Source organism: Micromys minutus (assembly GCF_963924665.1).
Source record: "Micromys minutus genome assembly, chromosome: 8".
NCBI classification, from domain to species: Eukaryota; Metazoa; Chordata; class Mammalia; order Rodentia; family Muridae; genus Micromys; species Micromys minutus.
In genome coordinates, this window is record NC_137977.1 from 158,414 (window position 1) to 446,771 (window position 288,358).

At 42.6% G+C, this 288,358-nt stretch overlaps 1 protein-coding gene, 1 long non-coding RNA gene and 3 pseudogenes across 8 annotated transcripts; 2 read left to right on the plus strand and 3 right to left on the minus strand.

Moving 5' to 3' along the window:
- The first annotated feature begins 17,292 nt into the window (after window positions 1-17,292).
- MIB1 (MIB E3 ubiquitin protein ligase 1) lies at window positions 17,293-225,538 on the plus strand. Of its 4 annotated transcripts, XM_080920198.1 has the most exons (22): window positions 17,293-17,534; window positions 40,792-40,963; window positions 42,737-42,866; window positions 45,968-46,072; window positions 47,921-47,987; window positions 50,132-50,336; window positions 53,925-54,108; window positions 58,730-58,874; window positions 62,761-62,894; window positions 67,988-68,095; window positions 75,308-75,505; window positions 77,973-78,124; window positions 92,474-92,606; window positions 94,051-94,137; window positions 95,243-95,404; window positions 97,616-97,797; window positions 99,205-99,397; window positions 101,152-101,230; window positions 104,907-105,020; window positions 107,621-107,721; window positions 114,060-114,231; window positions 119,660-120,376. In XM_080920198.1, exons 1-21 carry the CDS (start codon window positions 17,306-17,308, stop codon window positions 114,198-114,200), a joined length of 3,021 nt encoding a protein of 1,006 aa, XP_080776324.1. In that variant the 5' UTR covers window positions 17,293-17,305; the 3' UTR covers window positions 114,201-114,231; window positions 119,660-120,376. The 4 variants fall into 4 exon arrangements, with proteins under 4 accessions (XP_080776324.1, XP_080776326.1, XP_080776325.1 ...); XM_080920200.1 differs by lacking the exons at window positions 114,060-114,231; window positions 119,660-120,376 and adding an exon at window positions 225,448-225,538; XM_080920199.1 differs by lacking the exons at window positions 114,060-114,231; window positions 119,660-120,376 and adding an exon at window positions 139,436-140,487.
- Window positions 64,824-65,403, minus strand: LOC308423799 (NADH dehydrogenase [ubiquinone] 1 alpha subcomplex assembly factor 4-like; annotated as a pseudogene). Its single transcript has one exon. The product of its transcript is annotated as an NADH dehydrogenase [ubiquinone] 1 alpha subcomplex assembly factor 4-like (transcript).
- On the minus strand, window positions 85,066-86,774 carry LOC308423217. Its single transcript, XR_013975098.1, has 3 exons — window positions 86,695-86,774; window positions 86,091-86,214; window positions 85,066-85,155 (listed from the first exon to the last, which is right to left on the minus strand). It is a non-coding gene; the product is annotated as an uncharacterized lncRNA (long non-coding RNA).
- On the plus strand, window positions 156,752-157,514 carry LOC308423182 (DNA-directed RNA polymerase II subunit GRINL1A-like; annotated as a pseudogene). The gene has a single exon. The product of its transcript is annotated as a DNA-directed RNA polymerase II subunit GRINL1A-like (transcript).
- A 6,958-nt stretch (window positions 225,539-232,496) lies between the features above and the next one.
- Window positions 232,497-232,954, minus strand: LOC308423721 (NADH dehydrogenase [ubiquinone] 1 alpha subcomplex subunit 13-like; annotated as a pseudogene). Its single transcript has one exon. The product of its transcript is annotated as an NADH dehydrogenase [ubiquinone] 1 alpha subcomplex subunit 13-like (transcript).
- Window positions 232,955-288,358: the final 55,404 nt, after the last annotated feature.

Genomic DNA, 288,358 nt, shown 5'->3' on the forward strand with positions numbered 1-288,358 from the left:
CTCCAGCTCTTCCCCTCTAGTCCTTCCCTTCCAGCCCTTCCCCTCCAGCCCTTCCCCTCCAGCCCTTCCCTTCCAGCCCTTCCCTTCCAGCCCTTCCCTTCCAGCCCTTCCCTTCCAGCCCTTCCCTTCCAGCTCTTCCCTTCCAGCTCTTCCCTTCCAGCGCTTTCCTTCCAGCCCTTCCCTTCCAGCTCTTCCCTTCCAGCCCTTCCCTTCCAGCCCTTCCCTTCCAGCCCTTCCCTTCCAGCCCTTCCCCTCCAGTGCTGAGGACCTTGCATGTTAGGCAAGTGCTCTAGTCTCAAGTCTACCAAGATCCTATTTTTTCTTCCTTTCTCTCTTTTATATTCTTTCTCTCTCTCCTTCACTCCTCTCTCCCTCTCCCCCTCTCTCCTCTTTTACAGATAGCGTCTCACCATGCAGTCTTGGCTGGCCTTTTTTTTTTTTTTTTTTTTTTTTTTGACAGCCTCTGATATAGCCAAGTCTGGCTTTGAACTTCTGATTCTCTTCATCTATCACCAGACTGCTGGTTATAGGAGTGTGTCACTGTACCTGGTTCATGTGATGCTAGGGATAGAGCACAGTTTCTGCATTTGAGATGTAATATCTGTGTGGTCAATGTCTGCAGTAGTCTGGGGGATCCCGTGGGAGACTTGTCTTCGCTGCTGGAGCAGCACTGGTGTCTGGCTGAGGCACGAACTGTGCAGTGCAGGAAACGGAATAGTGTGGGCGTCTATTTGCTGTCTGTTTCTTGGTTTTGAATATCATGTGGCAGCTGCCATGCTCCTGTCACCTGACTTCCTTCCTGGGTGGCCTGTGTTCTTGAACTGTGAGCCAGATACAGCTTTTCTCCTTTAGCTTTTCATCAGTCTTCCATCACAGCAATAGGAAAAGAAAGTAAGACACTAGGTTATCAATTTCCTGAGCTAGAATCCCAGCCCTAAGTCCGACTGCTTCATCCAGACACCTTTTAGAACCTTCTTAAAAAGACTTCCCTGCTTTTGTGACTATTATATTTGATCCAGCTCAAACACATCTTCACCAGGTCACTTAGGATTTCCTCCTCAAAAACCTGGATAGACAGATGGCTAAGTGGTAAAGAACACTGTGCTTTTCCAATGGACCAGGGTTTGATTCCCAGCACCCATGTGGACATCCATAGCCTCTGTAACTTCAGTTCTAGGGGATCCTGTGCTTTCTTCTAGCTTCTGAGGGCACAAGGAACCTGCACAGTGCATAGACACACACATGCTAAACACCCAAACACATAAAATAACACCTTAAAGATATTTCTTTCTTATTGGTGTTCATTTGCAGTGAGGTTTCCTGACTCCCAAGAGAGCTAGCTGCTCTTGGCAGGAGCAGGACACTCCCTCTGCTCCTGTGTGTGTCTCATGGAGACACAGCTCTACCACAGTAAGAGCACACTAGGAACTTGCAGCACTGCTCTGTGGCCTTTGGGTGCTTAGTCAGTGTCCTGCTCCTTACATATCTTAGACATGCATCTCATCAATCCACCGGGTCCCTTAAACTGTGGGGTCCATGTATCTAGATCTTTAAGTTCGTAACGTGATCTTTCACTAACCCTGCGATTGGGGAAAATACCCCTCCTCCTTCTTTCTTAAGGAGTTTGATTCAGCTCTCTCTTTCCCCTTATCCTTTTAGCCATAGGTGAGCCAAGGGTCCTGAGACACACTGTTTGTTTTGGGGCATTCTACCTCTGTAACCCAGGCTGGTCTAGAACTCATGTGCTCAGGTTTGCCTCAAATTCATGGCACTCCACTTACGTTAACCTCAAGTGCTAGGATTACAGGCATGAGCCACCATTCCTGGACTCCAAGATGGATTACTGTCCACCTTCTTCACAAAACATGATATGGATGCCTCACAGTCACTTTGAAGTGTTGGATGGTGTTACATGTCTTGGTGCATTTTCAGAAATGATACAGAAATGGTGTCGCTTTATCATCCTGATATAATATATATAATTTCCCTCTTCTTTAGTTCCATGACATTTCAGGAAACAGCAATTTCCCTTCCCTAGACTTCCCCCTCTTTTGGAGGAGAGTATGATACCCACAGCATGGTATCTACATAGGTAGACTATCCTGTCACCTGGTACCCAGAGCATGGTGGCTCATAGGTAGACTATCCTGCCATCTCGTGACATCTAGCCCTATAATGACTGGAATGTTTAAATCGATGTAGTATCTGGCATCAGCTTGAAACAAATGACTATCTTGTAACTGAGCCTGAAGTCCATTCTTTACAACGATGTCAACTTGCTGGGTTTATGGCTCAAGGAGGATAGTTACCAGGCATGAGTCGTGATGGTGTTTGGACTGTTTCCTTGAGACAACTTGAGAAACAGAGTAAGGATGACCATCAGTGCCTGGCGAGAAATGGTGGTTTAGGGAAGAAATGCAGAGTCTAGAATATGTCTTTCCAGTGGAAATCTAGGTAGGTTAAAAGGTCCATTTTAGGTTTGTCTAATCCATCCCTAAAGGATGCCGTTTCCTTGGAAGAAAGACTCTAGTGTTTCCTCTCATCACCTACCGAGAGAGAGAGAAGATTCCCGAGAGACTGAACAGCCATGGCCTCACTGTCAGAATAAGGTGTACTTACCCATGTCACATTCTGCCCAAACCCAGAGCAATCTGGGAAGGACACAGACTGAAGGTTGAGAAGGAGGGTTCTGAGCTACGTTCAAATACTGCACTGAAGTGTAACAATTTCATCATATCGCTGGGAAGGTGAATCAACAGAGAAGAGAAAATGATTCTGCAGTCTGCTATACAGGCTAGCTTCTAACTTCAGGACTCTAACAATCCTCCTGCCTCAGTCTCCCATGTAGCTGGGAATATAGGCACACATCACCAACCCTTATGGTACTAGCAATTCTATCTGGACTGGCTCACATCTTTACCTGTGGTACTCAGAAAGGACTCAGTAATCTTAAGGATTTACTTAAGGATTGTGCTGCCATCTGCACAATGAGCACTGGGTGGCCGAGAGGAGGAAAACAGGTTTTATACATCCTCTTGGGAAACCACAGAAAACAAAACAAAACAAATCTAATTCCATAAGCCTCATACTACTCAATTCTCACATATAGTGACTTTAATTTAGGAAGGAAAAGGGAAGGACTGCTATTGGCTGGTTGAGATCCAAGGTGTTGGTATAAATCTATTAGGAAAAAAATGCCATGGTTCTTAAAGACAGGCAGGCAGAGGTATGTGTGCGTGCGTGCGTGCGTGCGTGCGTGAGTGAGAGAGAGAGAGAGAGAGAGAGAGAGAGAGAGAGAGAGAGAGAGAGAGAGAAAGGGGGTGGGGGGGACTGTCTCTGTTTTTAAATAGAATGCCCTAAGAGCCAGTTTGGCACATTTCTCACAAATTGGGACATATAAATGTTGGCTGTGACTTTCCCAAGCACCCATGTTTGAGATTTCTCAACATAAGTATGTTAAAATCTATAGAAAACAAACCCTGACCAAGGCCAGCTCGGTCAGTAAACAGGTTCCCCAGGGCAGGAGTAAGTATTGAACAGAAAAAAGACAACTACACAACACTAAAACATGACTCCAGCCAGTTCTGAGGCTGAAGCAGCTTTATTATTTTCCAATCTGCTTTTATACCACTTTAAGCACATGCAGAACAATAAGATCCGCCAAATGTAGAAGCAAGCAGCCCCAAATGGCCTTTCCACATGTCCCCCTTATTTATTTCATAAACAGGTCTGTGTGTCTTTTGTTCTGACAAAAAATACATTCATTGCCCATCCTGGAATGTGCATTTTCAAAAGAATGCACTTCTGTCTTAGGTTGGTAAGGCACTGTATAGAAACTTACCCATTGTGAACTAACAGCCTGTTAAATTAATAACTCTGTATGGGGTTCCATTTTTAGTTTCAAGCCATGTATTTCAATACTGGATTGATTTCTAGACTAGTCCATGAGTGAGTCAGACTAACTGGTCACACTAAAGAAAGAAGAGTCATTACAACAACTTCTCTATTTGACTAATTTTTCTAAGTCAGTTTCCACAGTCCCCATGTTCTCTGTCCCACAAGGTCTAAAAGCTTGAGGCAAAGCTGCTTGTCCAATCTGGGTTAAAGGCAAGCATAGGTGGGTCCAGAACATATGTCCAATACAGCTTCCCTGTCACCATTGTCAGGGAACTCAGCAAGCTCACAGTCAGCATTATTCTCTGTCCCAGCATCAGCATGTCACCAACCACTCTGGCAGCTAGCAAGCTCCTGCAGCATCCTGTGGGAAAAACACAAACATGCCTTCTTCTCATATTAATACCTGATTAGAACCATACCATGCACCAGTAAGTGGATCTTTCCATTTCAGTTAGGCATAAGTATGCCTAGTTGTAGGGTGCCATAGACACTCAGCAGAGAATTCCTTGGCATCCAAATTTTAAAACTTTAAAATAAAAATAGCATGATTTAAATAATTGTGGTGTATGGGGATATAACTCCCTCTTTTTTATTTTATGAATATATTGTTTTAAAGTTCTACAATACATGTTTCGCAATCCCTTGTCCTTGAGGATTATAAGGAATCCCAATAATATGGGTAATTAAATTGTTGACAGAGCATCTCAAATGCTTGACTGCAATCGCCAGATCCATTAAATGTTTTAATCTGATTTGAAACACCAAGCATTTAAAAAAAAAAAAGTAGGCAGTGAAAAATTTCACTTTTATTTGCTTCTCCTGTTAAGGCAGTTGCAACTAGGAAGCCTGAGAAGGTGTTAATAGTCCCATGTACATATTTTAATTTTCCAAAATTAGAAATATGAGTAACATCCATTTGCCATAATTGATTAGGCATAAGTCCTGGAGGATTAACACCTTTATGTGGTACAGGAAGAAATTGAAGACATTGAGGACAAGTCTTTAACATTTGACATGCACATTCTCTAGAAATACCATATTGTTGTCTCAATCTATTACTATTCTGATGGTAAAGAATGAGATTGTGATCTGCCTGGTATACAAATCTGCTGTGACACTGCCTGTATGAGCTCCTAAATATCCTATAAAGTATGAAACAGTGTGTTTTCTTAAGTTGAGTTATATTTGTATAAATTATTGTAAATTTTGAGAGTTAGCTCTATCTAAAAAGGGAACAATTTCAAGCTATTGCAAACCATAAGCGATATATTGGCTATCAGTATACAAATTAATAGTTTCACTTTTCAATATTTCAAAAACTGTGGCTATGGCACATAAGTCAATAATTTGTGTTGAAGGAGAAAAACCTCAAGAGTATAAACATGTGATCCAATTGCATATGTTGCCTTCTCATTAGATGAGCCGTCTGTAAATACAGTACGTGCATTTTCTATGGGCTGTATGTGTAAATTTACAGGGAATACAAAAGCATGTATAGAGGAAAGTTTTAACAACATGTCTTTTAGATAATGATTATCAATTTTGCCTGAAAAGTTTGCACATGCAATAGGCCAAATATCAGAATTCTGCAATAACCAATTTTATTGCTGTTTGGAATAAGGAACAAAAATTTCATCAGTTTCTTCCTTTTTTAAAATATAGATTTATTTATTTATTTAAGATATACAAGTACACTGTAACTGTCTTCAAACACACCAGAAGAGGCATCAGATCTCATAACAGATGGCTGTGAGCTACCATGTGGTTGCTGGGAATTGAACTCAGGACCTCTGGAAGAGCAGTCAGTGCTCTTAACCACTGAGCCATCTCTCCAAACCTCATCAGTTTCTTAAAGACATTCTTTCCAAAATATTTTTATGGTTCTATCCTATAATTCTGTATTCACACAGCAACAGCTTCAGAACAGGGTGCTAAAACTTTGGAGATGATGAGTCTACATTAATGGTCCCTCAAAGAACAGCTGTGGGTACAAACAGCTGACACCCGATCAGTCTATATACTGTGTCTGTTGTTAACTAATAGCTTCCCCTACTTTTTGCAAAACTATTGTCCCTCATCAGCTAACTGTTGAGGGGTTTTAGGATTCATATCTCCCTTGAGATTATCAAATAAAGGCTTAAGCTCTTTGGTGGTGAGCATAAGGTGAGGTCTTAGCCAATTAATATCTCCTAACATTTGAAAATGATTTAAGGTAAGTAAATTATCTTTTCTTATTTGAATTTTTTTTTTTGTGCCACAATCTGTTTAGGATATAACTGATGTCCCAAATATTGAAAAGAATTTTGAGCCTTTTCTGGAGCAACAACCACTCCAAAATTTTAAAGTTCATTGTATAAGAAGAGCAAAGCCTTGTAGTAAAACTCCTTCAGAGGAAACAAATAAAATATCCACAATAACATACACTGAAGGATTCCAAGTTCTTGTATTGAAACTAAGAAATTTTTTACACAGCATAGGGCTATTAGCTATCCCCTGAGGCAAAATTTTCTCATGGTATCTATCACTTCAAGTGTTCTTTAAAATTACAAGCAGACACAATAAATGCAAACCTTTTACGATCACGAAGATGCAAAGGAATAGTATAAAATAATCTTTCTTAATCACAAATATATGTGAGTTAAAATCCTGAGCCTGTGATTGAACTACAAACTGTAGCCAATAGAACAATGACAGTTTAACCACAATCTTCAAGTTTCCCTTGTAACACCAGAGTACAACCACAGCTTTAGAAAGCAGAACTCAACCTCCAACAATCAATTCAGTCTCTCCAAAATCAACAACAAGTGCATCACCCTTATGCTGTGAAGTTTGGCTTACAGTTCCTGCACACGAACATACAATGTTGCAGCCTCTAATACCTGACCAGACACTGCCCTAAATCCTATCTTATTACATAAAATATTACCCAATTTATAGGTATTTTAGAGACCTGTTTCCCTGGGTTGGCTCATGCCACGTGTTGTTGTCTAGAATGACTCCAATCCTGAGTTACCTAAGAAAATTTTGTTAGCAATGTTACAAATTTTTAATCATACTCAATAACTTACAATCTATAACCAAGACGTGCAGAGCATATTTATCCTTTTAAAACTAGTCAGAAACAAACATGAAGTGGCCACACATTTACTTATTTAAACCAGACAAAATTTTTACTTTTTCTAGCTGTAATTTCAAGAGACGAGCACCTTGTCGCCTAAAGCCAATAAACACAATCCCAGAGATTTTTTTTTCTAGGAGAAACAGCCATAGAAGCTGAGAAGCTGCTGGCCGTTTAAGAGCGGCTTGTGCAGACAATCAGCTCCTAGCAGGTCTCCAGCTGCGCTAGACTCCTAACTACAGGAGCAGGGCTCCAAAGGCCAATTGAGACTGCTTCTTTCTTCTTACCTTTTTTTTTTTTTAAAAAAAAAAAAAACGAGTTAAAACTAAATCAAAGGGTGAACAACGAGCGGATAAAGTTTTAACCCCCTTTTCTCTTGAACATGAAGCACAGAGCAACAAACAATCAAACAATGAAACAAAAACACAGATGTGGACAGATTGACGCGCCAACAGCCCTAGACAGGGAGGAGAACTAGATGTCCCACCAAAGGGACCCAGAACCGGAACTAAGTATTCCTCCAATAGGAACTGGAAAGGAAGCAGGACATCTCCTGACCTCCTCCCGTCCCCAGGCGAGCTCTGGAACAGTTTACGTTCATTTTCCTTCTCTTTCACCAAAGCAACCCCCGATAGGCAGGGAGGACTGCTTTTCTCAAACCCGTTCTCTCTCTCAAGTCTAGGGACTGAACTATCTCTAATCGGTGTACATAGACTTAAAGCATCAATGAGAATCATTGTCAGTCCTGTAGATTTTTGGCATCTCTCTAAACACACAAACCATTGTACCGTTACCTTATCTCTTTTTACAAGGTTTATTCACCAGTTGCCCTCAATTTCCTTTGCAGGAGCCTCCACTCCCCTTCACTATACCCTGCTTACCGGAGCTCCAGCGTTGAGGTGTCATTTGACCAAGGCCACCTCGGTCAGTCAACAGCTTCCCCAGGGCAGGAGTGAGGATTGAACAGAAAAAAGACAATTAGACAACATTAAAACATGACTCCAGCCAGTTCTGAGGCTGAAGCAAGTTTATTATTTTCCAATCTGCTTTTATAGCACTTTAAGTACATGCAGAACAATAAGATCAGTTCTGAGTCAAGGAGCAAGCAAGGCAATAAACAAAATTCTGCAAACACCTTTCTAGGAGATAATCAAAATGACCAAGGCAAAAAGACTGCCACAGGTGCTTCTGCTGAGGGGCTCCTAGCTTTGCATTAACACAAATGTAAATGTTCTTAATCTGAGCCTACTTCCTGAGTCCTGAGCCAAAGTCAGATTCCCTCCTTGAGTTACTACTTTTGTCCGGACCCAATGTCTAATTCCTGTCAAGTGAAGAAGCCCCAACTGGACGCCCCACAAGCCCCCAAACACTATTTGAACACGTAGGTATTAGTTTCTCGGTCTTGCATGTGAGGTGGTTGAAGACCAGGAAGTTAGGCGATTTGTTGAAGGCTATGGAGGGAACACCACACTGGAACCAAGTCCTCTGACTCTATTGCTTCCTTCACTCATTTCACTCCAACGGCTGACACTATTGAAAACCTCAGATGGTTCTGACACCTGCTCGAGAATGCAAACCATTCCAGCTTAGGTACTGCACAGCATGTCCTGACGTAATCGTTACTGTTCCTCTTCCAGGAGTTCATTCTTCAACACTTGACTTGCTTTCCTTGCATCTGCTCTTAAACCAAGTGTTTGGGGGTAGAGGTAACATCGAATCCAACTTAAAAGAAGATGTGAAACCTAGGCTTGCTGTGACCCCAGAGTCTGACTAAAGCTTATGTACACAAACCCTTTAGACTCACCATGTCAAAAAAATACTTCTGCTGAGATTGTAGGGAAAGAACCTCCCTTGTTTCCTGGAGCCTCTACTGGTAAGAATGAGTGTGTGCACCCAGGAAGCCAAGATCAGGAGAGGCAGACTGGGGAACCTTTGTCCTAAATATGTTGTCTGGACTGTTGAATCAACATGCATGCATCAGAAGTTCCAAGAGGTTTTCTTTGTTTTTCTTTTTCTTCCTCTCTCATTTTAAAATTGGATATATTTTATTTACGTCTCAAATGTTATTCCCTTTGCTGGATTTCTCTCCATACCCCCTATTCCATCCTTCCTCCCCCTACTTCTGTAAGGGTGTTTTCCCACCCACCTACCTACCCACTCCTGACTGCCTGCCCTGACATTCCCCTACACTGGGGCATTGAGCCTTGGCAGGAAGAAGGGCTTCTCTTCCCATTGATACAAACAAGGCCATCCTCTGCTACATGTGCCGCTGGAGTCATGGGTCCATCCATGTGTACTCTTTGGTTGGTGGTTTAATCCCTGGGAGCTCTGGTTGGTTGGTATTGTTGTTCTTATGGGGTTGCAAACCCCTTCAGTTCCTTCAATCCTTTTTCTAACTCCTCCATTAAGGACCCCATTCTTAGTTTAGTGGTTGGCTGTGAGCATCCACCTCTGTATTTGTCATGATCTGGTAGAGCCTCTCAGGAGACATCTATATCAGGCTCCTGTCAGTATGCACTTTTTGGCATCAGCAATATTGCCTGGGTTTGGTGGCTATATATGGGCTGGATCCCCAGGTGGGACAGTCTCTGGATGACCAGGCTGGCCTGGAACTCAGAGATCTGGTTGTCTCCCAAGTGCTTGGATTAAAGGTGTGTGCTACCACTGCCCTGAGAATTTTTCCAACCGTCACAGAAAGACTTTTATTGTTTAAATAAAATAATTTTAGGAATGAAGAGAATAGAAATCACCAAAGAATAAATTTCTGAAATAATATATTAGTACCCATGACAATGTATTAAGAATTTGGAACAGGGACTGGAGAGATGTCTCAGCAATTAATAAATAGTACTGGCCACTCTTCTAGAACACCTGGTTTAAATTCCTGGCATCCACATGATATCTCACAACTGTGTAATTCTATTCCTAGGTCATCCTGATCCAATGTTCTCCAAAAACACTGGACACACATGTGCTACACAGGTATATGTGCAAACAAAATGTCCATATACATAAAACAATAAAGAAGTCAAGGAAAAATCTGAATTGTTTAGGATTATTTTCAAGTTACAAAATGGCTATCTAAGCAGGCCTACTGGCATGTGCCAGTAATCACAACACTTGAAAAGTTGAGACAGGAGGATTATGAGTTAGAGGTCAGTCTGGGATTAGCAGTAAGATCCTGTCTCAAAACAGAAGCCTAATAGACAATCACACAAGCCATGCCCCAAAACAAAACAAATCAACAAGACAGAATGACAACCTAAAATCAACCTTAAAAGCATCTTGTCAGAGATAAACGTGCAGAGATAAACATGCAGCTTTTTGTAGAGCATCTGGCCCAGTAGGAGAAGCCCTGGGTTTCATGTCCAGCTATGAACAAGCACAGTAAAACCAAACAGCAGAAAAGGGTAATTCTTATGTCATACAAAAACTTAGAAGAAGAGTAGGGGACGAGCCATGGCTGATTACACTGTAGGGGCAGGAGCCAGAGACCACCAGTGGTCAAGCATACTGACTACTCTTGCAAAGGACCTGAGTTTCATTCCCAGCAACCACATGGCAGCTCACAGTCATATTAACACCAGTTCCAGGGGATCCAATGTCCTCTTCTGGCTTCTGCAGGCACCAAGTATACAGGTGGTGTATTTACATACATGCAGGCAAAATGCTTAAATCCATGTGAGTGAAATAATTAAAAACAACTTGGAGCATAGATTGGGTAAAGATGGAACTCCAAGACCTAGAGTGAAGTTTTTAGTGGACTGTGACAAATTTGAGGAACTTGAACTCACAAGTCCCATTAAAATTTCTCCTCCCTTCCCCTCTCTTTCCTTCCCCCTCCCTTCCTCTGCTCCTCTCCTCTTCCTTCCCCTCCATGTCCCTGTCTTTCTTCCACAGCCCTCTGATTCTCTCTCTTTCCAAACTTACTCTGAAACAGTTTTAAACTCATAAGTTTACAAGATAGTACAGAGTTCTTGGGTTCCCCTTCACCTATCTCCCTCCAATGACAATGTCTTATATAACACAATATACAAAGTAGGCTATGCCATAGCCAGACGCATACATGTTGAGCCATCTAGTTCCGGGTTGAGTATGTCTATGATGTTTGCACATTGTTAGCAATGCATTTTCTGAATATTCCCGTCAGGTGACACATTGCTACATAAAAAGGGCAGCACTAACAGAAACCCCGCTGAGAGGAAGTAAGCAGTGTGGGACGCTCACTAGATTTCTAATGTAACACGGGCTTCCTTTCAGAAGAATGTTGAAAGCTCACAACTTTCCTGGCACACTTTTGTTTTGTTTTGGTTTTTTTTTTTTTTTTTTTTTTTTTTTTTTTTTTTTTTTTGGCAATGTTGATCTGGTCCATAGTTTGTCACACGGAGGAAAATTCTCTACCATTCAGTTATGTCACTTGCACAGTTTTCATGGGGAACAGAAAAGACTTTGAGAGCAGGGGAAAGTTTGGCTGAGGACATTCTTCTAGGATATGGAGAAACACATTGCTGAAGGTACTATTTGCATTTTCCAAAGAGCCCGTTGACATAGTTCCTATATCTGCAAACTAGGGGCGATTGTAGATTAAACCACTGTGTTCTTTGAATTAAAGCTATACTTTAGAGACCTGAAAACAGCATGTATTCTCCAAAACCAAGGTGAATACGTACTAACATGGCACTCAGAACATGTCAGCTCATTAATCAGTGGGTGGGGTAGATCTGCACCTTATTCAAGTAATTCTTGGTCTATGGAATTAGAAAACTCCAACTCTGGTAAGCACAGCTTTGACTTAGGCCAGACTGGGAGGCCTTTAGTTCGTCTTTGAATGTCACTGAAGTACAGCTCCCCACCAGAAGGACCATGTGACACAGTCATGTCTATCCTGTGATTCTCCTCCTTTTTCTCTAAAAAGGAAACCAAAGTGCCCTCCCCCAAGAAGGACACAAAGAAAAGGAGATTTCCTTCGGAAGATTCCCTACCTACCGGCAATGACGATACTAATGTCTGTGGGTCAGAGGTAGCTTAGGAAGTGATGATTAACTCAGTTTTGACTCCAGCACAATATGGTAATCCTGGGGAGACAACTGTCATTATTTCTTTACTTTCTGAGAGTTTCTGTTTGTTTTGTTTTAAGGCTGGGTTTTAGTTATTGTTCTATTGCTATGATGAGACATCATGACAAAACTATCTTATAAAAGGAAGCACTTGATTGGGTTAGCCCCTGGTCATCATGGTGGGGAGTGTGGCCATAGGCAGGAAAAATGGCAGTGTGCAGCAGCTGGTGGCTCACATCTAATCCACAAGGTACAGGCAGAGAGGGAGAGAGAGACTGATTGGACCTGGCATAGGCTTTTCAAACTTCAAAGCTCATTCCTAGTGACACACCTCCTTCAACAAGGCTGCATCTCCTAATACTTCTCAAACAATCTCACTAACTGAAGACCATGCATTCAAACCTATGAGCTTATGGGAACCGTTCTCACTCAGACCACACACTGGATCTTACTGCATTACTCAGACAGGCCTTGAGTTCTTGGGCTCAAATGCTCCTCAGGCCTCAGCTTCCCACATACCTGGAGCTGCAAGCTTCTGAAAGAATTCCCTGGCTTCTGAAAGAATACACAGTTGGAATAGACATACTTGGGGATCAGAATAGTTGACATACTGACTTTCTGGTTTGTGAGTGAGGCATTTTACTAATAAAGTTCAAATAAGAGTCTTTTAACTCTCCTTTCTTCCCCCGAAATAAGCCACAATATGCTTGGGAGAAGTGAAGGAAGTGAGATGAATCAGGGATAATGGTCCCTGTCACCTTCCTGTTTAAGTTGCCCATTTAGACTGAGCAGGACGACGCTTGTGTATTACTTTGAGTTGACTCAGATGGTGAGTCAGTCATAGCTTCTTTAAGTGCAGCTCCAGCCACCACAGTATTTGACTGGAAGATGCTCTTTCTCCAAATCTCTTGACAAGGATGAGCATACTGCATCCTCCCGGCGGCAGCATCAGCATCAACACTGAAGTTTAGCCTCTTCCCTCTGAGTCAGGCCAACCCACAGGGCATCACTTGGCCTCAGTATGTGGATGGCAGCCAATAGATTTGCCTTGATGAGGCTGTGTGTCAAGAACTGTAGATGTTTCAGTAGGATACAGAAGATGAAAGAGTCATTCTACGAAAATTCAGGACATGTTAGAATCTTCCATCACAAAGGCAAGTTGGTATACCTTTCACCTTAGTTGCTAAGGAAGAGGCAAAAATATGTGGACTTATTTGTGTTTTATAGGCAAAATAAATATGCCACATTGTGTTGCTCTGTTTCTACCTTTTCTAACCAAACTTGTTTTGAGTTAGTCCTGAAAGCGAGCGAAAGACTCTGCCACAGGCCGGGTTGTAGGACAAGCTTTTCCCGACGTGAGACCTGTGAGCTGGCAGAGGCCATAGTGTTGGATGGGGCATGTCTGTGGGTCCTGTGGTGAGAGCTGCTGCCAGAAGACTAGTCCAAACCTCCAGGCCTTTGGGGCAGAGTTAACCAAGAGTAACATTTTCCCATTGAAACATAGTGTGCTTGCTCCTGGGTTACAGCTGAGGCAAATGCCTGCTGTAGATCAGAGTGGGCACCTGGAATATGGGGTCAGTGTTAGAACAGTCAGAACCAGTAGGTTCAGGAACCAAAGTTTTGTTTTGTTTTCATTTGTTTATGTTTGTTTTTGGCTCTTTACATCATTATACTACTAAGTAACTACCTTAAGAATTTGAGGATGGGTGTTGAAAGGGGATTGGTTAAATAATAGAAAATTGGGCCTCACAGGTGCTCTGCTCTCATCCATCCGGGGTGACGGCTGTTCTTGGTTGCCAGCTTGACAACATTTAGAATGAACTAAAGCCCCCAAATTGAGAGGGACACCTGTGAAGTGTTCCTTTGAAGTAGGAAGAGCTACTTCTAATCCAGATTTTTGAGGTAAGAAAACACATCCTTCACCCTGCTCTTGAGGCAGGAAGACATATGGCCCCTTTAATCCAGATTTTTTGCTCTGGGAAAAACCCATCTCTAATGTGGGCCACACCTTCTGCAGGAAGCTTATACAGGACATGGAAAAAAGCTTTTGAGAACCTTTCTAGCTAGCAAGACCATTCCTTCACTGCCATTACAGGTATTTCGTCATTATTCTGTTGTGTACTAAAGACCAGTGGAGATATCCAGCCTCATGGGACTGAACAATTATTGAATTTTTGAGCTTTCCTTTCATAGGCTGCCATCATGTATCCTTCCACAGGACTGCCTAGTAAAACATCCTTTTGACTATGTCTGCTTCAGCAAAACATCATTATAACCCGAGTCTCCAAAGAAACCAGAAATTTCCTCTTTAGGTTCTCTTTGTCTGTGAGGCTTCCTTTTTTCAACCTGGAGGACCCTGAACCCCACACCCTACACCTATATCACATAGCCTTGGTTAGATCACAGTTTCTTTTCTTCAGATAAGAACCCATTCAGCTGGCACCTGGGATTCCTGGAATGCTTCCCCATGCTAATGAGGCATCTTCAGCCAATAAATGGCCTTTGCCTACCCTGGATATTCCTACCCGAACCCCCAAACTATATAATCTTTGATTCATCCCAAGTAAAGTTGGTCTGTCTCTCCAAAGCTGGTGTATTCATTTGTCAGCCCTGCTCCCTTTGTCCTCATGGGACAATGACCCCAGGGGGAAGGGAGACCCACAGGGGTAGTGACAGTGTAGGTGGCATTGCACTCCTTGTCTCAGTGTTAGTGTGGATAAGAAACCAGGGCTGGTTGCAAGCTAGTCATAGTTCCAACAACAGCAGCAGCTACTCAGTCAGCTCCAGCAGTATCCGCGTGGTTCCTATACCGCCCCCCCTCGCTTCTCTATCACCAAGGATGGCACTTTATAGTTTATCCCTGCTTCTTTATTTCTGTAGCTCTTCCAACACTATTTGCAGTCAATTCACTATATTGAATCTCTGCTGTTTGACTGCTTGCAAGTGAGTTGAATTTTCAAAAGAGAACAGAAGGCACTCAGCTAGACTACATCTTCCCTCTCAAGCAGGAAGATCTGCGATCTAGATGACGGAGTTCTCCTCCTCTGTCTTCTCCCTCTCTCCGCTATCCATCTTAGGGGACTGTGGACGAACAGCATGAAACCTTGAATCAACATGTGGAGGAAAGCATCCCCCTGCTTCAGCCTACATCATGCTTTTAAAGGGATGTACAACCATGCCCAACAAGGATTGATTTATCTCACCTGTGGTCAGAAGAGAAGAAATCTCTTAAGTATTAAACGAAGCCCAATATTTCTTTAAAAATGGAAGATGCATTTATGTATGTTCTAAACATGACAACCCTACCTACATGATATAGTAACTTCCATGATGATTCATATGGATTCTAGAAGGTACCAATGTAAACACCTAGGGATGCAGGAGTGACCAAAGTTGAGAGAAGAGAGCATGCAAACTTGGTTAGAGATTTTAAAAATCATTTTATAACATCCATTTTATAGGGAAACACGCACAATGTGCACATACAACATTCTTTAGGGAGTTTGAGGCTAGCCTAGGCTCCATGAAATCAGGTCTTAAAAAGCTACTCTCCCTCAAAGACACCCACTAACCCACTAAGATTACATCTTAAACGCCTTTTCAGTTTAAGAAAGTGCAGCTATTTGTTTAAGGTAAAGTAAAATTCTTGGGTTGTATCTGTTTGTTTTTTGAGACATAGTCTCACTATGTAGCCTAGGCTGCCCACAGATTTACCATTTGCTTGCCATAGTTTCCCAAATGCTGCATTTCAGGTGTGTACTGATGTTCGGAAAATAAAATGCTGGAATTAAAATATTCTATGGTTATCTGGGTGTGGCAGTGTAACCTGCGAGCTGAGGCAGTGAGTCTCTAGGTTAGCGCCAGGCTGAAGTACGTAGAGAAATACTGTTTCAAACAAAATCCCCGACGATATAGCATTAAAAGTAAATTAGAAGTAAACTCCAGAGTCTGGGAGTGCAACTGTAACTCAGTGGTGGAACATGTATGTGCTTGGCATGAGGCAGATCCTAGGCTCCATCCCTATCATCCCCTTCGAAGAACCAAATTAAATATGTCATAGTAAATATAATCATAATATGCTTATTTTCCTGACTGCAGTAAGTCAAGGTACATCTTTCAAAGGGTTTAAAAACACACCACCAGTCACCCTCTCTGGTTTAAAATGTTTGTAATTTGTGCAAGGAATACAAGTCACCTTTAATCTGTGCTGTCGTATGCCCTATTTCTGCTCTCGTTAGAAAAGAAGCCTCAAACAGTATGCAATTCACCGGGGATCATCAACCCTGCCATTAGCAGAACAGCAGCCTGCTCTCATCCCCCCACCACCCGCCCCCTTCTTTTAGCCCCACTTCCAGCCCCTCTTCCTCGCAGCCAATGAGAAGCACCGAGCCATCCCGAGGCACTCCAGGGACCCACCCTTCATCGCTCCAGACGGAGGCGGAGCTTCTGGCCTCCGTGGGCCCGACCGCGCGCACGCGCACTCCCTAGCGTCCCAGGGACGCTTAGGGATCCGTTTCCTCCTCTTTCTTTCCCGGATCGCGCACCCCACCCCCGCCCCCAACCCTTCCCACCCTGTTGTTGCTGAGGAGCATCTCACGAGGCGCCGCTCCGGCCTGGACGCGGCGGTACCCGGATGTGGAGCCGCTCTCGCCCGGCGGGGACTCGGTGGCGGGGCGGAGCGCGGCGGCCTGCGCGGGGGCTGAGGGAAGCGGGCCCCGGGGCCCCGGCGCCGGCCGCTCGCCGGCCGCTAGCGCCGCTGCCCATCTCGGAGCCGGCTCCCCGGCGCCCAGGCCCGAGCGAGCGGCCGGGGGCCGCTGAGGGCGGGCGGCTCGCCTGGCCTCCCGCTGCGCTCGCCGCCGCGCCCGGGCGAGCCTCCCCCGGCCCTCCGCGCTCCCGGCCGGGGGAGAGCGAGGTTTGCTGGCGGCCGTCGCTGTAGCCCGGCCGGGGAGTCCGGGGCAAGCGACAGAGCCCCCGCCCACGGCCGCTCGCACTCGGCCTGCAAGCCGCCGCCTGCGAGCCTCCGCGGGCGGGCCTCCAGTCAGAGCGGGGGCCGCGACGGCCAGCGCCCGGCCTGGGCGAAGGGTTCCTCGGGGACCGTGCCGCCGCCGCCCCGGCGAATCGGCCTCACGGCCCGCGGGGCTCGCTGCCGCCCCCGCCGGCATCCAGAGTGCGGCCCGGGCCCAGCTCCTTCACGGCTCCCCCGCCGGCGGCGGCGGCCACCGTCCGGGCCCCAATGAGTAACTCCCGCAACAACCGAGTGATGGTGGAGGGGGTCGGCGCCCGCGTAGTGCGCGGCCCGGACTGGAAGTGGGGCAAGCAGGACGGCGGCGAGGGCCATGTAGGCACCGTGCGGAGCTTCGAGAGCCCGGAGGAGGTCGTGGTGGTGTGGGACAACGGCACGGCCGCCAACTACCGCTGCTCCGGGGCCTACGACCTGCGCATCCTGGACAGCGCGCCCACCGGTAAGTTGGGCCAGCGGGCCTGGGGCTACTCGGGTGGGAGGAAGGGGCGAGGACCCAGTACAGTACCGGGTCACGGGGGGGGGGTTTGAGGTTCCAAGCCCGGTAAACAACTTGCAGAACAGAACTTTCTCCCTAAACCTCAGATTGTCCTTTACCAGGACGCTTTCGAATTTCCTAGATGAAAGCATTGTAGACAACAGGTCTCCTGTTCTAGGGCAGGGGCTGGAGAGAATGTCTAATAAGCATTGACACTAATCAGCTACCAAGTGATAACTGTCCAATGAGAGGCTTGCTTTGCCATATGGTGTGGAGTTGCTCGGTGGTTTGTCTCTTGGTGCCTTTGCTTTGTTGAACTAGCTTTTTTTGTTCCCGCCTGTGACACAGAATGACTTGGGAGTTTAGTTGGCAAATACTGTTCGGGACTAAAAATGCATTTTCATCGAAATTATTTAATTTTGTATTTTTGTAGTAATAGAGGAGGAACACTGTGAGTTGTTGAGCTCGTGTGTGTGTGTGTGTGTGTGTGTGTGTGTGTGTGTGTGTGTGAGACTTTTTCCAAGAGGAGTACAGATATGGGAAACGCCACTCTTCTTTTTTTTTTTTTTTTGGTTAGCATCCTGTCTCAATAACATGATATTAAAATTTTACAAATTCATTCCGAGAATTAGTGGTATTATTGGCTTACTCCATTATAGGCGTCTGTGAGTTGTTGACATTATGTTTTTTATGTCAAACTTAAGAGTTGCTCTCACAGAATAAATACAATTTATTTTAATCTACTTTCACTTAGATCTATTCTTGATAACTGTATTCATTTAGAAAGTTCATATTGAATTTATGTTACATTTCAGCATTTCTAAATACGGTGCTGCTAATTTGGCAGAGCCTAAATTTTGAAATGGATAGTTACTGCTATCAGCAGAAAGAAAGTTAACATGAACCAACTCAGTTTTGAACTAGCAGTTTATACAGTTTTGTTTTATTTTTAAAGATCTTATGTAACTACCCTGGTCTTGGACTCTGTTGTTGAGGCTGGCTCTGCATTCCTGATCCTACTGCTACAGCCTCCCCACATACTGAGCTACAGACATGGGTTACCATATCCAGCTGGAAATCATGTTTGTTTTAGCTAGTTTTTATGCACTGAAAGGATGTGTGTGCATGACTCAAAAGCGCAGTCACTGTTAACCTGTTTCTTGTATATTTTAACAGTTGCAAGCACAGATGTCAATATATTTAAAATACAAATATCTTTCTCCTCTTATACAAATAGCAATAAATTATATTTAGTTTTCTACACTTGTATGTGTACTTGCACATGTGTGTCTGTGTACAAACGGTGTGGGTGTACATCTGGGTGTGCAAGTGTGTGGAGGTCAGATGTGTGGTGTCTGCTTTGCTTTTTGAGACAGGCTCACTCTTGGAAACTGGACTTCCCTGGGGGTCTTGTTGTTTCTCTACCCCAGCACTGGGGTTACAGGCTGGTGGGAGTCCTGCCTGGCATTTTAGCACAGGTACTGAGGATTGTGCTGGGACTAAACCAACTCCCCAGCCCTCTTCTGCCTTCTACTTACTTCATACTGGTGAATCATTCTAGGTTTCTATTTCTTTGTAGGTTTACTTTATTCTTTATAAGTGATTGGATACAAAGATGTACTTTCCTAGTAGTTTATTGATAGGTGCTTATAGCTTGGGTCTTTTTATGGTGATGAAATAGATGAACCCTACAGTAGTACCCTTGTGCATATATGCACACCGAAATGTGCACATATTTAGTATTCTCATAGATACTGACTGATTGCCTTTGAAGATGTTTGACCAGTTTATACTCCCAGCAACTGTATGCCTTCTTATGTATACTTCAAAGTTTTGTTTTTATGCTTGCTCAGTCAGAAGTCTGACCATAGTATAATTATTTGGAGGAAATTTTAGGATCAGTGATTGTAGGTTTATGGGGAAATTTTAATATATGTTCTGCTGAAGCGAGCACTTAGGGGAAATATAAGTGTCTTTCTAGGGGAGAGGTATTTTTGTCTCCACACATTTATCATTTTTTTTACAGTCTGTGTTTACAGCACATGCTGTTTTGATGCCTTCCCTCCCATGCAGCAGAGTTGGAGCTGGTTTCTTCTCTGTCATGATTTTTCAAGGGCTGTCAGCATCGGCTCATGTTTTATAGTATGGAATCTGTATTGTGTTAATATGCTTAGTATAAAACCATGTGCTTTTAAGAAGCAACTTTCAGAGCCTTTGTCCACTACAGGGTAGTCTAACATATTATCTAATGGGAAGCAGCTCTTGCTCCTCTGATTTCATTTGAAAATACTGTTTTGGTGCTGGGGATTGAGCCACTGGCCTATGTTCTGTGACAGCTACATTCTAGCCCTTAAACATTTGAAAATACTTCTGCATGCAGGTTAGATAGTCTTCATGTGGAGTACTTGCTGGGATGCATTGTAGTTTCTGTGATTAAATTTTTACCCATTAAATGTTTTTTGAAGAATTAAATAAACATAAGCTCTTAGCTCTGGTTTTGTCCCTAAACATTATAATGGTACTTTTCTTTTTGCTTCAAAATAGTGAATGAATGATGTCCATTGACATTTTACTACACTTTGTAAGATTTATTTTGTTATGTTCTATACTTCATAATGGATATGACAAAATTCTGCTTTCACCTTGAAGTAATTTCAGCTTACCAAAATATCATAAACTAGTAAGATTTTTCTTGGTTTCATTCTTCTCTCATTTAGAGGTCTCCAGTAACTGTGGGCCATCCTACCATTCTTTTTCTTTCAAAGATACCAGCCACAAATAATGTTGACTGTCCCTCAGACTGAGTTGTCTAATGTTTCCTTGTGGTTGAATTCGGGTTAGATTTCTTGGCAACACTCTGATAGAAGTGCAGTGTCTGCATTAGGAGATGCACCATCCATTGTCTTGCTCCCATTAACTTAGCTGCTCTTTACCCCCTAGGATGTTTGTATTATCAGTGCAATGCCAATATGAAAGATTAGAATAATATTTTTTCATGTTATGTCACCTTTGGCCACATGAAGCCTACAAAGATGTCTTTCCTGGGGTTGTTAGTTGTTAGGAGACTTTTGTAAACGTGTTCACAGCAGTGTTGGTTGCATGTAAAAGCAAAAGTTAGAAAACAACTTTAAAAATACATAAATAGAATAAATAATAGTAATAGTAATAAATGAGAAAACTGTACATATTTGAACAGTGATGTACTAATAGTGCAGGAGAGAGATAGTAAGGGAACAAAGCTGTAAAATGTTGGCTGGAGTTGAGGTTGTACCTTAGTGGGGAAGCCCTGGGTTTGATGGTCTTGAAGGGAAGAAAAAGCCCTGTGATAATGTTAAGATGTAAAACACTACTATGAATTAGAGTATTTTAAAATTACACTGTGCATGTGTGTCTGTGTGTGTGCTCTATACTAGGTGTGGTGGTTCTCTGCTTCTATTATGTGGGTTCTGAGAATCAAATCTTCGGATTAGATTGTCAGGCTTTTAGATAGGCATCTGTCATCTTTCCAGCTTTTGCAGTGTGCAGGATTTATGTTCTAGGCTAGTCAAACTTTAGGAAGAGGAATATTTGGTAGAAATTTGTATAATGTAACTTAGGTCTTAATACATTTGGCTAATTTGAAGTCACCAAGAAGATTGTGGAAATACATGGGTTATTAGTTTGGGGTTGTGAAATTTATGATCGGGCAGGTATAGTTAACTCTCTATCTTTTAAGTACTATTTTTTGACTATTTGGGGAGAAGTATATTTTTATTTAATTACATTATTTGAATGCAGTGCTGTATTATTACTAGGGAGCATGAATTAGGATTCCTAAAGTTGCCTTTCTTGCCATGTGTAAAAAAGGTCAGGAAAGTCGGATGCATTCAAACTCCTCCAGTCAGTGTTGGTCTAGGGTGTTTCCGGTGTTTACAGATATTTGTGTCTTGTTCTTCTCCTACCTAGGAATGTTTCTTAGGTTCTGTGTGGAAAACCCCACAGGTGTTTGTAATCAGGTGTTAGTTTTAAAGCTCCTTGGCTAGGATTAAAAGAAAAAAAATCTTTAGATTCTCTTTTCTGAGATTCTCTTCTGGTCCATTTCTAGAATTATAGTAGAAAAGTATATTGTCAATGGGCAGAGACTTAGGAGAAACAGAGGTTAGGGAAGAATAGAGATGTCAGACAGGAGGGTGAAATGCCACAGAGATTGCTGCTTAGTGATAGTTTACATCTGCAAAGGAAGTTGGTTTCCCTATAGATTTTGACTATTTAAGACATGACTTTATATTGTCTTCTAAAACAATGTTTTAAGTCAAAATCCATCCAAAGTGTTTTTTTTTTTGGGGGGGGGGGCGCTGTTGGGAGGCTAGGGATGGAGCCCAGAGTCTTGAATAATCTAAACATGTTCTCTTACTATGTCTGATTTTGGATTAGATTATGCCTTAGTTGGATTGAGGACTCAAGTCTATTTAGTAGACCTTACATTAATATTTCTAAATGGCAGTAAGCATATAGATCACACTGGGATCTTTTAGAATGCAGATTGCAACTCAGCATCTCTGATTCTACAAGAACCAGCCTTTCTCCCCTTCTTCTCTTTCTCCCCTGCCCCTTTTCTCTCTGTGTATGTGTGCATATGCCCGTTTAACACAACTGTGGGAGACAGAGATGAACACTCAGCCCACCGTTTTCCTCCTTATTCCTGCTCTATATAGTATAGTTGTTCAGAAATGATCACCTACTACTTCCACTGGGAGGAGATTGATTATAAAACTAAAACGATTAGAAATGAAATTTGTGTTATAACATAAATTGGACAGCACAGTTTTTTTATTTGTATTTCCTTTTATAATGATATTAGCTGGTTATTTAAAAATGCATTTCTATAACAAGAATTTGTAATTTTTTTTAAAGCTACACATAATTCTCTGTTGCACAGAGATATCAAATTTGCTGTACTGTTATGTTAAAAAGTTTCTTTTCTAGCACTTCTTTTTATGCTTGAGATTTTATTGGGTCCCTTGATATCTTTAGAGGATTGGTTCTAGGAACACTTATTGTTTCCGGAACCCAAGGGTGCTCAAGTCCCTTCATAAAAATGGCATATTTGCATATAAATTATACATCTTTCTATTTAAGCCATGTCTGGATACCTATGCCTAACAATGCAAAGCTGTGTTACTTAGGGAATAACAGGGAGAAAATTGGTACACGGTCAGTACACTTGTATTTTAGCTTTCCTGATATTTGTAAAAAAGACTTGAAAATTACTGTATTTTATGTATATTGGTGTTTTGCCTACATGTATGTCTGTGTATCATTTGCATGCTTGGTACGCATGTGGCCCAAGAAGGTATTGGTTCCCCAGAACTGATGTTATAGATAGTTGTATTGGGACTTGAACTCTAGACGAGGCTGGCCTCAAACTGTAGATGTGTCTGCCTTTGTCTCCCAACTACTGAGATTGAAGGTGTGCACCACTACCACCTGGCAACATGACATTTGCATTTAGAAATCGAAGAGGTGAATATGTTTTCCTGAAAAAAAATTAAAACACTCTTTCATATATTTTGATCATGTTTTTCCGGATTTTCAAGCTCCTCTCAGATCCTACCCACCTTCCTTTCCACCCAACTTTATGTTAGTTTTTTTCTCTCTTTCAAAACAAAAACAAACAAACATACAAAAGGCCCTTCACAAAACCAAAAATTGAAACAAGCAAAAAACCAGGAAGACCAAAAATGTCCAAACAAAAGAAAGTGAAACAAAAAGTCCACAAAACAAAGCCATGGAGTTTGTTTTGTGTTGGCCAACTCCTCCTGGGCATGGGGTAAGTCCTGGTGTATAGTTGGTATGTTAGAGTAATTAGGTATCAGTTGCAAATAGTGTCTTGTTATTGGCCAAGGGGCCCATGAACCTCCGCCAAACACACAAAACAAGCATCACAAGGCATTGCTAAGGCTATTGGCTGCTCTCCACAACCTGATGGTAAAGCCCTGTTGCTGAAGACAACTCTTACTTGTGTCATTGGACATGGAAAATTTGAGATGGTACCTAACTAGAAAAGTCCTGTGAGTCCTACTGTTGGAGATAAGGAGACATCAATTTCATCCATCTGCAAAGCTCATGACCTGCATGCAAGATAAACTGCTGCAGCAGTGGTACAAAGGGTACGGGAGTAACCACCCACTGTCTGCTTGGACTTAAGGCCTGCTCTGTGGCATGGAACTCATGCCTGACACTGCTGAATGGGCCAAAGGCCTAGGGGGAACTACTGTTATTTTGTTGGAAGGACATAGCAGTTAACTCCTAATGATATACTGCCATACCTATTGATAAGTGCCTCACTCAGTCTACATTAGAGAACCTTCTTGCAGCAGATGGAAACCAACACAGAGGTCCACAGCTGAACAGTGCAGAGAGTCAGAGGAGAGACTTGGAGCACTCGATCAACTGTAAATGGGATGTCTTTGTCAAACCGCTTTCTTTAAGGCTCAGGAACCAGTGTAGAAGAGGAGACCCAAAGATTAGAGGTGATAGATTCCTCCAAGGAAACTGTCTTCCAGGCAGAACAGGACTGATGCTCATATGAACTCAGAGAGAGTGGCAGCTTGGACAAGGTTCAAGCCAGATGATGTTTCAGCACTGAGCAGGGAAAGTGGGCATGGGGTCTCACTCATCATTTTTTCTGATACTTTTAATTCATGTTGATTGGATTTGTGAGTCCATGTTGACTCTACTGTTAGCAAATGTGTTTTCTGTTTGAGTTGCAAATAATTTAATATGTTATAGTAAATAAAGTGATTATTTTAATGCATTAAACCTTTGGACTTGTAGAGAAACACTGCTGCTTGGCTCTCCCTTGTAAACAAAGCATACACACCTGTTCTAGCTTTCTTTTTTTCTGTACTTTGTCTTAGACATCTTTCTAGGTTAGTATGTAGACATTGGTCTTTTTAAGTAGTTACATGTTCAAAGCGTGTACCTAATGCTCCCTTATATTACTTTCTTTTATTCTGATGTTGTAAACGGTGCTTAGTACATATCTTAAAATACTGTTAGTTGTATGTTAATTTGTTAAAAGAATTGTGTTTTCACTGGTTCTGAGAATCTTGGTCTTTTGAGAAGCTAGTGTATAGGTGTTGGTGATAAATGAAAATTTCATTTGATCACTGATACTGTACTCCTTTTGTGTTTCATTTTTCTGAAGAGCTGGAAAGTTTTATTTTTCATCTTATGTTATTTTTTTTGATAGCTGTCATTTAGTTGTCTGAAAATTGTCAGTTTATCCCCTCCTTCCATTGCTATGGTTTTATGCAAGTAATTTCCTCCCCATAAGTAACTAATTTTTAAAGGTCTGTCTGTGACACCTTGTCCTGGAGGTCGCTGTCTAGACTGGGTAGCCTCTGCTTCCTGAATATGCTCCTTTTAATGCTTTAGAATCTGCTCTTAAGATTACATTAAACTTAAAGGATGAGTTGTAGCTTAGTGGTAGAATGTGTGCCTATCATGTGTAAAGTTCAGGTTTTCACTCTTAGCACCAACTGAACAAAACCGACAACCTCAACAACAGCAAAAGCATCAGACTTCTCAGTTACATGACTGATAGTAGCTTTAGCTGGGTCTAGTGTCATGTGCTTGTACTCCCATCCCAGCTACTCTGGAGACTGAGGCAAGGGCTTACTTACTTAGCCTTGGGATTGGAGATCAGCTGGGCAGCATAGCAACATACCATCTCCATAAATAAACAAAAACGAAGTTTTAGTTCTTATGAGTTTCACTGTCTTACATTTCATATCTCTTCCTTTTTGTTTTCTTGGGGAAAGTTCTTTTCCCTTTTAAAAAGAAAAAGTAAGTATTTGAATACTTGCAGACCCAAAACTTGTTTTCTGTTATTGCCTTATTTTGCCCACTCTTAAACCTGAATAATTCTAGGTTCAGAACCCTCTCCTTTCAAAACTGTCTTCCATTAACTTCTAGCACTCACTGTTGAAGATGAGAAATACTAATGTAAGCTAGCTAGTACATAGTGTGATTATTGATAACCTTGATGAAACACTGCTAGACCGTACTGACTTTCTTATGTGTGCAGGCATACAATTTTAGCAGGTAGTTTACTATGGAAATACTTCATATGAGGCATCAGGTCCTGGATCTTGAGCTGGCTAGCCTTTACTATCAGGATAGTACTGGGGTCTTTTATCTTTCACGTTATTTATGTTCCAGATAAATTAATTCAAAATCTGTTCTACTAGACGATTGAAAGGTTTCTCGGTTGCAGGACTGGCAGAGTTAACCTCACCAGTGCTTGTGGATTGGCAGAATTACTATGAAAAGTTTTATTACTAGAAACAATCCACAGATTAGAGGGATTTTCATCAAAATTCCAAAAGCATTCTTCATTGAAAAAAATTCTAGAGTTCATATGGAAGTGTGAAGAGCCTTTATAGAAGGCTTAGAACAATTGTAGAACAGTTCTAAGGAGAAAACACAGTGTCAAAGGTTACCACATCACCTGATCGCAGAATTAACAGAGCACAGCGCAAAACTAGCGTGGTGCTAGCACAGAAGCAGGCACCGACCGTTGGAGACTAGAGAAGGGAAAGCACACAGCTACACATTAAAGAATGAAACTCAATCCTTGTCTCTTACCCCAGTGTAAGCTAGTGTACAATGATACACGTGTGTGAAAATGTCTTAGAAGAACATAGTAGTGAATACAGTAACTAGAACCGACAGAAAGAGCTAAAACCACACCCTGCCGGTCCCTGAAGCCTGCTTTTTGACTCAAGTGACACATTGTTTTATCTACTCAAATATTAGATAGTGTATTCTATTTTTTATGAAGAAAATTGTCCCTTTAATATTTATATTTTTATGTGTGTTGAGGGAACAATAAAGATCGTTATGGGATGCGGATGCAACTTGCAATTAAAGAAGACTTATTTTTCTCTTTCTATCCTGTTTACCAGTTAAGGGAAGAATTAATGTATACAAATGTGTGTTTGTGCTTATGTGCTCCGCATGGGTAAAGAGCACAAACTCATCAGGTGTATTTAAAAAAAGAAACAAAAACAAAAGATAGGCTTTCCTTACTGCTTTGAACTTGTGAAGAAGCTGGCTGGCGGTCCAGAGCTCCACTGGGCTCTGCTCGTCTCTAGCTGCAGCTCTGAGCTTACAAATGTGCACTGCTCTGTCCATTTTAAGTTTTTGTTAATGTGGGTGCTGGGATCAGAGTCAGGTTCTTCTCCCTCCACACCACCTTTTCTAGCCCTCCTTTTCTTTTCTAGACTTTCTCTGTGTAGCTCTGACTGTCCTGGAACTCACTCTGTAGACCAGAGTGGCCGAGAATTCAGAGATTCCCCCTGCCTCTGCCTCCTGAGTGCTGGGATTAAAAAATCCACTGCTGGACCAAATTCAGGTTCTTGATGACTGAGCTATGTTATTGGTCATTTCTTAAAAACTATTTGAAGGATTTGTTTTTTGGATTTTAAACAACTCAATTTTAAAAAATCCCCTAATCCAAAATAAAGTAAAATTAATTTAGGATGTAGGTATGAAAGTTTGAGGGTAGTATGGTTCATTTCTGCAGTACAGACTATATATGAGCAGGTCGTGGAGGCCTGCGTCTGACGAGCACTGTGAGGTTGGGGCCAGCCTGGGCTCCATAGTCAGCTCACCTTAAACACGTTTCACATTGCTTCATTTGCTTTCTTAATTTATTGTCAGACGTCACCTGTACAGAGGAAGATGTAGGCGATCCAGTGATAACTACCTTTCATTGCAGAAACGGCATGCAGTTTTAGAATACTGCCCATTTTGTAAGTGAGATATGTGGAACTCATTTATAGTTTTGGCTCATTTGGTCCTTTATCTCAATTATTTTGGACACTTGCCTAAGTAGGGGCCCAGAAGTGACAGCATGTGCTGGTGTGCCAGAGGTGCACTGCTGGCAGGACCCTTGTGAAGCTCTCATGCTCTCAGGGACAACTGTGACAGAGTTACCCGACTAATTTACAATTAATAACATTTAATTTTACTTTTAGATTTTCTTGGGGAGCAGAGGAAGTAAATATAAAAGTGAGAGTTGTTTTGTTTTGAGATGAGCTCTCCTCATAGAGTTTTGTCTGGCCATGGACTTTTGATTTTGCTGATTGGTTTCCTGATTCCTGGGGTTATAGGCGTATGTTACATGTGCAGATTAAAAGTAGTTTTACTGGACTATCATTTCTTAGGACAGGTGGGATTCGATTACTTCCTTTTGAATTGTAGAACAAGTTGTATGGTCTGTTTGCCTCATAACACTTAACACCTTGAGGTTCACAGGAACATTCTGTAACACATACATAAAATTCTGTATGTATATCTATAACCCTAGAGGAACCACTATTATTACCTAGTCTGTGTTTGCTGTGATTCTTTCTGTAAACTCCACTCCACAGTTACCTGGCAACAGCCAGGTATGCTCCTCCCCAGTTACCTGACACTATAAAGGGGGCTGCTTGCCCCCTCCCCTCTCGCCCTCTTGTCATCTTGTCTTCTTTGCTCAACCCCCTTGCTCCTCCTCTTCCTATTCCCTTCCTTCCTCTCTCTCCATGTGTTCATGGCCGGCCTCTGCTTCTCTCTCTCTCTCTCTTTTCTCTCTCTGCCTCTACTACCCTCTAAACTCCCCCATGACCTGAATAAATTCTATTCTGTACTATACCGTTGTGTGGCTGGTCCCTCAGGGGGAAGGGATTTCCAACATGGGTCCCCCAGAGGCCCTTGTCCCAGGCCTCGATGCACCTCCATTAGCCATATTCCCCCTTACACTCTCTTTATCTTTTTCCTAACATTGTTAACTTAGGTTATGGGTTGTCAAGAGTGAGTTTGGTTCTATGTTTTTAAAAAGTGTTTTGGATTTTGGACTTACACATAAGAAACTGGTTTGTCTCTTCCTCTCATGTTCCCTACCCACAATGCTCTCATACTTACTGAGGCACTTCTAATAAAGCGCCTCTCTGTGCTGTGCAGGGAAGTCTCTCTTCGGATTCGAAGCCCCATCATGCTGTTTGGTATAACGTCTCTCCTGCTTGCTCTTCCGATTTAAGGGCCAATCAATTGGGCACCTCCCACGATTGTGAAGCTCACTCTCCTAATAAAACTATTCTGAAGGTGGAAAAAGTGTGGGCCTGTTAGCCTGGATTTCACAGGATTGCCTTCCATAGATCTGAGTCATGCTTTTCACTTTGAAACTGAACAAGCAGGAACTGTGTACTGTAGCTGCCTGTGGGGACAAGTTCTTTGTCCTCTTAGAGCAGTGGTTCTCAACCTTCCTAATGCTTTGGCCTTTTAATACAGTTCCTCATGTTGTGACCTCAACCATAACATTATTTCCATTTCTACACCATAACTGTAATTTTCTACTGTTATGAACTGTAATGTAAATAGATCTGGTGTGACCCTGTGAAAGGGTTGTTTAACCCCCAAAGGGGTCTTGACTGCTGTCTTAGACCATGTCTTTCTTTACCATGTTCTTAACTATGTGCCCACACTGCTGTCTTGTGCAGACAGGGTTACAGTGATTGAATCATGTCTTTAGAGGAACTAAGAACACAGCATTTTTACCATTGTACTCTGCAGATAGTATTTTTGGAACAAACAGGTTTTGTGAAATAGTCATGTTCTTGCGCTACCTTTAAGCCTATGCGCCCCCCCCCCCCCATGAGTTCTAGTTCCCTGTAGAACTTGATTCTAGTCTAGTGTGTAAATGAACTTCTGGGATATAACACATAAGGTGGAATTTAAATAAGTGGAGGAGATAAAGTCATAAATAACTGAAAATAGCTAGATACCTCTCCTCCTGCCTCTTTCTCCTCCTCAGTTTTAAAATGTCTTTACCTTTGTACTTTCCTTGTTCAGAACTAATTTATATTATCAGAACACATGTGGGATATTTCAGGGTTGGGTTTATTTTTTATTTTCTTTACATTTATTTTGTGTGTGTTTATGTGTATTCCTATGTATGTGCCACAACATTCTTGTAGACTAAGAAGGCAACTTGGAGAAGTTGGTTCTTTCCTTCTGCCCCTTGGTTCCTGGGGATTGTACTCAAGCCATCGGATTTGGCAGTTAGCACATTGTTTACTCTTTGAGCTGTTTCATCAGCATCCCAGGGTAAACTTGATGGTGATTTTGTTTTTTAAAAACAAGTGGAGTGGAAACTTTTTTTTTTTTTTTTTTTTTTTTTTTTTTAAATTTAGGAGAAATCATTAGACTTCTGGGAATTTTTCAGGGCTAGTGAGAGAAAATGATTAGAGTTGGGAACTCTAGTGTTTTGTGTTATGGTGACTTAGGCTTCCCTTTCCCAGTCTCTTTAAGGAGCAATGGGAAATGCAAAAGCTTGGGAGTCAGGATAAGATGGTTGTTTCTGTTGTTTAACAAGTGACTCTGTTTGACTGGGTGGATGTGTTCACATTGACCAAACTCCAACCTGTTAGGCACTGGTAAAGGTTTTTTCTTAATCCTCATAAGAATGTAGGCTTCATTTTGTTGATGACAAACTAGGGTATCTGAAATGAATCGAGTGGGCGGACTGTTCACAAATTGTGGAGATTCAAATCTGGTTTGTCAATCTTTACATCCTTGGCCGAAAGACCTATTTATTTATTTATTTTTTATGTACATAGTAAGATTGGAGTAGGTCAGGGTGTATGCACAAATGTTTGATTTCTAAAAATCAAATAAGGTTCTGGCTTATTAGCAGTTATTTTAATATATTCCCCTCCCCTCCAGAATCTCATCTGCACCTGGATATATAGACTGGGCTGGCCTTAAATTTGCAGAAGCCCTCTTGCCTCTGCTTATCCAGTGTTGGGATTGTGCCACCTTGCCAGACTTAAACTGGATACAATTATTTATTTATTTTTTAAAAAGATCAATTTGTTTATTTATATGAGTACACTGTAGCTGTCTTCAGAGACACCAAAAGAGGGCATCAGATCACATTACAGATGGTTGTGAGCCACTATGTGGTTGCTGGGAATTGAACTCAGTACCTCTGGAACAACAGTGAGTGCTCTTAACCTCTGAGTCATCTCTCCAGCCCCTGGACACAATTCTCAATTTTACATCTTTCTTATATGACAAATTCCAAAAAAAAAAAAAAAACAATTTCTAGTTTCTGATTACATGCTAGTTCTACATGTTTTCTTTTGCCTTAGCATGGCATAGTAATAGTTTACTGTGGGCATTTGAAAAGAGTAAAACAGGAGGGAATAATTTATCCAGCAGAGAAGATGAGGCAGGGTTGCAGATTTGGTTGAGATTTTTTTCAGTTTCTTAATGTGAAACAGTAGTTGGCTGGAAGTGTGTGTCTATACTATTATTGAAATAGATTTTACAATCTTTTAAATACTTAAAATGTATTTCTCTTGGAATTTATTTTTACAATTGCAATTTAATAACATATCCTGAATCTAGCAGGTCAGTGGGAAATATATCCTAGATGTTGAGCAAGGGGAGGCTTTTAAAATACTTCTGTCAAGAGGTGAGCCTTGTAGTAATCAGTCCTGCCTGGATTTGAACTTCAATGTGTGACTTTAGGCAAGACACTTCTCTGAGCCTCAATTTCTTCATCAATAAAATGGGATAATATTATATATATTGTTGGGAAAGTTGAATAAAATGTATGTAGGGCACCAAGTTTGGTAAAATAGTGGCTTTTATTAATAACAACTGATATTTTAGTTAATTTAGCATTTTCTAAGAATAGGAAATGGAGAATATACTAGACAGGTGGTCGGTAATAAAGCCTTTGCTCTTGGTAAGTATTTTAATTATAGTTTGGGCTTGAGTGCACAATACCCAAGAGCTCTCTCATCTTAAAGGGAATAAGAAATAGTTTATAATGCAGCCATTTTTAGCGGTCATGACCTGGTAACACAGCTTTAGGTTACTGTAAACTTCAGAATTCAACATGGAAGCAGTTTCATGAAATTTCTTAGTTTTTAAAAAACAAAGTCATAAATTAAGGCAAGTTTAAAATACATTGGCGGGTACATCAGAGAGGCAATTGTGGTAAGATGGAGTTTTTCTCTAGCTTTTAGATTGTAGAAGCTAGTAGTATACGTTCGGAGACCCCAGCAGGTTTGTATGTACTAGTCACAAGACTTTCATTCTGTCACAGAAGTGGGCAAGGAATATAATTAAATTAGCCTTTGGACCTGCAACAATGCGACCCCTCTACAGTAGTGAGATTCTAATCAGTCATTCACTGAAGATAGAGTTTCTTTCCAGGAGTTTCATAGACTCTAGGTGCCTAATCCTTTCTGTAACATCTGAAAGAGTTTAAGTTTAATGAGTGTGTAAGGCACAGAACTCTTTGAATGGTGGCAACACTTATGCCTCAGTAATAAATTATGTTTGAGTAATAGTATTGACTTTTTAATTACTTTTTGACGTAAGAAATCTTTTGTTGTTGTTTTGAGACAGGGCTTTTCTTTGTAGCTTTGGCTGTCCTGAAATTCATTATGTAGACCAGGCTGGCCTGCCTCTGCCTCCTGAGTGATTGGATTAAAGGCATGTGCCATTATGTTCAGTTTGATGTTAAAAATCTTTGAATTTGGAGAGAATTTCATGGGTCACTTGGTGCCATGCTAGTTTATTGTAGATGGTTGTTTTTTATATCTAAAAAGTCTTAAGAATTTGTTATATAATCTTTAAGATATCTAAGTAGATAATCAATACTACTCCTACTGTGCCAATTTAGATATTTATATCACTTTTGAGTGGGCTTCCTGTACTGAGCTGCTGTAGGGAAACTTCAGTTTGTTGTCTTTTTCTCTATATAGGTTTAATATTTTATCTTTGTCAATAATTTGTGAGTTTGAGTTATTTTTTAATGGTTCTCCTAAGAGCTTATGTTTTATTTTCATTTTTGATTATTAATCTTAGCAACATGCTGTACTGTATTTAAATATTTCCTAGAAAAATTGTTATCTATATAAATTCTTTGTTGTTGAACTTAGACACACTAAGAACTGAGAACAGATGGTCATTTGAGTTTCAGTAGATTGAGTCAGAGCTTTCATCTGGCCGTTGGCTTAATGGTGACAGGTGTCTTCCTAAAGCGCGGGGAAAGAGCACTGACTCTCCAGAGTCATACACACGCAGGAGAACAAGCCCTAATGGTTTAGTTAGGAATGGGGGTGGGGGGAGGTTCAGATGAAAACTTTAAGGAATAACTGCTGGAGCTAACATTCTTGGATGAGAATGAATTGGGGGATCTCAGAATCCTAAAAGATCAGTGAAGTGTTGGCCTTGTTGCTTTATTTTAAAGTCAATTGTGTTCTCATTATAGGTCCCTCAGTGCCCAGCTTTGTTTACTTTTTTTTTTTTTTTTTTTTAATTCTCAGTGCTAGTCTGTTTCACAGCTGTTCAATGGATTTGTTGGCATTTGAACTGTGGGAACCAAGGATTTATATGTGCTTTTGTATGCACTGGTGGTTTGGTTGCTCTTTTTCTTTTTCCAATGTCAGTTGCTATTGTGTGTTAAGGTGGATTCTTTTAAAGAAAACCTGAGTCTGTGAATTCATGAGTATTCTCATTTTACTCTGTAGGGAATTGACTTAGAGAAGAAAGGTGTATAGATAAGATGGCTGCTTTTCTGTTGGGTAGGGACTTTAGAGTTTCCTGTTCCCTGTGCTCATCAGCCGCACAGTGGCTGTAGTGGGTGTTGACTGAGTCATTGCATTTGACTCTTGGGATAGCAGGCTAACTGGAGATCTTCTCTGGTCTGTTCAGAAACAACCATTTTGTGGAGGTCTACTGTTACTGGTGTCAGCGTGCTAACATTTTTGGCGAGCTTTCCTACAATGAGACAGATTGCTGCATATGGTATGGATAATGTCCTGGGGGAATGAATGGCAGTGTCTTCATAAGCATGACATAACTCAATGTAAGGTCACATAGCAGCCGCTGTGTGCCCTCTTACTAATGTAACTAGTGGGAAGTTTAGATTTTGAGATACCCAACATCTCACAGTTTTGTTTACCTGTCTGGTTTTCCAGGTGTCCTTAGCATTAACACATACTCACTGTGGATTCTCTGGAAAACTGCAAAAGGCAGTTCCATAATAGGTTTTGCTAATTTTCTTTCTAGTTTGCCTATGGGGCTATATTATGTAACTTTAAAAATAAAATGTTTTATTGTAGATATTTGCAAACTAGGTAAAATATTTTACCATGGCAACATTTTATGTGTTTTAAAACTGAATAAAATGTCCTTTGTAGGTTAATATAGTTTGTATACATGTGACTCTATATTTTCTACATCTGTTAAGTTTTTGTCTTTATATAAAAATTGAGTGTATCCATGCCTTTAAAAAGTAAAGTGGTTTGAAACATTTTGAAAGTGTCCTTAGTGGAGGTTATATCAGGGTATTTTTTTTCTCATTAGTACTTGATAAACCTGGAATAGTATTGATTTTTACTTTTGATCTTTTGAGACAGTCTCACAATGTAGCCTTGGCTGGTCCATAACTTTGGGCAATCTTCCCACCTCTATGCTGTGAGTACTGGGATTATGATGTATGTATCACACCCAACTTCTGAATAGTACTTCTGAACTATGCCAGTTCAGAAATAAAATTACACCTTATTGTTTTCCCCCCTCAAATTAAAAAATAAACAGCAATATGCTCCAAATAAAAGTTTAAAGCAATTTAGAAACGCCAATAACGGGATGTGGGGGATGGGGAGATGGCTCAGTGAGTCCAGTGTTTGCTATGCAAACAGGAAGACCTGAGTTTGGATCCTCAGCATGCTTCAGTAGAAAAAGCTGGGGAAGCCAATTTACATACATGTGATCAAATGTGTGTGTGTGTTCAGTCCACATGTGGCTTCTGTGATTTGTTTTACACTTTAAAAGTCTTCTTTAAAATTGTAACATTTGCCAGTTAACTTTTGTTCATGTTTCTTGTTCTTGTGGTGCTGGGAATCCAACCCTGTGGAGCGTTCCAGGCGAGTGCTCTTTACTACTGAGCAGTGGTGTTACTGAGCTTTTTACTAGTGCTTACATGATTTCCTTTTCTTTCCTCTTTAAAACCATATTTAACTCTTTGTTCTTGGTACATTGTATTGTAGGAGAACTATAACAAATACAAAATATTTTTAACTTTCTTTGTTACAGTTACTATGGTTACCTAACAGATTATTTTGAAACCATGTGCAAAGTGATTTATGTGCTGACTTCCGTAGGTCAAAAACTTGGAGGCGGCATAAGAAATGTTTTGTGTTCACAGGTTTGAAGCTTATGCTTGGTATCTGGTTGCAGTCAGTGATTCTTAGGTATTTCTCTATAGCTTTTTCCACCTGTACTGCAGCCAAGCTTGAGCTATAGGCTCGGCTCTGGCATCCCTGGGAGTATGAGCAACCAACATGGGGGTTGGGGGAGCTGACATCTGCATAGGCTTTCATGGCGTCACGTGACACCGTGTTCACTAAGAGCACATGGGATGGGATCTAGATGAACGAGGCCATTTTTTGAGAGCGCAGGTTGTCACATTACCTTTCATTAAAAAACAATCTGCAGCTCTGTAGTAATATAATTAGTATAATGCATATCTAAAACAGAATGCACCGATTTCAGTATTAAAATCTGTGAATTTTTCTTTTTTGAATTGTGTGTGTGTATGTGTGTGTGTGTGTGTGTGTGTGTGTGTGTGTGTGTGCATGTTTGGCAGCCAAAGGACAACTTATGGGAGTAGTTGTTTCTCTCTTTCCCCTATGTGTTCATGGATCTCACTTGCATCTACTGACCCATCTTACGGGCTCTAAAAATCATGCAGTTTGTTTTAAAAAAAAATCATAAAATATGCTGTGATTCTTGGCAGTTCTTCAAAATTTTCTATTTTAGAAAAACTGAATGATCATTTTAATTGTTCTGTATAATATGACCCTTCAGAAATATCCATTGATGAACTTGAGAACTTACTAATAAAACTTGTGAGTGAATTTGCTTTTATTCACTTCGTAAACTTTTGTTAGTAATGACGATCAAAGTAATTACAGAATTGTTATAAATTAGCATCAGATGTCCTTGACTATATGGTGACTTAAAATATAGTATAGTATAATGCATTTTTCTTAATCTAAGGGGTGCTTACAAATATTGTGTGTGGTTTGAGGAGTATTTGTGCACTTTTCTCCTCCTATATTATTCTGTGACTAAAGAAAAAGCCTTTTCTGTGTGATCCTGATGGGAGGAGTGGATGACAGGTGCCATTCGACCAGTGACTGCAGCATGAGATACTGTGCAGCAGTACTCCTGTGGCTTTGCATTTTAGTTGACATCACTTAGATGGGAGAACAATTTGTTTGGGGTCTGTGCTGATGATAACTTTGATGATTGATATAGTCAGACCAAGTGTCATGAGGAACTGCTGGGAAGTGTGGGTGGGTCATCTACTAGCCTGGAAAGTTTTCCTTGGCAGCTCCAGAGTGAGACCAGTTGAAAGGAACTAGGAAGATAAATGGATCTGGGTTACCAGAGCTTGGGGAAAATCTTGTGTTGCAGTAGTAATAGGGGCTACTGAGAAGAGGAGATACTTGGCAAGATGGGCTTAATTCACGTATAAATGATCCAATATTTTCTGAGGAATCTGGGTTTTAAATATCAGGTATCTTTTGCAAAACTGATCTTTAAAAGTTCTTTCACTTCTGTTTAAAGACTGTAGGATTTCACTAGTAGGATATATAATTTTGATCACTAAGTTGTTCGTGTAGAATACCAAGTACATTTGATGAATACATACTAAGGACCTTTTTTTTTTAAAGTTTGTTTATTATATATAAGTACATTGTAGATGTCTCAGACAGACCAGAAGAGGGCATCGGATCCCATTAAAGATGGTCGTGAGCCACCATGTGGTTGCTGGGATTTGAACTCAGGACCTCTGGAAAAGCACTCAGTGCTCTTAACCACTGAGCCATCTCTCCAGCCCATCTAAGGACCTTAAATGGTGTGTTTACCTCTGTATTGCTTTGGTCTCCCATCTGAAAGGAAGTGTTTTCTCAGCTTTTAGGTGATACTAGCATAGTTTGGATCTCACATAGTTTAGACTATTTTTGTGTAACTAATTCATTATAGAATTAGGTCTTGTGTTCTTATCATTTAGTAGAACACTATAAACATACAGGTCAGTAACCATGTTTGAACTTGTTAGTTCCTACTCTAACTGTAATTTATCTCAAGTCCTGATTCTGTTTTATTCCTGCTGCAGTATGAAGCCTCTCTTGCTCTTCTGTGATGCCTTCCTTTTTTTTTTGAGAGTCTTAGGAATCCATCATTTCTGTGGCACTCTTCCCTTACTCCTGATTTGTCTTGGTGCTGGCTGTTCACTACATAGATACTGTATTCTCTGCTACGTGGTATGTCCTCAGCCCTGACCAGAAAACTATTAATGCTTTTTGGTTGATAGCTCCCCCGTTTCCCTCTTCCCCCTTTCTCCCCTCCCTTTCCCTTCTCCCCTCATTCTCTTTTCTTTCTTCTTCTTTTTTTTCTTCCTTTTTTCTGAGGTAAGGTCTCCTAGTGTAGCCTGGGCTGGCCCTGTGTAGCCTTGAACTCAGGCCTCCTGACTTGTAGTTCAAGCACTGGGATTCTGTCATCTCTTGGCATTATAGAAAGTAATATTTGAACCCCTTCCTGCCTCCACTAGGAGGTAAAAATACAGAGGGGAGGAAATTACCTCAGTCAGTGCCTTAGGATTTCATTACTATAAAGAGACAGCATGACCATGGCAACTCTTATAAAGGAAAACATTTAATTTGTGCTGGCTTACAGGTTTTAGAGTATTATTGTCATGGTGGGAAGCATGGCAGCATACAGACAGATGTGGTGCTGGAGAAGGAGCTGAGAATTATGTATTTGGATCAGCAGGCAGCAGGAAGAGGGAGTGAGCCATTGTGCCTTGCTTGAGCTTCTGAAGCCTCAAAACCCATTACTAGTGACACTTTTCCTCCACCAGGGCCAGATCCTTTTAAATAGTGCTGTTCTCTGTGAGTCTGTAGGCTCATTCAAACCACCATAGTCAGTAAAGCATGAGTGCTTAAGTTCTGTCTGGAAGCTGTGTTAAAACGGCACCCTGGGGCTTACTGGCTAGTCAGTCTAGCCTAATTGGTGAGTTACAGGCCAGTAAGCAACCCTGTCTCAAAGGAAGTGGAGGATATTCCTGACGATAACGATGAACTTTTCTTCTGGCACATGCCTATGCATGTGTGAGTGCATATGTGAGCGCGCATGTGCGCGTGCGTGCGTGCGCGCGCGCACACACACGTATTAAAAAAAAATAATTTTGAAAGTTAGTAGACATTGATGTCCACTGTCCTTTTTTCTTTTGGTCAAACATTTGTGAAGTAGGAGACATAGTTGACGTATCGGACACTGGAATGTCATGCTCTTGGTTGTCCAGCAGTCACTTGAGTTCACTGTTAGAGTGTGCTCATTCCTTCACTGTCTCCCCAGTTTGTACTGGAGTTGAGCTTATTGTTTGGAATCTGGTAATCTGGATATAGAAAATAAATATTACAGTTTCTTTAATTAGGGAGTAGGAGTAGTTACTAGTTCTTTTAGAACTTAATAATAATACTACTATTTTTGTCCTGTAGTTCTTGCATGCACAGCATATTCTTTGGGTTTTAGTGCACACTGCCTCACCACTAAAGAACATTGTGCCTTCTCCAAAGGAGGCTAAAGTTTTTAGAGTAAGACAGTTCCTTTCTTTTCTTTAATTATGGAAAGCTTTCTAAGTTAGACAAAATACAGAATAAGGGATCTCCATGTTACCCACCGGGCATCTTTAGCATGGCTGATCTTAGTTCACCTAAGTCCCACCTTCTCTGCTTGCCTGTAATGATTTTGAAATGTGTATAAATGCAAATATATATGCAAACACTTGAATAATAATAACAACTTTTTAAAGAACACAAAGGCAAGCATGAAATAGCTTCCCCTGCTGGGGTGTCTTGTAAAGTGGCAAACCTGGTGTCGCAAATCACAAACTACTTAAGTTTTGGTTTCAATGTATTGAACAGTGATAGGAGTTTTGCAGGGTAAGAAAGGATGATTGTCCTCCGCTCCACTCTTAAAGTTACTTCCAATAATTTGTTGTAGTTTCTTTTAGTGTCTGGTTCATTCTTATGTGAGCACTCTGAGGATGTTATAAGTTGGTAACAAGTGTATTGTTTTCCATTTAATAGGGGAATTTGGTTGCTAATATTTTTTAAAGCATTTTTAACTGTGTGTTTATGTGTGTGGAGTATGCTGGTATGTGTGCAGATGTACCACAGAGTCCAGAAAAAGGATGATGGATCCCCTGGAGATGGCGTGACAGATGGCTGTGAGCTGCCTAACATAGGTGCTGAGAACCAGATCTCATGTTTCTGAAGCATACTTTTATGTTCTCCATCTCTGAGCTTACTCTTAGCACCAGTTACTAATCTCTCTCTCTCTCTCTCTCTCTCTCTCTCTCTCTCTCTCTCTCTCTCTCTCTCTTTTTGTTTTGTTTTGCTTTGTTTTTTTCTAAGTATCTAGCTTGTGGTATAAGTTCATATGTGCTGTAGAGAGTATGTGGAGGTCAGAAAAGAACTTGTGGGAATCGTGTTTTTCCTTTCATTATATGGGTCTTGAAAATGGAACTCTGGCTGTCAGGCTTGGTGTCAGCATTCTTAGTGCTGAGGCATCTGGCTGTCTTCCTGTGTAGCTCAGGGTTGTTGGAAGTTGCTGATTAGTTACTCTGGATTCAGGATGACATTTGATTCCTGATCCCTTTCCACCATCTCCTAAGTGCTAGGATTACAGTGTATGCCACCATATCCACCCTTAGCTAACAATTTTCTAAACTTTAATGTTTATGTTTACTGCTAAGTATTTAAGTAAGAGTTTATTTTTTTTGTAATAAGTATTTACCTAGATATTATGTTGCAATTCTCTCAAAAATCCTGAGGGATTTTTATTTTCTTCATGAATGTGTCCATGCTTATACAATACATGTTTGCAGATATGTAGGCATAACATGTGAATGTGGAGGCCCAAGATTGACGGTGTGTTCTCCCTTTGTTGGGGGTCAGAATCTCTGAAATGAATCCAGAGCTCAAGTGACAGGCTGGTCTAGCCAGCCAGCTTGCTCTGCCTACGTCTGAGTGCAGGGGTGACAGTGAACCCTGGTCTTCATGCTCTCACCAGTCTCTTCACTGAGCTATCTCTGCAGCCTGAGTATGAGTATTTATAGTCAGACATGTTTAGTTGATGGGAAAACATTCTTTGCATTAAGGCCAGATTTCCATTTATGGATGAGAGCTAGGTCAATGCTATTGTGTAACCGTTTAAATTATCCATTATCTATACCAATAAAGACACAGGTATAAACTGGTAAAAACTTGAGGTATCTTTATTTTCTTAACTATATACAACTATTTTCAAGCCCAATCCTACAACTAACTGAATTGTTAACTCTTTAGAAATCTCTCTCTATGCCATTCTACCCAGCTAACCACAGAGGGCTCCTTAGCTCTTTCCTAGAATACGGTTTTATCCATGCTCTGCCAGCTGCTTCTCAGTTGTTCCTGCAAGCCCAAAGAGAGAATCTTTATCTCTTACCTGGAGCTTTTTCTATAAAGGCTCTTCTTGGGGGGGAGGGGGAACCCGCTATCAAAGGTCCAGTTGTCACAAAAGAAGTCTCTAGCTCCTCCTTTATACTCTTGGCAGGCTGAACCCTCATTGTGTGGCAGGGACCCTAAGCCAAGTCAGCAGGGTGGGGTAGCTCAAGGCCATCCAGCTGACTTTGCCTCATAGAGCAGAGAATACAACACCTCTCATAAGCAATTTGTCTTAAAATTGGCAGGAACTTTTCATTCTTTATAGCATTACCTCTGGAGCCTTTTAGAGACACACCCAAATGGTATCTCTTACCTAACTGCAATATCTGACAAATGCAGTATGTATTTAATCTTTTATATTTTGCTAACAATTAGGTTTTCTATGTACAATAATCAAATATCCTGTAACACTATTGGTTTGTGTTTTACTAATAAAATGAGAGTAGAAAATATGTTAAGTTTATGATTTGTATTGATCAAAGTATTTCAGATCTGTCACCTCAAAATTAGATGTATTGTTTTTTCCTGTCCTTTGTTGTGTTTTCCCCTACACAGCAGTACACAGATAAGTGTCTGAGAGTGACCTTAGCTTGTGATTGTTTCCATAGGCATCAAGCATGATGGAACTATGTGTGATACCTGCCGCCAACAACCAATCATTGGCATTCGATGGAAATGTGCTGAGTGCACCAATTATGATTTGTGCACTGTCTGCTATCATGGAGACAAGCATCACTTACGGCACCGCTTCTATAGGATCACTACACCAGGAAGTGAGCGGTAAGGGACAGAAGGTTCTTCATCACTCTGTTTCATCCTGTTAGCTTTAAATGTAGATTAGGAAGTGGCAGCTTTTGACAGTTTACATGTAGTGTTAGAAATGCATAGCAGGCTAGACATGCGTCTGGTTTGATGATTTGTGAGAAACTCTGTGATGATAGAATTTTATTACTTGTGCCTTCCTGCCTTCCATTCCTCTCTCCCGTTTTCTCCTCTTCCTCTTCCTTTCCTTACTAGACATGGTCTCACTTATAGCTCTGGCTGGCCTTGAACCCAATGTGTAGATAAGGCTGATCTCCAACTATTATTATTATTTTTTATAGATTTTTTTATAGATAATTTAAGCCATATTGGAAATGCATGGGCAGCCCAAAATAATGTTTTCTTGTTCCACCCTTTATTTTATGAATTTCTACCCAGTAAACACTGGCCTGCTGATGGAGTCAACAGGTACTTACTAAGGGTAGTGACTGGAGACATGGCTCAGTTGAAGTGCTTGCTGCACAACCATGGGGACCTATGTTTGAATACCCAGCACCCATGGGAAACTAGGCATAGTGGCTCATTTCTGCAATCCCGGTGTTGGGGAGACAGACACAGGTCGATACTCGGAGCTCTGGCAGCCCATCTAGCTGAACATTGAACTCCACATGCAGTGAAAGATCTCAGAAAAATAAGGTGGGAAGTGGTTGAGAAAGACAACCAACATTGACATCTGGCCTTCACACGTGCACACACACCTGCACACACAGATGCAAACATACATGAATACATACACAGAAAGGGACTATGTGGCAACTACTGCATTTGTAATTTGGGGCTAGTTTTCTTAAGGAGTTTATAATTTAAGAGGATTGATGGATCATGGATGATTATCAAATGAAGTTTTAGAGTGTAATAGGTGAGAAAATGTTTTAGTTTTAGGAGCAATGACGAGGGTATAATGGGATAATGAGTCTGGAGCACTGCACTTAAATACAGACAGCGAGAGAGCCACAGCCAGGACTAATAGAGTAGCAGAGTTTTGAGTCACAGCATCTCATTGCAAATTATGGTCCTGACACTCAAACTGAGTACTTTGAGAACATTTACTTTTGCTTTTTGCTTACAATTAAAATTAAGGAACTATATATATATATATATATATATATATATATATATATATATATATATATATATATTAATGAATACGACAATAAGGTAACATTCAAAAAAACAAAAAAGTCTGAAATCTCTGAGTAAAAAAATCACATAGACAAGAAAGAGGCAGGTGGCCTTGGAGAAGCAGCTGACTCAGGTAATCAGGTGAAATCTCCCTCATGTTTGCCGTGCTCATAGGTGTGGGATACTCTGGAGACAGCATTGTGTAGTCAGACCTGTGCCTCAGACTCAGTTTTCTGGCATACATGAAAACTCTTGGGTGTTTGAGTCATTGCTCACCTTTCCCAGATCCTTAAAGACCCCCACTCCACACCCAGCTTTCTGTTCTTCCTAAGTCAGTGTGGTTTGCCACTCATCTGGAGATGTCTGCAACCGGCCCTCACAGAGGACACTTAAGGCCAAAAGCCTCAAATGCCTAGACTGATTCCACTGCTTTGTAATCTCCTGTGAACCTGAGCAACATCTTTTGTTATGCCTCGAGTTCCTCATTTGTAAAATGGGCACTGCAATGTCTTTCAAGGTGCTAACACTTAAATCCATGTGAATGCTTTTATGTATAGATTACCATTACTTAGTTTTATAAAATTGTGAAAACAAAACTTTTATTTTTAGGGTTCTGTTAGAGTCTCGTAGAAAATCCAAGAAGATCACAGCCAGAGGAATCTTTGCTGGTGCCAGAGTGGTGCGAGGCGTGGACTGGCAGTGGGAAGATCAAGATGGAGGCAATGGGCGTAGAGGGAAGGTGTGCACTTTTTAACGGTTCACTGTCTGTTCTAGAGTATTGTGTCTTGGGATTTCTATTGCTTCTGTAAATACATGTCTTTACCCATTGATTTTCATGCCAGAAACAAGTTTTTAAAATGTTCATTTTTTTTCCTTTTGGAAGAGAACATTGTTCCTGCTTATTTGCAAGTGTTGCTGTTTCTTGAGAACACTGTTAGGTGGGTTTTACTTCAGGCTTAATGTTGCTGTTGCCCAGATGTGCCTTCCTGAAGACTCCATTTTTGGGCCAGTCTTTAATGAGTTCTGGGAACACAGGGCTCAGCACAGGATATCTATCAGGTGGCAGAAGTAGGGCTAGATACTGGTCAGGAGTATTGTCAGAGAAGATGGATTGCTGTGTAGTGTTTACTAAGCTCCCCATGGCCCACCATAGTTTTATAAATAGGATAAAGCATAGTATACTCTCCTCCTGTGTGTATGTGTGGGAGAAAGAGACAGACACCTTAGCTTGTGTTGGTATCAGGAATGGGTGGCAGAGGGACAAATGGTGTCATCATGATGTGGTCCAAACAAACAGTATGATTGATACCTTGAGATGTATATGGGTCAGGCATAGTGGGAAGCATGTTCTCAGGTCAGCAAAACACACCAGCAGTGGAGATCTTTCTTCTTTGTTTGTGACATAGGGTCTCTCTGTGTAGCCTTGGCTATCCTGGAATTCACTCTGTAGACCAGGCTGGCCTCCGATTTTACAGAGATCTCATGTTCTGCCTCCTGAGTGCTGGGATTGGAGGCTGCACTTCTGCCTCCCAGCAGTGGAGAGCTCGGTGGTCAGAGCTTTCCAAGTTTCCAACCTGTCTGGCTGGAGTCTGCACGGATTACCCCGTGTGCTTGGTTGGTGCCTGGATATCACCTTGCAGGCTTTTTGTGTGGCCTACTGTTTTCCTGGATGCCTCTCTGCCCCTTGTTTTCTGTCCATTATGTTGAACACATTCTATCTTTTTGATAGATCACAGCTTTAGAAAGTTCATAAGAACAACATCAATGTTTTTTATTCTGAAAATGATTTTATATTTTCAACTGTTACATAGGCAGAAGATAAGTAATTTTTGCAAAGGACCTTCTAAGAGAGTTGCTCTGAGGCACTCCAAAGCCACATAATTGGGATGTTATGGGATTTTGCTTTTGTTCTAGTTTGCTTTCTGTTGCTATGAAAAGAACACTGGCAAACAGCTTGGGGTGTGGGGCTGTTACTCCATCCTTCAGGTTATAGGCTATAGTCTAACATTTAGGGAAGCAAGGACAGGAGCCCAAGGCTGGAACTGAAGTAGAAGCCCTGAAGGAGTGCTGTTGACTGGCTTACTTCCTATGACCTGCTTTTTTATACCACCCAGGACCTCCCGCTCAGGGTGGTATCACCCTAGTAGGCTACGCCCTCCCACTTTTAAAAATCCAAGAAAAGACAAGACAAAGGGGGTGTGTGAGGGTGCACAGGCTTGCCTACAGGCAGTCTGATAGAGGCAACCCCGAAATTAATGTTCCCTCTTCCTAGGTGACTCTAGCTTGTATCAAGTTGACAACAGAACACTAGCCAGTGAGCACTTTTGGGAGAATGAGGAAAAGGTACAATGAGAGAAGGCATTCCTGAAGCTTTGACTATCACTGTACAGTTTGAGGCGGTTGTAGTTTATCACAAGTTATATTTTAAGGACAAAATGAGAAAAAGAAACATTTTGTACCCATGGTGTGTAGACACACACACACACACACACACACACACACACTGAATCAGAATTACTTAAGATAGTGCTAAATATATAATACTAGTGCTGGTTATATTAGAATCTGAAGGAAGGTTATTGCTACAGATGTTCACTGTATGTTCACTTGGGTACCTTACAGACTTGCTAGGTCAGAGCGTACAGTGGTCAGGTGAGCAGAATCCTTTAGAAAGACCGTAGCCTCTTTTTCGAAGACAGGTGGAGGCTGGCTGTGATGAGGTGCAGTGGGAACTTGAGCAGTCTGGGCATTCACTTTTTAAGACAGTGGAATAGTTATAAGGGTGTTCACTTTTTTATTTTTAAAAGCACATATATTTTGTATGTTTACAACACATTTAAATTTTAAAAGATTATGTGGACTTAATAGTAATTTTAAGCATTTCTCATGGTTTACTAAATCTTAAAAAATGAAATCCTTTTATTTCTACAAAAACACTGCCAAATACCCCACAAAACTGTTAAGTTATTTAGTTCAGAGCAGAAAAGAAAGTTTAATATGTATTTTTTTAAAGTAATATTAGTCTGCTTTTATGTTTATTAAGTACCAATGATACAAGTTAGGACAGAATAGAATCCGGGCAGTACTGCTCACCTTTAATCCCAGCACTCTGAAGCAGGGGCAGGCCGATCTCTGAGTTCGAGGCCAGCTTGTTCTACAGAGTGAGCTCCAGGTCAGCCAGGGCCACACAGACCCTTCTTAAAAAGACAACAGCAGCAAAACCTTAGGATGGAGAGTCATTGAGTGTGTGAGCAGCTTCCTGCTGCTGTAGAGACGTATGTAGAGTGCTGACGTGGGTCCGTGCTCTCTAGCCCTGTGTGTGGATGCACGCGTTTGTGTGTGATGGTGAGTAAGGAGACGGAGTTTCACCAGCTGAGCAGCTCACTGCCTTCTAACTAGAAAACAGGCTTTTCATTGATAAGAATTTTAAATTATGGATTGGCCAAAGAGAATATGCTGCATTCTTAAAGGAATTTAAATTTTGCATTATTCGTTTTCTATTAAACCATTTCCTCTGCTGCTTAATTAAAATTTTATTACAGTGATTTTTAGATTATACTTCATAACTCTTAGGTAAGGTCAGGCATGATGGCATAAACGTATAATGCAGACACAAACTTTAAGGAAAAGTTAAAATTCTGGAAAAATTGGACTTTATTGATAATTCAACAATACTAAAAGTGACTTAACAGCTAGGCAAATAAATACTTTTCTTGATTTTGTTATATAGGTTGATAGATGAAAAGATTTTAAAATTTTCAGTAAAATCACAGCATCTAACCTCTTTCCATTTTTTTAAAAAAGGTGTTTTTTTTTTTTCTCTCCCTAAATTTTTGTTAGGTAACGGAAATCCAGGACTGGAGTGCGTCCAGTCCACACAGCGCAGCGTATGTGCTCTGGGATAACGGTGCTAAGAACCTTTACAGGGTTGGCTTTGAGGGCATGGTGAGTAGTGAAGGAGTGCCTGTGAGTGCCGCCCATGTGTGCACTGCTGTCTGTCCTCTGAGTGCCCGCCCATATGTGCACTGCTGTCTGTCCTCTGAGTACTCGCCCATGTATGCACTGTTGTCTGTCCTCTGAGTGCCCACCTATGTGTGCACTGCTGTCTGTCCTCTGAGTGCCCGCCCATGTGTGCACTGCTGTCTGTCCTCTGAAGACACGTCTGAGCCAGGGGTGTGCATGACAGCAGCGCTGTATGTCTACACTGCTTAATTGTAAACATGCTTTTGTTATAGTCAGTGTTTGGGCATGTTACTAAATGTTATTTTACATATCCCTTTGTAATGTAAGTGTAGTGGTTTTATCTCTTAAACTCTACAAAAAAAAAAGATTTATCTATTGGGGACTCTGTGGAGTAGACCTGGAGGCTAGTATTAAAATGAGGTTGTTTATATATTCTATGCTATAGTAGCTAATAAAAAGTTTATTTAACTTTTAAGGAAGTTATTTTTTTTTAAAGTATAGAGTTGGTGATTAAATGTGATTATCTTGTGGCACATGCAATTCCAGCACTCCAGAGTTGGGTAGCAGGAAGATCTCAAGTTGAAGGTCAGCTTTGGCACATAATGAGACTGTCTGGGGAAAAAAAAAAAAAAAAAGATAAGGCAGAGACTTTATCTCTGAAGTGCTGGAATTAAAGTTTGCACCACCATCCCCAACTACCAAATGCTTTATTAATGTTAAATTTCATCACTGGATACGGGGCAGTTAATCTCCTTCCCTATTGCATATTCACGCCTCTCATGCCTCTCCATGCATTCAAATTGAGGGGCTTTTGTAGGACTCCAACTGGCTAATACTTTGTTTAATGTGAAGTTATTTATGCTGCGTGGGTTCAGGCATCAAATGAAGAACATATACATGTTGATGGCTTATGTGGTTAATACCGTTATTTAATGAGATGTCTTCTGAGGATTGCCTTTCCTCTCCATTGCTGCGAGCAGGGTAGCAGCCAGTATGCTTGTATATATTTTAAAACTATTAGATTAAAATGATTAGAGCTTTGTCTGGGTCTAGGACTGAGCAGCATTTCATGGTTAGTAGCAGGATAGGATGTTTCAGAGTTGAGTTCTACATGTATGTGCCAGATGTTTGTGCCAGCTACTCTACTAGACTCTTGTTAACTGCATCTTTTGTATGTTTTCTTGAATTCACTTAAAAACTTTCATAAGTAACACCAAAGATTGCCTTAATGTCCACATTTCTTATAACATGTAATCATGGGTGTCTTTCTCATTCAGGTACTTAAGTAGCAATATGTTTCTTTATAGAAATAAATGGGAAGGCACTTAATTAATCAGATAAATAGATAAATAAACTTATCTGTGAAGGACCAAAGGCTGGGTTTGGTTATATTCTCTGCTTCTGCAGACTGCTTGGCTTTAAATAGTTTCCCTTCTTACTTGTATTTGCCTTATATCTGTAATAACCATGTGAAAGGATCAAATGGAGTGAGAGTTTTGGTTTGTTTTGGTTAAATTTTCAGGGTGTTGAACACATTGGGTATTTCTGAAATATTGGGTATTTCTGAAAGTTTATTGTGTGCCATGTGCTTTTCAAAGTACTGTAAGACTGATGGGCCAGTGCTGATTGTGGGCTTTAAAATTAGATAGCTAAGGTGCGTAAAGTCCTTCTGCAGGTGAGCTTCTGCTCTAATAGATGTTCTGGAAGTAGAGTTGCCTTTTGCTCTACCAGCACTGCCTCTGCACAGGTGGGAAGTGGAGCTTGTCTGCTCTGCATTGTGCTGTATTTCAAGTTTTAATGGGTGACTTTTCTGGTTTCTTTTCTTCTTAGTCTGATCTGAAATGTGTCCAGGATGCCAAAGGAGGTTCTTTCTACAGAGATCATTGCCCTGTGCTAGGTGAGTCAGCAGATAAAGAAAATGTCTACATAATGAGTCAGGTTCATAGAATTAGTGTAGTGTTTCAACTGGACAGGAAAAATTGATTAACATTAAATTTATATAGAGATCCTTAGTTTCATTTTAGTTTTAAAACAATTATTCCTTTTTGTGATTTATTTAGGGTCAAAATGAGTTGTTATGTCTTGGGAATTGATGTACTGTTTGTCATGTCATGTATGTAATTCACTTTTAACTGAACTTACACCATTGACATTTTTGGTGTTAGGTTATATCAGTGTTGTATCTCCCATACTTCTGAGGAAAGAATTTGACAATTTCATGATTATAAATACCTCATACTTACTATAAAACTAATTTCTTAGTAAAGAACAGCTTTAAGATCAAGGTAATATAGTGAATATAATTCCAAGGAACATAAATATTTTAAAGAGCAAACAAGCCAAATCTGCTTTCATTTACAAACTGGTTATTACCCTGTTGTGATGGACCCTTGGTCTCTAAGCACTCCCCTCCCTGGGAGTGTGTGCTTTCATTTGACTTGCCTCTTTGTCAAAAAGTGCTGTTTTCTTTCTGCATACTTTCATTCCTTTTTAAAGGAGAGTGTAGGAAAATGCACATGCTTTTGTCTAGCTCTTATTTTTTTTGGGGGGGGCCTTTATCAGAAGTGTGGACTCAACATGAACATTTTGATACCTCAGTGGAGTGTTTTATGATTTTAAATCTTTGTCCCAGGATCTTTAATTGGCCTTAGACAAAAACGCAGACTTTGTTAAAAATACTAAGCACATTTGAGGATATCTAGTTTTCCACATTAGATTCTATATTTAGCTACTATGGTTACCATGACCCTGGTACAGCAAAACTGAGTGCTTTTATTCTTTAGAATGCTGTATTTTATTTAATGTATATGAGTACTCTGTAGCTGTCTTCAGGCACACCAGAAGAGGGCATCAGATCCCATTACAAATGGTTGTGAGCCACCATGTGGTTGCTGGGGATTGAACCCAGATTCTCTGGAAGAGCAGTCAGTGCTCTTAACTGCTGAGCCATCTCTCCAGCCCCTAGAACTGTGAATTCTGATGTAGGATTCGTAGTCTTTCATAGATTTTGCTTCTACTTAATTTTTATGAGTGTCTTTGTTATTAGAAATTTCTTGTGGTTTTGCAATCAATGCCAGTTCCTTCCATCTGCCTGACAAGAGGTGTATTGCTCTTGCCATGCACCTTGGCAGCTTATGAGTTATGTTGATTTACTTTCCTGAGAGAACTCTATTCTAAAGTCTTATACTCACATAGTTACATTTAGTTCTGGGGTCTTGTAGCACAGCATAGTGATTTTAGTTAATAGTAATGTCTGTTTTGCATCTCAAAATAGCTAAAAGAATTAGCAGTGCTTTTATCATACTGCATACATATTTGAGGTAATGGGTATGCTTACTGTTCTTATTTGCTCATTACACATTGTGTGCACCTATTAATAAATCAGTGTATCCATGAATGTGTACGACTGTCACATGTCATGTAAAAGGGAATATTATAAATAGCTGTAGGTCAATAAATAGGGTAAACTAAATGTAAAGAACAGACTCTTACACAAAAAACAGTACAAATAATTAGAGAAGATAAAAAGAAATGGAAAATTAACATAGACCTCTGCCTTAGCTAGGCTTTCTGTTGCTGTGATGAAACACCATGACCATAAAAGCAAGTTGGGGAGAAAAGAGTTTATTCAGCTTACATTTCCAGATCATAGTCTGCCATTGAAGGAAGTTAGGACAAGAACTCAAATAGGACAGGAACCTGGAGGCAGGAGATGATAAATAGGCCATGGAAAGGTGCTACTTACTGGCTCACTTCCCCTGGCTTTGCTCAGCTTGCTTTCTTACAGAACCCAGGACCACCAGCCTAGGGATGACTCCACCCACAATGGGCTACCACCTCCTTATTGATTGACAAAGTGACAGCTGGATTTCATGGAGGCATTTTCTCAACTGAGGGTCCTTCTTCGATGACTCTAGTTTGTGTCAAGTTGACACACACACAAAGCCATCTAGTACATCCTCTAACCAGCTCACACAAGCGTGGATGCAGCTGCATACTGCAGCGACTGCCTTTTTTCATTCATTATGTTTGAAATTGCAGGTGAGCAGAATGGCAACAGGAACCCTGGTGGATTGCAGATTGGTGACCTGGTAAATATAGACCTTGACCTAGAAATTGTCCAGTCTTTGCAGCACGGGCATGGAGGATGGACCGATGGCATGTTTGAGACTTTAACTACAACTGGAACTGTCTGTGGCATTGATGAAGATCATGACATTGTAGTTCAGTATCCAAGTGGCAATAGGTTGGTACTGTTTCCTGGGGTTTGATAACAGAGTTAACATACAGAGATAAGGGCCTTAAAGAAAAGCAAGCAATATGCTGAATCTCAGTTCATTGAAGTTAGTTCTTAGGTAGTTGATAACAAATTCAGAGCATGTAAGGCAGTGAGAGGTGTGTGTGTGTGCGTGTGTTCATATATGATAAAAATTGTTTACATTTAAAATGCTGTGGTATGTTAGCTCACACTTGTGAAGGATTATTGCAACTTCAAAGACTGTGGTGGTTTGAATGAGAAATGTCCTCCATAGGCTCAGAACTGAACATTGATCCCTATTTGGTGATGATGTTACAAGGTGGAGCCTTGCTGGCAGAAGCACTCCAGTGGCTGCAGGCTTTGAGAGTTCATAGGCTCCCCTACTTCCAGTTTGCTCTGCTTCCTTTGTGTGCTCGACGTTGAGATCTGAGCTTTCTGTTGCAGCTGCCTCCTGCCATGCTTCCTCCACTATTATGGATTGCTTTTGCAACTGGAACCCAAAAATATACTCGTTCTATAAATTGTTTTTGAATCCTTTATTTTATCACATGAACAGAACCTGAATGAAAGTAATTCTATATGCTATTAACATTAGGTAAAATTAGCTAAGTATTCTCTGCTCATGGTAGACTGTGGATCCATTGTGAGTCAAGAGCAGTAACACTGGAATTCCTCTGGCTCAGCAGCACAGCTTTCCGTGCTTCAGACATGTGCATGTCTCCTGGGCTTGACAGCAGTGTGCATTGGGAACTGTGCATGGAGTGTGTGCATTTACCCATTCTGTACATTTTTATACTGCTCCCTCATGTGGCGAGTAGCTTTTCTTTTCTTTTTGTCCTTTTTCAGTAGATTTTACTCCTTTATATCCTGTAAATATTAAGTTTATGAGCTTTGACAGCGTTTTTTTCTCGACACTCCATGGTTTGAAGTTTCCTATTATTTGTTAAAATCCATTATTGACTCTATATCTTGATTTTGAGTTTTTGGAGGCCAAGTATATTTGGACCTTGTTAAAAGCTGTAATTAAAGGCAGTAGCCAATGTGAGTGTCAGACTTTTTTTTTTTTTTTTTTTTGGGAGAGAGATTTTATTTACGATAAGGAAAACTGCCTCAAGTTGTTTGCTGAAGTATGTGATAATATCCAAGTATTTTGTGTGTATGTGTATGTGTATGTGCGCGTGTGTATGTTTGTTAGTTGTGCTTTGGGGGCATGATCTGGACATGTAGCTTAGGCTTACCTGGAAATCACTCTGCAGTCTTGGCTGCTCACAAACTCATTTTCTCTTGCCTTGCATCCCTTACTCCACTCTGGAGTTACAGCGTTTTCTTTCCACCACCACTAGTAGTGTGTCCAGATCTTCAGGGTGCACACAGTTGTATCAGTGGATACAGACACATTTTAGAACACATCAGTTAGGTCAGAAAAAGACATGAAAGGACAGACGTAAGGGAGTGGGAGGCACTCTATGTTGAGGGAGAGGATTAGGTCCATGTTTAGATGCTTTTGTAAGACTTCCTATTTTCACAGTATGATTTTTACAGTATAATGGGAGGTAAAGGAAGCTGGCTGATAAGAAATAAAATATAAATTTGTGCATTATTCTTTCAAAATGTGTGTGTGTGTGTGTGTGTGTGTGTGTGTGTGTAAAAATGTGTGTACTTACATTGAAGTCAGAGGACAGTTTGCAGGATTTAGTTTCTTCCTTCTATCATAGGCAGTCTCAGGATTTAAACTCGGGTTGACAAGCCTGGTGGCAAATGCCTTGAATTTCTGAGCCATCTTACTGAATGTGATTCTTAATTTTCAGAGAGACCCTTTTCCTCTGGGGTTGCTTTAGAAAAAACAGTTGACTTGCACGGTTGTAATGTTTTATTTATTATTTACATATATGTGTGCCTGCATGAATTTATGTATATATGCATATCCTGACTGAGGATGTTGGAAACCAAACCCAGGTCCTCCGCAAGAGTGTGCTTAACCCAGTGGTTCTCAACCTTTCTAAATCTGTGACCCTTTAATACAAGTTGTTCAAGTTGTGGTGAGCCCTCAAACATAAAGTTATTTCATGACTGTAATTTTGCTACTGCTACAACTCCTAATTTAGATGTCTGATATGCAGGAGGGCATCTGGCATGCAACCCTAAAGGGTAGTGACCCACAGGTTGAGAAACACTGGCTTAACCACTGAGCCATTTAACCAGCCCCAACTTGCATGGTTCTTTGGACAGGTATTTTTGTTTGTTTGGTTTTGTTTCTAATGTAGTCTGGTCTTTTAAGAGTCTCTTATTCCAGATAAGTACTTATATTCTGAACAATGCATAAGTTGCAAATAATTTGGGAATTTCTTTGACAAGGTATCTTTTTTTTGCACTGGAGTTTAGTGTGTAGCTAAGTGAAATGTGTTGTGTGTGTTTGGTACATTTATTTGAAGAGATACTGAGTATTCAGGAAAGTGACGGACAGGAAGATGATAGTGGCACAGAGGAATGCTTATGTAAAACAAAGAAGTCATCATTTAGGATTAAGGGCATAGCTCAATTGTAGAGCTGAATGAATCCTTGGGTTCAATCTTCAGAACTGCATAAATTTGATGTATGGCACATGTCTGTGGTCTGAGCATTTGAGGTACAGAGGCAGGAGGGCAGGAGAGTGAGGTTGTTCTCAGTATGTTTGAGGCTAGCCTAGGCTATATGTGATTCTGTCAAAACAAAAACAAAATAAATTTGATCTGTGTGTGTTTCTGGGAAATTGAACCCAGACAATGACTATCACTGAGTCACAGGCCAGAAAAAAAATTTTTTTTTTTTTTTTTGTGGCTACAAGGGTCACAATTATGAAAAACATTTATGCATTGCAAATTAAAACTAATCTTTTTTTTTTAAAGAATTATTTATTTATTTTATGTATATGAGTACACTGTCACTGTCTGCAGACACACCAGAAAAGGACATCAGATCTCATTACACATGGTTGTGAGCCACCGTGTGGTTGTTGAGAATTGAACTCAGGACCTCTGGAAGAGCAGTCAGTGTTAACTGCTGAGCCACCTCTCCAGCCCCTAGATAGTCTTTTATCTGTGAGATTGGTGATGGTGTAAGGCAATGACTTCAACCTTCCTAATGCCAGGATCCTTTTAATACAGTTCCTCAGGTTGTGGTGACCCCCAACCATAAGATTATTTTGTTACTATTTCATAACTGATTTTGCTACTGTTATGAATCATAATAGAGATATCAGATATATACAGGATATCTGATAATGCAACCGTCAAAGGGGTCCTGGCCAACAGGTTGAGAACCCCTGATATTTGGGATGGATATACTTGGTAGGGAGTTTGGCTAGGACAGACTGGCAAATATGTACATGTGATCAAGAAGCTTTCTTAAACTGCTCTGAAGGAACCAACTCTGTGCACAGTGAGCTACATACAGTGCTGTTCCGGTAAACATCGAAAGTCAGATTCAAAGAAACCATTCAGAATGTAGTTGGAGAAGGTTGCTTTATTATTTTGAAGTAGTGCAGTTTTTCTCCCTGCAGTGATTAAAGATATATTGAGCCTGGTTCTGCTTTTGTAGATGGACCTTCAATCCTGCTGTTCTCACTAAGGCCAACATTGTCCGAAGTGGGGATGCTGCACAGGGTGCAGAAGGAGGAACTTCACAATTTCAAGTGGGTGATCTTGTGCAAGTTTGTTATGATCTGGAAAGAATTAAACTTCTCCAAAGAGGACATGGTGAATGGGCTGAAGCAATGCTTCCAGTAAGTATTTGTAAATAGTGTGGGGAAAATATGCTGTGCTTATAAAATTAATTAATTAGCTAATTAATTAAAGCAAATTAATTTAGGAACAATTGGAATTGAAAGTTACATAAAAAAAGAAAAATCACTCAGAATTGCAAAGGCTGTGCACAGAAAACTAACAAAACCTAAAGTCAAGCAATTCAAAATAAGTTAAAATAAACTAAGGATATGCCTAGATACAGAAGAATGAAATAATAGGAACAAGCTGTTAGAACATAAGAAATAATTCAAAAGATGGAAAAGGTCATTTTAAAAATGATGTGTGGCTGAGGAGATGGCTCAGTTGTAAAGTATCGATCAAGCAAGCATGAAGGACTGATTGCCTTCATCCAGAACCAGGTCATGCATCTGTGACTCCAGCATTGGGATGCAGAGAGGGAGTGGCACGTCAGTGAAGCTTGCTGACCTGCCAGGCCACCAAGTGAGTGGGTAAGTGCCAGGGTCCACAAGTTGGTGGTGGGAGAGAGAGAGAGGGAGAGAGGGAAGGAGGGTGGGGGAGAAGGAACTTGACTCTGATGATCTGAGATAAGGTAGAGGCTAGGGAGAAGTGGCTCTGCACATAAGGGCTGATGGTCTGAACTCCATCTTCAGGACCCACATGGTAGGAGTAGGAGGAGGGAATTGCCTCTGCAAGTTGTCCTCTGACCTCCACTCATACCATGTCACGGGTGCACACATACATACCATGTCACGGGTGCACACATACATACCATGTCACGGGTGCACACATACATACCATGTCACGGGTGCACACATACATACCATGTCACGGGTGCACACATACATACCATGTCACGGGTGCACACATACATACCATGTCACAGGTGCACACATACATACCATGTCACGGGTGCACACATACATACCATGTCACGGGTGCACACATACATATCAATCATGTCATGGGTGCACACATACTCGCACTTTCATTCAGATGTGGAAGACATCTGGTTTTTGGCATTCGTGTGAGTATGTATGCACGTGCTCCCACACAAACAAGCAAACACACCTCTTCATGAACTTATGTACCACGCACAGATACACATACATACTACATATGTATGCACAAATAAAGTCTTAAAAAGTGATGATTAAGCCGGGCGGTGGTGGAACATGCTTTTAATCCCAGTATTTGGGAAGCAGAGGCAGGCGGATCTTTGAGTTCATGGCTAGCCTAGACTACAGAGTGAGTTCCAGGACAGCCAGTGCTATACAGAGGGGAGAAAAAGAGATGGTTAAGTAGGAAGATAAACACAGCAATAGAAGCCTCAAAAGCATGAAAAATTTAAATATGAAAAAGATAAAGCATATTCTGCAGAAAATGACATGTACAGAATATCTGATTATATCCATATATAAGCCCTGTAAAAGCAAAGGTTTGAGACAGATAAAATTCTTTTTTGTTCTAAATAACATCTTATGAATGCCAGCCAACTGTCTACCAGTAAGCTAACATTTGTAATTCCAGCTGAATGTTTTTAAAATTGAAATCAGATTTGAGGCTGAACTTGAACGGGAGGGCACATGAACCTACTGGGATAGAGTGACTGAGTCTTTGAGGAGAGGAAAATTTTTTCTGACTGCTAAGAAAAAAAAAGGTCATTATTGGTTATAACAGGAAGAAGAACATTTTGTACTGAAACATATCTCAGGGTTTCATGTAGAAAAGAGTGATAATATAATTAAGGAAAGAAAATGTATATTTTGCCAAACTAAGTCTAGGGATTGTAAATCGCTTTGAGTATGTAAGAGTTTAAAAGTCCTGTTCCCATAGTCTTGTTCTGGACAGTGTACTAAAGAGTGAGACTGGAAAAAAAAAAAAAAAAAAGAGTGAGACTGAGACTCTGGCAGCTAGTTTGAAAGAGCAGCACAGACAGTGGTTAGATCCTGCAGCACAACTACAGCCGTCAGAACGGAAGTGAGTTTGTTTGCTTTTTACCTGTGTTGCCTGTCACGAGATACTAGTATTTACAATTATTGAAAGCCTGGTGTGCAATGGCTGCACATAGCAGCCCCTGTGGTAGTGCACTCAGCCTGTTGCTTGTGGGAGTTGCCCTCAGGGAGTTTAGACAGTTTTGGTGGGCATGCCTATTTTTTTATTCCAATGCTCTTCTCCATGCAGGTAGTCTCTAGACAGGGATCCAGGGAGCATTGAAAAGTCCTAAGGCATTAGTGGCCAGAATTGTCCAGGTCATGTTTATCTACACTGAGAAGACTATGGCACATGATTAGTGACCTGTGGAGAACCAAGGTCAGGTTCCTGGCCACTGGAACATCTAGACTGTACACCACTGCCAGGCTAGAATCTGCTTTTTAAAAGTGTGTGAGTGTGTGTCTATGTGAAGATTGGTAGGGAGAGGAAGGGGGAGGGGTATATAAGAAGAACATACAAATGACTAACTTCATTATTGCTCATACTACAGAATAGACATATTCATGTATATGAGCTTTTTTTATTTTTTATTTTTTGAAGAAGTAAGGAGATTTGTGGTCACATTTGTATTTATATAAAAATACTAGTTAAATATAGCTGGTAAGGACAATATATACTTTATGTTAAAAAATGGTAACTGGAGATTTAGAGTTCTCATAGGTGGCTCACTATATACTCTGTAGCTCCAGGTCCACAAGATCTGTGATCCTCTTTTGGCCTCTGGGCACCTGCACGCTTGTGAACTCAAGAATGCACAAATATATTTAAAATATGAAACAAGCTTTAAAAAAATAAAAACATGAAAAAGTAAAACCTTAGAAGCCTGTAAGTAATGAGAAGGTAGTAGCAGTAACCAGCTTAGTGTAGGCTATGATTTCAAATAACTTGCCCCTACTAAAGAGGAAAGTTAGGTAAGAGTAGGTCTTGTACCAGACAGCAAAAATGTATCTGGGCTTTGTAGAGTTGTACTCAAAGGATGAACACTGAACTTGAAGAGTTGTCACTGGTGACACACAGAAGGCCAGACAAGCCTGTTCCGTTATGTCAGTCAGCAGAATTCAGATAGTGAGTCAGTAACCTCATTTCTTCATCCTGTTTATAATGAGAAAAAAAGGCTATAGACTTTGAAGTTTTTGAAGAGACCTACTTTGATTTTTAGGATTATTTTGTGTCTTTAAATGTACATGTATCATGTATGTGCTTAATACTCAAATGTTGGAAGAGGGCATCAGATCCCTGAACTGGAGTTATGGCTGGCTGTGAGCCACCATGTGGGCACTGGGATTGAACCTGGCTGCAAGAGCAAGTGCTCTTAACTGCTGAGCCATCTCTCTTGCTCTCAAGGTTTATTCTTTTACATTTGTCTGTCTGTGGATCTGTGCATGAGCGCATGTGGATGCATGTACCTCTGGAGTCTAGAAGGCATCAGACCTCCCAGAGCTACAGTTCCAGGTGATTGTGAGACAACCACAGTGGGCACTTTGAACCGAACTTAGCTATTCTGCAAGAGCAGAATGTGCTTGTAACTGCTAGCTCGTGAACTTTGGATCTTCATTTTAAACAACTGAAAAGTTGTTTGTATGACAGCTGGAAATTTGAATACTGCTATTTTTTGCTTTAGATACAGAATTGTTGATGGTGTTTAGTGGGTAGATAGTAGTATAGATTTGCTAATAATGTATGTTTTGTACATATAGGCTGATGTATTCTTGTAATGGACAGTGGATGAGGGAATATATGAAGATGGGCCATGAGCTGACAATTAGTTTTAGCTATTGGACAGTACATGAAAATTCAGTGTACTCTTAGCTACTTTTATTTGTAGCTTCCCATAAGAAAACATTAAAGGGAAGATGAAACAGAAATAAAAACATCTTATGAAGTATTTATTAAGTATGTATATGTGTATGTACATATCTTACCCATATCTATATAAAAGAGAGAGAGAAGGAATGGACAAAAGGTAAGACAGCCATCTAGAAAAGGGAGTCGTTTTAAGAAGCTGGAAGAGTCAAACCGGCCCACTGTGGAAGGAAGCAGTCAACTATTCTGTTCTCACCAATTTTCAGGTGTTTAAAATGAGTTTACAATGGGGCTAATAAAAATGCTTGTTTCTGGATTAAGTGTACCCATGAATGTAAGGGTCTTAGAATAGTGTTTGTCATTTGGTGAGAACTCATGTTGCTGTTGATATTTCTATACTGCTCACCTTCCTACTAGATTTAATATATACGTTACTTCTTTAAAAGCAGTTGCTTTAAGTTTTTATTTTAGAGTAATTAATATTTTATGTTTATCAGTGCTGCCTGCATGCAAGTATGTGCACCATATATATGCTGGTGCTTGGAGAGGTCAGATGAGGGTGTTTGATCCCTTGGAACTAGATTTAGTGTTGGTTGTGAGCCACCATGTGGGTGCTGGGAACAGAACCCAGATCCCCTGCAAGAGCAGGTGCTCTTAATGGTTAATGTATCTCTCCAGCCCCATTATTCAGATATTTTAAAAAATATATAATTAAGTTTGTGACTGATAATGTATTTGAGTATTATTATCTCAACATTTCTAAAATGAATTAATTAAAATCAACACTTTAAAACACAGAAGGTAGTGATTGCATTTAATAATATTTTTTTTTTATTTTTTAAGACTTTAGGTAAAGTTGGCAGAGTACAACAGATTTATTCGGACAGTGATTTAAAGGTGGAAGTCTGTGGAACGTCTTGGACGTATAACCCTGCCGCAGTTTCCAAAGTGGCACCTGCAGGATCAGCCATTAGCAATGCATCTGGTGGTATGTTTGTCCTGTTTCCTTAAAGATAATACCTGGGGGGGTGGGAGCTGGAGAGATGGCTCAGTGGTTAAGAGCACTGACTGCTCTTCCAAAGGTCCTGAGTTCAGTTCCCAGCAACTACATGGTGACTCACAACCTTCTGGTGTGTCTGAAGACAGAGAAAGTGTACTCATGTACATAAATAAATAAATCTTAAAAAAACAAAAGATAATACCTGGATATCAGGCTGAAGTGGTGGCACACACTTTTAATCCCAGAACTCAGGTAGATCTCTGAGTTCAAAGCTAGCTTGGTTTATAGAGCTAGTGCCAGGTCAGCCAGGAAAACCCTGATTTGAAAAACAAACAACAAAAGCAGTTCTCATGCACAGATGGTCATGTCTGTGCACTTAGTTCTCATGCACAGATGGTCATGTCTGTGCACTTAGTTCTCATGCACAGATGGTCATGTGCACTTAGTTCTCATGCACAGATGGTCATGTCTGTGCACTTAGTTCTCATGCACAGATGGTCATGTCTGTGCACTTAGTTCTCATGCACAGATGGTCATGTCTGTGCACTTAGTTCTCATGCACAGATGGTCATGTGCACTTAGCTTTTTTTCCAGATGACATAGGCTTACTTGGACATTGAATACTTTGTCAACTTTTAAAAATTTTGTTTGTATTTATTTTTTTTTCTAGACAGTTTCTCTGTATATTCCTGCCTGGCCTGGAACCCAGAGAGTCAACCTGTCTGCTTCCTGAGTGCTGGGAATAAAGGCTTGTGCTGGGAATAAAGGCCACTGTCCAGCTACTTTGCAAACTTTTACAAAGGGTTTTCCTTTTTTTTTTTTTTTTGCACCCCCTCTCCCTTCTCTGCTCCTCCCCTTACCATTCTTCTTTCAAACCCTCTTCTTAGTGTACTGAGTAACCGTTACTCTGGCTAAGGCGCTTCTGGAAAGGTTCCATGAATTTGTGCTTTTCCTTGGGCATATCAAGTTTCTCTGTACCTGAGAGACACAAAGTTCAGTTTTTTTTTTTTTTTTTCTTTTTCTTACAAAGGACAACATTTATTTGGGGCTGGCTTACAGGTTCAGAGGTTCAGTCCATTATCATCAAGGCTGGATCTTGGTAGCATTCAGACAGGCATGATGCAGGAGGAACTGAGAGTTCTACATCTTCATCTGAAGCCTCCTATGGGAATACTGACTTCCAGGCAGCTATAGTGAGGCTCTTAATTAAGCCCACACCCACAGTGAAACACCTTCTCCAACAAGGCTACACCTCCTAGTGTTGCCACTCCTTGGGCCAAGCATATACAAACCATCACATTCCACTCTCTGGGCCTCATAGGCTTGTTCAAACACATGAGTCTGTGGGGACCTTATTTAACCATAGAATAATAAAACGTACATTTAGTCTAACTTCAAAAGTCCCCAAAGTTTATAGCAATCTCAACAGTGTTAAAAGTCCAAAGTTCAAGGTCTCTTTTGAGATTCAGCCAATCACTTAACTCTAATCCCCAAAGCAAGACAGGAAACCAGCTGGGCAGACTCCAGGCTCTACATCTCCATGTCTGATGTCAAAGTGGTCTTCAGATCTCCAACTCCCTTTTTATCTTTGTTGACTGTAACAAATTTCTTTCTCCTGGGCTAGTTCCACTCCCTTTTAGCAGCTTTCCTTAGTACATAACCCACAGCTCTGGCATCTCAAATGTCTAGGGGTCTCCAAGCCAACTTCAATGTTACAGCTACTTGTGTCAATGTCTGGGATCCACACATGATCTTCTGGGCTCCTCCAAAGGGCCAGCGTCACTTTTCCAGCTCTCCTCTCTGTAGCACTCTCAGCTCAGGTTGATCGACTGCACCTTTGCTGTTGTTCTTGGTGATCATCCCATGGTACTGGCATCTCCAATACGCTGGGGTTTTCTGCTGCAACTAGGTTTTACCAATAGCCTCTCATAAGCTCTCTTCATGGTGCCAAAGCCTCAACTTCTTTGCATGACCCCTTCAGTCCTGGGCTGCGCCTTCACCAATGGCCTTCCGTGGCCTCTCACAGTGCCAAGTCTCAGCTGCTCTTCACGACTCCTTCATTCCTTCAAAACCAGGACCACCTGGGTGACTCTTACACATTACCAGGTACAGCTGCAGCATGAGGTACAACCTTGGCTACACAGCTTCCTTGTGCTCTCAGAAAACATTTCCCAGATTTCACCTCAGTGATGCTGGTCTCTTATTAATCATCACTAACATCTTTGTTAGCTATCTAGCACCAGCTGTCCCAGTAGTGTCCTTCTCTTCTTGACTATGAAGCCAGAGACACATGGCCAAAGCTGCCAAGTTCTGCTGCTTACAGGAGCTGGAATATGGCCCCTTCACTTTTTTTTTTTTTTTTGGGCCAAAAAAAAAATCCACTCTTTCTTAGCTTACTTTTTATTTCCGACATTATTGCTAGAAGATGTTTTTCCTCCTGTATATTTTTATATCATCCACAGTGACATCAGAAGCCATAGTGTCTTAGTTAGGGTAAAGGACAACACTTAATTTGGGCTGGTTTACAGGTTCAGAGGTTCAATCCATTATCATCATGGTAGGAAGAATGGCAACTTCCAGGCAGACATGGTGTTGGAGAAAGAGCTGAGAGTTCTGCATCTTGATCCAAAGGTAGCTAGAAGAAGCTCTTTTCCATATTGGGTGGAGCTTGAATATAGGGCCTCAAAACCTACCCTTATAGTGACAGACCTCCTCTAAATAGGCCACACCTATTCTAACAAGACTATACCACTTTCTGGGCCAGGCATATTCAAATTAACATATATGCTAAAATGTGAATTTACTGAGTGCTTGGCTAAACTTGTTTCTAAAGTCCTTTCTTCATATGCCCCAGCTTTGTGCGCACAGTCTGATTTATTCTGCATCATTTTCTAAGTTACTGTATGCATTCTTGCCATGTAGTAGGAGAGGACCGTAGTAGGAAATAGGATATACCAATAAACAAACAAATAAACCAATACAAACCATTAGGTTAATAGATACCATGGTTATATTTGATGAGTAGAGGCAAGAGGAGTCTGAATTTGAGGCTAGCTTGGGCATCTTGAGACCCTGTATCTAAAAAGAAACAATTACGTAAGACTTTATGGTATCTACTTTTCTCTCTTGAGTTCCTGTTGCAGATCACTAGTACACTGATGACTTAATTCAAGCTGTGTTGATTTCTGTTTTGAGCGAGATGTATCATGTTAGCTTGGCTACATACAAACTAAAAAGTGAAGAGCAGTTAATACCCACTCTCAAATTATTGGGCTTGGCATTTCTTTTGATGTTTCTTTTATTCCACTTTGTGATTACTTTGCTTTTGAGTACTGACTCAAAGAATTAGAAGACTGGAACTTGGTATCTTCTGTCATACTCTTTAGGAAAGCAGTCACGTGACACTTAACAGAGCATGCTCTTACCATTGATATGTTCATTTTCAGCTGAAAATCAATTTCCTCTTAAAGATGTTTTCCTGTTACTCTGGAGGGTACATTATTTCTGAGTTAGGATGGCTGCTTTGTTGAGTGTAATGTTCTCTTGTCTGTAGTGTCGAACTAAGATCTAAAAGGCATTCATATCACTGTGGGGTCACAGTGCTAGTAGTGTGTTTATAGTGTCTTTAGTATGACTAAATCTGAAATTTAGTCTGTAACACTTTACTTTTTCTGCATTTACAACTTGAAATACTCAATTTGAAGACTCTTAAAATATTTATGGGGCTGACTTTAATGGAGCTTGGTATTACTTGCATGGGTAACTGTGTGTACACAGTAGAAATATCAGTAATTTAGAAATACTAAAACAGAAAGTGTGTATGAACATGGAGAACATCTGTTCCTATATAAGCAGCTTGTTTTGTGCCTTGCAGAAAGACTCTCCCAGCTTCTGAAGAAATTATTTGAAACCCAGGAATCTGGTGACCTCAATGAAGAGTTGGTTAAGGCTGCTGCCAATGGGGATGTGGCTAAAGTGGAAGATTTGCTGAAAAGACCAGATGTGGACGTGAGCATTTCAAAACAACTTTGAGGCCTATGCAAAATAGTAGTTTAATGATTTAATAAAGACTGAGATCTTCAAGCCATTTAGAATTGGCTCCTGCGGTTGGTAGAAAACACGAATATATTTTCGTCCTTCATGTAACTAGTGTTTTTAGTACTGGATATGGATCTACCATCTTTTTCTCCAGTATGTATGTTCCTCTTCCACTGTCAAAAATCAGCTGTGTATTGATAGCGGCTGTTCTTTGTATCTGTTTTTGTGTAAATGTCTGGCTGATTTAGTTACAGCTTTGAGTATATCTTGAAATCAGAGTACTGTAATAGTCTTTGTTCTGTTTTTCCTGCTTGCTCTCTCTCTCTCTCTGTGTGTTTTCGTAGAGCTTTTAGTTTTTTGTTTTTTGGTTTTCTTTTTCATAAAGTCGTTTTTAATAGCTGAGTAGTGTTCCATTGTGTAAATGTACCACATTTTCTCTATTTATCCCTCTGTTGAAGGACATCTGGGTTTGTTCCAGCTTCTGGCTGTTATAAATAAGGCAGCTATGAACATGGTGGAACATGTATCCTTGTTAAATGTTGAAGCATCTTTTGGGTATATATGCAGGAGTGGAATAGCTTGGTCCAGTTTTCTGAGGAACCACCAGACTGATTTTCTAGAGTGGTTCTACCAGCTTACCACCCCACCAACATGGAGGAGTGTTCCTCTTTCTCCACATCCTTGCCAGTATCTGCTGTCACCCGAGTTTTTGATCTTAGTCATTCTGACTGGTGTGCGGTGGAATCTTAGGGTTGTTTTGATTTGCATTTCCCTGATGACTAGGGTTGTTGAACATTTCTTTAGGTGCTTCTCAACCATTTGTTATTCTTCAGTTGAGAATTCTTTGTTTAGCTATGTCCCCCATTTTTTAATAGGGTTTTTAGTTCTCTGGAGTCTAACCTCTTGAGTTCTTCATATATATAATATTAACCCTCTATTGGATCTTTTCCCAATCTGTTGTTTCCTTTTTTAAAATTTTTTTTCTTTTACCATAAAAATAATTTAATTATAGACTTTTCTTCCCTGGCTGTTGTTAATAGAAATGTATTCTTTTTTTTTTTTTATACAACTTTATTTAAAAAAAGAGAGATACATGTATAGATTTTTAAAGGCATTTTGGCATAACACTATATGAATATATTTTTGTCAGTACTTAATTCTTTTAGAGGTTTGATAGTATGCATTGAAATCTTACTAGTTATCATAAACATAAAGTACATAACAGAACGTAACATGGAAACAGTTAGAGTTTTCTTGGTGTGTATAGATTAAACATAATGATATTTTGAATACTAAAAATTGCCACAAGGCTATATTCTTAGCTCTTGGAGTATTAATGATTTAAGGTCCAGGAGTACCACACTCTGAGAGGGTGCTATACACTTATTTTTTTTCCTAAGAAGGACTGAGGCTTTCAGTTATTGGCCTTTGTTTTTCTTGAGTTTTATATGGTCTGTGAGTTGTTTCTGGAATATTCAAAGCTTTCTGGGGTTAGTATCCAATTATCAGTGACTGCATATTATGTCTGTTCCTTTGTGACTAGGTTACCTCACTCAGGATGATATTCTCTAGATGCATTCATTTTCCTAGGAATTTCATAAAGTCATTGTTTCTGATAGCTGAGTAGTACTCCATTGTGTATGTTGTTTCCTTTAATGGCATTTTTATTTACTTGTAGAAGATTTGTACATGTGTGCCATATGTTTTGATAACTACCTTTCCTCTGCTCTTCCTCCTGCCCTCAGTCTTTTCTGTCTCATCCTTTGCCTCCTTTAAGAAAAGTTGCTAATATTGTTGAGGTCAAGCAGTGCTGCCCACATATATGCATGGCGTCGGTGAGGGGCTCTCTGCTCTGCCATAGGCAGTCTGTCTCCTGGTGTCCATGTTTCTAAAGGACCGTGATCTCTCCCTTAGCAGCTATCAGTTCTCTAGGAGTGGAGTCTTAGGGGCTCCTCCCCACCCATGTTGATTGTATTGCTTTCCTGTCTTCAGGAGGAAAGATTTTGACTTCAAAAGCACCGAAATATTTGAGAAAGGAATTTACATCTTTCAGTTCTATGTGGTATTCTTGGGTGATTTTCTCAGCAGCCCATATTTCTGGAGAGAGTTTATGGTTATTGAGAAGGGTTGGTGCTTCTACAACAGTAAACTTGCCTTTGTGAATGACCATGAGATTCTTGTCAAAGTGATCTCCTCTCCGCAGTCTGAATTCCTTTGGATTTTGCTGTGGTTCAATATCTTTGACCAGAAAGGAAGGCATCGATTTTTGGAATCAATATATACATCTCTTAGTAATACAGCAGCTTATTATCTTTCCTAGAAACTTCTTTGATTTCTGTATCCTGACTCAGGTGCTCCTGCAGGAGGCTGCGGGTGGAAGGGTGCTTGGGAGCCAGGGAGGGCTTCCTCTTGCTCATCTCCCACTCCTCTCGATTCTTCACATTGAAGTTCTGAAGGCACAGGTCACTCGAGCCCCCATTTCTACATCATGATGCCCTTAGTTCACTTTGCATGTGGGGAGACACCGGTGTGGGTGACCTTTGTGTTCATGGAGCATGCGTACACCAGCCTCTTTAAAAAAAAAAAAAAACAGTACTAGGCATGAATCCTTCCTGAATATCAGCCTCATGTCTAATCAGAAAGCACTTGGTTACTGACGTTACTCCGTGCCACTATTACACCAGGCGTTAGTGTTTTAGCACTGTTGTGCCTATGCTGGGACGGCAGAAGACAGGTTTGAAAACTATATAATGTTTGTGGAAATCAACAATTTACACATACATACTGGATCAAGGAAAAATAAAGCAAATTTAAAAGCTCTTGAAACAAGAAATGTAAACATAGCATAAACAAAAATCTATGGGCTAGGCACTACTACAGCAAAACTTATAATAATGAAAGCAAAAGTGCAGGTATATCTTCCCAGGTAGGTCAGTGTCATAGTGTGCACGCAGGTCCAGTGCTGGCTAACACCATTGCTAACTGTTCTCCCCAGCAGCCTACGTGGCAGCGTCTGGCCCAGTGTAAATAGACAGTATGGAATGTCTTATAGTCAGTTTGAGGTTGATTTTTCTATGTCCTTTAGCCAGAGTGAGTGGTATCTTAGGGTGGGTATGTCTTGTCTGTTTAGCTCTGGCTTGTTAGCTCTGAACTCTAGTCCCAGGAAGTCTCAGATTTGTACTTCTTCTCTCTCCTTCCTGAGCACTGGGATCACAAATGTGAGCCACAGTGTTTGGCTTTTGCTGCTGTTTTGTTTTGATGGGTTTGGAGATTGAAACCACAGCCTTACATGTGCTGGGTGAGTGCTCTGCCTGCCACTGAGTTTACATCCTCGAATTGCCTTTCTGTGTATTCTGTAGGCACTAACTTTGCTGTAGCAGTGCATTTGTCCTAGTCTGTAGATTTTTTGTTATGGTGTATTTACATTTTTGTTTCAAGAGCTTTTAAATTTGCTTTATTTTTTTCTTTATCCAACATGTGTGTGTAAATTGTTGATTTCCACAAATATCATATAGTTCCCAAGGCTATTTACTGTACTGTGGCTAGAAAAAAAAGCTCAAGGTTATTTATTCTAAAGATTTTGTTGAATTTAGTATTGCTGCCTGTCATATAATGTATCTGAGAGTATTCTCTGGTGTTAAGAAAGATAGGTATTTTGTAGTTGTTGGATAAAATGTACAGATAATTTTGGTTCTCTGTAATCTAGAATATGATTATCTGCTTTTCCTTTAACTTTTGACTGGACGATCTTTTGGTCTGTTGCTGAAAGTGTCTTAGGGTTTCCTCTGCTGCAGTGCAACATCATGACTAAAGACCTCGGGGAGGAAAGAGTCGACTTACCTTCCATGTCGTTGCTGATCATTGCAGAGAGTCAGGGCAAGGACCTAGAGTCAGGAGCTGGTGCAGAGGTTATAGAGGGGGTGCTGCTTACTGGCCTGCTGCTCATTGTTTGCCTAGTCTGCTTTCTTTTATAGAACCCAGGACCACCAGACCTGGGATGGCAACACCCATAATGGGTTGGGCCGTCGCCATTCATCACTGAGAAAATGCCTTCCTGGTCTTCAGTCTGATATTCTTAATTGAGTTTCCCTCCTGTCAGATGACTTTAGCTTGTGTCAATTGACATAAAACTATCCAGAGCACTATGTTGAAGTATTTTCTTTACTTTCTGATTTATTTGAATATTAAGATGAATCTCTAGCCTTTGATTTCTTGACCATAGTTCTACTCTGCACTCCACTGTTCTTCCACTAGTTATGTAGTCCTACTATGCACTCCACTGTTCTTCCACTGGTTATGTAGTCCTACTCTGCACTCCACTGTTCTTCCACTGGTTATGTAGTCCAGGCTGATCTTAAACTCCTTGCCTCTTTTTACTACTTTTAAGCATAATCATTTGAGTTCATACACAAAATACATGTCAGGAAACTTATATTATACTTTATATTATTTGTGATGTCTCCATAATTGCTGTTATTTTCTTTTCAAAGACTTAATTGACTTAAGTTTTCTAAATTGTTACATGCTTTCTGACAAGTCAGATCCTATGTTGTGTCTATTCACACTATATTGTAGCTTAAGTTTATTTGCAGTTAATTTATTCAAGCTAAGTAAATAAACATTTTCAAAATAGAAATGGAGAGGGGAAGGGGCTGGGAGGATGGGTGCATCAGTAAAAGTGGGTGCCGTGTAACCGTGTGAACCTGAGCTTGATCCCTAACATCTACATTTAAACATGTAAACGGCGGTTGTGCTGGCATGCCTGTAGTCACGGTACTGGGAGGCAGAGAAAGGAGGAACCTGGAGCTTTTGGCCGGCTGGCTTAAGCGAGTCATTGAGCTCCAGGGTCAGGGAAGGTAAGGTGTGGAAATCAGTTGGAGAAGATATGCTTGTGCAGAGACGCACACACACTTAGTCTCTCTTATTTTTATTTTTTTAATAATCTTGATGATCTATGTTATGATATTTGTAATGTCAGATTGCTCTCAAAGAATCATATACCTGTCCATATTTATTGTCTTATTCCTAATTTGTGATGTTTTTTAATTTTTTTTCTTTTTTAGGTAAATGGACAGTGTGCTGGCCACACAGCAATGCAAGCTGCTAGTCAGAATGGACATGTTGATATTTTGAAGTTACTTTTGAAGCAAAATGTAGATGTTGAAGCAGAGGTATATAAACTAAGCTTGAAAACAAAATTGAGTAAACTTTTTCTAGAAATAATTTTATGTAAGATGGAATTTCATTCTACAAATTTAATATTTGCCCCTTGTTCAAATTAAAATGAAAAATTGAGAAAAGATAGTTTAGAGCTTTCTTCTATTTTTCTCTTCCTCCATCAACCCCTAACCCCTTATAATGGTTTCTTAATATTTCAGATACAGCTTCCTTCTCCTAGGGTAGAAGAGCTGTAGGGAGCCTGACTGCGCTCACCCATGATCCCTATGAGGAATATATAAGGGGATGGATATATTTGGGATCAATATCTTTCTTATTTAACAGAGATTTTTTTTTTCTTACAGTCTCATCATCATTTGCTTAGTCTATTTCTTATTTTGTGAACTTTTAGAGCGTATCTTTATCTCTGCATGTGCATATGCTTAAATTTGTGTATAATATAAAAGGGCAGTAAATACTGACCTTGGAGTTTCAAATCAGGACTGTATTTATTCTAGTTTAGACCAGGCTATGGAGTAGTAGTTTTGTCCTCTAAAGTCTGGTGTGGGAGGATTTAAAGTGCTCCAGTTACTGTCTGGTATCTATCTAGCTCTTCCTCTTTTTTAAATTTTTAAAATTTATTATATATATATATATCTTTAAAAGGTCTTTCCGATCTTTTGTTACTTTTTTCTTTAATTGTTTATACTTTATATTGGATACCTAAAGAGCTTATGGTGTTTTACCACTAAATAGTTCATCTTTGATGTTGGAATTTTCTGTTGCCCATGAGAGAGCTTGAATGAATTTTAATTTTTAATCTTTTCTTTCTACCACCTTTTGTTGCAGGAGGAGGGGGATACATGTTTGTGCTTATATGTCTGTCAGTGTACATTTGCTGGTGTACACACACACACACACACACACACACACACACACACACACACACACACACACACACACGTGGGTACAGGTGTCTTTGGAGACCAGAAGGTGGCATCAGATCCCTTTGAGCTGTATGGTCATTGTGTAGGTACCGGGAACTGAATATGTGTCCTTTTGCAAAGTGCTCTTAACCACTGAGCCATCTCTCCAGCTTCAGCTCCAGGTGCTTACACTTCAGATTAACATTGAGGAGGACACCAGTTATACAACAGTTAGTTTACTGTGATGTTTTATTATGAATGAAATACATATGATTTTTTTCATTTGCCAGTAGTATAAAAGTTGAATTTTTTTTTTTTTTTTTTTTTTTTGACTGAATTTAGGAACTTAGATGTGGGTTAAAAGTTATTTTGTTGCTGGGCAGTGGTGGCACATGCTTTTAATCCCAGCACTTGGCAGGCAGAGGCAGGTGGATGTCTGTGAGTTGTAGACCGGCCTGGTCTATAGAGTGAGTTCCAAGACAGCCAGGGATACACAGAGATGTGGACTTCTTGTCCTCAGGAGATGGCCTGTAGAATAGGGTGTAGCTGACTCAGTGTCATTGAATTTGCTGTCATCAGTAACTTTTCCTTGCTCAATTGAATCAATAGAAAATAAACGGCCAGTTAACCCTGTAAAGACTGGAGCTAGAACTGTGCTGTTGGTCAGATATTTCTAAATAGTCCTTTGGTTTGGAAACTTAACTAGAACACTGAGACCCTGGCTGGGACGTGTGCTGTAATGCTTGTTTAGATTTCCATCCCATGTGCTTTCTGCTACTGCAGATTTATATAATTGTAGAAATAGTGTGAAAAGCAGTTTTCCTATGTCACTTAATAACAGTTTCTTGGGATCTCTGACAAGGAAGGGTAAGATGTAAGCCTTAATCAGCCTCTCTACCAATCAGTGTAGAGAGAAACAATGTTAGCGCATCTTGTAGTGACGTGGCTGGGACACTCACTGTTTCTGCTCATACAGGCACTGGGTAGGTTGTTCCCAGTTAAATTTTCTTCATCTGCACTTTGTTGGAACAGTGAGTGGAGTCTCCTTGTCTTTTCTGATCCTTGTTCAGACTGTTGATTTAGTTGGGAGAGGAGGGAAGCTCTGTACTCACCTACAGGGTTTAGTTTTTTAAAAAATCTAAATAATCAGATGTTTACAATCTTGAACATAAACATAGTATTTTCCTTATTTTTCTCCATTAAATTGTTCAGAAGTTTAAAATGGTAAAAATAATATTAAACATTTTGCAGTTGATGCTGTATATGGAACACTTGGGGAGTGATTATTGCCTTTGGAATCAAGTCAAGAAAAGTTGTATATTTGCTAATGTAATTAGTTTTTGTAATGGAATTAGCAAATAAGAGGGTGCTTGTTATTCAGAATCCAGACACGACACTACAAAACCAGTTTCACAAATGTTGAAAAATAACTATTTAAAAATTTAATTGAAATATAAACACAGCTCATAGTTGAAGATAGATAAAAAAATGCATCTGTTTTTCCCCCATTAGCAGCTTTCTGGCTGGGGATAGACTATGCATCAAATTTCCTTCCTGTTTCTTTGAATTAGGGAAAGCTCAGAAAACCATTTCCAGAAGTTGGCTTTGTCAGTGGCTTAATGAGCACAGGGTTACTTTCTGGGTCCTCCTTGTGTACAGGTTAGGGCATCAAGGCCTGACCAAGGCCCGAAGGAGCAAACGTGGGGCCTCTTCAGGGATCTGGAATTTTTTTTTCCCTTTACTAATAAAGTATTAAGATGGGGGGGTTGGATTAATGTCCTTTGTTTTTAGATAGAATGCAAACGTTCTGGTTATTAGGAAATGGTCATTTTACTAAGGGTTTTGAGAACTCCTGACTTGAGAGTTAAGCAACAGGAGCAATATGAGGCTTCACAATTGACCCTGATTTTTCCCTCCCTCCCTCCCTCCCTCCCTCCCTCCCTCCCTCCCTCCTCCCTCCATACCTTCTTCCTTCTCCCCTCCAGTTCCATTTGTATACATACATACATTCCTGTGTGTATGTATGGCAAATGATATTTTTGCTTCTAAAATACTGGGTAGAAAGTTTCATTATAAAAACTTTAACTTCTGAAAGGTGGTTCTGTTTTGGTCATGCCCATTTTTATCATTGCTGGAGGGCAAGTAAACTTGTTTTCATTATTTGAAAACACCAAATTCCCATTTCCTTGTCTGTGATGATATTTTAAGGGATTGTAATATGAAGAAAGAGAAACAAAATAGCAGTTTTAATATGACACTGTTATCACTTGTATTTATTCTAACTAAAAACTTCCAACAGGCAGAAGATAGTCTGTGTGTTTTCTTTCTTTCTCTTTCTTTCTTTCTTTCTTTCTTTCTTTCTTTCTTTCTTTCTTTCTTTCTTTCTTTCTTTCCCTCTCTTCCTTCCTTTCTTCCTTTCTTCTTTCTCTTTCTCTTTCTCCCTCCCTCCCTCCCTTCCTCCCTCCCTCCCTCCCTCCTTCCTTCCTTCCTTCCTTCCTTCCTTCCTTCCTTCCTTCCTTCCTTCCTTACTTAAACATATTACTTTGTCTAATTCTGGTTATCTCATTAATGAAAACAGAACCAAACTATAAAACTGGGGAATAGGTTAGTGGCATCAAAATTAATCAGCAATCTTTCTGTTAAATACCAGGAAGGACTCAAGTTATAGCCATCAAAATGGCTTTAGGTATTTGTTCCCAGGAATGATAATTGAAGTTGCCTTTAAAGATTACCTCACTCTTAAAAACTAAAACTGTTGAAGACCTGGAATATCAACTAAAGACAGGAGAGAGAGTGATAGAGAGATGTATTGTGTAAGAGAGAAGCACTCAGTCTATCTCTGAAGGTAACCTACTGCTTGCTGTAAGGCCTGTCCTCATCTTTTCAGGGTCCCCTCACTCTCCATTAGGCCTCTCTTACAGATTCACCTTTTCCAAGTGCTTCTACAGTGGGGGGAGGGGGTCCAAGCTTTCAGCACAGGAACTTTTATATTGACAAATTGTTTCCAGACTGTAGCAGTCATAAACACTGAGTACATGGAAAAGATAAATAGTGTCTTCTTTAGTCACAGTGAGATGAAGGCAGAGGTGAGACAGAAGGGCAGACAGGCGGCAGCGGCGGGGGGGGGGGGGGGGGGGGGGGCGGCGACAATCAGCCACACCACAATGGTGAAAGCTGTGGACATGAGTCAGGCCTGGCAGACAGGGAACTGACTTGAAAACCATTTCAAGAAGAGTAACTGTGGACTTTCTCCCTGAGCTACTCTATGGGAGAAAGTAGGTGCATGCAGGCCTGTAGGGCACTGTTTCTGCTCACCATATGGGCTGTGGTTTTGTTAGGCAAGATGTGCAGCTGCAGCGGCACAGCTTTTAGAGGGTTGAATGGAGAGTGGGCAGGGCAGGAGGGTAGTGTTAGGGTTAGTCTCCATAGTTAGTCCTCCTGTGAGCACAGCTTAATTTAAAGATTTATTTATTATTATATATAAGTACAATGTAACTGTCTTCAGACACCAGCAGAGGGCGTCAGATCTCATTACAGATGCTTGTGAGCCACATGTGGTTGCTGGGATTTGAACTTAGGACCTCTGGAAGAGCAGTCAGTGCTTTTAACTGCTAAGCTATCTCACTAGCTCTGCACTGTCCTTTTAAATGTATGTATGTGTATTCTATAATCTTTAATTTTATAAAAATGTTGTTCCCTTTAATTTCATATATCAGGGCTTAAATTATTTTTTAATATTTAAAATTTGATAGCGCCTGCATAGCATGCTTCTGTTGGTGGTTTCTTTTTATTAATTTTTCTTTTTTCTTTCTTTTCATTATTTTCTCTCTTTTTTCTCTGCCTGTCTTCCTGCTTTTCTGTCTTTAGGTAGAGTCTCACTTACTGCATAGGCCAGGCTGTCCTGCAACTTATTATATAGTATAGGCTAGCCTTGAAATTTGGTCCTCCTGCCTCGGGCTCCTTAGTGCTGGGATTATATATGTGCAGTATCATGCCTGGCTTCAATCAATAGTTTTCTAATAACCAATAAGTATAATAAATTCATATTTATAAATAATTCCTATTTTTATTTAGTTGGTGGTATTGATGTTTCTCTTTTAAAGGTAAATGGGTAGTCTTAAAAATTGTGATAGACGGAGTGGAGAGGAACTCTCGTTAAGAATGTTCATTACTCATGTACAGAATCTGAGTTGTGTTTCCAGCACTCATGTTGAATATCTCACAAGACCTAAAAAGTGCCTTTGCCATTCAAGGGCACCCACACTCACTTGCAAATAACCACATTCACACTCTGTCTTTCTCTCATATACACAGAGGGAAAGAGACTTTTTTTTTTTTTTTTTTTTAAACTACAGGGAAAAAAAATCAAGATTGACATTAGGAAGATCAGTTGTCTGTCTTTTAGGATGTGCGTGTACATGTACATGTGCTTGTGGTACGTGAGTACAATGCTGTTCAGAAGTGTGAGAATGGAGCCTTCACTCTGGTTGCTTGCTAGTCCTTCTTTCTCAGTATTGATAGGTAACAAAACCTCCTTGTAGTAGGGAGTTTTCTAGAAGTGTTTTTCCCTCTCAGCTCCAGCTTTCTGGAAATAATGACTCTGTGCCTCAAATATATTTACAAATACCTAATCCATATAGATAGGTATGTTCCCTGACTGGTGTATAGTTTAATAATCCTATTATTCTATTCCAAGTCCTGCTACATGGCTGTTTACTTGGTCCTTGGTTATATGCCACCGTCCTTTTCTGTGTCTGGGACCCAAATCATTTGCCTCTGTTCCAGAATCCTTTCTGCCTACTGAATGCCCCATTTTCTATTTCGCCCTTTCCTACAGGCCATAGGTTTGTTTTTTATTGAGACATGATACACATATAATGCACAAGAGATTTTTTTCTGCAGCTCCTATTTTGATTCATCTAGAAATGTTTACAAGGTAGAAATTTCCTACCTTTTCAAAAAATGTTATTGAACCAAATTCCTATATAAATGTTACTCTTAATACCTCTTTGAATGATAACAGGCAAATGTTACAAAACAAAACAAAACCCAGACCTATCTTGAATTAAGTACCTGTTTTGTATCTATTCATTTGTTTTATAAGTATTTGATTATAACAGTATTTACTTTTGTGATCCTTGAGAAGTAGGTTTAAAGTGATCATGGGTACCAAATGAGTTTTCAAACCCTTTGTAAAATCTAGGGAGTCTGCTAGGTACCGACACAGAGATTGGGAGCCACAGTTTGGAGTAGTACTCGAATAGGCTTACGTTCAAGCATAAATTGATATTTGCAGTGTTGTATTCTGATAAAGAGAGGAGGAGGACTATAGTACCCTTCTCTATATCTATCTCTGCAAAGGAGATGAGACTAGCTATGTGTAAATATGTAATATATATGTTACCTTTATGGTATAGTACAAGCTTCCCCCCTTTATACAGTACTTTTTCTATAAGTTAATTTCTCATTTCTTTACAAGTATGACTATTACAAACAGTATGGCAAACAGTTTAATTCCTCTGAGAGAGTTATAAAATTTTTTTTTTTGTCTTTTGTTTTTGTTTTTTGATTTTTGTTTATTTGGGGTTTTTTTTGTTTGTTTTTTTTTTTTTTTGTTGTTGTTTTTGAGACAGGGTTTCTTTGTGTAGCTTTTTCTGTTCTGGAACTTGCTGCTTTGTAGACCAAGCTGACCTTGAATTCAGAAAGATCTGTCTGCCCCAGCTGGAGTGTGCTGCCACCACCGTCTCATTTTTTAAATCTTAAAATATATATATATATATATATATATATTAAGGTTTTCTGTTTTCCAATGCTCAGAAGTGGGTATATTCTGCACTTAGATGTAATATCTGTCTTGGATGTAGTTGACTAATGTCCAATTCCTGCTAAAGGTCATTAAGACCACATTGTTCTGTATCCTTTTATTACAGTAAAATGATGGTAGCTTGGTTGTCTTGAGCCTGGTTTAGTTGTGCATTTGGGAAATGCCAGGACTTGTGATACTGAGGCAGGAGGGCTCAAGGCCAGGTGAGGTGACATAAGAGTCTGTCTAAAAGACTGTTAAAGCTGGATGGCACCAGCTATGGAGACTCTAGGTGTGATTCCTAGTACTGCTGTTTTAGTAAATACCCTAATATTGGCTTAGTTAAATATGGTGTAATGTAACTAATTTAGTTCTAACATTTGTCATTTTTATATTTTCCCACAACTTTTCTGTATTTAATTTGGTTTGTGGTATTTTATAGCTTTAGACTTTTTTTCTTAACTCTTCCTGGATTGAACGTTCATGTTGGTCTTCAGGATAAAGATGGAGATCGAGCCGTTCACCATGCAGCCTTTGGAGATGAGGGTGCTGTCATAGAAGTCCTGCACCGAGGCAGTGCTGACCTGAATGCTCGTAATAAGCGTAGACAGACGCCTCTTCATATAGCTGTCAATAAAGGTCATCTTCAGGTTGTGAAGACTTTGTTGGACTTTGGTTGTCATCCCAGTCTCCAGGTAAGACTTGAGAGGAATATACTACAAAGGCATTGGTAGGACTGGTTAAAGTGAGTACCAAGTTCTGTGAAGGATATCCAAGATACAGGCTGATACAAAATAATTTACTTTGCAACTATTTAAATATTTTCATTGTAGCTTTATTATTCTAGCTTCTTGGTTTAAGTCAGTAGGAAGGAAACAAAAATTTTGCCTAAAAATATTTTTTTTTCTAAGCTTGTTTAGCAGCTAGATGAACTTTAACCATATATGTAAGAGGAACATGGTCTATGTTCATGAACACTGTTTTTTGCATATACACGGTTAAAATTTGGAATAACTACTTAATTTCACAGAAAAATAAAATAATATATAATCATAATATGTCAGTGTTTAGATTTCTCTCTAGCCTTTTTTCTATCTTGATCATGTTTAACAAAATAGGCTTGAAATATTATTTTTAAATAAAAGTATTTATTTTTAAATACATTTTATAATTTATTATAACTATTCAGATATGTAAAACTACTTTCTTTAAATTGAAAATGCAGTAATAATTAAAAGACAACAGGAATAGTCACTGTGATCTTAAATAGCTGTGGTATGAATGATTCTAGTTCTTAGGAAGTGGCTGAAGCCCAGGAATGGTAGAAGAGAGTAGCAGGCACTGCTCAGCACACTGTTCCTAGGAACAGTTCTTCTGAACTAAGATGTAGCTTTATATCCTGCGTGTAGGAGGCAGAACTAGAGAACAGAGGAAGAACTTAGAGTGTTGGTCTGTTATGGAGAAGGAAGTTAGATCTACTACCCTTTCGGTCCGAAGTGGGAGACAGTTCTGTGTAGGATTGCAATAGACAAAGTATACTTGAAACCTGTGCTTTGGAGTAGCTGTTGTGGGAACTAGGAAGCAGGACAGACCAGGGACAAGGTATTCCAGGGCACATTAGTTCACCTCAGGTGAGAGGCTGCATGTTTTTAGTGCCACTGAATAGAAGGTATGTAGTTGGATTGAACTCGGGTTAGGAGTACTTTATGTAGGTGGGTGCCTGTGATTGAAAAACATTTTCTTAACAAGGCCAGATGATACTATAGGTTTTCATGTATTTTGTTTCAAGGCCATACATCTTTGCCATTATAGAATGAGGTAATCATAGCTAATACATAGGTGAATGGGTAGGCTATGTTTCACTAAAATTTAATTTATAAAAACAGTTAGCAAGCTAGGTCTGACAGCTGTGGTATATAATAGAGGGTATGCTATATATGACTTTGTAAAATTACAAATTGTATATAAGCTCTAAGTAATTCACTTTTGCAGATGATTGATACTGAATTAGAATTTATTGCTAAGTAAACTGAGTAATTGATAAATACCTCCAAAAAGGTACATTGAGGGAGTAAAGAGACAGCTCAGTGAGTAAGAGCACTTATGTAAGCAAGGGGACGTGAATTTAGATATTTAGCACCCACACAAAAAACTAGCCATGTGTACAACATGCCTGAAACCCCAGCATAGGGATGCTGGAGACGTGGATTCAAAGCTCACTGTCCAGGCAGCCCAGCTGATGTAGTCAGGGACCCTGTCTCAAGTGAGAAGAGTAAAGTGGCTGCTGTCTTTCTCTGGGTGCACACGCCTGCTCTTGTGCGTGCCCCCCACATACACAGACATAGGTTTAAAAAAATAGATTCAGAAATTAGAGGTTTTGATTGGATTTGTTTCTTCTTTGAACTAAGCGGCCGCTTTCCTGCCCTCTGAAAACACATTAGTTGTTGACTCTCACCTGTCATTGCATATTATATTAATATATAGGAAACCAAAAACTTATTGATAACCTGTGTAATCAAGGCTGAAAATCCCTGGCCTTAAACTCATTGTATTCTGGCCTACAAGTGCTGCTGTAGGTTGTTTGCTTTAATATTTGAGTCTTAAAGCCCAGGCTGGCGTTGTAGATGATAATGGCCTTGAACTTCTGATCTTTGTACCTCACTTCCCAAGTGCCAGGGTTGTAGGTATGTACTGTCATGCCCCATTTCCTGTGGTGTTGGAGACAGAGCCCAAGGCTTTGTGCATGCTATGTAAGGACTCTACCAGTTGAGCCTATCTCCAGCCTTACCATGTTTTGCCTGCATTTTATATTTAATAGCATATGACACTGGGTGTGTTAATACATGCCTGTAATCCCAGCACTTGGAAAGAAGAGGCAGGAAGATTGGTAGTTCAAACCTAGTCTCAACTATATAGAGTAAGTTAAAGGTTAGTTCAGGGTACAGTGTGGGAACGTGTCTCAGAAAGAACCACTGCCACCATCACCTCCATGTCAGAAACAGACCAACAAGAACCTAGACTGTGTTGCTGACTGATGGTGGTTTGCTTGGTAGAGAGCCTGCTTCTTTGTTTAGTGGTTCTGTGATAGTCTTCCTGCTGCTGTGGTGATCAGTGGAAGGAGAACTAATGGAAGTCTTTTTAAACTTAAAAAAAAAAAAAAAGGATTCTGAAGGTGACACCCCTCTCCATGATGCCATAAGTAAGAAACGGGATGACATCCTGGCAGTTCTTCTGGAAGCTGGAGCAGATGTGACCATCACGAACAATAATGGGTTCAATGCCCTGCATCATGCTGCACTGAGAGGGAATCCCAGGTAAAGGCTCTCTTCTTAAAGATGCTTTCCTGCTGTTGTGTAGTCTTTTTCCTGAAGTGATGAGGACCAATTTGGCTAATTTCAGCATTTCAAATGATAAAGCTCTGTAGAAAATGCACCTTCATTCATTAGGTCCATGTTGATCCAGTATAAGTATTATGAAGTGGTCTATTGAATGTAGATATAAGATATCCACATTAATTAAATGTGTTTTAAGAGTTTTTGCTTCTTCAACATTCTTCTCAAGGTTTCTTCTGATACTATCCACTTACATGATGTTAAGTATCTGTGATCATTGTAATACTGGGTTATCTAGATATGTAATATCAAAGAACCTTAATTATGTTCTAGTAGTAGGTGGTCTACCAGACTAAAGGGGTTTGCTGGTTCAGATTTGAGGGGGCTACTGTTTGGAGACAAATACAAACGATAAGGTTTTCATAAACAACTTATGTTTCCTTATAGTTGAGTAAAACTGTAATATATTGACTAAGAAAAATGTTCACTTTGATGTTTGGTAATTTTTATCTATCATAAGTTCTTATTCTTTGGAATTTCTTAGTGTGCGTGTGTGTGTGTGTGTGTTTGTGTGTGTTTTAACTTGAATATTTTTACATGTTCATCCCTCATTAATGTAATTTATATCATATTTCAATTTTTTCTTTTGCCATGTTGAAAACTTCTTGCGGTTTGTCATAGAAGACAACAGGGCTTTATTGGGACTGCTGTTTGGGGTGAATTGAAGGGCCATATTATCCAGTATACTCTGAATTTTTTTCAGATTACAAATATTTGAACTCTTCATATATTTGCATTGTAAAGGAGACAGTAATTATGTCTCCACCCTTAAGATAAAGTGGCAGTGACATCACTCATCACATGATCAGCCTCTTCTAAGCCCATCACGTACATTGTCTCAGTTCTTTTAAAAGCTGAAGTTATTTTTCTTTTTTTAAGATTAATTTATTATATGTAAGTACACTGTAGCTGTCTTTAGACACACCAGAGAGGGCATCAGATCCCATTACAAGTGGTTGTGAGCCACCATATGGTTGCTGGGAATTGAACTCAGGACCTCTGGCAAAGCAGTCAGTGTTCTTAACCACTGAGCCATCTCTCCAACCCAAAAGCTGACGTTTTAAGGCCTTAATTTGATGTTTTGCTTGCACTACTGGTGATTGAATTTAGGCAGCTTTGAGGGAAGCACTGTGCCATCAAGTTGTGGTTCTAACCCTCTGACCAGCTTTGGTTGGGTGTGATAGCCTCATGTTATTTATATGCCTGGGGTTGCATTCAAGCCCATTTCTTTTTCTTTTTCAATACTGTTTCATTGTGTAGCTCAAGTGGTTCTGGAAATGTCTGTCATCTTCCTGCCTCAGTCTTCTGAGTGTTGGGGTTATAGACTCAGTGTCTAGAGCCCTTCTCTCTGACTTTTTTTTCACTAATTAAAATCTTCCTGTCTGCCTTGCCTTGTAGCTATGTTACTGTCTAAAGTAGGTTGTCATCTCTCTTCCTTCTGACTCTTAAACATATTCTTTCACGACCATATTATCTTAGCCACCTTTCCTTCTTTTCACCTGCAACTACCTCCTCCTCTCTAGAGTTCTGTTGTGTTTGTTACTCATATGTGTGGCCTGCTTAGTGTGGTCTGTTAACTGCACATTTCCATATTTCTTTCCCCTGAGGACTAGAAATGTTCACATTCATGTGTATGTCCTCCACATTTATACAGCAGACATTCAAATTAGTCCAAATAGGAAAGACACCATAAGATTTCAAGAAGATAGTGTATAATTAATTACATGATTAATTCTTGTATAATTCTTGGATTTTTCAGAAAATATTTTAACAGTGACTTCTTCAGCTAATTTGTATTAGATGACATTATGAAAAGAAAAGAAGGGGGCTGGAGAAGATGGCTCAGTGCGTAAAGGTACTGTTTGTCTAGTGACATGAGTTGAGACCCGAGGACCCAGTTAGAGAAGGAAAGAAGTGACTTCTACAAGTTGTTCTCTGACCTCTACATGTTTACTGTGGCACACAAAAACTCACATACACACACAGGTAGATGTTTTTAAAAGAAAGGAAATGTATTAATTTATATTAAAAAGTGGCTTTGGTTAAAGCTTCTTGACTCCCTTATTATTTTTTTTTTTTTAACATATTTTGGGCAGCCATGACTGTGGTTGCCATATACAGATTTTATTTGAAAACACTAAATGTTTATATAAAGACATGTATCAGTTGTAACAGCATGTTGGGATGTTTTGAGTTTTATATATAACAGTTAACTCTTTTTCTAGTCTTTGGGCTTTTATTCTTACTTTAGAAAAGCAGGTATGGTACATTATTATTCCCAAATGCTAAAATATTCCCTCTTTTAAGATATAATGTCAAATATTAACAAATATGCTAACATTTTCTCTTTCTTTGGACATTTATTTTCTACTCTTACATGTTAATGTGTCTAATATCATCCATATTGTGACATTTCAGCCTGCTCTTGTTTTGCCACAGTCTGAATTACTTGTGATTGTATGCTGGGCTTCCATTCCACTCTAATTGTAACTAGTAGTAGCTCTTTAGTTACTATAATTCTATGATATCTTTTGAGAGTTTTTCTTTTTTCTTTTTGGAACATTTGCACGCTTTCTTCCATTAATCTTTTACAACATTGTATAAGTTTGTCAAGTTGCTGGTGATCATTTTCATTTGTTATGATTGAAAATATGGTTAGTTTCTAGTATTTGCATATGTGTGTATGCATGCATGCATGCATGTATGTATGTATGTATGTATATATGTATGCATGTATGTATTTATGTGTATGTATATATATGTGTGTGTCTGTCTATATGTATATATGTATGTATGTGTGTATGTATATGGAAACTTGAGTACACTTCCAGGCTTTGCTTTTGGCTGATAACAGTAATTTTTTAGTAGTGAATTAGCAACATTGTATGACCTGATAATTATTGAATGTTCTTTTCTGAAGAAAAAAACCTTTTTTATCCTGGACTTGAAAATATATCTAAGTGCCTTATATTTATGGAAGATATGCTTTGAGACCTGGACTTGAAGGTGCAGCTCAAAACTGATTGTAAATTTAAAAGCTCATCTGTAGGCTTAGTAATTGTAACTCAGAATAACACTGGTCATGTTTTCTGATACTTCGTGTGTTTGTTTTTGTTTATGTATTGGGGGTACTGGAGATTTTGCCCAGAACATTGTATATGCGAGGTACTCTTGAGCTTTATCTCCAGCCAGATATTTGATGTTTATGTTTTCCCCCTAGAGTTTAGCCCTGTTATTTTTATCTCCATTGGGTGAGATTTCAGTTGTAAAAAGTCAAATCTATCTGGATGAGTGTGCAACCCAGGCTCCTCAGGCGCTTTGCCTGCAGGTCTTTACCGCGGCTGAAATGTGTGCCTAGTAAACATGCATGCCGCCTGCAGTACTCTGTGAAGGATAAAGACAGAGGTGGCATGTTTGTTACTGAGGGTTATCAGCTGGCACGTGAGGAGAGTTGAGAATCTTAGCATCTCTTTCTCTTTTGAACACTACAAAACCTTTGCTTCAGGTTTAGGGTCAGAAGAATTAGATGTCTATGTAAAGTCCTGTCCCTGGACAACATTCTGCTAAAGCTCAGTTAAATGGTGGCAGAATTGAAGATAATCACTGCATTTCTGGAACACTAAATATTACAGTTTTCTGTAACATAAAACATGCACATCATGTGCTGGAGAGACGGCTCAACAGGCATGAGCACATCCTTCAATTTTTTTTTTTAAAGAGGATGTTAGTTTCAGGCACGCGTGACAGGTTTCTCACACCTGTCTGTAACTCTGTGGCACATGCACTCATGCACACACGCGCACATACAGATACATTAAGTACTTTTTAAGAATTTAAAAGAAAAACTTTTAAATTGTGTATGCCCATGTGAAATACTGTGATATCCCATCATGTTTTTAGGTGAGGTTTGGTGAATTTCTCAAATATTTTTGTCATTTTCATTAGAGAGTACAGTAGGCATTTTATTATCACTTTCAGAAGAAGAAATTTAATAATGTAACTTTTAAAATTTGAAGTGTTTTTGTAATAGTTTTAAAATTTTATTAATTAAAATGAAAGTTAATGCCACAAACAAGTAAATAACTTTATTTGCAATTCTTTTTATCACACATTTTCATAAAGCTTTAAAAAACATCTTTAACCAGCTTAGTTCTTCTGAATAAAACTGACAGTTGCTAGTTATTTGCTTCTGATTACAATCTGTACAAATTCAGTAAGTTGAAATTACTTGAGATGTAATTCACATTCAAAAAACGCTGGCTGCCTTGTGGTAATCAATGCATAGCTACAGCTGGTTGAAGGGGACCAAATCCATTGAAGAGGCGATTTGGTTCCATTTTACCAGCTTTAGCAAAGCATTGCTGCTGCTGGCTTAGGATCCAAACAGGTTAAATGCTCGACAAGTACCATCCTGCTCTAGCGACCCTGTTGTTAAATAGGAAATTCCCATCTTTAAGCATATGTTCTGCAGCTTGCTGTTCTTGCAACTCACATTTATTCTTAAATGCACACAATCACTTTAAAAACCAACATTTTAAAGAACAAATCAGAATGTGTTTCAGAGTAACATTTCTAAATTATCACCAGGTTGTTACGTTCATTCAGGTTTCTCTATGTAGCCCTAGCTGGCCTGGAACTCACTCTGTAGACCAGACTGGCTTCAAACAGAGATCTGCCTGCCTCTGTCTCCCAAGTGCTGAGATTAAGTTGTTAGCTACAGATTTTTGTACTGCTTCTATTTTGGCGTGATAGTTGAGGACTTAGCAAGTTGCTGATAGGGAGTGGAAGGATATGAATGGCCTTAATTTATTATTACATCACACGTCTTCAGTGTTGTCCTTTGCTTTTGCTTATATTGGCATACTAAGCTTGAGTTCAGAAATTAACCTTTTTTTTTTTAAAGGTTTATTTATTAATTATATATAAATGCACTGTAGTTGTCTTCAGACACACCAGAAGAGGGCATCAGATCCCATTACATATGGTTGTGAGCCACCATGTGGTTGATGGGATTTGAACTCAGGACCTCTGGAAAAGCACTCAGTGCTCTTAACCACTGAGCCATCTCTCCAGCCCCCAAGAAATTAACCTTTTTAAGGTCTATTTTCTTGACTAAAGTCTATGCTGTTCTGAGTATAGATTGCTTAGTTATTATAAGGTTAGTGATACATTGATGTGTGGTAGTTCGCTATAACCCCTGAATTTTGAATAGTAAATCCCACCATATGCTACTTTAAAACCAGTACTTAAGAACTTGTTAGTGTGATTCTTTGGAGATTTTCCGTCTGAAGAGGATGTCTTCTGACACTTATACAATAAAAAACTGATAAATTATAGTGTGTTTGTAAAATGAGAATGCTGAGTGAAATACCATATAAATTTACATTTTTAAATTAACATGGTAGAAGGCAACACAACCTAGTACAATATGCAAGTAATTTGACATTCTATTCCACATCTGTTGTTAATCATTATGCTTCTGGTGAGATTAACGTAATTTTAATTCTTCCCATCAATTATTTTCTGAATAGTGCAACAGGTATTCAGTTGCCTGAACTTACGTGCTAAAGATAGATAGCACTTGCCTGGCTCTATTTTTAGTAGTTACGTGGCAGCCATTCAGCAAGTCCAGTTGCTCAAGTGTGCTTTTGGATAGTTCAGTTTCATGTACTGGCCATATCAGGACAAGGAGAGGCCATGGGAAAAAATAGTACAGCATCTGATAGTGTCAGCATCTGTCATCCCTATCAGGGACAGTTGAAGTGTTTGAGTTAGAGCAGTGTCAGCAGATGTCCAGAGTTTAACATGTACTCACTTCAGAAGGGACAGCTGATCCAAGCGCGGGTGTGACATTTCAGGGTGATTTAAAACACTCCTAGGCATAAGCTGAACTTGGATGAAACAGAATCAGTGTTCAGTTTTACTTTATAAATGAATAGCTAGTATTCTCTAAGTATTGTAACACATTCTTAGTTGTGGAAATGTTTCTTAAAGAATTATTAAAACCTTTCAGACTTGTGTAAAACTAATACGGTTGTTCATAATTCATTATGAGAAGAATAATGCCATTGGATATGGCGGGTAATACAGACGTAGGCTTCTGACAAGTGTGCTGCAGCGTGTCCTGTTTACGATTTAGTTGTGGCCTGGCGTTTTGTCACTAGTCACTCTCCTGCACTCTAACCACTTAAAAGATAGTCTTTAAAAATTATAGTTTCAGTAGTTGTCAGGGAAGAAAATAATAAAGCTGAAATTTTGGCTTAGAAAGTTCTCTGATTTTAGTAAGTTACACGTTTTTACCACATATGAAGAATAGCTGTAAAAATATGAGTAAAATGAGCTTTTTGTCGACTCTGTAGTAGTTAGATTTTAATCATGTGAGTATTCACTGTGAGTGTAGCATGTTTTAATGTAAAAATTAAAATTCACTTCCATGGAACTTTTTTCCCTTAGTATAATATAAGGGATATTAGTTTGCACCCGTAAACGGCTGGTACTTTTGGAATGGGGCTATTAGTATTGTCAGTGGCTATTTTCTTGACAGTAGGTTAATTCAAAGTATGAAAGTCATCCTCCTGGAAAGAGTTTCCTTTAGCTTCAGTTTAGCTTCCTCTTGGTGGACATTACCTACCCAGAATACATACTTCTTTACATTCCATAGCATTGTATGTTCATATGGGTACATAAAGAAGTATGTGCTCTGAGTAGGCACACTGCACCGATAGCTGTGAAAACATGAAGCAGCCCGTGTCTCTCATTTGTTAGTAGCACAGTGTGACCTCTTTTCTGGAGCAGTAATGGCTGGCGTGCAGAGACTAGCTTATCAGAGACGGGGCTCACAGTGGGTTTACCTGGCCCAGCAGTGTCACTTCTGCTCCTGTCCTTTTCCAAGAGACGCAGTCAACAGAGCCTTAGGTTTCTTCAGAAAAGTCAGTGCACTTTGCTTATAGATCCTTTATAGACAGATGAAAATTAATTCAGTTTAAATTATTTTTATAAACCAGCTGCTTCTACTTAAAATTTCTTGGAAAAAACAAGTTACAGTTAGCATAGACTTTGAAAATTGGGTCATTTCATTGTGTGGGTGAATTAATGTTCTTAAGTGGAAATTTATTTTCAGGTAATAGATTTAAAAACTCACAATCACTTGGCAAGTTTTCGTTGTGTTTTTGTTTGCACTGAATGCAAATTCAAATAGTTATATGCTTGGTTTGTATGTGATTATTTTTTTAAAAAAATGGTTATAATATAATGGAAAAGTACTAAAATAACTTTTCCAAAGTCTCCATAAAAGAGCAGAAGGACTTGAGTCTGTGAACCTCAGGGTTTTACCTCAAGTATTTAGCACAAGAAAAAAAAAATGAGTGGCCTCTAGTCACTATGACATTTCGAAGGTTAATTCAAAAGGAGACCTTGAGAAACTTTGAGGTTTGGTAAAGAATAGAGAGGGAGTGCTGGGAGGGAAGTGGGGAATAGGGTTTCTGCAGCCCGTGAAGAAAGCTAGAGCAGCTGAGAATTGCACCATGCAGCTTCATGCAGATCTCTATGGCCTGAATAGTCAACAAGGGGAGACATTTTATAAACGAAACCTTGAAGTAGCTTTTAGAAGCTATTGTGCTCTGAAGGCAGGGATGCAGATTTACTTGGAGAAGTGAGACGATTGTTTAATCTAAAACGATAAAGAAGTTATATCAGTGGTAGATGTACATTTTTAAAGTTATCTGGAATGCTATTTGAACAATGGCATTTTAAAAACAAAATTATCAATTTGAGCTTTGAAATTAGGCTATGCCCAGATACTAGATAACTATGCAGAAAGTCAAAAGCATCCCTACAAGTTGGTTCTCATGCTTGGTTACCTGTGAGTTTAATGTCCTGCAGCACTTACAGGGAAGAGATGTGATGACCTAAAGTCACATTGCAGTCACATCATGACTGTTCGTTCTGACTGACTCAGCATGTCTTTGGTGAGCTGGTGAAGTAAGCAGCTGTATGGGTGAATACAGATCAACCTGAAAGACAAGTTAAATAAACAGGAAATTACATCTTTTACCGTTACCTTTCTCCCTTGCTAACCCCCCCCCCGCCCCCCAATTGAATCAACAGTGGTCATATGATTTGGAATGCAATATATCAATTATTGCATAGATATGTAGAGAAAGTTAAGTAGTGGGGGAAGGTTGCTACCCTGGCATAGAGAATGTACCTAGGCTTTTTGTTAGATGAAATGATTCACAAGAGGGGAAAAGTTGCAGAAGACGTTAATTTTGTAATCTAAGGTTTAAAAAACAAATCTGCAAGCAAAACCTCAAACACACCTCACACTCCCCCAGGTAGCTGTAAACATTCACTCCATTTTTCTGTGCCCACCAGAATATACTGGGTTCTTCTGATACCCCGGAAATATTCTGCATCTTTCTTGCTTTGGGATTCTTTTGGAGGAACAGGAGTTTGGATTTCCAGGGTTAGTGGTAGATCTGGAATGAAGCTACCTTGTCATATCCAGAGGTCAAGTCTGCAAGCGAGGTCAGGACTTCCGCATAGTCACTACAGAGGCCAACTTATATTCTTCCTGAATTAGTGGCAACAGCCTAGGCTGTTTGAGCTTTATAGGCAGCTAAGCATTTGAAACATGCACTCCCAGGCAAACAGGCTCTCTGTGCCTCTGTCTTCCCTGACCATATTTAGTCAGCCATAGCAAAAAATAGTCTCTCAGCTGTTGATTGTCGATCTAAAAGCTGAGGAGGCTTCTATCTTGCTTTCTGCCTATTGATTGTTCTTCCTGTGGTCCGAACACTGCTTTGCCATTTGTCCTGCTATTTTTTTTTTTTTTTTAAAGTACTGCCAAATAAAGTGGTGTCTCATGTTTCCACTCACATTTCCCAGATTCTCCCCGAGCTTGTGCTGAGACTAGGAAAACCTCACATGGCTGTCACTATACTTAGAAGCACCGCAGAGAAAAAGGTCATGGTGTGTGTGTGTGTGTGTGGAGGGGGGTTGGTGGGTACAAATTTGCCCTGGCTAGTAGCAAGACAGTTTTCAGGCAGATCTGTAGGATGTAAAAAACCCTCTGCTACCAAAATATTTCATAATCTGACTTTTTTAATTGTTAAAAATGTTTTGTATAATAATGTGCTACACAGCTGTTAGCCTGTAGGGATTTTGCACAGTTATATTTAGAGCTAGTTATTTCTACTTTTTTTAAAAATTATTTTGAAAAGTAATAAATAGTACTTGGATGAATAGACTAGCAATGGTGAATAGAATCTATAGTGATCATGAGATAAGATCATCAAGAAACTTAGATAAGGGATTCTTTGGAAGGATATTTAGAATCGTATTTCAGTGTCCACTTTGGTCACTTGGGTAGCACTTGGTGAGAATATGGTAGGAATGCCTACGGGTAATGATGTGCTTTGAACTGTATGATCGTGAACAAATCCAGCGATGTCTTTTTACTGTGGATTAAATGCTTAAACCTAAGTCTAAAGTGATCTCTTCTCCATGACTCCCGTTTTCTAAGTATGATTTAGGTATCTACAGACTAAAATGGCCATGAGTTTGGCATAACTTTGCTAGATAGCATGTGTCTTAAAACAGGAAATACTTCAGAGTTCTCAATTTTAATAGTGCATTCAGGTTTAATTTAAATATAGACATTTCTTTTTCACCAAAAATGAGTAGTATTAAAACATCAAACCAAGCAAATCCATAAAAGATAACATTTAAATCTCAAAAGCCTGAAAAAATGGGCAGGAGAAACCAAGTGTATCTTGTTCTTAATTCAGACACATTCTCTTGAGTAGCCCTTGAGCTAAGAGTCAAGTAGAACTACATCATTTAACACGGTGGGGGTGGGGGGGGACTGTCCTTGACAGTCGTTGTCTTCATGGTTAATTTGCTTGGGATGAGGATTTTAAAGGAACACTTTTGTGAGTACTGGCTAATTTTAGAAAACTACCTTCTCCAGATGTTTAAAATGTATGCACATTAAGAGCTGATACAGGTCAGACTTTAAAAAGAATTTAATTTTCAGGTCCTAAATTACCCGACCTTGCTGTGCAGTAGCAATGGAACAATGGAACACTGTGCCGTGTTCCTGTGCTGGGTTGTGACGTTGAAGTGAGTCAGAGAATTCCTACTTCTCTGCTCAGCAATCCACCAAAGATCAGTTTTTACTGATGCCCTGCCTGGATGCTCAGACTTGGTGCCCTGTGTTCCTTCTTTCCACTCAGCAAAACCTTTGAGCTCTGGTTTCCCTGTGCACAGACTTTCCTTTTGTATACAGTTGTATAATAATGTATGACATGGCTCAAACTTTTGTTTGGGTTAATTTTAAGTTTCTTCATGGACTCTGTGCTAATCTGCTTTACCTACTATTAAGGGATTCTTAAATTAACTAAGCAAATGTTTATTGACCACCCAGTGAAATGCTATTCTAACATCTTTTTAAAATTAAGTGATACTAATATGCAAGGCTTCTGTAGTTTACCTGTTGGATTTGAGATGTTCCCTCTTGCTGAAGAAAGATATTAGGAATAGCATGGCAGGCCCTAGAGATTGGCCTGGTACCACTTGAGCACGGCATAGCAGTGCAGACAGCTGCTTGTCCCCTTTGCTTCTTGGAACTCATTTGTTCGTCATTCAGCAGATGTCTGAGCACTGCCATGTGCCAAGGATTAGGTGAGGCACCACTATTAGTTGTTCTGGAACTTAATGCTTTTTTGGCACTGTTTTCAAATGCCTGCTTAACTGGTAGTAAGATCTTACTTCTAAAACATCTGTGTCCTTTTTAACCTGTTGTAGAAGAACTAGTTGATAAATGGAAGACTGTGTCCCTATTGGGAAAATTAACACCAAATCTTAGAGACTTGGCTTAATAAAAGAAATTGACTTACTTATTGAGCTAGTAATAGCCTTTCGTGTAGTTTCATAGCCCTCAGTGCTTGTAGCAGTAGCAATAGGCTCTAGTGAACCTGTAGCTGCCCTCCCAGGTTCTGTGGTGTGTTTCTAAAATTGCCTGTTTTGTAGAAAGAAGAGGGCAGACTGCTCTGATGTGCTATTATTGGTGTACGGAGGTGAGGGGGCAAGGGTCTCTTCCTTTATTTTCTCCAGCTTTCCTTGCAGGCTGGGCCTAAAGATAGTTTTTCTTCTCAAGGTCATGTGTTGTTTTGTTTACTTTTCTAAAGGGGTTTCTAATTACGATCTCTGAAGAGGGGGGTAAGAGAGATGGCTTCAGTTAAGAGTGCTGGCTGTTCTAGAGGGTCCAGGTTCAATCCCCAGCACCCAAGTGACAACTCCAAATTGCCTATAACTCTAGTTCCAGTAGATCTAAAATCCTCATACAGACAAAACACATAAAATACAAATAAATCATTTGAAAATTTACTCATGTATATCTGTATGTGTTATGTATATGTGTTTATAAATATGTGTTATGTATGTGTATGTATATATGCATATCAATGTGTGCATATTATGTATGTGTGTGTATATATGTTTTTGTGTGTGTGTATGTGTATATATATAAAACAGTAAGGGGAAACAGTAAGGGGAATCCCCCATAGGTCCAGTGTAGAATGCACCTGTTAGCCTGGTGTAGATGCTTCTTGCTTCTCTCAGGGAACATGGCTTTGCACCCCTTGAGTGTCTGTGGGCTGAAGAGTGCCTTGTCAAGAGGATAGAATAGAGTGGGGACAGTGTACACGAGAGCTATGACACACTCCATCCAGGAGTCAGTGGTCATGTGCGCAGTAGGTGGAAAGTGATGGAAGGCACTGCCTACCTACTTACTCTCCCAGGGTCCCCAACCCCAGACTGACTGTTTAGTTAATACTCCAGAAAGTGAGACCGTCACAGCCCAAGGGGATTTTTCGGGGATAAGATATAATGTGCTTTTCAGAGCAGAGAAAAAAGGAACATTCAATAAAAAATTTTTAAAGGCGAAAATTATAGAGAGCTAGAGGTCTGTCTTCTCGGCAGAGCATGTACAAGGCTCATTATCTCCAGCACCACAAAATGAAGGAAATTCATCCACCCAGTGTTATCTCGTTGATAGTTACTTAGTTTGCATTTGAAAAAAACTGTCATTAGTTTTTAGGAGAAATAATTATTTTATTTCACCTGAGCTTATGTTGAATTCATGATTTTATTGCTTCAGCCTGAGTAGAGTATTATAATTCTAGGCTTGCATCACCATGACCAGCTTTCATTGGTTTTGACTGATGATCTGTCTGCAAAAGTTTCTTACTATACTTGATTTATTTTTTGGAGATTATACTATTTTCTTTGTTATTTTATGTATATGGGTGTTTGCCTGCATGTATGTCTGTGTAGCATGTATATGCCAGTGCCTCAGAAGGCATAAAAAAGAATAGATTCTCTGGAAGTGGAGTTACAGAGTAGTTAGCTGCCAGATAGATGCAGGGAACTGAATCCAGGTCATCCACCAGAGCTTTAACTGCTGAGCCATCTCTCCATCCCCTCTTACATTGCTTTTAAATAATACTTTATTTCTTCTTGAAAATTAGTTTAAATTTTATGCATATGATATAGATGTGTCACATTGTAGCTGGTGCCTGAGGAGGTCAGAAGATGGCTGATGAACTGGAGTTACTGACTCCAGTCACATAGCTGTGAGCCACTATGTGCTGTTGGAAGTAAACCTGGGTCCTCCGCGATAGCATCAAGCCCTCTTCACATCCCCATAGCATTTTATTTTTCATAAAAGTTTTCATGATTTATGTGTCTTTCAAACCTTGTAGAAAGTGATAAACCTCTTAAAAGTTTTTTTCTCATTTTTTCTGCACTCTTTGATGTGCAGTGTTGGATAGTGTGTGATATGGCCATCACGATAGCCATATGTTTTGTAGTATAGTCGTCACCAGTGAGTTTCCATAATCTGAGTCTAGCTAGTCGTGGTGGGAGGCTAAGGCAGGGGGATCAAAGGTCAAGACCAGCTTTGCCTAGATAAGTAGCAAGACTCTAAAAGTAAAAAAAAATACGATAAAACTTCAGTACTTGGAAGCTTTAGTTTGAGTTTAGAGGTTCTTGTTCCTCCAAAACTTAAGTTATATATATATATATATATATATATAAAGATTTATTTATTTAATGTATATGGGTACACTGTAGTTGTGTTTAGACACACCAGAAGAGGGCATTAGATCCCATTAAAGATGGTTGTGAGCCACCATGTGGTTGCTGGGAATTGAACTCAGGACCTCTGGAAGAACAGTCAGTGCTCACAACCTCTCTTAAATCTCTTCAGCCTCCCTAAACTTAATTTTTAAAAAGTTATCTAGTTTTATTTTGTGTGTGCGTGTTTGTGTGTATCTGTGTGACGAGCTTGTGTGTGTGCACATGTAAGCATATGTTCACACATGTACATCAATACCTCATGATTATTGAGGTTAGAGCACAATTTACAGAAGTGTGTTCTCTTCCTGGAATCAGATTCAGGCTCAGCCACAAGCACTTTTACATCTTGAGCCATCTTACCTGCTTCTTCAAAGCCTATTCTTAAGGTTCATAAAGTTCTGCCCACAGAGACATTTGTAACCGAGTCCTCTGAGGTCTTAGTGTCAGTGTAGAGGCTGATTATTTCCATGAGTTTTCCATAAAAATATTTTTGTAAGAAAGGTTGCCAAAAAGCATGTATTTCTTAAATTGGTTCTCTGAAACTTTTAAGTCTTTTATGTTCTTTAGGTTGTCTTTGATATTTTTGGGTTTTTGAAAATATCAACGATTTTAGAAGTATAAATTTTGAATTATGATTACCACTGGACACTTATTACAAACAGAATTTTAGCACTAAACACAAGTCAGATTTTAGTTCTGCTGTTTCTGAGTAGCTGCTGAGTATGTCTCATTGCTCTTCTCCTACCGTCTTGCCCTTACTACCTGGTTATTTATTACTGTTATGGGTAGAAACTGCTGAAGGTGAACATGCAGCTTTCCTCAGGCCACACCTTTTCTTTCTGTCCTTCCTCCTGGGAGGTTTCCTTCTCCGCCACAGCTTTCCTCTGTAGCACCTGTGCTGGCTTCATTCTGCAAATACTGGTAGTTTGTTTAGCTCTCAAAATGTCACAAAACGAAACATCGGAGAATTTTGACAGCAATTTCTGACTGTGTGTAGAAACAGGATTTTTTTTCTTTCTCTTTTTTTAAAGGCTACCTTTATTTGATTACAGGGTTTCTTTTGAATATTTTTCTAAAGAAAACAAAGATCATATTATGCAAATGCAAAGACAATGTGAATTTGCCTTTCAGTGCAATGCGTGTTTTACTCTCAAAATTACCAAGACCATGGATTGTGGATGAGAAGAAAGATGACGGTTATACTGCCTTGCACCTGGCTGCCCTGAATAATCATGTGGAAGTGGCTGAGCTGTTGGTGCATCAGGTAGGAGAGGCAGTTATGCTTTAACAGACATAGAACTTTCTAATTCTATAATTTATTTCACAAAGTGGATATTAAACTGCAGATATAGGCTGCAGTAAAACCCCCATGATAATGAAAATTAACTCAATGTATGCTCTGCTTTTTAAAAATTATTTATTTAAGTACACTGTAGCTGTCTTCAGACACACCAGAAGAGGGCATCGGATGTCTTTCCAGATGGTTGTGAGCCACCATCTGGTTGCTGGAATTTGAACTCAGGACCCCTGGAAGAACAGTCTTGATATATAGCCCAGTCTTAGCTAAAACTCAGTATCCTGTCTCAGCCTCCTGAGTGCTGGAATTGCAGGCATGCGCCGGTCTTTCTGGCTAACACTGGATCTCAACCCACCTCTTCTCATTTGTGCTCACACCATGGTGCATGTATAGTGGTCAAAAGAACAGTCTTCAAAAAATGATTTTGTCCTTCCATCATGGGACGCTTAGAGATTACACTCAGGACATCAGACTTGGCTATATCTTGCCAGCCTCTCTCTAATACTTGCTTATCATCTCCCCACTGTTCACCTTTAAACAGATGATCTGAGAATCAGGTATCTCATGACCAGTCAACGAAACGTAATCAAACATGATAAAAAGCAAAGCAGAAATGTCTGTCTTCCAGAGTATGGCATAACTTGCTGGAGTTTCAGCTCTAGCCAGCTGCTGATGGGTTTAACCTAGCAGTGTAAGGTGTTTCTTTTTAAGCTTTGACTCTGTCCTTATTTTGCTTTGTTATGTCAGGCATTATGCTAAGCACTTTTTTGTGTGTGCTGTATTTCTTAATCTTTACATAAGCCCTGTAAAATAGGTCACACTATTTTGGAATTGAAGAAAAGGGCTAAATAGTGAATTACAGAAGTTTACATGGCTTGTAAGTGGCAGAGCTTAAGACAGAGTGCCTTGACTTTAACATGAGTTAGAGTCCCTGTGTGTAGTAACAACTGCTCTCGGAGTCCATTTGCTCTTTCCTCTCCTGAGCATGCATAGAACTTCCTGTTCTACCTTTACTAACTTTGTAATACTCGATCACCTCCTCACTTCTCAGTGAGTGAGGAAGAGCTTGGTTATATGCAAGAGAAGGAAGTGAAGGTCACTAAGGTTACTCTGAATCCTAGATGGAGACACAGATGCTTTTCAGAGGTACTTACAGCTTATAAGAGTTGCTCTCAGGGGATAGTAGCAGAGAATACTGTTCAGCTCCATAGTGTACTTTGTCCCTGACCTGGTTTAAGGTAGTCACTGTAAAGGAAATACTCATGTGTACACTTACTGTTCTACCTGTAGGTTTGCTGTCTGTCCAGTTTTCACTATCTGTATGAGCTATGTATTCCTTGTAAATAGCTAACAGTTTGCATGGTCTTCTCTGTTGTTCAGATATAACCATTTAAAATCTGTTCATTGTTAGGGAAATGCAAACCTGGATATCCAGAACGTGAACCAGCAAACGGCCCTCCACCTTGCTGTTGAACGGCAGCACACCCAGATTGTTAGGGTAAAGTATTTATTCATGTTAATATGAGCTTATAATAGCTTTTTAATCATGTCAAGACTTAGAGCCTTTCATTTGTGTTTGTGGGTTAAAGAGTTAATACCTAGTTCAAAGTCTTCAGCACATTATTCTCAGACTTCTCATAATGTTTGTGAGAAAATTTAAAGTAACAATTTGAATAATTACATTCCCTTAATGTGTGCAGTTGATACTAAAATAAAATCTTTGCCTGGGAACTTTGCTGCAAATTGAAAAAAATTTAATTTACTAATTTGGTGGTTTCAAACAAAATACCTAAAAAAAGTATTGCTTTAAACACTTTTATGAAACAGTGCCTCTTAAAAGTTTGGAGACCAAAGAACTGCCAGTGTCACCAGGAAATGTGACAGCAACACTCATTCTGTACTCTCTGTTTCAGAGTAGCAGAATTGGAACTGTCCTTTGTTAGTAGCTTTTCTCTTTACTGTGACAAAATAGCTGGCAGGAGCCACTTACGGAAGGGAGGATTGGTTAGTTTTACCGTGTGAGAGGGTGCAGTCTCTTAGCACTGCGCAAGTCCCTGTCAGGAAAGAGAGACTTGAATGCTGATCCTTGGCTCACTTTCCTATTGTCCCTATTATTCAGTCTGGTACACCGGACCATTCATGTGGGTCTGTCTCCCTCTGTTAAACCTCTAGAAACTTCCTCAAAGAAACACCAGCCAGAGGTGTGTTTCCTAGGTTGTTCCAAATCTAGACAAGTTGACAGCAAAAATTAGCCACAAGTTTGAAAAGTCTTAGAATTATATTTTATATATCTTTTTAGAACAAAAAAGAGACAAAACGACAAAAAGCATGGTTTGCTAAGACAAGTAAGACTGTACAGACATTAGGTTCTGTAGATGCTGTTGTTTAGAGCTCTTTGGTATTTGTAGAAAGGATTAGGAAGATTGTTGAAACGCCATAAGGACAATTGGTAACTCATTTTGCCAAGTGATTGGATTTTAGCAAACAGTGTTTACATTCATTGCTATTTAAAATTTCAAATACGTCCCAAGTGCTCACTGCTGATAGGTTGCAGTTTCTTACAGGGATGGACACTGTCCAAATGAGGCATCTTTCTCTCTTAGCTTTTGGTCCGTGCAGGTGCTAAACTAGATATTCAGGACAAGGATGGAGATACTCCTCTGCATGAAGCTTTAAGACATCATACTTTGTCTCAACTTCGTCAGCTACAAGATATGCAAGATGTGGGCAAGGTAGATGCTGCCTGGGAGCCTTCAAAAAACACAGTGAGTAAAGATTATGTCCTCCCACTAGTGGGAACATGTTTTATATCTACTGCACATCTGGCTTGCACTGGACAAAATATTTTATCAGACATGGACTTGGGCATATAAAACTTTCATATTACTATTGGTCACTCTGAAGTGCATTTGTTCTGTCTCTTACCAAAAGTTGTTTGGTTCTGTATAACCTAAGCAGTATGGATGGGGTAGAGTATCTGTTATGGTTTTAATTTGAAATTCCTAATGCCTGTTCATTTTGAGTTGCTTTTCATTTGATCAATCCCACATGTATTTGAAGAGCTGTCTGCTCAAATCGTTTTCATTAGAATTTTAGTGTTCTTTGTTTTCTTGTGGTTTTGATTTTTGATGTGTTAGGGATTGAGTCCCAGGCCTCATGCATACTAGGCAAGCTTTCTCCCACTTCCCAGGTCTTTGGCTTTCTTCTAGTTACTTCAAGAATAGTTTCTATAATAAGAAAACAAGGCCATATCAAGGATGTGATTCACTTTTGCTGGTCTGTGGCTTATGTTGCTACTGACCAGCCACTGCCTTCTGTTCCCCAACCAGGTGATAGTGAGCGGTAGTGAGCCATGGTGCTTAGGAACAAGGGTGAGCTGGTGTGGAATGTTTGTGTATGTAGACGACAGCTTACTCAAGGCCTTCAAGAATTAACATACGTAAAGACAGACTTGCAAACTCTTGAATGTGATCCCTCACTTAGGCTAAGGCAGGATTTGTGACCACATTGTATATAATGAGTTCTAGGCCAGCCTAGGCTAGAGTGAGACCCTATCTGGAATGAACCAAACAGTAAAAGCGTCCCTGCATAGTTCTAGACACTGGAATATATTGTCTCCTCCAAGTGCAGAGCACAGGCAGCAGTGCAGGATGTCAGACTTGGAGACGTGTCGGTAGTGCCCTGGGACGGCAAGTGAGTTGTGTTGTACTTTCTTGTTTCTTTCCCTCTTTACAGTGATACTTTGTGATAACCCCAGTTATGCCTTGACCTTTAAGCCATCATGCTCAATTTTTGACAATGTTCTTAGAAGAACAGAATGTCTTAATGTTGAAAAATATGTAATTTTATTAGGTATGCTTTATGTGTCCTAAGACATTTTTTGGAAAAATGAAGGTCACTCAGACTTCTTTCTATAGAAACTTATGAAGCTGAGCTAGTGCGTTTAAGTTCAAGTGAACTTTTGTATAGCAAATGTTTTGGGTGGCAGTTCATTTGTCACTGATGGATGGCCAACTCTTCCTATGCCATTTGTTGAGTGGCGGCTCTTTCTGCTTGAGTGCCTGCTGCTTTTATCCAAGAGCAGTAAGCTATTTATTCATCCAGAGGTTTTCTTTTACAAGCTGCATCTTGTTCTTTTTGTCCATTTTCTTTCTTAGCTATGGGAAACCCACTCCAGTATCTTATAGCTTTGTGATTCAGCCTTTGTTTATATTGAAATCAGGTGAAAGAAGTCCTCCTTGTCTCAGGTGTTTGGCTATTTTACGCCTTTTCACTTTCAGATGAATTTTATTATTATCTTAAAGAGTATAAATGAGTCTGAGGCCTGAATGTTTGTGAGTTGTTGTCTTGTAAGACTCTGGGTCTATTCTTTTAACTCCTTTGTTTTTCTTTTCTTCTTTTTCCTTATTTTAAGGTTCAGAGGAGCATACTTCTCTTCATGGGTTGTTGTGTAAGATCATAATAGCACTTAAAACATAAAAGTACCTGGCCTCTATGGGTCCTCAGCAAGTCTTGATATTTTTTAACAATTTCAGATATATTTGGGTCCATAGCTCAGATGATGTAATCAGATCCTGGTTCTTTTCATTCTTTAAGTTTTGCCTTGATTCAGAAGCATTGAGAAGTTAGTTGGTAGCAGCCCCAGAGCTAAACTGAGTAGGAACCAAAGGGCTATTTCTTCTTAACCAGAAACTGTACTTCAGTCCCTCTGCCTTAGTTGACCTGACTTTGGTTTTGTGTAGTTTCTTAATCAGTCATGTAGGAAGCAGGCAACCAACTGAGTTTAGCCACTTTTGTTTCACTTGTACATTGGAGAGTCAGTTCATAAATATGGGAAAATTAAGGAAAATGGGAATTGGGGAGAGATGAGTCTTTAGGACTTACGCTCTTACGCGTCCAACACATACATGTATTGGTAGCAATGTTTGGTGGCAGGTTTCTGTAAGGGAATCTTGACTCTTTTCATTTGATTTCAGCTAATAATGGGACTTGGTACCCAGGGGGCCGAGAAGAAGAGTGCAGCATCTATTGCATGTTTCTTGGCAGCCAATGGTGCCGACCTCAGCATTCGGAATAAGAAAGGTCAATCACCGCTGGATCTTTGTCCTGACCCAAGTCTCTGCAAAGCTCTGGCAAAATGTCATAAGGAAAAAGTCAGGTTTGTAGTTTCTGTCATGTCATTACCATTCTCTCCCTAAGGGAGGACTTGGGACTTGCAGGTTCTTAGACCTCTGTGTGTCCACTTCCATCCTTGGAAACCTGTCCTCTATGTAGTGTTTCTCATTTTGTGTTACAGCCCCCACATTATGTGTGCTACTGTATGGCTAAGCTTAAGAAACTTCTCTAAACTAGTTTGATCCTCTAGAAATCCTGCATGCTCTGGGGACTTGTAGGGAAAAGCCTTAATAGTTTAAAAAAAAAAAAAAAAAGGCTCTGACTAACATTAGCATATTTTTTTTGCAAAAGGTAGTTTACTCTCTCTGTAAACAAAGTGAATATCATGGGAAATTTGTAATACTTTTAGCACCTTGCACCACTGGCAATAAAGGGTTAAAAGAATGAACAAAGGAGCTGCTGGGTTGATTGGGAATTTCCCTAAAGGTGGTCATTTCACACATTCCTATGTGAAATGTCAGTGATTTTAATTAAAGTTTCTGGCATACATTTTTAACTTAGTAGGCATACAAAAAGTACACATCTCTCCTGACCTTTAGACCTCTTATCAGTGACTATATTGGTAGCTTCCCTTTGCTTTTGTATTTTCTCACCTTTTTTCTTTATGTCACTCCTTTTTTTAAAAAAAGTATTTATTTTATATGTGTGAGTACACTGTAGCTGTCTTCAGACACACAGAAGAGGGCATCAGATCCATTACAGATGGTTTGAGCCACCATGTGGTTGTTGAGAATTGAACTCAGGACCTCTGGAAGAGCAGTCAGTGCTATTAACCACTGGGCCACCTCTCCAGCCCCTGGTGATGTTTTTAATTAATGATAATATGGTGCTACTTGGGATTTTTGTTTCATTCCTCTGGTTTCTTCTGCTGTGTCTGTGTTGATAGAACATGCTCTAAATGAAATTTCACTTACATGAGGTTTTTGTTTGTTTATTTTGAGACAGATGCCCTATGTTGCTCTGACTCATTAAACTGTGTAGACCAGGCTGGTCTTGAACTCACAGAGACCCACCTGCCTCTGCCTCTGCCGCTTGAATGCTGGGATTAAGAGTGTGTACCACTGCATCCAGCTCATTAAATTGCCTTTTGCTAGTGTTTCTAGCTCTTTATTATAAGTTCACTCCTTTTTCAGTTTAGAGATTGACTGGCGTTAGAAGAACGTGAAGGTGAAGAAAGGTTATAAATAGGAAAATGTGCCTTTTTGGTCTGTGCTTTTGAGCAATAGAGATGTGAAAATAAGCAATTATAAATTTAAAAAATAGAAAAAAGGTTTTACATAAGGTTGTTGACATTTGATTTTTAATATAACCTGTTTTTATGTGTGCTAACGACACTCTGGATGTTAAAAAAAATTGGATGGGCTTTATTTGAAATATTCTGTTTTATTAGTGGCCAAGTGGGTTCTCGGAGTCCTTCTATGATTAGCAACGATTCTGAAACCTTAGAGGAGTGTATGGTGTGCTCAGACATGAAGAGAGACACTCTTTTTGGTCCGTGTGGACACATTGCGACGTGTTCTTTGTGTTCCCCTCGGGTCAAGAAATGTCTCATTTGTAAAGAACAAGTTCAGTCCAGGACAAAGGTAACAAACTGGCTGGTATTATGCTGTTATGTTGTATTGTAAAGTTCTGTGAGATCTAATTCTCTCCTCTATGATAGGTATTTTACTGTGCTTTTACTAATAAGGTAAATATCATAATACACAATTTATACATTTAGAAATATTAGTTCAGAGTTTATTACTGATATCTAGTATAATCTTATTAATGTTCCTTGTCACATTTATTATTACCAGAATTTAAAATCCATACATGGTTTTTAAGTGTAGTGTTTTTAGTTTACATTTTCCTTTTGAATCTAAAGTATAGAATTTAGGATGTAGTCACCTGTTTTTCTTTCAGAGTTGATTACAACTTAGATACATTGAATTCTGCTTTGTATTATGTACCCTGAAGTTTTCAAATCTGTGGAAAATTTAAAAAACAGATATGTCTAATCAATCAGCAGATTTGCTGGGTTACTAGCTGTTTTTAACCATAAGGAAATAGTGACCCCCAGTGTTTAAAGGGGAATCAACAGTTTCATTGAAGAAAATTCCTAAAACTAATATTTAGTGGAAAGAGTGTTTTTAGAGAAATCATTTGGATGGTTCATTAATTAGGGAAGTATAAATCATTACAAATTAATTTTTGTTGAATTAGGAAATATAAAAGGTTGGGCTTTTTTTTTTTTTTTTTTTTTTTTTTTTAAAGTGCTAACAGTCAAAGTGGGAGGTGATTACTTTGTTAAGTGACATCACTGCATGCTGGGAGGACATTGTCAGAGTCACAGAACGCTCTTATTAGTTACATACATGGGAGGGTAACCAAGAATAGTCCAAAAGGGGAGTGTGGTGCTTAGAAAGACTTTCTTTTACTAGGAGAAAAGATAGGTGAGCAGTTTATTAGGTCGGCTTGCTCTATTGTTTAAAGTCTTATAAATAGTATTAGGCAATTTATTGGTATTGGTGGTATTTTTAGTTCAAGAATATCAGAGACCAACCAGGTTTCACTGCAGTAACCTAGTGTGGCAGGTATGCGGACTCCATGTAAATACTGAGTCACAGGCTGGGAGAACACATATACAGGAAAACAAGCAAGGACACGGTGTTTTAGTGGTTGCATTGTGTTTATAGTAGAGGTGGTCATTTCTGGATAATAATACTAATAAATAAAAGGTGGCTAAGTGTGGCTGACTGAGGAAAGGTAGGCTGTTTGGAAAACAAAGTGAATCTAAGGCAGCGTACGAGCCGGAAGGCAAAGGAGCCACAGGTGGCGTTGTCACCGTGCACAAGTTGTGGATGAGGTCCAGGTGAAATTAAAAGTTGGTTGTGGAAGACTTAAGGACTTAGTGAGGTGGTGACAGGGCGGGTGAGGAATGATCTGAAGCACAGGGATTAGCCAGATCCTAAGAGGGGTCATTTGTGAAGGATCCCCCGATGGACGCAGCAGTTTGACTAATCTGGGTTTTGTTGTTGGTCTGCTCACAGTCATTTGCTTTAATGTTTATTAACATTTTCCTAAAGTTTTTGGGAAAAATAAAACTAAAACTAAAAGGAAACTAACATTTAGTTCCTTGTCCCTGACCTCAGTCGAAATGGAACCTTTCTACACGGCTCTTCCTGTCAGGTAGGAGAGGGGTGCAGAAATAGCCCATTAAACTAGGCAACCAGTACTGTGAAAGAGAGCAGGCAGGGAGCCAGTGAGTGGGCTTCTGACGTGGGAAGGACATGGCGGCCAAGCTGCTGGGGTGACAGGATCTCTCTGCACTTGCTCACCCTGCTTTTTCTTGCTGTAGATTGAAGAATGTGTGGTATGCTCCGACAAGAAAGCAGCTGTTCTCTTTCAGCCTTGTGGGCACATGTGTGCTTGTGAGAGTAAGTAGCCTGTTGGGACCCTGCCCAGCGTTACCATAGAAACAAAAGTAAACGACCACATCTTTGATGTTTGTTTATCGGACAACCTACCTACAGAAAAGCTAGACGAACATTTAGTACCTTTTGGTTTCTAGTTTTAAGCGACAGAGTATACTGAATAATTTGACCACCGAAATTTTATGTTCTATCAGATTGGACTTTTTAAAAATTCATTTTGGCTTTTTTGGTGTGTTTTTGTTTACTCATTTGTTTTTGAATTTTTTTTTTTGTATTACCTTAAAAGGATCTCTCTCTTTCACACACAGTCAAAACTTACTTCTAAAACAATTACAACATATAATCCATCCTTTTTGCATATAACAGTGGTGGTTTGTCCCAGAGTACCTTCCCTGTGTCCTGCCCGGTTCCTCGGGCTTTTACAGCTTTGTTGTTTGGGGGTGTAATTTTGTTATTTTAACTGTTAGAAATTTAATAAGTCTTTTCTTTGGGAGGGCAACATTGAAGCTTTTGAGATGCTTTAAATCATTGTTCTTAAACTTCGTAATGCTGTTCCTCATGCTGTGATGTCCTCAACCATAAAATTATTTTTGCTGCCTCTTCATAACTGTGATTTATTATTGTTAAGAACCACAATGTAATTCTTACCACAGTGTGAGATGCAGGGTATCTGATGTGTACCCCTGTGAAAGGGTTGTTCAACCTCCAAAGCCACAGGTTGAGAAACTGCTCTCTTAAGGACATTAATCTTGAAGGCCTTGGGATTTTATATCTCTCTTATATCTTACAGGGTTTGAAATTCTTTCTTTTGCTGGTATTTTTGTTTGTTTTGTTTTACTTATCAGTAAAAGATTTCAAAACGTTTAATACTTTCTTTAAATGGTATTTTATATTATAAATAGGTTAGTCAATAAATACTGGTTTTTAATATGTTATCTAAGCAGAATAGCACACAGATTACATAGTGATTGTGTCTCATTGGTATAGATGCCCTTTAAATGTTGGGTTAAATTTTATCTCATCTTTAGTTATTTATATGTGTGTCTGTAGGTCGAATATGTACCTATGCGTTTGTAACTAACGTATATTAGGGGAGTCTGAGGACACTTGAGGGAGCTAGTTCTTTCTTCTACCATGTAGGTTCTGGAACTCAAACTCAGATGGTCAAGCTTGGCCATAGATACTTTACCCACTGAGCCCTGGAATACTGGTGTTTTGTCTTTATTTTTGTTTTAAGTTTTTTCATTCTGATAGACAACTAAATAATAGGTCAAGGGTTTGTACTGTTGACAGTCTAACTCAAGTAATTGTTTCCCTTTACCAAGGCTGGTGTAAAGACTGCCATCGGCTGTCAGAAAGAACATAGACAGACATTCCCTCTGTTAGGTACACCAGAGGCTGGCAAACTTTCTCTGTATAAGAACAGATGTGTTTTGGCTTTGTGGACCACATGGCTTTTGCAGTAACTACTCACCTCTCTCACTGCAGTGCAGGAGTGAGCATGGCAGCTGTGTATGTGTTCAGCAGAGGCTCGTTTACATGAGCAGGCTTTGGGGCAGACTTGTTGGTCCCTCCCTACTGTAGACCAAGTAATGCCTGTCTGAGGCCTGAATGATAACCATTAGAATTGAGTACACAGCCCCTGAGCCTTAATATTTTATTTTCCCCCAAGGGTTTCCAAAACTTCTATAAGATTCTTGCTTTGTAGTGTACTAGCTAACTTTGAACTTTTAATCTGAACTAGACATTTTACTCTTTTTTTAATTGTATCATAATTTAACCTTCAGCACAGTCATTAGTTTTATTATTTTATTGATGGTTCTTGGGGTCATTCCTAAGACCTCTTGCATGCATGTTCAGCAAGTGTTCTGCTTCAGAGCTACATCCCAGCCCTAAACTCTTTGTTTGTTTGGTTTTTAGACAGGGTTTTACATGTAACCCAGGCTAACCTTGAGCTTTTGCTCTTCCTACTTCTGTCTCCAAGTACAGGAATTGCCTGTGTGCCCCACACTGCTCCTAGACATGCTCCTAATCACTTACTTATGGCTGAGGTAAACAGCCTCTTACAATGGGTATATGCTAAAGTGTTCAGTTCAGAACCCATGCCAGTGATATTAGCAGAGTGCTGTAGTCTGGAAGAGCATAAAGTACCTTGATCACTCAAAGGAAGAGTTTTATCCTTTTTGAAGAGGCTGGCTATTTATTTATTTAGAAAATTCAGTTTTTTAGAAATATATAATTAAAAAGTTACAGAAAGTCCATGTGATTTTTGATTAGTGTGCTGTTTGATTAGTATATAATACATTTATCTTTTAAGAAAAAAGTCTGCCCCCAGACTGAAGACAAATTTCAGGCTAGATTTGTTAGTGCCCAAGGTTGACGGGCTACATGTAACTGCATGATACATCATCAAGTGTGGGACTGTTCTATGTTCATGTTTCATATGAACAGGTGTCAGGCTGGACCATAATTCTACACCTAGTGTGTCATCATTAGAAGTATATAGCCCACCCTGTTCACGCCCACGATTCCAAGGCTGATAAAGTTTGAAATAAAGCATACTTACTTACATGGTAAATGCTGATTTTAAAAAAGAACATGTTGACTTACTATTTTTTATTTTATAATTAACAAGTTCAAATGTAGGATGATATGAATGATCAATAATGTGTATTATGCTTAGATAGTATTCTTTCTTTAAGAGATTTTTAATTTGTAGTCTGTGCGTATGTTTTGCTTAAATGTGTGTCTGTGCACTATGTACATGCAGTACCTTAGGAGGCCAGGAGAGGGTGCTAGCCTGCCCCATACTGCAATTTGCAGATGGCTGCCATGTGGGAACTCAATCTGGATTTTCAGGAAGAGCAGCCAGTGTTCCTAACTGCCCTAAGCCCACTCTCTAGCCGCAGTGTTTCTTCTCTATAGCGAGAAAGGCTCCTGAAATACGGTTTTTGAAAATTTACCATGAGAAAGACAGTCTTGTGGAAACATTTACCTAGCTACTCTGAAGCAGTGCATCAGGTGACCCAAGAGAAGGGAAGGGAAGAATAAACTATGGATTGTAGAAAATGTTCCTAGGGAATTAACATTTGGCCATCATATTTTAGGGAGGCGGAGGAAACTCTGAGTGAGCGAAGGGCCGAGTGAATGTATCATGTTAAATAGCCACGGCCATATCAAGAGCTTGAGCTTCCCACTGAAGGGAAATAGCAAATGCACATGCTTACAGTGTGTGTGGTGATCACCGTAGCTTCCTCCTTTATAGGTCCAATATTGATGAATGTGTCAATGGTATTTTTCTCCATTTTCTAAGTGTTAAGATTTTTTTTTGCTTGTTTATTTACTTTTTTATGGACTTTTGAGACAGGATTATAATTGAATACCACTATTCCCAGCTAAACTTCATAATTTGGAAATCTTTACTTGTAAAGAAAAATCACTATTCAGTTCATTAGGAAATGTTTCCCTAGTAGGTTCTTTGTTCCAGTGGACAAAGACAGTTCCCATCCTTAGGTTGCTGACAGGATATTAAGGTGGAATTTTACTTTAAAACTTGCTGTAGCAGGGTCTGGTCTGCTTCTTTAATGTTTGCTTCAGTGTGTGGTTAAATTCTAGAAACACAGCAGAGAAAGAAAGGCAGTTGTTGTTTACGTTGCAGCTCACGTGTTCTCGTTTTCAGACTGTGCCAGCCTGATGAAGAAGTGTGTGCAGTGCCGGGCGGTGGTTGAGCGGAGGGTGCCCTTCATCATGTGCTGTGGCGGCAAGAACTCAGAGGACCCCTCCGATGAGATCTGTGAGTGTCCTCTGTTGAGGGGACTTAGCTTGCTTGCTTGGTATCTGTCCATTATACGATGCTGTGGCCTTGTTCAACCTAAGGTAGGTGAGGTATATTGACAGAGGACCAGGGATGGTTTCTGGGAGTTAGATGAATTCAGCGTATGCTCTACTAATGAGCAGTGTACCAGACCAACTTAGTATATCTGAAAACAGAGCGTTGAATTCCAGTTTAATTCTTTTTTTCAGTTTACAAATGTATTAACTTGGTCTCTTTACATAGCAGGCTTGCAAGATAATCTAAATTGCATGTATTACATTGGATAGTAATTATTAGGGACAGAGTAAGCTGAATTATAACACAGACAAGTAGAGAGATGAAAATAATTAACTTTCAAATTTTTTCCTTTGATTTCATGGTGACATTGTTGATGCTTAGTAAGCAGTCAACTGTTGGCTTTTATTCCCAAATCCTGCCTCCTACTTAAAGGAACTTATCTAATTGGGGCTCGCTTACAATTTTAGAGTTAGTTCATTATCATCATGGTCTGTGTCTGGATCTACAGGTAGCAGGAAGCAACTCTGGTATTGGCTTGGGTTTTTGGAACCCTAAAGCCCACCTCTAGAAAAACAGTTCCTCCAACAAGGCTGCGCCTCCTAATCCCTGTCAAGTAGTACCATTCTCTGATGACAAGCATTCAGATCTATGAGCCTATGGGAGCCATTTCTATTCAAACCAGCACAGTCAGGGAGCTGGCTCAGCAGGTAAAGAGCATACCATGTAAGCCTGACATCCTGATTCCGTTCCCTTATGTACAGGTACCTGAGAATTTATTTGATTCTTGGTTTTTTTAAAACATGTTTTGTAAATAGATGAGGAAGAACATTGCTACATACACCTCTGCCCAAAGCTCTTGCCTTTTTCACAAAGAGAGAAGAATGAAATTCTTGGGCATGGGTATTAGCTAGAATAAAAAGTCAAGGATATTCAGAGCAGGGCAGGTAAACTCATATTTACAGCTTTCTGAACTTTTCAGACCAAATTGTTAACAATAAGGAAATCTTGGCAAAAAGAAAGGAGGGTCGGGCTTGGGTGGTGCATGCTTGCTTGTAATCCCACTGTAGAGAACACTTCTCCCTCCATCCACTCCTCCATTTCCTTCAGAAAAGAGCAGCCCTCTGAGGGACATCAACCAAACATGGTATAACCCCCATCAACCCCCCTATCAAGGCTGGATGAAGCAACCCAGTAAGAGACACAGCTCCCTCCCACACAGAACTGCACAACCATGTCATAGATGCAGAGGGCCTATCTCGGACCCAGCCAGGCTCTGTGATTGTCACTTCAGTCTCTGAGCCCCTATGAGCCCTGCTTAGTTGATCCTGTGACTGTTCTGGTGATGTCCTCAGTCCCTCTGGCTCCTATGGTATTTCTTCCCCTTCTTGTAGGGGTTCCTTGAGCTCTGCCTACTGTTTGACTATGGGTCTCTGCATCTGCTCTGGCACATGCTTTTAATCCTAGTACCTAAGAGACAGAGGTAGGCAGATCTCTGAGTTTAAGGCCAGCATATTCTAAGTAGTGAGTTTTAGGCCAGTCATTACACAGTAAGACCCTATCTGAATGATCAACTTCATCATCATGAGCCTGAGACCCACCAAAGCTATATAGAAAGACCCTGTCTGAATACTCACTGTCTTCATCATCATCCCCATCCAAGCATGGCGGGTGCTCCCTGTAGTCTGAACACTTGGGAGGGAGAAGTAGGATCAGGAGTTTATGGCCAGCCTTGGTTACATGGTGAGTTCAAGGCTAGTCTGGGCCATGTGAACCTTGTCTAGAAAGGAAGACACAATTTTTAAAATGTCATCTAAGAGACTGATTAGCACTCCTTTAGTAGCTACTTTGCTATGATTCTAGTGGCCCATATTGCAGAGAAAAAGGAGTGTATGTTTTGAGCTTCAGAAGAAGCGAGTAGAGCCCTTCAAGACTTAGAAGTTCTCTTTTGCTGCAAACCTCTTTTTCTCCCCACCTCTACACCCCGTCCCCCCCCGCCCCCAAGGTCTTGCTATGTAGTCCAGGCTGACTTGACCTAATGGCAGTACTCTTGTCTTCAGTCTTGTGAGTGTTGCAGCTGCAGTCATGCATTACCATGTCTGGCTTTCTGTTTCTGTTTTTGTTTTTAATTATGTGTGCAGAAATGTATGTGCAGGTGCCCATAAAGGTTCGGGGCATTGAATCCTCCTGGAGCTGGAGTTATAGGTGGCTGGGAGTCATGTGACATAGGTGCTGAGAGCTAAGCTCTGGCTCTCTAAGAGCATTGTGTACATTTAGCCACCAAGCATCTTCCCTAGCCCCCAAACCTTGTTTTTCTTTAAGATTATAAATGAGTGTTACCTAGATGTCACTACCATATCTTTTCTCTCAGTATGAAGCACAGTTTTGAAGAAGACCCTCCTTTGTTCTGTTGTGAAGCTTATAGAATCCATGGCATGAAGGCACTCGACCGCCACCAGTCTTTAGCCCCACAGTTTTGTTTTTTAAATAATTAAAAGTTCAGAAATAAGTCACGATGTTAAAGCAGTAATAACTAAGAAGGTTTTCCGTGGACTCTGTTCTAGCAAGTGGGAACATCCCAGTGCTGCAGAAGGACAAGGACAACACCAATGTCAACGCAGATGTGCAGAAGCTGCAGCAGCAGCTTCAGGACATCAAGGAGCAGGTAATGACTGCCTCCCAGCACCCAGTGCCTCTTACTGTGCTGCCTCATGTGCTGCTTGTCTGTCGGTCCAGCGACTTTGTCTCTGGGCACCGTTCGTCACTTTTAGGGTTCCCGTGGAGCAGTGACTACTAGTGTCTGATCTTGAGATGGAGTCAGACATTTCCCAAAACATGGAACCCAGGCACTGCAAACATGGCTGGACAAACCCAGAGAACCGCAGTGAGGCCTTTCGAACCTTTGAGGGCTGTGCAGACACTGTTGGTGCCAGGTAGAAGCAGAGTGTGCGGTGGTTACCCTTCTCCACTGCTCCTGAGGAGAGGCACTGCTGTTGAAACTGCTTAGGAAAACACTGCCATTGTCTAGGAAATGAAACAGGATGCTGTTCATGACCACAGACCTGCTGGGAATCAGTGTATAAAGGCTGGGTAGTGATTTTCTCTGCTATGAAGAAGCAAAGGGCTGAGAGCCTGGTATGACTTGTGTACATTTCTATATGTCTACACCCTATTGTGTGTGTGTTTATATAGAACACCGAGGGAAAGATGAGTGAAAGGCAGACTGGTGTTCATGAGAGGTGATAAAGGGGAGAGAGGAACATACTGAAGAGACCTCAGAAGCGGGAGGAACAGGCCAGACATCAAACTGGATATGAGTGACATTGTCTGCATTTTATACAGTAGTGACAAGGCACTCTTTTATGTCTACTCAATATTTATTAAAGTAAGAAAATTTAAAAAACAGGTATACACTGAGACCACAAGTCTTGACCTAGGCGTGTTGGTCACCTCCACTAAACCTAGAACTCAGGAGGTAGAGTTCAGGACCAACACCGTGTGTCACAAACGCAGCAGCAGGAGTAAATCCTCTTTTTGTCAGTCCTTGCTACATGACACAGTGGTTTACTTGGTTCAGAGATGCAAGCAGCAACAGTGTGGTTCTGAGGGTGGCAGTGACATCACTATTGGCAGCCAGTTGTCACATCCTAGATCCTAATTTTACTATCTGAATTGACAAAAAATAACCAGTAGAGAAGTGGCTCTCAGCCTTCCTAATGCTGTGGCCATGTAATAATACAGTTTCTCATGTTGTGCTGACCCCCAGCCATAAAACTATTTCATTGCTACTTCACAATTGTAACTTTGTTCCTGTTATGAGTCATAATATAAATGTCTGATATGCAGGATATCTTATCTGTGACTCCTTGTGAAAGGGCTGAGAGCCTGGTACAGGAGTCTGACCGTGTTGTGGACTTCTATGACTGGTGTACATTTCTACATATATACACCACAAGACGGCAGAGGGGTTGTGACCCACAGGTTGAGAACCATAGTAGTATCAGGTGACCCATGATAATTCATAACTATAGGAAACTAGTTTAAAATTGAATGAGTTGGATTTTTTCTATAGAATCAGCATTTAGCAATAATTGTTACATAGTGACTAAGTAAGTTTTATTTTAAACCCAAATGTCTCATGTATTTATTAAAATGCTTAAACAGTGAAGGTTAGTCTTTCTCTTAACCCCCCTAAAGAAACTAAAGGAAGACTTTTAAGCTATAAAGTGATAAGGTGCATTTTCTCTTCATTACATAGTCAGAATCTCCAAATTTCATCTTCTACTAACACTATTTGTTCTTTTTTTTCCTTACAGCTTTATTTTAATAAAGATAGATAGATAGATGTACAGACTTTTAAAGGCAGTTTGGCATAAAACTATATGAATATATTTTTGTCAGTACTTAATTTTTTTAAAGGTTTGATAGTATGCATTGAAGTCTTACTAGTTACAATGACCATAAAATGTATGTAAAACAAAACATAAAATGTATGAAAATAGTCAAAGTTTTCTTGGTGTGTATAGATTAAAAATAATGGCTTTTAAATACCAAGAATTGCCACAGGCTGTATTCTTAGTTCTTGAGTTATTAATGATTTAAGGTCTAGGTGTACCCCACTCTGAGAGGGTGCTATACATTTACTGTTTTTTTTTTTTTTCTAAGAAGAACTGAGCTCCCACTTTTTGGCCTTTCTGGTTTTTTTGAGCTTCATATGGTCTGTGAGTTGTTTCTTGGGTATTCAGAGCTTTCTGGGACTAGTACCCAATTATCAGTGACTGCATATTATGTCTGCTCTTTTGTGACTGGGTTACCTCACTCAGGGTGATGTTCTCTAGATGCATCCATTTGCCTAGGAATTTCATAAAGTCATTATTTCTAATAGCTGCATAGTACTCCATTGTGTACTATACCACAATTTTTGTATCCATTCATCTACTGAAGGACATCTGGGTTCTTTCCAGCTTCTGGCTATTATAAATAAGGCTGCTATGAACATGGTGGAGCATGTGTCCTTATTGTATGTTGGAGCATCTTTGGGGTATATGCCCAGAAGTGGAATTACTGGGTCTTCAGGTAGTACTATGTCCAATTTTCTGAGGAATCGCTAGACTGATTTCCAGAGTGGTTGTACAAGCTTACAACCCCACCAGCAGTGGAGAAGTGTTCCTCTTTCTCCGAATCCTCGCCAGCATCTGCTGTCACCTGTTTTTATCTTAGCCATTCTGACTGGTATGAGGTGGAATCTCAGGGTTGTTTTGATTTGCATTTCCCTGATGATTAGGGATCTTGAGCATTTCCTTAGGTGCTTCTAAGCCATTTGATATTCCTCAATTGAGAAATCTTTATTTAACTCTGTACCCTATTTTTTAATAGGATTGTTTGATTCTCTGGAGTCTAACTTCTTGAGTTCTTTGTATATATTGGATATTAGACCTCAATCAGATGTAGGATTGGTAAAGGTCTTTTCCCAATCTGTTGGCTGCCATTTTGTTTTCTTGACAGTGTTCTTAGCCTTACAGAAACTTTGCAATCTCATTAAGTCCCATTTGTGTCAAGCTTTGACCTTAGAGCACAAGCCATTGGTGTTCTGTTTAGGAAATTTTCTCCTGTGCCTATGAGTTCTAAGGTTTTCCCTACTTTCTCTTCTAGTAGTTTCAGTGTACCTGGTTTAATGTGGAGATCTTTGATCCACTTGCACTTGAGCTTTGTACAAGGAGATAAGAAAGGGTCTGTTTTCATTTTTCTGTATGCTGATTGCCAGTTGAGCCAACACCATTTGTTGAAGAGGCTGTCCTTTTTCCATTGAATGCTTTCAGCTCCTTTGTCAAAAATCAAGTGACCATATGTGTGAGAGTTTATTTCTGGATCTTCTATTCTGTTACATTGATCTACATGACTATCTCTGTACCAGTACCATGTGGTTTTTAACACAATTGTTTTGTAATATAGCTTGAAGTCAGAGATGGTGATTCCTGCAAAAGTGTTCTTGTTGTTGAGAATAGATTTTGATATTCTAGGTCTTTTGTTATGCCAGGTGAATTTGCAAATTGCTCTCTAAATAAGTATTTAAAGGTGTTTTTTCCCTCCGTTTTTGACTTTCCCTGCCCCCCTGTTCTATTGCATGTGTGGTGTCTGCACATGTTTGTATGTGTGCAAGTGCATGCACAGGGTTAACAAATGTTTTCCTTGGTAGTTAGTTCTGCCTGCCTTGTTAAGGCAGCTACTCTTCTGGACCTGCACCTTACTGTTCTGGCTAAGGTGGCTGCCGGCATGCTCTGGGGCCTCCCTGACGGCCTCCTGTCCACCAGGATTACAAGTGGGCCAGTGCGCTTACATGGGTTCTGAACTCTGGTCCTCACTTGCTCAGGAGCCACAACTATTGAACCATCTCTTTGGCCCTTGTTTGTCTTTAGTCCTTAAGTTAGCATACAGGTTGATGGGTCTCCTTATGTCCTTGTTACAAATACATGTTATTCTTTGTTCTTATTTGTAACCCTCCCCACAGCCCCACCAGTCAACCTTCCTTTTGTGGTGTCTCCTATCCCCTCCCCTCCTTTAGGGTTTCTTAATGCACATGTGTTCCATTGCACTCTTGGGCACTTTCTTTCATATATACCCCTCCCCTCTTACATTCCTCTTTATGCTTTGTCAATATGGATACACACACAAGCATTTGTAGAAATTTAAGTCCAGATTCTGCATATAAAAAATACAGGAATATTTGGTTTTCTGAGGCTGACTTGTTTCATGATTTCCAGCTCCTTCCATTTTCCTGCCAATGTCAGGATTTCATTCTTCATATGGTTGAGTTTCATTTTTTATGTGCCACATTTTCTATCTGTTGATGGGCATGTAGGCTGGTGCCACTTACTGTGAATAACATGACAATGACAGTGGGTGTGCAAGTCTCTAGTATACTGACGTAGAATCCCAGGTGCGGGATACTGGATCCTGCAGCAGTTTTAGTTTTAACTTGTTTAATTTTGTTTGTTGTTTTGTCTTTAAGAATTTTGATACTAATTTCTGCAGATGGTGCCAGTTTGTGTCCCTCCTTAGGGCCTCTTTACCTGCAGAGTGGCAGCACTTGATCTGACAGCGACAGCTGTTCTTACCTGAGTGAGAAGGAAGCTGTTCTAATTTACATTTCCCTGACGATGAAAACTTTTTCAGATATTTCTTGTCTATATATTTTTTTCTTTTTGAGAATTATCTATTTGCTTCTTTAACACATTTGTTGGTTAGATAATTTGTTATGTTTAATGTTTGGAGTTTTGTATTTTCTATATATTATTTTCCTGTTGGTGAGTGTGCATGTGTGTGAGTGCACATGTGGAGACCACAGGTCTTCTTTAGGTGCTTTAGTTAATTATTTCCCCCAGCACAGGAGTGCGCTGCCATAGACTGCTCCTTGTGAAGGACTGTGGATCTGAATCATGGTGGATCTGTCTCCTTAGCTAGAATTTGTTTACTATTTTAGACAGGGTCTTCCTTTGTAACCATGGATGGCCTGGAATTCATTGTGTAGACCAAGCTTGTCTCAGATGTGATTTTCCTCCTTCAGCTTCCAGAGTGCTAGGAGCATGTGTGTCACCATGACAGGCTGTAGATCGTCTCTTTGCTCACAGCATCTTTTGCTCTGGGGAAATTTTTTATTGATGTAGATAGGAACCTATTTGATTCATTTTAACAAAACGAAGCACTTTTGGGCTTGGAGAGAGGCTCAGTGATTAAGAGCACTTGGCTGCTTTTTCAGAGGTCCTGAGTTCAGTTCCCAGCAACCACATAGCTGAGTAAATGGGTTTTTATTATTGTAAACTGTTTATGAATAAATAATAATAACTTCCTACTGGAGTTGCTAAAAGCATACACTGAATGTTTTTCTAAGTAGTACTGCACAGTTTTTGAGAGCAAGAACTCTGGGGCTAGAAGTTTCAACCTGACATATCTTGAAGATGTTTTTGATGGAACTGATGCAGAGGCCATGGAGGGATGTCACTGACTGGCTTGCTTCCCCTGGCTTGCTCAGCCTGCTTCATATAGAGCCCAGGTCTACCAGCCCAGGGATGGCACCACCCACTATGGGCTGGGCCCTCCCCCCTTGATCACTAGCTGAGAAAATGCCTTACAGCTGGATCTCATGGAGGCATTTCCCCAACTGAGGCTCCTTTCTCTGTGATAACTCCAGCTTGTGTCAAGTTGACACACAACCAGCCAGTACACATGATAAGCCAGTTTGCTTTTCAAGTGAACTGGGGTAGTATTGTATCTAGGAGTGTAGTGCCTAGTAAGGACTCTCAGCTGCATGCCTGCACCACACGCCACTTCAGTGACACACACCTGGGTACCTGCCTTAGGTATAGTGGGGCTGCTTTTATTTATTGCTCATTTTCTTTTGTATTTTCATTCTTTGTTTTATGTCATAGTTACTTTTAGGATTTATTATCATTCATGTTGTATTTGTTTGGGGGCAAGAGCTTAGTGTATTCATATATGCAGAAGCCAGTGGAAGTCAAATACCCTGGAATTGTGAGCCAGCATGTGAGTGTTGGGAACCAAACTGGGTCCTTTGCAAGAGCAGTGAGCATTTTTAACCTCTGAGGTGTCTCCATCTCCATAATACTAGCTTTATGTGCTACCTCTATACTGTTTTGTAGGGATGATATTTTATTATAATAACTACTTTTGATCAACTAATTTGTAAATAACTTATTTGTAAGCTGGGTGTTGTAGCACATACCTTTAATTCCAGTACTTGGTATGCAGGTAGACCAGCCTGGCCTACAGGCTGAGTTTACCAGCCGAGGCAATATAATAAGACCTAGTCTCAAATCTCCTCTCAAAAAGAAAAACAAAACAACCCCCCCCAAAAAAAACAAACAAAAAATTATCCCGAAGAATTTATTTCTGAAATGCAACATAGGTTGACTAAAACCAGAATAGAAATTAATGAGACAAAAGACTTGTCATGTTACACTTATTCAGTGTCTTATTGTGTTTCAGACAATGTGCCCTGTGTGCTTGGATCGCCTGAAGAACATGATCTTTCTCTGTGGTCATGGAACATGTCAGCTCTGTGGAGACCGAATGAGTGAATGCCCAATTTGTCGCAAGGCAATCGAACGAAGGATCCTTTTGTACTGATTAAGAAACACAGAGTGTCTTGTTAGCTAAAGTATGTGATCATGAGATCTTAGTAGGTTCTAAAATTAGTTAGGAGTTTAAACTAATGAGTTAATTTGTAATTTCATAATTTCTTTATTAGAATGTAATTAGACTATATGGACCACCATTACAATGAAAAATACAGTGTTTGAAATTGACGGTGTGTGAGTGTGAGTGTGTGTGTGTGTGTGTGTGTGTTTGTGTGTGTGTGTGTGTGTGTGTGTGTGTGTGTTCCTCTTGAATTTGGAACATCAAATCCATGGTAACTCAGATAATTTGCATTTGGCATTGAAGGGGAAAATCCTTTAAGGACCTCCTTTCATGTTTTTCTTTTATGTACACATGTGTTAAACCTTAGATGTTGGCTTACAAGGTCAGTATTGCATGTGATTGTCATGATTTCACATGGTGAAATGACACACTGTTCCAAAAAGTCATACGGAAGGTGAGTGGGGCAAGTCTCACTATGACCTGTGTGCTTGGTGCCTGGAGGAGTAGAGATGCCTCCTGGCTAAAGCCGTACTGAAGGAAAGATAATGAGCCAGATGATTGTTTCTGAATGTTTAAGTAAGTGGAAGGGTAGGGTAACAGAATAATGACTTTACCTTATTTTCTAGACTTAAAAGGGAAATTGACTAACTTAAATAAAAGAGTAATTTCAAAATCATTATTAGACCCGAAAAGGCAAAGCACAATTGTAGTGAGAACTGAAGGCTCACTCAGGACGACGCAAGCGCCTCTACCCAGGGTCACTGCTGCACTGCTTGTGTTAACTTCTCACCGTCTGCATCAGCCCTTGTAGAAGATCTGATCAGTGCGTGCACACCGTTCTGGCTGTGCCTCCGAGGTCTCTTGAGCTGGGTCGAGCATTGTTAGAGGCAACAATTTCTTGTGTGTCTGTTAATTCTGACAGTGTTACGGATTCTCCGTTCATCAGAAGCCTTCCTTCCTTTCTCGGATAGTAATTTTACCATGAAGAACGTAGTTTTTATTTATACCTACAGATGAACATTCTTTAAACTGCCAACATTAACTAAGATACAGTAAATAGCTTAGTGTTAGATACTTAGAAAATGGTGCCAGGGCATTTGTGGAAGAGCATGGAAAATACATGTTGATTTGGTTAAGGGGCTAAGCATTTTGTCTCCTTTAAATGAGTAATGTTTGTATCTAGCCTAAATATATGTGCATAAGTGTTTCCTCACTGCTAGATTGTAAAAAAAAACAAACAACCCCCCCCCCCAAAAAACCAAACAGTCAGTTATTTACAATAGTATCGACTATGTGCTGTGTGTAAGCATGTGCTCTTAAGGATAGTGTTCCTTGAGGATAGTTTCCCCTGCATTTGTATCTGGCCAGCTTGTGTCTGTGTTTTAGCTGTAGCAACTAAATATGGAAGAGCAGTGTCCACCCTGGCTGTACTTTGTTGCTGGAGGTTACTTGCCACTGCCTTTTCCAGGCTTCACGGGGAGCTGAGCTGCTGGCTGCCCTTCAGACTCAGAAGTTCTGTGTCTGTGTTTAGCTGAGTAACTTTTATTTCTCCTTTGTGTCTTTGAGACAGAGTCTCACTATGTATTACAAGCTGACCTGGAACTTATTGTGTAGCTCAGGCTAGCCTCAAGCTCATGATCTTTCTTGCCTCTGCCTTCCAATTGTAGGATTATAGGATGGGGATCCCACTGTATTTAACAACTGTTATTATTTTGGAGGGTACAATCCTTATTGGTTTCAAATTAGGAATGTTCTATTGTAAGGAAGCAATGAGGCTATTTCCTAAGTATAATTTGAAGGTTTTTTTTTTTTTAATACATCTGATGATATGATGTTTACATGAAGAGACAGGCTATCTTCTTGCAGACTTGGAAAGAGCAGAAATGAGGATCTTTTCTTCCTTGCCATAGGCTGTCCTACTCTTTACACCTGTCATCAGGCCAGAAGGGATGGCTGCTACACACTCTGCCATCCCAAGAGTCTGTGTGCCACAGCTGCATCCACTTCCTTCCTCTCTCTGTCTCCCAAGCTGCAGTGTTACGTCCCACATCCTGTAAAGACTGTCTGCCAAGGGAGACCTGGCCAGCTCCATCATCTCCTCCACACAGGGCACAGCACACTAGCTTAGGAGACAGAAGCCAACAAGTCTCTGTAACGCTGGGGACTTACAGCCTCCTCTTTGTCACTTGGCTATTTATGTTATGCATATTATGAACAGATGCACTTCTATTCAGGTCTTCAGGCATCTAAAATTATTGTAAATTTGTTTGGGGTCTACAGGAGACAGTAAGGCCAGGAACTGAATCATGCCAGTGACTTCCTCCTGCACTCTCTGAAACTACTACCTCTTAGCCTTTTTACACTTGGCCCCTTGGGCATCTTTCCTTCTTGTTACCCAAACCTCTTTTTTCTGTGCCTCAGAAGAATTTTTAATTTTCCTTAGAATTGTTTTTACAGTGACATGCATTCATTTTTAAAGTATTAGACTTCAGGGGCTAAACCGGGGGGCATGGAAGGAGGTGAGTGTCTTGGCACACTCAAAGTTTATGTGCAGTTGTGCATTTGCAGCCACCTGTGAGCAGAGGATGGGATCCTGAGGCGTGCTAGCATCCCTAGCTGGTGTTTCAGGAAAGCTGTCCGAGGGCAATATTGAACTCCCTTTCTGTACCCCTCAACCCACCACATTTTCTCCTTCATTCACTAACTCTCGGCTTTCCACTCAGCACACCACAACTTACCAGGCGGTGCTTCGACAGCTGCTCTTGTTCACAAGTCTAACACTCTCACCTGTGCTGTTACATACACAATGTTACTGGGAGCAGGGTTTTCAAGAGAGTATAATTTTATATTAGTGTAAGAATACTATACTAGGCAAATGTTTAGTTGCCTGAATTATGCTTAAGGCATTTGTAATTTAATAGTGGCAGGTTAACCAGAAGTCTACTGAAACATAAAATTAACTGGAAATAATTCCTTAAATTTATATTTTTGATGACTTTAGTTTGGAAGAACATTTTATTTTAGAATGTTGAAAATGCATGCTGCTTAAGATTTGTCTTACCTGATGGATGTCTTTTGTTTATTCTGGACACTTTTTGGACAAGGAATAGTTAAACTTGTCAACTAGGACAAGGCTGGACAGAATAGAGCTGGCTAGGGGATTGGGGTTGCAACAAATAGGAAACAAAACCAGTGAGTGCAGAGGAAAGGGGCATTGTGTAGGATTTGCCACGGGTTAGTGGAGAGAGCATTTTTAACTAAAACATTAAATGAGGTCTGGTCTTCATATGGCTTGTCAGCTATTTTGTAAATTACAGATTTTAACGTGACTTGTTTTTTTAAGGTCTAAAAGGAAAAGAAAGCATTTATCCTTTCAGAGTGTCTAAAATGTTTTTAGTAATAATTTGTATAAAAACATATTCACAGATACATTTTTGCTATTTTTTTTTTAATTGCAGTGAGAGCAACATACAAGGTTTGTTGTCCTGACTGCTTCTAAACATGCAGTTCAGAGGGTCACCTCCACTCAGTTTGTGGGGAAACACGCCTAGAACTTTATCCTGCACCCATCAGTGCTCCTTCTTCCTCCCCCTGTGCAGCAGGGCTTTGGCTACTTACAACACAAACACTCAGATTACTGAGTAGAGTCATTTGTGTTTGCAAGGTCCAGATGTGAGCAGTCAGTCATTAGGCTCCTGAGATTTGAAGAAGGCGTCTCTCTCTCGCCATAATTGCTGTTTTTACATGTATGTTAACAATCAAAGTGTTTATTATTTCATGTTGAGCCAGAGGGGGAAAACACATTTTACATATGAGAAATAAGTTAGCTTTGGTTTTGTACTATATTGGGAAGTAATTTGTGCCTTGTTATAGATGCCAATTGTCATTAAATCTACCTGTCAAAGTCACAAAAGATTTTTCTTTCAAAATGGCAACCTACCTTACCTTGCTTGACTATTAAAATAGGAATGCTCACTGATACTACTTGATAGTCAGGTATATCCTTTTGACTTACACAAGCACACATTCAATAGCAGTATTGATAATTACAGTTGTATGTCTCTAAACACTAAATGTGAGGAAGCTTTTTAATGTTATCTTGTGTGTGTTGCTTTACTGCGGTGAGGGAGAAATCCTTTGCACCAAGCTGATTAGTGGCTGGCAGTGGGTAAGATTACAGTGTAAAAATAAGAGCAGATAAATGACAGTTACATTGCTGCCTTGGCGTTTTCTACCTCCTTTTCTACCAGAATACTGCTTTTCTTCCTCCTGTTTAGCATTGTCTTACTGTGGGAGAAAAGAGAACAACCTGAAGTTAAAGATAGATTTTCTTCTTTCAGAGTTTAAGCAATAGGTACAGGAAAAGTGACTTGTCACATTAACTTGGTGCCTAGATGTGAAGGTTTGAATTGATATGTACAACTGTCTAAGAAGGAGAGTAGTGCTGAGTATTTGGACTGTCCTGTATTGTTTTCTTCATTTTATTTCATAAACGCGACTTCTTTCTTCAAAAGTAAAGTGGTTTTCTAATTTTTTATGAAATATGCCATTTTGTCTGAGTACAGCTTTAAGAAGCTATTGAAAGTTCTGACTCAGGGCTTTTTAACAGTTAAAGCAATTGTTAATATATTTTGGAAACTCCATCTGCATAATTATTCAGTGCCTTGATTAACTTGGCAACACTTAAGAAAACTTTGTCTTAGGCACCTTCAGTGCACCAGTCATGATCTGCACATCCCTAATCATACTGCTAAGCATGTGCAAGAGCACCTCTGTGTGTGCTGGGCTTGCATAATTCTTTAAGGGAAGTGCTCTACATTTACACTTGATGCTTTTTTATTGTTTTTTACAAACTGCTTATTCAAGGCCATGGCACTGTTACCAGAAAAATGGTGTTTGCTGTCTATATGCAAGTCACCTTAAACAGCAGTTGGGGAGAGGACAGAACTCACACACTTGGTATCTAGTAGGAAGAGAAGATCAGTTCAGAAAACAGATCACCTTCCTTGCAAGTGAAAACAAAACCAAGCCCTTTAAGTGGTTCAGTTCATTATTCGTTGAAAAGAAATCATGAAATGCATGTCATTCTTAATGCTGATCTGTAGACTAAATGCATGTTTTCTGTCTCCTTCAGTGTATGCCATTCTAAGTACAGTCTATTCAAATGGTAGAAAAAAGGCTGACCCAGATGTTTTGCTTTGTAATTTTTCCAGTTCTTTTTAGCTTTCAATGTTGGAATAAATTTAAGTCTTGTTTATGGAAAAAATTTCTGTATAGAAAATGATTCTTGCTTACTAGCTTTTGTTTAAGGAAAAAGCTCAGTAAAAACTAAGCTTTTAAAAATAAATGCAAACATTTACTATCAATAAAATCTGTGGAGGAATATGTTTTCTCTGACTTTTGTAAGCTATTCTTTATAATAATATAAATGAATTTTTATTTTTAAGGCATTTGAAAGCAAATCTCAATACATCAAAAAAATCTGTTATTGGAAAGAAAATTACCATATCTTTGAGAAACAAGGACATCTCTCCAACTCAATGTAAGAAGTAAGCATCCACATCTAGAAGGCTCTCATGTCAGGAGCCGGTCCAAGGGTCAGAGACGCTCGAATCTTCTAGCACCTGCTCTTGCAGGATGAAGGTGTATTTGAAAAGTAACTGAATAGAGCAGACTTGATCAAAGAAAGCCAGACAGGAAGGACTCAGCCTTTCTCTTTTCCTCTCTATCTCCAGATAACATATATTTTTTAAAAGCTTATTCCTCTTCAGAAGACAGGTTGTGTGTGTGTGTGTGTGTGTGTGTGTGTGTGTGTAAAATCTTTAGAAAGTAGATATTTTACAGCAATGATATATCTGTCCTTTTCTGTTTTGTCATTGAGTATAGTTGGGGATATTTTATTTTTAAAGTTGCTAGATGTACTTGTTTCTAAAGTCATTGAGAGGTCTTTCTAGTTTAAAAGATATCTCAGATGTCTAAAAGGAAATCCAATGAAAAGAAAGTTTTTTGTTTAATTGATAAAAGCACATGTGTTCCAACTTTAAACTGAATTTATTTTGGATAACCTCTAATTAATTGTATTTTGTGTTTATTCCTATTACTGTATAAGTAGATGTCTCATGGTCCATATTTTTTATTAAACTGAAACCATAGGTTTAATATAATAATAAAAGACATTTTAGAAAATATGCTTTATTTTTTATCATTGACAGTTATTCTCACAGAGATTTTATTTCACTAATATTTTATGGCACAGCTTATCTCAAACTTTAGATAATGCTTTCAGAGCAACAGGAGATGTTCAGAAGCTTCGGTGGAGCTTGAGAGAAGTGAAAGCCAAAGTCATTGCTGTAGCCTTAGCTAATAGCTAATAGTTTCCCCATTCAGAACCAGAATAATAGTTGCTAAGCTCACGTTTATTTTCATGAGAAATAATACTAATAGTGAGTGTAATCCAGACCCCACAATAGAGGCACGAGTGATCAAGTGATGTGTCAAGGGCACTCCTTGGTGGTACATCAGCTGTGTGGCCTTTGAGGAGAGGTGCTTTTGGGCTCTTGACAGGCCGTGCATTCCTTCACAGAAAAACGGTCTAAAAGACAGAATTTTCCCCTCTGACCAGTTAGGGTTAGTGTTGAGAAGCACATTAACAAACAGAAAGTGCTGTGGTGGACAAGTCTAAGAGGTGGAAATTTAAGGGAGGGTCCCTTGTGGTCAAGCTCTTCCTTCAGCAGTAGAACATTGATCTTGACTGTGAACCCAGGCTCAGTTCTCAGGACTGTGAGGGAAAGGCATGAGATAAAAGACATACCATTAGTCAGATCGATATAGTTGACATTGGCACAGTAATTTACTACCAACAGCAAAGTACACAGAATTCTCAAGCTAAGAATGTTAAAAAAAAAAAATCAATATGGAATGTTCAATAAGGAAGAAAGCATTTGGGGTCCTCATATATTCTTAATCTTGAATGACACACCATATTCTCACAGACCATAATAGGATTAAACTAGAAATCTAGAGATGTAGTTAAAAAAAAAAATATCCCAGTCATTAAGTTGTTGGTGACTAAGCCATATAAGTAGGTAACACAGAAGGTATGGAAATCTCAAGAAGTGAAAACTACTTTGGATACTGGGTATGGTGGTTTATACTTATGTTCATAGAATTTAGGGGTGAGATCAAAAAGCTCTCAAGTTAGAGGCTTACTGGGTGGTTGGTACACACAGGCACATGCACAGAAGGCAGTCCCTAGAAAAGCTGGTGACATTCACAGCGTATAATAGAAAAAGTACAAACTTAGCAAACCACCTCTGTAGGAAACCAGAAGGGGAACAAATTAATCAAAAGAAGCAAAAATGGGAGCAGAAATTGGAAGGGAAAAAATACTCCAAAAGTGTAAACGGGAATTTACTGGAGGAATGTTAATATTCAGAGAGATTGACCGGGTTAAACAGACAACTAAAAGGCAGAGGGATTGCTGATGCAAGGAATATACAGGTGCCATCACCACAGATCTTATGGGCATTAGAGTGTAAATTACACGAAAGCAGGTCTGGTGCGTGTGTCCAGTCTGGTATTTGCATAATGGAGCCAGAAAGTCGTCCTTTCCTGCAGACTGAGTTCAAGCTCACCGGAGCCACATGAGGCCCAGTTTAAAAAGGAAAACATAGTATTACCAACAATACTATCCCTGAGTCTTACATGTTTGTTTTATCTATTTTACCAGGGAATAAATGGTTTCATTCCCTGAAAGGCATTCTCATCAAAGAGAACTGGGAGCTCTGGACAGCTGTCAAAACATTGCCTTTAAAATAATTAGCCTTTAAAAACAAAGCAGTATGAACAAAATGATCTTATGCTGAATTTTATGGAAGAAATTGTGCCCAGTTATGTACTGTCTCTTGGGAAGGTAGGAAAAAAATGCTATTTAATGCCAATCAATTCAAAGTGAATTCTCCTGCTAAGGCCACATGGCTCTTCAGATGCTGGCTAGTGAAGAAATTATCTTAATTGTTTACATTGTTTCACAATAGATATGATGTTGAGTTTTGTGTTTATATTATTTCTCTGGGAGAGAATACAAGCTACTCTAGTTGCCAACTTAAGGAGACACTATTTTGGGACAAAGGTTTTGTCTTTGCGGCTCTGTGTGCCTCCCACAGTTACTTGGATTAGATTTGATCGAGGTAGAACACCTGAAAAACTGAATTAAAAAAGACCAAGCAAAATATCTCTTGATACTAAAATGTTTTCTGTTGAGTTTTATATATGTTTCAGAATATACAACTATGATAAAGCTTGTTATCAGAATGCTGAACTGGCCTGATTCCAGACATCAGAGACCACAACAACCGTCAGTGTGGCTTTTCCTCTGGAGGCCTGTCCGGCTTCTTCATTCCCCTCCCCACTTATATATTCAGCTTGAAGAATCTTAAGATGAGTCGTTGCCCGATTCCCTGGACTTGGGGGGGAGTGTGGAGAGTGGATATTGTAAGGTTGTTTTTATAAAGAATTTAGAAATGGTCAAAGTCATGAAGAATTAGCCAGATTTGATTATACAGTACTAAAGGTTGAATTGATACAGATTTAAGGTTTAAATTGTGTTTAGTTGGTTAAACAATCTAGTTGAGGGCTAGATAACAAGCTCATGGTTCTGAGTCATTAAAAGGGTATTTTTTGCTTTTGTTTTTGTCTTAAAAAGACAGTTTCAATTTAAGTTAGCCAAGAGTAGTCAAGGCTTAACAGTTCAGAGATGCTTTGTGTAGATAGATAATCTTCAAAAGCTTTGGTAGTCCACAGAATATGATATTTATAGACTTTTAAAATTAAAGATCATTTGACTAGAGACCTGTCTGCTTCTGACAGCACCCCTTCTTAGATTCTAAGAAGAAATTGAGCATCAGTGGAGTTGCTCCAGTTACATCCACTTGGCAAGAATTGCCTCATTCATCTACAGACAATACTGTCCAGAAAGAGACACTTGTACAGAATAGTCGACTGATAATCTTTGCCAAGCCAAAATTATCAGCCCTTTAAATTTCTGCATCAAGAGGTCTGTCAGATATGATCTTGAGCCAGAAGGCTGAAGACTGATGCTTCACCATTTTGAGAGAGGTGGGATTGTCCTAGTGATCAGCAGCAGTCTCTATATATTGGCTAGTTTTGGAAGCAGTGTTTTGTGCTTCTTATTATCAGGTAATTCTCAGATTCCTGATGTGGTTGAAGACTGGTGGCCTCTTAGCCGGACCAGCTGTTTGGCGTTAAGAAAGTTAATATAGATCTCAAAAGTGATTTTCAGATGACATACAATCTAAAACTGAGATATAAATCAGATATAAAACTATAGTCTTTCAAGATAGACAAAAGGGTGCTTTATTTAATAGACAAAATTGGTAGGCTAGATATTAAGGCTGTCTTATACTTTATAAATCATAAAATAGTAATAGTTATATTCATCTTATAGTTGAGAAAAAAACTTAACTGGACAAAAAGGAGGAAATATATATTGTCCTGAAACTGTTTGTATTTTAATGTTAATTCCACTTCCTCAAAAAGGGCTGGCTAGTCATGGGACTCCAACTGAACCTTCCCATTTTAATTATTAAAACAAAGGAAAGCCCAGTGACTGGGCAGGAAGTGGAGAGGGCTGAGAGGTCGGAAGAAGGTCAGAGGACGTTAGAGTTCATGGCAACATGAAGCTTCCCAAGGGCCAGCTGGACCCAGGTTGGATTTATTGGTGGTTAAAAGCTATGAACATTAAGGATTTTACAAGTCTAATATCTCATATAGAAGGGCAATTTGTATCTTTGTCTATTTGATGCAATCTTGTTGTGTAGAAGATTTGTGGATTGAGAGTTGAATATATAAACCTGTATGAAAACCTATTGGGCCTTAGAGTTAGTTGTGTTTGTGTGGGATTTTGAGGCTCAGAAATACCCCAGGATAGAGGCGGAGAACAGGCAGTAGAAAACCGCCAAGGGAAGGGAGTTGCGTGGACAAGTTGGGCCGTGTTGGCAGCTCAGACCGGGTGCGAGAGGAGTGTGTGGCTCCAAACTAAAACCAGGCTTGAGGAGTGAGACCTCAGGGCCTGAAAGAGATAAACAATTTATTATTTTTTAATATATGTTGAACTAAGACAGTTAAAAACAAGAATGTAAAAGGTGTGTGTGAGGGAGTACTGTGGTTTGATGATTTTAGTGTTGCCTCAAAACTTCGAGCGTTGATGTTCAATACTGACTGTGGGATAAGGTGAAGACTGAATTCCACTCTGATGTCTTAAAAGTGGGGTCTTTGGGAGGTGGTGAAGCCTCTTTGGTGGGGCTTCAGGATTGAATGAATCTTGTTGGCCTCTTAAGAATAAGGAGAGAAAGCAGTGTGTGTGTTTCTGTCTAGCTCTGTGATGCTATATGCCACTGAGGAACGCTGCCAGCAAGAAGGACATGAGGAAGAGCCTCAGACCTCACACCTGCAGGACCAGGAGCAAAGTCCACTTCTACTTTAGGAAGTAGCCTGTCCTGGTGACTTTGCTACAGTAATGAAAATGGACCAATGTAGAAAGCAGAACACTACATTTCTAAATGTATAGTTTTTTAAAGAAAGTGAACTAGTTACTTTAGACAGGAAGGGTTTAGGAATGCATATGTTTGGGTGACCATTAAAATTAAGACAGGAAAAACAAGACTGAACATGTTAATTGAAAGGAAGGGCACCATGGCCTCTCCTTAGGCACAGTTTAACCCAGGAATGTTGCTGCTGTTCTTACTCAGATATTTGAGTAAGAAAGAAAGGAACATTACCCCTCAGAGCTTGGCAGTTTGAGGCTAGCCTGGACTACTTTTTGACACAGCCTCAGCCCTTTTTTTGGGAATGAGATCTAGGAAGTTACACTCTTGCTTGCAGTGGATTGGTGAATTGAAAAGTCAAGGGAGCTCAGAAAGTTTTGGGCATCAGCTCTGAGGTCAAGCCAGATAGTTTAAAAAAAGTGGGGGGGGGGCAGTTTCTTTAAGTTTAGCTCAGTATCCATTACTGTTCAGTCCACATCTCCCCTCTGGGAAGAAGGCGAGGTGGAACCCGGTCCTCAGCCATCATTCAGGTACAGCAAGTTTTCTTTGGATGCTCACCTCACAGAACATGTTCACTCTTTCAGAGTTTTGACAGTGATGGTGTAGTAAGAATTTTGGTTTCTTTAAAAACCCAGTTATATTATGTAAATATGGTTTTGTTTTAATCCCAGGTGTGGGGTACTGAGCTGCTTCAGATTGTCCACAACTCTTATAATGAGGTTTGGTTTTTCCCATCTGTAGATAGTTTATATTTGGAATTCTGGGGACACGAGAGGGTATAGATTCCAGAGCCCGGAGAGGGCCTGTGTTGGCTGCTTCTCCCCTGCTGCTGCACTTACTTTTGCTGGATTGCTGGTTGGAGACCAGATGTCCCTAAGGAACTTGATACCCCTAATCAGCAGAAAGTAATTCATGCCCCCTTTTCTTTCTAAACTTTCTTACCTAGTTTTGGGGGCTGGAAGGGTGGTAGATCATAGAACCCAATAAAGTAGCCCCAAAAAGTGCTCTTACAAGATGGGGACCTTGAACGTGAAGGTCTTCAAATTTTCTCTTTCCTCAGAATACAGTGGAGTTGAGGGCTGCTCTCTGACTACAGAAAGGTTAGTGCACTGGGCCCTCTAAGATTCAGCCCCTCAAGAGGGACACCATATCTCCCACACAGGAAGTGTCTCCACCTGTGTGTGTTTGCAGAGACGGTCATCTGGTCTCCCTGTGGAATTTGCTCCTTTACCTGTTACTCTCACTGCCAAGCATCATGGGGTCTAGTAAATATGGCACCATCATGTTTAATGGCAGCAACAGAGCCACCGTCTTGGCACCTGTGCCACACAGAGCTTCATATGCTGCTGATTTGTCAGCACTACAAAACTCAGTGATCTTTGAGGGCAAGGAGGCTGAGGTGAAATTATGTAGTTTTTCGGTTATTAGTAGCTGTGCTTAAAGTCCACCTAGTTTTCTTTACCTTCCTTCATTGTGGGGATATGGGGGTAAGGACAAGCTTTTATATAGCCCAGGCTGACCTCGAAGTTGCTCAAGCTGACCACGACCTTGACTTCTGACTCTCCTACTCCATGTCCTGAGTGGGTTACAGGAGAGCAGCACAAAGCCTGACTTCCAAACTACTGCTTCCTTTCCTCTCTCACTCCCCCCTCCTTCCCCCTTCTCCATACCCCACCTCCCATTCTTCCTTCTTTCTGTTGTCTCAAAGCCCCCATTCCTGACAAAATAGCCTCCCTTTGATGGCAGTGCTGAATTGTGTTCAGAAAGAAGTAACTTCTTTAAAAAGCTTCGAATTGAATGGGAAGAACTAGAGGGATTTATAGCTTACCTCGATTTTCTTTGAATTTTCCAGATGAAGAGCCAGAAAAATGGTTTCTGGAATCCATTCACTGCATAATTTTTATACCACAAGGGGGCAGTAAAGGTCTCTTAGAAAGTCAAGTCCTGAGGCTGAGGTCAGTTTTCACTGCTCAGTAAGTGATGTTTTAGTAAAAACTTGCTGCACATAAGTAAAGTGTAGTAACAACCAATTCAACCAATTTAAATCAAAACAAACCAGACTGTATTGGCTTGGTGATGTGGCTCAGCTGGTAAAGGGGCTTATCACAAAGCCAGATGACCTGAGTTTGATCTCTGGCTCCGTATGGTGGAGAGAGAACTGATATTATCAAGTTGTCTTCTGACGCTCCCCCCCCCCCCACACACACACTGTAATTGAAAATGTAAAAACCCTCTATCTCACAATTATTGTGTCTAAGGATATTGAACAAAGGGTAATATGTCTAAGGCAACAATAATAAAATGGGCTTAAAAGGAGTGATGTAAGTGGCAGACATCATGGTTCAAGCAATGCCTGACAGGCTCTCTGCCTGGAGACAACACAAGTTGTCTCTCCCAGATAAACAGATGCTACATCTTCCATACTTCAGCAGGGCCACTTTCCCATTCTAGACACTGTGTGCATGATCAGGAGGCAAAGTCAAGACTGGAGCCAGGAACTCACACAGTGGGAATTCTATATTCAGAAGACAACAGAAATTAACAAATATAAATGCAGATGTGAACGTGGGTTTTACTTACAAGAAGTCACATCAAATTACAGTTAGAACAAAGGTTGTGTATATTCACAGTGTTCCAAAACCAGGATTTTGTTTTTCTTTTTGGAGACAGGGTTTTCCTGTATCCCTGGCTGTCCTGACACTCAATTTGTAGATCATGCTGGCCTCAAACTCAGATCTGCCTGTCTCTGCTTCCCAAGTGCTGGTGTGAAAGGCGTGTACCACCATGCCTTGCTAAAAAGAGGATTTTTAAAGACTCAACTCCCTGTTAGCTTTCTCCCTCATTCTTAAACTCCTGATCCTTCAGTGTGTCTGTTTTTTTGTTTGTTTGTTTTATTTATTTTTTTGAGATAGGGGTCCCTTGTAGCCCACACTGCCCTCTGTCTGGTTGTATACCTGAAGATGACCTTGAATTTCTGATCCTTCTGCCTCTATCCCTTGTGTTTTAGAATTACATGTCTGTGCCATCCCATGTTTATGGGATGTTGATCTAATACAGGTCCTATGTATTACTTAATCCACTTACTACACTACAATTCCTCACTCCTTGAATGACTTCTTGAAAATAATTGTTGATAAGTGGGGTTTCACATAAAGGTATATTTCATTGTTTATGAGGCTGATACAGTTTAATCTATAAATATGGAACCCCCAAACACATACCTATACACTATATATATGTATGTGTATGTGCATATATATGTTGTTTGAGACAGGGTTTTACACTGTAGCTTAGGCTTGCCTGGAACTTATGTGTCTTAGGTTGGCCTCAAACTTGCAGCAATATTCAGCTACAAAAGTTAGATTTTGTGTATACCTTTAAAAAGAAACATGGTCATCAAATGTTGCTGGTCTTACTGGATGTCTGCATGTAGAAGAATGTAAATAGAATTACATCTATCACCTTGGACAAGACTTAAGTGCACATAGGTCAAAGATCTTAACATAAAACCAGATACATTAGTAGAGAACTACGTTGAATGTACTGACACAGAGACAACTTCTTGAACATAGCACCAGTAGCTCCGGCACTAAGACTGATAAACGGGACCTCATAAAACTGAAAAGCTTCTGTAAGGCAAAAGATAATATCAGTAGGACAAAATGGTAGCCTATGGAGTGGGAAAATAACCAACTTCACATCCAACAGAGCGCTAATATCTAAAATATATAAAGCAGTTAAGAGACTAGACATCACCATAGTAAATGAAGATTCCAGGGAGATTGTTACTGCACTAGATTTCCACATTGCCCCCAAATGCCCTCCTGTTGAGTAAATACTTGATATGGCTTATCCTGTTATCAGCTCTCGGTCTCACCCTGTGGATGCAGCTCCAGTATGGAGCCGCCCTCTCCACGAGTTTCCCTTCCAGGTGGTTTGCTCCACTCACCCTGCCACTTCTGTCCTTGGTGGATATGACCACCCGGTGTGTTCCATCTCCACTGCCCGGCACAAACATGACTGAAGTCCCACAGCTTTTCATGTTGTTTATATATTAAATTATCAATCCACAAACCCTATACACAATAAGATTAAATCCAGTGGACAAAGATACAAACTGCCCGTCTATAAGAGATAAAAAGACCTGTAGAATCCCTTAAGAATATTCATATCTACCTATTGCCAAGTACAGCCACCAGGATCTAGGCCTGCTTTCTCCAGGTCCATCTTGATTTCTTCCCCCAATCTTTGCTCCTCTTCCTGCCTTTTCTCTGCCTACCTCTCCACTGTCCAATCATGTATCTCCTTAACATTAATCCACATATCACCTTTTCTGTTTACTTAAAAAAAGCTTTACCTTTAAATGTAAGCTGTGTAATTATTACCACTTGAAAATATTTTAAATGACTATTTTTTCTCAGTTAATTATCTTGGGTAGGCTATAAATTAAATTAGTCTTTAACTCCATCAGAAATCTGAGAATGGCCAAATGTCTGAAAACATAGGAAGCTGAGACAGGCTGTAGAGACAGATCTCCACCAGCAGTCCTGTTAGCAACATGTGAGAGTGAGTCTTCGGCCTCCTACTCCTGGATCACTGACAGACTGAAATGCAGAAATATCGAAGGGCTGGTAATTATGGCTACGCAAAGATTATCACTTGACTACTTTGCATAATGTGTCCCGTTCTGGACAGTATTAGTCTGTAGATGAAATCTGCAGTTCTGCCCAGTGGCTGCCTAGCTACAAAGTATACGTCACCTGGAGGTAGAGATGCTCAGTTTCTTTATTAATTCCACCAAAGAGCAAGGAGCAGATATGTCTCAACAAAAGATAAATAACTTCAAATGTCATAATTTTTATGAATTTCTGACAATTTTGAAAACCATCTAATTACAAGAAGCATTTCTGAACTGTTAAGCCTTGAATGCTCTTGGCCATTTTTAATTGAAATGTCTCAAAAACACCCTTTTATTGACTCAGAACTGTGAGTTTGTTATCTAGCCTTTAACTAGTATTGTTTAATCAACTAAAAACAGTGTATAAACCTTAAATCTGTACCAAATAAATTCTATAGCACTGTAAAGATTATAACTTTAACTTTGTATCAATTAGAAAGGTTTCTACCAGTGTAAGATATGACTTTAGCTTAATTACCAAAAGAAGATTATTGCTGTACAAATCAATCTGACTAACTCCTCCCTGTTAAGTTATGAGCATTTCTAAATTCTTCATAAAAACAATCTTACAATAACCACTTTCATCCCCCAAAGTCCAGGGAATCTGGGTGATGACTCTTCATAGGTTCTTCATGTTGAATATATGGGCGTTGAGAATTTAAAGGGTGGGGGGAGGGGAATGAGGAAGCCGGACAGGCCTCAAGAAGGAAAGCCACACTGACGGTTGCAGTCTCTGGTGTCTGGAATCAGGCCAGTTCAGCATTCTGATGACAAGCTTCACCATAGCTGCACATTCTGTAATATATATATATCTCAACAAAACATTTTAGTATCAAGATATATTTTGTTTGATCTTCTTGAAATTTTTTCAGGTTGTTTATCTCTATCAAATCTAATCCATATAACTGTGGAAGGCACACAAAGTCGAATCACACTTTTTTAAAAACACAAAGACAAAACCTTTCTCCCCAAATAGCGTGTCCCTTAGTTGGCAACTAGAATATCTTGTATCTTGTATTTTCTCCCAGAGAAATAATATAAACACAAAACTCAACATCATACCAATTTTGAAATAATATAAACAAGATAATCATAAACCCTCATTAGCCATGTGGCCTCAGCAGGGTAATTCACAAAACAAACTTACTATCACTTACAAATCAATTAGTAAGCAATCTGTAAAACTAGCACCTTAGTCCAGAGTATTTCAGTCTGTGTTAACCTGCCTTCTCACAGCGTGACATCCACAGCCTGTCAGTAGAAGCTGTCTCTGTTCCTTTTGTTTAAGGTTCCTGCGCTTGAGACATCATGTGACTCAATGTGGTGCTGCTCCCCTTCTATACCCTATTTTTTAAAAAAATTAAAATTTTAAAATGAGGTACAGCTCTAAATGGAGAATTCTCAATAGAGGAATCTCAAATGGCTAAGAAACACTTAAATGTTCAACATCCTTAACCACCAGTAGTCAGAATGGCTAAAATCAAAAATACAAGTGACAGCATAGTCTGGTGAGGATGTGGAGCAAGGGAACACCCCTCCATTGCTGGTGGTCGTGTACACTTATACAGCCACTTTGAAAATCATTATGATGGTTCTTTAGAAATTAGAGAGTGGATCCACCTCAAGACCCAGGTGTACCACCCTTGGGCATATGCTCAAAGGATGCTCCAGTCTACCATGCTCCACTATGTTTATAACAGCCAAAAACTGGAAACCATCTATAATGTACCTCAACTAAAGATTAGGTAAAGAAAATACGGTGATTTACACAATAAAAATGAATCATGAAATTTGTAGGCAGATGGGTGGAACTAGAAAAAAAATATTCCTGAGTGAGGTAATCCAGACCCAGAAAGACAAATATGGTATGTACTCATTTGTAAGTAGATATTAACTGGAAAGTAAATAACCACCCTATAATTCACATACCCCGAAGCTAGATAACGGGGAGAACTCAGGGAGAATGGGGGCAAGAGATGCCTGCAAGATGTGCTGAGGTAGTGATGGTGCAGGACTTGTTGGGGCAGCCAACCAATGAGAGGAACCCCATGCCTGACTTTGAATGAAGAGAGAGAGGCTGGATAGCTCAAAACATAACTGGAAAAAGTCAGTGGAATGATTCCCAATAGTGATACTCTGATGTTCATAGATCAGAGCCTAGCCTAATCAGAGTCGTCATCTCGCAACAAATGAGAGCAGATATAGAGACTCATAGCCACACAATAGGTAGAGCCCACAGAACCCCCATGGAAGTGGGGAGGAAGGACTGTAGGATCCAGAGGGCACAGGACACCAGAGAACACAGTGAACTTAGCTGGGTTCATAGGGGCTCACAGAGACTGAAGGAAGCAAAAACCATGTACCCTGTGTAGGTCTGAGCTAGGTCCTCTGCAATCATGATGATTCTATAGCTTGATGCTGTCAGTGGGAGTGTCTATGACTCTTGTCTGCACTTGGGACCCTTTTCCTCCTCCTAGGTGGCCTTGTCCAGCCTTGATGCGAAGATTTGTGCCTAGGCTTATTGTAACTTTTGTGCTATGTTCAGTTAATATTCCTGAGAGGGATGCTTTTTCCTGAAGAAACAAGAGTGGATCAGGGTAAGAGGGAAGATGGGGGTGAGGCTCTTGGAGGAGTGAAGGGAGGGGAAACTGGTCCAGACATAATGTATGAAAGGAGAGTAAATGGAAGATGGATAGATAGATAGGTAAGTAGGTAGATAGACAATAGGTAGATAATAGGTAGATAGATTATAGATAGATGATGAAGAAGAAAACATGGTGCATGCTTGTAATTTCAGCACCTGGGAGGCTAAGGAAGGAGGACTGCTGCAAGTTTGGGGCCAGCCTGGGCTACAGGTTAGAGTAAGACCCTGTTTCAAAAGAAAAGAGAAGTAGAAGAAGAAAAAGGGTGGGGAAAGAAAAGAGGAGGAATTACTAGCTCTAGATGTTGGGCTTTCAGCAAGATGTCTCCATTTTGGCTTGGTGTTAGTGCAATCTCTGATTACCACACTTTTCAACACCACCACTGCACTGATCACATTGGTTCTGGATTTTCTTTGTCATCCTCAGTCTGCACAGTTCTGCCAGATACCTAGGACACAGCATGGTAGTAACTACCTCCCTTTCATCCCAAAACTAGACAGCGTGGTCCTAAAAGCTTTCTAGACCATAGTATTTTAAAATAACTTAGGTTCACACAGAAGTGTGGGCTGCATTAGTGCATCTAATTAAACCCCAAATCAACATGTCCTTGACACATCGTTATTGGGTGAGCTCAGAAATTCCCATAGGTGGTCTCTCTGCAGCTGATGGAAAGAGTGTTGAAAAGAGGACAAAACAGAGTGTGAGGTGCCACTCAGTTTGTAGAATGCTTGCCTAGTACGCATGCGTGAAGCCCTGGGTTCTGTTCTCAGACACTGGTAACCAGCAGTGGTAGCACAAGAGTGGAGAGGTATTATCTATCCCAGGTGGTTGGTTTTAATCCTCAACTTGTAATTACCTAGAATTGAAAAGAGCCTCAAAGAGCAGGTTGGCCTGTGAACAAGGCTGAGGGTGATTTTCTTTTTAGATTTTTATTCTGTGTATGGGTGTTTTGTCTGTTTGTATGTCTGTGTACCATGTGCATTATTAGTGCCTGAAGAGGCGAGAAGAGGGCATTGGGTTTGGGGAGTTGAAGCAGCCACTGTGGGTGGTCCACTGTGGGTGGTCCAGGGCTGTGAGTTCAGCACTAAGCACACCTGTATTCAGTGCTCTCTGCTCTTGACCGTGGATGCCAGTCTGCTTCGTGACCCTGCTGGGACTTCCTGCGCTGACAGACCACAACCTGGAGTGGTCATAAGTTACTGAGAACTCAAGCTCCAGAGTAAATGCCCTCTACATATACTTAAGGAGCTCGTGGGCCCATCACCTTGACACTGCAGAATGCCGGTAGTCAGCAAAGACAAGCTCACTCATCAATAAGGACAGATGTCTATCAGTGGGGCCTCCAGCTTCAGGCAGAAGTCACAATGCTCCCATGTCACCTAACATTTCAGTCTCAGCTTTGGGTCACTAGTTACTGTGTTACAACGCCAGGGGACATAAATAGGACAGGAGCTACACAAGCTTGCCTATTTCCCCAGTACTTGGGAGACTGAGGCAGGAAGTTCTTGAGTTCAAAGCCAGTTTGGACTATATAATGAGTTCTAGACCAGCACGAGCTAAATAACACAACCCTGTCTCAAAGGTCAAAGACAACTGTGGTGGCTAGCACTTATAATACAGCACTAAGGAAGCTGAGGCAGGAGGATTGATTTGAGTTTGGAGCCAGGTTGGAGGAAGATCCTGTGTTTCTTTTTTTTTTAAAGAAAGAAAAGACATATTCAATAATTCAATAGATTATTAACTATAACCACAGTCTCAAGTTATAGAGACCCAACCTCACTGAATTACTGTGACCACTGTCCAGCCCTTCAGCACCCTGCTTCCTTCACACCCTGCCAGCCTTTGCCTTGACTATAGGACCAGCTTCTGTGCCTGGTGCTTCTTTCACATAATGTATAGGTTCAAGCATTTTCTCACAAATGGCAAGATCCCCCCCTTTTCTTAAATGCATCACATCCCTTGGTGTATGTGTACCCCATGATTCACATCTGCTCATCTGCTGACGAACACCTATGTAAAGGCTTCATCTTGGATATCTTTCATAGAGTAACAGCGGAACATGGGAGCACAGATAACCTTTAGCTTACTGAGTTTGTTTCCAGATGTGGGATTGCTAGATCAGATGAATCACACTATTTTAAATGTGCTTTTCTTTTATCTATTTGTAGTGACTTATTTTTCATTATCATTATTTTTGTGGTCATTTTTGAGATGGGGTCTCACTGTGAAGCTGTTGCTGGACTGGAACTCACTCTCTAGACCATGTTGATCCACCTGCTCTGCTCTTTGGGTTCCCTGTACACTCTTGCTGTTAACCCTGTGTGGATGAGTGAGTGCTATGTGCTGACTTTCCTCCTAGAGATGACCAAAGCTGGGCTTAGTCTCCCTTTCCAGTGAAGCACACAGTCCACATACTGGCCCCCAGCCAGGAGTCTTTCCTGCAGCTCTGAGGCCTACAGATCTTCTATCTGAATGACAAATTGCAAAAACCATTTCTGCAACAAATATATGCTAAAGACCCACCCCAGGCTAGACCCACCGAAGCTAGTCTGCAGTTAGATTGGGGCATAGCAAGTTTGCTTACAAAGCATTTTCTGCCAGTACATCTCTGTTTAATCAGTTTTGGGTGTGTCCGTACAGGGGAAAAAATGCACATTGATGGATATAGCACTGATTCCTCTCAGAGGAGCAAAGCTCTTGGCAGCTTCCTCTTAAGTAGGCTAAAGAGGCCCTGGCTGGGTGCGGATGATAGGGTTATCTCCTGCACAGGCTCTCATGGAGTTCCCAAACCTTGGTCATGGGCTCTTGGCCAGCTTCTCATATTTAAAGTGATTTTTCTTTCCTCAATAAACTGATTGGATGTCTTGATGTTTTCCTTTTATTCTTTCTTCACTGTGTGTGCTCATGTATGTGTGGTCAGAGGCCATCGTTAGATGATTCATGAATTGCTCTCAGAATTTGGAGTTCACTGATTTGGGAAGACTAGTTCTTGTCTTGCCTCCCCAGCACTGAAGTGACAAACAAGCAACTCTGACAAGTTGCCAACTCAGTCCTCATGTCTGTGTGGCTAGCACTGTACCCACTGAGCCCTCACTACAACCTCAGAACTCTTCCTTGGAGCATTGGGAATAGAACCCATGGCTTTCTACACACCAGGCAGTGAGCCTCCATTCATTAAGCTCCAGTCTGTCTCCCATGATTCTTAGCAGGCTGAGTGCAGTCACTAGCCTCATTCCCACCCCAAAGTCATTACTTAGGGGAAATACTAAATTGAGAGGGTGTTTATACAGGATCAAAGTCAGTATCCCATAATGCAACTGGGCATGTTATGTGCCTATTTCTTTCATCCTTCTTTGATCTTGCTGCTGTCCTGAAGCCATGTGAGGAACAGGGAGAAGAGAGGACTTGGTTTGTCCTTCCACTGGACTCCAGGCTGGTCTTGTCCTCTGTATCACTTGTCCTTTGAAAACTGGGACTCTAGCAGGGCCTGTCACTTTGGTGGTTATGGGATTAGAACTCTGTAAGACAGTGGGAACTGTGCTGTTTGGGTGCATTCCTTCTTTTCTGTAGTTTTTCTCTTCCCAGTAAACCTGGGCAGCAAATGCAGGCATAGCTTGTGTCCTCTGCCCCAGACAGGGCTCTACAATCTGTCCTCATTACCTTGGGGCTTTTAGGAGCCAGGACTAGGACTCAGTGACTGTTACAGTAGGTTTTGGAAGGAGTGGTCCTGGGCAAACAGGAAGGGTGTGGTCCTTCAGGGACTTTCCCTCATCCCTGTAATCGAACAGCAAATCATATCTGGACAAAAAGTTGCATTATCTGATTTTTGAAAAAACTTCCTTTTTTCACTAACTTTTATGCTTACTTAGTGTCAGGACTGTGTTTCTGAGGCCTGGTGCTTTGATGGGGGTGTGTGTTCCATTGGACCCTTACTGGTATCTTCAGGCAGTGAGGGTTCTTTTCTCTGGGGATAGTGGTGTGGAGAGCAGGTGTGGCGGCAGTCCAAAGATGGTGCTTGGGACTCCAGCCTAGTTTTGTGAATAGCACCTGACTTCCTCCTGCCCCCCCCCCAGATTAGCCACTCCCACCGTGCGAGCTGTGCAGGTGCACCCATGACTCGAGATCAGGCCAGATGACATGGACCTATGAACTGCAGCCACGCAACATGGACTGAGGAGGTGGAGATGAGAGAGGATAAAAGGACTGTGCTTGGGGGCTAAGAGGGGAGAAAGAGAAACAGAGAGACAGAAAGGAGACAGAAAGATTTTCACTGGCATACTGTAAGGTTCCTGAATAAACCGCTTTGAGAATAACGCTGTGTCGTTGCTCCTTTTCTGCTGGTCAGAGACGGTAGCGACAAGTGGTGGCCCGTACGGCGAACCTCCCCTTCGGCGTTCAGAACTCATTGCGGTCAGGGTAATTAGTCGGTAAGCTCCCAAGTAAGTGGGACAATCAAGGTTCTCGGTTTGAGACTATAAAGCTCCCCGGTAAAGGGGACGAGGAATGTTCTCTGTTTGAGACTATAAAGCTCCCCGGTAAAGGGGACGAGGAAGGTTCTCGGTTTGAGACTATAAAGCTCCCCGGTAAAGGGGACGAGGAATGTTCTCTGTTTGAGACTATAAAGCTCCCCGTAAAGGGGACGAGGAAGGTTCTCGGTTTGAGACTATAAAGTTCCCGGCACTATGGGAAACACAACATCAGTTCAGACAGTTCGCCAAGCTCTGAAGGATTTGCTGAAAGTGAAAGGAATTGGGCTATGAAAGGAGACTGTAGAGAATTTTTTTAAAGTAGTGGACCAGGTAGCTCCCTGGTTCCTGGTATCTGGACATCTCACAATGTCTAGTTGGAAAAAATTAGGAAAGGATTTGCAGTTTGCTGAAGAGCAAGGGGTAAAGGAGTGCTGCCGGTATGGAAATTGGTGAAAAACTGTATAGGAGATGAGGAACGGTGTAGTGCAGAGCTGGAGAAGGGAAATGAGGCTCTGAGTCAGGTTAGGGAAGAGCGCTCCCAGAATTCAGAGGCGGGAGAAGTGTCTAGTGAGGGAGAAGTGTCAGAAGACGATCTGGAGAGCATAGCCGACAGTTTGGAGAAAATGAAAGTAAGGGTTGAACCGTCAGCTCCGGGGCCACCAACTCTGCCTCCTTATGCCCCAGGCAGAGTGGAAGGGTGTAGTTTGCATCCTGAAACTTGGAGAGAGCTACGAGCCCGGTGCTTTCCTGTATTTCAGGATGTGCAGGGTAATCGTTATCATGAGCCGCTAGACTGGAAAATCATTCAGAGGCTAGCCCAGGGAGTGCGCACCTATGGAGTTAGTGCTGCGTGTGTTGTGGTGCAATTAGAACACCTACACCGGCATTGCATGACCCCCAGTGACTGGCAAAATTTGGCTCGTGCTTGCCTGATCTCTTGTCAATATTTAGATTGGAAGGCATACTATATTGAATTTGCCGCGGAGCAGGCCGTGTTTAACGCTCGCAATGGTCAGCCCGCCTGGGATCAGGACATGCTGATGGGACAAGGAAGGTTTGCAGCAGCTTTCAGAAGGATATGGTGGTAAACTACGTGGGGACTAAAATAACTATGGATTCGGTGACTCCCCAGAAAATCAAAATACGTACTAATGAGTTAAAAACGCTAAATGGTTTTCAAAAATTATTAGGAGATATTCAATGGGTTCGACCCTATTTATCTCTGACCAACAGACAGCTGCAACCACTCTATAATATTCTGCCAGGTGATTCTGCTCTTGATTCTCCCAGACAACTCACTGATGCTGCCCGAGCTGTGTTATAACTGGTAGAGCAGGGCATCCAGACTGCGGCCTTAAAACGCCGGGATGAGTCACAACCCATTTTTCTGTGTATTCTGCCCACAGAGGCACAGCCTACAAGAGTTCTATGGCAAGGAGCTTCCTTGCTATGGATATATCCAAAGATTTCCCCGGCCAAGACACTTGTGCATTATCCCACTTCAGTGGCACAATTGGCTTTGCTAGGCATTCAACAATGCATACAGTGTTTTGGCATCCCACCTAAGGATTTAATAGTTCCCAATAATGTAAAACAGTTGGAAGTTTTATCAGCCTCAATAGATGATTGGGCAATTTTGAGGTGTAGTTTTCAGGGTAACTTTGATAATCATTTTCCTAAGGATCCCATCTTACAATTGGTCACCGCCCATCCTGTGGTCTTCCCTCACATTACCTCTAAAGAACCATTACCTGGTGGCCCACTAATTTTTACAGATGACTCCAAGACAGGAAAGGGTGCGTACGTGGTAGCAGGGTCCTCACCAGTGACCATACAATCTCCACCTGCATCACCCCAAGTTATTGAGTTACAAATCATAAAGTATTTGAATTGTTTCCAAGTCCTTTTAATTTTATTTCTGATAGCCAGTATGTTGTTAACATGTTGTTCTGCTTGGAACTAGTGGGTAAAATCAATTCAAAATCTACTATTGGACATCTCGTTGTCACCTTGCATGACTTGATTTTGAAAAGAACATCACCCTTTTTTTTGTACAGCATATCCATGCCCCTAACTTACCTGGTCCCCTAGCGGAGGGAAATGATATTGCAGATAAAGCCACCAGGGCTTGCTTCATTTTTTTCGATACATCACCTATTTCATTGGCTCAAGAATTTCATTCACAGTTCCATGTTAATTCCAAGACCCTGTCCTCATGCTTTAAGATCACGTGTGATGAGGCACAGGATATTGTAAAAGGGTGTCAGAAGTGTACCCCTCTGCTACCCCAGATTGGGTTTGGGGTTAACCCACGTGAGTTGTGCCCTCTACACCTCTGGCAAATGGATGTCACTCATTTCCCTAAATTTGGAAAACTAAAGTATCTCCATGTTTCTGTTGATACAGCCTCAGGGATCATTTTTGCATTTGTACATACAGGGGAAAAGACACATTGATTTGAAGCATGGAGCACCTGGGGGCAGCCCAAAGAATTGAAAACAGATAATGGGCCTGCCTATACTTCTGCTTCTTTTGTGTCCTTCTACAAAATGATGGGCATTCAAGTAACTCACGGATTGCCCTATAATCCTCAAGGACAAGGAATCATTGAGCATGCTCACCACCCTCAAGGAGTGTCTAGTTAAACAAAAGGGGGGAATTGCCTCCACAGGTTCTTCCCCTAGGGAGAGACTGGCTATTGCTCTTTTTACCTTAAATTTTTAAAATGAAGACAAGCATGCTGAGCGTCACACCAATCCTGATGTTTCTTCCAAAGGCCTGGTTATGTGGAAAGATGTCCTGACTGGCAAATGGCAGGATCCTGATCCGGTGTTGGTTTGGGCGAGAGGGTCTGTTTGTGTTTCCTCAGGAACGTCGACAGCCACTGTGGGTCCCAGAGAGGTTGACCAGAGTGGTCCAGGATGAGCGGAACAACAACCCTGTGGATGAGCCTGATGCTGCTGATGCTTCCGGTGCTGAAGACTGAAGATCTGCGATGGGGGCTCCTATCAGTGTTTCCAGGATTGTTATGTTTTCAGATGATTATCATTTTCAGGATAACATTGGACATACTAAAGTCCTGCTCTGGCAATTGCCAGCAATCCCTTTAATGTATGGTTGCTGTGTGGTGTTAATGGTAGTTGCACAGATTTATCTGTTTTAAGTATGCTATTTGAGAGGGGGTTGGGGTTATGCAAGCTTTCATTGGAACGGGTCTGTGGGAATTGAGACCTCTGTTTCTCAGTTTGTTCCCTGGCCTGTACAGGCCCCCTCAGCTATGACTTTATTCAGGCCTAAAAGGGATTTTGGATCATCACCTCCACCTCAAGGCTGAAAGTATGGGCTGGACTAGCTGGATTAGGCCTTTGCTTGGTCCTCATAAGCATCCTGGCGTTCTGGTGCATGTGCTGTATACAATTTCGACAGCGCAGTACTCAAGCCTTATTGATACAGGCTTTTGCAGTGGTGGAGAAAGTGTGGCTTGGCATGCTAGAGAAGTTGTTAGTGACAGGTAAGACTCCCTGGGCGTGTCACCAACCTAAGACAGGGATTGAACCAATGCTGTTCACCTTCCAAAGACGGGTAAGGGGCACTGCCACAGGGGGCAACCTAGCTCAGACATTCTCTCGGCCAAAATTAAAAAGAAGGGGGAGATGTGGAGAGTGGGTGTGGTGGCAGTCCAAAGATGGCGCTTGGGACTCTGGCCTAGTCTTGTGACTAGCACCTGACTTCCTCCTGCCCCCAAGATTAGCCACTCCCACTGTTCGAGCTGCGCAGGCGTACTCATGAGATCAGGCCAGATGACGAGGACCTATGAACTGCAGCCACGCAACATGGACTGAGGAGGTGAAGTTGAGAGAGGAAAAAGTGACTGCGCTTGGGGGCTGAGAGGGGAGAAAGAAACAGAAAGAGAGAGAGAGAGAAGGGGGACAAAGATTTTCACTGGCATGCTGTAAAGTTCCTGAATAAACCGCTTTGAGAATAACGCTGTGTAGTCGCTCCTTTTATGCTGGTTGGAGACGGTATCGACATAGTGGGGCAGCGTGTTCTATGCTAAATGGAGACATTAGTGGCACCTGTATGGAGGGTAGTCTAATAAATTTCTTCTTATGTGACTAAGTGGTAGCCTTTCCTTCCTCTCACCCCTAACATCCAATTGGCATTTTACTTCTTTTTTTCCTTCTCCTCTGAACCTAACTCACCAGTGGGACTGGTCAATTCTGCCCTCAAAATGGATCTAGAAACAAAACTCCCACTAAGATCTGGGACAGAGCCACCTTTCTTCCTGAATCTTCCTCCATCAAGGCCATACTCACCTCCCCAGGGGCCAAGCATTCAAACATAGGAGTCAACGGGAGCCATTCCTGTTCAAACCATCAGAGCTACCAAACCTTTGGCTTCCCTTCCTCCAGACCCCAGCTTCAACCCCCATCGTATTTTATTACTCAGTTTTCTTTTGAGATAAGCGTTGTGCCTTCTTCACTGTTGTGTCTGCAGTGCTCAAATGTCTCCTGTGATTGTGTTAATTAAATGTGTGTTGGAGTACTAAAACACAAACACAAGACAGAGATAGAAATACCCTTAAAAAGTCAGGTGGTGGTGACACATGCCTTTAATCCCAGCACACTGGAAGCAGAGGCAGGTGGATCTTTGAGTTTGAGGACAGCCTATTCTATAGAGTGAGTTCCAGGACTTCCAGGGCTACAGAGGGAACTCTCTGTGTCTTGAAAAACCAAATAACAAACAAACCTCTTCTGATATTAGAGGAAGCACATAGGTGAGCTATTTACTCATGCCCACTGGGGTAGGGGCTGATATTTCTTGTTTTTTAAAGCTGTGGTTGGCTTTTCCTGCTTATCTGCATTGAGTCCTCTGGGCAGTGGTGTGATCTGTGCTGGGAACTGTCTTCATCTCATATCAGTGATATTTTAAATTTAGTATAAAGAGGAGCTGAGGGCAGAGCTGATGAAAAAGAGTGGCTATCACCTGCTTAAACCTCCCCAGCAAAGCCACACCTGGAGTGTCTGCACTCACAAAGCAAACAAATAGCAGTAGCAGCAGCAAACCCAAAGCAGTTTCTCCTCAAACTTTCTACACGCCAGGGTGAAAGTGAATGAGCCACTCAGAATGTGCTGGCCTCATCCCTGTGTGACTCCCCCTAGTCTTCTAGTAACTCCCCTGCTTAGGGAACCCTGTCAGTCTCAGAATTCCTGAAATTCTGATAGGCCCTTGGGGTCATAAGACCTCCTGATTCCTCAATAGCTCTTCATAAGGCCTCCATAGGTAAGATGGTTCCCTCTCCCCCCCCTCCGCCTAGCTTCCATTACTTCCTCCCCTCCCCTCTCTTAACTTGAACAAGGAGTTCTGCTCTGTTGCCCAGATTGGTCTCAAACTTCTGTATTTTTTTGTTTTGTAAATGATCTTAGTCTTCTGAGTAGCAGGCCTGGAGTCTAGGCAGGTGCTGCTGATGTGGATTGACCTTTGAACAGAATGTCTTAGTTAGGATTTTACTTCTATGAACAGACACCATGACTAAGGCAAGTCTTGTAAATGACAACATATAATTGGGGCTGGCTTACAGGTACAGTCTATTACCATCAAGGTGAGAGCATGGCAGAATCCAGGCAGGTATGGTGCACGAGAAGCTGAGATTTCTAAATCTTCATCTAAAGGAAGCCAGGAACAGACTAAACATCCCCAAGCAGTTAGGAGTGTCTCCAAGCCCACCCCCAGAGTGACACACTTCCTCCAACAAGGCCACACCTTCTAATAGTGCCACTCCCTGGGCCAAGCATATGTAAACCATAACATTCCACTCCCTGGCCCCCATAGGCTTGTTCAAACACATGAGTCTATGGGGGCCATACCTAAACATAGCATAGTAAAAGGTACATTTAGTCCAACTTCCAAAGTCCCCATAGTCTGTAGCAGTATCATCAATGCTAAAAGTCCAAAGTTCAAAGTCTCTTCTGAGATCCATCCAATCACTTAACTGTAATCCTTGAATTAAGTCAGGCATCCAGCTGGGCAAAGTCCAAATTCTGCATCTTCATGCCTGATGTCAAAGCAGTCTTCAGATCTTCAACTCCTTTTTCATCTTTGTTGACTGCAACAAACTTCTCTCTCCTGGACTGGTTCCACTCCCTGTTAGCAGCTTTCCTTGGTAGGTATCCCATGGCTCTGGCATCTTTAACATCTTTGGGTCTCCAAGGCAATTTCAATGTTATAACTTATCATTTCAATGTCTTGGATCCACACATGATCTTCTGGGCTCCCCCAAGGGCTGGCTTCACTTCTCCAGCTCTGCCCTCTGTAGCACTTCAAGCTCAGGTTGATCCACTATACATTTGCTGTTGTTCTTGGTGATCATCCCATGGCACTGGCATCTTTAATATATTGGGGTCTTCTATTGCAACTAGGCTTCACCAATAGCCTTTCATAGGCTCCCTTCATGGTGACAAGCCTCAAATCCTTTGTATGATCCCTTCAGTCCTGGAATAGCTGAGGTTGTACTTAAACCATTGGCCTTCCATGGCCTCTCACATTCCCAAGCCTCAGCTGTTCTTCGTGATACTTTCATGCCTTCAAAACCAGTACCACCTGTGTGACTCTTACACATTACCAAGTACAGCTGCAGCATGAGGTACAACCTTCACTATCTCTGGAACACAGTTTTTGTGCTCTCAGAAAACACTTCCCAGAAGATTTCACCTCAGTGATTCTGGTATCTTCTTAATCACCACTAATTTCTTAGCTCCAGATAACCAGCATCAATTGTCCCAGTAGTTTCCTTCTCCTCTTGAATATAAGGCCAGAGCCACATGGCTGAAGCTGCCAAGTTCTGCTGCTTGCAAGAGCTGGAACATATCCCCCTTGTTCTCTTACATTATCACTAGATTCCTCTTTTCTAACTCCTTCACTGCCTAAGCTTGGCTGTCCTGGATCTTTCTGTTTATTGACCTTGAACTCAGAGATCTGCTCATCCATGATTCCTGGGATTAAAGTTTGCACTAAGTCACCTGGAGCTAATTTAGCTGGGTGGGGTCTTACCCCAAAATCCTTACTCCTTAATTCAATTTAAAATTCTTGAATACAGTATTTAGCTCCATTTCACTTCCTGGTGTCCCTTTAATACTCGATCCATATATTTTGTATCTTTCCTTTCTCAACTTGCTCCTTTTCATTAAAATTTTCTTCATAAGGGTGAGCTTTAGTAACCACACAACAGAATTTACACCAGGCTATTTTGAGACTTTCTTTTTCAAAGCAATTAATCTAAATCTCTTCATTTTAAACTCAGGCAGATTCTTTGGACAAAGGCAAAAAGCAGCCATGTTCTTCACCAAAATACTACAAAAACAGTCTCTTGGCCACATACTGAAATTCTCCACTGAAACCGCTTGATCCAAGTCAGCATATTTCAAATAACTCTCAGTAACAAAGTCTTCCATATTCTTACTAGGATAGCCCATTAAACCCCATTTAAAGCCTTACACAGCTTTCCAAATCCAAAGTCCCAAAATCTACATTCTTCCAAACAATAGCATGTCAGGCCTATCACAGCAATACCCCAGTCCCTGGTACCAACTTCTGTCTTAGTTAGGGTTTTACTGCTGTGAACAGACACCATGACCAAGGCAAGTCTTATAAGTGACAACATTTATTTGGGGCTGGCTTACAGGTTCAGAGGTTCAGTCCATTACCATCAAGGGGGGAGCATGGCAGAATCCAGGCAGGCATGGTGCAGGAGGAGCTGAGAGCTCTACATCTTTATCTAAAGGAAGCCAGGAACAGACTAAACATCTCCAAGCAGCTAGGAGTGTCTCCAAGCCCACCCCCAGAGTGATACACTTCCTCCAACAAGGCCACATCTTCTAATAGTGCCACTCCCTAGGCCAAGCATATGCAAACCATCGCACACAATTTGATTATTTTTAAGGAATGTTTGATTGTATTTGCTTATTTGTTTATAAGACAGGGTCCCACACTGTGGCCAAGGCTAGCCTGGAACTATGCAGCCCAGACTGGCTGCACTGTGTCTGGTAACTTTATACTCACACATTCTTTCTGTAGTGCTATCTCCAGGTATTTTACTAGAGTCTTAAAAGCAAGTGCACTAGTGTCCTGATAGCAGTGAGATACAGCACCAAGCTTGGCTCGCATGAAGCTGACTCTAACACCTAATGCTGGGACAACTCTTCCAAAAGCTTGTGGCAGGTCCCAATATCCCAAATCAGAAATCCCTGGTGGAAATATTCTTGAAAAGACTGGCAAGAGGAGGGAGGAGACAGCTTTGTTTTGAGGGGTAGGACAGAATTTTCTTTCTCTTTATTTATGAATTATAAGAAATCAAGAAAGGCACTTTTCCTCTTCGATCTGTCTGTGAAATACAGCTTCACTTCAAAATATGTGCTTGCTGTTGTTTTCACTTCGGTGAAAACAGGCAGAAAATGTGCTGCCTGTCCAGTGATCTGATGGTCAGACACAGGAAAATAGCATCATTTCCGTGAAATGCCAGTATCAGCATGGCCTCTCTCTCACTTGCGGTGCCGTTCTGCCGTGGTGCCAGGGCTGCTCCCTCACATGCCACTTTCCGAGGATCTTCAGGTGCTTCTGCTGCCAAGTACCTTGATCTTCGGGATGATGAACAGTGGGTCTTCTAAGTGCCTGTTTGGAGCTTAAGAGACAGAACACCACAGCAAGTAAACCCCTGTGCAGATTGCACACAACTGCCAAATCACATCCTCCCCTATCTCTCTGGATGGTCCTCCTCCCACCCCAAATCTAGGCCTGGCATCTTGCCCTGAGCCTCAGCCAACTGGACGTTAACACACCGCAATAAGGAGAGAAATCCAGATATGTTCTTCTATAAATCTCCGGTGGATCCAAATCCTGATGGTCTGTTTTTGTGGGCAGTGGAGGAAGGGTGCAGAGGGGTGGGTGTAAGTGGAATTTGCAGACGCTCAAATTTTCTGTTAGATACCAGAGGAAACAGTGGTTCCATATTCTTCACTTTCTGATGCACAGAAAATGGAGACTGCCGATAGCTAATCTCTGGACCTTAAGTGTATTTTCCAGGTGAGGTACTGATATGAACAGCAGTGTAGGTGCACATACAAAGCTTAAACAAACAAACAAAAAGCAGGAGAGGGAGCTGGGGCTGCAGTTCAGCTCAGTGATTGCATAGTACCTAGTTCACAGAGAACCATGGGTTTCAGCCTCAGCACCCAGCATGCCTGTAGTTCCATAGTTCACAGAGAACCATGGGTTTCAGCCTCAGCACCCAGCATGCCCGTAGTTCCATAGTCCCAGTATTTGGTAGGTAGAGGCCCCAGAGTCACCCTTGATTACATAGTTAGTTCTATATACAGCCTACTCTGGCTTGAAAAAAATAAGAGAAAGAAAAACAAGCAAATAGAAATGCAAGAAAGACCCAGACTAGAAAATGAGACCCACACCGTTCAGAGTTAACTGTGGCTCTGCTTTCTCTAGTAATTACTGCAAGGTTAGCTTCTACTATGTAAAGGTTTAAGCCAACTGCTGAGTTGCAATTCTTCTTGTAAGATTTTGAAATTAATATTTAGGGGGCTTAGGTTAAATGCCTTAAGTAAAACATTGTATATATAAAAGTCAAATGTTATACAGCCACGTGAGTGAGAGACCACATTATGGTCTGACAGGACACAGACCAAACAGCTGAGAAAGCAGGGAGGCTGATGAGCAAGAGGGGGAACTAGAGGACGTTTTGAACATTCTGTCTTAATTTTCAGTTAAAGATAGACAGTCCTTGTTTTTGTTTTTTAATGACATTTTGTTTTCATTGTAAAGCCAGTGCCTGGGCCAGGATGCATCTCAGCCAGTACAGTACTTGTCTGACATGCAATGAGGCCCTGCTTCAGTCCCCAACACCAAGAAAACTGACTGTTATGCATAGGCCAGGCCAGTAGTCCCAGCACTTGGGCAGTAGATATGTTAGTTCAAGGTTATCCTTAGCTATCCTAAAGGTCACTTGGGCCTCCATGAGCTCTCTCCACAAACAAGCAACAAACAAACACCCGGGTAAATGAGACAATTGTAATTTATAAATACTATGGGTAGAAAACATCTTGACTACTCCAGGCTGACCCAACACCATTGCTCAGCCACAGACACTGCAGGGTGATAGCTGACATTGGGCCAGCCTCTATTGCCTGTCTAGAGAGAGAGGATCTGACTGCAGATCAACATTACAAAGACAGATTACAACCCAAGGTCAGGCTAGGTGACTCAGTGTGTCAAAGTACTTGCCAGGCAAGCATGAGGTCCAAGAGTTTGATGCCTAGAATCCACAGTGAAGAGAACTACCATGTGCATACTATGGCACATGTGCGTGCACATGTACACACACACACACACACACACACACACACACACACACACTGCAGCTAGAGTGGACACGCAGACACACAAATTTAAAAAACAACAACAAAAAAAAAAAAAAAAAAAAAAAGCAAAGAATGAAAACCTCAGAGGCCCAAGTACAGTTCTAGCTTCTACACTATCATAAACTAGAAAGCCTTGGGTTCCATTCCTCAGGCACTGTCCACATTTTTGTTGTTTTGAATACAGGGACTCTCACTGACCCAGGACTCACTAAGTAGATCAGGAAGTTCCAGGGACCTTCCTGTCTGTCTTCCCAGTGTTGGGACACAAGTATGCTCCATCACACTCAGTCTTTTCGCGTTTCTGGGGATTTAATTCAGGCTCTCACACTTGCATAGCAACCCCTCACTGGTTGAGCCATGTGCCTAGTTGTGTGCCTTGCTCTGCTTTCTGCTGTTATGTAAGTTGGAGTCATAGAGCAGTCGGTTGAAGAAATCAAGCCAGCCAACTGAAGAAGACAGTTTTCTTGTTGCCATTGAAAACAGAGAAAATCTCAGTGGAGGCCTTGACAGGTAGAGTATCTTAAAAGGTTTTCAGGTACTTGCTGAGGTTAGCCTCAGCTCACTTGGAGGCCAGTCCTAAGATCTGAAAGACATTACATACTGGGAATCTAGGATGGTAGGAAGTCTCCATAACACACACACACACACACACACACACACACACACACACAAACACACACAAGTCTGGAGTGTCTCTATGTTTGGCCTAACTCTTGATAATTCTTGGAACTTGTTTTCTGTCATTTTAGAATTACTAAATTTACTGGGTCTTTGTTCTTTAGCTCCTGAAAAGGGTCCATGGCACTTCTGAGACAATTCATTGCCATGTAGGGAGGGGCACAAGATCCCCCCAACACACACACACACACATACACACACACACACACACACACACACACACACACACACACTGTGCTTTTTTTTTTTTTTTTTTTTGGCTAGTATATCCTAAAGTGTTGTAAAAATAAAATGGATTGGTAGCTAGCAGTTCCAGCACATTCTCATTCCACACAGGTCACTGAGCTGGATCGACTCTGTCTCTCATCCAGCAAGAACCTTGCTCACATTCTCCATGACAATAATCAATAATTTATCAATAATATTTATGTGTTAAATCCTCAATCCACAATACATTCATACAATAAGCTTACAACCAGTCGACAAAGATATGGACCACCCACCCAGATAAGACAAATTGACCTATAGAAACCCTTAAAAATATTCATGTCTACCTATTGCCAGTTAAGACCACCTGGATCTAGCTCCTCCTTCTCCAGCTCCATCTTGATTCTCCTTCCTGCCTTTTCTCTCCCCCCTTACAAAAACTTTGTCCCACCCCCCTCTCTACCATCCAATCATGTATTGCCTTGACATCAACCTACACTAAAGACAAAGTCAAGATTCTCAAATGACCTTCCAGACTTCTGAAAACTGCCGCTGGTTTCATGAGACCAGGACCTTAGCCACTGCCTAAAGCTTCTGAAGGGAGTGTGCAGCCTGGTTTTCTTGTTTCGGCCTGGAACCTGTACATTTTGCAGCTTAAACTAAGACAACCTCTCAGGATACTGCCCTGCTCCCGAGGACAGGAACACCACACATATGATAAAATCTTGCTTTACTTTTAAAAGTAAATTTGTGGGCCACTGGAGAGTACCATCCTAGCATGTACACGGCCTTGGGTTCAATCCCCAACCCCACAGTAGATAAACAGATGAATACAGAGAATTAACTTTGTTCATTCTGCGTGAACTGAGGTTCAAAAGGGCTTGATTTGACCCCAGCACTCACATTTTCCTAGGCATTATGAGAGGCTCAGTTCAGTCTCCTGTCTAGATCCTAATGTTCTCCACAGCTCTGTCTCCACTTCTACCTGAATCCAGCTGGGGCCTAACCAACCCACAGGGCTCTGGGTATAGCGATTGGCACACACACAGGGCTGAGTGTTGCTGAATCATGGCTACTGCTCTGTTCCAAGGGATGCTGAGATTCAGCACTCATAAATGTGCCGTTCACTACCACTAAGACCACACCTTCAATTGATGTTTGCTGGTTGACCTCTAGTTGACCTCTAGAAAGCCTCATTTAGGTAGCATGGAAATGTCCCTGCTCTGAATCAAAAACAAAACCATCTCTCTCATCTGGGAATAGTGATTTCAAGTTTATAATCCCTGAATTAGGAGGCTAAATGGGAGGATTTCTTTCACTTCTAGGCTAGCCTTAGCTACAGAGTGAGATATTACCTCAAATCATCACCACCACCACCCAACCCAAATGCTAAACCCAAAATAAGGATTTTTTTAAAAAATCTATCTATAATCCTAGTATGTAATGTGTTGTCATAATTACCAGGCATTCATTTTCTCAAAGTACTAATATGATTCTTCCATTTCCAGCTGTGAACATCTTCCCTCTTCCATGCCTGGTAAAAGCCCTGAGAAGCAGTCTACAACATTGTCCTCCTGCAAAGGTGAACATAGTAAAGGGGTTGCTACTAGGATGTGTGACCTTAAAGAGGGTGAACTCAGTGGAAGGTCTTTAGGTCATTGAGATGTGCCCTTGCATGGAACTGTTGGACCCTGGCTCATTTATTCTCTTTTTTTCTTGGCTGTAGGGCGAACAGCTTTGACTATGAAGTGCTGCCTTGTTCCAAAACAATGATCACAGACTTCCAAACCTATGAGACAAAAAGAACCTTTTCCCTTTGTAACATTTTTATTTCTTTGTTACAGTTGCAAAGAGCTTTTATTTTCCTTTGTTTTCCCTATAATCTGAGTCTGTGCCTACTTTGAGCTGAGCAATAGGAAGACAAAATAGGTTTATGCAATAGTTGAGCTAAAAATGTGAGTTAGCTCCTCCTCTTCCTCTCTCTTTCTCCACCCCTCCCCCCACATCTCCCTCTTCATCTTATCTCCTTCCCTTTGTCCCTCCTCCACCCATCTTTCTGGTTTTTCAAGGCATGGTTTCTCTGTGTAGCCCTGCCTGTTCTAGAAGTCTGTAGTCCAGGCTAGCCTTCCATGTGCCTCTGCCTCCCTAGTGCTGGGGTTTAGGTGTAAGCATGCCTGGGCTAGCATTTCCTCTGTGCCAAGCACTTTTACATACAAAATTGTTTCATGCATCATTACTATGTGCTACTTTCTTATCCTCATTTGGCTGATTAGGAAAATTGACAATTAGAGAATATAAGTGTTCAAGTTGAAACTAGAATTCTTTCTTAATCCTATGCTGCTCTAGAACTTTCTTTGTATCTCAAACTCTCACAATCTTCCTGCCTCTGCCTCCCCATTGTTGGGTTTGCAGAGGCACACTACTGTGCCTGGGTGAAGTAAGAGCCAATCTCATTCTGTGGATCTTGGTCCTCACTACCAGGGTCTTGAAGTAGCCTTGAGTTAATAGTGCTGGCTATAGCAGGTGCTCAATACGTGCGGAAAGAGGAAAGACCAAGCTAAGACAGCCCAGACTGAGACATACTGAACTTTTCCAGAGAGGATGCAAATCTCAAGAAAGGACCAGGTTGAGTTGTATGGAACATGGGCTGTTGATTATAAAGAGTCCTCTTGTCATATGCTGCCATATGCTGATAATGTAGTCTGTGTGTCACCAGGTGTGAGCTGATGTGGAGGGAGGCAGACTCTCTAGTGCAGCAGGAAACAAAGAATTGAGACTGATAAGCTGGCACTCCTCAGGGGACCTTGTTTTTCTCTTGATGATGCATGGCTATTCTGATGGGTAAGGCTGTGTGAAGAGGTGGCTTCTGACCTGCTCTGTAGAAAGAGTTCCAGGATTCTTTTCTCTTGGTGGAACTTTCCAAGAATTCTTACAGGTGTATTGGTCTATTAGCTGCTTTTCCATTTGCTATGATAAAATACCCAGACAAAAGCAAGCTAAGGAAAGAAAGGTTTATGTTAACTATGGCTCCAGGTTCATTGGTATTCTTTAGGGTAGGAAGGCACAGCATGGGGGCAGGAACAAGAAGCTGAAAGAGAGAACAGGAAGTGGGTGAAATTATAAACCTTCAAAGCCCACCACTATGAAGTACTTCTTCAGCATCTCCTAATAGTTCTCACCTTCCCCAACAGCACAGCATTTAAAGACATGAGCCTAGGAGGGACATTTCTCATTTAAACCACCACAGGTGTGCTTGCCACAGGTAGTTGAGGGTTCAGAGATGCTTCCTCACATTTTTCAGAGAGCCCATGACAGATGTGAAATCTGGAGTGCTGGTTTGACTTTTGAAATTGCACAGTGCATGACCATGTGTAAGGAGGTCACATCTCAAACCCAGAACCCTTACCTTACCTCAGTAGTCTGGTTTTGTCAATTGGCCTGTTTTGTGCATATAAATTCCCCTTCTTACTGCTCCTCCAGAAGACCCAAGTTCAGTTCCCAGCACCCACACCAAGGGATTACAACCACCCTAACTGATAATGCTTTATAAAAACAAGATAGTCGGCCCATGCTGAGGTCTGGAGAAGGGAGTGGAGGCAGAGAAAGGAAGGGGACAGAGAAGGACACACACACACACACACACACACAGAGAGAGAGAGAGAGAGAGAGAGAGAGAGAGAGAGAGACGGAGGGAGGGAGGGACAGAGGGAGGGAGGGAGGGGGGAAGGGAGGGAGGGAGGGGCCCAATCAGTCCTTATATTCCTGGCTCCTGCCTTGAACCTGGCCACTGATAGGTAGGCAGAGCCTAGAGGAAATGCTAATAACTATACACAGGCAGTGTACATTCACACAGGCACATTAAAAAAAAAAAAAAGAAATTGTTAAAGAGAGAAAGAACGACTCACTTTCCCAGGGGTAACTTTGCTCTGCTATTCACCCCCTGTGGAAAGAACTGAGTTCCTTTGCAAACTTGTCTGAGAAACAGAGCCCCTGTCAGCATCTCAGAGGCCAGGTGTTTCCCGGAGGATGGAATTCCCCCCATGACTGTTCTGCCAAAGCTGGGATGCTCTGCAGAGACTGTCCTCACTGCACGGACAGTGGGACCATTTTGCTGTCATCTGCTTGTCAGAAGTGATTGTGAACACCTGTATTTTATTCAGGTAGGAAATGACACACTGTATTTCTAGTTTTGACAACCCATTGTGCAAATTAAGTTTTACTTAAAAATATTGGGGGCACAAGGACCTTTAGGGTATATGGAGAATGCTTTTCCATGGAGTCATTTGAATTGATGGGAATGTTAAAATACTATAAGTATTTTAAGTTTATAGCAGTGTTTTGATGCACATGTATATAGCTTTCATGGTTACTATGACCAAGTCAGTTAATACATCATCTTTAAAATTTTCTTTTTTTTTTTAAAGATAAAATTTCTTTTTAAAGCAGCATTTAATAGTCAAGCATGATGCCAATCCTCAGGAGGCTCAGACAGCATTGCTTCAAGTTCAAGGCCCCTTGAACTATACAGCACTAGCCTTGTCAGGGTTACATAGTAAGATCTCAACTCAAACCCAAAGAAGATCAACCAAAAACCAAACCATAAAAACAATACCCCCCCCCAAAAAAAAACAACCAGAAAACCAAAAATCAGGGCTGGAATGACACAGTTCTGAAAAAGAGTGGCAAACCTGGTGACCTGCATCCCTGGAACACAAGATGGACAGAGAATGGGGTCCTCAGCTTAGCCCTCTGAACACTCTGGCACACACGCACATACACACACTTACATGTACATCATACACACTCAGATCATCATATATTCATGCAAATTATGAATAAAATAAATAAAATAAACCACCTCCAAAACAAAAAGAGACCCCTAAACCACTTTAGGTTTTGAAAGACCCGGCCTGGAGAGGTGGCTCTGTGGTTAGAGCACTGACTGTTCTTCCAGAGGTCCTGAATTCAATTCCCAGCAACCACATGGTGGCTCACAACCATCTGTAATGGATTTTAATGCCCTCTTCTGGTGTGTCTGAAGATAGTGACTGTGTCCTCACATACATAAAATCAATCAATCAATCAATCAATCAATCAATCAATCTTAAGGGAAAAAAGACTTGAAAGACTCATTGGATCCTCTTATTTCCTTTGTAATTTGAAGAGTTGTAGATGGTAGGGGAACGAACTAGAGCTAGAAGCCTTGATCTCCAAGGGGGTACATCGCTGGGACCTGCCTGGCTTGAGAGAGACAGGAGGAATCCTCTGCCACTGCCTGGTTCCTGCAGGCCTGGAGGAGAGGAGCACTGGGGGCTCTAGCTCACCCAGGCACAGCTTGCACAACGCATCTTGAAGTAACCAAAGGTGATGGAAACAGTGCTCTAATGCTTAAGAGCAAAAAGAAGAATCTGTCTTGAGCTGACTGGAGAAATTCGATGTTTCCCTCTTTGGAGAGTCTGCACCTCTCTTTATGATGTGGGTTAAAAGAAAATCGGAGCTCACCATCTCCAAATCTTTTACAAGGACCTTTTCGGAGTTCTCTGCTTGAAGAAGTACAAGCTAAAAAGACACTAGCTGGGTTGAAAGCACCTTTTCTTTCTAGCCATTCACTTAACCCAGGTTCCCACAGAGGTCCCTAAGAAGCCAGGGGAAGAGCCTGCACCCCCACTACCTGGGCTCCCATCCTCACCTCCCAGTACGCACTTGCAGGGAGTCTAACTGCAGCACTTTGAGGTTTGAAGAGGCCTCTTTTCCAGTTGTTGCTAGGGCTGGCGCAGCCTCCGAGGCTTATCAGGAGGAGGATAGTTTAAACAGGTCTTATCGCTGTGTATTCAATCAAGGTTTATGAGGGCTGATAAAGATGTCACCCAGAGGTTCAGTCGCTCACTGAAGCTCTGTTCCCCGGGTCGGATAAATGCTGCGTTGTTTGTTTTCAGTTTGTTATAAACAGAACATTTTGGAATAAACATTTTTTATTTATTTTTATTTTTTGTCAACCAAGGCACACACAAGGCAAGCCACCTGTGTGATTAAGTCCATTTATGGTACAGCATAACCTAGGACTGTCCCCCTGGGTAATTCCAAGGACAAGGCATTAGACCTTTGGCCTTACTAGCAACACAACTCTATCTTCAACATCGAGAGTTATCACAATTGCTTGTTTAATAATTCAGCACCATTGCTGTCCTCAGCTTAGGTGAAGCAATAAGCTACTGTGTGCTTTTGATTTTGTGTCTTTATGTGATTAAGTCATTATAACAAAGCCATGTTTGCTTTTATCTTTTAATAAAAGCCTTTTAACATAGGAAGAGGTATATTTCCTCTTTCTAAGCATTTCTTTAATTAGGACAAAAATCTAGTTGTTCCTTTATGAAACTGTATTTGTGAACACATAGCTAGAAGTACAGCAAAGACATTCAGGGGTCTGATGCAGGGCACAAGGCTCTAAGCTGGGGACCTCATGTCCTGTAAGCAGCCATGCATCTCCTTTATTATGAGGTCTGTGCTGGGCCACATCCATAAGTGTCTCAGTGGCTATTTAACATGTTTTCTGTTTGTTAAACTAAGGCACAGTTGCAGAACACAAGGCAAGAAGCCTGGTAGTGTTGTAGAAAGAATATCTTATGTATTATGGATTATTGATTAAAAAGCCTCTGGCCTATGGCTAAGGCAGAGAACAGAAGTTAAGAGCATCCGGGAGGAAAAAGAATGCTGGGATTTGTGGGAGGCAAAGGAGACTCATCAGGAAGAGAGATGCATGGTATACTGAGCACAGGTACATGGTACCACCCATGTGGCAGAAAGTACATTAGAATAAATGGGTTATCTTAAGTTATAACTCTAGTCAGAGAAGAGCCTAGTTATATGACTGTCTTAGGGTCTTACTGCTGTGAACAGGCACCATGACCAAGGCAACTCTTATAAGGTCAACATTTAATTGTGGCTGGCTTACAGGTTCAGAGGTTCAGTCCATTGTCATCAAGGTGGGAACATGACAGTGTCCAGGCAGGCATGGTGCAGGAGGAGGTGAGAGTCCTACATCTTCATCTGAAGGCTGTTAGTGGAAGACTGACTTCCAGTGCAGTGATACACCTCCTCTAACAAGGTGACACCTTCAAATAGTGCCACTGCCTGAGCCAAGCCTATTCAAACCACCACAGTGGACAAGGTAATTTGTAAATATAGTATGAGTCTGAGTCTTATTTTTTGGAGTATGGGCCTGGGAGGAAGAACTGGACCTAACCTCTACATAGATTTTCTCTGTGGCTTGACAGCTATTTTCTTATCTTTTAATAATGCTGCTTGGCCTGTTAAGGAATCTGCATTGCTAAGGGCCCACACATTCTTTCAGTGTAGTGAGACATCTGGTTATCTCTGATGTCCTGGATCATCAAATTTAAGCTTTAGGAAATCAAATTACCCGTTCATTTAATACTACTTAGTTGCGACAATGCCTTTCTTTTACTGTGTGAACACATCTTTTTTCTACCACAAGGGGTCAGGCTCAGGTAGGTAATTGCTCTTCATTCCTTCCAACCCAGAAGGGAAGGGGGACAGGCCTGAGAGCTTCCAGTGAGATTAACAGAACCCAGGTAAGAGGGCTTCACAGAGGGGAGGGACATTGCCAGCACTACCAGGCCCCTGAATAAGATGCACTCACTCTCCGTGGCTCTCCCCAGATTCTGACACTAGGTTGGAAGTACAACTAGTTTACCAGGGCAGAGATCCTGAGGGGTAAGAAACTGCTAGTATCAAAACTATCAGCATAGACAGCAACAAGTTGGAAGAAAATGCTGAGAGTAATCTTTTGTATGTAGGTCACACCACAAGACATTGCTATCTGGCTGGGCAGTCAGGGGTGCACATCTGTAGTTCCAGCTACGTGGGAGGCTGAGGACCACAAGGCAGGCAGTGTTCATGCCCGCCTCTGTGTGGTATATGAATTTGAGTGTAAGTGCATGGAGAGTCCAGAAGAGGGCACCCGAGGCCCTGGAGCTGAAGTTACAGGCGGTTATGAGCACGGAATGTGGATGCTGCGAACCAAACTTGGGTCCTATGAGAGAGCAGTAGATGTTCTTGACCCACTGAGCCATCTCTCCAACTTCACATCACTAACATTTCTGATGAAGATCACCTGCTGACCTACGCACACTGATACTTCACATTAAAAAGTAACCCACAAGAGTTAGATTCTGAAATTCAAAGCTTAGGGATGCCTTAGTTAACATACCTCACTCCTTTTTATATATGAAAAGAACTTTAAAATCAAAGCATAAAAACTAACAAAAGGAAATCTTTCCACATAAGTCTGAATGTACCTACTAAGCTATAACCCAAAAGTTATAGCTCAGGCAGTCATGTGCTTGCTAGGCACGGGCAAAGCCCTGGATTGGCTGGCTAGGGTTGGACTGGAGCCGTCTGAGCCAGGTGTGCTGACCCATCTTCTCTTTCTTTTAACTTTATTTAAATGATACTTCGATAAACAGAAACTGCCACTTTCAATGTAATTAGATTGCGTTTGATCTTTTTTTTTTTAGAAGTCTGTTTTAAGAAACTTTCGGCCCTTGGGGGGGGGGGGGACCCTGCCGCCGCGCCAGCCCCCAGCTCCCGAGGACTTGGGGCGGCAGAGTTCGGCGGAGCTGCGGGAGAGGTTGAGGCTCCAGGAGAGACTTTTGCACAACGAAAAATTCATTTGCAGATTGCCCGACAAAGGTAAAAAGATCTCAGACTCCACTGCCAAACTGAAAGCTGCCATTTCAGAATGTGAAGAGGTTAGAGGGAGAAGTGAACCGTTTCGTCCTGTTAGTGTAGGCTGTAAGCTAAAGCCAAAAGCAACCACGAGAGTTGATACCGACAAGGCCCAGGATTCTGACCTGATGCTTGATACTTCTTCATTAGTTCCTGAATGTTCCTCAGTAGATAGTAAATCATCTAAAGCAACGTCAGAAACCGAGACCTACACATCTCACCCAGAGAGGCAATGGAGAGACTTTGGAGGCTGGCTGCAGTGAACACCAGCCCAGCTGCCCACAGGAGAGCCCGGGCACCCTCATCTGAAGTTAGTGAGTAACTCCCCCAGCACTCAAGTCACGTGGAAGAGATTTCCAGCAACGTCGACAGTCTGTTTATCGATAAGTTGCAAAGGATCACAATTGCAGACCAGAGTGAACCCTCAGAAGAAAACACCAGCACTGAGAGCTCTGCGGGACTGCAGACTCTCATTACATGAAAGTGCTAGAAATGCGAGCCAGGAACCCAGTGCCCCCTTCTCGTAAGTTTACGGCCAATGTGTTACCCACACAACAAAATGACTCACCAAGTCATTGTCAGAGGGGTCAGTCTCCTGCTTCCTCAGAAGAGCAGCGACACAGGGCTAGGCAGCATCTCGATGATGCCACAGCAGTGCAACGTCTTCCACGCCACCACCTGCCTGCACAGCTGCTCTCCATAGAAGAGTCGCCGGCCCTGCAGAAAGAGCAGAAGCAGAATTATGAGGAGATGCAGGCCAAGCTCGCAGCACAGAAACTAGCCGAGAGACTGAATATTAAAATGCAGAGCTACAATCCAGAAGGGGAGTCTTCAGGGAGATACCGAGAAGTGAGGGACGAAGATGATGCCCAGTCTTCGGATGAATGCTGAAGATGATGCTGGGAGATCCTGAGAGCTACTGCTGAGTTCTCACCGTCTCATCGAACTTCCTAACAAGTATCAAGACCAGTGTCTACCTTGTTGAGGGACAGCATTTTTAAAGTTACACAAAGGTAGCTACAAAATAAGAACCCAGTTTGTCTTTCAGAAGATGACCTTCACATGCTTGAACAGTTTAATATTTGAACATTGTGTTTGGCCGTACTGTGTTACAGTTTTGCAGTATATTGTACATTGGTCTGATATTTTAGTGTGAGTAGAGCACACGTTTTCTTTAAGATAACTGCTTTTTCCTTATTCGTACTCTTATCAGGTAGCATTGCTTACACCCCTTCTGGTGAAACACTTTGTTATCCCAGGCACCTAAAGTGACTTAGGAAGGCCTGGTCCCTTCCTGAAGGGGGCAGTGTAAAGAATGGTGCGCATGCTGCGTCGACATGGTCCTGAGATGCTGGATGTGAAACAATGCGGAAGACATTCAAACAGTACAAGTGTATCTGCTGCTCCTGCCTTCTCTGGGGGCGGCTGCAGTCTTCCTATGGTGAGGATGAGGAACACTGCTGCAGTCTTCCTATGGTGAGGATGAGGAGCACTGCTGCAGTCTTCCTATGGTGAGGATGAGGAGCACTGCTGCTGTCTTCCTATGGTGAGGATGAGGAGCACTGCTGCAGTCTTCCTATGGTGAGGATGAGGAGCACTGCTGCAGTCTTCCTATGGTGAGGATGAGGAGCACTGCTGCAGTCTTCCTATGGTGAGGATGAGGAGCACTTTGAAGAGGTGCTGGGTCGGGAGGGTCTTCTGAGCTGGTGTGGGGAGCTGCTCCTGGCTCCCCTCGGCTCGAACTCATTGCTGTCTTGGTTGATAGGTCCCTGTACAGGACACTCATGTTTGGTAAGAAAACCAATGTTTTTCTAAGAGTTACAGTTGAATTGTCAGTATATTGCTTTTTTCCTTTTTAAACCCAAAGAGGTTGTTTGTAGGCTGCAGAAACCTCAGGCATGTGTGTACACATTTGTGTTGTTTAAAATGATTGTTTTCAGCAAAGATAACGGTGTTTTCAAAAAGCCTTTGTGGAACTTGTAAAGGAGAAATAAAATACCAATCAGAGCAGCTCCAAAAAAAAAAAAAAAAAAAAAAAAGAAAGAAAGAAAGAAACTTTCTGTGTTAGGGGCTGGAGAGATGACTCAGCAGTTAAGAGCACCAGCTGCCCTTCCAGAGGTCCTGAGTTCAATTCCCAGTAACCACGTGGTGTCCCACAACCACCTAATAATGCGATCTGATGCCCTCTTCTGGCAAGCAGGTGTACATGTAGATAGAATACTCAAATGGAATAAATCTTTAAAAAGAGAGAAAGAAAGCTCATTATGTCTTGGTTCTGTTGCTGTCAACACCTTCTGTGTAACTTCAGACGTCCCTTTCTGTCCCAATGTCAGTTTGTTTGTCTGTAGGTACGCTACATGACATTTTTATTTAGTCTCCCTCCTCAGTCCTTTATAAAGTCAATTAACTGCTTCTGTTTTGCACACAAATTTTAGAATAAGCTCATTGAATTAACTGGGAAAAGTCTTACTGAACTTGAATTTCACTGAGAACATCCTTTGGATTGATAATTGTTCGTTTAGCTACTTCTTAGAGATTTTGCACTTTTGTTTCTGTTGTGAGGAGTGCCCTTGTTTTAAAGTCATGTTTTCTAGATGATCATTGCTGGATTGGGACAGGATAGTCACACTTTTTCTATGAGTGGCCAGACTGAACACTTTAAAGTCTGCAACCTTGGAAGGTCCCTCCTCCCTCTCTTCCCTCTTTTCTTGTCCTTCCTCTCCATCCCTCCCTCAGCTTCCTCCTTGTCAGTCCTCCTCAACCTTTTACTGAAGGTCAAAGCCATTCGTGCTGGCGGGGCTTCGGTAAACAAACCTCCGGACCTGGCTCAAGGCTCTATTTCTGTATACCTCCTGTGGAAAACCAGATTAACTTTATACATTTTCCAGGCTTCTGTCACTTCACAGAGCTGTGTGTGTGTGTGTTGCTTGATTTTGCTGCTGCTTCTACAAAGATGACTATTTTTGTCTGCAAACAATATACTTATTATATCTTTCCCTTTAATTCCTACCTTTCTTCTGTTTTTATTATCATGCGTATGTATGTATTCATGTATGCGTATGTATAGGCACAAGAATGGCTGTATGCATGAGAAAGCCACCTTTGTGGAGTCAATTTTTTTCCTACCTTTGTGAGTCTGATGCTGGCCTAAACTAGATACACAGCTCAGGCTAGCCTCAAATTCATGATCCTCTTGTCTTCGACTCCCCAGGGAATATAGGTATGGGCCACCACACCCAGCTGGAGGCCTTTTTTTAAAGCATCATAGTTTTAAAGGTTCTGCTGTCTTACTTTTGTAAAGACTTTCCCTTCTATTATTTACTAGGAATTCTGGGGAGAGTGTTATCTACCCAAAATGTTTCTTCATCGTTTAAGGTGATGTAATGTTACAGCCTAGTAGTGAGCTGGACTAATTGGCCTAATGATCACATATTGAACTGAGATAAGTCTTATTTGATCAGGATTCAGTTACTGTCATGAGATTTTCATATCTACATTCATGAGTGAAAGTGCCCTGCAGTTTTTTTTTTTTTCTTATGTTCATATCTGATGTCAGGTCAAGATGGCATAGGCCTCCTGCTGGAGCTGGAAACGCTTTCTCTGCCTTCCAGGCTCTCCATATATAACTCCAGCCAGCCTTGAAACCGATCATCCACCCTGCCCCTTCAGGGCTGGGGTTAGTGTGGACCTCCACTTTTCTATTACCTGGGAAAACTAAGATTTAATTATGAAATAACTATGGTTTTGAAATTTGGTAGACTCAATCTGTAAGTCATCCAGAGTTAAGTCTTGTTAGTTAGACTTTTGATGGTTATTTTTTTTAAATCTCTTTAATATTTATTGATTTAGTCAAAATTTCACGTTTTTACCTATACAAATTTTATAATTTAGAAAGTTTTCCATTTTATTTTGCCCATGAGATGTGTTAAAGTTTAGTCACTAATGAGCCCATTAGTATTTTCTAATTCATTATATCTACATTTTTATTACTCTCAGATTTATATTTTATTCACCCAAGTATTCCCCCCCCCTTTTTTATTCATTCATCAATCATACAAGAAACATGCAACTCTTAACACAAAGTATCTCCAGATGGGGCTGCGTACCTCAGATGGGGTTGTGTCCACACGAGGCTGAATCTCTGCCTTGGCTACCAGCTGTCAGAAACTTTTGGAAACGGATGAACACAGACTTGCGCACTTTCTCTGAGAAGCACCAGCCTCAGAAGTAGTGAGTGAAGCTGTGTGAACAGGTTGTGTGGGCTGACTCAGGTGGAAACCACAGAGTTTTCCCATGAGGCAAGGAGGAAGTCCTGGTCCATGGCAAAGTGGGCTTCTTGTGTGTCAAGGTCATTCTTGTCATAGACCAAGGAGAACAGGAGGGATGAAGCCTGTTCACAGATGCATTGTGGGTGGCAACTTGAGAGTTCTCATCTTGGCAATTATGGAAAACGGAGAGGTGACATTCCTGGACTGATAGATAGTGCTGAGCCTTGGTGTCTGGGCCCCCAAAAGCTCACAGGATCTGAAAGCTGTGCTGTTTCCCTGAAGAAGAGCATGTCCGCCAATATGAAAGCCCTTAAGCAAAGGCCAGAAGACCAAGACCAAAGCACTTAAGATTCAGTGACTTGTCATTCTACGTGTCCCACAACACAGTGCTCTGAAGGGACAGTTCACTGACACTAACATGGGGGAGCAGGCAGGCTATGACAAGCTGTTGGTCAAGAGAATGAAGGACCACAAAGAACCCTGGGAAGAGACACCAGGGTCACCAGCTTTTCTCCTTCCTCAGAGAGCAGATACTGCCAGGTGTGAGTCCAGGCAAAAATAGTCTTTAAATGATTAACAAATGATTGAACAGACCTTGAAAAGAAGAAGTTACTCTTTAGTTTCTGTAAGGTTCTCTCACGTTTGACCTGTGCTTTGTTAATTTCTCTCCTTCCCTTTGCTTGAAAATATGAGTTTCCTTCTAACATTCTTAAATGACACAGGGATTTGGACACAGAGCAGTTCGTTTTAAATATCTGATAATTTTCTTTGTAGAATGTATTGGGTTTAAAAAAAAAGATTTTATTTTTTTATGTATCTGAGTACACTGTAGCCATCTTCAGACACACCAGAAGAGGGCATCAGATCCCATTACAGTTGATTGTGAGCCAACTTGTGTGGTTGCTGGGAATTGAACTCAGGATCTTTGGAAGAGATCTTAACTGCTGAGCCATCCAGCCCAAATAGAACATGTTGTTATTACTGTTGTTACTGTGTGTGTGTGAGTGTGTGTGTGTGGTGTGCGAGTGAGAGTGTGCATGTGGGTATCAGAGGCACATTTGCAGCTAGAGAGCTGCTCCTCCTCTTCTATAGTGCATGTGTGGAGTCAGAGGACAATGAACTCTTAAGGCTCCATTCTTTCCTTCCAACATGTGAGTTCTAAGTATTCAGCCTGTGTTGCAATTGCCTTTGCCTTAACTAGAATGGTTTACAAGTGTTATTTAACTTTCTGATATTATGTTATATGCCTTCAGATATTTTTAAATAACAATTTCTTAGTTACTGAATGTATTACTTTATAATTGGAGACAGACTTTATTGAAGTTTATTATCTGAGGAAATGGTCTTTGTTAATGTCTCACACATTCTCAAACGTAGGATTGTGTTGTGTCTGGTGAACAGAATCGTACATATTTTCAATAATTTAGATGGGTATCTGTATTGTTCTGAACTTATTTTCTTTTCTGCTTCATGTATTGCTTTCAGACAACAGTCTGTCAATGTTTTCAGCTGTAGCTGTTACTTTGTTTCTTCAGCGCTGGTCAGTTATTGCTGCATTTATCCTGATATATTGTTAGGTGTATATATTTTTGGTTGTTGTCTTCTTTTCACTCCCCATTACCAATATCCTGCTTTCCCTCTTCTGACAGTTTTTCTCTTCAATGGGGACTCTTACTAGATATTGTCAAGTTTTCTGCTCTTCAGTTCTATCCCTGCTCCACTGAAGGTTTCTTCAGACTCTGCTACTTCTCCTTATACTATTTTCTATCTATTGTGTTCCTTACTTCAATGTTTATGTTTCATTTTTAACTTTTCCATTTTCTTATTGTTTTTAATATATGTTTTGGTTTTTTTTTTAATTTTGTTTTGGACAGAACTCATCATCTCTTTGTGTGTGTGTCTCCTTGTCTCTCTGTGTGTGTCTCCTTGCATGCATCTTCTTGTGTATGTCTCCTTGCGTGTAGGTCTCCCTGTGTTGCATCTCTTTGCATGTATCTGCTTGTGTGTGTGTGTGTGTGTGTGTGTGTGTCTCCTTGTGCGTGTCTCCTTGCACATATGTTTACTCAGAGTTCCTGGTTAACCTTTCTCGGTTTTGCTTTGAATGGCTTCTCTGTTGAGTGGTTTGTCTGGTTATTTGTGCCTGTCAATTCATTTCTCACAGGACAATAGCTGCTCTTTCTGGCACCACATCTCAGGGCAAGATGAACAGTCCATGTCCGTGTGTGTGAGCATCAGTGCAGTGTCGTAGGGACCACAGAGCTTCTGCTACTGAGTCCTTTCTAGGACTGATCGTCACCAGGCAAGTCTGCTTCGGAATTCTTTAAACATTGGAAATAAGCAACACTGGGAAAAATCACTTTCCTTAGACACCCAGACTCTGGCCCTTAGAAGCTGGAGAGACAGGGAGAAAAGGGAGGGGAGGAAGAGACAGAGGGAGGGGGAAGGAGAGTAAAACTCTCTTAGCTAGGGTTTTACTGCTGTCAACAGATGTCATGACCAAGGCAACTCTTATAAAGGACAACCCTTAATTGGGGCTGGCTTACAGGTTCAGAAGTTCCGTCCATTATCATCAAGGTGGGAGCTTTGCAGTATCCGGACAGGCATGGTGCAGGAGGAGCTGAGAGTTCTACATCTGCATCTAAAGGAAGCCAGAAACAGATTGAGCATCCTCAGGCAGCTAGAAGGAGTCTCTCTAAAAGTCCCAAGTTCAAGGTCTCTTATGAGATTCATCCAATCACTTAACTCTACTCCCCAAAGCAAGACAGGAAACCAGCTGGGCAAATGCCAAACTCTTCATCTCCATGTCTGATATCAAAGTGTTGTAAGACCCCAAGGAGTCTTAGCTCAGGAGCATGACCCACAGAACACAATTAGAAGATAGACCGCTGTAATAACAAGAGGTTTTTATTCCATGTACATGGGGTTGCTCATCCTCGAAGGGAGAGTCAACCCTGAACTCAAAAAGTACATATCTTTTATACTTTTTTTGTGAGGGGGGGTGAACTACTATTTTACCATTGGTCAGCAGTAAAATTTTCAGAAAGAGGAGAGGAAGGGGGGAGGGAAGGGGAAGAAACTTTGGCAGTAAGATTGTTGACAATATGCATTCTCCTTGGAATTCAGTACAGGGAGGGGTAGGGGAGCTGTTCCTAAAGCAGTCATTTTTGTTTTGTCTTAACTCAGCTTGGTCAGTATAGCTTGACCTGTCCACTAAAACTTTGTTTTTACATTTTCAGAACCTTGTTTATATATTTCAAAACTTTGAGGGGTTTTGTCCTTGTTTTGTTTCTTAGAATTGGATGATTAGGGCATGAGCTAATTATGACATGTGTCAGGACCCTATCTAGGGCTTTCTAGAAGGCCAAGTGGCTATCAGTCAGTATATTCTGTGGGTTTTTTTCTGAGAATTACTCTGGGCCATTGTTTTTATTTGTCAGGTACAGGTAGGATCTCATAGCCTTGGGATGACTGGAAAATCTCCGAGTCTGACTTTAACCGTTTCTGTGTCTTTAGGGTCTCACATTCCAAGAATGGGGTGTTTTGGAAAAGTCTCAGAGCCCTTAAAAACTTTGTTTTTTTACATCAAAAGCGCTTTTCAGATCTCTAACTCCTTTTTCATCTTTGTTGACTGCAACAAATTTCTTTCTCCTGGGCTGGTTCCATTTCCTATTAACAACTTTCCTCAGTAGGTATCCCACGGCTATGTCATCTTTAACTTCTTTGTGTCTCCAAGCCAACTTCAATGTTACAGCTTCTTGTGTCAATGTCTGGGATCCACACATGATCTTCTGGGCTCCTCCAAAGGGCCAGCATCACTTCTCCAGCTCTGCCTTCTGTAGCTCTCTCAGCTCAGGTTGATCACTCCACTGCTGCTGCTGTTCTTGGTGATCATCCTATGGTACTGGCATCTCCAACACGCTGGGGTTTTCTGCTGCAACTAGGCTTCATCAATGGCCTCTCATAAGCTCTCTTCATGGTGTGAAGCCTCAATTCCTTTGCATGACCCCTTCAGTCCTGGGCCATCAACTACAACTGAGGCTGCACCTTCACCAATGGCCTTCCATGGCCTCTCACTCAGCTGCTCTTCATGCCCCATTCATGCCTTCAAAACCAGTACCACCTGGATGATTCTTATACATTACCAAGTCCAGCTTCAGCCTGAGGTACAACCTTGGCTATCTCTGGACACAACTTCTTTGTGCTTTCAGAAAACACTTCCCAGAAGATTTCACCTTAGTGAGGCTGATCTCTTCTTAATCACCACTAATTTCTTAACTCTAGCTGACCAGCATCAACTGTCCCAGTGGTCTCTTTTCCCTCTTGAATATTAAGGCAGAGACTCGTGGCCAAAGCTGCTGAGTTCTGCTGCTTACACAGCTGGAACATTGACCTCCGTGTTCTACTACATTACCACCAGTTTCTTCTGTCCCAACTCCTTCACTGCCTGAGCTTAGCTGTCCTGGATCTTGCTCTGTAGATAGACCTGGAACTCAGAGGTCTGCCTGCCTGCCTCCTGGGATTAAAGGTGTGTTCATCTATGTCTGGATTTAAGATTTTCTCCACCTAGAACTTGTTCTGTCTCAGGCCTTGAACTCAGAGATCTGCTTGGCTTTATCTCCTGGGATTAAAAGTGTGTACCACCATGCCTGGATCTAAGTTTAGCTGGGTAGAATCTTGCCCCAAAGTCCCATTCCCTTAATTTAATTTAATATCCTTGAACTCAGGATTCAGCTCCATTTCACTTCCTGGTGTCTCTTTAATATTCAAACTATATGTTTTATATTTTCCTCTCTCAGCTTGCTGTGCTTGTTTAAAATGCTTTTCATGACACTTAACCAGAGAACAGTCTATGATGGGCATTTCTGAGACTTCCTTTGTCAATGCAATTAATCTGAGTCTCTTTAGCTTAGTCTCAGGAAGACTCTTCAGACAAGGGACAAAAGGACCCAAATGTCACCAAAATACCACAAAACCAGTCCTTACTCCACATACTAAAAATTTTCTCCACTGAAACCTTTTGGGCCAGGTTGCATTAATTAAACTCATCTGGACAGACAGGGTTAGGGTTAAAGACCATCAGTGTGCACTGCACATTGGGACAGACACACACACTCACTGATGTGTACCAGTATCTGCCAATACAATGACTGTAGATGTTACAGAGCAGCAGAAACTGGAAGATTCCATGTGTGGAGACTCTGAGGTGTCTAGGCCTGGCTGAGGCTTGACCAGCTGGTTTTATTGGTACAAATATAAAGCTAGCTTCAGGGTGGTGAGTAGGTTAGAGTAGCAGGCAGAGAATGTTTCCTTCAGGCTTCAGTGAAGGCTAAGACTAAAATGTTCTGCAGAGGTGACCGGGTGAAGGAAGGTCTTTATCTCAGCATCAAGGGTCGTCTCCCTGTTCCAGAACATCTGGTGAAGGTTAGCATCTGTAAGACAGAAGTTAGGAAGGTAAGACTTGATGCCTGGTGGGATGCTCCGGCTGCAGGAAGGATGTATAGACAAAGGGATAGCTTACCTTTGGAGTCCAAGCTGGAGAAAACTGTGAGGATCTCTTCATTTCATCCACAGAGTCCAATATGACAGAACTATTTACTGAATACAGTCATGTGATTTGCCTGCTTCTGTGTCTGTGTGCCTGATGCCCAAGGAAACCAGAAGAGGGCATCAGCTGCTCCAGACCTGGACTTACTGTAAGTTGTTCTATGAATGCTGAGAATCAAACCTCAGACCTCAGAAAGAGCAGTGTCTTAGTTCTATTGCTCTGAAGAGATGCCGTGACCAAAGCAACTCATATCTGTCATAGTCACCGTTCCATTGCTGTGAAGAGAGGAGCAGCCAGTGTTCTTAGCCACATCACTTACATTTTAAGAGTGGTTCTGGGAGTCAGACCCATGTGGTGATACACACCTGTAATCCTGGTACTTGAGAGATGGATCAAGAATTCAAGATCATCCTCAGCTACAAAATGAGTTTGAGGCTAGCTGAGACTATGTGTCTGAAACAAACAAATACCCCCCAGCACACACACACACACACACACACACACACACACACACACACACACACATACACACACACGAGTTTGGGGGTCACAGCAACATTAAGAAATAGGCACCAGAGTCTTTCTGTGCCCTCCATTTCCTTTGACCAACACGATCCTGGTCAATATCTCTTTATTATAGTGATCTGCTTGAGACATATGATGAGCTATGGTGAGTGTCTGAAGTCACTGACTTATTTACTTTTACGACAGGACTTGACTGTCCAGGCTGGTCTGGAATCCACTTCAGAGATGACCTTCAGCCCCTAATCTGCTGCCTCTGCCTCCAATGCTGAGTAACAGCTGAGCACCAACCACCATGCTGGTGGGAATGGGTTTCAATTTGATTTTAATTTCTCTCTATGTAGACCTACCTGTCCTGGAACACACTCTGTAGATCAGGCTGGCCTCGAACTCAGACATTTTCTGACTCTGCCTCCTGATGCTGGGAAGTGCCTAGCCTGCACATTTTTAGTTTGAAGTGCTGGAAATCAGACTGGGAGACTTGTACACACCACGGGACCTATAGCCAATGCCCAAGATTTCTCATTTTTATGTTAGTTTTGTTAATTAATTTGCCATACTAAAGGTTGAGCCCAGGGCGTTGTGCCTGCTAGGAAAATGATCTACCCCTGAGCTATATCGTCATAGGTCTAATCAAGTCCTACAAGGTTTCTTCTTGGTCTTTTGGCCTGGCATGGTGGTAGTGAGCACCTGTAATTCTAGCCCTTGGAGAGTAGAGGCGGGGATCAGGAGTTTAAGAATATTCTCACATAGTTACAGAGTTCCTGGCTAACCTGGGCTATCTGAGACACTGTCTCACAAACAAACAAACAAACAAACAAAACCTTGGTGGCTTCACAGCGTCAGTGGCAGCACTTGGGAGGCAGAGATGCGGCTGATCTTTTGAGGCCAGCCTAGTCTATAGAGCAAGTTCCAGGACAGCCAGGGCCATACGAAAACACCCTGTCTCAGGGGAGAGGGGTAGGGGCATGAAGGGGTAGGGAAGTGGGAAAACTTGTGTGTGTGTGTGTGTGTGTGTGTGTGTGTGTGTGCGCGCGCGTGAGCGTGTGCACGAGCTTGCTCGTGAAGCTTTTTGCTTGAGAGAGGGTCTCTCTCTGAGCCTGAAGTTGCTCTTTTTAGGCATGCCTGGGAGATTCAAGTTCAAGTCTTTGTGCTGGCAAAGCAATGATGCCTATCCTCTGACCTATCTCCCCAGGCTCTATTATTTTATCTTATTTTTAACATGCAAGGCATAAAAATATCCTCAGGCAAAAATACCCCAGGTGAGGGAGTTGGGATGGTACCATTCCTCTGGTACAGAACTATGTACAGCTAGGTGCTTAAGACTTCCCGTTCTTTTGGAGAGGACGTGTTGGGCCCTAACCCTGCTCATCCTACGGTCACCGTGAAGACTTGCATCTTTGTACCTCTGAGTCAGACAACCAGTGCAAAGGGAAGTTCCGGGCTTCTGGACACCTGCCCAGCGGTGCCAGGGCAGACTAGCATCGAATGATTCACAGATATCAAGTGCAGTTTTGTGTTCGAAATCTCAGGTGAGAAAGATTCCTTTATCCGGAAGAGCATCTTTCCTTCCTGGATGGGCCTTCCTATTCTGTGCCTCACCAGGTGAGGGCCAAAGAACTTGACCTGTTCAGGAAGAAACTTGATTTGCACGCGGTTCAGGGGTGCTGGTCCCTGCCACTGGAGGTAAAATGAGCAGTGAGATGTGGGGGAAGTAGGCCCTGGAGCTGGGTGGAAACTGCTAGAAGATGCAAATTGAAAATAAACATTAAAACAATGAGGTAAGCCTTTCACAAAGGACAAATTGCTAATCTAACCCCAGCGCCAGGAAGGCCGCCTCTGCGGAACAAAGGCGGCTTTCATGGCCCAGTTTTATTTGTAAACTGGCCGCAGCCGGTCTGTTAAATGGATTTAGTCTCACCTGCCTCCAAGGGGAAAGCAGTAGCAGGTGATCCTGTCTCTCTCTCTCTCTCTCTCTCTCCAAATGTCTCCTAGGATCGGTCACCTGATCTGACCAGGAAAAGCCTTGGAAGCTGAGCCAAATTTTAGCCACTTAAGAGAAACAGCCGAGTTGTTTATCAACAATGGAGCCAGTGTGTGAGGGGAAGGCCAGGGTGGGAGTGGCAAGCCTTCCTGGTTTAGACTAATGACAGGCCTCAGGTTCTGTGCTCCAGGATTTGAGGCCTTCTCTTGGGAAGAGGGGTTGTCTGTGCTCCCCTCAAAACACCCTAAAGATGAGGTGTCTGTCATCCTGGCTGTAGGTGCTTGTCCCCTGCCCCCCACCTCACCCCACCCCCAGGCTATCATTCCACTAAAAGTGTGAGGAAAGGACAGTCTGGCAAGGAGGTGACACACAGACAGTTAATCACCCCAGCCACCACAGATAAGGCCCAGGCTCCAGCAACCTTTGGCCTCCTTTCCTCCATCACCCTACTTCCTTCACCTGGAAAATCAGGGTGTTCTGGTGGGGTGAAGGGCAAGGTGACTCCACAAGGGTTGTCCAAGGTACTCCCAGTCACACCCTGCTGGGAATCCACATGCAGTGCTGCTCAGGTCCAAAACTGGGGCCAGAGGGATGGACGGCTTAGCTGGCAAGGTACTTGCTGTTGATTTGAATATAATTTTCTGGGACCCACGTGGTGGAAGAAGAGACTCTGGAAAGTTGTTGGTTGTCCTCTGAAAACACACACACACACACACACACACACTGCTGAGCTGGTGTTTATCTTGTTTTGTCCCTGTCTGCTCCAGGGGTACTCTCCTTGCTCCTGGTGGCTTTTGAGGAAGCATCTGGAGTTAGAGTTTCCTTGTGTCCCCTTGGATATCTTCTGTGACAGCAATGGCAGTCCTGCTTCTGTACCCCACTCCTGAACTTGCTCTGGTTCCACACCTCCCTGCAGGCACACCACACTCATTAGTGCCCATCTTAGTGTCAGGGTTAGGCAGTGCTGACCTCTTTTCTTGGAGCCCCTCTCCCTGGCTTGCCCAACCCTTCACTTTTCAAGTTCTTCTCAGACTCCTCTGCTGGGCTCTGCTGGGAAGCCCCTTTTTCTTTGGTGGCTCCTGGACATCCTCAGAAGTTTCATAGAACTCAGCGACTGGTCCAAAAGCATCCCTCCTCTCATTCTCTTTATCCTGCCCTTCTACATGTGTATAAAGCCTGTTGTTTGTTTGATCACCTCCTATGTGTACATTTTGTATTTCCTCTCATTCTCTATTGTATTTTAGGTGTCACAGTCATGCATGCATGATCATCCCCAATTATTATTTGGGAGCTGGGGATTTGAACTTGGATCTTTTGACTTTCATAGTAAGCATTGAGTCATCTCCCTATCTTCTCATTCATTTATTTTGAGACAGGCTTTCATGTAGACAGGATTTCCAGGCTGGCCTTGAACTTGCTACATAGCTAAGGATGCTCCTGAGCATCTGGCTCTCCTGTGTTCATCTCCTGGGTGCTGGGATTTTAGGCAGACACCATATGCCTGGTTTTAGAACCCAGGGTTTCATAAATGCTAATGCATACTAATTGAGCCCCAGCCCCAGCCTGAAAGTTTTAATGAACGTATACTTGTATAGACTTACTGATGCTCTTTCCAGTTTTCCATAATAGAGACTGTATCTATACTGTTTAGAAACCATACTGGGGGCTGGCACACTGTAAGGTACCCAGTTATTATTTGTTGAAAGAATGGTTGTAAATGACCAGTTTACAGAGGCGGAGATGGGCTTAGCAAGGCCAAGACAATTACTTAAAGTCATAGTTGGTGTCCCTGTGGAGGTTAGAACTCAAATCTCTCTGACCTCGAGACTGCGACACTCACCTACTGCAGAGATTACATTCCTCCAACATTGTTCCCCATATCAATTTCTTAGTCAAGTATGTGGGAGGTTCCCATTATTCATTGTGTCTGTTCTGCTCTGGAATCTTGTCTGGAAACTGGTGTGCCTCAGATGCGGGTTAGTCTTTACCTCAGAATTTAATTTTAGATAGGCAATTTGGGTCAGATTAACAGAAGCACGTTTCTATTGTCTATTGTCTGTGGGTTTGCTCAGCAGCTAGGTATGCCAGCCCTAGATCCTCATCCTGAATTTGAATTCTACTCTCACCAGGCCCCCGTATCCTCCCTCTTTTGTCTTCCTTTAACCAGGAGGGACTCTCCCAAACTTTAACCTTATTAACAATTGCATGCAAAATGTACCTGACAGGAATGTGGTGCAAATGTTAGTCTCAAGGCCAGGAAATAACAGGTATTTTCTGAACTCCCTTGTCTTAACTCTGTTGTGGCGTCAGCCAGTCTCACTCTTTAATTGCTGTAGTTAGACTCACTGGGAATTGAAAATTAAAACCCAAGTAGATGCCAGTGTCTGTCTGTTAGGATGGCCACTAAAAACAGTGATGGAAAAAACAAACCGGAAGCAGAGGAACCAAAACTCTTGAGGTTGCTAGTGGGAGTATAAAATGTGGCAGCCATTAGGAAAAACAGTATGACCGCTTTGCAAACAATTTAAAGACAGAAACAGCATTTGTTCTACTATTCTGTGTCCATATTCAGAATAATTGAGACAAAACAAAACAGGCGCATCTTAAAAGCAACATTGTTTCCAATAACCAAAAGGTGGAAACAATCCAAATTAACCCACACATGAATGATCTAGGAGATGTAATTGTACACCTGTTATAGAACATTATTAAGTGCTACAAAGGAATGAAATTTGAATACATTGATTAACTGCCCATTCCCCCACCGCCCCCAACGTTAGGCAAGCAAAATAGTCACAAAATGAATGTTATTCAGTGAGTCCTTTTACAAGAACGCCTAGAATAGGCAAATTCAAAGACAGAAAGTGAAACCAAGGTTCTCAGGAGCTAGGAGAGAAATTGTTACTTAATGGCTACATAGTTTCAGTTTGATGTAATGAATTCTGAGACTGTTGCATGTGACTGTTACAGATGCCACTGTGTTGTTTTCTAATGATCAAAAATGGTGAATTTTATGTCCAATATATACATTTAAAATGAAAAACAAAGATTTATTTCATTATTTATTTTATGTATACGTGTCTGAGTATACATTTGGGTACCAAGTGCATATAGGCACACGAGAAAGTCAGGAGAGGGCATCAGATTCCCTAGAGCTGGAATACGGCCGGTTGTGAATTGCCCCGCATGGGTGCTGGGAACTGAATTTGGGTCCTCTTCTCCTAACCACTGAGAAGCCCTATGTTCACTTTGAGAGGTGATAGAGTCTCATATAGCTGAGACGAGTCTCAAACTTATAATAAAGCTGAAGATGACCTTAATTTCTATTCTCCTGACTGCCAGATTTGATGATTCAAGCCTGTACCAGAGCACCTTGATTTTATGTGTTGCTGGGGATGGAAACCAGGTATTTCAGTGTGCTGGTCAGATACTCTGTCATTGAGCAGCACCCTTAGTCCCAAGCACAACACTACACATTATTTCATCTCTAATAAGGAGCAATCCAAGGGTAAATTGGGATATACTTGTCAGTAACATCCTGTGCTGCTTTAAGACTCTAAGATTTCGCTTAGAATTTCCTCATCTCTGGGAGAATGATCTTTCTAATATTAAGTGTTAACACGTTGCTTCATGATTTGTGTTATTTTATGTTCTCATGTTTTCCAGATTTCATTGATACTGGACAATATACATTTTTTTTTTCTTGTTTGGTTTTGTGTTTGTGAGTCAGTCTCATTACACAACCCACCCTGGACTTGGTGTAGCTTGGTCTAACCTGCAGCTGTTTTCTTGCCTTGGCATCCAGAGTGCTGGGGTTACAGTGATGTGTTACCATAGGGCTTACTAATGACCCTTTGAAAAGACTCTTCTTGCTGGGCTGATGGCACACTCCTGTAATCTCAGGAAGGTCAGGAAGCACTAAACTAGAGGTCAAGGCTAGCATAGTCCACATAGCAAGTTCCAGTCAATACTACGTAGGGAGAAACACAATGCTCCCCTGCCTCACCCCAGCCTTCATCGCTTTCAAGAGCATTTCCTTTCTCTCTTTCTTGCAAAGTTGCAAAAAAGAGAATATCTATTTTTGCTTTATGGATATAAACATGCTGGCCTACCTTCTGATTAAGCTATATTTGGTCATGGGCTGTGGTCTTCCAAACCACTGGTTTACAAAATGTCACGTGTGGTTGGCTGCACTCTGTGCGATGAGACAATTGAATGCCTTGGATCCCATCAAGGCTCACAAAATGAGCGGAGAGCAGAAAAATCCAATGCCAACTTCAAGCCTGCAACTAGGTATGGTCTGCATTACCAAAATCTCAATGTTCAGCAGCAGGGACTGGATGGGAAACCATTTCCTTCAAAATCTCAATGTTCAGCAGCAGGGACTGGATGGAAAACCATTTCCTTCAAAATCTCAATGTTCAGCAGCAGGACTAGATGGAAAACCATTTCCGTTTTGAGGCAGGGTCTTGTGTAGCCCAAGTTGAAGTTGAACTTTCTATGTAGTAGAGGAATATCGCACCACATGAAGTTTATGTGGAGCCAGGGATTAAACTCAGGGCTTCATACATGCTAGGCAAGCATTTGACGGATGGTTGCCTCTCTAGCCGTGGTGGTTTGAATGGGAGATATCTTCATTGTGTTGGGCATTTGAACACTTGGTCTCTGTTGGTGAAGGTGTTTGGAGACGGTTGGGTGATGCAGACTTGCTGAGAAAGTGTGTCATTTGGGGTAAGCGCTGAGAGATAAAACCCTCCACCTTCTTTCAGTTCACTCCCTCAGCTTCTCAGTCCCTGCCCCCCGCCACCTGCTGTCCTGCCATGATATTTCATCACAGTGAAAGAAAGGTTTGATATGCTCTCAGCATTCCGCCGTGTCTTATGTAGATTTATTTATCTTACTGTATGTACATGAGTATTTTGCCTGAATGTATGTCTGTGCCCCGTGTGCATGCCGTGTGCCTATGGGTACCTCAGAACTGGAGTTACAGATGGTTGTGAGCCACCATGTGGGTTGAAGGAGTTGAGCCCAGGTCTTCTGGAAGAGCAGCCAGTGCTTTTGACCACTGAGTTATTCCTCCATCCATATTATTCTTATTAATAATAGAATGTCACTCCCTAGGGAACAAGTGTCCTTGTGGGCTCTCAGCCCTGCTCTGATCTAAATGTTGACATCCTCCCAAACTTTGTATGTTAGAACCTTGTTCCCGCTGTGACAGTATTGGGGTACATGCTATCTGATAGGCTCTTTAGGAAGGACTTAGATTGTGAGAGGCCCCAGTGAACTACCTTGACCATTTCTGCCTTGTGAGAACTTTGGGTGCCCATGTCTTGGACCTGCCACCCTCTGTGCATTTGTTGTGTTTACATTCAGTGTGAAGCCAGGCTCCCTGAACTCACACCTGCAATCTCAGCAATTGGGATCCTGAGGCAGGAAGATTGCTCAGCTTTTGAAGCCATCCTGGGTTACAAACTGGGTTCCAATCAAGCTTGGCCTGCACAGCAAAGCCTGCCTTAACTGCCCCCTAAAATGCACAAATAAACAAACAAATAAATAAAAAGAAGATGATTAAAATTAAAATCCAAAATCATGAGGTATAAAGTGTTGTTAATTTTTTCGTTATTCATACTTATGGTATGAATGTTATTCCTTCTGGTAGAAATAACAATAGAGATGCCTGGGCTCTGAAACTGGGAAAGGGAAGGGTTTCCTGCCCTTTCACACTTTCTCCAAAGCCTGCCTAACAAGAACCCAGGCTCAGCTTTGCTGTGAGGATAGCTATCTTACTGGTATTTACTTATTTATCCTGCAAGGGACGTTGTCTCATTCCGTAGCCCAATTCAGCCTGGAACTTCTCTGTAGATTTGTCTGTAGTTAGAGTGGTTCTCCTGCATCAACCTTTCATGCGCTGGGGTGACAGATGTGAGCCCCTGAGCCTAGCGTTCCTCCAGAAATGGGTTCTTTTGCCACTGGCAGGATTCACATTCAGGACAACAGAAGATACAGGACTCAGCTGTGCCTCTTGAGAAAAAAAACAGCCTTGAGGAGGCTAAGGGACTGCATTCTGTTCTAGACCAGCAGCTCTCAGTGTTGGGGGGACCTCTTGGGGGTAGATCAACCCTTCCACAGGGATCACACATCAGAAATCCTGCATATCAGCTGTTTAGTATGATTTATAAGTCGCAAAATTACATTTTGAAGCAGCAACAAAAATAATCTTATAGTTGGGAGTTACCACAACACGAGGAACCGTATTAAAAGCCACAGCACCGGGAGGGTGGAGAAGAAAAGTTCTTGAAGGAAAAGTACGTTTGTGTTTGAATTAATTTGTATTAGGTTTGTAGAGGCAACTGCGCAAACTCAGTGGTTGAGAGCACTGAAAATTAATCATGTGGAAATGACAAGTTCTGAGACTACGGTGTGGCCAGGCTTACAGAGGCTCTGGGGCAGAGCCTGCTTTCTCAGCTTTCCCATGTGTGTGCACCCCTGGGCTCACAGCTGTCCACCAAGGTCAGTGTCTTCAGGCCTTTCTCTGTCTTGGTTTCTGTGGCTTTGCCTTGGACCTCTGTTTTCCGCCATCATGTCTCCGTACTGGTTTTGTCCTCTGCACTCATCCCATGGAGAATTCTTGTGAGTCCCTCAGTCCTGTCAAATCTAGGATCATTTCTAGTTTAGGGTCCCTGGTCATCTGCTGGCCCCTTGCTCAGTTAAGTAATGTATTCACAGATCTCAGGAACTAGAATGTTGGGGTCACCAGGGGCCACTATTCTACTATAGCCACTTCCTCTTATACCCAATCATAATTTTTGTCCTTTAGAATTGATTTATTTAGTGGCTGGAGAGATGTATCATCAGTTAAGGACACCGTTCTTCCATGTGCATCTGGTTCCCTGAACCCGCACGGAAACTCACAGTTGTCTACAGCTTCTACTTTATGAGATCAACACACAGGCAGTACACACACACGCAGGCAAAACACTCAGATCCATAAAATGAAAAACAAAGGAACCTTTAAAAAATAGTTTGACTAGCCAGACTTAAGGGCTCATTCCCATAATCCCAGCATTTGTGAGGAGAGAGAAGACAGGAAGCTTGCTATAAGTGCAGGATGCAGGCGCAGCCTAAGCTACAGCGTGAGCTTGGGCCAACCTCATCCACAATGAGAACTAGTCTCCAAAAAAAAAAAGAACACAATTAAAAAAAAATGAGTTCTTGTTTTATTTCTAAAAAAGCATATTAAGAGAGTTTTCAAATACCAACAAAAACTAAGGCGCACAAAGGTCAAAAAGCCACAGAAAGACCTCCAGCATCAGGGGGATGTCAATAGGGGCCCTAGTGAGTGCACTTGGTGAAAGGTTCCCCACAAAGCATTCTGGGAATCTCAGTTGATGAGCATTGGTGTTAAGGGGTGGACCCCTTACCATGAGATTAGGCTCCAGAGGCTCTGAGCTCACAAAAGGATCCATGCTGTTACCATAAGTGTGTTTATATCTCCTCAGATGGTCCCTTATAAAAATCACATGTTCAGTTCTTATCCTGTCTCCTTCTACCCCTGCCTGCCTGCCTGCCTGCCTGCCTGCCTGTGTGCCTGTCTTTCCCTGCCCCTTTCCCTGACTCCCACCTTCAGTAGTTGCTGTATCAAGGTGAAAGAGCCTTGGTCCTGGGTTTTTGCAGCCTCCAGAGCTGTGAACATAAACCTTTTCTCATTATATATTACACAGTCTCAGGAGCTGTGTTACAGTAGCACACAGTAGTGTAAGAAGCATGCTAACAAGGAGGAGCAGACAGAAATACAGACAGTAGTGAGGGCTGGTGAAGACTTGGAGGAACGAGGATCTCGGCACACTACTGGTTGGAATAGCAAATGGCACAGTCACAGTCAAACCAGATTGGAGGTCTTGTAAAGCTAATCTACAGTGACCCTACAACCCGCACTTCCACTCCTGGGTATAAAACCAAGGGAGGTGAACCCAGGAGCTCAAGTCGATAGCTGTCCATCGGCAGGCGTGCGTAGGGCTGGGGCTGTAGCCGGCAGAAAAGAGCACTGATACCCTCGGTCCAGCACTGCCTAAAACAAACCAAACAACAAACCAGCAGAATGGGCCATGTTCCTGTAGTAGAACTTTGGTCTGGTCACACCAAAGAACAAAGTTAGAGACTATATGATTCCATCCATCTGAACTGTCCAGAGTAGGTGAACCCCTGGAGACACGCTTGCCACGGGCAGAGGCAAGCAGGTAGAGTGAGTTTGACAGTTGCACGATTTTGTTCTGTGAAGACATGTCCAGAGGGCTCGGAGATGTCTGTGCAATGTTGTGAATAGGTCCTTTAAAACAGTTAAGGATTATGTTATGTGAACTTTATTTTAATTAAACAGAATACAAATATACGATAAATATTGAAAAACTGTGTTCTTGCTCATTTCCTCCACATGGCGTCCCAGCCTGGCCTTGAACTACACTTCTGCCTCAACCACCATGGCCCGCCATCTTCAATACTGCTTAATTGTGATACTGTCCCACTGAGAAGATAGAACATAGTCATTTAAGACCCACAGTGATGGGGCACGCCTGTAATCCCAGGGCTTGGAAGACAGACAGAAAGGACAGTTAGTTCAGGGCCTTCTTGGGTGTCCCTATACTATATATATAGCAAGATCCTGTTCCAAAACTAAATGGCAGTCTAGTTTATTCAGTATAAGCATTTTATGGCATGCAACCTTCCATAAGTAGTTTTATCTGCCCCTCAGTTGGTTAAATTACAATACTTATTTTTGTTATGCAATTCATTGTGATCTGTTTGTACAGAAGTTTGCTGCATAACTCTTAAGTACTTGGATGTATGGCGGTCAGAAAAAACACTTTCATATTGATTCAATTCTTCTCATCTTTTCTCTTTCTTCTCTGTATTTAGAAATCTTTTAAACATTGATTTTAGGATATTTATCAGTTTGTACGAAGCAGCATGAAATAGCTCATAAAGATTCCACCTGGCTGCTTATAGCCGAATTATGTCCCCCGTTCATTTTTAAATTTTAGTGTCTGTTATGTTTGAACGTGAGGACTGGAAAGAAATGTCTTCAGAGAAGGGATCAAGTTAAAATCAGGTCTTTAGATACTTCCTTACCGAGTGACAAGTGTCCTTACAAAAGTAGGGAATTTAGGGCTGGTTGGTGGCTCTGTAGGTCAAAAAGTACAGGCAGCTGGGCCAGTGACTCAAGTCAGTGGACCCACAAGGTGGCAGGAGAGAACCAACTTCCAAGGGTTGTTTGTTTCTTGCTAGCGGGCCACATGTGTGAGGTGGTACATATGTGCCTGTACTCACATCGTACTGACTGTAACAGGAAAAGGAGACAGGCAGGGAAGAGTCAGGGCAAGGCTTGGAGCAGCATCTCCTCCCAGCAGACACAGAGAGATAGACCACCATTGTCTAAGTCACTCCGTGGGTGTTGTTATTTTGTTTGTAGCCATGGCAACCTTATACAAAGGGGATCAACCAGATCTCCTCGATGGTGACACCCTGCATACCTAGGAGTTACAATCCACCCCCTTACTCCGTCTCATTGATTTCACGTGCACGTGTTCCGAGTATGGGTGTATTGTAGTTGGCTGAAGGACATGCGTGTCGCTTCTGTTCGGAGCTCTCATGAGTACCACTGCTGTAAATAGTCACGCCAATGTCTCTATTGTGGTTTTATTTTTACATATTCCTTGTTGATTGATTTAGTGTGTGTGTTGTGCTGTGGATATGTAGCATATCTGTAAGTATGTGCATGTGTGCATGCAGTGTGGGTTTGTGTGTATCTGTGCTGTGTCATAGGTCTTTCTCGGGTGTCTTCCCTTGTTGATCCCTCAGGTCTGTTTGTGTATTGAGACAGGATCTCTCACTGAGCCTGAAGCTTACCCATTGAGTTAGGCTGGCTACAACCAAGCCGTAAGGGACTTCTGTCTCCTCTCACTCTGTACTGCAGTGACATGACAGCCACCATGCCTGGCTAAAAAACCTAGAGGCATCCCCTTAGCCCTCTGCTACGGTTTAAAAACCTCTATTTACTTGTAGACTGTTTTTAGAAGTTGGCTCAAACATTACAAGACACACCTTTGTGTCCTACATGGATGTATGAAGACTGGAAGGTAGAGACACCTCACCACAACATTGACTTTAGGATATTTATCGGTTTGTCCTGTGTGCCTGTGTGCCTGTTCCCTGTGTCCCCTGTGTGCCTGTGTGCCTGTTCCCTGTGTGCCTGTGTGCCTGTCTCCTGTGTGCCTGTCCCCTGTGTGCCTGTGTGCCTGTGTGCCTGTGTGCCTGTCTCCTGTGTGCCTGTCCCCTATGTGCCTGTGTGCCTGTGTGCCTGTCTCCTGTGTGCCTGTCCCCTGTGTGCCAGTGTGCCTGTTCCCTGTGTGCCTGTCTTACAGTAATGTGTCAGGCATGGTACCAGACAAGCCCAGTGGTTTTCAGTCACTCAAGCCTGTTTTCAAGAACTTGAGAAAAAAACTAATTCATTAATATTTACCAGAATGTTTATTTCATCCCTTCTTTTCTTCATTCATCTTGTTCCAAAATCTTCTTGATTTATTCAAGGTAGTTATTTTTAGAGCATACATAGTCAATACATTTCATGTTTTAAATTCTGAGATCTTTATTCTATCTGCATTATTAAGGGTTTTTGTTGCTGTTGTTGGATATTGATTCCTGCCTTTCTTCTTTTTGGTGCTAGGATGGTGCCCAGGGCCTTGAACACACAAGGCAAGCATCTACTGCTCCAACCATAGCTCTTAGATGCATTCTGGGTTGAAAGTTTTCTTTTGGCATTTTTACTGAAAGGTCTCATGTCCTCCAGCTCCTGAGGCCTTGATTAGGTGTGAAGGTCTCTTGAGCAACTGTCCTGGTCTCTGCACATTGTTTAAGGAAGGAGTCTGGTTCTTTCTGAGAGGTTTGTGTTTTTGTTTTGTTTCTTTTGCTTTAAGCACTTTGGCCCTAATTAAATTTTTTTCTTTAAAAGAATTTAATATTTTTGGGGGTTGCTGAATTTCTCAAATTGGCAGATTTTATGCATTTTGCTGGAACTGTACAGGGTTTTCTGTTCTTATTTTCTCGATTGGTCTTTTCTGCAGGGTTCCTTCCTTCTTGCGCTCTCACACACTGGTGATAAGTGAGAACCTTGTGGTGTCATCTCAGGGTCCCAGGATCTGTTCATCTTCCCATCAACACTTCTCTTGTGCATTTATTTATGTGTTTACTTCTGCACACACACACATGTGCATACATGTGCACACATACATGCACACACAAACACATACACATCAAACAAACAAACCAACAACAAACAAACAAATAAATACAAATTAAACCATTAACAAATAAACAAAACCTCCCAGTTAGGGCTGGGATGAAGGTGAGTGTTAGAAGGTTTCTGTAATATGTCTAAAGCTCTTCATTTTGTTAGATCCCAGGGACACAAAACTAAACCAAACCAAACCACACCATACCACACCACATCACATCACACCACACCACACCAAACCAAACCAGACCACACCATACCACACCAAACCAGACCACACCAGACCAGACCACACCACACCATACCACACCACACCACATCACATCATACCATACCACACCAAACCACACCAAACCAAACCAAACCAAACCAAACCAAACCAAACCAAACCAAACCAAACCAAACCAAACCAAATCAAACCAAACCAAACCAAACCAAACCCTCCTGCTAAGCTTTCCCTCCCCCCACTTCTCCTTTACTCTTTCTGTCTACCCAAGAGGACCCACCTTCCCACGTTGGCCTTACTTTTTGGAGTTTTTCCTTATTTTGCTTTTCTGTTTTGGTATATGGTGGGAGGCTGTACACCCCACAGTATGCTTGTGGAGGTTAGAGGATAATTCTCCACCGTTGTCTGAGCCGTCTCTCTGGCCTTTGTCAGGTAATTTTAACATCTGTACAATCTTGTGTGTTTCGGTTTTCCAAGTTTTCAGTATGCCAATTAATTTTGCATTGGATTCTGGGCATTTTGCAGATTAATATGGTTGGTTTCCCAGTCTCATGGGAACGTTACTGAATGTTAGTGGGGTGTGCTCAGGTACAGTGGATAACATATTAGAGTCCAAAATTGTGTGGTGTCTTAGGGTTTAGCTCATCTGTAGACCGTTCCTAGCATGCTCCTGCTGGATTGGTTCTCAGCACCACAGACACATAAATCCCATGGAACACAGGATTTGATGCACAGCTTTCTTAGATGAAGCCATAGATCCCATCAATCTTCTGTGGGTTAGATAACAATTTAAAGAAATGCAGGGTCTCACTCTATGGCCTGAAAATCACTATGTTGCCCAAGTTGGCCTCAAACTGTGGCTGCCCTCTTGCCTCAGTCTCCCACTCTCTGAGACTCAAGAATGGGAAACCAGTTGGATTCAGAGCTGTTTTGTGTGTGTGCCACCTAGTGGCCAAGCTGGGAAGTCATCGCAAAGCTCTTGGTATGCAGGTAGTTAGGGTCAGATTTGAGATACTGCCTTCTGAGAATCCTTTCCCAGGTATTCACAAACTACCCTATCAGCCACTTTCCCAAATGCCATCCTCTTTATAGTGTCCCAATTGCTTTCTGGCTCCCGCGTTTCACTGTGGCAGACAGAAGAGCCAGAAAGGAAGAAAGAGCTTTCTCTTCACCTCTCTGAGCATACATCTCCCCGAGTCTCTGGAGACCTCCAGCTTCTCGATCCAGACTCTCTCAGAGTCCTGTCTGTTTGTGCAGCCTCATATCTATGTACACCAAGAAACCTGGAAGCTGAAAATGTGCTAAGCACACCACAGGTTTAGGGTGGCTTTGATTCTATACCTCTTTCCCAATTTACAAGCTATTCTATACTTAAAATGTGAGCACAGGTCAGAGGCCAGTGTGCAGGAGTTGGTCCTGAGGACTGAACTCAGGTTGTTAGACTTGTTGGTAATTACTATTACCCAATTAGCCATTCTTGCTGGCCCCATGTTTCTCTCTCCCTCCCTCTTCTCCTCTTCTCTCTTATACACACACACACACACACACACACACACACACACACACACACACATGCACACACACACACCAATCTGTCTCCCTGACATTCACAACCCCCTTTCTTGCTAGATCTTTCTCATAATCACACACACCTCCACCCCCACATACACACTCACACAGTTTTGTCGTGGGGATTGAGTCCCTGGGCCTTGTCTAAGGTAAACACTCTCTGCCACTGAGCCATACCTCTAGCCAATTATGCACACATGTCTCAGGTCTCTGGTCCCTACAATCTGACCAAGCACACAGCTGCATTTAATGTAACAGTTCTGTGACGCAATGGCCCTACCTCCTCCAACTCAGAGCTCTGAGTCACACAGCTAAGCTAAGTCACACGTGGGCTATTCTTCAGGCCCTTTGAACGGTGCTATTTGCAGTGCTGTCCTATCCCATGAAAACTCTGGCTTTCAACATGCTTTCTCATGTGTGTGCTTGTGTGAGCTCACTTGCATGTGGGGGCCCAAGGACAGTCTTGCCTATTGTTCCTCAGATGTTATCCACCTTGTTTTTTTGGTCCTGTTCCTGAATTTTTAAATTCGGTTTCTGGAAATTGAACATAGGTCCTCACACTTGCTAGGAAAGCAACTTACTGACTTTGTTATCACCCAGCTTATCAACCTGACTTCTCTTTAGAATCTACCAGAAGATGGTTTTCGAAATCTTAATGTAGATTATGTTCAGGCAAATTGGAATTTAGACTGCACCTCAGGGTCTCCAGAGCTAGGACTCAGCATCAGGACCGACTTTTAGAAGACTGGGAAGTAGCTGGCATAGCTCTGTTGGTAGAGTGCTTGCCTAGCATGCTGGAAACTCTGGGTTCAATCTGAGGCACACACAGAATTCAGTGTAGTGGCATGTACCCACTTCCTAGCATCAGGAGGCAGACTCTGGAGGATCAAACATTCAAGTTCATCCCCAGTTACATAGCAGTTTGAGGCCAATTTGGGATACAGGATTCTTTGTCCCCAAAGGAAAAACAAAATGATGTTCTTTACTTGGTGCTCCAAGCCTGATTTTCCGATGGGCCACTCTATTTCATTAACGTCATTGTACTGGTTGGCTTTGTGTGTCAAGTTGACACAAGCTAGAGTCATCAAAGTGAAAGAAGCCTCAGTTGAGGAAATACTTCCAAGAGATCCAGGTGTAGGGAATTTTCTCAATTAGTGATCAATTTGTGAGGGCCCAGCTGGTGGCCCTGGATTCTACAAGAATGCTGAACAAGCTATGGGTAGCACCCCTCTGTGGCTTTCTGCATTAGCTCCTAACCCCAGGTTCCCTACTAATTGAGTTCCTGTCCTAACTTCCTCCAATGATGGATTATAATCTGGAAGTACAACTCAAGTAAACCCTTTCCTCCCCAACTTGCTTTTTGGTCCTGGGGTTTTGTTGAGTAATAGAAACTCTGATGAAGTCACCGTCTACCAGGCCTCCATGAGATTCCTCAGAGTTAGCCTGAGCTCAGCTCTCAAATTCTTCCTGGTGAGGTTGGTCTTCTGACTGCTGTTGCTTTTAGCCTTTTCTTCAGGCATGGCCCTCTGGTGTCTAGTCCCTTCCGCGAAGCCTGTCTTACACTGGTCTGTGGTGCAGCCATTGCTTCTACCTCACGGGTCTGGCTCTCATGTTACCAGGCTATGGCTCTGCTGTAATGCAAAGCTGGCCTGCACCATGGCTGAGACATTCCTGTGGCATATGGTAACTTTGAGTGAGAACTTGCAACAGGGCATTGGGACGCATAGCTGGTGCTAGAGACCTATGCCACCCTGGTTAGCCTTAGCCAGTGCTAGAAACACATGCCACACCCTGGTCAGCCTCTGCCCTTTTCTGTCTTTTTTTTTCCAAGACCATTTTAGGATAGGCTTCGATGCTTCTGGGGAAGGGCACTTTGCACCCACAGGGGTCTGAGGATTGCAACAATGTGTTTAGAAGTCTTACTGGAAGGTGAACAGCGTGTGCTGGAGCTCTGGATGGAGGAGGCCAGAATAGTCTTCTCTGAAGGCCTCAAACAATCATGGTTTCTGTCTCCAGAGTGGAAATAGAAATTGGTCTGAAATCCCACCAATTAGGTGGCTGAGGCAGAAGACTTGCCATGAGTTCTAGGACAGCCTGGGTAGACCAGCCTAAACTCTAAGGCAGGAGTGTGTTTCAACCAAACTAACAAAACAAAACCAAATTAAACCAAATCAACCAACTAAAAAACAAATAAAACTCTACAAACTTTTTAATAGTCATATTGTAAAAGCAAAACCGAACAAACAAAATCCATTTGTTTTGGCATGTAGCTGATATCAGTGAAGTATCTTGATTTCTGTTTTTATACTTCCTGCTTGTTTTTTTCTACATACTTTAAAAATGTTTCTGAAACCCAACACACATTTTATATTTTAAGTGTATCTCTGTGGAGTTGCTGACATGGTTATACCCAATAGTAACATGGAGCTGGTAGTGACCGTGCTGGATGGCCCATGTTTGTCACATGAGGTATCTGGGTATGGCCTAGGAGGAGGTATCCATGCCTAAGGCACATCCTAAGGAAGGACATCTGGTGACAGCAGAAGGCCTAGCTTTCCCAGCTGCATATGTGTTCACAAATCTTCATGGCCAGTCACCAGTGGACAGCAGTGTGCTCTGTCCAGTTCGTACAGAGCAGCTCCTCAAACACACAGGCCTAAGCATGCTTTGGGGGTTTGGGCCTGGCTGTTTCTGCAGGAAGAATGCTCTCCAGAGACATCTGCACACTGTCACTGCTCAGGGACTTGACAGTCTTTTCAGAGAGGGTCCTCACTGATCTTGCTGCCTTCTGGACCTTGTTGTATCAAAGGCATTTTAAGCTGGGGATGTTGGTGCACACGTGTAATCCCAGCACTAAAGAGGCCAAGGTGTGGGGATTGTGAGCATGAGGCTAGCCTGGGCTACATACATGAGGCTACATACACAGTGAGCTCAGCTCAAGGTCAGCCTGTTTTGGAGAGAGAGGGGAGATATTTGGGACTAGAGAGATGGTGTAGCAATAAAGAGCTCTTCCTACTCTTCCAGCGAGCCTGACTCAAGTCCCAGCATTCATGTTGGGTGACATGAGTTATAACCCTTTGTACCTCTAGCTCCAAGGGATGCAATGCCCTGCTTTAGTTTCTGGGGGTACCCATATGTAAAAAGCACCCCCACACAATGGTACCAACTTACATGTGTGGTAGACCCACACATACACATAGAAACATAAGTAAATCTTGAGTGGTTAATAGCAGTTGCTGCTTCTGCAGAGGACCTAGTTCAGTGCACTCACAAGCATCTTTAACCCTATAGGTACCAGGCAGGCACAAGGTACACATACACTCATGCAGCAAAGCATCCATATGCACACAAAAAAGTTTAGTAAAAAAAATCTATATAATAAATGCTGAAAGATAAAGAATGGGTATATAGAATGAAGTTATTAAAATTTGATTATCCAGCACATAAGCCAAGAGATGCAGGGTATAGGCTGCTGGTTTCCATTTCAGATAGTAATATAGAACTCGTGTAAATGTACTTTCTGGCACTTGCTTGTGACTGTCTGGTACCCTGTTCCTTAGGCAGAGATGTATAGCTAGAATTCCTAAGGAAACTCATTGTATGGTGTGAAAATATGTAATGGAAATACTGTGGCCAGACAATGGAAACATACAGTCTTTATAAGACATATACATCTTATAAACTAGTTTCTAAGTTTGTTCTGGAATGTTCTGCATGCACAAAACATAACAGATGTGGTATAAAATTCCAGTGTATCTGGCTTTTATACTGTAAAATACTCTCCAACAAAGCTCATCTCATTTTCTATGTAGAACATGCTTGTCTTAGGAAATGATATTGGTGGAAGTGTAAAATTCTGCACACTAAGAATCACTGAAGAGGCTGTGGCCATGGAAGCTCAGGGTGGTTTTGAGAACACCTGCTGGTGGCGTTGAACACAGGGTGGTGTTAAGTGGTCCCCAAAGCAGTTGCTCCATGTTAGCCAAAAGAACTCATGGTCTTAGGATCAGCTATTATGGGATGTACTATTTAATGACTCCCCTCTAAGCATTTACAAGGGGCCCTAAACTGAGAGGAGACCAAGACAGGGAGCGAGTGTAGCCTCATAGTACTTAAAGTTGTGTGTGTGAGTGAGTGTGTGTGTGTGTGTGTGTGTGAGAGAGAGAGAGAGAGAGAGTGTGTGTGTGAGAGAATGTGCATGTGATGTGTGTGTGTGATGTGTGTGTGTGTAATGTGTGTCTGTGTGTGAGAGTGTGTGTGTGAGAGTGTGTATGTGATGTGATGTGTATGTGTATGTGTGTGTGTGTGTGTGTGTGTGTGTGTGTGTGTGTGTATCACTATATAGCTCAGGTTACTCTCTATTTTCAATCCATCTGCCTTTGTCTCCTCAGTGCTGGAATTATAGGGCTGGCCACTGTGTGTTAATCCTATCAAGGTCACTACCACTAATTTTGATCCAAATTTGAAGCTAGCTTTATTAAATATTGACCAGGATGATAGATCCTGGCCAGACCCATACCCAGATTCCAAGAGTATTACAGTGACTTACAGACAGAGGTTTATAAATGCAAACCCCACAAGGCTACATGCCTCCCACTTTCAGCCAATCAGGGGCAAGCATACATCCTGACATACTTCCTGCCTACCTGTGTGTGACCAGGCTCATCCTATGCAGTTGGGGCAACCAGGCTTGTTTACAGAAGTGAAAATCTGTGTCTTGTTACCTTCCATGAACAACAACCTCCAGCATTCTAGGAAGTTATCAGTCCTTGGGCAACCAGGGCTTATAGGTTAGGGGCATTTTTGTTTTATAGCTCTCATAAGCACGGTGATTTAAACTTAAAGCACACATGTCCAGCGTAATACTATCTTTTTGGGATGGTGAGTTCTTTTTCTGGGTTTGTTTTAGATTGATTTATTCTATTTTGTGTGTATAATTGTGTGTGTACCATGTTCATGTCTGGTGTCCTTAGAGGTCAAAAGAGGGAGTCAAATCCCCTAAAACTGAAGTTAATGATGGTTGTAAACTACTGAGGCTGCTGGGAACCAAACCTGGGTTCTCTGTAAGAGCAATGAGTGCTTTGTGTCCTGAGCCACCTCTCTGGCCCTATGATGGTGACTCTTAGTTCTGTGGTCAGGCACAGTGGGCCACTTGTCAGCCTCAGTGCTACCGAAACAAAGACAAAACCACAACAAAACAGTCACTTCACATGCTTACTCAGCACTTCCCCAGCACAAGGTCGCTATGGCTGTGTTCATACTTACACGTAAATGTCACATAAAGTTGGTTCCTGACACTCCATCTTCACTGCGTGAGGATGTTGAGGATGGAAAGATGGTGGCAAATGGCTATGAAGTTCTTGGCTTCAAAACAAGGCAGAAGTCACCTGAGGACCGAGTCTCCAAAGCTGTCCTCCTAACTTCCACATGCATATATTTGCACACACACACATACATTACATACTCACTAACACACACATTCACTTATACACACACACTCACATACACGCTTGCTCACACTCATTCACACACTCACACACAATCACACACATTCTCACAGTTCACGAACACACACTCACACATACTATCTGAGATGGGCTGGTGGCACGATCCTGTAATCCCAGCCCTCAGGAGATGGCTTTCAGGTGAGCCTCAGCTATATAGTAAATTCAAAGTGATCCCAGACAGTATAAGATCTCATCTTAAAAACAAAACAAAACACCCAAAAGACCCCATTACTGTCACAACAACAATTCCCTTACACAAACAAAACCCAGATTCATGTCTCATGTCCGTAACAGACTTAATGACAGCCGAGAGGAGAAACAATGCAGGCGTCCACAGACAGAGCAGATTGAAAGCTATGTCCTCAGTAGACTATAGCCGTAAAGATGAACTCTCATGAAGCATGCATGGGTGGTTCTGAACAGCGTTTGCTAGATGAAACAATCATGCCAATGATGGCTGGCTGCTGTGTGGTCTTCTGTAAGACTGTTGTCAGGAGCTGGAGGAAACAGGTGGGGTGGTTAGTTTCAGTCGGGGAGGATGAGAATGTTCCAGAGAAGGGTGGTGGAGACGTCACAGAAAGTAGTCAATGTCATCAAAACAGCAATTTGTTTGCTTCATGTTTTACCTCCATAAGCAAATGCACCCAAAAGCAAAGGTTTATCACCTACTGCACCAGAGAAAGCATTTTCTCTTCCCAATTCAAGTTTAAAAAGCGCCAATACCTCATCATCAAAACGATCTTCAGTTTCTCTTCACCTCTAGATGGCTACTGAGTCTTCTGGACTTTGGTTAAGGCACGGGAACTGAAGTCAGTATAGACGGGTTTAAATTCTTCTGCCTGTGGCTTTGCTGGTGAGCAGGGTGGACTAGCAACGGGGTCCTCGGGGTTGGCACAAGAAAGACCTATAAGGTCAAAAGGAGAAACAAATTAATAAACTGAACCCTTTTTGCTTTATTTTGACAGAACCTCAGGTAGCCCAATGTGGCCATGGCCTCAAACTTGGCATCTAACTGAGGCTGACCTTGAACTTCTGATGCTTCTTCCTCCATCTCCCAAGGGTAGTGACCGTAGGGATGTACTGCCATGCCCAGTGTGACTGAAACTCTGGGGAAAGGAAAGCTGACATGCTGTCATAGTTGGGTGGAGGACTCTTCATGGGTCTAGTCCTGGATGTCACCACAGAAGAGGCTGTTGACTGTCCTGGAGCTGAGTGGGCAGTGGACACTCTCAGGGACTTCCTGTGTATCTCATTTTGAATATAAATGTATTTTCTTTAAGTCCCAGCCTTCACATTCCTATGTATGAATAGGAAAATATACACCTGCACTTGTTTTTCTTCCCACATGACTCAGAAATCTCTAGAAAGTCAGTGTTTTTCAGCAGCTGGGGCCAGAGTTCTCTCTCTGGTTGCCAAGTCATTTGGGTAGAAATCCAGACCTGCCACAGCCAAAGCGACACTACACAGACCTGGGAGCCCCGGGTTGCTGGCAGCATCTGTGCAGAGTTCAGGGAAGTACCTGGCACAGGACCCAGGCTGGGCTGCTGCTGGGGCTAGGGGGCGAGAGTGGGGAAGACCTGGCAGAGGTGGGCTACCTCCAGCCTGCCTCAGCTCACTGACGTGTTGTAGCAGGAGAGCTGTTCCACGGGCTCCCAGCAGCCAAGACAGCCTTGTCCAAAGGCTGAATCCAGCTAGTCCCAATGTCTGGCACTTGAAAATGAAGTTGTTTAAAAATGTTTCCTGAGCACCCAGTGTGGTGGCTCAGACATGTGGCTTCAGTACTTGGTAGGCTAAAGCATAAAAATTGCTGTGAGTTGTAGATCAGCTTGGCTTTCATAGCTAGTTTCAGACCATCCAGAGCTACAGCAAGACTCTCACAAATGAATGAACAGATGAATAGTTAAATACAAAATAGAATGTTTGGTATTATTTCCTGACAGAAGAATTTATAGAACTATGACTATGGCTGGGCAACACAACATATATGTAAGTAGATCACTCAGATACTTATCCATGCACACATATACACATACATATATGTAAGTAGATTACTCATATATAATATCCATGCACACGTATACACATACATATATGTAAGTAGATTACTCATATATAATATCCATGCACACGTATACACATACATATATGTAAGTAGATTACTCATATACTTATCCATGCACATGTATATACATACATATATGTAAGTAGATTACTCATATATACTTATCCATGCACACATATACACATACATATATGTAAGTAGATTACTCATATACTTATCCATGCACACGTATATATATACATATATGTAAGTAGATTACTCAGATATTTATCCATGCACATGTATATACATACATATATGTAAGTAGATTACTCATATACTTATCCACGCACACGTATATACATGCATATGTATAAATAGATGATCACTCAGATACTTATCCATGCACACATATATACATACATATGTATAAGTAGATTATTCATATACTTATATATGTACATATATACAATGCTTCCTGACATTGCCAGTGGCACCAACTTTGGTATATTGGTGGCAGATCTTCACATAGACACTTTGCCACTTTGGCAATTTGGTAGTTAACTATAAAAATAAAATGTTCCTTTTCCTTTAAAAAATATATACATGTATGTACACATATAAACCATATATATTTTTCCTGAGATAGGTTTTTTCTGTGTAGCCCAGGGTTTTCACAAGAACTAGACACATCAGGAGAGTTGGATGCATAGGCTGGTGAGATGGCTCAGAGCCTGTGTCAGGATGGGAGGAGAGAACTCACTCTCCAGGTTGTCCTCTGACTCCGACACCACGCTGTGCTGATGCACACACATCTCCAATGTTATACATGCACACAACAACAAAATCAAAGAGCACGAATTTATAACAAGGTGAATACATTTTAGCATGTATGAAATGAAGAAATAAAACTTAAAATAACATGATATTTAATTTAAAAATTAAAAACATTGAGGAAAGCATTGGGGAAGACTCAGAAAAATTGGAGGGAGATGGGAATGATTAAAATAGGTTGTAAATGAAATTTTTAAATAATAAATAAAAAATCTTATATTAAAAAATTTTAAACGAATCAAAAGTACACACTCAAGAATCCGTGTAGGAGGTTGAAGAGATGGTTCAGAGGTAAAGGGCACTTGGTCCTTCACTGGGCCCGCGGTACATTCCCAGGGTCCAAAGTCAGCTCACAACTGCCTGTAATTCTAATGTGTAATTCCAGTGTCAAGGGACCCAGCACACAGGGCTTCCACAGGTCCCAGAACACAGGGGGCACACATCTGCACATACACATAAATAAAATATTTTCAGGCAGAACACATACATTAGCAAGATGAAGGCCTGTGTCCTAGAATGTGTGCCCAGTGTGCACAAGGTTCAGATGTGAGCATCAATCAAAACCAAAACCAACTCAAACAAACAAAAGCAAAGTAAAAGTCAGGGCATGATGAAGAGAAATGGGGAAGTTGGGAAGTGAGCAAGTGTAGACTCTTGAAAAGACTGCCATCCCTGCACTTGCTTTTATTTTGGGTGGTGGGTTTGGGAATTCTTACATTAAAAACTAGAATAAACCAAAAGGGGCTTGGTGTGGTGGTGCATGCCTTTAACTTATGAACCCAGGAGTCACAAGCAGGCAGAGCTCTGTGAATCTGAGGCCAGCCTAGTCTACACAGTGAGCTCCAGGTAAGCCAGGGATGTTCATAGAGGTACATGAGCCAGCGAGGAAGGCGTGCTGGGGACAGTTATGACTTATTCATGATTACAGGGTTACTTTTTCTTACTGCCACTGCCCCCAGAACAACCCAGCAAGCCTGGCTCAGGGGTCTGCAGGAGCTCTTTACAGGATCCCAGTGATGAGTGAAGCCTCCTAGCGGGAGCCTCTCCTGTCTGCCTGAGAACAGCCCCCCACCCCCACAGATACATTTTCTTTTTCCTTACCTGCTTTTAGCATACTTATGGTGTTATGTCAGGAATAATGCCTGTGTGGGATTTATTCCTTACCATAGACTCGTCTACTCCCTTCAATGGATACACAATGGCTGCACTGTTATTTGACAGCTCTTTTGATTTTGGATTTTGCTTTTATATTAAAAAAAAGTTGTTACAACGCATTAAAATGCTGCCAGGAATATTCTTTCCTGGAGACGCTATGTTGGTGTGGATTGCTGAGTTACGAAAAGCACATATTTGTCACTAGGCATGGGGGTTCATACCTCCAGCCCCAGTATTCAGGAGATGGAGGCAAGAAAAACAGAAGTTTAAGGCTGGTTATGAGTTTGAGATCAGCCTGGGATATATAAAACCCTGACTCAGAACAGAAAAAAATAACAAACCAGAAATATATTGATGACTTGGCAGTTACTACCAGATTGCCTACTAAAAAATATCTGTTTGCAGACCCATTGTCAACGTTTCAATGCATGTCCCATTGGCAATATTATGAAAGTATCTTTGTGTGGCTTCCTTTACTCCCCCCAAGTTGTTACAGTAGGAGGGGATGTTCCTAGACCGAGCACCAGCAAAGCAGCAACATTCACATCCTGACCTCTAACCTTTCTTTTTTAGTCCTGGTGGCAAAGGGGCAGCGGTCTGGTACTTCTGCTGGACACTAGCAGGGCCCTTTATCATCCCCCCCAACTCCCCATCAGAAAGACCATTCCACCAAGCCACAATTGCTGGGAAGGGGGGAGACCCCTCTCATTCTTATTAGGATTGGTGAGAAGCCTTTTGGGATAAAGGTGCAAACCTCCATCAATCCAAACTTGAAAGTATGACTCTATCAATAATAACATTGGGGCCATGACAAAATATATTGTCACAATGTCAGCAAGACCCTTGTCACCACCCGTTCAGAACATAGAGATTTCTCCTTTTGGATTAATCCCAATGTTTGGTTTCTAGCTGGTAGTTTTTCTTGTAGCTTTTGCTTGCATGTCTTCAGCCTGAAGGCAGGCCAAGGAGAAAACCCTACTCCCCTGCCCTTGGTCAAGGGCTTCAAGGTGCTTTTATATACTTAGCAGGAGACTTGCTAGAAGCTTAAGGCCAACCTGAGTCACAGGAGACTGTCTCAACATAGCAAAGGTCTAAGAAAACAAAAACAAAAACAAAAACAAAAAAACCTAATGAGCTTGTTAGCATTTTTAGCCGACATCACACACAAAATATATTGAACAAACTCTCGGCTCCTTTCCTACTGTGCTGATCAATATTGCCCTGATACCTTAAACTTTTTTTTTTTGTTGTTGTTGTTATTTAAAGTTTTTAAAAGTTGATAGTATTTTTCAAATTTTAAAAATATTTTATTACAATAACATCATTCTCCCTTTCCCTTTCCTCCCTCTAAACCTCCCGTGTAACCCCACCGCTCTTCAATTCATGGGCTCTTTTCTTTAACTCTGCAGAGATGAAAAGAGAAACTGCTCATCCTCCATTTCTTTCACAGGTTTGAGCTGAGTAGAGAGAGGGTCTATGAGGGAGTCTGGATAGGGCGAGTCAGCAGAGTGTGGGGAGAGATGGTTGACCAGATCCCAGCCAATCTGTGACAGGGGTGGGAGTGGGGGTGGAGTGTGCGAGCTGGAGGGGTGTGGCTTGAGGGTGGCTTAGGTGGCCAAAGGAGTCCTGTTGCTGGTCCTTTGATGCTCCATTTTAAATTCAGTAACATTTATTCCCCCAGCTCTGCCTGCCCAGGGACTGAAGTTAAATCCGAGAGGGCATGAGGGGGAGGGGTACTCATGCTCCAGCCTGTCCCGCCAGAGTTCACTTTTCACAGTTTGCCAAAGCTGGGTGATTGGGCCAACCTCACCCTTGTGTATCCCTGTCTCTTGAAACATTAAGGAGGAAGAGAGCTTTAACACAAAGCACACCAGGCTGGTTAATGATCATGAACTGTCATGGCAGCCGCTCTGCAAAGGTGACATTGATGAATGGTCCTGCAGCTTGCAGGGAGGCAGTGGGTACATCAGCAGAAGGTTTACTTAAGCCTAGGCTGATAATAGGAGCCTTGGAGTCAGCAGGATAGAGGAGGACAGCCCTCTTTTGGTGTGGCCCTCTGCAGGAGCACGCTTCTCTTGTCTACCAAATAAAAGCATTCCTCAAAGATTCAGAGCTACTTCAAATCTGCTTGGGGACAGAAAAAAGAAACTAGCGTGTAAGCATCCTTGTCGTCTTCATCTGGTCTGGTTATTTAGAAGTCTATGCTGGCCTTCCTCAGCCATTTGAGAAAAGCATCTTTGAAGAAAGTGTGTAGGGGTGCATCCAAATGAGGGTGAAGTCACGTGCCTGAGTGGGCTCATCTCTTTCAGGTTGCCTCTGAGACTGACTAGGAGTACAAGTTAGTTCCTTGAGAGATTGCATCAGAAAAACTAAAAGTGCTTGTCTCCTTGTGTGTGGCGCAGTCTTCTGCAATTGCACCGTCTTATCCCCATAGCAACCTTGCCTATTGCACAACACCTAGATCAGAGGACTTTCCGTATTCTTGTCACAAGAAAATGATAATGTTTGAAATGGTGGGATTTGCTAATTAGAGACTTAAATATTGTTGGTGCCATGACCTTGTACATGCTAGGGATGTGCTTTGGCTTCAGTAAACTCTTGGATCTCATTTTTTTGGGGGGATCGGCTGGTCGTTACCCTGTCCAACATATGTCTTTCTTCCACAACTAGCATGGTGCTGGTGTCACTTGTAAACAGCCTACTGTGCTATTGGGTGAGCCACTTTGCAGTGTGACTTCCTCTTTAGTTAGAAGCTAAAAGTTCCCCTTTGCCTCAACTATAAGTTGTGTTGTCTACACTGAAGGTGGGAAGTGGCTTGGCCACAGATCCCTCTTTTGTATGGAGATGTCAAATTCAAATTGACAGGGAACCTTTAATCTCTGAGGACCCAGGCTGAGAGGTGCTCTAAGGGGTCCACTGATAATCCTGTGGGATGACAGCTAATGCCCGCTGGAGACGTCTGGTTGGCTCCCTGCTTACTAAATTCAGCATCCAGGGCCCCAGCTCACTGCTGGACAGCATAAACATCAGGTTTGGTAAATAAACCCCAGCTATCTTGTTGCCATCCGACATGCTCCGAAATGGAGACTGACAGCTCACTCCGAGGACTTCGGGAGTCCAGGGCTGCAGCTTTTGGGCACAGAGGCTCTGAGGTTCCAAGATAAACAAACCTGTCGGTGAGAGTGACCAGAGTGTTAGGTCAGCCCAAGGGTCACTTATAGGTCATCTTGATGGGAGTCCGGTCTCTGCTTTGTGTTTATTCTAGAGAGAAAAGCGCAGGCCCTCTCAGAGAGGGTTGGCTCTTCTATGGGAACACAGCCCTGGGCCTCCTCACCAGAGCCTTTGGAATCGGATCCGCACCAACTGTGCTCTCAGTACGCCAGTCAAGGGTATGGGTGCAGCATGTGCTTGTTATAGGAGTTGATGAACCAACTAATTTGGAAATACAGAGTATGGGATGTATGGACCAGCTTGTGTGGGCTGCAGTATCAGAGAAGAGATTTGGAGCTTAGAGTAAATTATTAGGTACACGGTAGGAATTTGCTGTAGGCACACAGTAGGAACTTGTTGTAGGCACACAGTAGGAACTTGCTGTAGCACTGGTAACAACAATGAGCAGAAGGGACATTTCCCATCTTTCTTCTTTGGCCATCGGTTTCCAGAATTTTCTCTTGACTTTTATTCGCTACTGACTAGGGGCTCTTTGGGATTGATATACTAAGTCCTCCCACACACACTTGGTTGAAGCTGTCAGAGAGGTAAAAATCAGGCTATGTAGATAACCCTTCTTTGTTGGTCACGAGCACAGTGAAGGCTGTCCCTCTTCCAGAGGTTGCTACTTTAGCCGTCTCACCTGGGAAGTCTGGGGCAGGAAGATGGCCATCAGAGGAGCCTACAGCTTAGAGAGCTACAGTCAATCCCAGCACTCAGAAGACAGAGGCAGGTGAGTCTCTGTGAATTAGAGACCAGCCTGGGCTACCAAATGAGACCCTGCCACACAGCCCCCAAATGAGGAAGAGCCGATGGCATTTCCTGGTGGTTGTTCTTTTAAGTGTGTAAATGACAAGGGGGTTTTCATCCAATGTTTAATTGCCGCCCCTGAAAATAGCCTTACTTAATACAAGGTGCACAGAACTGACCACTTCCCACCCACCAGGCCTGGGGGCCTTCAGGGCTAGTGTAGACTGCCTTTCTAGACATGCTTTTTAATGTTTTTATTAGTATGTGTGTCACACGTACAAGGTGACACCAAAGTGGGAAGGTGGCATTGGATCCCTGAAGCTGGAGTTACTGTTTATGCTAAGCCATCCAGAGGGGTGCTGGGAACCGAACTCAGGCCCTCTGGAAGAACAGTATATGATCCTAACTGCTAAGCCGGTTCTCCAGCCCCACTGTGAAAATCTTTTCAGTAAACTCAATCTCATGCTACATTAGCAGTGTATTTAAAGATATACACTATTGTATTCAGTAAGATGGGAGTTATGACAAATCTCTGTAATGTAAAAAGCTCAGCAGGCCAAGAACAAAGTTTAGAGTTTGAGACCATGTCCCTGTCTGTGCAAGACTCTGTCTTTAGGGGAAAAAAATGCATCTAACAGCATCTGTCGAGATACAGTTTAAAATATGATGAAAAGAAATGAGATCATACCAGTGTGGACAGTGTCTACAGTATGTATAGCTCGTACAGTATATATAGTGTGAGCAGTGTATAGAGTGTGTAGAGCATGTACAGTGTATACAGTGTATTTAGTATGGTGTGCAGTATATATAGTGTGGACACTATATGGTGTATTTAGTATGTACAGTGTGTGCAGTGTGTATAGTGTATATAGTGTGTGCAGTGTGTATAGTGTATATAGTGTGTGCAGTGTGTATAGTGTATATAGTGTGTGCAGTGTGTATAGTGTATATAGTGTGTGCAGTGTGTATAGTGTATATAGTGTGTGCAGTGTGTATAGTGTATATAGTGTGTGCAGTATGTATAGTGTATATAGTGTGTATGGTGTGTATAGTGTATATAGTGTGTGCAGTGTGTATATTGTATATAGTATTGCAGTGTGTACAGTGTGAAGAGTGTGTATGGTGTGTATAGTATGTATAGTATGTATAGTGTGCATGCATGGTGTACAGTATATATAGTGTATACAGTATATAGTGTGTACAGTGTATATACTGCATAATGTGTATATAAAATATATAATATTCCAGAGGGATTAAAGGCATGTGCTAAGGGCTGAGCCACACCACAAATAGGAGCATGTTTTTTTAGTAAATAATCCAGCCATAGGGTTCACAGTGTGATCATAGATCCTGCAATAAAAACAAACAATCAAAAGAAATAATAAAAAAATGTGGGCTGGAGAGATGGCTCAGTGGTTAAGAGCACTGACTGCTCCTCCAGAGGTCCTGAGTTCAATTCCCAGCCACCACATGGAGGCTCACAGCCGTCTGTAATGGGATCTGATGCCTCTCCTGGTGTCTGAAGAGAACGGCACTGTGCTCATGTGCATTAAATAGATAAATAAATAAACAAATATTTTAAAAAGATGTGCATGAGGCCGGCATGATGGTGCATTCCTACAATCCTGGGAGGGCGGCCAGTCTGCTGCCTGGGCTGTGTCCACAAATAGAATACACTTGCAATCCCAGCACTTGGGAAGTGGAGGCAGGGAGGCTCAGAAGGCCAAAGTCAACCATGACTACACTGCAAGTTAGAGGCCAGCCTGGGCTACACAGGTGCTGTTACAAGCAAACAAACAAAAGAAAGGGGAGGGGGAAGACAGAGAAAAAATGAAAAGTGACAAAAGGCTGTCCTCTGCTCAGTTAGCTTTCCTCCTGCCCGTGGACCTAGGTGCCGGCTGGCAAGGTCGAATCAGCTCTTCTCCTTTGAAGCTATTTCTTCCCTCCTGTCCTCTCCTGTCCTCTCCTGTCCTCTCCTCCCCTCCCCTCCCCTCCCCTCCCCTCCCCTCCCCTCCCCTCCCCTCCTCTCCCCTCCCCTCCTCTCCCCTCCACTGAGCTGCCATTCCTCTCCTGCACGCTTAGTAACTTTGGTTGGCCCCTCTAAAATCTCTTGCTCCTTTCTTCCCTGTGTGTGACTCTAGACTTCATCTCTGCTCAGAAAATCTGTAAACATCTGCTGGGTGAATCATGAACACCCCCTCACCCCCATTACACCAGGGGGTGTTTCTCATAGACTTGGCAACTGCCCTTGCAGAAAGATGTCTAGAGAGATTGGGAAGTGATGGTGGCAATCTTCTTCATGCCAACAGAAATGGATGCAGAGTAGATTGATAAGGTGAGGTACCCACCCGAGGAAGTAGGGAGACGACCCTTGTCACTCACTGATCCAGTTCAGCCATGGAATTAAAAGTCATGACCTTCAACATCCCAGGGGTATCACCTGGAAAACACTGAGCTCCCCACCAATCTAATAAATGACCTTACCTTCTCCTTAGGGTAAATCTATTCTTCTAAGGGTGGGTGGGAGTTGAGAAAATTTTAACGGAATTTGTGAAACCTCACACACCATGGACTCCAGCTCATCTTGCGTTCTTGACTTTTGAAAAGAAGTCCCCTTCTTATCTGGGATTGCCTACTTAAACAAGCTCAGTGATGTGGAGGTGTTGTCCTTTGGAAAGTTGGCCTGAGACACTTTACCAAGTGTCTGCAAACATTTAGACACGGAAAAGTGCCCACTGTTAAGTCACAGCCCCATTGTCTCTGAAAGTGGCTGGCAGTGTGTGGGGGAGGTGTGGAGGTGGTGAGAGCTGCCCACAGAGAGCCCCTCAGCTGGGTTCTGGGCTGGGGAATTGCCTTGCTGTTTGTTTAAACAACCAGAATGTAATTGGGATTGTTTGAGAACGTGGGGGAGGGAGGCAGCTTGCTATGGGACAGAGTTGGGGCAGTGGGCTGGGGAGTTGTCAGTCTTCTGAAGGCAGAGCTAATGGGAAGGCAGGCCCTTGCAGCTGGATAGTGGGCACATCAGGACCTGGGTCAATAGGTCGGCGATGGAATCTCTACAACATTAAAGGTAGCTCTTGAACGGCGCATCCAGCTATGAATATTTAACTTAACATCTGTGGTCCTAGCCAGGCAGAATGGTATATCCGTAAGCCCAGTTCTCTGCAAACAGAGGCTGGAAGACCATGAGTTGCAGGCCACTGGGACTACGAAGTCTAGTCCAGCCTAGACTACAACAGTCAGACTCCACCTTAATCTGCAATACACTCACATAGACACACAGTTACTGCTAAAGCTAGCACAGCTCGGCAAGGGGAAGTCAGAACGCTGAGCAAGGATGCTTTAAGAGGACATCACTTCTGGGGCCTCAAAGGACCTCCAGAGAATAGTCACAGATCCATAGAAAAACAGACCTGTAAGGATCATTTAATTTAATCTGATGGGAAAACAATGAAGGTGTTTTTTAAATGAGAAAAATTTAGGAATAACAGAAAGAATCGTGACAATGCTGCCAGGGTCTGGCCCAACTCCATCCTTTGGGATGGGGGGCAGGGCAAGAAATCTAAGGCCACTCTTCACAGAGGTGAGATTATTCACTAGGGAATTGGATCACCTACATCTACTCTCTCGATCTTTGTTTTTTTTTTTTTTTTTTTTTTTGAGGCAGGATCTTCTGTAGTCCAGGCTGGCTTCAAACTCGATATGTATATGAGGATAACCTTGAATTTCTACTTCTCTTGTCTCCTCCTCCTAAGAGCTGTGGCTGTGATTACAGGAGTGTGCCACCACACCATTTACTGTGTATTGAACCGAGGGCTTCTCTGTGCTGGGAAGCCACACCCCCAGCCGTAGCACTGTTTTGATGAACACTGTAAAAACTTTGCTTTGGAGGAGAGGAAGGGAACACTTCCTCTGCTTCCTGGGAAGGGTGGCTCTGAGCTGTCACTTCATGGGCACAGTGAGCCGCAGAGCAAGTAATGGCTTCTGTGTTACTTGTCACTTCTGCTCTCCCAGGTCTGAGAAGCTCTTAGAACAGCCAAGGGCTTTGCAGGGTCAGACCATGACTTGAGTTCTGGTGGGAGCTTGGGGGACACCGGAGGCTGCTGCACTTCTAGATGAGGAGCCTAAGCGTGTGTGCAGCCAGGCCGGCAGTGCAGTTTGGAGGCTTTCTTTTCCTTTGTAGTAGGTGCAGAGGGAGAATGCCAGGGTCCTCAGAGGGACAGTAGAGCTGCAAGAGGAGGGTCAGGGTCCTCTGTCCTATCACCAGGATCATGTGACTATGAAATACACTTCCTGTTGGTCACGTGGGGAATTGGAGCCAGTGGTAGGTAAGCCCATTTATATCCTTTCCTCTCATGGAAATGTCATGGTGATCACTATGAAATAATAATTTAAATAATAAATTTGGCACCTGTTTGTATTATTGGAGCCATAGCTTGTTAAAATTAGAGGCTCATTTGCCCAGTGTATGCAAATATACTATTTCATACCCCTGAAAATGCTCTGCTCCCTACTCGAAACCCTGAGCTCCAAACACTTGAAAGATTTAAACTTGGTCAGTTTTTGTAATGGCAGTTTACAATTTACAAATATACTGGGGATGAGAGTCCTTCCTGTCTGTTTGTTTAGAACACAAAATGTCTACTCAGGACAGCTTCTGTTTATTTTAGGCTGGGTGGCTTGTGGGTTCTGAGTGTGGGCACTGCTTGTCATTAGAGAGTTGGACTTACCATGACCCATGGAAATGTGTTTTGTGGCTAGAAACCCACTGGAGGAGACCCGTGTCTTCAGCTCTGGAAAATGATTGCTTTGTTAATGGATTCAAATTATTTTGATAGAAAAATCACCAGCAGGCTGGAACAGTAGTGCAAGCTTTTAATCCCAGAACTCCAGGAGGCAGAGGCAGGTGGATCCCTGTGAATAGGACAGCCTGGTCTACAGAGTGAGTTCCAGGCTAGCTGGAACCAAATGGTGACAGTCTCGAAAACCAGCAAACACATGATAACACAAAATAAACTAATACTTGCAAGCCCCATGCAAGCCAGATTAGCTTCAATAATGCTGCCGCTCCCATGGTTACCAATACGTGAAGATATCTTAGAATCACTGACAACTATTTGGAGAGAGCTACTGGGTTTGTTTGATGCTCTATGAAGAGACTGGCTGGCCTGTCTCATGCTCATAAGATGATGGAGACAGGAAAGAGGGAGAACAAGTTGGGTTATTGGGTTTGGGGAGCAAAGGGAAGATCAGAGCCAGATATACATGGCTGATGTAAGATTCCACATTCATTTGTGTGATAACTTAAAAATCTAAAACAAGTCACATGTGGTGGAGTATGCCTTTACTCCTGGCACGTGGAAGGCAGCAGCAGGTGGGTCTACGTGAGTTCGATCCCCAGTCAACATGTGAATGTCAGGCTAGTCTGGCTAATGGTGAGATCATTCAGCGGCTGGGAGCTGGCTCAGTGGTCAGGAGCACTTGTTGAGAGGGACGCTGGTTTGATCCACTAGTATACGCGGTGTATAGACATACACGAAGGCAAAGCACTCAGACACATAAAACAATAAAGATAAATCTAAAAGATATTTTAAGAGAAGGTCATTCAGCTCTGCATGGTAGTGCATGTCTGTAGAGTGCATCTGGAAAGTTGGGAAGTAAAGGCAGGAGGATTAGGAGTTCCAGGTCATCCTTGGCTACAGAGTGAGTTTGAGGCCAACCTAGGCTACATGGGAGAGATTGTGTCTGAAACAAACAAATAAAAACAAAAGCAAAAAAAAAAAAAAAAGAAAGAAAGAAAGAAAGAAAGAAAGAAAGAAAGAAAGAAAGAAAAGAAAAAGAAAAAGGGGGTTGGGGAGGAAAGATTACCTGTATGGATGCTGTACATAACAGGTACTCACAGGAGAATGCTCCTTTATTGGCTCGGTGGTGGTGGCTGTGCTGTTTCTACACACACACACACACACACACACACAAACACATATACACACACATGCACACATATACACACATACATACACACATATGCATACATACACACAAACACATATACACACATGCACATATACACACATGCACACATACACACACACAAACACATACACACATATACACACAAACACATATACAAACATATACACACACATGCACACACACACACACAAACACATATACACACATACACACAAACACATATACACACATACACACACACAAACACATATACACACATGCACACATACACACACAAACACATACACACATATACACACAAACACATACACACACACACACACACACACACACACACACACACATGCACACACACACACACACACACACAAGGCTGGGGATGGAGACCAAGGACTGAGCTTTGACACTGACTCACAAGCTCGGAGACTTGGAATCAGTTCTCTGAGCCTTAATGTTTTCATCCTTAGAGCCGGAATCGGAAATACCTAGAGAACAGAACTGTTGCAAAGACAAATAGGAAAATTGTGCAAATTGTCCCACTTGGATAGCTCTGTGTTGAGGTTGCTCTCCAAGCAGACGCCTGCTTTTTGCTGAGTAATGACTCCTTGAAGGCACAAAGTCCCCTGAGCCCTCAGGGCTGGGAGCCACCTAGGAAAGAGTTCTGGCACAGGCAGCCTCAGGCCTCTCACCCAGGGGGCCCTCGGCACTCTTGCCTTGGGAATCAAGAAGTTGGACTCTCGGCCTCCTGGCCCAGCCTCTCTTAGGCCTTGCACTATTGTCTAATCTGTTAGCACAAAGGCAAAGCGACTGACTAGTCTCCCTCAGATCCCTGGGAGCCGCTGCAGTCCCTGTCTTCTCCTTTCTGGAAAGCAGTGTCCTGGCAACTGGAGAAGGCCCTTGGGTGTCACCCAGGTGTCTGCTCCCTTGTGCTTGTGCGGCCTCTATGTCTTGGTCTCAGATGCTAAGAAGACCTCTGAAAAAGCCGTCAGACACAGTTGTGATAGGAGTGTTCCTCCTCCTGTAGAAGATCTTAGAGGCTGAGCACGACAGAGACCCTTGGGAGGCTGAGACGGGAAGATTTCTGTGAGTTTAGGGTCAACCTGGGCAACCGTGAGTTCTAGGTCAGCCTGGCAGGGTAATGAAAACAGGATCAACACCCGCAGAGCCTCAGAGTCGCAGACTATGCCTCTCTCCCTGTGGTCTACTCTGGGGCTCTGATGACTGAGGGCAGCTGACTCAATGTGCCCTGGTGATTCAGATCACCAAATCATGAGTGTCTGGGAGTGACAGCTAAGTGGGTATCAGCTGCTCAACACTCCACCCCTCTGCAATATCACTGGCACCCCCTCACCAAGTTCTTTAAAAATAGTGTGTGTGTGTGTGTGTGTGTGTGTGTGTGTGTGTGTGTGTACATATGCACATATTAATTTCAATTAGGACTTGCAAGGTGCAAGAAACAAAACAAAACTGCAGGCAACTGCTGAAAGTATGTAAAATTCAAATAGGTGGGACCTGTCCCATTTTTTTACCTGTTTGGTGGGGAAGGCAGGATTCAATTCTTTCTACAACTGTGGACAGCCTGTTTCTTATTTACTGTCCTTGTCACTTCCCCATGTCACTTTGCTATTCTCTTTTGGCTTGGGTACTTAGGCCCCTGCTCTACCGGAGTCCTGTGGAGATTTCTCTACTTTTAAATGGAGCTAGCTCAATGCATCCCAAGAACACCCTGGGTCACGTCCATCGCCCAGACTGACTAGTCCCTGCTTTCTGTCTGAATCATCCATATCTCCAAACCCTACTCTTCCTTCCAATGCTGGGCTCCTCTCCTAACTTGCCCAGCAGCTCCTGGGAGCCTCTCCTGTTTGTTCTTGTAGCTTTCAGTCTCACAGGACTACCCTTCGTCCATGATCACACATATAGCATACATAGAAAGGGCCAGTGGGCAGTTTGGTAGGAGAGTGCGTGCTTTGTATGGCCAAGCCCAGGTTCTAGCTTCCCAAACACCATTCAAATCAGCTGCTCATATCTTTCTGCTGCCCCGCACTTCACAGATATCTTCCAACTAGTCCTAAAAGGCTGCCTGAGATGATTTTGACCTCCCGAGGTCACCCTCCCCCCTTTCCATTGACTGAACATCCCGTTTCTCTATGTGGGTGGCAATGAGTCACAATGAATGACCCCTTCAAATTAATTATAAAATGCTGTTCTGTAAGGGCCTGTTGGGGTGGGTTGCTGGGTAAAAAAAAGGTGTTAGAGTCCAAGGCTTTAATCACCAGAGTTGAGCAGGGAGTCCCAGGTAAAACCAGACCCTCTTGAATATTCCAATACAGATGGACAGAGTTCTGTGTGCAAGCAACATGCAGGACCAAACATTTTCTATTGGTATTCATGCCACTGAAATGAGATGAAAAACAAACTCTTCAATATTAGATACATACATGTATGCCCATATAGGTACTTGCATGTGGATGTCTGTATGCCCATATAGGTACTTGCATGTGGATGTATGTGGGTCCTTTCTTTTTCTTTTCACTTTATCCTTCAGTTTCCTACACAGAGTTGGAAAGATAAAGCAAGACTGACATTGTCACTCTGACTGTGGGACTTTGCTCTCTTAATATTTCTTCAGTATTAAGAGACTTCCTTGAAAGACATGCTGAGACTGTACACGTATGCACCTGTCCTTGGGAAACTAGGGTTCTCTGGCCCCAGTCTAGAGAGAGCCCTGTAATCAGAATCTACTCAACAAGGCTGTCAGGGACTTTGTCTGTCCATGGTTAAGAAATTCTGTCCTCAGCACTCTCCACACTAGCCCTGGCAAGCAGACAAGTGGACTTAACACAGGTTGGTCATGGCAGCGCACAGCTGTATTCCAGCACTGGGCACTGAAGTAGGAGGGTCTTGAGTTTGAGGACACTTGGGCTACCTAGGGAGAGTGAGAGATGTCTCCGAAAAAGAGGAGTATTATACGATGGGAATTATTCTGTTACAAAAAAGGGAATCACATTTTCAGGGAAATGTGAAGAGGAATAAGCCAGAAAGATAGACAGGGATCTCATTTTTGCTCCCATTTGTGTATATTAGATTAAAAAAAAAAGACATGAAAGGAAAAGGTGGGGGAAGGGCTGGAGATGCTCGGGGGTTAAGAGTACTGACTGTTCTTCCAGACGTCCCGGGTTTGAACCACAGACCCCACATGACAGCTCTTAACTGTCTGTAACTCCAGATTCAGGTCTCCCACCCTCTTCTGACCTAGTTCACCAGGATTGCATGCAATGCGCACACTTGCATGCAGGCAAAACACCCATGTGCATAAAATAGTAAATAAATAAAAAATAAAAACAAAGAGTCCCTGGCTTCCAGATAATAACTAAACGGATTCATATCAAAGGGGGAGCATAGATGTGATGTACATTTATAGATTCCTTTTGTCTCTTTGACATAGGAACAGTTTCACTGCAGTCCTGTCTGATCCAGAACTTATCATAATCCTCCTGCCTCAGTGTCCTGAGTGAGCAACAATACTCAACAAATTCATAGTATTCTTCTCCTCCTCTTCTTAAAAAATGTAAAGGTGTTTGACAGTATGCCTGGATAACATTTAATTTTATTTTTAAGTGTGTGTGTTCATGTGTGTGCATGACTGTGGTCATATCCCCTGGGCTGGAGCTACAGGTGATTGTGTATCACTTGGCATAGGTGCTGAGATCAAGTTTGTGACCTCCGGAAGAGCAGCATGTGTTCTTAGCTGCTGAGCCATCTCTCCAGCCCATATTTGTAGAATTCTCCCGAGGCTTTTTGAAGTGACTTTGGACTTTGGGTCATCTTGATGGTTAAACAGCTGCTTGCTTAGAGCAAGACCTTCAGGAATGGGTGTCATGGAGTAAGGGGTGCTGTTGGGATAGCAGAGGTAGGACTCAAGGTCAACAGAGGTAGGGGTCTGTTGGCAGAAGGCAGATGGCTCAGAAGGGATTCTCCTCTGTGGGGTGAGTTCTCTGAAGGTGTTGGAGGTCTGAGGGGTGGATGCTGAGAACTTAGCTTATGCAGAATTGGCAGAACAAGCCTTTCATAAAAATCAGTGGACAGCCAACCACTCTATCTGCAATTTCTCACTCTTACTGTTGAGCTGAGGACCAAGCCCAGGGCTCAGCATCTGCTACAAAAATGCTCCGTCGAGGAGCTAAACCCCCAACCCCCTCCAATCACACATACAGCAGATGGTAAGAACACAAAGTCTGTTTATTGTCAATAATAACCTCAGGGCTAGAAGGATATTTTTTGTCTCCTGGTTTTGTCCAACTAGTTGGGAACTTTTGTCATCTGTTGCTTACCAGGTAAGTGACCTCTCCTCAGTAAGCCTTTTTGGGGGGGTGGGTAGGGCAAGACTGTGGAATGGAAAAATACAGATAATCAAATCCACAGTTGTTATGAGGGTTCAGTGAGACAATGTATGGAAAGTAATGAGTCCTCTGACCTGGACTGAGAAATTGCTGGATGACTTGCAGCGGTGAAGTAGGAAACACTGTTGCCGATGCTAATACCACTGTGGCTAAAGGTGAAGTGCAGGGCTGGGGAGAGCCTGCCACTCACGAGGCAGAGGACTCAAAGCTGAAGGTTATCTTTGGCTGTCTAGTAAGTCCGAGTCTCAAAAAAAGGATTAAGACATTAATAAACTTGATTGATTCAAGGAATTAAGCAGACTCTCTGTTCTCAACTGGGACAATGGTGGTAACGTGAGTGCGGCCACAGACAACGGCCACATCGGTGACGTCATTGTGGGGCACAGCTAATGGTGGCTAGCATTTCAGTTGTTAAACTCTCCAAAAGCCACTTCCCTCAGGTTATCTTTGTGATTTACACACACACACACACACACACACACACACACACACTCACACACACAGTCACACACATACACACACATACACACACACATACTCACACACAGTCACACACATACACACATACATACTCACACACACACTCACACACATACACACACATACTCACACACACAGTCACACACATACACACATACTCACACACACAGTCACACACATACACACACACAGTCACACACATATATACACACACAGTCACACACATATATACACACACACAGTCACACATACACACACACTCACACACACAGTCACACACACACTCACACACACACAGTCACACACACAGTCACACACACACACACACACACACACAATGTTTATAGCACAAGCCCAGGTACAGACAAAGAAACCGAGGCCTAAAAAGCCCAGGTCATTGGCCTGAGGCCCAGGCTTGTAAGTGGATCTGGAACTGGAATCCAGACTGAGTGACTCCCTAATTTGTTTTCTTAACCTCTACATGAGCTTTCATGTTACACACACACACACACACACACACACACACACACACAAACAAGCAAAGTTCTCCTTCCTCTGGTTGCCTCACATACCCTGTTTGCTTTCTGCTTTCTGGCTTTACTCTCTTAAGAATTTTAAGAAAGATGTATCACTGCAGGAGCAAAAGAGCCATGTGAACACTCAAGCGTGCCAAGCAAGGTGTGTACGGGTCCCCAGTGAGCACGGGCAGCTGTGGAGATGTGGTGATCCTCTTGTGGGGTAGCATCTCTGCGGCTGTAACCTCAACAGTCTCAGGGGCACGAGAAGTGTTTTGAGGCTGAATCGCACGTCTAGTTGACAAAGTAGAGACAGAAAGCCCACCCTAGCTCAGGAAAGACCCGGATTTGTGGGGTGCATTATCTTTCCCTCTTTCCTTCCCTCCCTCCATTCTTCCCTCTCTCCCTCCCAACATTCCTTGCTCCCTCTTCCAGATACACTCTCTCTCTGGGGACAGGGTCTTACAGCCCAGTTTGTCCTCAAAGGAGACGTGAGACTGAGGATGACACTGCTCCTCTGAGCTCCAGGATGAGGTACGTAGACAAAAAGACTAAGCGGCTATGAAATCATCAAATGGTAACCGGAAGTCAGTGTGCGTAATTTATGCAGATCATGCCTGTCCTACAAGGCCACATGGAGCCAAGTCCAAGACTGCGGTGTGCTAACAATCCTGATATTGTAATATAACTACATAATTTCCCCCTCTCTTGATTCTTCTGACTCTACCTCCTAGTGCTGCACATGGAAACATGCTCACTGTACCTGACTGCACATGGAAACATGCTCACTGTACCTGACTGCACATGGAAACATGCTCACTGTCCATGGCTGCACATGGAAACATGTTCACTGTCCATGGCTGGCAGCTTACATTCTTACCTAAAAAAACCAACCCCAATGTACCCATCTCTGTTTCTCAAAGTCCCCTACACCTGATTCCACCTCCAAACTTTCAGTCTATAAACTCCAGATGTGGCACTTGGGAGGCAGAAGCAGGCGAATCTCAGTGAGTTTAAGGCTAGCCTGGTCTACAAGTGAGTTACAGGGCCAGCCAGGGCTTCACAGTGAGACTGTATCAAAACAAAATTAACTATATAAACATTCTAAAGCCGTTTTTCCATATGTTTGAAAACCAAGGACATCTACATATTCCCCCTTTCCACAGTATTTGACTGTTACGTAAGACTCTCCTGTGTCCAATATGAATTTTTAATATCTTACAGATATACAATTGTATTCCAACAGCATAGAAAACTTGAGGCAGACATTCCCAATAGGGGTGAGGTTAGCTGCTAAAATGCTTGCTGAGTGGCCCTGCCTCAGCAGAGGCTAGTGGGGCAGCATTTGGGGCAGAATTTCACATTTCATTCTTCCTTTTGGTCTGAGATGGCATTTTGCTGTGTAGCTCAGGCTAGCCTGAAATGGAGATGTTCCTTTTGCTTCAGCCTTCTGGCTTCTAGGATTGTAGGCATATGCCACCAAGCTTGGCTTGTTTGTGTGAGTGTGTGTGCATGCTGCATACTCACACATACATACTCATACATGTACATACTGCATGTATGAGTATGAGTGTGTGTGTATGAGTATTTGTGTGTGTGCATGCCTGTATGTGAGTGTGATGTGTGAGTGAGCATATGTGAGTGTGCCTGAGTGTAGGTGTGTGCATGCCTGTGTGTGTATGAGTATGTGTATGTGTGTGTGTGTGATGTTTGGGACTGATCCTGGGTCTTGTGCATGTCAGGCTAGCACTATACTTCTGAGCTGTTTTCTCAGACTTCATTTTCCTTTACTTTTTACGTTAAGATAGGGTTTCTCTAAATTGCCCAGGCTGGCCTTGAGCTCACAGAGTAGGCCTGACTTGAACTTGTAACTGTCCTGTCTCACAGGCTCCTCAGTGACTGAGATTATAGATCCTTGTCACCAGGCCCAAAATATGGCAGGCTTTGTTCTTATTTGCACACGGAGTCTAAAGTAGCCCAGGCTGGCCCTGAACTCGGTAGCTTGAACTTCCCTCTTGCCTCTACTTTACAAGGGCTTGAGTTTTAGGTAAGTACCACCATTCCCAGTTTATATGGTGCTGGGATCAAATCAAGCACTCCATCAACTGAGCCATGACCCCAGGCTGGTGTGATATTATAACTGAGATGATTTATTACTCCCAGAAAAATCTGAGTAATTTCCAGTAGATCCTTTCCAAAATTTCTGGGTCATAAGAATTACTAGAGATAAGTGAGGCTAGACCAGGAAAACAGGCCAGTCTTTAAACTGAAACTCAGGCATGGTTTACACTGGGTTCTCAGGAGGGGACAAAGGTGAGCTGTGACCGCACGTGCTGAAGCAACTCCAGTCCTTAATAATGCTCCACTTAACAAAGTACAACAGTACTTCACTAAAATACCTCTTTTTATTAAAATTCCCCTTGCACAGCATTCCACAAACTGGCATAGGGGTTGGGGGATAGATACCTCCGTTGTCAGAGAATCGGAACTCTCAAGCTCAGAGCCAAAGGGCCTGTGGGTTTCTCTCATTCACAGTTATCAGAAAAACAGGGCGGGAGCCAGCCTGCAGCACCAGGACCCCTCCTTGTATCAACAGGCCTCACAAACAGAGGAGCGCAGCAGCCGCCTTTTACACCGCCTGGTACTGTGCGGGAACCAGCTCATAGGCTCCGGAGAAAGTAAAACAAGCGCTGGCCCTGTTCTGATGGTAGCCCGATATCACTGTCCCTCCAGCCAGGGCGCCATTGTTCTCTCGCCCTGGGCCCGCCCATGTCCACTCCAGGCAGTGCTGATAAGTCTGCGTGACTCGTGTTTGAGTTGGGGTTGTCCAATCCATTACTCAAAGGAAGGACGTGGGCTTGCTCTGGGAAGGGCGAACTCTGGTCTCGAGGTCTGGGAGAGAATAGTAATGATTTATGATTAACTGATGACGTCAAGGTTATTTGGCTTCACTCACTACTGCTGCCGCTGCTCCTCCGTACAGATTATGCTCCACAGAGGTCTAGGTGGTGAATAACCAGAGAGAGAGAGAGAGAAAGAAAGGGAGAGAGAGGAAGGAGAGGGGGAGGGAGGAGAGGGAGAGCAGGAAAGAGAAAGGGAGAGAAAGAAAGAGGGGGAGGGGAGGGAAAGAGGGAGAGGGAAAGAAGGAAGAGGGAGGAGAAGGGGAGAGAAAGGGGGAAAAGGAGGGAGAGGGACAGGGAGAAGGACAGAGAGACAGAGACAGAGAGAGACAGAGAGACAGAGAGGAGGGGAGGGTGGGAGAGAGGGAGGGAGGAGGAAAGAATCAGGAGAGAAATTACCATGTTGCAGCACTGGACATCCTGCAGTTCAGCAAGAAGAGAGGGATTCTTTGTTTTTCCCCAAGGACATTGTACCCGCCAATGGGCATGACCGGGTAGAGCCTGCTGGTAGAGCTGTCAAGGTAGACTAAATTATTAGTGACAGTATTTGAATGAGATCAACATTTTGTTTAACTTTTTCCAAAGTCAAAACTTAGGGTTCCTTGAATGAAGTTTGACCTGCTAGCTAAGAACAAACAAGACATGCCACGCTTCCCTGGTGCCCACTGGAATTAGGGCTCAGGGCAGTGAGGGCCAGGACAGGCAGAAAGGTGGGCGCTCTGGGCAGTTCCCGGGACCCGGGACTTCTGCTGGCTTCGTGCTTAAAGAGTTTTTCTCCAGAGTCAGAGAGAAAGTAAAATAAATGAGTGTATTTTAAAAACTGAAGTATTACACAAAAGGATGGCCGTGTTACCAGGCATTACAGTAGCGTGTGCTTGAATTTGAGATCAGCTTTGGCTGGTCTATAGTGAGACCCATTTGAACAGAGAGAAGAGTGGGAAGGCAGAGCTGGTCTTTGTTTTAGTGTTCAGTGCTTACCACAAAGGGTGAAGGGTGATGTCACACAGATAGCAGAGTGAGGCAGGACATAGCTTCCAGCATTCCTGATGGAAGGACCGAGGCTCAGCTTTGGAAAACAGTCTGATTTAAAGGATACAAATTTGGCTTAAAAGCTCTGTAACTGTTTAAGAAATTAAATGGCCCCTTTATTTTCCAAGTTAAAGCTAGCAAACATGGAGAAGGATGTGAAGGAGCATCCCTTTGTTCCAGCACTCAGGAGGTTGGGAGGAGGCTAGCAAGGGTAGCCTGGGCCTTTCTCAAAAACAAGAAACACCTCAGACATGGGAACATCCTGCGTGTGGGAGCCAACAGCTGCCTTTTCTCTTAATAGCGGTCTCCAGGAAAACAATACTCTCCAAGTGGACATGTTTTACTCCAGGAAGTAGGGTGTGTATATATGTGTGATGTATGTATGTATATATGTGTGATGTATGTATATATGTGTGATGTATGTATATATGTGTGATGTATGTATATATGTGTGATGTATGTATATATGTGTGATGTATGTATGTATATATGTGTGATGTATGTATATATGTGTGATGTATGTATATATGTGTGATGTATGTATATATGTGTGATGTATGTATATGTGTGTGATGTATGTATGTATGTAATGTGTTTTTGTATGTATGTGTGTATGTGTGTTTCTGCATATGTGTCTGTGTGTGTATGTGTGTGTATTTCTGCTGTGTGTGTATGTATCTATGTATTTATGTATGTACATATGTGTTTAACTTTTTCTTTCTAAGATCGAGTTCTAACATAGAATTTCGAATACCTTTTGTCTTGGAAACATCACAAGCAGAGGCCAGCCAGGTGGCTCAGAGGGTAGACGTCCTTGCCGTGAGATCAGACGCCTTTAGTTTGCTCCTTGTAACCATATAAAGGTGGAAGGAAACAGCAGACTCTACAAGGTTGTCCTCTGGCACACACTGCATATACACTCTTGATGACGATGACGATGATGCTGAATTATTAAACACATAAAGAAGATGGCCACAGGTTAATTTGTCATGTAGCCTTTGTAATTATGTCCCAAGTATAACCCATGGTTTGAAAAAATAACAATTTGCTAAAAATTCTAATATATATCTTTTTATTAGAAATAGCATATGTGCTGATTAGGGTGTTATTACACAGACTTTACCAGCTAGCACCGGAAGCTGGCCTTTATTTGATTACGGTTTCTATTACAAACGGTATTATAGGTTCCCAAAGCCAAACTAAACATTTCAAGAACACTGACCACATGTTGATAGAAGTCATCACTGGCTAACTGACTGATTGGCCAATCGAGTCATTAAATAAGTAAATGCGTTAAGTATTTCATTAACTAGTGTTTCTTCTTACAAGTTTCTCCTGTAGGTGAGGCCATAACCCAGCTAAGGGGTACCAGAAAACGAGCAGCAAGAACGTACACCAGGGCTCATGGAATGGCTCAGCTGACAAGCGTGGTGCCCAGGACACACCTGAATTCTACTCCTGTCACACACATGGCAGTAGACTGAGTCTGCAAGCTGTCTTCTGAGGTCCACTGGAGTGCCACAGCATTCGTGCCCCACACATGCATAACAAACAGATAAATAAATGGAATTAGAGAAGAGGAGGCGTATCAAAAGTGAAGGCGATGGAAGGTACCAAGTGTTCTGAGTTCTTGTTACTGATCAAACCTCTCTTCTCAGCTGTGCCTTAGAAGACCTCTTTTCTAACGTTACTGCAGTCGACAGTGGCCCGAGCCCTCTCTAGACTGTGAGATCTAAAAGTGAAGAAAAGGTCCCATGTGCTTAGGACTCAGAGTAATGGAATCAGAGCCGTTTGTCATGACTGACACCTGGTATGTCTCCACCTTCCTCGGAGACTTCCCCTTCCACATGTGACTTCCCTGTCACTGGCATTAGCTCTGAGTCACTTCAGCCCTCCAGAAACGTTAGCCGATGGGGACTCTTCTGTCATTTTGAAAGCTGGAAGAGCTGTTGTCTCACCGTGCTGGCCATGGAAGCAGAGAGTAGCTGCTCAACATCTGAGTTGAGTAACTAAGGAAGGACTGAACCACTGTTCAGCGAACTGCCTTTAGACCTGGGCCATCTTCCCAGCCTTTGCCTTTTACCTTTGCCTTTGGCCAGCCCCCTTTCCCATCTATTCCTCCTTTTGTTACTACTGATGCTTTTACTCTTCCTTGTGGGCCAAGAACTCATTAATTAGGAATTGGTCTCTCTGCCCCTGTGGATCTTTTTTGGACTTTGCTCTAGTTGATTTGCGATGGGGACGGAGGCCAGTGCTGAGTTGGAGCCCATGAGACCCAGCCTTGGCGCGGGGAGCATGCCTAGTAATTGGCTCTGCTGAGCATTCCTAATGCTTTTGTAAATCTTTTGAACCCTGTAAGTAGCCAAGCTCATAAGATAGCTTAAGCTTAGGCCTGGAAACCAGCCACTCTCAAATACTAATTCAAATGTTCCCCATCTAGACTCAATACTGCCTCTTTCCCAGGGTCCCTACCAGGCATTTTCATACAGAGTTATCCCTTGGGTCTGATCTTATTTGGATAACTTTAATTTCTTCTCATAATTCTGGCATCTCAGAGTCTCTTTAACATGACATCCTCAACTTGTTTGCCTTATTTTAATGCTTACTTTGGTAAAAAAAAAAAAAAAAAATTGTGTGTTGTGTGTTTGTATGAGTGTGCCTCTGTGCCACAATGTGAGTGTGGAGGTCAGAGGGCAGTCTTGGTATTGGTCTCTACCTTGTTTGAGATGCAGTCTACCGTATGTGTGTGTGTGTGTGTGTGTGTGTGTGTGTGTGTGTGTGATGCTGCATCTGTGAGACTAGCAGACCTGTGAGCTACATCAGAGGGGTTTCTCCTGTCTTCACCTTTTATCTTACTGTAAGATTGATAGCATTGCAGACATGTGCTTTTACTCAAGTTTTGGAGAATCTTAGTCCTTATACCTCACTAGCCCACTGAGCCATCTCACGCCCACTGAGCCATCTCACACCCACTGAGCCATCTCACACCCACTGAGCCATCTCACACCCACTGAGCCATCTCACACCCACTGAGCCATCTCACACCCACTGAGCCATCTCACGCTCACTGAGCCATCTCACACCCACTGAGCCATCTCACGCCCACTGAGCCATCTCACGCCCACTGAGCCATCTCACGCCCACTGAGCCATCTCACGCCAGGGTTTCCTACTTTGCTGCTTGTTCTGGGTAAAAGAGACATCATGCTTTCTCCTGGGACTCATGTCAAATTCCTACCTGCCAATCTACGCATCGTCCCTGCCCACTTTGAGATGGAGTCTCCTTGGCTTGGGCTGGCCCTGAACTTGTGATGACCTTCCTGCCTTAGCCTTCTTAGTTCTGGGATTTCAGGCTGATATTGTAGCAAAACCTGCTTGAAATCCAGACTATGGATTGCTCAGTCACCGCTTTCTATGGCCACGAGCAGATTCCTTCTTTCCGAGAGATAGGAAAAGACCCTGAGTACAAGACTCTATGATTTAGATCCCTGTCTGGTCCTTGAAGAATTTTTGTTTGTTTAGTCATTGATCCATTCTCTATCTACCTGTCTGTCTGTCCATCTGTCCACCCTTCTACCAACCCATCTATCTGTCTGTCTGCCTGCCTGCCTATCTACCTACCTACCTATTTGTTTATCTAGCCCATCTATTTGTCTGTCTGTCCTGTCTATCTATCTATCATCTTGTATGTGTGTATGTGTGTACACTAATCACACACATTGAGATTAGAGGACGACTTGGGGGAACAAGTTTTCCATCAGGCGGGTCCCAGGGATTGAACTCAGGTCCTCAGGTTTGGCCGCAGATGCCTTTGCCTGCTGAGTCTCTGGTTCCTGAGTGTTTTTCTTAGAGCAGAACTCCACGCTGCTTTGAGATGAGTTGTTAGTGGTTCCTCCTTTGTCTCCATGCACACCCAGTTCCTCCACTACTATGTTGTAAAAGTCAAAATGTTTACTCTACATTCACATTTTAAAACAGTGACTCCTAAAAGACATTTTTTTTTTTTTCTCCAGAGAGGGCAGGATCTTCAGAAGCATGAATGAAGCAACTGTGGCCTTTGTAAAACCCTTTAGGATGAAGGTGAAAAGGCCTTTAAGCAAACACTCAGTAATGGAAAAATCAATGAGAATGTTCTTAGGAAAAGGACTGTGTGGCTGTCACCTTTCTTTGCTCAAACAGCTCGCCTTCCCTCTGATAGTCACAAGGTGACATTAGACTGCTAGCAATGAATGGCTTTCAACTTGTCAGTCACTGTTTTACAATCGGGATATTTCCCTACTCCATTCGATGGCTGTGTGTAGAGTATGGAGCAGATATTTCCTGATGAGCATTTTCTGTTTACCAGGAAGATACTTTACTAGTCCCCTATAACAGCCTCAGTTGCTGTTTCTATAGCCTGTTGTCTTTGGCCAAGGTTAACAAGAAAAGGTTGACAAGTGGCCACTGGCTGTAAGGAAGCCTTCACACGCTCTTGCATCTCATCACTGTCTGGTACTGTTGTTTCAATTTTTGTTGTAGTTTGAGGCAGGCTTACTGTATAAACCAGGCTGTCCTGGAACTCACTTCAAATTCCTAAGTGCTGGCCTTGATTGCCATTATAGGCTACCACACCCACACTAAGGGTTCCTTGCTATGATCTCGGTTCTGGTTGATATCAAACCAGCTTGACAGTGAGCAACAAGGCTGCCCTTTCTAGGCTGTGTCAAACAGCAACATTTCAAAATCATCAGGCTGGGGTTTGGTTAAAGAGATCATGACATATACTTACAATCAAATGTCTTTCAACTAATGAAGAAAAAAAAGAAGACAGATTTTACATATTTCCCTGTCTTTCTGCTTTGTATTTTTATGTTATCTATTCATTAAGTGTGTTGGTTAATTTTATATTGCTGTGAAAGACACCATGGCCAAAGCAGCCTACTGTCCTCCCCCTGGCTCCTGGTGGCAACTCCTCCATTTGTAGCATGAAATTAGTGCCCTGCAACTTTCTTATCTACATACTTCATTCTTTTTCTTTCTCCTCTTCCTTAAGAGCTCTTCCTCCTGTCCCATACTCCCCCCTTTTAACCATGTAACAGACACACATATACATACATGTGTGTATGTATACATACACACATGCTATTTTAGATACAGCTGCAACACTCGATCTGTGTCTTTTTGTATTTGCCTATTTTATGTAACACATGCATTTTAACTGTATCCACCTCACTACAAATGTCATGATTTTGTCTTTCTTTATGGCTGTACAAAATTCCATCCTGTGTATATATCACACTTTTGGTATCCATTCATCTGTTGATGGATGTCTAGGTTGGCTCCTGTTGGGATTCTGTAAACCCCACCCCTCAGTTACCTAGCAACAGCCAGGTATACCCCACCCCTCAATTACCCAGCAGTAGCCAGGTATGCTCCACCCCAGTGACCTGACACTATAAAAGGAGCTGCTTGACCCCTCCTCTCTCTCTTGGCCTCTCTTGCTCTTGCAGCCTTGCTCTCCCCTTTCCCTTCCCCCTCTCTCCCACATGCTCATGGCGGGCCTCTACTCCTCTACTTCTCTCTCTCTCTGCCTCTACCACCCTCTTAACCCTCCCATGACCTGTATAAACTCTATTCTGTACTATACCGTCGTGTGGCTGGTCCCTCAGGGAAGGGATTCCCAACATGGACCCCCCAGAGGCATCTCCCTTGCCCTCAGGCCTTGCCACACCTCCATGGGCCATATGCCCCCCACTTTCTTCATCCTTCCCCTAACATTGGTGCCGTGACTCGGATCGTCATCCTTTCACAACATTGGTGCCCTGTGACTCTTCCTTTCAGTGACTTTTCCTTTCATTGGTGCCCCGTCATCTTTTCCTTACAGTTCCATTTTCTGGCTGTTGTGACTAATGCAGCATCGAACGCTAATGCACATCTCTGTGGATGTAGCTTTGTAATTCTTTGGGTATTTACCCAGGAGTGGGATATCTGGGTTATGCGATGTTCTGTTTTCGGTTTGGAGCAATCTCTCTGCTGATTTCCACAGTGGCTGCCCACATCACTCTCTCACCACAGGGATTCAGGGCCCCTTCTCCACATCCTCAGTGCATCTGTGAGACTTTATCTTCTTCATCATAGCCATTCTGACTCTGTGGGGATGAAATGTCAGGGCAGTTTTAATTTCTGTTTCTCAGAAGGCTGAGGATGTCAAATCCTTCTCCAAGTGTTTGCTGGTCATTCAGCCCATCAGCCTCAATGCGGCACATGGAGTACTTCCTAAAGCACATTGTTTAGTTCAATGTTTTTACTTTAAGATTTATAGATAATATACATTACATATGGGTAGGAGGGGAAGAGGGGGAGGGGCGCTACTGAGACCATGTATGTCAGAAAACATTCTTGGGAGTCGGTTCTCTCCGTGTGCCTTGTTTTCGAGGCAGGGATTCTTCTATTATTTTTGCTACCACCATTGGGCTGATTTTCTTTCTTTTTTTTTTAAATATTTATTGGATATTTTCTTAACTTACATTTCAAATACTATTCCCTTTTCAGTTTCCTGTCTGGAATTCCACAACCCATCTCTCTCCCCCTGCTTCTGTGAGGGTGCTCCTCCACCCACCCACTCGCTCCTACCTCCTCGCCCTGTGAAGGGGATTGAGCCTTCAGGACCAAGGGCCTCTCCTCCCGCTGATGCCCGATAAAGCCATTCATTTGCAGCTGGAGCCAGGGGTCCCTCCATGTGTACTCTTTGGTTAGTGGTTTAGTCTCTGGGAGCTCTGGGGAGTCTGGTTGGTTGGTATTGTTGTTCTTCCTATGGGTTGCAAACCCCTTCAGCTCCTTCAGTCCTTTCTCTAACTCCTCCATTGGGGACCCTGTTCTCAGTACAATGGTTGGCTGAAAGCATCATCTCTGTATTTGTCATGATGTCTCAGGAGACATAACGTCTCAGGAGACAGCTGTATCAGGCTCCTGTCATCATACACTTCTTGGCATCAGCAATAGTGACTGGGTTTGGTGACTGTATATGGGATGGATCCCCAGGTGGGCAGTCTCTGGATGGCCTTTCCTTCAGTCTCTTCTCCAAACTTTGTTTCTGCATTTCCTCCTGTGAGTATTTTGTTCCCTCTTCTTAGAAGGACTGAAGCATTAAATCCACAGACTATATGAAGCTCAAGAAGAAGAAAGACCAAAGTGTAGACAGGCTGACATTTTTGTCTTGCCTCCTAAGAGTGCTTGCGTTGGCATTATAGACGTGAGCCATCTTGTCCGGCTTAATGGATGTGGGTTTGGAACTCAAGGTTGGGTTCATGGCTGTGTTCTGAGTCATCTCGCTGGCCCAGTAAGTGACCTTTTGTGTAAAAGCAAGTACCAGATAGTTTTAAAATTAGACTTATTTGCTTATTATATGCTTTCCAACTGTGTGCCTGTGAGAGCATTATGTGATATGTGTTGGACATTTTAGGTAGGAAATTGTTGCGATACAAGAAATGGTTAGCTGATGTGGGCTGCTGTTCAAGGACGGGGGAATGGAGAAGAGAGAGTGTGAGAGACAACTTTTAATTGGAACCCTGTTATGTGGAGAAGAACTTTATAGTGTGTTGACTTGGTTCAGCTCAACCATATTTCCCAGAATTCTTTATTCTGTGCTGTTCCAAAGAGCTTGCTGGATGAGCTGGGGAAGTAGAAGTAAGACCCTGTGTTTTGTTACCTGCTGTTCCAGTGCAGTCAGGGGCAGCTGTCTGAGTTTGCAACAGGTCCTTTCCCTTGGACAGAAACCACAGCCTTGCTGACAGACTGACTAGTTCTGACTCTTCTGTTGGCTAGAGTACACCAGCTTCGCCTGCAGCACACAAGGGCTCAGCTCTGAGCACAGATGTCTTTGCTTTCCCATCTTTTATTTTTAAGCAGACTTGAGGTTTCAGCTTGACCTTGATGTTCCCCACTTTCTATTCATTTTCTTTCAGATTCTAGCATCAAATGTTGAGATAATAGCATTACATAGTGTTTTAGCAGCCTCTGATGTTAGATCACTACATGCAACAAATCCTTTATTGTATGTATATAACTCTGATGGCTCTTGGAATGAACTCTAATACAGAACTATTAGATTTTTAAAAAGCATATTCATGTATTATCTATTCAAAATTAAATAAACATTTCAAGTACATATCTAAAAGTCAGACGTAAGTACCATATTTTAGATCACACTGGGGGCTAAAGAGGGATGGCTGGAGATGGCAAAAGCGGGGTTCCTCTCTCTGCTGCTCCTCCGCCTTCAGAGAATTTTAAAGATTTCCTTATTTTCAGCATGTTGGGCATGGTGCACTTAGCTCTGGTTTTGTCATTGTCCTGGTCATTGCTCACAGAGACGGATGAACAGGCACCATGAGATTTGTTTCTCTCTCACTAAGTTTAGAAAAGTTTAGGCCACTTCATACTCACCTATTCTCTTTTGATCTTTCTCTTTAAAACGATGTATGCTACATACATTTGTAAGTGTGTGTATCTGGTGTGTATGGGTACTGCCATGCAAGTGAAGCCAAAAGAAGGGCTTCAGACTTCCTGGAGCTAGAATTACAGGCCATCGGAGCGGCCTGATAGGAAATGAATTCCAGCAAACATTCTTCACGGCCTCAAACAGACCAGGCTTTAAGTAGGTGCCAGGAACCAAGCTATGGTATCATGCTTGCGTGTCTGCATCTTCCTGACTAAGCCTGGGCCGGGTAGTGTAGGATTTAGTTAAGTTGGACGTAGTCAGTCCTTTAAGGTTTTCCCAGGATGATCTTTGTGGCGTCTCAGCTGAGAGCCTGTGTTCAGGCTCACTGTACACAACTGCCTCTGTCCAGCTCTCAGTGTCTCTACTGGACTCACAAGCCCCAGAGCTGTCCTTAGAACATCTCTCAGGTCTCCCTTGCACACCACAGCATCATGTACAGCCAGGAGACCCAAGGACAACCCTATCTGCTGTCCTTCACATTTCCTTGTATTATTTTAAACAAGAAGTTTATTTAATTAAACAAAAGAATGCTTGAGTTAAAAGGAAAATGATTAAGATTCATTTTACCCAATAGTACCAGCTCAATAAATTATTTTCAAAGTTACTGTCTTCATTTGATGTCAGTACAAACAGAATATTGGCCTTTTAGTTTTAAAAAATAAGTTTAATGTTCTTACACACACACACCAAGCACGTCTGTACAGTGAAGGGCTGGGGACAGGGAAATGAAAGAACAGAGAAAGCCATGCTGTGGCCGTTAGGGCACATGGAGACCAAGTCTCTGGTTTCTAACGGAAACACTATTCTTGGTCTGTCATAAAGTTCTGGAGTAAGCAGCACCTGTCTTTGAGTAGCACCTGCCAGCGCTGGAATGTATCAGTGGCACTTCACCTTCCTTTTCAAGCCATGTGGGTGTGTCTGTCTCACAGACTGGCTGCCCATCAAAATACAGTGTGAGCTGCCTGTGGACAAGTTCTATGCTCATAATGGGCTTTTATTAGTTTGCCAAGGGGTGTCTGCTCCTCAACTCTAACCAGCACCACAGAACCACCCTGCCCTGCAGCCTGCAAATTAATGTGAGCCTTGTTCTCAGTCTTGTTGGTCATGGTGTGCCCAGAGTTAACTCAACTGCTGTTTCACAAAAGAAACACCAAGTTACCCCTGCTGGAGCACACAGGCTGGGCCTTTGTGTTCTTCCTTTTCCTTCCTTCCTTCCTTCCTTCCTTCCTTCCTTCCTTCCTTCCTTCCTTCCTTCCTTCCTTTTTGTGAGACAGTCTCTATGTAGTCCTGGCTGTTTCTAGAACTCTCTATGTAGACCAGGCTGCCTCAAGCTCACAGAGCTCCTCCTCCTGTCCCTGCCTCCCCTGGGATTAAAGGTGTATGCCATTACACCACTACAGCTTCTGTTATTTCCTCAACAATTTTATTCTTTTCATTTTCTCTGTTAATCTATTTCTGGAACTTCTTTTGAAGACAGAACTTTCTGGATCGAGCCTCTTTTGTTTGGCTTCCCCAAAGAACAAATTTTTACAGGATTTGTCTCTGAACAGCTAACTTCCTGTCCCTTATTTTCCCATAAGAACTATGACTGCTCCTTAGCAGCTCTGCCCTCCAAGCTGTCTCTGTGCCCTCACCCCAGAACACTGATGAATGTGGTACTCACCGTGTATGCCTCCCTCCTCCCAAGGACCACATCCTTATGGATTGTCTAATGCCTAAAATGAGTCACTTCCTAATTTTGTTTATATTTACAATTGCTTTAAGGTTATGGAGTGATCAATGGTGGCTGAAGTGGAAGTCTACCCCTTCCACTCATGTTCCTGAATAAAATTGATATTGCTAACTCAACCTTGGCTTCTTATCCTAGGCATTCAGTCTCTCCTGTCCCTGTCTATTACCGTAGCATAATCAAATCTCTGTTCTGATGGCAGTGGACAGAGTTTTGTTGGTCTGGATGCATAAATCTGACTCACTGATAATCGGAACTGTGCTGAGACATATCCATCTCTGCCCACTGGTTTTACCGCAGGGAATATCCGTTTGTTTACTTTGTCTGTTTCATGTCTTTGAATGCCTTTGAATCCCGTCTCCTACCTCACAAGCCTTACTTGCAAATGTCTAGCAAACAGCTTCTCATCCTGAGTATTCTGGGGGATTTCTTTCCACCTCTGCTGAAGGCTCTGTTCCTGGGACCACACTTTGCTCTTCTGACTTATTTCCTTCTACACATGCAGTGTGAAGGCCAGAGGACACCTCGTGGGAATCAGTTCTCTCTTTCCACCATGCGGTCCTGATGGTGGCACTTAGGACCCTGGGTTTGTGTTCCATGTCTTACCTGATGAGCCATCTCCAGGCAGAGTTACTTCATTTTCATTTCTGAGAAAGAATACACAGCGTATCTAAAATATACTTTTACTTTTTAAAAAAATAAAACATTCATTGCCTGCATGTCTGTCAGTGTACTACCTACAATTCTAGGTGTGAAAGCTTAGACTCGGAGTTTTGAATTAGTTGCTTCACTGCCTTCTAGCATCCAGAAGCGCCTCTGAGAGCCAGGTGGCGGTGCGCACCTTTGATCCCAGCACTTGGGAAGCAGAGGCAGGTGGATTTCTGTGAATCTGAGGCCAGCCTCAAGTCAATAACAGAGATAGTTCTAGGACTGCTAAGACTACACAAAGAAACCCTGAAACCCAGTTATTTAATTAGCGTTTATTTAATTAGTTACAAGTGTTGGCTACTGAGACTTTGTAGAAATTGTCTCTGGGCATCTTTTCCAGATGTGGAGTTCAAGTTCAATTAGATTTGACAAAAAAAAAAAAAAAAAAAAAAAAGCTTAGTTTCCCTGTGTCTGTCTCTCAGTCTCTCTAACTTCCCCCCACCTCACCCCCTCTCTCTGGGATCTTGCCATGTAGCCCTGACTGATCTTGAATACAAGACCATCTTCCTGCTTCAGCCTCTAGATGACTGGGATCACAGGCACAGGCCGTTGTGTCTGGTTGAAATGTTAGAGCCCAGGTTAAGAACAACGTTGCCATCAACTTGCAGAATAATGAAAGCCTCATGACCTGGCAGCCCGGGAAATGAGGCTGGGCCCCGTCAAAGGCCAGAGGGTGCAGGGCTATGCTGAGCTATGGGGCCACTTACCTCATCTGGGAGACTTTAGCTCAGGCACTGCTCCTTCCTTGCTTGGGAGGAGGATGAGTCAGCTTCCAACCTTCCTGCTGGGAGCTAATAATTAACTGTCCCCATTTCTGCCCCACCCGGGACTCGGCTGCCTCCCATCTCCAACTGGGATGGCATGGGTGCGGCCAACCTTGGAGATGGCAAGGCTAGACGTTTCCAATTAAGGTGATACCCTTATCTCCGGCTGGTCTCTTCTCCATTAATTTACACCTCTTATCTTTTGCCATCTAGTGTCTCCTTGCAATGAGTGTCTCCTGGCCAGCATGCCCGCCTGCACTCTGTGCTCTCTGTGCAAGCGCCCTGTCCCTGGACTGACCCCTCAGAGGGTCTCATTTGTCCCCCTGCGGCCCTCCTCAGGCCTGACCCTGCCCAGGCTCTCTTTGATCTGTCCCTTGCTTCCTCTGCCTTCACCTAGAATTCTTTCTCCTTTTCAGGCTGGGTCCCAGCCCATTCCAGGAATTCTCCTGACTCTAGGAGACAGTGTTTCTTAAAGTCAGACCCCTTTGTCCTTCCAAAAGGACAGGAAGGCAAAAAAGTGGAAGTGACCACTTATGTTGTCAGAGGACGAGGCCTTGAGCACACAGAATGCGTCTCCTGTGCTTCCAATCAAAAGAAACAGGGAGCTGAGGTGGAGAAGCAGGAAGTGAGGGGCCTTTTTGGCAGATGTACCTCATTTCTGCAAGCACTTAGGGGTCAGGTGCCTACTGTGTGCAATGTGTATGTGGGATTGAGCTGGGTTATAAAGCTGGCTAATCTGTATTAATGATGAGCAGGCTCTCCTGAGCCCAGGGCACCAGAGAGTGCGGACACAGTAGAAGGAACTTGGGGCTGTCTGTACCATGTGTAAGCCATAACATGGGGAGCCCCAACTTGTAAAGGAGGCAGCGGCCAGAGGCCTGGTTCTGGTCAGACCACTTCCTGGCTTGGGTTCCAAGCTGGCTTCACTTGGTTTCCAGATGGCTTCTAAGTACAAACTGCAAGGTTGCTGGGCCCTCGGTGCCTTGGTCTCTCCAGGCTGGAGTTCCCCTAAATGTAGCTCTGCTCTGTCTGGGCGCTCTGCCACCTACAGCAAATAGAAAAGAGTGTGTGTCCCTACTGTTGCTGTCTGTGTTTGCTTAGGCCTGTGGGGGTGGCGGTCAGGAGGAGCAGAAACACCTGCTGGAGAGAGGACACTCGGCTGGGACAGTCATCCGGGTGGCCCGGGAAGACTTTTCCAGGTGTGAGGAGAGCTAGGCATTGCAGCCTCGTCATACCCAGGTCTAAGTCTAAAGGGAAAACGTAAGGCTGAAAAGCTAAACCCCAACCTGGCACCTGCCACCTGTGTGTGCCCCGGAGGAGGCCAGGGCACCTGAAGAACACAGAGAGGTGCACACTTAGGGAAAGACCTCGAGTTTGGCGCTGTGTGAGCTGGAGGTCATAGGAAGGGCTTCAGAAGAGAAAAACGTAGTCTAAGTTAATTAACACACATACTTACACACACACACTCACACTCATGCATATGCACACACATACTCACACTCATGCAAATGCACACAAACCCTACAGTTCCCACCAGCAAGTAATAAATGAATGGAAGGAATGTAAAAGAAAGGAAGAAAGGAAGACAGGAAACAAAGGAGGAAAGGATAGAGGACGGACTGAGGGGTTCTGGGTGTGGCAGACCTCATCATGATCACTCGGAGTGGGAAATGACACAGGAGAGAACAGCAGGCTTGGGCCTGAACCACTGGACCACAGAGCTGGTTACTAAGAAGGCAAAGACTGTGACCTCCCTCACCTGGCCTGTATTCCCTTGGATGATAAAATGGAAAGAAGGCCACCTTAGGTGTCTGTCACTAGGCCTGTTATATCATTCATCAGCAGTGGGAAAGGTTTAAAAAAAAAGGTGCCCAGCCAGACCCTGGGTGCCCAGCCAGATCCTGGGCTTCTGCGGGCCAAGGCCCCCCCCACACCTCCTGCTGCAGTCTGAGACTGGGTCAAGGTAATCCTGGAGTGGCATGAGAGCCCCTCCTCCCACCCCGCCCCATCAAGAGCGTGCGTCCTGTGCTTGGGGTTTGCTTTCTCTAGCTTCATGGAAACCCGAAAACAAGCTCAGCAGTTTAGAGCACTGGCTGTTCTTCCAGAGGTTGTGAGTTCAATTCCACATTGCAGCCCACAAGCTCCTGTAATGTAGTCCGTGGGATCTATTGTCTTCTTGTGTATACCCAGGCAAACATCCATATACACAAACACACACACACACACACACAATCTATCTTAAGAGCTGGGGACATTCCTGCAGCTGCAGCATGCTATTGGGCTGGTGTGAGGATCAGGGCAGTGTTTGATGTGCCTTTCCGACCACTCTGTGAAGACAGAGCCGCTGGAAGGTACCGTACTGTTAACTCAGGGGAAGGCGTCCCTTAGCCAGCTTCACACTTAAACTGAAATCTGCGTCAGGACAAGGCTGGTAAAGCCAAGGTACATCAGCCTTCAAAACTTCACCAATGAAAGCATTTCACAGGTAACCTTTTTGAAGTGAAGGGGGCTCTTAGCTACTTATTAAATATTTACCGTAGACACGTCTGTAATCCCAGAACTAGAAAGGTTAAGATGGGGAATTGGCGTGCACTTTAAGGCAGCCTGGGCTCCACCTGAGTTCAAGGCCAGCCTGGGGTATGGAGTGAAACTCTGCCTCTTTCACATATAGAATCTACTGATGTTACTGTTACTTTTGCTTTCAGTATCAGCAGCAGAGAGAAGATGCTATAAACTGGGACTTTGGAAGCAAAGTTGTTTGTTTTTATACAGCTCTGGTGGCACTGTAGACCAGTCTGGCCTCCAACTCACAGAGATCTGCTTGCCTTTCTCCCAAGTGCTGGGATTAAAAAAAAAAAAAAGTGCCACTGTATTTGGATATTGGAAACAATGTTTAAAAATCACAACCTAATGTTAAAGGAGAGAGGATATATGTATATGTATGTATGTAAAGGTAAAGGAGAACACAGCTGAACATGGACAGCACCTGAGGTGAGATGTGGAGCTGGATACCACTGCACAGTAGTCATGACGACAACATCAGCACCTGTACCGAGACTGCTTGGAACCCCGGCCACAGAGCAGAGAAGGCCACGCTCTCCCAGGCTCTGGGGGGTATTTGTGTGCCACCAACTGCAAACAGATGCTACTGGGTACATATTAAAAATAAAATTACTATTTTAGGTTTTTTTTTTTTTTTGCTTTTCTCTTTAAGACGGGAATCACGTAACCCAGGCTGACGCTAAACTCTGTATGGAGCTGAAGAAAACTTTGAACTTCTCATTCTCCTGCCTCCACTTTTCAAGTGTTGGGATTATAGGGATATGCAGTCATACCCAGATGGCTTGTCTCATGTTTTATTTATAAAATGTAAATCATGTGTATGCGTGTGTCAGGGGCAGGAGGGCATGTACTTGAGTGTAGGGACGTGTGGAGGCAAGAAGAGGGAATTCTGCAGAACTCCTGGAGGCTGAGTTGCTGGTGTGAGTGTTGAAAATTGATCAACGACCTCTTAAGAAACGGTATGTATTCTAAATCATGAGGTCATCTCTCCAGCCCCATTCCTCATTCCTTACACAGGCAAAGAACCCTTTAAATCGGTGACTGTCCTCAGGGCTCCCAGGTAGGTGAGCATATGGAAAGGGTCTATTAAACTTTTCAGGGTATAGGAGACAGAATTGATAAGACACAGGGGATCTTTCAGTGTTGAAGAACTTCACACACACCAGGCAAGCATTGTATCACTGAGCTCCACCCAGAATCTTTGTTTTGAGACAAGATCTAGCTGTATTGCAGGCCTCAAACTCATGTGCTTAAGTGATTCAAGACAGATCGTTTCAATGTATTTTACACACACACACACACACACACACACACCGAGCTATGTAGTGTACCTTTGTAGTGTACCTTGAGGAAAATGTATTTTCAAACTGGAAATTAGCCTGGTGGTGAGTACCTTGTATTCTCAGCACTTGGGAGACTGAGATAGGAGAATTGCTAATATTAGGCTAGCCTGGGCTTCACAGTAAATTCCAGATCACCCTGAACTATATGAAAAGATTCTCAAGAATAAACAAACAAATAAGAAGAGGGAGAGAGGGAGGTAGGGAGGGGGGGAGGGAGGGAGGGAGGGAGGGAGGGAGGGAGAGAGAGAGAGAGAGAGAGAGAGAGAGAGAGAGAGAGAGAGAGAGACAGAGAGAGAAGTCTGGACCAGCGAGAGGATTTAGTGGATAAGAGCTCTGGCTGCTTTGCAGGGATCTGGATGTGGTTTCCAGCACCCACACAGCTTGAAAACAGTTGTAACTCCCGTTCCAGGTATATAGGCCTCTCTGCTGGTACCTAGGCCACGAGGCATGCGTGTAGTACACAAGAGTCTATTCATTCACAATACATATACAGTAAAATAAAAAAAATGGGAGAAAAAAACAGATGGTGTGGTATAGATTGGTTAGTAGCTTAGTTACTCACACAAGGATGTGAGTTTGAATCCCTATCTCAGACACAGTGTCACTCCCCTGACTCCTTGGGGCACAGAGGCAGGAGGGTCAGAAACTGAAGGTGATTCTCAGATACATAGTGAGTTTGAGGCTACACAAGACTCCATAAAAAAGGGAGGAAGGAAGACAAGGATTGCTCTAGAATTCTAGCTGATCTAGAGCCCTGCCCAGCCTACCCAGGGCTCTCTAGACCTCTGGATTCTGACATTTCATCGTTACTTTAGTATCTCCCTTCCAGGGCCATGAACTAAACTAGTGACAAGCTGGTTCTTAGGTAAGAATGGTCCCCTTCTTCTAGTGCCCCGGCCCTTGTCACAGACTTTGTTTTCTGACTGGATGGATATCTGTTGGCGAAGATGTTGTTAGCGTGGATAACAATTCAGAGCTTGCTGAGTTGCTGGACCACCTGGGTTACTCATCCAGGACACCAGACTGGCTGCCTTCCTCCCTAAAGGGATGCTGTGGTTGGTTTGGCAAGCATGCACTGGGGGCCTTGCCTGAAGGCCACAGACTCATTAAGTACAAGGAGATAGCCCTGAAGCAGCATTTTCCCAAGGTTTAGATGTACTAATTGTTTCTTCCCTAGACCCTGCAAACCTTGGACTAGAAACTGAAGTCAGGGGAGGGGGTGAGGAAGGAAGGGCAGAGGGGAGGAACGAGCTAGCAGGCTGAACAAGGTCATCGGTCTGCTACTGCCTTCCACACTCTCTTATCTGTGAGGCCGCAGGCACAAAGGTCCTCTCTTTTCTTAAAAACACTTGAATCACTGAGAGTGATAAAAGTAACTCAGTTCTGGCCTTCCGTCTCAGACATAACAGAGCTCGGCTTGATATTCATACGGCCCTGTGGCAGGAGCTCCTCCCATTCCTGTGGCCCCAGAGTAGGACAGGATCTCTCTTGCTGGTAGAGAAGTCACTGGAACAAGCTGCCTCCAAGCTGTCATTCTTGTAGGCAGCTAGCTGTCCTTGTCAGCCAGAATCTGTTTCCTGAACAGGTGACCAATAGACCAGCCAGTGCCTATCCTTTGGTAGGACCTTGACAATATCTTGTCACTCCATACTTCTGCAGGAGAGGAACTGGTCAGGACTCCCAGAGCCAGGAAGCTGGATGGCTTCAGAGGACACACCTCTGTGCCACTACAGGACCCGTGAAAGAATGGCAGGAAATGGATGGTAGTCCTACCTTAATGGAGGTGCTCCTTGGTGCAAAGAGGAGGGCTTGGTTCCTCTGGATCAGGCAGAAGTCGGGTGAGCAGTCTCACGAAAACCGGAGCCTCAGTTCTGGTGACAGTTCAGCACAGTGTTATGCATGGTGCTGAAGGGAATGATGGGTTGGGTTCCAGCACTCACTTGGCATACAGCTGGTGCTCTAATTATGACTGTCAAACAAACCTACTATATAAATATTCATGCAACCACCAAAGCCACAGCCAGGAAACCAAAGCAAAACAGAAAATCCAGGGCAAGGCTGATCAGTAAATTCTTGCAGAGTGTTTTAGAAATACAAGTGGTAGCTTAACAGATGCTATTATTTTCTATTTTCTGTCTAGTGATCTATGCGGAGATCATTGCAAGTCAATGACTTTATACCTACCCCATTAAAAAAAAAAAACAATGGTATGGATCTGGATGTGGTATTACACATATGCAATCACAACATTGAGGGGGTGGAGGCAGGAGGATCACAGAAAAAGGAGGGCATGCTAGAAAGATGGACAACAGCAATTAAAAGCACCATTTGCTCTTCCAGAGGATCAGGGTTTGAATCCCAGCATCCACATGGTTATGCAGTGAGTTGGAGGCCAGCCTGGACTATATGATAGCCTGTCTCAATCAATCAATCAATCAATCAATCAATCAGTCTGCAGTCCAACTAACCCAACAATGGGAAGCTGTGAGTGGGAAGTCTGAGAGTCTAGTAGTTCATGAGACGTGGTGTTTCAGCTGGTCTGTATAAGCTGGAATCCTGAAAAAGTAGTTCTAACAGATATGCTGGCAAGTAAGTGCAAACAGAGGTAGAAGAAAGAACCCTTCCCTTTCCCACATTGCCCGTATAGGCCTCCAGCAGAAGGTGTGGCACAGATTAGGGTTTGTACCTCCACGCCCTGATTTGGAACTTGTTCTGTCCCAGGCTGGCCTTGAACTCAGAGATCTGCTTGCCTCTGTCTCCTGGGATTAAAGACATGAGCTACTTGTCTGGGCCTAAGCTTTCAATGGCGGCTGTGCCTCAAGATGCAGATCACAGATGTAGTTCATTCCAGATGTAGTCAAGTTGACAGTCAAGGACAGCCACTACAGAGTCTGTCATCTGGGCAAACCAGACTTGTACAAGTGACATGTGCATGGTCTTTTGCTTACATTAGTGTCACACTCATGAACATCCTGTATACACTTTTTAAGGCACGAGTATCATTTATCTTAAGCAGGCCGTCTAACACTTTAAGCAACCACATGAGCAATAAAACACAGGAAAAAAATTTTAAATTTTGCTGAAAAGGAGGGTTTGTAAAGTCAACGGGCTAATTCTATGTGAGATCATCTTCCATATAGTCTCATACACACAAATATTTATCACATATGTACCAAGTTTATCACTGAACAAAGCCAACTAAGATGTCTGCTTTGTGATAAGCCAGTAGGGGGAGGTAAATAAAGCACACAGCAAAAAGGAAAGTCCGAGTGTGTTGGAGAGTCGTAGAAAACACGAGCTATGAAGCATGACATGGGGGCCACAGAATCCAGGACAGGTAACAAACTTGAAGCTAAGCTCCCAAGGCACCTGTGATCTGTGATGGCTAAGGATACACTTCATTCAGGCTACCTATAATCTGTGGCTTTAAAAATCGGTCATTATGACTAGGTTTGCAACTCCTTACTCCCCCAGCCAGCTTCCTTTGAGAACACTCCACTGTGTCAGCCACCTACTTCCCATATGTCAGTCACAGACTGGGATGAGGCAGTGGCTATTTGTGTGGCTGGTGATGTCATGAAGCTGTCCCATATTGGATTTACGGTTGTCAGAGGCCCCTAGCACAGATGGGGAGCTCCCTTTTACTTTTCAGGAATTGCCATTAAGCCAAGTTATCCTTATTCTGAGTCAAGTAAGCTTTTAGTTTTTGACCTTAATGCAGGACAATTGTGAAGCACTCCCCTAATAGTTTCCTTTTCAGATTTTATTTCATGCTTCTACTCTGGGAGATGCTAGGTCTTGATTCTGGGTAAGCAGCATTATTGGATCTCTCTCTCATAGTCATATGTATGTATGTATGTATGTATGTATGTATGTATGTATTCAGCCAAACTTTGGAGTCCATCTTTTTATTTTGGGGACAATGGGGAGTCACAAGGGAGCAGCAACAAGAAATTTGTATAAACAAGTGAGGACTCAAGAGAACGACATAGAATAACAAGGCGATAATCAGACTGGACTGGGATAGGAGACTGGGGCGGGGCCTCGTCTACTACAGCGGAATCCAGAGGGAGGTGGGGTGACTTTCAAGGGAGACTGGGTGGAGGCTAGTCTAGAACTTACAGTCCTCCAGTCTCAGCCTTCCAGTGCAATCCTATGATTTCCAACGAGCATCAGGTTGAGGCCCTTTCCCAAAGTGGAGAAAGGGTATCTCTTGAAGAGCTCAGAGTCGCATAGTGACTTTCAGAGCAAAATGACCACGGACTGAACTGCATGTTGACTAAGAGTGCATACAGCCGTAGGATCTGCAGGAAGCAGGAAGGAAAATAATGAGGTGTGCTGATGCCCATTGGTAGTCATCGGGTTACACTGGAAGACTCAGGCTACAGGATGGCAAGTTCTAGACTGGCCTGGGCTATTTACACAGTTCCAAGCCAGCATGAACCACATCTCAAAGACACCAACCAGACAAACAAGTCCTCTCAAAACAAACCGTGTCGATGTTCATCAGAAGAGGTGATCCCCTGGGCCTTTAGGGATGGGGGTTGTGCGGGCAGTACAGTATGATCAGTGTACAGCCTCCTCAGGACAGACTGACGTTCTGCCACTATTCCCACAGTTCATACTGAGCTGGGAACCATTCTTCCTAGACATCCCTCCTTTGCCCTGTTGATTTGGGAACCTACATGTTCTTCCTAGAACTCTTCACATGCTTTCCTCCCAGCGCCCTTTTGGATTTTTGCTCAAATATCATGGGAAGTTTTGACTTCCATGCAAGAGCAACTCTGTCCCATAGCCACGCCCCCTTCTGCACCTCTCACATGCTAGAGTATTGGACTGACTGCTGGCTGCCTCCCTGGAGAGTCAGCGAGCTCTGCGGTGCTTTATCTGCTTTGCTCACTGCGGTCTCTAGTTTCTGCGGCTGTGTGTGGCACTAAGGCAGCACCTGGTGGATGCCAGTTAAATGAGTGAATGTGTTGAACAAACTATGGGCCACGTTAAGGGACCACAGAAGAGGAGGTTGCATTGTGCATGGGTTGTCCAAATATGGAAACTCTAGGTCGGACGTTGGAAATTTGAACCAATACTGTTATGAGGAACTTAACTGTTCCTCAAAGACCTTGTGCTGAAAGCGTGCTTACCAACCCGTGCTGATATTGGGAGGTGGTGAAACATTTAGAAGGTGTGACCTATTGGGAAGAAGTTAGATGGTCATGACCTGGAGGGAAATGTTGGGGCTCCCATTCCTTCTTGTCTTTCCCCTTACTTCTGTGACATCATCAAACAGCCACTTACTCCAGTCTACTCTCCCCCGATAAGTACTGTTCTCCCCACAGACCTCACAACAACAGAGCCATGTGACCACAAACTAAAACCATGAAACTGTGAGCCAAAATAACCTTTTCCTCCTTTTAATTTGATTACCTCAGTGGCAAATATGGACATTCCCTATCCCTGTCATCCTACAGAGACAAAAACGAAAATCCTCCATGTTAGGAGGGAACACTTATTCAAGAAAAACAAAATTAGTACTTTCTTGGCTCTGGAATAGCCAAAATATTTTTATTTCTCTTTCATTTATAAAGTTTCTTGCAACCAGCAGCTTTTTGAGTCAAAAGATTTCCTAAGGGTCTGAACCCTTGTTAAGTTTTGTGGGAGACCCCAGTATATAAAGCAGGGCCGTGTAACCCTCTATTGCATGAGCCTCCATCACTTCAGTCCTCTCAGCCTCAGGAAGACCAGACAAATGTCAACTTTTAATAATGCTTGTTAAAGGAGAAAATCAATGAATAGGCATGTGGTTTCATTGTGGAGGCAAAGCCAGTGTGAGGTAAAAGAACTTATTATCTTGCAGAGCAATAAATTGAGTGTAAATCATGATTGAGGGTCAAAAGAATTGGATGAGCGTTGACGCTATACTTCCAGGTAGCCATGGTTACAGGCATGCATTTTAAAACAAGCAGCCTGGATTTAAAGCACATCCTTACTGGTGTTGGTTGTGTGTGCTTGGGCTTGGGTTTGCTCATCTGTAAACCAGGGGTAAAGACCATGCATTCTTGTGGAGTTCTTTTTCTTTTTATGGTTTGACTATTCTTTATTATACATATCGCCTCAGGCCCTGAGTGTACCAGGTGAAGCCGTTGCTGGTGGCGTTGTCCATCTCTTCCTCGGTGTGCAACCCATGCATCTCGCCAATGCTGGTACCCATTGTGTGGTGTGGAACTCAGATTCGCCCACCTTCCAGTTGAACACATCCTTCATGATAATGGTCTCCTCCTCCAGGTTCTCCCAAAGAATCTGCCGGATCCTCCTCCGGCCCCTCTCTGCCTGGAAGAGAGGCATGAGGGCGATCTTGGCCTCCAAGTCCTCGCTCAGCAGACCCATGCACTGCTGGTTCCACCTCATCATTCTCCAGTAGCCAAAGACCAAGGCCCCGATGCCCACAGCAAAGATGCGGTACCCAGACAGTCCCCGTCAGGGCAGGTTCTGCTTGTAGTCCAGGGGGCCATAGTCCCCTGGTGTGGGCATGTCTTGCTTCACCTTCAAAGATGCCATACTTTCCGGACCCGCAACTTCCGGTTGCCGGCTTGTGGGAGTTCTTACAAAGTAGTCAAGGAACACAGGCAAAGCCCACCCCCCAAGCTCCCCAGCCCTCAGTCTGCTGTCCCCAGTCCCCAACCCCCAGTCTCCAGTCTCTAGTCCCCAGCCCCCAGCCCCCAGCCCCCAGCACTGACTGCTTTAAATCCTTATTCCAGGTGTGATTAAGACAATTTCTTTCTCCTTTCTCTTTTTCTTGTTTTTTGTTTTGTTTTTCTTTATTGCTGGGATTAAACCCTAGTCCTTGGGAAGCTTGTCAAACTGAGATACATCCTTGGCCTAGACAGTTTTAAAATCATTGTGATTTTAATTTTTTTTTTTGTTTTTTAAATTTATGTGTGTGTGTCCCTGTGTGTGCTTGACTATGCACGTGCATATGTGCCTTCAGAGGCTAAAAAAGGATGTCACATCTTCTAGCACAGCTGGGAGCCAAACTTGATTCCTCTGGGAGAGTGGTAAATACTCTCAGCCCTCAAGTTAGCCCCTCGAGCAACCCCTCAAGATCCTCTGCTCCTGTTTTGAGACAGGGTCTCACTGTAGGTCAGACTACCTTCAAATTTATGGCAAGGTGCCTTACTGCTGGGACTACAGGCATGAGGCATGCAGCATCATACCCAGCATCTCTTTAAGGGACAATAACCTTCCCTTGTAAGATTGACTTAGTATTTAAATGCAATCTCCTATATCCATGTGAATGAATGATATGTTTGAATCATTACTCATATAATGTGCATGTGAACCTTCCAGGAATGTAAGGCTCGGTGTGATTGGGGTGGAGGCTGTGTTTGGAGTGTGTGCTGAGAGAGAACACTCTCAGTATGACATTGAAAGACAAGGTGTTAGAAAGAAGACACAAGGCATTCTGGGTAGATAAAATAACTTGTAGAAAATCTCCCAAGAAAGGGTCTTTAGTGGCCAGTGGGAGAACGAAAAATGGACTTGATGTGATGAGAAAGCCAGTTTTCCCAACCCAGAAGGTCAACATTCTTTGTAGCTAGAGTTCCCCAATGAGTACTTCTGGGGCTGTGATTTGTCTTCTGTCCCCAGCAATTACATTTTAATATGCATCTACCACCAGCCTATGCCATTTCACATTAGGGAGATGGACCTCAAGGGGTTAGGGCCAGCTGGGGTTGCTCCTTAAAACCTACTCAGGACTGTAGAGAGTAAGAAAGCAACCTGGCTCAGGGAGTGGTGTTGCCCAGTGGTGGGCATCATCTCAGGAGTAAAAGGCCCTGGGCTCTATCTCCTCACCACAGTCTACAGCTCCAGCAAATGCTGAGACAGGAGGATTGCTGTGACTTTTGTGCAGAGCCTGAACCTCACAGTGAGGGAGCTATGAGCCTGCATAACTACAGAGTGAGCTCCTATCTAAAAGCAACACATGGAAACAAAACCAACCAACCACACAACCACCAAGGAAGGAGGAGGTAAAAAGGGAAAGAAAGAATACAACTGTGGATCATGGACAAACTCCTTGTGATTTTGAGAATGTGGTTTCCACATAGGCCAGAATTCCATGAAAAATAGCAAATCCACTGTAGACAAGACTTGTTCCCAACAGTAGAGTAGCTGACAGGAGAGTCTGGGACACCCTTTAAAACTTCCCTGCCTTTGCATATGAACACGAGCCCTTCATCCCAAGTTCACGACTGGGTGCCATGGTGACAGCTCTGGAAGATACCCATCAGAAAAATAGAAGAAAACTGGCTTAAATACACAAATGAGTAGTCTCATCCTCCCGTTTTGCCTACAGAATTCCTCACTGTATCATCAATAATCCAGGGAAGAAAACCAAAGTCTATCTGTCCACCCTTCACTGCTGTAATCTCAGCCCTCATGGGTGACATGGGGTCCCACTTGCAGCAGATCTCTGAGTGCGCACACGCAAACTTGCTGGTGCTGTCACAGGTTTATGCTTCCCCACCCACTAGCCTCAGCTGAACACTCAGGAAAAGCCCATCATGCCCAAACTGAAGAGACTGAGGCAGGACAGTCACCACAAGCTCGAGACCAGTGTGGACTCCACAGCAAGACCTTGTCTTGAAAATTAAAAGAAAGGTCTGGAAAGATAGCGTCACAGATGAAGGTGTGGGCAGCTAAGCCTGGTGATTTCAGTTTCATCCCTGGAACCCACGTGGAGGAAAGAAGGGTCCTGTGGGCTGGTCTGACTTCCACGCCTGTGAAATGACACCTATACAAGTCATACCCCTAAAAGAAATCTACACCTTTGTGACAACTGTGTCCTGTATCTTACAGCACTGTTTACATTTTGCCAGTACAATTGTCCCCCTTTTGACAATGGAAATCAGGTCTTACATTATCTTGCTTTGTTCCCTGGCTCTGACACAGGCTCTGACGCATTCTAGAACTTCACTAAACATTTCCTGGCAGGGACAGTGGCTTTGTTTTAAAGTCAACATAGTAAAAGGTGAGCTAGGCTTCTAGGGAATTAGTAGATGGGAGAAGACTTGGTGAACACCGTCTGTCCCTGGCTAGCATGCGTACGCCATGGGCTCTATCTGGCCAGCATGCATATAGCATGGGCGCAGACTTCTGTTCTCTCCACTGAGACTCAACAAGAAAAAACACACAGCAGCACATAGCAGAACTGTGACAAGGTGATCTTTAGAGATTTCCCACCCCAGTCCTGGACCAGGGCACTCAAATGATCCTGGCTTTTAGAGGTCAGATTACTGTGATGATAATCCAGGAAATAGATTGCCCTTTGACACACAGGGAAGAAACCAATCAAATAAGTATTTCTGTTCAATTCTCCTGGCTTCTGTTTTCAGCTTTGAAGAGTTCCTGGCAACTGATTTTTGAAGTTATTAATCCCTGGGCGAATCTGAATGGCTTTCAGGCTGCTCTGGGTTCTGGAGCAAGGCACACTGTGTTCACAGCCTTTGTGTGTGCGTGTGTGTGTGTATGTGTGTGTGTGTATGTGTGTGTGTGTTCCAGAAATGCTAGATGTGGGACAGAAGGGTTACTGGCAGCAGGAAGGAGAATAAAGGAGATTAATTTGGAATCTGCCTTGCAAGCTTTGGTCATAAATGAGATTTCTAGAATGAATTGGTTTGGTTTTATTGGGTTGAAATGAATTGCCCATCTCCAAGGGCACAGCCTCTCTGAGTATGGCCCCAGTCTTCCTCCAGCTCCTGTCTACAGCTGCCTGTTGAGATACCTGAGCTCTGACCACTCAGTAGCAGTAGCATTGCAATGTTCAAGAAGTCATTGTTTATGGAAGAAAAGTCAGAAATTTCAGTTAAATGAAATTAAAAAGAATTCTGTATAATTCTTCCTGTAGAATTGATTATTAGCAGGTATGATGCAGTAAATTCAGAATCCCAACACTGAGCAGTTGAAGCAAGTGGCCAGTCTAGGGTATGGAATGAGTTCTTTAGGGTCAGGTTGAGCTACAAAGTTAAGTCCTGTCCCAAAACTCCTGTGGTTGTAGATTGTGATTTTAATTCCAACAGAGACAAAGGCAAGCAGATCTTTGTAAATTCAAGGCCAGCCTGATCTACATAGGGAGTTCTAGGCCAGCCAAGGATACATAGTGAGACCTTTTCTAAAAACAAAATCCAGTGACTCAGCAGGCAGGACGTGTTCCTGCTATAGATCTCATGGGAGGCTGAGGCAGGAAGACTGCCCTCATTTCAAAATACATCTTGGTCTAAGTAAAGAGTTCCAGGCCAGCCTGGGCTACATAGTGAGACATTACGTTAAAACCAATAACAACAATAAAAACCTCTAAGTAGGGCTGGAGAGATGGCTCAGCGGTTAAGAGCACCTGAGTTCAGTTCCCAGGAACCACAGAGTGGCTCACAACCATCTGTAATCAAATCCAATGCCTTCTTCTGGTGTGTCTGAAAACAGCTACTCATATAAATAATAAATAAATAAATCTTTAAAAATCTTCAAAACCTCTAAGTAAATAAATGATAGCTGGGAATAGTTCAGTAGTAGGACATTTGTCTAACACAGGCTCCATTCTGACATCCAGCACCACAAGGAAACAAAGCAAACCAAAAACATATTCTCTGTCCTTTATGTATATACATGCAAATAAAACAGTGCCTTTCTATATACATTATTTAACAGCCTGTTTTTTCTCACTTCAATATTTTTATAGGTCAGAAAATACATATGAAGCACAATTTTTAATTGCATCTACATTTTATTGTATGGTTACATTGAGATATATTTAATGGGTTCTACTTGACAGATGGGAAAGGGTTACTATGACAAAGCCTGGATGACTTAAGTCACAAGCTTGTAGTTTCTCTCAGGTTGGAAGTTCAAAATTTCAAAAAGAGGGATTTGGGTTCCTTTGAGGCCCCTCTCCTTAGCCTGGGGCATCTTTCCCATCATCCTCATGTGACCCTCCCTCTGTGTGGTGTGTGTCCCGGTCCCTTCCTGTAATGACATCTTGGACAGAGATCAACTTAATGGACTTATTTTTAACCACCACTGCTGCAGGACATTTGGACACACTGTGAAACCCGAGACTGTGTTATTTACTGGAAAAAGCCTGTTTCTAGTTGTGGTATGGCTCAATCCCTCTGGCAGGAACACAGACAGACCCTTAGTACACACCTTTACTTCTAAATAATTAAGGTAAAGTTAGTTTGTAGAAGGAAGCACCCATGTTTGGAACTGATGTCTAATTGAGTAACAGACAAAGTGATGGATCAGAGAAAGATTTGAGAGAACAGAATATACCCAACTCTCACAAGAAGAGAGAGGAAAGGGAAGCTACTTGAGGGGGCAGTGCAGAGAAGGCAGTTTTACCAAAACAGTTGTACAGAGACAGGTTGAAGAGAAAACAGGTTAGACACAGGTATCCTAGTCAGACCAAGAAGCAAGTTGGGGAAGAAATGGTTTATTCAGCTTACACTTCCACATCACCAACATAAGTCAGGACTGGAACTCAAGCAGGTCAGGAAGCAGGAGCTGATGTAGAAGCCATGGAGGGATGTCACTTACTGGCTTGCTTCCGCTGGCTTGCTCAGCCTGCTTTCTTATAGAACCCAGGACTACCAGCCTAGGAAAGACCCCACCCAAAATGGGCTGGGCCCATCCCCCTTGATCTCTAATTGAGAAAATGCCTTACAGATAGATTCATGGAGGCATTTCCTCAAGGGATGTTCCTTTCTCTGTGATAACTCCAGCTTGTGTCAAGCTGACACACAAAACCAGCCAGTACAATTGACCCCTTGTCAACTTAACATGAAAATACATCACTATTAAGCCTTAACCCTTTCTTATTTACCCCCAAGATCTAAATAATTTCAAAAGTCCCACAGTCTTTATATATTAAAAATTCTTTTTTTTTCAAGCTTGTTGAACCTTTTATTTCTTTGTTTTCTCAGAAGGCAGACAAATGGTGGAGGAGGGAGGAAAATTACTCTCTAAAGAACTAGCCAGGGCTTTGGCAAGGAATGTTATAAAAATACAATATATTCAAATCAATCACATTATATTTTATTAGACGTTTCATTTATTAGAACTCCTAAATTATGCTTTTATATAAACAAAACAATCATTCTATGAATAGGAATGTCTTTCCATTTTTCTTTGAACTGACTTTTTTTTTTGTTAGCATCTCCCAGCAACATGTGAGCAATACACTGGACCCAAAATACAAAGTTCAGGTAGATTACACATATGTGGCCATGTGCTTTCATAGACCATGGTAACATTAAACATGACTATATAAAACATCAAAGTGGAAATCTTTTCCCAGCTCTACAGCTAGATTTGAAAGTCCCAGTAAAATGTTGTAAACAAAATTTTATATATATATATATATATATATATATATATATATATATATATATATATATATATATATAAAAGGCAAGCCTGGCCCGTTTTGCAGTCAGTCCTTTAGCGGAACTTACTTGCACAGATCCAAGACAACAATTCTCCGAAGAAATTCAAAACCAATGTGTTCCAGGTGCCACTGGTAAGCTCCTTAATCTACTTGACTCCAGTTGGTTGTGCAGAGTCTTGCCCATCATCAAGCTGTCCCCTTCTCCCATAATTCTGATTTGGTACGTTCTCTGACTTTCTTCTCCTATCTTGCCCTCCTAGCCTTTCCTGACCGGAGGAAGAAGTTTTCTCTGGAGTAGAAGACTAAGGAGCCACAGAAAATCTGCAAGGCCGTAACCAGGGAGGCTCTGAGCCAGGAAGTGCCCACACAGTGTGGTTCTCTTGCAGTGGCTTTTATTCCATGCGACTGTAAACTGTACTAGATACTTTTCTGACTAAGATGCTTTGAAGAAACACCTGTATATATATATTAAGGAAGAAGGCAAAATGAGGGTCAAAAAGCTAAGGTCTCACTGTCTGCCAAACATCGTATCCAGTTCTGACTTTGTCTTGGGACATCTCTAGAATTGCTAAACTTCAATTTGTCCTGTTAGGCACAAGCTTTCTGCACTAGCCCGTCTTCCAGACTGTCTGAAAGTGTGGTGCTTAGGCACGTGTGGACACTTGAAATCTGGCTGTGAGTTTGTTCTAAGTACAGAATGGTTACTGGAGTATGAAGACTTAGTACCAAAAATGCAAATATCTCATTAATAATACAGGCTGAAGTGATATTTCAGATGCGAAGAGCTAAGTAAAATGGAATTCTTTTCATCTGTTTCCTTCTATCTTTCTAAAGCATGGTCACTTGAAGCCTGGGTATGGGGCTCACATTATGTTTCTGTTAGACAGTTCTGCCCTGGAGCCTACCTCGCTTGCCAAAGATTGGACATCCTGCAACCACAGGGCTTCACGGAGTAAGACTTGCTCAGCAACTTGCTCCGGCAGTCTGTGGTTCGTGGAAACAGACCGGAAGCCGAGTGAGCAAGAAGGCATAGAGAAAACCTGCTCTCAGGGAATTTAACTACCCACCCACACCCTCCTCCCTCCCTGCCTTGGCACTTTCCTATATTGGCACATCTATCCTTCACAGGACCAAGGGCCTCTCCTACCATTGATAAGGCCATCCTTTGCTACATATGTGACTGGAGCCTATACTCTTTAGTTGGTGGTGTAGTCCCTGGGCATTCGGGGGATCTGGTTGGTTGATGTTGTTTTTCCTATGGGTTGCAAATCCCTTCAGCTCCTTCAATCCTTTCTCTAACTCCTCTACTGGGGTCCCTCTTCTCAGTACAATGGTTGGCCGAAAGCATCTGCCTCTGTATTTGTCAGGCTCTGGCAGAGCCTCTCAGGAAACAGCTGTATCCGCTCCTTTTAGCATGCATCTCTTGGCATTAGCAATATTGTCTGGGTTTGAGGGCTGTAAATGGTATGGACCCCAGGTGGGGCAGTCTCTGGATGGCCTTTCTTCAATCTCTGCTCCACACTTTGTATTTCCTCCTATGAGTATTTTGTTCCCCCTTCTAAGAAGGACAGAAGCATCCACATTTTGGTCTTCCTTCTTCTTGAGCTTCATATGGTCTCTGAATTGTATCTTGGATATCCCAAGCTTTTGGACTAATATCAGTGAGTACATACCATGTGTGTTCTTTTGTGACTGGGTTACCTCACTCAGGAATATATTTTCTAGGTCCATCCATTTGCCCAAGAATTTTATGAAGTCATTGTTTTTAATAACTGAGTAGTATTCTGTAGAATGATGTCATTATGCAGTGAGACAGGTCCAGCCTATCATTGGATGAGAAGGAAAGTAAGGTGGAGAAAAGTCTAGGAAGGAAAGAGGAGGAGCAAGGGAGAATCAAGATGGAGCCAGAGAAGGAGGATATAGATCCAGATGGTCTTAATTGGCAATAAGTAGATACGAATATTTTTAAGGGTTTCTATAGGTCAATTTGTCTTATCCAGGTGGGTGGTTTATATCTTTGTCAACTGGTCTTATTGTGTGGATGTATTATGGATTGAGAATTTAACATATAAATCTGATTGATAAATTACAAGTTTCTAGAGAATTGATTTCACTGGGCTACAGGGGAGGTAAGCAAAGTTCCTGGCAGGGAAAGAACAACCGGGGTCCAGATCCGGCTCAGTGGCCTGTGGCTCCACTCGAATTCCACTTCATGGAGTGAGGATATGCAGAAACTGATAGACGGTCCTTATTTAATATTCACTGCAACAGTATTCCACTGTGTAAATGGACCACATTTTCTGTATTAATTCCTCTGTTGAAGGACGTCTTCGTTGTTTCCAGTTTCCAGCTATTATATATATGGTTGCTATAAACATAGTGGAGTATGTGTCCTTGTTATATGTTGGAGCATCTTTTTGGGTAAATGCCCAGAAGTGGAGTAGCTGGGTCCTCAGGTAGTACTATGTCCAATTTCCTGAGGAACTGCCAGACTGATTTCCAGAGTGGTTGTACTAGCTTGCAATCCCACCAATAATGGAGGGGTATTCCTCTTTCTCTACACCCTCACCAGCATCTGCTGTCACCTGAGTTTTTGACCTTAGCCATTATGACTGATGTGAGGTGGAATCTCAGTGTTGTTTTAATTTGCATTTCCCTGATGACTAAGGATGTTGAATATTTCTTTAGGTGCTTCTCAGCCATTCAAGTTTCCTTAGTTGAGAATTCTCTGTTTAGCTGTTTCCCATTTTTATAGGGTTATTTGGTTCTTTGGAGTCTAATTTATTGAGGTCATTATATATATTAGATATTAGATATATATTATTGGATATTAGATATTAGCTCTCTATGGGATATAGAATTGGTAAAGATCTTTTTCCAATCTGTTGGCTGATGTTTTGCAATTTCATGAGGCCCCATTTTTCGATTCTTGATCTTAGAGCATAAGCCAATGGTGTTCTGTTCAGGAATTTTCCCCCTGTGCCCAGGTGTTCCAGGTTCTTCCCCACTTTCTCTTCTATCAGTTTCAGTGTACCTGGTTTTAAGTGAAGGTCTTTGATCCACTTGTGCTTGAACTTTGTACAAGGAGATAGGAATGGATTGATTTGCATTCCTCTGCATGACTGACCACTAGATAAACCAACACCATTTGTTGAAGAGGCTGTGCTTTTTCCACTAGATGGTTTTAGCTCCTTTGTCAAAGATCAAGTGACCAAAGATCTAGTCTTTGATACTATTTCACTGATCTACCTGCCTATCTCTTTACCACTACCATGCAGTTTTAAAAAAATCATTGTTGCTCTGTCGTATAGCTTGAGGTCAGGGATGGTGATTCCCCTAGAAGTTCTTTTATTGTTGAGAATAGTTTTTGATATTCTGGGATTTTGTTATTCCAAATGAATTTGAGAATTGCACTTTCTAACTTTATGAAGAATGGAGTTGGAATTTTGATGGGGATTGCATTGACTCTGTAGATTACTTTCAGCAGGATGGCCATTTTTACTATATTAATTTGCCAATCCATGAGCATAGGAGATCTTTCCATTTTCTAAGGTCTTCTTTGATTTCTTTCTTCAGAGACCTGAAGTTCTTGTCATATAGGCCTTTCATTTGTTTCTTTAGAGTCACCCTAGATATTTTATATTAATTGTGACTATTGTGAAGGTGTTATTTCCCTAATTTCTTTCTCTGCCCATTTATCCTTTGCAAAGAGGAAGGCTACTGATTTGTTTGAGTTAATTTTATATCCGGCCACTTTGCTGAAGCTGTTTATCAGGTGTAGGAGTTCCATGGTGGAATTATTGAGATCATTTATGTATGTTATCATATCATATGCAAATAGTGATAATTTAACTTCTTCATTTCCAATTTGTATCTCTTTGACTGCCTTCTGTTGTCTAATTGCTCTAGCTAGAACTTCAAGTACAATATTGAATAGGTAGGGGGACAGTAGGCAGCCATATCTACTCCCTGGTTTTAGTGGTATTGCTTCAAGTTTCTCTCCATTTAATTTGATGTTGACTACTGGTTTGCTGTATATTATTTTTACTATGTTTAGGTATTAGGCCCTTGAATTCCTGATCTTTCCAAGATTTTTACACTAAAGGGCTGTTGAATTTTGTCAAATGCTTTCTCAGCATCTAGTGAAATGATCAAGTGTTTTTTTTTTTTTTTTCTTTGAGTTTGTTTATGTGGTGGATTAAGTTGAAGGTTTTCTGTATATTGAACTCCCTGCATTACTGGGATAAAGCCTACTTGATCATGATGGATGATCATTTTGATTTTTTTTATTTCAATTTTGAGAATTTTATTGAATATTTTTGCATCGATATTCTTAAGGGAAATTGGTCTGAAGTTCTCTTTCTTTGTTGGATCTTTGTGTGGTTTTGGTATCAACATAATTGTGGCTTTAAAGAATGAATTGGATAGTGTTTCTTCTGCTTCTACTTTGTGGAATAGTTTGAAAAGTATTAGTATTAGGTCTTCTTTGAATGTCTGATAGAATTCTACACTAAACTTGGGCTTTTTTGACTGGGAGACTTTGAATGACTGGTTCTATTTCTTTAGTGGTTAGAGGACTGTTTAGATGGTTTATTTAATGTTGATTTAACTTTGGTACCTGGTATCTGTCTAGAAAATTGTCCATTTCCTCCAAATTTTCCAGTTTTGTTGAGTATGGGCCTTTGTAGAAGGATCTGATTTTTTAAAAAAATTTCTTCAGTTTCTGTTGTTATTTTCCCCTTTTCATTTCTATTTTTGTTAATTTGGATAATATCTCTGTGTGTTCTGGTTAGTCTGACTATGGGTTTATCTTGTTGATTTTCTCAAAGAATCAATTCCTGGTTTTGGTGATTCATTGTATATCTCTTTTTGTTTCTACTTGGTTGATTTAAGCCCTGAATTTGATTACTTCCTGCTGTACACACTCCTCTTGGATGTATTTGCTTCTTTTTGTTCTAGAGCTTTCAAATGTGCTGTCAAGATGCTAGTACATGCTCTCTCTAGTTTCCTTCTGGAGATATTCAGAGTTATGAGTTTTCCTCTTAGCACTGCTTTCATCGTGTCCCATAAGTTTTGATATGTTGGGACTTCATTTTGATTAAATTTTAAAAAGCCTGTAATTTATTTATTTCTTCTTAGATGAAGTTATCATTGAGTAGAACATTGTTCAGCTTCCATGTGTATATGATCTTTCTGTTGTTTTTGTTGTTACTGAAGACCACTATTAGTTTGTAGTGATCTGATAGGAAACAAGGGATTGTTTCCATCTTCTTATATCTGTTGAGGCTGGTTTTGTGATCAATTATATGGTCAGTTTTGGAGAAGGTAACATGAAGTGCTGAGAAGAAGGTAAATTCTTTTGTTTTAGGAAGAGATATTCTATAGATATCTGTTAAATCCATTTGGTTTCTTAACTTGTGTTAGTTTCACTGTGTCTTTGTTTAGTTTCTGTTTTCATGATCTGTTCATTGATGAGCGTGGGGTGTTGAAGTCTCCCATTATTGTTGTGTGAGGTCCAATGTGTTCTTTGAGTTTTAGTAAAGTTTTTATGAATGTGGGTGCCTTTGCATTTGGAGCATAGATGTTCAGAATAGGGAGTTTATCTTGATAGATTTTTTTTGATGAGTATGAAGTTACTTTTTTATCTTTTTTGATAACTTTTGGGTAAAAGTCGATTTTATTCGATATAAGAATAACAACTCCAGCTTGTTTCTTGGGACCATTGTTTGGAACATTTTTTTCCAGCCTTTTATTCTGAGGTTGTGTCTGTCTTTGTCACTGTGGTGCTTTTCCTGTATGCAGCAAAATGTTGGGTTCTGTTTACATATGCAGTCTGTTAGTCTATATCTTTCTTTGGGGGAACTGAATCCATTGATGTTAAGAGATATTAAGGAAAAGTGATGGTTTCTTCCAGTTATTTTTGTTGTTAGATGTGGAATTATGTTTATGTGGCTTTTGGGGGGGGTTGTTAAAGGAAGATTGCTTTCTTGCTTTTTCTAGGGTGTCGTTTCCCTCCTATTGGAGTTTTCCATTCATTATCCTTTGTAGGGTTGGATTTGTGGAAAGATATTGTGTAAATTTATTTTTGTCATAGAATATCTTGGATTCTCCATCTGTGGTAACTGAGAGTTTGTGCTGACATTCATTTTCTCTTAGGATCTATGTGACATCTGCCCAGAATTTTATGGCTTTTAGAGTCTCTAGTGAGAAGTCTGGTGTGATTCTGAAAGGTCTGCCTTTATATGTTACTTAACCTTTTTTTCCTTACTGCTATTGATATTGTTTTGTGCATTTGGTGTTTTGATTATTATGTGATGGAAGGAGTCTCTTTTTGGGTCCAGTCTATTTGAAGTTCCGTAGGCTTCTTGTATGTTCGTGGGCATCTTTAGGTTAGGGACGTTTTCTTTTATAATTTTGTTGAAGCTATTTACTGGCCCTTTAAGTTGGGAATCTTCGTTGTCTTCTATAACTATTTTCTTTAGGTTTGATCTTCTCATTGTGTCCAGGATGTTTTTGGGTTAAAAGATTTTTGCATTTCGCATTTTCTTTGCCTGTGTATCAATGTTTTTTGTGGTATTGTTTGCACCTGAGATTCTTCTATCTCTTGTAGGTGAAGACAGAACAAACTAGAGAATGAGAAGGAGCCAGAGGATCAAAACAAAGTTACTATGAGGCCAAGCTGATCAATTCAGTCAGAGGCCAGATTAAATCAGTCATCTTGAAGAAGAGTTTGAGTCAGAACAGCTGAGTTGACCAGCCAGCCAGAGCTCAGAAAAAACTAGGAAGGGATAAGCTTATTCAGCAGCAAGCCTCAGAGGCTGAAAACATTCTAGGCCTAGACAAAATTGTATAGAGGCTAGAAGCTTCCAAGACTAGGGATATGTTAGCAGTCTCCAAGATGACAACTATTGCAGGAAAATGAAAGATACTGTTGTAGTACTTCTTTGCAGACCCTGGCTTCAGATGGAGTCATGTTCTAAAGTCCTGGAGATAGGACTTCAATTTATGAGTTTGTAGCAGACAGCAGAAAGAGAGCTCAGGAGGCCAGGAACCAGGCTGATGGCTGCTTGTAAGTCATCCCATTTAATTTCTTAACAGCCATGAAATAGACACAGCTGCCATTTTTTCTCCTGCTCTCCTGCCTCTTGCTGTTGCCCTCACCAACACCCCCCCCCGTGTGTGTGTGTGTGTGTGTGTGTGTGTGTGTGTGTGTGTGTGTGTGTGTGTGTGTAGACCAGTGGATAGCCTCTGATATTGTCTTTAGATGCCCTTTACCTGTTTTTTAGACTAAGTCTCTCATTGGCCTCACCAGGTAGCCTAGGCTGATTGGCCAGTGAGCCCCAGGGTCCTACTGTCTCCTACTCTGCAGCATTGGTTTTACATTGGCATTACATGTGTGCAATATGCTTGACACCCCTACCATGGGTTCTAAGTATTAGACTCAGCTCCTTGTGTTTGCCAGGCAAGTCATTTACCAGTGGAGCCATCCTCAGCTCTCATTTGCCAAGTCTTTTCTGTTTTGAGTTTTGAGATGGGCCTAGGCTTTCCTGAACTAATTGCAATCCCCTAACTATACCCAGTACTGGAACTTCAGACATACAGCCCACACCCCGTTCCATCTGTGAGATGCAGGGGCAGAGTCAGGGACCTACTTCAAGGTCATGTGACCAGTTGTGGGATCCAACGAGCAGCCCATCTCCAGTCTCCTCATGTTCTGAGTTCCTTATGCTTTTCTACTTTTGCTGTGATTTTTTTTTATGTACTTGTCTAGGGAAAAGGTAAATCTATGGGTGTTTGAGCAAATTTAGCATTTCTTTTTTTCTATACCAGTTGACCTTTGACAACACCTGTATTTGTAGCAGCTCCAGCAACAGTGGCTTCAATGGCTGGGGCTGAAAAGCCATTCCTTGGTTACTAAATGTGTGTTCTGTGTGTGCATGTATGTGCATGTCTATGAATAAGGAGGGGTAGATAGTAAATTATGGGCTGAGGAAAGGCACAGACCTACAGTGACCTGTGCTGAGCTTGCTGTGTTTGCTATTAGGCTCACATCTCCTTTTGTCCTGTAATGCAGAGAGAATAAACTTGATTGGCAAATGTGATGTGGGTAGACTGATGAGCAATGCACACAGCATGCCTTGAAGACAGAAAGAAACATCTGGCATGCCTTGGGTGTTTGATACATGCTGTGCATTTGTGTGCATATGTGTGAAGAGTGTGTATGGGGGTGCAAGTGTGCATGTGTGGCTGTTGGTCTTTGCCTCTCATCTTGTTTGAGGCAGGGTCTCTTGTTCACTGCTGTGATGTGTACTCCAGGCTAGTTGGCCTATGAGCTTCTGAAGGATCACGTGATCCTAACTGCACTTCCTGTCTCGGCATAGGAGGGCTAGGATTAAGACACTCCTTAGGGCATTTTGTTTGTTTGTTTCTTTGGGTTCTGGGATCAAACTCAGGCTTGCAGGCAAGTGCTTTACTCACCGAGCATCTCCCCAGCTCTGGCTTATTCCTTTTTACATGTGGGTATATGAATGTGTAGTTTATATAGAGAGCAATGTTCCATAGAGGCCGATCCAGTGATTCTAACAATACAGTCAAGACAAACATTTCTGTCAGTCCTCAAAGTTCCTTCACATCTCTCTTCAGTCCAGCTGAACTCTGTGACAAGTTCCTGGAACTTATGACTAGTGCCCTGCCATTTATTTCTATAGTTTTGGCATTTCTCAGGCATAATATTGATGGAATTTTATGTGATAGGGATTCTTGAACCAAGTTTAAAAAAAAATATTATTAGTTAATTTTCGAAAAATGGGAGCCAGGCATGGTGGCATACTTCTTCAATCCCAGCACTTGGGATGCAAGTTTGAGGACAGCCTGGTTTAGGGAGTGAGTCCCAGGATGCCCTGGACTACACACAGAACTGCTGTCTCAAACAAACTAAACAAAAAACAAAAATAAAAGATAAAACTTGGAATAATGCTCCTGGGATCTATCCACTGCAACACTTTCATTCACAGTTTTTACCTTTTTAATTGCTAAGTAGTATTCCACTGTATGGATGTACCACAGCATTGTAAGTGTGTGTGTTGGGGGTGGGGGCATGCCACATGTGTGAAAGTTCCCTCAGAGGTCAGAGAGGATGTTTGGATTCCCTGAAGCTAGAGTTACCAGTGGTCATAAACTCCTGTCTGGAAGAACAGCAAGCTCTCTTAACTGCTGAGTCATCTTTGGAAAGTTGGTTGCGTCAGATGATGTTTTGCTGGGGCAAATATGTGAAAGAGTGTTTTCCTGAAGCAGACACAGGTGAAAGGGTGTTTTACTAAAGTAAGCATATGAAAGGAGATGTGATGAATGATTCTTCACTGAGGACGGGCATGTATTGGTTCTCCTTACACTGCATTGTTGAGCTCTATTTGTCGTAACTCCATAGAAAGAAACACACCAAGAAACTTCTGGTAGTGTTCTGGAAGATCCTTGGCTCTTCCTTTGTCTCAGGCTAATTGGCAGAGTGATGTCAGCTGATACAGACTCATGGGCTGCAGCAAGACCCATGAAGGACAAGTGATGCTTGGGGGAAGTATAAATAGGACTCAATGGACAGTGACAGAGGTTGAGCTTGGCTTGCTTGCATAGCTAGCTTGTTGGTCTCACATCTCTGCTTTGTTGAGAGAGGCACAGCTGAAAACTTTTCTGGCATCCCTGATGGTCCTATTCCCTCCTGCTGACTTGTGCTGGCGTTGGCTTGGCCGTTCCTGCCAGGTTGTGCCGTCACTGCTGCTGCCCCAACACTACTGAACTGGACCGATGGTGTGTCCGTCAAGTGTTTGCGAGTGGATTGAGCTGCTGTTGCTGACCTGTGAACTGAACTGCTGACTTCCTGACAACGCAGACGGGATTTACTCCAGAGAACCTTTCTAAACAGGTCCACTTCTCCTGTATCCTAATAACCTTTCTTTTCCACTACCTCTGGTGGGCGGTGGACTAGAAGGGAGGTTAAAGCATTTAAGAACCATCATTAAAAGCAGGTCTTTGAAAATGCTAAACCTACATTCCAGCCCCAATATTTTAAGACATTTTAACTAGGTGTCCCTGTGCATGGTTGTGTGCACATGTGTGTGGTTTCCCTGGGGATCAGAAGCTCTGAAGCCCCCTGCAGCTGCAGTTATAGGCAGTCATGAGCCACCTAATCTGGGTGCTGGGAACAGACCTCAGATCCTCTGCAAGAGAAGCATGCTCTAAGGTGCTGTACCACTTCTCTAGCTCACAGGACAGTATTTTTGATCTATTAGTTGAATTGATTGGTGACAACTTTTATTTTACTGCTATGAATGAGCCTGCCACAAATATTCTTATACATGTTTTTTGTGAACATTGACATTAATTTTAGACACATTCCCTACAGTAGGATTTCTGACCACTCTGCTCCTGTTGTCTGTATGAGAAATGTCTGTCCCTCTGCATTCTCATTGGCACTTGCCTCTTTGTCTTCTTCCCCCCACTTGAGTCAGTCATCAATAGGCATCTCCCTGTGGTTTCCATTTGCATTCCTCTGACTGTGGGTGCTTAATCTCTTTAATATACTGATTTTTCATCTATTTACCTTTTAAAATAGATCGTCCGTTTAAATATCTGCTCGTTTCGTGAAGCATTTACTTTTCCTTTAAGTGCATTGCTGTTTTGCCTGCACATGCATCTGTGCGAGGATGTCAGTCCCTGGAAATGGAGTTACAGTTGTGAGCTTCCACATGGCTGCTGGGAATCGAACCCAGGTCTTTTGGAAGAGCAACCACTGAGCCGTCTCTCCAACCCCTCTCTTACTATTTTTATTTATGCTATATTCCTGGGCTGTGTGTTGGGCTGTGAGAATAAGTTCAGGTGCTCAAAAGGTGCTTCAGGTGTGGGTCCCCTGAGCTGGAGTTCCAGGTGAGACACCCAGCACCAGAGCTGGGGATCGAACTCTGGTCCTTTGTGAGACCTGTGTTTGCTCTCACTGCCTGCTCATTTCTTAATTAAGTTGTTTGGTTTCTAATAACCAAGAATTACTTCCTTTGTCAGATCTCTCAGTCTGGATTTCCCTCATTTAATCATGAATTATCTTAACTACATCTTTGAAAGAACACATGTTTTAAATTGTAATGACTTTCCATCTATGAACTTCACTTTTTAAAAACTGATTTGTGCTTTTCACGTCTCACCTAAGGTTTTGTCGTCGTTGTTGTTTTGTTTCGAGGGACACAGTGGTTTTGTGTTCTGTACTTGCCTTCAGAGGTTTTGTAGTTGTAGACTTTAGGTTTATGTTTGTGATCCTTCCAGGTTAAATTTGCTTTGACATGTTTTTTGTTTTCGAGACAGGGTCTCACTATATAACCCTGGCTATCCTGGAACTCACTATGTAGACCGTGCTGTCCCAAAATTCATGGAGATCTGCCTGACTATGGCTCCCATATGTTGGAACTAAAGGCATGCACCGCCGGGCCTGGCTCAAGTTAAACTTTGAGTATGATACATTGTTCAAGCCTCACTTCAGTGTTTTGGCACATGGCTATTTGATTGTTCCAGCATTGCTTGTTAAATATAAAGACATTTATAGTGTCTACTCCTTAGTAAGTCAGCAAGGAGAATAGACTATTTCTGCTGGAGTTTGTGGGGATGAGTCTGCAGAGGGCAGAAAGCTTTTACTTCACTGAAGTCATCTAGTGTACGTCAGGGAGTAACATTCCTCATTGTTAGATGGTGCCCACTGGGTAGGAACGGGGAGTTCTGCAGAAAGATTTCCAGGGCTGAGAGTTTGAATCATTAAAGATGGCACCAAGCTGAAGCCTCCGGAAGCCAGCATGAGACTCAAAGACATCAGGACTGAGTGTAAACTATTCTGGCATCCTTGGGATGCATTAACTTCAGTCTCACTTTAGAGACCCAGGTGCAAATCTTTGCAGCTTCATCTGGGAAGATTCAGGTGAAAGCCCTCTGTGTGACAATGAGAAAGGACTTTGGCTGCTCACGTGCTTTCTGTATTGCTCAGTGGAAACCTGGGTTGTAGGCATACACAGACACCCCTGGCCCGTCTGTAGACTCACACACAGTTTTTTCTCTGTAACTTGCATGAAGATTGGAGCTGAGAGAAGTTGAGACATCTGCTCAAGGGCACTCAGAAAGTCAGTGACATAGGCTACCCAGACACAAAACCAGGAGCTGCCCCACCACAGTCCCTTCTTGTGCCTCCAGGATCAGATCAGACTGTGGATCACTCTGCAAACAGCACTTGAAGCTGTGTTTGTTTCTGTTCTACCTTGATGCTCCCTTATTTTTGAGAGCCAACAGCTGTTACCTAGGCTTTTGCAATGTCCTCCCGGTTTGGCTCACCTTCTTTCCAGTCTTCTTTAACTAAGCTAATATCTGTGCAGCTGCCTCAGTGACCTTTCCAGAATGTACTCAAAAAGGGACAAGGTGTTTTATTAAGTGGTGGTAGGCCTTGATCATTTGTTCTCTGGCAGTGCCCTGCCTCAGCCTTCCTAGTAACTGAAACTACAGACAAGCACCACAATTTACCATAGCTTTTGGGGGACAATGTTAAGTTTTGGAAACTTGATAATGTCAGGTTTCCAACTGCACAGTGACTTCATGTGGACTTCCAGATAAAGACTGGATGCTTGGCTTGGTTCTCCATCCCTGTATTGCTTTGAGCCTCGTGTCTGCTCGCTCTTTGTTCTTCATAAAGAGCTCTTCCTGTGTGGCTGGAGAGATGGCTCAGCAGTTAAGAGCGCTCCAGGCTCTTCCAAAGAACTCAGGTTCGGTTCCCGCACTCACATGGCAGTTCACAACCTTCCAAACTCTAGTTCCAGAGGAAATGATGCCCTCTTCTGACCTCCGAAGGCACTGCATGCACACGCCATACATGCATACATACATGCATACATACATACATACATACATACATACATACAAGCAGGAAAGACACTTAAACACACAATAAAACAAACAGGAGTGAGATCCTTTTCTGTGTCTGGCCATTGTCCTGCAGGATGGCAGTCACATTATCATACTGTGTGCATACGTCTACAGTTCTCGTCTTGTTTTATTTTCCCAGACGAGGCTTCTCCATGTAGTATTGGCTGTGCTGAAACTCACTCTGTAGATTAGACTGGCCTTAAACTCAGAGATCTGTTTGCCTCGGTCTCCTAAGTGCTGGGATTTAAAGCATGCCCACCCTCAACACACACACACACACACACACACACACACACACACACACACACACCTGCAGTTCTTACTAGACAGTGATGCATTGTGGATGGGCACTATGTTTTGCTTTTTGGAAAGTTTCTCACAGGCTCAATGTTGCAGTTAGTCACTTGACGGATACTTGTTAAATAAATGCCTACCAGTGTGTGTCAGATTCTTCATGTGAATTAAAACCACTTGTCAAGATGTAGCTAGATGAAGCCCTAGGTATCATCCTGAGCATTGTATGAACTAGGCACCTCTAATCCTCAGCACCAGGTACTGGAGGCAGGAGGATCAGAAGTCCAAGGTTACCTGGGGCTATTTAGTAAGTTAGGGGCTATCCTGAACTACATAAGACCCTGCTCTTCCCCCCAAAAGCTGTAGTAAATTGTGGTGCTTGTCTGTAGTTACTAGGAAGGCTGAGGCAGGGGATTGCCAGAGAACAAATAATTAAGTCCCTACAAAAAAACTTAATAAAATACCTTGTCCCTTTTCTAGAACCTTTTATTATTATTATTGCTACTGTTTGGGAATCAAGTCCAGAGCTTCGTGACTGCTGGGAGCCATTGGGAGCCATTCATTCCATGGCTAAGCTACATGCTTAGCCCTCTATTATAATTCATTTTTAAACAGAATTGGAATCCAATAATCTTAATATATGTTTTATACACTAAGATGAAGAGAAAGAAAGGCATGTGGGAATAAAGTAAGGCATATGAAGAAAGTGGGCATGGGCTCCTCAGAGGAGTTGTCTCCCCTTTATAATTTATGTTAAGAATACCACATTTTAGGAGACTGTGGGCTGAGCCCTTGAGAGTCTCTTTGCGAAGTATAAGTGCTTGGAAACAGCGGCTTATTCAACTCCTAGGAAGCATAAGCAGACTTCACACTTCCCACTCAGCCGTGAAACAGGGAGCTTGGGATCTTCCACACTGTTTCCATGCTGGGGGAAGAACAGATAATACAAAATCTGCCCCAGGCCTAGGGATAGAGCTGGAGAGATGGCTCCCTGGCTAAAAGCTCTGGCTGCTCTTTCAGAGGACCTGGGTTTGATTCCCAGCATCTAAAGGGTGTGTTACCACCACCTACAATCCCAGTTCCAAAAAGTCCAGCTCCCTCTGCTGGCCTCAGAGACACACACTGAAAAATGAATCTGCCCCAGCCAGAAGTGATAGTAACAGCTGTGAAGCCAAAACTGCTGGAGCTGAGGCCAAGGTAGTGGAAGTTCAAGGTCATTCTTGGCTACAGAGCAACCTGGAGGAAAATCTAAACTAGAAGAAACCTCCTTCCAAATAACAACAGCAGCAACAACAAACCAAACAACGACAACTAAAGGAAGTAAGGGCTCAAACTCACCAGAAACTCAGGGGGATATGGCGCTCTGCCCTCTGGGGTACCCTTAATATGTGCACATATTACCCCTCCCCTCACCACACAGATATGAGTTAAAAAATAATAAGTCTTGGGCTGGAGAGATGGCTCAATGGTTAAGAGCATTGACTGCTCTTCCAGAGGACCTGAGTTCAAATCCCAACAACTGCATAGTGGCTCACAACCATCTGTCATGAGATCTGATGCCCTCTTCTGGTGTGTCTGAAGACAGCTACAGTGTACTTATATATGATAAATAAATAAATCTTTAAAAAATAATAAGTCTTAAAAAATAAATAAGATCTCATAGCAGAACAACACCCAATGTTGTCATCCAGTCTCCATATGCACACACATGCATTTATGTGTACACACACACACACACACACACACATCACAAACAAAAATTCTTTGCTGGGTCACCATATTTCCAACTTCCTTATGAAGACTTGTATGAATAGCAAGCCAGTGAAAAGCTGTTGCTTTTCTTCCTTGTAGCTTGTGTCCCAGATTGCTAGGGACATTCTGAGTTCCTGAGAGTACCATGGACGCTAGCTTTGTGGTTTCACATTTATCTTCACTGTGCCTGTGCTCCTCTATCTGAGTGTGTGTGCATGCAGGAGTGTGTGTGCCTGAGTGTGTATGCCTGTGTGTCAACCTGTGTGTGTCTGAGGTGTCTTCCCATGTGCCTATGTATGTACTTGAATGTATCTATGTGTGTTTCTATGTATAAATACAATGAATCTATGTGTGTATCTATGCACGGATACAATGTATCTATGCATGAATACAATGTGTCTGTGTGTATCTACGCATGAATAAAATGTGTCTATGTGCGTCTTTATCTATGCATGGATATAATGTATCTATGTGCACACACCTGAGTATCTGAGCTTTTATATCTTTGATCTTGTTCAACTGCCTTCTGTATGTGGAATCCTCTCAACTCTCCCAAGAATTAGGTAGAAGGATCTGGAGTTTGAGGCAAGCTCAGGATACACAGTGAGACTCTCTCATTAAACAAAAGAAAGAAGTAAGTAATTCTGATATACATGTTTCTCCTCATTTAGACTACATTGTCATGCATGTACCTGTTTATTTCGTGGTGGATTCCCCAGGTCCCAGTGTTATATTTTCTGTTTCCCCTCCCTCCTCTCCATTTCCCCTCTTCCTCCTAAGACACGGGCTCACGCTGTTGTAGCCCATGCTGGTCTCCAACTCATAAGACCCCCTGTCTCAGTCTCTAGAAGTGTGAGGATTATAGATGTGAGCCTCTGTGCTGGTCACCAGTCCTTCCTTTTCTAGAAAGAATAGGTGAGTCCCACCCTGGCACAATGCTTGGCACAGGATATACTTTATCAATATGCCATCCCTGAGGGCAACAAAGTGAGAGTCATATTTTTTTATTCTACATCCTTCCCCCCCCCCCAAAACCCCAAACCTGTCTCCGGTCGGGGCCTTTATTCATCTCTTCCTTTCCCACAATGGGCTGAACTCATCCACTTAACCTGCCACCTACCATCCATTAAAGGACTTGCTCCAGTCCAGAGATGTCTCCTTAGTCAAATACTGAATGTGATACTGCTGATGGAAATGTCACTGTTCTATTGCTGGGCAAAATGTTATTGCTTTCATGCAAAAGCCTCTGCAAAACCTACAGTGCCATGTGATCTGCCGACTAAGGCACAAAATAAAGCAATTATTTTCTTTCTTTCCCAGCCCCCACCCCACCCTCTTCTCCTTTCTCTTATTTGGTTCTTCCTAGTTCCTGTACTCTTTGCCTGAAGGAAATTTCTAGGGGCAGGAGTAGTGGTTTCACGTGTTGGCAAATGAATCCTCCATTTGCCGCTGCTGCTGGGGAATGGCCAAGCCCCCCACAGAATGCTACCCAGGGCCATGCTGGGGGGGGGGATGCTGACACCCACCGAACGTATTTTGATTGATTTCTTGAGCTAGTCATTTGGCCTTTGACAAACATTAGCTAACCATCTACAGAGGAAGTTGAATTTGATTATTACTTCTCCGCTCCAGTTGGGGAAAAAAAAATCCAGTAAGCGCCATCGCGTGCCTGAGAGAGGCCTGTGACAAACAAAAGCTTCAGGGGAACAGGTTTCACTGCCTTCACTCACCTTGAGCAGCAGCCAGGCTCAGGAGTTTAGGAGCGTGCACACAGAATACGCTTGCCTGGTGCTATTTGCTCAACCCCAGCCTTCCTGAAATGTGGGTCTGTTGGTGAGAACTGGGCCTTACAAAGTCAACAGAGGGCTTCTGGCAGCTTCTCCTGGACACTGGACTGCCAGCAATGCATTTAGTGCAGATCCAGAACTTTCTGTCTTTTGAGTTAGTGGTTTCCAGCCTGGAAGCTCTGGCTCGGTCTCTCCAACTTCAAGCCTGTAGTCAGAAATGGTGTGGACCAAAAGGTCTCTCTTGACAGAAGAGGTTTATCGATCTATCCTGCTAAGGGGTTCATTAGCCTGCTCTTGCTTCTGACTATAGTTTCTATGGTTGAACTCAAAAGCCTCGTCAAGTGGACATGTGAACTCTGAGGACTTTGGATGGTGACTGAGAAAAAGTGAAGGACCAAGGGGAATGGATGTCACTGCAGATGTTAAACCACTCAGGTTTAAAATATTAGTCAATGATTACATATTTGCATATTTTGTTATTTACCTGGTAAAAATTCCAACATACACACACCGAGGGAGAGGAAGAGGGAGAGGGAGAGGGAGAGAAAAAGAAACTTATTCCTAAGCTTTGAGTATCTTCAGGGTCTGTGTGGCCCTTGACTTCAGCTGGGCTTTTTGGTTTCTAGGCTGGACTCAAGAGCATGGAGGTCATGTGTGGGGTGCCAGCTTTGTAGACCTTAGCCCTGGGAGAGGATCTTCTGGAGGCAGAAAGTTCAGGAGCTTCAGGGAGGTGGTAGGTAGCCCAGTAAGGTAATTCTCTCAGCCTTAGATGACAAAGGTTGCATTTACACCTGGCCAGGAGGTTTAATCATCTACCATTTCCAAACACAGCAGGCTAACAACAGGCTGAGCAAAATCATAAAAAAAAAAAAAAAAAAAAAAAAAAAAAGTCTCCAAGCAACAGCCCCGTGAGGAAGGGGAGAAGCCTTTGCTGGTGGTCTGGAGTCATCTCTGGTGCTATGGTAGCAAAAGACCAGGTGGAAGGACCTCGAGCAAGAGGAGGTCTTAAAGGCTTACAGTTGAAGGGCTTTGGTGAGGTACTGAGCCAGAGTTCTGAGAAAATGGTCCTCTGTGGATTCAGATGCCCTTCTCAACAGGGTTGAGAAGCAGGAGAGTGTCACTATAGTACCCTCCCTGGGAGCTTTGCAGAGGGAACTGTACCTTGTTCTTATATGCCAGGATTTTCCTACCAGAGGAAGTCCTATCAGAAGTGGTCTTTTTGTCATCCCATCAGGAAGTGCTACCAAAGAGTGGGAATTCCTTCCCCCATTGGGTCAGGTGTCCTGGGTTCAAATGGAGGCTCTACCACTTCCTTGTGGCTTTAGACAAATAACACTGGTTCTCAGTGTCTTGTTTGCCCATCTGTAAAGTATGGGTAGTAATAATGCTTGCCTCCTGAGAGTAACTTCAGTCTGGATGTTGATGCTATTAGAGCTCTATGTATGAGAGACAAATGATTAACAGGTTTGTGAGTGGAGGTAGCTATGTGTTAGTTTTTCATATACTGACTTGATCAAACTACAATAGCCGAGGAGCTCTATCGAGGAATAGGATCTTTATAATAAAGTTTTTATTACAGGAGTCCCAATCCTTCAGGTAGCAATAAGTATTGTCAGATGTCTGTCAAATACAAGACACCACAGATAGTGCCGGGGATGGATCCAGGCCCTCCTCCCTCCACAAATGTCCATCTTGATAGAGGTACAAGGCGCACATGTAACCAGACATCAATAACTCAGGATAACATCTGTCACATGACACTTGAGCCCCGCTGCACAGCAAGTGTACCCCCACATTACCTCTTCTGTTCAGTCCACAAAGGCAGAAGCCGTCTGGCTTCCCCAATGTCAGCATTGTCTCTGAGACTTACTGAGACTTCTATAGCCTGGCAGTATCTTCGGAGGTTCTGAAAATCAAGCTCTTACGAGATGACCATAAGCACTATAATATAGATTTTCTTATCAGCCCGTCTTCATGATGGAGAAAGTGGTAAGTCCAGCCTTCCATGCTCCACATCAGTGCTCTGTGGACATAGGAGGAGAAGCTAAATTCCAGGGCTATGGAGGTTGTAAGTTCTAGGCATAGTGTGCCATGTTTGTGTCCCTATGCCTCCGTGTGCCATGCTTGTGTCCCCATGCCTCCGTGTGCCATGCTTGTGTCCCTGTGCCTCCGTGTGCCATGTTTGTGTCCCTGTGCCAGGAGGCAGAAGCAGGAAGACCGCTCTAAGTTCTCCACTAGCCTGAGCTACACAGTGAGTTGCCAAAACAAAAACAAAACCCAAGAAAAACATGCTTACAAGACGTGGAGATAGGAAACTGTAATCCCAGCACTGGCACGGCAGAGGCAGGAGGATCAGGAGTTCCAGCTCAGTCTCACCTACATAGGCAGCTGGAGTTCATGGAACTAGAGGTGTGCATTTCTACATCTGCTTTATTTGGTAAGGGGTGGTGAAGGTTTATTTTAAACACTACTCACTGGGCTTCACCTCCATCCCTTGGCCAGTCTCTTTCTACAGACATAGCAGCTGTGTGCTCTCTGACCTTACAATCATACTCTGACCTTATAATCGTACCCTTTGGCTCCCTGGCAAGCTTTCTTTTGGATTTGATTTGGACATGGTTTTGCATCTTGGTGAAACTAGGAATTCAATCCTAATAAGGATGTAAGAAATCTTTGAATGGAATTTCAAGTGAGGAATACATGCCTTCAGAAAGAATGGCAGGTCAGCAGGGCCTGTCTGTGGTAGGTAAAAAGCACTTTGGGTTTGGTTATGTGGACATTCAAAAGTAGGAAATGTGGGGGTTGGGGAGATAGCTCAGTCTAAATAAAGCACGTGGCACGTTGGTGGGGGACCTGAGCTTGAACTTCAGCATCCATGTAAAAGATAGACGTGGTAGGTTTGCTGTGATCCTAGCTCAAGGTAGAGTCAGGTGGGTCTCTGGGATTTGCTAACCTAGCACTGGGAAGTCAGAGGCTAGAGGATCGTTGTGAGTTCAAAGCCAACTCGTCTACATAATGCACTCTACAACTGTCAAGACTACATAGAAAGGCCCTATCTAAAATAAAAACAAAACAATGTCCAGAACCAGCAAGATGACTCAGCAGGTAAGGCTCACGCTACCAAGCCTGACAGCCCAAGTTCAATCCCCAGGATTCACACAGTGGAAAGAGAGAACCAACTCTCTAACCTCCACACCCACTTGGGGCAGGTGCACACAATAAAATAAATAAATGTAATAAAAAATTTAGTTCCATAAATATTCAATGGGAAAGGGAATAGCACAAGCCAGATTTGTCTTCTCAGCTTATCCAGAATCCTTTGGAAATTTCTCTTGATATAAACAAAAATGTTGTCAGACTGGGCTACAAAAATGGGTAGATTTGGCCAAAGAAAGTGTGCTGATTGAGCTGGAATAGCAAGCCAGTCTTCCCACTTAGTGACAGCTCTGGGCTGGCAGCCTCCTGCTGTCCCATTGCTGTCTCTTGCTTTTCAGGAAGGAGAGGAAAAGGGGCACCTGCTATACCTGTGAAGACTGTGGTCGGTCTGGTTTGGCAGCTGAGGCAGGACTAGTTGAAAACTCAGAGCCAGGCTGAGGAAAGCACTGAGTAGCTCAAAATAAAATGTTAAAAAGAGGTCAGCCTGACTGGAGAGATGGCTCAGAGGTTAAGAGCACTGACTGTTCTTCCACAGGTCCTGAGTTCAATTCCCAGTAACCACATGGTGGCTCACAACCATCTGTGATGGGCTCTGATGCTCTCTTCTGGTGTGTCTGAAGACAGTTACAATGTCCTCATAAATAAAATAAAATAAAAATGCCTAGACTACCTAAGCCCCCCCCCCCCTCTCTCTCTCTCTCTCACACACACACACACACACACAGAGTTTAAAAGGTTTGGAAGGGCTGAAGAGATAACTCGTTTAACACCCTGGCTGCTCTCCCAGAGAACCTGGGTTGGTTCCTAGACAACATAGGAATGGTAGTATGATTCCTACACTCCCAGAACTCAGAAGGAGGAGGATCAGAAATTCCAGGTTGTCCTTGCCTATATAGGCAAGTCTAGCCTACATGAGACTGTATCTCAAAACAATAAATGATAATTAGTTGCGAGAGAAACAAGAAGAGATGGAGACGCAGAGACAGAGACAGAGTGGACCAGGGTTACAGATCAGAGGTGGAGTCTTGCTTACCATGTGGAGCCCTAGGTTCACCCAGTAATGGGCAGGGTGGGGTAGCACAAACAGCTAGGGTCCTAAATGTTAGAAGAGCAGGCAGTATGCAGAATTCACAGATGGCTGCTTCGTGCTGAGAACTGTTTTTTTGCAGGGTTTGAAAGATGGCTCAGTGGTTAGAGCACTGGCTGCTCTTCCAGAGGTCCTGAGTTCAAATCCCAGCACCCACATGACAGCTCACACTCGTCTGTAACTCCAGTTCCAGGGCTTCTGACACCATGACACAGACATGTGGGCCAGAAAAACACAATGGACATAAAATTAAAAATAAATTATATTTTTTTAAAAAGAAGAACTGGTTTTGTCCTGCAGAACTGTCTATGGGTTACCTTGAAGAACTAGTGGAAAACTCTAACTCCCAAACGGTGTCACTTCTCACAGATACTGATCACGATGGCTCCACTGGTGTTTTATTAAAGCGTATGGGGGTGAAACTGGATTGCTAAGATGGTTCCATAGTTCCAGTGCCTGTTGCTAAGTTGTATGACCTCAGCTCACTCCATCGAATCATTCTCTGATCCCCAACATGCATGCTGTAGTGCGCGTGTGCGCACACACACACACACACACACACACACCAAATAAGTTCATTTACAGAGTAAAATGAAGGTTAGAACGTATTGAAATTGAAGCAAGCCAGTAAGCAGCACCCCTCCACGGCCTCTGCATGAGTTCCTGCCTCCAGGTTCTTGTCTGAGTTCCTGCCCTGACTTCCTTCAAGGATGAACAGTGATATGGAGGTGTGAGCTGGATAAACCTTCCCTCCACACTTGCTTTCTGATCTGGTGGTTTGTCACTGCAATGGAAACCCTGACTAAGGTAAATTGGTGCCAGCATCGTGTGATATTTCTGTGACAGACATGACCATGTTTTGGGGAGGATTGTGAAAGGACTTTGGAACTCTGGCTGGAACAGTGTTGAGAACTCAGTGGAATGTTCTTTAGGAGTTTGGAAGATTAAGAATGTTAAGAACACTGCAGAATACAGAGGCCCGAGTTGTGATGTTTCAGAGGGAAATGTAAAGACTCTTGGAGGCATTTGCTACTTTGAATTAAGATCCTGTCACCCTGGTCAGCTGGAGCTAAGACATTAGTGCTGATGAAAGAGAGACCAGCAGCACTGAGATGAAATGTTTGCGTCACTGGGACAGTTGATGCTGGTCAGCTGGAGCTAAGACATTAGTGCTGATGAAAGAGAGATCAGCATCACTGAGATGAAATGTTCTGAGAAAGGTTTCCTGAAGCCAGTTCCAGAGGTGACCAAGGTTGTACCTCAGGTTGGTAGCTGGACTTTGTAATAGTCACTATGATGGTACTGGTTTTGAAGGCATGAAGGGGTCATGAAGAGCAGCTGAGGCTTGGCACTGGGAGAGGCCGGGAGACACATCGGTGACGGCGCAGCCTCAGTGGCAGTTGAAGGTCCAGACTGAAGGCACCATGAAGAGAGGTTGAGGTTATGCGTCATGAAGAGAGCCTGTGCGAGGCTATCGTGAAGGTGCAGCCCAGTTGTAGCAAAGAGCCTCCGGCATTTGGAGACACCAGAACCATGGGATGACCACCAAGAGCAGCCGCAGCAGTGGCACGGAGCCAGCTGGAGCCTAGAAGACAAAGCTGTGTGTGGTTTGGTTTTGAAACAGGGGCTCACTATTTAGCCCAGGATGGTATTGAACTCACACTCTCCTAGGATTAGAGGCACACAGCACCACACCAGGCTCTATTCCAGTGTTTGTTTTCATGCTTGCAGACAACTGGGTAGGAGACTTTCTAGTCCTTTGTTCGGATGAGTTCACTGATGACCAAGTAGAAGTTTGCTGATGTCCCTGGGGACAAGGACATCATAAGTGCCTGTGTCCCGCCTCTGGGTAGCACACAGAGAGTGTTAATGGTCTCATCCCAAAGCCAGAGTCTTAGCCTTCATACCACTTGCATTGTCTGGCATTAGCCTGAGGCTAGGGCTGGTGGAGGAAGTGTCTGAGGAAAGAAAGATGTTGAGGTGAGTTTAAAACCACACTCCAGTCAGTGCTCATTAGCTGGCTACTGAAGGTGGGTCGCTGTGCAGTGCCCTCTGTCACTGTGTTTTTATTAGTATTAGTACATTAGCATGACTTTTAGTACGCATTTCTTCTGCTTCATTTTGGAAAATACACCAGCCTTCTTTTTTTAAGACAAAAAGAATTTAGATTATGAAAACCCTTAACAATTTTTACTAATCCTTTGAGGTATTCACCTCTCACGTCCCCAAACGTGCCCCCAGCCATCCCCACTTCCCCCACGTACCTTCAACCTCTCAGTGTCTTACCGACAGCACTGAGCGCAGCTGCTGCCGCGTGTCCCGACATTTCTGGGTGTGGGATCACGCTTCGGAGTGTGGCCCATCCATCCCTAAGACTTTTGCTAAAAAAAAAAAAAAAAAACATCGTTGCAACGATTAGAGAATCTTTGCCCAGTTGTTCCAAATTCTCAAGAATGTGAAATCTGAACCAGGTAATGTGGCTTCTACCTGTAATCTCTGCCTGTGGGAGGCGGAAGGAAGACTGTCCGGGATTTGTGAACTGCCCCTGCTACGAAGTAAATTCCAAGCCAGCCTAGGCTGCAGTGTGAGGACCGACTCACATAACCAATCGTGCAACAACCAACCGGCCACAAAATGTAAATTGTGGGTGGCACAGAACCCAGAAGAGGTAAACAGACCCCTTAGAAAGTGTTTGAGAGTTCCCTCAGAACTCCATGCATTTTCCCAGTGGGTCCGGGAGCAGCTTTGATTCTGTAAACCCAGCCTTCTTGCCTTTGCTCTCCCCTGTCGGGATCCAGACCCAGTGAGCCTCTCACTGCTATGGTTTGAGAGACAGAGGCAGGTACCTTAATGGCTGGCTCGTGAAATGTTTAGAAGAAAATATCAGAGAGGCTCGGCACAAAGCAGAGGCTCAGCACAGAGCAGAGGCTGCCCTTTGCAGAGGGCCCAGGAAGCTCTCAGCATTTTAAGAGAAACAGGAGGGGCGGGAAGTGCAGGAATTGCAGGACAGACTGGACAGATTGTGTGTTATCTGATGGTCCTGTTGTGCTCTCCAAGGCCATGCCTGTGAGGAGCTGTGTTTGGGTAATACTAACAGAAGGAGCTAAAGGCCAGAGATTTCATCGGCCTTTCAACAGATTGGAGAACAGTTAAAGTGTGCGTGTGTGCGCATGTGTGTGCATGTAATGTCTCATTTCTCTATTCCCCCCACCACCACCCCAGGTTCTTACAATGAAGCTCAGACTGGTCTTGAACTTGGCTCTTCCTACTCCCACTCCCAGTGGCTGGCATTACAGGTGTACAATGGATCCATTCTCTGTTGGATCCTTCCTTCTAATGGATCATGTAATTTTTCTTGAGACAATGTCTCCTGCTGCCCAGGCATGCCTAAAGCTTGCTGTATAGCCAAAGATACCCTTAAACTTCTGGTCCTCCTGCCTCCCGCTGTGGAGTGTAACACTGTGGTGAGTTAGTGTGGGGTTAGGGACCATAGCCATGCCTGTGAGGTCAACGCTGTGCCACCAAACTCCAGCCCTAGTCCCTCTTCTATTTCTTTTTGGTCGATTTCCTACTTTTTATTTCCCCCTTGATTTTATTGTGAAGCATCCTTTCTCCTAGTCATGTCTCTTGCTGCTTTTTCTCCTCAGGGGTTGTAGTTCACACAACTTGAAGCCAGCTCAGAGCTCGGCCAGAAACACCCGTTGTTCCCGACATCACATCACCGTTTAAGATGGTTCGTATAGAGACCCTTGAAGCTCACTGCAGGACTTTGCACAGCTTGCAATTTTTTTTTTTAACTTTGAACTCACCATTTGATACCTGGTTATGAACTAGAGAAGCTACGTAAGCTTACTCGTTGGAAAGCTAGCAAAAAGCCAAAAAAGTTAAGGTTGTAATGGAGAGATGGTTCTGAGGAGAGGAATGAACCTCTATCTGCCCTTTCAGGGTCCGAGTAGGTGTGGCTTCTCTTCGCCTTCCACTTGCAATAGGACGTCCTAGACTTTCTAAGTTAGAACTTGGTGTGGCTTGAATATGAACTGTCCTCCCCATCTTGTGTTTTGGATCCTTGGTCCCTGTCTGGCAGCACCATTTTGATGGGTTTGGAAGCTTTAGAAGTGAAATGTGGCTGGAGGAAGTAGGTCACTGGGGCACGCTCCTTGGGATATGTCTTCCTGGCTATTTCCTGTCGCCATTTCTAGTCTGTGAACAGCAGTTCTCTACACATGCTCCTTCCTGATCAATGAAGGTCTGCTCAAATACATGCAGCCAAGCAGTCATGGTCCCAACCTCAGAAACCATGACCTAAACTCCGTAATTTCTCCCTTAAGTTGTCTGATATCTGGTCACAGCTTTGCAAAAGTAATGGATGTAAAAATGAGGCTTTCTTTTATGTTGCCATTTTATTTTATGACAAGTTCATAAACTGTATGTATGTATGTATGTATGTATGTGTGTATGTATACATGCATGTCTGTCTGTCTGTCTGTCTGTATGTGTGTATGTATGCATGCATGTCTGTCTGTCTGTCTGTCTGTATGTATGTATGTATGCATGTGTATATGTATGTATGTATATATGTATGTATGTATGTGTGTATGTATGTATGTCTGTCTGTCTGTCTGTATGTATGTATATAAAATTGATAAGTGTATACTGTCTTAGAGTTACTTTCACTGTCACCATCACCAAAAGCAGGAAGGGGAGAGAAGGGCTTATCCCACTTACATTTCCACATTGCTGTTCACCACTGAGGGAAGTCAGGACAGGAACTCAAGCAGGACAGGAACCTGGAGGCAGGAGCTGATGCAGAGGCCGTGGAGAGGTACTGCTTACTAGAGTGATCCCATACACTGCTGAACCTGCTTTCTTATAGAACCCAGAACTACCAGCCAAGGGATGGCACCACCCACCATGGGCTAGGACTCCTCAGTGATCACTAATTGAGAAAATGCCCTAAAGTAGACCTGGTGGAGATTCTCAAAGCTCCGTCCTTTAGGTTAACTCTAGCTGTGTCAAATTGATGTTAGACTAGTCAGCACATATACTAAGTAGTCCCAGTTTTCAAATTTGCAATCCTCTTGGCTCTGTCTGCCAAAACTTGGAAATCATTTTTAAGTATGCCTCAGTTGTGGGAACTGGGGAGTCGCCATGTTAAGGATCTGAACATCTGGAGGAAAGAAGCCGAAGTTACCAGCTGTTCCAACTCCTTTTCCATACTCTACCTCCAGCCCCCGCCGCCCACGCAGCCCTGCACTGCTGCCTGCTTCTGTAAGACGACAGGGAAGGTGGAAGTCTTCGCGCAGTATGGTTCAGTTCTCTGGAATGAGACTGGGCTTAAGTTTCATTAAAATCCCCTCTGCAAGGCTCAGTTACCGCAAATGAAAATAGTGACAATGGGGCCCCTTGTTAAACTGGGTGCTCCAAGGCTAGTGCTTGGCACTGTGTCTGATACTGAGTGTTCACGCTGCCATTGTCCTCCTCCACCCCTGAGAAGCCCTGAGCTCAAAGGCAGTTAATGGATCACTCCATATGAACACAGCTGTCCCTCCGCTGTGGAAGGCCAAACATTCAACCCAAAGCTAGACAAGGAGAGCCGTGCTGTACCTGAGCTTTCCTCCTTCTATTCACACTGAATATGGCAGGAACTGTCTGGAACAAGAGTGAACAGATGTGTTTTCCTAGTACAGTAGAAATGTCTCCACCATATCAGTTTTTGTTGTGTAAATGAATCAACACAGAATCGTAGCTGTTTTTATTTACCCACGACTGCGGGTCCGTGGTTTGCTTTGGCCCACCTGGATAGCTTGGCTGCTCTGGCTTGGGCCAACTGGTGTGGAATGAGGGCCTTACTTATGAGTCTGGCAGTTGATACTGTGGGTTGAGCCATCTACTGACTTCACAGGGCACTTCATTCTCACAGAGGCCAGCCTGGCCTTCTTATGTGTGGCAGGGGTCCAAGGAGATTAGAGCAGAAGGTAAGTCTTGAACCCTGGGCTTAATGCTGTAAAGGTTCTTTCTTCTGTGACATCTACTGAAACCAGTCTGATTCACAGCCTGGGTAAAGAGGCTCCAGCTCCTGATGGGGAAGCATCAAAGGTGTCTAGGAAGGAGTGTATTCAGGGCTGGGAAAGTTACTGGTTCTATCCTGGCAAACCAACCATGCAAGTTCACCTGTAACCATGCTAAACCACATCACTCCTTCAAGAGAGACATGAACCTCTAAACACTCATCAGGGCATGAAGCTAAAAGGCTAGGATTGGGTCACCACAATTACTTCCAGATATTGGTGTGCCCTCTGTCATATACCAGACTTCATATGTCTGTGTACTACTGATCTTCTATCAATAAAAATCTTAACTCTTAAAGGAAAGGGACAGATGACTAAATCTTCCCTCTTATAGGAGTCTACATTCTGCTCCAAACACACACTAGTGAAAAAGAATGACTAGACATTTCTATTTAGAAAAAGGACAGTCTGCAGATTCTCAATGCTCATTGGTTCATGACAATTCTGAACCTATCTGGGCACACGTTTTCCAGGTGTCTCTTCTCTAAGGGGAATGCTGCAGATTGGATCAATGTTCCTCAGAGTCCCATTAAAGGACTGCTCCAGGCTTGGCATGATTGGGGGATGGGAACCTTTAAAAAGGAGGGCAACGGGCTAGGCAGATGGCTTAGCAGTTAGGGTACTCGGCCTGCTTGCAGGGGACCCGCATCAGGAGGCTCACAACAGTGTGTAACTCTAGGTCCAGAGATCCAACATTGTCTTCTGGCCTCTTTGGGTACTTGTACACATGTTTTCAGACTCATAGACAGACAGACACATACACATATAAAAACAAATCTTTAGAAAGTGGGGCAACCACTTGGAGGGAACCCTGGAGCCTGGCCCCTCTTTGGCTAATTCTCAGCTTCTCCCTGGCCCCTGCTTCCTGGTCACCATGAGAGAGTAGCTTTATTTAACTACTCAATCCTCTCGTGGTTTTCATGTTCCTACCAGTCCAAAATAAAAACACCAAGGACCAGGCTCAGGGACTGACTGAAGCTTCTCTCCTCCTCCCAGACTGAGTTTCCTCAGGTACTGGTCACAGGGGTGGATGCTGACTAACAAGTCAGTCAATTTCCTTTGATCAGGGACCATTCCTGTCCACGACTATCTCTTCATGCCGCCTTAGTCCTCTGCTCAGCCCTCTGAAATGTCACGTCCTTTCCTCTGAGAGTTCCCAGGCTTCGGATGAATAGATTTCTCTTTGGCCACTGCACTTTAAACTAACGGTGTCCCATTTAGTCCAATACAGTACAACCCCCTTAAAAGCGGCGTGGGGGCCGCTATGGTGGCTCACACCTGGATTCCCAGATCTTGGAAGAAATGACTGACAGATCAGACGTTCAAGGTCATTCTCCAGTATATGAGTTCAAAGCCAGCCTGGGCTGTATTAGACAATACAATAAATAATCAAACAAAGCTGCTGCTGCTGCTGATCAAACCGATCAAACAATGTGTGGTTTTAGGTTTTGGGGATGGCATACCACTTTTGGTACATATCACTGTACAATAATTATTACTATTTAATGAGCCCTTCCCAGATGTGTCACTTTCTAACTCTGTTTGGGCCACTTGCAGTCAGGTGGCAGTTAGCAGTGGCCTGGCTGGGTTTACGGCTTCAGGCACATTCCTGCATCCACATGGGCCACTGCTCCCTCAGAGCTCTGAAAGCCATCATAAGATCAAGGCTCAGAAATTATCCAATTTCTGATACATTCTCTAGGTTGGAGTAAATCTCAAACCTGGCACAGATTTAAAGAGTCAGGAAATAAACTTCACACCTAAATGGGAGATGTGGCAAAGTTACCCTTTGAATGCTGAAAAAACAAGAATGGGAGGCATTAACTTGGCTAGTTTTCGGAACAATCTATCACAACCATAGTCTTGTATGTATGTTCAAAGCCCCACGTTCTCCCACACTTCCGTCTATTTCAGAGGATGTGATTCATCCTTACATGTTTCTAGGGGTGGTTTTACAGGGCGGGGTATAGGCGTTGTATGCTTGACACAGGATAAGCACATGACCTAGCGCTGAGCTATGCCCAACTTCTCCAACGTTTTTCATTGTGGCAAAACACTCACAATATAACACTTCCCATAACTCCTCCTGTTTGCCTGGTCCTCCCTTTTCAGTAACTCTTGGCAGGTACCTAACTCATGGCCAAGCCATCCTCCCCATCATCCCTTTCTGGTGAAAAGCCAATGAAATGCAAGGCCCTAGCTAGGGTAAATTTTTGGGCACATACATGTTTTCTACATGATTCTAGACACACAAGTAACTCTAACCTCCCAGGGATTATATTTTACTGTCTCAATGCCTCAGTCATTTCCAGCATCCTGGGAACAAAGTTGGGAGTGGGTAGGAGTGATCTTCCCTGCCATATGTCAGAGGCTGGGGCTTAGAAAGAAAGCTAGCCACTCCTGGTCCCCATGGTCGCCGCACAACTCAGAATGTGAATGAGTGTATTTAAAAACTGCTTTGTGGGGGGGGTTGACTTCAATATTTCAAGGATATTATAATCTCAAAATCTGAATCAAACCATGACATGACAATTTAAAATAAAATATTTATAAGAAAAATATGTTTGTATGTAAAAGAATTTGTGTAGGATGTGTGTATATGTGTGTGCAAGTGTATGTGAGTTTGTGTAAGAGTGTGGTATGTATGTGCCACAGAGCACTTTGGAGGTGAGAGGACAGCCTATGGTGTGGGTCTTCCCCACTCGCCTTCTTTGAAAGTCTCCTGTTGCTTGCTAGTACCCACAGTAGCCTCGCTGGCCCAGGAACCATCAAAGCAGGAGTGCTGAGATTACCCAGCACATGGCTCCCAGCTTCTCAGGACCCTAGGAAGCTAGGAGCCATGTGCTTGGTAAAACTCAAGCTGTGATGTTCTTCATCTTCCCTGCCCATTCCCACTGGATTTTGTTTGCTTTTTTTGTGATTTTAATCTGAATATCTGTTTTCTCCCTGCAGAAACATCCAAGTGGGAGCACTTTTTAGTGCTCCTCCAGCATTGAACAACATCTGGGTGGGAGCACAGGTTAGTGCTCCTTCAACATTGACGCTTACACTTTAGCTCACTCAGTTCACCTTCCAGTTATGTTTTTAAGAAATATTGTGGGGTTGGAGAGATGGTTCAGTGGTTAGAGCACTGACTGCTCTTCCAGAGGTCCTGAGTTCAATTCCCAGCAACCACATGGTGGCTCACAGCCATTTGTAATGAGATCTGATGCCGTCTTCTAGTGTGTCTGAAGACAGATACAGTGCACTCATATACAATAAATAAATCTTTTAAAAAAAATATTGTGCATGTGCACATACGTGCCACATATGTGAAGGTCAAAGGACAACAGTCAGGAGTCTCACCTTCCACCATGTTGGCTCTGAGGAATCCAACTGAGGTTGCCAGGCTGCATGGCGAGCACTCTCCTCATTAAGAGCCAACCGTTAGGTATGGCAGCGCCCCTCAGGAATCTCAGCACTGGGTTGAAGGCAGAAGGATCAGGAGTTCAGTTCTCTACTTAGACAACCTTCAATGCCTGTGCTGTATGAGACCACCTCAAACAGTCAAACGGAACCCAGTGTACCAGACAGTGGTGGGTGCTTAGCACTCTCCTCCTGAGGTTGAGTCAGAGGACAGAAAGTCCCAGTGCAAAGCTGGAGATGGGGCTTGGTGGTACAGTCTTTTGTCTCTGTTTCTGGGCATTAGAATAGGGATGTATAATTACTGTATAATTATAAAATATTATCGATAATATGTCCCATTTGGAACATGTTGAGGAAAGAACTTCTATTAACCCCCCCCCCAGATGCTTCCTCTCACCCCACTTTCCCATGGGAGTCAGTGTCCTTTGGTATGCGGCACAGGGGCTTTGGAGGGAGGCAAATGTGTTATGTCAAACCTTGATCTTTGCACAGATCTGGCGTTTTCATCAGGGTTCTAGAACACTTAATTATGTCATTCAGCAAGTAATGGGTGTTGAGACTGTAAAGGTGATAGACATGGAATTTCTGGAACTTTTTTTTTTTTTTTTTTTTTTTTTTGAGCCAAAGAAGTAAGAAGAAACTCTGGCTTAAACATTCCAGAAAATTCATTTGGAAGCCAAAGAGAGATAAATAGGCACTTGATCTTTCTACATTCAAAAAATTTTCTAGACATGGTGGATCACACCTGTGGTTCTAGCACCTGGAGGGCTGCACCTGGAGGGCTGCACCTGGAGAGCTGCACCTGGAGGGCTGCACCTGGAGGGCTGCACCTGGAGGGCTGCTGAGTCTGGGGCAGCTGGGCATGGCATTGGCAGGAAGTTCTATGTAGAGAACAAGTAATAATCCATTTCTCTCATACGGGGAATCTATATAAAACATAGGAGATAGATGCACATATATATCTTTGTATGTATAAATGCACACACATATGTATATGTATGCATGTGTGAAAGTAAAGGAGAGGTGGGGGCATGGCTCAGCGGCTACCGGCTACTCTTCCAAAGGCCCTGGGTTTGACTCCCAGCACCCATATGGCAGCTCACAACCGACTATAGCTTCAGTTCCAGGGCACCCAGCACACTCATACAGACGAGCAATATGCCAGTGCACATACAATAAAAATAAATACTTAAAAATTCTAAAAGAAAGTAAGGGAATTAAAAAGAACATATAAACACTCATATGGCATGAGAATAGGACTACTTGACAAGAGGGTGGAGCAGGAGAGGGAGGAGGGGGAAGGAAGGAGGGGGAAGGGAGAAGGGAGAGGGAGGAGGGAGAGGGAGGAGGGAGAGGGAGGAGGGAGAGGAGGAGGGAGAGGGAGGAGGGGGAAGGAGAAGGGGGAGGGAGCAGAAGGAGGGGGAAAGAGAAGGGGGAAGGGGGAAGGGAGGAGGGAGAGGGAGGAGGGAGCAGGAGGATGGAGCAGGAGGAGGGAGCAGGAGGGGGAAGGAGAAGGGGGAAGGGAGGAGGGAGAGGGAGGAGGGAGAAGGAGAAGGAGTTACTATGCTTAAAGTGCACATGGATTTGAACAAACTTTTAAAAAGTTTTACTCTTATCACATTAATTTTCATGTATTTGTATGAATTGTATGGGCATGTGTGTGTCATGGAGTAAGTATAGAGGTCAGAGGACAATTTTAGAGGAGAACTTTCAGGATCATGTGAGGCTGGAACCTCGGGTTTTCTGGAAGAACAATATGTTTTCTTAACCACTAAGCCATCTTTCCAGCCTGTGACATAATTTCCTTCCTTCCTCCATTCCTCCCTCCCTCCCTTTCACCCTCCCTCCCTCATTCCCTCCCATCTTCCCTTCCCCCCTTCTTCTCTCCTTCCCTTCCTCCCTCTTCTCTCTTTGTCTTTATCCTTCTCTCTTTATTTCTAGATATTGGTTTTTATTTTATGCATATGAATTATTTGTCTGCTTGTGTTTGTGTTTCCTGCTCATGGAGGCCAGAAAGGAGCATTTGATCCCCTGGAACTGGAGCTATAGGTGGATGTGAGCTGTTCTGTGTGAGCTGGAAATCAAGCCTGTGTCCTCTGGGAAAGCAGCAAACAGCTTAACCACTGAGCAGCGTCTTCAGACCCCCAGGTAGTTTCCTAAGATAAGGATATTTTGAATCAGTCTGTGGTTTGAGTCTATGGTGAAATCAACTCTAATTCTTTCTCTGGTTTGTGTGCAGCTGATCATCTCCAAACCACTCCCAGTCTTTACCATTTGTTTACATTTTGGCTTTTGGCATGTGGGGATCGAGCTGTCACTGAGCCACCTCCCCAACCACTGCAATCTTTAAGCCAAGTCTCATGTAGCCCAGGCTGGCCCGAATTTACTCCGGCCAACAACGGACAAGCTTGTTCCGACGCTCCCACCTCCACCTGCCTGGGTTACGGTTACAGCTGTGCAGCCCGGACCCAGGACCAGTGTGTGCTACGGTGGTATTCCACCAACATTCCCAGCCTGGAATGTAAATACCATGCCATTTCCTACAGGTGCCCGAGCATCTGCTAATCTCAGTGCAAGCTGCAGCAAGATTCTGGCAGAAATCCACTCAAGATGCTGACGGAAGCTGCAGACTCTAGGCTAACAGGACATCATTAGCCAACTGTTGGAAGTCTTCATTATTTCGTCCATGTTAGAAGAGCAACACAAGTCATTTTATTTTTTAAACTTATATTTGTATTATGTGAATGGCTTGAACAACTGCATGTATGTGTACCAACAGTGTATCTGGTGCCCTTGGAGGTCAGAAGAGGGCATCGGACCCCTTGGAACTGGAGTTACAGGTTGTTATAAGCCTCAATGTTGATGCTGAGAATTGAACCTGGGTCCTCTGCAAGAGCAAGAATACTTTTAACTTCTAAGCCTCTCTCTCTCCAGCCCCTATTTTATCTTTTAACTACATTTTAATGTACCTTTTCCATATATGTGAGGCTACTCTTGTCCAAGGCACACACATGGAGGTCAGAGGACAACCTCTGGGTGTCAGCTGTTGCCTCCCCACGGGGGTCCCAGGGACCAAACTCGGGCTTGGTGTCAAATGCCTTCACTTGAGCTCTCTTCAACCTGTCATTTAAAATTAATTACTGAATAATCTCCTCACCTTTTCAAGGCTAAAAGAAAGTCCAAATGAGAGTTTGGACACTGGGCTCTCGGAAACGCTTTGTGTAGAAGAATTAGACTCAGGGTTGCAGATTAGGATGACATTTGATTGGTGGCAGCACAACCTCACGGCTGAGATCTACTCCATCTCAGGGGGCCTTTCTAGAGACCTGAGATTTCCTGGCAAACAGCACAGGCATTTGGAGCTTGCAGTAATTTACACAAACAAAACAGGAACGACGCATCAAGCCTGGGCTCCTCGTGTGAAACAAAATGACACAAGACCCTGCTGAAGTGAGACTGAGAGTCCCCCAGTCCCCTCACACCTCACATCCCACAGGCCACTTCACGTGGGGATTTAAGAGTCCGAGGCCACTGACCCCTAGCCTGCCATCCACAGTGTTTTACTTGTGACTTGGTTGTGCATTTGGTTGTTGCTTTTAAACAGGTCCTTGCTATTTATCCCAGGCTGGCCTCAAACTCATCACTTCCTGACTACCTTCGCCTGCTGGGAAGACAGGAACACCCTGCCATTCCCAGTGCTATCATCGCCTCTTTAATATTTTTTCTGTTTTGTTTTATTTGTTTGTTTTTCTGAAGACAGGGTTTCTCTGTGTCGCCCTGGCTGTCCTGGAACTCACTCTGCAGACCAGGCTGACCTCAAACTCAGGGATCCACCTTCCTTAGCCTCCTAAGTGTTGGGAATAAAGGTGTGTGCCACTATACCCAGTTCCTTTAAACATTTTTTTTTTTACACAGCCTTACATTTAAATTTTTTTCTTTAAAAGGAGTGAGTTGTGTACAGGGGGAGTTAAATGCTTTATAGACAAGAAAAAAATTATGCTAGAACCAACTTATTCATCATCATCATCTTCATCTTCCTCTTCTTCCTCCTCATCATCTTCCTCTTCCTTCTTTTTCTTGCTCTTTTCAGCCTTGACCACCCCCTTTTTCGCTGCATCAGGTTTTCCTTTAGCTCTGTAGGCAGCAATATCATTTTCGTACTTCTCCTTCAGCTTGGCGGCCATCTTCTCACAGGGCTGCTTGTCATCCGCGGCAGTGTTGTTACACATCTCCCTAGTTTCTTTGCGATATCACTAATGGATAAGCCAGGATGCTCGCCTTTGTTTTTAGGCAGTACTCAAAACAGAACAAGAAGAAGGCTGAAGGAGGCCTCTTGGGTACATTGGGGTCCTTGAACTTTTTTTTTTTTTTTGGTCTCCCCTTTAGGGGATGTAGATTTTCATTTCTCTTTCATAACGAGCCTTGTCAGCCTTTGCCATATCTTCAAATTTCCCCTTTTCTTTAGCAGACATGGTCTCCCACCTCTCTGAGCGCTTCTTGGAGAACTCTGAGAAGTTGACAGAAGCATCTGGGTGTTTCTTCCTGTGCTCCCGGGAGGTTTGCACAGAGAACACAATGAGGACATTTTGCCTCTCGGCTTCTTAGGATCTCCTTTGCCCATGTTCAGTTATTTTCCTCCGCGAGGCACAGAGTCGCCCAGTGCCCTTCCGGCTCTCGCTCGCCCCTGCGCTGTCTCTGCGGAACTCAATGGACTGCAATGGCTGTGAGAACGGGAGCCAGATGCAGCCTCCTTTAAACTTTTTAATATTTAATTTTATTTATGTGACATTTGTGTGTCTCTGTGTGGCTATTTGTCCTGTGTACACGTGCCCGCAGAGGCCAGTAGATCGCCTGGAGCTGGGGCTGCATGTGGCTGTGAGCCATCTGATGCTTGCTGGTTTAGATTTTTCAAAACCTACTTTAATAAGGGTCCTTAAATGCTTCAGCCTCCCTTCTAGCCCACCACCCACCAGAGGTTGTAGAGAAGAAAAGTTAATGTGGCAAAGCGGTTGTGGACCTGTGTCAGATAGTTCTTTGTGGCGATTCTAATCTTCATTGTCATCTGTGCAGGCCACCAGCCAAACACCAGCAGGCGTCAGCAGCTGCGGTCCCGTCCACTCGGCAGACGCCGCTTGAATCAGCAGCGGCGGTTCAATCCAGAAGAAACCGCGAGGCTCCGCCAAGTCCACAGAAGTGGCAAAAAGCCTCTGGAATACCATGAGAGTTCTCTGGTGAGTTCCTCTCCATGAAGTCACAACAAGTGAAGGTCAGCAATGCTGGGCAGGAAGAACAAATGCCAGAGCCTCCTCCCGTTGTCTGTGGAGTCATGCTTGCATTCTTTCTAAACATCACAAATTTTCCTACGTATCAGCTTCAACAAGACATTCTTTTGTGTGTCTGCCTCAGCAAAACATCTTCTTTCTCATAAGACAGTTTTCAGAAAAACATCATATGACATAACTGAGTTTCCAAAGAAACCAAATAATTTGACTTTGGGTGCTGCTGGGAACCGAAGTTTGGTCTTCTAGAGAGCAGCAAGCTAAACTGCTAAGCTCTCTCTCCAGCCCCATGTCTTATCTTCTAATTAACTAATTTTAATTAACTAATTAATGTAGCTCAGGCTAGCCTTGAACACACTACATAACCAAGAATGACCCTGAGCTGTTCCCGCTGCCAATCATTGAGAGGTCAAGCCTGTACCACCACACCCAGCTCAGTATCCCTTTCTAGATGGATGGAGTGAGATTTGAACCCTCACTGGCTCCTCCAGGCTTCTGTTTCTCCGTGTCAGCCTACTGTGGACCCACTGATGTCTGGTACCACTTCTGCCAGAAACCAGTTCTACCTGGGGCCATCACCTGCATTAGAGAGATTGCCTTTTAATGGTGCATCTATTGGCTGCCTGCCAGAATCCCAGTGGGGGCGTGAGCCTGAGGACAGGCACTGTGCCCGTCTTTGTTTCACTAGTGTCCAGAGTAGTGTCTGGCAAGTGGGGCCTTGACCAATATCTGCCCATGAAAAAATAAGTAATAGCAAGTACTTTGGTAAATGGTCTAAAATATATATTTTTGGGATACTGGATTTTTGCATCTGAATATTTTAATGTAAAATATAATGTTCATTATTCTAAATAAGGAGAATTAAGAGGTTATGTGTATAGAAACTGCATATTTTTTCCCTTAGGCAACTCTTGTGCATTCATTTATATATAAGCCTTGGAATCTTATCAATCAACAAATGTTTGAGTATCTACTATGCATAAGGCACCATTTGAATCTCTAAGAATAAATCAAAGGAACATTAGAGTGTGAGAACTCATCTCTCTGGGGACTTAGGCTTCGTAAAAAGATCCACTCCTTATTTCCCACTCATGGGTCTTGTCATGGAATGTGTGGTATAAAATTGTGGAGCTGAGAAGAACCGAACGACAATAGAGGTTCATACCTGAGGTCCTAGTGCTTAGGGGACTGAGGCTACAGAACTGCTACAGTTCTTTGCCAGTTTGGGCTAGAGTAAGATTCAAACAATGGGGGATGCACGAGGCACTTGGGTTTGATCCCCAGGGCTGTGTAAATGAGGCATGGGGGTGCACACACCCAGGACTGTGTAAATGAGGCATGGGGGTGCACACACCCAGTACTGTGTAAATGAGGCATGGGGGTGCACACACCCAGGACTGTGTAAATGAGGCATGGGGGTGCACACACCCAGGACTGTGTAAATGAGGCATGGGGGTGCACACACCCAGGACTGTGTAAATGGGACATGGGGGTGCACACACCCAGGGCTGTGTAAATGAGGCATGGGGGTACACACACCCAGGGCTGTGTAAATGAGGCATGGGGGTGCACACACCCAGGGCTGTGTAAATGGGGCATGGGGGTGCACACACCCAGGACTGTGTAAATGGGACATGGGGGTGCATACACCCAGGACTGTGTAAATGGGGCATGGGGGTACACACACCCAGGGCTGTGTAAATGGGACATGGGGGTGCACACACCCAGGACTGTGTAAATGGGGCATGGGGGTACACACACCCAGGGCTGTGTAAATGGGGCATGGGGGTACATACACCCAGGACTGTGTAAATGGGACATGGGGGTGCACACACCCAGGGCTGTGTAAATGAGGCATGGGAGTGCACACACCCAGGGCTGTGTAAATGGGGCATGGGGGTGCACACTCCCAGGGCTGTGTAAATGGGGCATAGGGGTGCACACACCCAGGGCTGTGTAAATGGGACATGGGGGTACACACACCCAGGACTGTGTAAATGGGGCATGGGGGTGCACACACCCAGGGCTGTTAAAAGGGGCATGGGGGTGCACATGCCCAGGACTGTTAAATGGGGCATGGGGGTGCACACACCCACAACACCAGCCCTGGGAAGCAGAGACAGGAGGATCACAAACTCGGGCTCATGCTTAGCTGCATATTAAGTTTGAGGCCAATCTGTGCTACGTAAGACCCTGTCTCATAAAGGAAAGAAGGAGAAAGAGAGAGGGAAGGAGGGAGGAAAGAGAAGAGTGTGGTAGAGTGAATAGGGATGTTTTCTGAAGCCACCCAGCTGTCTGTTTAGAATCTTCTATCTCAAAGCTCCTGTGCCGGGTTGATGAACAAACCCTTCCTCAGGGGATTCTCTAGATGAATGTGCGTGCGTGTGTGCGTGCGTGTGTGTGTGTGTGTGTGTGTGTGTGTGTGTGTGTGTGTGTGTGCTTCAGGAGCCTCTGTGTTACAAACCTCAGGAGACAAGTGAGCAACACTTTCATCTCCAAGGCCCTAGGACAAAGAAGCCACACCCCAGGCTTGAGCCTCAGCCGAGCCCTAACTTTGGGACAAATCAGGCTGTGGGCTTGAGTCCCAAAGGAGTCCTGCGTGTAGAAGAGGAGGAGACTGTCCCCCCAGACAGCCCTCTGGCCCACAGACTCCAAAGGTTCCAGCACCAGACAGAGGCAAGGACAGTGGAGAAAGTACAAGCCATTAGGGGAACAGAGGTGGAGCTGTCTGTTGTGAGAATGCTCAATGCCAAGCAGAGGAGAAGGGACGGTTTCTTTACTTCGTGTTTGGTTTTGGAGTCTGATAGCCTTTAAATTTGTCATTATTAGAGACCTGATGCATCTTCTGTTCTTCTTTATTTTTAAAAATAATTTTTAGTATCAGACCCTCTATGTTAGCGGTTCCCAACCTTCCTCATGCTGTGACCCTTTAGTACAATTCTCTAAGTTGTGGTGCCCCAACCATAAAACTATTTATTTCTAGTCTGGAGGGATGGCTCAGTGGTTAGGACTACTAGTGCTCTTCTTGGAGTCCTGAATTCAATTCCCAGAAACCATGTGGTAGCTCACAACCATCTGTAATGAGATCTGATCCTGTCTTCCGGTGTGTGTGAAGGTAGAGCAATCGTATACATGAAAATAAATGGATGTTAAACATTATTTATTTCACTACTCTTCATAACTAAGTTTGCTACTGTGGTGAGATGTAAATGAGTTCACCCTGTGAAAGGGGCTGCGGCCCACGGGCTGAGAACCACTGTCCTATATCGTGGAATATCGTCAGACTCAACCAAGAATAATTGAAAATGCTTTTTAAAGAAATGTATTTATTTTTATTTTAAATGTATGATTGTTTGCTTGTATGTGCACTGTATGTATGCAGTGCCCAGTGGAAGCCAAGTGAGGGCATCAAATGTCCTAGAGTTAGAGTTACAGGTGATTATGAGACACTGTGTGGGTGCTGAGCCTCTAACTTGGGTTCTCTGAACGAATCGCAGACACACACACACACACACACACATACACACACACAGACACACACACATACACACACACATACACACACGCAGACACACAAAGACAGACACACACACACACAGAGACAGATACACACAGACAGACACACACAGACAGACAGACACACACAAAGCAGAGTCCTCAAGTACACACTGAGAAACAATTTTCTTCTGACTTTCTCATCTTATGAACCCGCCTCCCTGTGCTGCCAAGAGTCATTGTAACTTAGTGTTTTGTGGGGGAGACTCTGCAAATCTGAAAACCTATCTTGAAAACAAAACAAAAGACAAACCAAACAAGCTAAGCAAACAAAACCAAACAACAAACCCCCAACCACAGGGTGGCTAGAAGTGGCCCTCAGCACTCCGAACGCAGAGGCTGAAACAAGCAAGTCTCTGAGTTTGAGGCCAGACCAGACTAGCAGAGGCTATAATGTGCAACTCTGTAACTGAACAAAATAAAAACATACGGTGGGAAGTGATAGAGGAAGACACGTGACATCCTGTAGCCTCTGCGTATGGCCCACACATCTGCACACGTGTGCAAACCCACCGCTGTTTTCACCTCCCAAATTAAACCCTCAGTTTGATTAATAAACCTTCCGCATCATATATATCTACAAAAGTTATTATTTCTTAATAAGTATAGCTTAATTGATAAACATAATCTTTCAGTACGTGAAGTCCATGAAATAATACTCAACTTGCAGTGATAAATAAAGACAGGAGCCCCTGTTCCACCATTCCAAGTGTCGACTGACTGAGAGGAGAATCAGATCGTGTCAAATAAGACAGGAAAAGTGTGGCAGAGAAAGCAGAGTTGTGAGTTCAAGGCCAGTCCGCTTCACTTGTCTGTCTGTGTGTAAATGTTATCCTTTGACAGTGGCTCCATAGTATAATTTGAGATCAGGCATTGTGCTCTCTCCAGCAGTGTTCTTTCTTAGGCTTGCTTTGGCTGTGCAAGGTCTATGAAGATACCTACGAAAGCAGGTACTAAACAATACTAAACTAAGCCAATTCTGAGTAACATTGATGGGAAGGTGATTCTGATTCTACAACAATTTCAATGATCATCTTGAATTAGGCAGCTTGGGACCTATTGGTTGGAAGCTTTCTAAGCCTGTTGGCGGGAGAGGAGTCAGACGGGAGTGAACAGGTAGCTGTGATGCTCAAAGAAGGTAGAGCCTAGGCAAAGACTAGTTAAAAGTACACAATAGAAACAGGTTGGGCCAGGACTTGTGGTACATGCTTGCAGTTCCAGCACTCAGGAAACTGAGGCAGGAGGATTATCAGTTCACGTCTAACCTAGAATAAACAGTAAGATTGTCTTAAAAGAAATAAGGCTAAGAGTGTAGCTCATTTGGTAGAATGCTTGTTCAGTGTGTACAAAACCCTGGGTTTCACTTCGACTACCTCATAAACCAGGTGTGCAGCATCTGCTGTGGGAGGTTAAAGCAGGAAGATCTGACGTTCAAGGTCATCTGTGACTTTATACAGAATTTGAGACCAGATTGAGCTACTGGCATCTTATGTCAGAAGCTGAATGTTCATGCGGGTCCCATGACAACAGGAGCTTGTCACTGACTCTGCTGCCTGCCATCCAGTCCCCTTCTGTCCTGCGTGACTCAATGTTTCAGGGTGGGGTGGCACCAAGGGGAACCTCCTCTTCTCTGAGGAGAAAGGTCATGGGGGAAGGATTTGTAAGGGTGAGACTGGAGGAGGAGGAGGGGTGGGAGTGGGGATGGAAACTGAATAAATAAATTAATAAAAAGAATGAATGAATGGAAGGAGGAGGGAGGGTCCTTAGCATAAAGAAAAAGAATATTAAAACCTTAGGGTTTTTTTTTTTGGTATGTATGGCACATATATATGTGTGTGTGTGTGTGTAAGACGTGTGAGCACAGGCACCAGTATGGAGTGAAAAATTAACTTTCAGGAGTAGGTCCTGGCCTTCCTGTTCCTCTGCTGCTGTGTTCCCCAGGCTCGCTGGTTCCTGAGCTTGTCTCTGCCTCTCACTCTCTGAAGTCCTGGGTTACAGGTGCCTGCCACCACATCCAGATTTCTATGTGGGTTCTGGGGATCAGAGACAGGTCACCAAGCTTACAGGACAATTATTTTTACCCATGAACCATATCCTGGCCTTCTCATTACTTTTTGACTGATTGCAAGTTAAGAAAATTATTTTAGGCTCATTGGGTTAAATAAAATGTTGCTAATCCCATCTTTCTGTTTTATTTCTAGACAGGGTCTGGCTATGTAGCTCTAGCTAGTCTGGAACATTATAGAGCAGGCTAGCCTCAAACTCAGAGCTCCACTTGCCTCTACCTACTAAATGTTGAAATCGCCAAGCATGACTCACCATACCCAGCCACATTTTGTTTTTTCTTTTTTCAATGTGTCTATTAGAAAAATGTATTTTATATCTGTGGTGCTATGAGATAGCCCAATGCTAAGACTCTCGGTCAAGAACTAGGGTAAGAGACGACTTGAAGAAAGCCTCCTCTGGTGTTTAGAAGCTCACACCACTGCTGGAAAAGATAAGAGCTTCAGGACAGTAACTAAGAAAGTCTGTGACACCGTGGAGAGGACCTGTAACCTGCAGGCAGTGGAGCAGTAGGCGCAGGGTTTAAAGCAGTGGTAAAGTCGGAAATACTGCTCTTAGATCTTAGGCAAGTGTACGGACTCCATTACAGTGGGCGAGACAGCAGAGGTAGGAAATGGCCTAAAGTAGCTGTCTTAGTCAGGGTTTCTATTCCTGCACAAACATCATGACCAAGAAGCAGATGGGGAGGAAAGGGTTTATTCAGCTTACACTTCCACATCGATGTTCATCACCAGAGGAAGTCAGGACTGGAACCCAAGCAGGTCAGGAAGCAGGAGCTGATGCAGGGGCCATGGAGGAATGTCACTTACTAGCCTGCTCAGCCTGCTTTCTTATAGAACCCAGGTTTATCAGCCCAGGGATGGCACCACCCACAATGGGCTGGGCCCTCCCCCCTTGATCACTAGTTGAGAAAATGTCTTACAGCTGAATCTCATGGAGGCATTTCCTCAGCTGAGGCTCCTTTCTCTGTGATCACTCCAGCTTGTGTCAAGTTGACACAAAACCAGCCAGTACCGTAGGGCAAAACCAAAGTATGAATGAAAGAAAGCGCTGAGCAAATCCTATTTGGGAGACAGTATTGACTGACTGTGTAGGTGATGTGTCCTGACCCTGTGGGAAGGTGTCTGGAACTTTTCTGATCTCAGGTGGTAGGAAGAGCCTGGCCTGTTTTGAGGAGGCAAACGCAATCTGATGATTTCAAACAACTGTCCGTTCCTGGAAGGAGGGACTGAAGAATATCTGATACCAAAACAGGGCTCCTGGTAAGCTAGACAAGGGGATGCGAAGGTGAGGAGCAGACCTGGTGAGCTCACGACTGTCATCCCTGCACTGGGAGATGAGGCAAGAGGCCAGCCTGGACCTGAGTGAGTTCCAGAACAGTCTATGTTATAGGGTAAGGTGCTGCGCCCTTAAGAGAGAAACAAAGGGAGAGAGGGAGGGAGAAAGGGGGGGAGGGAGGGAGGCATGGAAGCAGCAGCATGGACAAGATCAGCCCAAGACACTTGCCTTTCCCAGGAGTCTGTTCCCCTATAGCTTCTGCGCCTACAGGTGGGCGTACCTGAGCCCACCCTGTTTCAGGAAGTAGGTGGGATGTGGAACAGAGCGCACACAGGGTTCTTTCTTGCCTTTTCTGGGCTGTTGAGTCCCAGGAACTGTACTTAGGAGAGTAAAATCCCAGGGCCTATCAACACTTAGACGTCATCCCCCCGAAACTATGATTTCTGAGAATTGGAGCTCTTCACAGTGCTGCCAAACAGAGCAGCTACCTGTGCCGATGGGAGGGTCAGAGGCAGCTTCCTGCTGTCACCTAACCAACACTTTTCTAAAGGCACTGAGTCCAAGTTGGTGCACTTGACTGAGCACAAGACTCTGGCTGCTCTCAACCCTAGCCAACCAGCCAGCCAATGAGCGGCCTACAGAAATGTGCCACTCTGGGTGAGGAGGCAGGAAAACAGGGGGCCATTGAGTGCCTACCATGTCAGCCCCCACTTTGGCACTCAGATGGCCAATTTTAGCTGATCAGGTTCATTTCGAAACTGGGTTACGTGATTCCCAAGAGTTACCTCTTATCTCTGGGTAGAGGTGTGAAAACAGAGCCAGCTTGGCTCAGACTGGCCGCCTGAAGGAGGGTCTTTGTGTGAGGCTCAAGGTGTGTAGGGGAAATGATCACAGGATGCGTGCGGCTCAGGTCCCCCTGACACATGCGTTTTTGCTTCGCTTCATTCATTCGCGCCCAGGCCCTCGTCTGCTTCCATCAGAGGTTCAGGGCTTCCCCTTCTGCCTGGGCTGAACCTGTTGCCCCAGAGATCTATTCTAATGGCTTATGGTTGTCTCAGTAGTGTGTGTGAGCCTTCCTCACAGCAGGCAGCCCGAGCTGTTCACTGCTCGCTTGGGAGTAAGATGGCACCATGCCAGCAGCCTCACAAAGTGGCCTTGTTAACTCCCCTTAGATGTTCCTGTGTGGCTGCACCCAAGCAGAGGAGGATCTGTTTACACCAACTGGCCCGTATTGATTCATTTGGGGGATGTGTCGACAATGCTGGCCTCTGTTAATTTCTGCAGTTTGTTGGGAGCATTTAGCCAGTGCTGGAGAGTGTAGTGAGAAGCATCTTGGTTGGGGTGACACAAAATTATACCCCTGCAGGGTGAGCTAATTTCTAGCCCTCAGAAGACAAGTGTCTGACTCTTTTGAGAGCAGAGATAAACTTAAGGCCTCTTTAAGAAGTCAATTGTTTTGGAGAGTGGAAAATTTGAGAGTCTGGGTGTCACTCAAAATATATGTGAAAAAGACATTTTGGGGAGCTTATTATAGAGGTTTTCCAAAAAATTGTTTTAAGTAAGTCATAGCCTTGGTTTTGTTTTGTTTAGACAAGGTCTTAGGCAGTCCAGCTGAGTCCCCAGTTCGCCCTGTAGCCAAAAATGGCCTTGACCTCCACATCTTCCTGCCCCCAGCTGTCAAGTGTTGGGATTACAGCCTCACCATGCCTGGGTCCTATTGAAGAGCTTTAACTGTTTATTTGCTTAGTGTTTGAAATGTAGTGCCACATAGCTGAGGCTAGCCTCTAACTCCTTACACACCAGAGACTGACCTTGAATTCCCAAAGGTCTTCCTTAGCCTCTCAAGTACTGGAATTGCAGGTGTGTCCAATGGCAGCCTGTTTTGTCATTTGTTTTATTTCTTCTCTAAGGGGAGGAGGTATTTATTTGCTCTGAAGCTCATCAAGGCCTTGAACTCACCCTTGTAGCTCAGGCTAGCCTTACATTTGGGAGCCTGACTTCCTGGTAATAAAGTTGCAGACTTGTACCAACACGCCCTGCTGTCGGTAACATTTTGCTGCAGATTTGTTCCCCCTACACCTGCAAATGCCACACCTACAAAGCACAGAACGGGCTCCTTGGGAGGTGAGGAGATAGAGCCCTCAGTCAGTAAAGTCCTTCTGAGCCCAAAGCCAGCTCAGTGTAGACTCCTTCTGTATTCTTTCAGGGACTATCCTCACCCCAAGGCTATGCCCCAAGGAATCACGTCCAGGAGTCTTTCTCATTCTGAAGGATCTACAACTTCTCTTTGCCCCACCATCAGTATAAAAAACCCAAAACAAACCAAAACTATGAGATCTGTGGAATCCTCAATGACCTTCAAGAAACCAGTTAACCTTTACAACTCTACCCCTCAACACCACCTCCCAAGGGAATAAGACACAATGGCTGTTCAGTCATTTTGCCTTTAAAGCCTTCTGGGTCTGTCTTCAGAACTGACGGACTATTTTATCAACTCATTCCCACCGGGCAAGCACCGGCTCACAGCCGGCTGCACCTCAGCCCCAGGGATTTCCTATAAACCCAAGTCATGGGGGCTGGAAAGATGCTCAGCAGTTGAGAGCACTGGCTGCTTTTCCAGAGGACCCGGGTTCAATTCCCAGCATCCACATGGCAGCTCACAGCTGTCTATGAGTCCAGTTCCAGGGGATCTGATACCCCTCAAACAGATATACATGCAAAACACCAAGGCATAGATAAATAGACAGACAGTCAGACAGAAACAATCTAGATCTGCATGCCATTCCATCATATGGCATTTGGACTCCTAGGCCCTTCTCTCCATAGCAACCAATTTCTCCCAGCTGACCAGGATGTTCCCTGGCCCCTCGGGGCTCCCCACCAGTCTCTGCCCATTCTTCCAGACTGTGGATAGCAACAATCTGGTGTTTATTTTCTGTCCCTACTAGCATTTAGAAGGTGGAAAGCACAGGCCTACCAGACCACCGCTATCAGCGATTAATTGCTGAGTTGTTTGAAGTAGACATCTCACTAAAATGCTCTAAGTACTTTTCAAAACTGATCTCAGCAAAATCTAACAGCTTGGACTCGCTTAGCTGCTTTCCTGAATGGGACAGTGTTTGTGCCCACGTGAAGACAGAGTTCTGGAGTGGGAAAAGAAGACAAAGCTTGCTGAAGGGCTGGTTTGGGTTTTTGAGACCTGATCTTACTGGCCCAGACTTGCTCAGGTGATTCTCTTGCCGAATGGTGCTGGGATTATAGACTTGTGTCCACACCACACCTAAGGGCAATTTTGTACTAACTTCCACCTTTTAAAAACAAATGGAACCGAATGATTCCATCTCACGGGCATGCGGGCTTTGGGAAGATACTGGAGTTGTTGGTTCCAAGAACTGGGGCTATTGCTTCTGCAGAAAGAAACGCAGCCCTAGGAACCGAGTGACCTTGTGGGTTTGAGGCCCTCTGTGCTCTCTTGCTGGGGAGACAGGACATGTCTGTGTGTGGGGGGGGTTGTTTTTCTCCCTTAAGGCTGTTTGTATTTTTGTCTTTTTGATAGTATTTAGGAATTGAACATAAGACAAATGCCATGTCACTGGCAACCCTGTTTTCTTTTTCTTTTCCTTAGACAAAGTCTTTCTAAAGTACCCAAGCTGGCCTTGAAGACACTCTGCAAGCCTTGAATTTATGAGGAGGTGGGATAATAGGCCTGAGGTAAACCTGCAGCTGCTCACCTTTTGGGGGGGGCATTTTTTTGGATGAACAGGTTTACTAGGCTGGCCTCAAGGTCATTATGTATTAGAGGATGACCTTGGACTTCTGGTCCTCCTGCCTGGCCCTCCCACCTGTGCCCATCAAATGCCGGGACTGAGAATCTGTCTCCATCCCAGGCTTGCGTGCTACTGAGGAGAGAAGGCACAGCTCTGTGTATGGGAGGCCCCTTCTTGCATTTGAAAATATTTATTTTTGTTATTTTTATTGTATCTTATTATTTAAAATTTTTGTTGTGAGTACAAGCCTACTTCTGGTGTGTGTGTGTGTGTGTGTGTGTGTGTGTGTGTGTGTGTGTGTGTGTATTCAGTACCCAAAGAGGCCAGAAGACAGCATTAGATGCTTGGGAGCCAGGCTATAAGCCATCTGACATCGGTGCTGTGAGCTGAACTCTTCTAAACCACAAACATACTTTACCAACGAACCATCTCTCCAGTTCCCATACTTCACTCTGCAGATTTAAATATAGGATTCTGAAAGATGAATAAAGCCAATGGAAAAGAAGATGATGAGAATCTTTTGGTCCATGAACTTCCTGGGAACTATTCAGGAGGGGGCTGGCTGTAATGAGTCCATTTCAGATACCCAGTATTGGTGTGTGGAGGATCCTGAAACAGTGCTTTGTTCGGATTAGTCATGCTGTTGGGGAGAAAGCCTGGGCTCAGGTTCACAGGCAGGAGTGTGGTAGGTAGGGGGTTCGGGAACAATATAAATGCTGTGACTACCATTTGCTGAGTGCCTTTTGTGTCAGCACTGAGGGGAATCTTCACGAGCAATCCTCCATGTAGTCTCATGCTTCAGTTGTTTTTCTATGTAGTCTTTAGATTTCATTTCGCTCAATGGGGCCTTGAACTTACTCTGGATGAGGATATCCTTGAACTCCGGATCCAGGTGCCTTTATTTCCCACGTGCAAGGATTGTAAATGTATGCTACCCTGTCTAATACTTCCTTCCTTCCTTCCTTTCTTATTTGTTTGTTTGTTTGTTTGTTTATTATTAGGCAAAGTCTCAACCCCAGGCTAGCCTTCAACTTCCAACACAGCCTATTCTTTATATAGTTGAGAATGACCTTTACCATCTGATCTTCCTGCTTCCACGTCTCAAAATGCTGGTTGATTCTGAGAATTAAACCCAGGGCTTATGTAGTCTAGGGAACCACCAGCTTCTTCTCTTCTTCCTCCTCCTCCTCCTCCTTTTTCTTCTTCTCTGCTGATCTTACTATATAGCCAAGGTTTGCCTTGAACTCACAGTCCTTCTGCCTCAGCTCTCTAGGGCTGGGATTACATGTGTGTGCCACCAGAATAGATTTTTGTCCCCATTTCTTTCCCTTCCCCTTCCCCCACCTCTTCTCTTGAGACAAGATCTTGCAATGTGTCTTTGGGTGGCCTGGAACTTTATTTTTCTACTGAAAAGAAATGAGAGCTCCTAGATAAGTAAGAAGTTCATAATTTGAATCCAGGTCCTATTAAACTTACACTATATGTGTGCTCCCCGGCACCCAGCCGCTGTTCCAGGGGATAGCATGAATAAACAGCCTAAGGAATCCAGCTCTTATCTCTTGGGATTTGGGGGAAGACCTTTTGGGGACCATCTGAGGGAAGATGTGTGCATAACAGAATGGTGAGTCTGCCTCTGAGAAAGATTTCGGGCTCAGATGGGGGCGCAGCTGGTTTCATTTGCTGATTCAAACTTGGTAACAGCCAAGGGTATGTTGCCTCTCTCAGCCGTCACTTGTCACCATTGATCTAGACTCATGATCCCAATCTCACAGAGCTGTGGTAAAGAATAAAGGAAGTGCTGTACGCAAGGCACAGAGCCCTACTTGGCACCTGGGGAGGAGGCTTTTGGCAGTGCAGACCTGAGTGTAGCTTCATGCTCTACTAACAGGAACACCATGGTTACCACTCTTTCCACACTGAGTCCTCTGAGCTGACCCTCACAGCAAGCCCCCTGGCTATGTCAGTTCCCTTAAATTGCTGGCTTCAGGCAAAAATTGTTTACATTCTGGGCCCTGCTTCCTCTGTACCTCAAACTGCTGGAATCTGGTTTAGACCCACCACTGTTGAGTCTGCCCTGGTCCAGGTCATCTATAGTTGGCTTGGGGTAAGATCCTGAAGTCCTGTTTCAACATTTGTACATCCTTCCTTTGGTCTTCAGATCTGCTTGGTTTCCTGTTGTCTTCCTTGGAGCCTGAAGTGATTCCTTATTGTCTGACTGTCCTGGATGTCACTCAGGTACTTCTGTTCTCTTCATAGTTTGTAGCCCCAGGATTTTCTTCCTCTACGTGGTGGAGTAACTTCCAGATGATGTCCTTTTCCTCCATATCTGTAGGAGAAAGCCACAGTCCAAACTCAACATGGCACCTGCCTGCCTCCCTGTCCCACACACTCCCACCCTCCCAGGCCCTTGCCTCCTGACCCCTCTCTGTTCTTTCACTTGACTACGGTGCCTCACTATGGTGAATGGCTACCACTGCCAAGCCTGCTTCCACTCTCAGTGTAAATGCCAAATCAAGTGCCCCAGACAGGGGCCCCAAGAGTGGAGAGTGTTTCTCACTGTTCCTCCTTTCTTCCTTTCCTTTGCCCTCACCCTCCCTTTCTCTTCTTTTTGTCCTCCTCTTCCCATTCCCTCTCTCACTCTCTTTTGCTATTTTCTTGCTCCCACACAGTAAATTCGGGGCCTCCTATATGCAGGGCAAGCAGTGTACCACTGAACTCTAACCCCAGCTCCTTCTCATCTTTGGATCTGCCTTCTTAACTGAGCTGCCACTTGCTCCTCACACTGCTCACTACCCCGTGTTCAGCCAAGTCTGCCTTGCCTGGAAGGAAAACCTCACGTGGTCTAGCTCAGATGTCTGTCCTGTGCAGATCAGCACAATCCTGTGCTACCCCAACACAAGCCTCTGCACATAATTTGGGGTCTGTCCATGACTTTGAGGGCAGGTCAAGGATGGTCATTCAGAAGAGAATAAGTGCTCTGCCGAGTGCTGGCTGGAGCAGACCAGGGCAGGACAGAGGAGCTTTGGCCTTTCCAGGTCCCCCCGGGGTTCACGATACCTCTCCCTTTCTTAAACCACATGAAATCT

Excerpts from the sequence above, each read along its gene's own strand:
- MIB1 (XM_080920197.1), top strand. The coding sequence starts at position 17,306 with ATGAGTAACTCCCGCAACAACCGAGTGATGGTGGAGGGGGTCGGCGCC. Across the intron at positions 42,867-45,967 it reads GCAATGGGCGTAGAGGGAAG|GTAACGGAAATCCAGGACTG; the intron begins GTGTGCACTTTT and ends AATTTTTGTTAG. Across the intron at positions 50,337-53,924 it reads CAGTATCCAAGTGGCAATAG|ATGGACCTTCAATCCTGCTG; the intron begins GTTGGTACTGTT and ends CTGCTTTTGTAG.